Source organism: Anser brachyrhynchus (genome assembly GCF_964034855.1).
Source record: "Anser brachyrhynchus genome assembly, chromosome: 10".
Taxonomy (NCBI): domain Eukaryota; kingdom Metazoa; phylum Chordata; class Aves; order Anseriformes; family Anatidae; genus Anser; species Anser brachyrhynchus.
In genome coordinates this window covers 20,220,710-20,491,029 of record NC_137705.1, presented here as the reverse complement: position 1 = coordinate 20,491,029, position 270,320 = coordinate 20,220,710, and the positions used below count along the sequence as shown (strand labels likewise).

The following is a 270,320-nucleotide window of genomic DNA, read 5'->3' as shown; positions in this document are numbered from 1 at the left end:
GACCCCATAAAACAGACAGCAGCAACGCCCCCTTCACAGCTGTCTCCAGTTTTTCTCCTGAAATTTGGCTGGGTGCTTTCTTCAGGATTCAGAACACAGATGTAAACTATTTAGGGATATCCCTGTTTCTCCTTAACAATGCCAGAGAGAATGAAATGTGGCCCGTTAGTTTTACAGCCATTGGGAAAAAAAAAAAAACACAAAACTCTACAGTGATGTTCTGACCTGCAGCAGACGGGTCTGTCTCCTCAGCATACTATGGTTTCTGGGAAGTGCTGCTCTGAAGAAGTTTTCAGGCAGCAGCGGGCAGATCCCCAGCTGTCTGCAGAACCTGCTCCGGTGGTCTCCAGAGTAAGCCATGCACCTTCACAGGAATGGGAAAAGATAGGAACACAGAGGGAATATATGTATATATATACACTCATATGTGTGTATATGTACGTTTAAGATGAGATCTGTCAATTGGTGAGGAGAGAGAAAAACCTGGAGTCCCCCTCGGAGCCCAGCCTGTGTCAGCTTCTGCCACCAGAGCAAGGAGAAGGATCTGGTTCTCCCCCGATTTCAACACTGGATGAGGAGACGTGACCCTGGGTGGCTGTCAAAGGCAAAGACGGGAACCTGAGATTCGCTCAGGTTTCTGTGGGGTGATGGGAGCGAGGTGCCCACTGCGAAGTACCTCAGGTTGGAGTAGGAGAACACGGAACTAATTAATGAAAAGAAAATGAATGAAGGGAAGGCATCATAGGGCTGCCTGAGGAGAGGAGCATCTGCCAGAAGCTGCCAGCCTCCAGCTTGGGGGGGGAAGTTTCAGACTGGGAACACAACTGGGAAGATGTCTCCCAAGAGAAATGAGCTGCACTTACAGCTCCAGCTCTGTAAAATAACCGGAGCAGGGGGAGCACGGCCTGCTGCGAGGCAGCCATGACCCTCCAGCCACAGGCGCCTGCAGCTTGCCTCTCAGCACACTGCTGTTGAATTTCACCCCAAGGCGACGATCCCTTCTGCTTCTCACAGGGAGCTGTGATGTTTCACCAGGGCCTGGGAACCACTTGGAGACCCTTCAGCGCCAGGCCCTGTGGTGCAGGAGGTCACGCTTCTGTCCCTGCACCGAGGTGCTGCCTCGCAATTAGAAGTTTTCCAGCAGAACTTCAACTGTCTCCACACGCAGCTTGGCAGGGCTAAATTTAAGCTTGCAAGCTGTTATTTACTATTTTTTTTTTTTTAATGCAAGAGATCTGTGCGCAAAGCACTCTGTGCAAAGTGTGTGTGGGTTTGGGAAGTGGGAGAAAACTGTGAATAGATTCAAGTTCTTCACTGGTTACCGAAAGTCTGCCTGAGATGTAAATTCATGCTTAGACCTTAATACAGATATCTTAAAAATGCATGGAGACCTGAGTTTATGTTGTCTTTTTTTATTTAAGTAGACCTCTACCTTCAAGAAATAAACCAGTGCTTTGTCTTTGTGAGGCACTGCTGTAAAAAGAACGTCTTATCTCCTGCGTTTGTCGTTAAGTGGCATCAACAAAGCGTTACTGAAAAGCATCTTGCTATAATAGTAGTTTAAAGTTTGTTTTCTAAACAGAGCTGTTGTTTGCCCATAATAATGTAAATTTGCAATTCTCCTTTACACTTCACATATGATGAGAGAAAGAGATTTTTTAGATCTCCCCACAGGAAAGACTTAATTGTAAAGCAAAGCACTAAGTATGACATTTATCTGAGATCATAAAGGCTACAGTAATTAAAAAAGACTAAAGCATATGGTGCACCTCATGAGGATGGCTAGTGTGATCTCCCAAACTGAACCTTTTTGGTTACTGCAAAGAAACAGGAAGATACAGATATTCTCCTCGATGTTGAATCATAAAATAAGCCTTTGCTTTAGTCATGGTGAATCAGGAATGGCATTCACATTTTAACTCCATCAATCTGGAGGAAAATGACTTCCTTTCATCTGGTGAGCAGATATGGGCTACAGTTTGGATCTATTGATGCATTTACAGTCAGGTATGAGGGAAATTGTCATTAGTGGCTTGTAACAGTCTGGCAGCTGATGTCAGCACGTGACAGTGCCATGCTTCAGCTAGAGGAGGAGTGTCACGTAATCAGCCCTTACGTTATACTCAGGGCACTCTCCCCAGTCACAAATGTTAGGTTATGTTTCAGTGATATTATAGGTATAACATGGACCACAACCAAACCTTTGTCAGCAGGCTCTGACAGGCTTCCAGTTGAAGATGTTGCCATGCAGTCTTATCCTGTAACAAACGTTAACAAACAAACAAACAAAAATAACCCAAACCAGCTATATAACAACAACCACTTGTGTAAGCAGATAATACATAGAAGGTGAAAGCCAAATCCTTAGCTGGCATTAACTAGTCTAGCTCTAGTACATCACCACTCACTAGCTCTTTTCTGGGCTCAGTTCTCGTTATTTCATAATTCAAAGGTCTGCGTTCATACTTCAAGATACAGAAAAAAAGACTGAAAATTTTGAGCTACAAGTTTAAAACTGTGTTTTGTGAAAATCTATCCTTGGTTAGAACCCTCAAGTGTCATCTTTTGCTTCTGTGCATCAACTGGGGACACATTGCTTGGGCTGGTATAGTGTACGTTTCTGATGGGAAGGCACCTGCTGGTTATTTAAGCCTTCCACCTCAGGGGACAATATTAATTAAAGTAAAACTGATGAACGTACACAGCTTTTTGGCTTTCAGGAAGACAGTTTAAAAGGAAGTCAAGCTAATGAGAATTACTGTGACAGTGATAAGGAAAGTGAAGTTCTGGCAACGGCACATTTTCCAAGGCAATTCTTGGGCATTTTTAAGTGCCTTACATGAAACTGCATGGGCAGTCTCAACATACTGACTCAACGCTGCAGCTCAATGCTTTGCTGCAGCTGGGTAAAGAATATTTGCACTAACCCAGACATGCAAAGCAGAGCATTATCCTGATTAGTTATTGAAATCCATCCTATCCAAGGAGAGGAAAATCAGAGAAGGCAGGTAAACACAAAAAGTGTGTATTTTTTCTTTCTCTTCCCTAAAAGGGAGGTCAGAATAATAAGAGTATCAGAAAAAGGCAAGAAATATATATGAAAAGAAAAGCAGATAAGAAAGTACGTCTGACGGTCATTCAGCCAAGAATTATTTAGCGTCACATACTTGTGTGTATGACCCACGCATGCGATACATGCCTGGTGCATTACATGTCCATCATGGTATCTGCAGGGTATCACAAGAAAACTATCTGACACTAGATTAATGCTAATTCCCAGACCAATCAGCAGTATCACTAGGGAAGATGACATCCATTACACAAGTCTGTGACTATCTCATTCACCAAGAACCCTTTCCCTCAGCCCACGCAGCCACCACCACACAGAGCTTCTTCCCCTGTCTCCTTTTGGAATGGACCCAAATTCATCATTCGGTCACTTTGCTCCAAATAGTAACCACTGTCACCCAGGAGCACATGCTATAATAACCAAACTCGGCCTAACCACAAGCTCTGTCCTCACATCTCAGCCAGAACAGCCTGTTGTGGTCAGGTGAGGAGTCTGATATGGGGTAAGAGGCAGGAAGGTTGGTCCATCCCTCACAAATCAAGTTGGTATCTTCATTGATTCAAAGTGGCAACTTCAAAAGGGAGGACAGGAATTTGGGCACCATTTTTCCTGGAGAGAAGCCTGAAACTCATAGCCCTCAGCCAGCGGTATTTATAAGATGCAATGTGCCCAATTAAATGACATCACTGATGGAGAAAGATGTGCTAATCTGTCAGACTTGCAAAGCAATAACTGCTGGTGACAGCAGCAGCTAGACCAGCAACAGTGCAGCAATAAGCAGTCCAAACCTTTAGCAAAGGAACCACAATTTTTCCTGGAGATACAGCTTTTCAGTAGAAGTAACATCAAGCTCATAAAAACTGGGGTTTTGCTTCTCTTTTCTTTTCTTTTTTCTTCTTCTGTGTAAGTGCCTGGAAACAAAAGAAAAGGAAGAGGATAATTTCTCTGGTGTTAAAGTGCTTTCTGACTAAAACTATTTCTGGATTCCTCAAACCCTTCATTTGCAGTTTCATACCAGGAAAAAAAAAAAAAGTGTGTGGTTTGCATTTTTAAGGAAAAGATTCTCAGATGAATTTGTGTAGATTTGGATATAAATTACTTTCAGGCTCAGCTTCCAACAAGATGGCAAATCTCATTTGTGACTCCCAACTGTCTGCAGTCTTCAGTAACTGTAGCAGCCTGTAGGTATTCTCTCAAGTTGAGCTTGCTGCATTCATTCAAGTATGAGCTCAAAGGCAAAAATATGTTTTCTTCTATCAGATGCCTTATTTAGGTGTGATTTACATAAAGGAAAGAAGTGTGTGAGAAATATCAATATTTGCATTTTAAACATGATTTTAGGATGTCTGTTGTGGTTCATTCATCTGCTTCTTGGCTCTTCAGTACATTTAGCTCATTTTTATTTGACTATAAAAGCATATGGGTCTCATTAGCTTAATGGTGAGCTTATTTATTCTTCATCCACTTGCTGGCACTTTTTTAACTTTTAACTGCAGCAGGGGGCTAGGTGAACTATGTTTATATTCAAAATTTTCCATGTCATAGCTAACCTGATTACTAACTCCCTGATCCTAGCTAAATACCCAAGGAAAGTCTAGGTGACATTCACCTTGATTTTTCCCTTTTCAGGTAAGATGTGGTGGTATCTTTCTGCTAAGCAGAGGCTTTGGAGAGGGAAGGCCAACAGGGACAGCTGGAAATATTTCATGAGACTGACTGAGGAACTCGTAGTCTCCAGGCATCTGTGGTTCATGTGAGCTGTCTTGGGTTCATATAGACCCACACCGAGTTACAAGTATATGAAGTATTCTTTCTGCAACCGGACAGTGAGAGCATGTGCCTTGCTTGAGTGACCAGGCAAAATGCCAGAGAGGAGAAGCACCCACCATAGGTGCTGGGGGTCCTTAGCCTGACAGTTGGGGCAGTTGTTATGTAGGACCGATGGCCACCTCTAGCTTGCATTTCAGATCCCTCACAATTTTCCCCAGAAATCTGTGCAAGTCTCTTAATCCCCCAGCTGAGTTCATTGGGAGCTTCCCTCTAACCCTGTATAGTATCAAAATATGACAACTTTTACCTTTTCTCATCTCTGAAGGAAAAATATATACATATATGTGATTTATATATATATATATTTAAAATTATTAAAGAACTGAGGCCCAGCTCCTGGGACACTGAAAAGAAATATGTGCTCGGAGATGTTCAACAGCCTCTGAGCCCCTCAGAGAGAAGGTGGGAAATGAAGGAGTGCTGCGTGAAAAAGCTACCTAGAAAAAGGAAGTAGCTGCCTTTGCTAAGGAAATAGTACAGCAGCTAGTTAACGCTCCTAGCTGAGATCACACGTATAGGAAATTTACCACTTACCATGTATTAGTGCAATATCAAGCCTAGCAGTTCACAACCTCAGACCTGCTAGATTCTTGCAAAAACACCCTGAGCACATCTTATTTTTCACTCCCATCTAATTGATAAAAATAACGAAGCAGTTTTTTTACTTCCCTTGTAAAACACTTACATTAGTGCTTCCCGTGCTATTCGTGTTTCTCTTCCCTGCGTTCTCCCAGCAGGGGTGACGACTGACTGACTGGTGCGGGACCATGGGCTGGTGTGGGACCACGGGATCCCTGCCAGCCAGGGTCCTGCACCGCGTGGTGCTGCAGTCCCTCACACCTGCGGGCTGCTGGCAGTGCCCGGCGCCGTGCTGAGGTTTTTCTTCATCCCGGCTCCCAGCGGTGGTAGCAATGTGGAAGTATTAACACCCACCTGGCATGCCAGAGGTGAGAAAATTGTTGAAAAATACAGCAATTGAATTTCCAGCTTATCAAGCGTTATGGAACAGCGTTCCCCTCTTCAAATTTCATTTAAAAGTCCCTTGCTTTATCTTTCCATTGTTCCATCAACGTTGACAAGCCTTAAAGGCCGAGTAGGTTGTGGGGACAGAGGGCTTGTTCTGAAGCTCCCGTAAGGCCCCTGCCGTTAGGGCTTGCTGAACATCAGCCACCCTCTTCACCTGCCCTTATCGTGCTTCCCAACACATCCCCAGAGCACGCCTTACCAAATTCCATCTCATGGCCACTCAAAAAATATATTCTTATTTAAAATCTACCTTTTGCATTGTACACAAGAGCCTAATTTCTGTGTGGAACTACTTTGCATGCTGCAGAAAGAGAAATAATATGAGAAGGATTAAGTAGGAAAATGTTTTTGTTTCAAGAAGTCAGTTTCGTGACAAAGAATAATCAGCTTCCAAAAGCAAATATGTCTCATTTCTAATTTCTGTGTATGGCCAGCACGAATAGCTATAATAATTCCACTAAAAAAGAAAAAAAAAAGAAATCTAATAAAAGAACAAAAAACAACCTTTCCAAGATAAACCCCTCTGTATGCAAAAGAAAGTGAAGCTGATAAACTCTAAAAGGGAAATTCACTCTGCAGCAGAATGAATGTCCCCAGGGCCCAGGGGTTTATCCATCCTGCTCCGCGCTCCCTCCTGCTTCTGCATCTTCCAAAGCAGAGGCCCCATCAGAGCTCAGGGAGTTTGGGTTAGAAGTCTGTGTCCGACCCCTGCTGAGCAGTCCCATGGAAATTAGGGGGATGCTGAGAGAGCAATTTCTATTTAGCTCTGAAAGATAAAGCAGAAGTCTGAGTATTTCTTTAGAGGGCTTTGGGGTTTGCATAAATCAATGGCCACATCCTAAGGGGCAGAAGCAACCCACCCTTTGCAGCAGGACACGCACCGCAGGTCTCCTCCATCCTGGGCATTGAGTTGTTCGTCATCATCCGTATCCTCTAACTGGATATGGCCCTTGCCATCCTTGTAGCCTTCCGCATACATCTTGAGCTGTAGCTTCAAATGGGGTCTCTCTACCCACAAACCATCCATAAGGGTCATTCCTGGAGGAAGCCACGAACATTACACTGCTCATACACAGAAATGCCGGGGTAGCTACCTGCAGTAAGTCAGTTTATGTCGCAAGTGTCACCCCGACAGCCAAGTCACCCCGTGGAGCTCAGGAGTAGCAGGACAGAGGTTTGGAAAGCACTAGAAGGGCAGCTGCAGCCTCCAGTTGGCTATTCCCACAGCTTGGACTGAGCTGAAGCACCAAGTGATGGAGCTGCTGGGCACGGGGTGCCGCCACCTCTGCCACACATGCAGACCTCCAGGGACTGCTCAGGAGCCTCGCCGAGCTCAGAGCAGCCGCTGCCTGCGCCCATCATCCTTCCTGCCACTTCCATACTCCATCCGAGCAGGCGACCTTAAAGCATGAGGGATAGCATCAGGCAGTCGGTACAGCAATTGTATGCCAGCGGAGAGCAGAGGGGAAACAAGGCTCGCTCAAAATGTTGTTTGTGCTCCTGGCACGGCGGTAATGAATGCAGAGAAAATGCCAGGGCAGCTTTAAGCCTGGAAAAGAGGAGGATCTGCTGGAATGGCAGAAACTAAAAAATGGAGCTAATGAATGCAGCTGCAGTCCCAATACCGTGAGCACTGAGGCTGCATTCTCTTCAAACTCAGACTCGCAGGCAAAGTTAGCAGTGGTTTTAGTTATTCAAGGAATGCCGAACAGAGCTGAAATGGGTCTGCTGTGACAACAGAAAAGCCTACATAAAAGTTAAGCAATACGAGCATTAACAATGAGATCTTGCAGTCCTGGGCTAATAAAACATGTACACGCCACGGTGCATACCAGAAAACCCAAAGCTCTCCCTGAGTTCAAGTCCAACAAGTCTTTTCTACCCCAGCTTTGGTTTCCTACCTGCCCTCCCGTGGGCGCACATTGCATCGTGATTTAGCCCAAGCTGCTTGGTGTCTCTTTAACGGACTAGGGCCCAATACTAAGAAATGTTCCCTTAATATTTCGAGAATTAATGATGCATGAGTAATGCAGTAGGCCGATCCAAGAAATGTTCCAGTATACTTTCATATTATCGAGTTTTTCCAAGCACCTAATTTCCCTAACTACCCACAGAGTGCTGGAAGCGACTGGTAGCCCTCGGAGGCAGCTGCCCGCCTGGAAGCGGTGGCTGCCCCCGGCCCTCCCGGCCTCTCCAGAGGTGCAGGGGAGGCAACGTGGAGGACGCATCCATAGCAGGCACCTTGCTAGAGGCTGTGCGGTTTCTGAAACGCACTTGAACAAGCCCTTTGCATTAATTCTGAATTTGCAGGGGAGCTTTTCCCCACACAGCCCAACGGGAAGCTGCGTGCCAGCCTGCTCGCACCATTTCTGCAGCAGTGCCTCCAGGCTCTGTGCAGCGCAGCTCTCCCTGCGCTGCCTGACAGCTTGCAGCCCTGTTTTCTTGTCTTGTCAGCCACAGGATTTCTTTTAACTAAAAGCCTCCTCCTAATCCGCACTTTTTTTGGAGTTGGAGAGGTTTTGGAACTCAGACGATCGTATGGTGTTACTTAATGAATTGCATGTTTTGTCTTGCTTCTGCTGGTTGATTTTTTTAAGCAAATTTTCATTAGGCTGCCTCACTCAATACCATTTGTCAGCTGTGTAGTGCCTCTCACCAAAACATTAATGTGGTTGTGGTTACAACACATGCAAATTCTGTAAAACCTGAAGTCTCTTACCAGGACAACAGCAGAAGATGCTTCAGAAGCCTGACATGCTTCCTTTGTTGTAGAAACCAGAAAAAAAAGAGAATTATTACTTAACACAAGTTACTGCAGAGACAGCCAATAACTGCTCATCCTCCAGTTCAGCTGCAAGTCTCTTTCCCCTCACAGCCATCACTGACAGTTGCTAAATTTTGTGGTGAGGACAGCAGCAGTGTCTGCATGAACTTGCACGCATATTTTCAAGAACAGACAGATTTGGGCCTTTTGAAAGGTATTAGCAATTTTCTATGTTTTTTTTTTTCTTGCAGTTCTTTAGGCTGGTCTATCTGACACTGCTCTGTGGCAGAACTGGTGGTGATGGCCACACGATCTGGCTGAGGAGCCCCAGGCTCGGGCAGGACCAGCCACCAGCCCTTGGTGCTGCTCTGCTCTGCAGCACGGCGCTTGCCTGACCTCATTTTCCAGTGTAATTCCGCTCTGCAGCTTGATGTTGGGAGGCTGGCCTGGTGGGGTTTCATAATGATCTGGAAATCCATGGGAAATGATAATGTGTGCACAGTTCACAGGGTGATTTTTCTTTTTTTTTTTTCCTTTTTTTTTTTTTTTTTAATTTATTGCTAAGACTACAAAACCAAATCTGGGATCTGAAAGGCAAGCTGGACTCCTTCCTTGTCAAACCCTAGCAGTAAAGATTGCAGAAAAAACTCACTTAACCCTTCTTCCTAATGAAAACCATGCAGAGCTCTGCCTCCTGAAGCTCTTTGTGCTCAGCAGCTTGGAGGGAGGAGAGGAGAGGGCAGGGCAAGCAACACTGACTGAAGTTGGGCCTTCACTCAATTTCCACCTTCGAAAATTAGGCAGCATTTTAAGTAATCCTAAATATTTTTTTAATACGGGTTTTTCAGCAAGGAAGAAAGAACTGTTTCTAGGTACAATTCAGATGATTTCAGTAGATTTGCCGAGTCACTGTTAGATTCTCCACTGTTATTTGAACTGGGTAAAAGGCAAAAGTTTTAACAGAGCAAAACCAGAGGCTTCATTCAGTTCCCTCGTGTCCCTGCTTTGGGCCCAGCCTTACAGCCTTTGCACCACTCCCCTGGGATTTTATCTGTTGCATGCTGACCTGCATTTTGATTTTTCCTTTCTCTATCACTAACCAAGTTAACTGCAGCAAGTCTCTTGGCCATTTACTGCCCTGATCTTCAACCCTCTCTTCTCGACCCTCTGGTCTGCCTCCACCTGACTGCAAGACATTTCGTATGTACGATCCTGTGCCAAACCCTTACCCTTTACAAAGGTAAATGCTGCAGCTCTGCTAGCACCTACTCTGTTCCAACTGTCAGGCTGTCAGAGCAGTAAATAGGCAAATATTTTGCTTGGCAGTACTGGTTGAAGTTTTGTAAACTGAATTTAAAGTCCAGAGCAATAAGTTCCTTTCTGTAACACAATAGAAAATATACAGGAAAGTAAGTTCAGTTTTTTTGTACCTTGTACAGAATGAAAATTACTATAAAAACACAAAAATATTAATTCAGTATATCAGCTGATGATATTGCTCCCATAAGATGATGACCACTTGATATGATGGTGGTTTTGAGTATATATGTATGAAAATCACACCTCAGTGTATTCATAAATAGGGAGATAAGATTATTTGCATAGATTCCTGAGGTGGGGAACAAAATTACCCCTCCCTTGTGCTAAGACAAAAATGACAAATCAGTAAACAGTTGTATTTTAAGGTGGTGTGTCCAAAAAATGCTGAAACTGCTGTTGTAATCTTGACAGACAGACATAACCACATCAACATTTCACACAAAACCTTATGTGATGTGAAAAATATGTTGTTTATTCTGCTCCTAGAGAGCTAAATGAAAAATTGCTCCATCTCTATCCCAGTGCATCTCACCATACTGCTGTGCAATAGAAAGAAATTTCAGTCAACTATAAACCTAGAATTGGATTTCTTTTTTTTTTTTTCTTTAGCCTTCATGGTTAATGCCAACCTTATTAAAAAAAAAAAAAAGTCTTTGCTGGTACCCAAAACCCTGATGACTTGACAGTTTAAAGACCTTTGCATAGGAAAGATGTGGTACTTGTTGCATCATCCAAACACACAGTCCTCCCATGTACCTCTCGCTTGGACACCAGGAGATTTGTTAAGTAGGAACTTAGTATGGAGACACAGATGGCTGTGCTACAGAGCTGCTCTCCATAGGAAAAAATTGTAGCCATGGGTGCCCCACTTTGCCGGGGCAGTTAAGCCCATGCAGCCATTCACATCTGCTTCTGGTGTCAGCGTGGAAATCTCCTGCTCCTGCCAGGCTGTGCAGCTCCTGCTGGGGTGAGATTCAAAGGCACAACCCCCCTCTCACCCACACTACCGTAAGAATATTTTCTACATTACTGTAAATACCAATGTTATTTTCCCAAGAGGCAGCAGTGGCTCTCTTGTCTATCCTTTTGTCCAGCCAGTCACAAAGAGTCAAAAGACCAATTTATCATTGAAGTTGGTTTAGCAAATAACAACTCAGAAAAGAAATAGTGACATTTGCCATTCCTCCTTATTAAAGGTATTTATTAGCAGTTGCATTTGACCAGAATACTCACAACTTCATAGAAAACCAGGGCCAGCAGATCTAGTTCCCATTTCGAAGCAACCAGCTCTCTGCAGCACAGCCGGTCCCTTTGAACTCCTTTGCTTGCCTTCAGGCTTCCACCCCGCGTGGGGTGCTCGGACCTCATTAGACCTGCAGCCTCTCGAGCTGCGCTTTGCACTTCACTTTCCTCACCACTCTCTCGGGACCAGACCTTCCCCAGCACGCCATGGGGACAGTGCTCCAGCTGCCAGCAGTGCTCCTGGCTTCCTGGGCGGCCCCTGACAGCAATACTGCGAGCAAGCCCCTCTCAGACGTGCTTTGGGCACACGTGGTGCTTGGCCCTACACTTCCTGGCAAATCTCAGGCACCTTCTTGTGTTTTTCTTGTCGCAGGTTTATTGCTTGAGGGCCGTCCTTGCAAGCCAGCCTCCATCCTCGGCAGTGCTGGGAGGACACACTCACCACTGTCACTGCTGGTGGTGAGGCCACCAGCCCAGCCACATAAATTACAGGTGTCCCCTTGGGGTTCAGGCAGCCAGAGGAAATGTTTTGTGGCTGCAAAAGGTTTAGTACAACTTGACTGAGGTCTTTGGGCTTGTTTCTGCTTATTTTTTCATGTGGTATATTGGAAAGGAGATCTAGGAGGAGGGTGACGTCTGGGGGAACGAGGTGGCTACAGAAAAAGATTTACCATATAGCTGGTTCTGGAGCCACATCGGCTTCTGGAGGCAGGAGACAGCTGAGGCTTTGCATTCAGCATGCTCTGAAATTCTTCCTCACATTCCCATTCCCCACTAACAACAGAGGCATTTCTGACACAGCAGTGGCCAACTGGCAGGAGCATGCAGAGATCAAAGGCTTTCCTGCGGCTCCGTGGCTCTCAAGTGGATGGTGCTCTGCAGGTCAGGCCGATGCTGTGCGCTGTGAATTGCGTGACCCTTGTGAACCTGCTGAATCAGGACCAAAAAAATGTTTGTCCCATCCCCGCATCTGTGAAGTCCACACAGAGCAAAGCTATTTTTCATTAATTGCCAACTATTCCTCTTGGCAAGCCAGTTTTCCTCCCACTTTTATTCACTCTGAAAAAATTATCAAGAGTCCATTTAATCCAACACTACAATGGGGCTGAGGGTATATCTCTAGCTTCTCTTCCAAGTTCCCATACTAGCAGCTATCAAATGTTAGCACGTAACAACTAATCCAGCATGTCATCTACTTGAAATCTGAGATAGCTATATTTTTAAAGATACTGTTTCAACAAAGCTTAGCAGTCAGTCAATACCAGCACCAAGCCTCAAAGAGAGCCGCACACCCAGGTGTGACAAAGTCTGGTGAGGAAAAGCCAAACCCGTCTTCCTCCTGCAGGAAAACAGCACTTGATGCTCAGCCACGTGGGCAATTCAAATAGCCAAGTCAGCTTCCTGAAGTCCCCCTCAGAGCAGGGCTCAGTGAAAGGCGTACGCTTCTGCCTTTGGAGGTTTGCTGCAGTATCTTGGTGTGAGTCCACAGATGTCTCCTCAGTCAGCACACTCCCTGTGCTGCTGAACTGAACTCTCAGCCTCCCCTGTTGTCTTCAGCAGGACCACGGGCAAGGACCCGACAGAGATCTCCAACAAATTCTTTATCTTGTTTTCCTTTTTTAGTCCAGAAGTGACTTCTCTGTCAAAACTAATCCACTTTGTAAAAAACGTACCTGTCTGGATAAACTGCAGCCAAAACTCCATTCTGCCACCAGTTCACCTATGAAGCTGGGTGGGAGGGACCTCAGGCTTTTCTCGCTCCCCAAGACAGTTTTGGTACACAGACACATTTGCACCTGTGACTTCCCAGCTCCCTGGGCTCTGGGGCAGCCATGTGTTATGGACTGATCCTGAGCTGTGGCTGCTGCAGCCTCCTGCACCGCCAGCTTCAGTCCCCCATCACTTCTGAGCCCTAATTCCCCCAGACAGGTCAGGGCAAGCAGGAACCCTCGACTGAGAAACATCAGGACTGTATTTCAATGACAGCTCAATCCTGGTCCCAACAAGTACTGTCTTCCTTCACAGTTTTCAAAACGGAATGTTTTGGGTGTCTCTGGTATTTTCCTGCCTATGCAGAAATAGAAAAAAAACCAACTGTTAATTGCGCTAAAAAAGAATTTTGAGCTGTGCAGACTCCCCTGCAGTGGAAGTGCTGACTTTTGATCAGTTTTAGTCACAGCCCAATATGTCAGTCTGTGAATATGTTTCTGATACGAAATGTAAATTTCCTCTTTCTTTAATTTTATGCTAATTTGCCTTTTTACTTTACATAATTATTTTCTTCTCGGTGGTATTTACGAATTTAAAATATTTGTTCCGTTTTAGTCATCCATTAAATATCTGGTTTGTCTTCAGTGACTGGAAATCAGCACAACCATTTCCTTGTTGCCTGGGAAACTTGTCTAAGAGTTTTCATCAAATTAACATGTCAGCAAGGTCCTTTTTTAGGCATTACCCAAAAAAGAAGACTGCAGCAGACCGACAGCACTTGTCTGAAATTCAGCCTCCCAGCTTCTCAGGAGCACAGGTCATGCCGAGTCCACAAGACAAGGGATGTGTTCACTTGCTGCAGAGGAGGGAAGCAGGAGTGGTGGCGAAGGTCTGGTCACACTATTGTTATTAAAGCAGTTCTCAGGACAGCGTAACCCACAATATCTTGCAGAATTCTTCCCCCCCCCATCTTCTTCCAGAAGACACAAATCAAAGCATGCAAAACAGTTCGGATGCCGCAGAAGCGATGCCTCCTAAACCTCCCTGCCCCTCAAAAAGTGAGGGCAATGCAGTTTCACTGCATTCCATACAACTGAAGGGCTTTGTTTTTAATCGCTTTCTTTTTCAGCAGATATTTTTTTCTTAACATCTTCCAGTCCTCAAAGAAATTTCATGCCAGCCAACTAAATATTCATGGTTGGGTGGTTGCTTTCTCTCCCACATTCACAAGTTGTCCCTGGATTACAGCGCTCTTCTCACAGTGAACACCTTCAGAGATGACAGAATGGGGTTTCCTTCCTTTCTCCCAGCAATCAGAGCTGAAGTTTTGATTCTGATTTGTTAAACTTGGGAGAAACACTCCCCTTTTCACTTATAAAAAAACTGAGTGAAAAAAAAAAATCACATATCCTAAGCCCCTCATTAAGCACCTGATAAATGTGTCCTCTCTAAGGTAGGCAGGTAAAGAGAACTATCAGCTCTTTCGGCGTGGTTGATTGCTCTTCCCACTGACGCATCAATTCAAATAAAGGTCACAAAACAGCAGTGATAAACACAAGATAAACACATAAATAAAACTACTGTCTATTTATGAAATGTTATTTGATATTCCTGAGACACAGATGCAAAATAGACTTTTTTCTTTTTTTAATAAAAAATAGTCCCATTGATTTTGTTACGGATTGGTAACAGTGACATAACGATGGGATTCACGTCTCTCATATGTAATGTTATGTTAGGATCCACTAGAAAGCGGTCTCCCTAAATTCTTAAGACCATTATAAATAGAATTTCCTCAGTATGTTCATTGAATGATTACAGCAATCCAAACGGGAGACAACAAAATACTTCATAGAATGTACTTGTGTAGAAAGTACATTAAAAATTTAACGCGCAGCTAGTGATACTTCATGTTCCAATACCACAGCAGGACAGTTTGTAAGAGCCTATTGTATACATGTGTACCAGCCTAACCTCCAAATCTCTGGGGACAAAAAGGCACCCGCCAGAGCACAGGACCGTGGTCATCACTAACCACCACCTTTGGGCAATACTCCACGTTTCTGTCTAGTTTTATATTAAATATATTGTACTTAGGGGATGAGAAACATGTAAGCGAAAAACCTTGATGATTAAAAAAAGTTATATACTTCCTTTTGAGTTAGTAGCTCATGAAATGCCTTCAAGGCCTCTACTTCAATTTTGTGCTACAAAGCTGGAAGTCCATGCAGCCAACATCCCATATAGCTCTGAGTGGTGTTAGAGATCCCAAGACAGCTTTTCATAGACAAGAGTGGTTTGGGCCTTTCTTTACTTTTAATTTCTTTTACCTCCTCCAGCCACACAACCCTGCACCCTCCAGAGACCTGACTGCTGGGCGCTGCTCCTCAGCTGCAACAGCAAGAGCAGCAGCACTCCCTACTTTTGCAAGGGAGCACAAGGGAATGTGTTTAGAGCCTGAACAACCACCCATCTTAAAAAAATTAATCCACAACCAGATTGTTTCTAACTGTCAATTAGACTTATGAAGACAGACTGGAAGGCAAGGTTCATTCCCAGCAGCTCCCATTGAAACAGGGGGCATCAGCAGGAACTTACTTTGCCAGTGCCCAGGGAGCTGTAGCAGCGTTTTAACGAATATTAGAAGCGCAAGACAGGGTTCCCTGTTTTGGCTGCAGGGACACTCAGAGCTGCCAGGGAACTGCTGCAGCAACCAGTCAGTGCACACGGAAACACAACTCAGGGACGAAGCTCAACTCAGCCCCACCCCTGCTAACTAAGGGGCCATCCTAGGTATAATATACGAGGTTTTGTTCTTTAGTTAGGCTATTACTTCTTTTCAATCACCTCCAACTAAGTTACCTAACTGAACGGAATGTACATTGCAGTAAACCAAAAGCATTTGCCTTCACAAATGGTATCTGGCCCTTTTCTTACCTGACCTCACCATCACATCCTGCCTACACTGCTGGTGAGTCCTGGTGCTCTCCCGTGGTGTATTGCAGCAGCTCAGGGCAGTAAGTCCTGCTCACCCCTTGCATACCTTTGAAGTGGTCATGGCGCTGTCTGGAACGGAGACATTCCCATCTCTTGAAACATTGCACCAAGGAATTTTGTCTACCAGATGGACTGCAAAGTGAAGAATCAACAGATGTGACACAATTCATAGTTTCCATTAATTCCTCCCACCAACCACACTAACTGCCATTTATTAACAAGAAATGGATGAACAATTAGTCACAGGAATAAAAATGAAGGAGCAGATTCTTGAAATGAAAAGAGAATTATTACTGTTTAAAAAAATGATATCGACTTCTTTTTAAGAGGTTAGGTGCAAAATTTAGAGGAGACTGTGAAACATTCAAATGTGAACCTGCTTAACTGTGGGGGGAAAAGAATTACAATGCGTCTCAGTCCTTGGCAGATACTGTCAACCTACTGCTAGTACAAGTCATTCTTCCAAGATTTTAAGCAATGAGGCGGAATTGCTTTCAACCCTTATTGCTAAATAATCACTAATTTGTACAGTTACTATCAGGAATTTTAAATGTAAGAGGAAGATGAAATCTAGCCCCAGGATGGACAAGGACACAGCACCAGCCCTCCCATATTTCTGAATAGCCCAAGTTCCCACGATCTTCCCACAGAAAAGGATGCATTCAAGTTCTGCTGCACTTGAAGGCACTTTAAAATGTCCCCATAGAGCAAAGCATTTATTTTAGACCACTAAGCCAATGCAAAGCCCTGGCTGGTGTCAACATCCCTCACCTCCCTCCCACTGGGGACGAGACCCAGCGCGCTGCAGTGCTGGGCTCCAGACGCACACACTTGTTCATCCCCAGAGCCCTGTTGGTTTCCACAAACAGCACTCAGAGTGCAGGGCTTCCAGGTTGAAAGACCACATCTATTAAAAAAAAATAAAAAAACCTTTGATATAGAGAAGTATTCCCTGTGGATTAAAAAAATAAAAACAAAAAATAGAGTCTTTCCCTGAACTATGGTTCACATCTTTTTCTTAATAGAATGCAGCTGGCTTAATGAATAGCAATACTTAAGAACAATTAATTCCGTGACTGATGGAGGGAAGGATCCCAAATAATTTATTTTCTACAAAACTGATTTATTAATGAAAGCATTTATTCATAAGAAACATATTAAATGATGATGGTGAAAATTAATCAAACACCCTATTAGCAATTACTATTCTACCAATTCTAATTGAGAGATAAAATGTCCTTTGGTTATAGTTTCTATATAAATTGCAGTGAAACAATTTTTCAGGTACCTGCACCAGGAATTGTTCAGCAGATTTCAGGGGCAATGGATGCATCAAACAATATCAATTAAACCCATTCTGGCTTAAAATAATGCAACGTTCTCCTTAGGGTTTCTGCTACTTTCTAGTTATTTTGCATTATTAATTTGGAGTAATGCTTACACAGAATACCAAGAGGAATTTGACAGGAAATTAACATAGAGACTTCCCCCAGAGATCTGAAATGTTTATAAGCCCATTTTTCCTTACCCACAGTTAATGAATAATCATCTCCTTGGCAATGGTTCCCAGAGTAAAGGCTTGTACTTTGGTTCCTGTTAAATATAGAAAAATAAAAAGTGTCAGATAACGTAGGCATCAGGGGGATTTATCTAAAGAAACTTAGTGAGTAAATACTCTCCAATGCAGTGAGTCATTTACTTGCTTCAAACCGTTGGGGATATTAATATATCTAATTTCAGTATAAAGAAAGTTTTTCATAGAAGTAACATTTATTCCCGGATAAAGATACCTTGGTATCTCCTCCACTTCCATGCACATCCTCCACATCCATCCACGCATGTCTCCTCCCTCAGCCCTACAACCAGTTAATAAATTCAGGGATTTGTTTCAGCATTTCTTTCTCGACGTGCAGGACAACATCTTTTATAGGTGCTTTTCTTGGATTTCATCACTTAATTTATCATAACCATAGAAGGTGAACACTGGAAGTCATTTTCCTGTTGCCCTTGTGCTAACAGGAAGCTGACCTTGGGGTCAGCCTCAGAGGGAGAGAGATTTCCTTGAAAAAACCTGAAACCCTGAGCTAAAGTTTAATGTCCTTCAGAAAACTAATTAAATTACGCCCTCGCTGATGGCTGCAGAGGGGGGCTGCTGTGGCTTTGGGAGCATGCTCAGCTCTTCCCTCCTGGAGCTGCAACATTCCCTGTATTGCATTTCCCTGCTGCTACTCCAACAAGTCCCCCTGCCTTTGGCTAAGCCCTAGAGGAGACCTGGAAAAGGCAGAGGAGGATGCTCAGGACCTTGTGTGGCAGGAGACCAAGACAACTCTATCAACATGGAGCATAAGAAGTGCTACCTATGTAACATGAACAAAGCCAGTTCCCTGGGAACAGGGGTCTGTGCCTGCAGCAAAGGGGCTGCGCCAGCATGGCTTGGCTCCGCATGTCCCACGCAGATGTATTTACCACAAACAAACGATTTTCAATGTGGTTTCCAGGAGCAGTACAATACAAAAATGTCTGCTACCTAGATCAAATTTTATATAAGCCTTTTGCATAACAAACGTGTGGCCTAGGATCATTTCCAGTTTTCATACGTATTAAAGGATGTGATATGCTAAAACCCATGAAATCCTTGTATTTTTAATGCACACCACAGACAGCTTTTTTTTTTTTTAAATAAACTTTTAGAATGATTGCCCTGTCATACAGAAAATTCTATTTACAAGTCCCATCTCTATACCCATCATGTGTCCTACTCAAAATTATCAGTTTGAGCAAAGTCTGCAGCAGCAGGTCTCAGAAAACACCACAGAAAGCAAAATTCAAGCCAGGAATACAAAAGTAAAATATGTACACAGCTTAACACATAGGTGCTGAGCTGAAAAAGAGTCTTGCACATACAGAATTGTACCTAGGTCATTGTCACCACAAGGAGATAGTTTACATGCACTGATTCCTACCCACAAGCACATGCAGACAAGGGGCATGCGCGAGCCCCAGGCTCGTGCATGAAGGCACAAAGCCCTGTCCCAGCAGCTGCATGGCAGCGGGTGCATGGCTCTGCTAGAAGCCACATGCGGGAGTTCGGAGCTTTTCAGCTGCAAGACCAGATGGAAACATCAGAAGACATCTCCCAGCATTTCTCTTGCATGGATTGTAACCGAATGCTTCCACCCTGAGGGTTTGTTGGTGGGTTGTTGTTTTGTTTTTCTTATCAAACCCCCAACCCCCTTTCTTTTTTTTTTTTAGTTGCATTTGATTCATTTTTGTAACTAATAAAGGTACTAGTAAAGCCCTTTTTATCCGGTCTATGACTCCATTTCCATTTTAAGTAATCCTTTCAAGAACCAGTTATATTAGAACTGCTCCTTGAACCACTTAGAGGTAAAATTATTAAAAGGGGGGGGGTGTGCATAAAAAGTAGAAGTCTCCATTCCACAAAGCCTCCAGATGAGCTTTCTCTTCTTTCTGCCCTGTGCAGGTCTCTGTCACCTGAGACTGCGCGAGGAGCCTGGCAGGATTATCCCACAGGGGCGAGCAACGCAGTGCAGGTGGTGGGGGACATGGCGACGTGGGGACATGCTGCCTGTGGCAGCCCCAGCAGCAGGGTTCCTCCATGACCCCACGTGAGGAGGCTGAGAGCTCTGTCTTCTTCTTTAGTGTCCAGCCCTAGCCTGCCCTCACCTCCCCACCTCGGCCTACTCACGCGAGGCCCAGCTAGGGCCAGGCCAGGCCGGGTGTGAGGCAAAGAAATAACTAAGAGAAACAGGGCCCAGTGACTGCTCTTGCCCAAACACACACACCACCCTTTGTAGGACGCAAGCAACAAACATGTTTTTGAAGTTCAGCCATTCCTCAAAGACAAGCGTATCTATAAATTCAGTCCCTTAATCATGAATAACAACAGCAAAAGAAATCAATCCATGGGGGACAAATAATCAGCTGTGGGCATTACCCCGCATTTGATAAGCTCTTACTGACGTCATTAAGCCCAGGTTTCTGTTTGAATAGTTCAGTCTTCTCCTCGGATAAAAGCCAAAACCAAACAGAAAAGGTAAATGTACACAAGGATCTAGCTTATCCGGAGGCCTCAGGTGGGCACTGAAGAGCTGTGAATAATTCAGAGGGCAGCTCTCCTCTGCTGCCTGTGCTCGGCCTTCTTCTTCCTGGGCACAGGCTAGGGATTCATCATCTTCACAACAGCTAAGATAATACCCTGAATGTAGGCAATGTTTCTGTCATATCTCAGATTCTCTCAATTATTAGCAAGTTCAGAGCCAAAACAGCAATTTTTGCAAGGACTGCAAGAGGTTGGCAGAGATCGCTGAGATGAGGAAGATAAGATCCAAATTAAAATGAATCCTTTGAGGTAGCTCCAGCAGACTTGTACTTGGAGGTGATATTTAACCAAAGCCTATCCATCCTCCCTACAAGAGACATTTATCATCCAAAAAAGTAAGTTTGTTTCACAACCGAATTGGGAAGAGCGTGGCCATTGAACCACTCAGCCAGAGTCAGGCTCTCCAGGCGACACCCTGATCTAGTGGGTGGCATCCCTGCCCATGGCAGGGGGCTCGGAACTAGGTGATCTTTAAGATCCCTTCCAACTCAAGCTATTCTGTGATGACACCTCAGCAGCCCATGCCTCCCCGCACACGAAGCTGGCAAGCACCCACCCCAGCTCACCACCAGTGGAAGAGGTGTGAACCTGAACCCACGAAGCCAGTTCATTCTGCAGCAGCAGAACATCAGGATTTTGGCTGGAGGATGTCAGCAAGCTCTGTTGAGACGGTCTGGGATTTGACCACACCTGGACACTTGCTCTGCCCGTGCCTGGCCGGTGATGCTGGCTGCACAGGCTGGTGACAGAGCCATCCCCAGAGGCTCATGGCACAGGGCACGGACTGAAGAACCGGTGCCAGAACATCAGAGACAGCCTGGGCCATGGGTCTAGCACTGGGAGAGCAGAAAAGCCCCAGAGCATGCAGGGCCCTGCAGCAGTGAGGAGGTTGTGGGAGCTGTGCGAGCTAATCGCCGCGATTGCCATCAGCAATCGCTTCAGAATTCACTGAGACACCGCGATTGCTGGGAGCTTAATAAGAGAGAGGCTCACGTGCTGTAATACACCGATCGCTTCATTTGGGCCTTTCTTTCTGTTATCACCATCTCTTTGCAAAAGCAGTCTGGGGAATTAGAACACGCTGAAAGCACAGAAAGTGCTTTCAAGTAGGCGCGTGTCTGTCTGAATGTTGATCATTCCTCTCTGATTCAGGTGAAAACAAAGCTGTTTTAAATATTATTTGCATCCCGTAAAGGCTCCCTCCCTCCATACTTACGCACACCAGGGCAGCAAATGGGACTGAAAATAGCAGTAATTGCATAAAAGTGGTGTTAGGAATGGGGGAGGTAGAAAAGAACAGGAGAAAGCAGAGTGTATGTGATGTAAAATTATTGTATTTTTTAGTTGATATACTACAGGATATTGTTCAAATGGTATGGGGAAAAGAAATAATGATCAGTTAACTTATTATTAATGTTCATTTTCTTTTCCAGAATTGCCAGCAGGTCAAGTCAATTATTAAGCATGACAGTAGGGCTTTAATATATCAGCTATAGATTCCAGTCACAGCAGTCTAGTTCAATAATTGGGTTTCTTTCTGCTTCATTTTGACTAATGGCATACTTACAGCAATTATTAAAATTCATCTTAACACAAAAGCACGCCATTTGAAACCTCATGAAAAAAATGGCAGCACAGCAGACCTCTCATTATTTAGCACTGAATTCAAAACAGCTACTGAGAAAGCATCAAGCAGATTCTCCAAAAACTTTTCAACAGTCACAACCTGAACGTGGACATTCAGTCAATGCCAAGAGTGCCTCCAGTGAGCTGAGGCCCCATCAAACAAACAGGCTGCTGTTGCCAATAAAGCACATTCAGACTTTACAGGAAACTAAGCCTCAGTCTGAAAATATAAATTCATATGTGGTTTCTTTACCTACAGACAGCTCAGCTGAGCCATGGAAATCACCAGCCTTTGTGGAAAAGCTGACGTTTTAACACTCTGTCAGCAGCCTGTTCATCGAAACTTGATATTCACCCCTCAGATGGCTGTAGATGCCAAACAGATGCAGCTTCTGCCACGGGGAGCTTGAAATCCTTGCTGCTGATCTTGCTGACTCAAGAAAAAATTTACCTTCCAGCACAAGCATGGCTCTGCACAAGCCCCCCAAATTTAAGACCTACAGGTATCAAGCACCAGCAGAAATCCTCCACATTCCCACCATGCCAGAGACAGGGCTGGGGCTTACAGCAGGGCCGACAATCAGGCACGACCAGGAAATGTTTTTTGAGAGGTGAAGGAAGGTAACCTTTTCATCTTGGTGTAAGTAATTCTAAAAATACAGACTGAAAATATAAAACTGTAGAAAAGGCTGGTGTCTAAAGCCACTGGAGAAATGATCAAGGAGGGAAAGTTGTGTACTCCCCGTCCCCTTTCCACCCACCATGTAGGGAACCATCAGAAGCTCTTTCTGTGCATCACCAGGCCTCCACATGGGTGCCAGCCCTTGGAAGCCTTGGAAGCAGCCTTGCCACCGCTCCTGCTGCCCGGGCAGGCTGGCAGCAGGCACCACGTCCTCACCACACCAGCTGCCTCGTGGGAAGGGACTCACAGGTCCAGCCGTTACACCACAGACAAATAGGAAGAGCAGGGAGAAAAATTCTGTTTGCACCTTGAGGCCAAGAAGGGGTCATTTTTGAGTCCAAATAGCATTTTTCCCCCCTAAGCTTTCCAAGAGTAAAAGCACAAGACTTCGTAATTAAGTGACCCTCACATTAATAGTTAGGAAAAGCTAAAGAATCAAATGATAGTGAAGACTTGCTTCACAAGATTGTTCAGTGACATGCTACTTGAGAACTGAAGCCAGAGCAAACCACACAACAACCTTTTAACACCATCCTCTGGACACTATTTAAGAGCCAGTAGGAAAAGATTATGGAAGTGACAAGCACCAATTTGTTAGAAATTTTGGTCTGAATCAAAATGCTTCTGGCAAAGTTCCCTTTGGATAGAGTAGGCCAAGCGCTCGCTGATGGTGCTTTATCATTCCATGACACTGTTAAAAGTTTTGTTTTGTGTGTTCAGCTGTTGCACAAACCAGCATTTGGCTAAGCAGGCCAAGGTTTAGAACACTAGAGAATATTACTAAAGCACTGGAAACGATGCTATAATTGTTGGTTTGCATAGCTATCTGGTTAAATGATCATCTGGGAAAAGAAATACTACATATGTATAATTAATCTATTTCATTTTTTTATATATTAATCATATTGGATTATAAAATATTCCCTATTCACAAGTTAAAAAACAAAATTATTCCTCATTATTTTAATTCTAGTCTTACAAGACATTACATAGCTGGACTTTGGAATCTACCTCTCCTGTTATTACCTATCACACTGCCAAAGAAATACTAAGGAAAAGAATTGGAAATTCCCTTCTGCAAAGAGTTGATGTTTGAGGGCCTCTGACACGTGTGCACCAGCAATACAAAGAGAGCCACGTGGGTGCCTAAAACCCTGGTAAGTCACTCCCAGGTAAGAGGTGAGCAGCTGCACAGAGGAACCACAGCCATAGGTCTGCGTGCTATGAGATAAGTGTGGCCCGTCTAGAGCTAATTTGTTATTCAAAGATACTGCATTATACTGGAAATACATGAACTGCTAGCAGAACTGCAGAGATGGGAGCCATAAGAGAAATGGAGTTACATGAATAACTTTGTAATACCGCAGTACATGTGCACAGTATTTTGCTTTTCCCATATGATGAGACTTAAGTAAACAAGTCTTAAGATCTGCAGCAAAAGATGCAAAGATTACTTCAAATACAATTGTTCTTAAGTACAGCGTTTTGTGCCAACATACGTGGGAAAACATGGTCCAGACAATGTTGTGGCAAGAGTTTGAGTTCTTCTATAACCAGGAGCTTTCTAGAGGTTTACTAAAAAGCACAAGATTGTAGGTAAAGAAAGCATACACATCACTTGATTTCTTCCCAGTCCGGGGCAGTTGCTTTCACCTATGTGCTGTCCCTGGCTCACCGGCTCACTTTACTTGGGAAGTGCCCCACGGCACGGCAGTGCCAGCCCTCTGCACCACAGCCAGCCTCCGGTCGGCTTCTGCACTGTACCATCTACCAGCACAGCACACAGGAGCACGAATGCTAACAGAGGAAAGCAGTATGAGCGTACAAGATTAATCATCCTTGACTGAACTTCTTAAGACAGCATCAACATCCCTGCTCAAAGCTCAGTCCCACACTTAAGGAATGAAAACAGGTGTATGTTCTTCAAAACCCCATCAAAGCTCTTGCTGGCACTAGCACCTTTCTCTAATTAGCAGTTTGCATTCACTTTGCAAATTTCAGCTTAAAAAAAGTTGAATTTTAAAAAGTAATAAATTATTCATGAGTCTACTCAGGCAATTTTATACCCTGCCATTCTAATTAACAGTAGCAATTAGAAAATAATAAATTGGATTTGTACAGTACTCCAGTTTCAGCTAATGTGTGACTTCTAAACAAAGTTTACAGGTGTTCCTTGTCTTTAATATTAAAATATTAAAGAATTTAAATGGCTATACCCAAGAACAAAACACTGTGCATTGTTGCCATCCGTTCCCTACCCAGCCACATTACAAATTGCATGCCTGGTTTCAAGGGCCATGCACTGGCCTACAGGAATGCCAGAGAAGCCACAGAGGACGGTATTTAAGACCCACTTAGGCTTTTAAAAATAGTTTTCTTCATGTTTCAAAACTAGGCTCCATTTCCTCTTCTCACCCTATAGACTACACATCTACCCAGATTTGTGCAAAGCATTCGACACTGTCCTTGATGACATCCTTGTCTCTAAATGAAAGCTGGAGAGGGACTCTTTATCAGGGAGTGAAGAGATTGGACAAGGGGTAATGGCTTTAAACTAAAAGGGAGATTTAGATTAGATATAAGAAATTAGATATAAGAAATTCCTTACTTGGAGGGTGCTGAAACCCTGGCCCAGGCTGCCCAGAGGAGCTGCGGCTGCCCCATCCCTGGCAGTGCCCAAGGCCAGGCTGGATGGGGCTGGGGGCAGCCTGGGCTGGTGGGAGGGGGCCCTGCCCATGGCAGGGGGTGGGACTGGGTGGGCTTCAGGGTCCCTTCCAACCCAAACCATTCTATGATTTGAACTCATTACAGTGACCTTACTCTCTGCCTTGGGACATCCAATTTCTTGAGAGTATCCACACATATACCTTTAAATTTCTTTGGTCACTTTTTTTTTTTTAATAAATTAGGAGCTTGTTGCAGATGCATCACTCCACTGGATACACAATATGTTTGAGTGTGTACTTGTGGAGTGAATGATCTGTGCAGAGCAGAGATACACTGCAAAAGTAAGTGCAGACGTACTTGAAACTGCCCTTTTGCTCATATTGGTATTTGGTTCAGGATTTCCAAATCAATTATTTCAGAACTTCAAGTAAGTGAAAAAATATTGCAAAGCAGCCAGCCTTCCCACAAGATGGTGATAAGTGCAATAGGAACAACAAAATGTTTTTAAAGAGGCATTTTTATGCTTTTCTAGGACTATTTCAGAATTAAGTGCTGTAACTCAAAGACATTTTTTCCAGCTTTGAATAGCACCTCATCCTTACATCTTCTGCTATGCAAATTGGTTGCTGAATGCCATCTATCAATTAGTGACCAAGTAGCCCAAAAGCCCCTTTCTTGTCATCAACCCATCTTTAGCTATGACTGCACGTTCAGAAATAACACAATAATGAAAGATTTTCTCCTCTCAATAGCAATAATGCGAGATCACAGCAGACCAAGTTTTACATTTTAATTAAAATGTGGTCTCTGGAGAAGCTCCAGTGGTTGCCAGCTGCTGAGGTGAGTCCCAGGTTCCCTCAAACACACCTGAACCAGCACTGGAACATTTTGTGGCCTCTGGCAGCAGGAACACCACTATTGCTGGGCTCTGAAGACAGAGGTCCATGAGATAAACAGAGCAGACTCTCTCTTCTCTTCCTTTGATAAAGTCTATCTTTGATGGGAGGCTGAGGAGTAAGAACTAACTACTGACCTTATCTGAAGCTGATAAACAGCAGCACCCATGAAACTCTTGTCATCTCCACTTCAGCCCCTCCATCCCCGCAGCCACCTGGCCCCTTGCTGGCAGGGTCCCAGTTGGGCACCGCTGGCCCTGGGGATGTCACCTCGTGCAGACACACCTCGTAAAAGCACTGCAAACTGCTTGCACGATAGCGCTGTATTTGCGTTACTGCGAAGTTATGTCACTGCTTCCACAATAAAGTTATTTCAGGAGGTTGGAAGTCAGGTGTAAAAACTCTCTCTGGGCTGAAACTTGGCACACACACATGCAAACACACAGCCTGACTTCTGGGAAGGGAAGAAGCGGGCAGAAATTTTGCATTATTTCTGAATCACATGCAGGAGCACACGGTTTCCTGTGTGGTATTTCCGCAGGGAGAAGCTGCTGAATGCCCGTACGGCTGGGTTTGCTGAAGGGGGTGGAGACCAAAACCGAGGTGCATTGCTATAGTGCCATTGCCAGTGCCCTCCTTCCTACCTCCCAGCTCTGGAAATGGAAGGCAAAAGGCAGCTCAGCTGCTGGCTGCAGACAGTAAGGGCCCTCAGTTGAGGCATACATAACTTCCAAGCTCAGACTAAAAATATAGGGAAGGTATAAGGACACTCAAGAGTCCCTAGCATACACTTACTGTCACCCAAAGGAGGGTGTTTTGTAAGTCTAAAGAGGCTTGAGATGGATTGAACCAATTCTTCAAACAAGCTTGGTTTCAGCTGAGTTTGGCCACACCTGAATGTAACTGCAAAGCACCGTGGAGAAGTGCCATCACGGAGCCAGGACTGGATTCACACACAACTGACTGAACGGTGCAAAACCAACCCTCAGGAGAGCTGGTTCCTGCAGGCTCCTGCAATCCCAGTGCTGGGACTGAAAAGAGAGCTCGTGCATCGAGGCTGTGTCTGACAGTGCCCTCATGGGACATTTTCAGTCTCAGTGGGGAGAGGTAGGAGTTTTTCAGAAGCATAAAGAAAAAACGAGCCTCTTACGATCTCTTAAATCTTCCCTCAACTCTGCGTTTCAGAGCCAGAGCCCTTCCAGCGGAAGAGAGCAGGGCACAGAGATCAACTTTAAGTACAGCAACCTCTAGATCACTTGCAGTTTAAGGTGTTTAGTATACTTGACCTTTTGTAATGAGACAATAAGCACATTTTCTTCACACTTACTTCACAGCCTACAAGTCTGTTAAAAAATAGACCAAACCCAAAGCAGTCATTTGCTGTGACATTTTGTTCCTCGAGCAACACAACACTCCACCTTTATGTCAGTTTTCCTGTGGTTTGCTGGGTCGAAAATCCACGTCTAGCCCATGGGAGGTGAGTCATTTCCCTGTGCACTTCCACTCCTGCTGCAGCTGCAGCCATCGTAGACTCTAGACGATGAACGTATATAAAGAAGAAACATGCAGAGAGAACTATAATAATCTGGTAATAAAAAACGGAGTGTGGTTGATAATAAGGGTATTCTTATTTAATCCCTTGCAACCATATTTAGTGATGTTAGTGGTTTAAGCATTACTATCCATCATCCCAACTAGAAATTATCTGACTTTCTCGTTACACACGTTGTTGGAGCTCAGGAACACATCACAGCTACTTCTTCCCATGCCATGTGCAGCACGAGGACCTCAGTGACTATTCTGCGGAGCGGACGCCGAGCACAGCACTTTGCTCGGGCTCCAAACACAGCGGGATCCCAAATGAAAAACTTCTGAAGGATAAATTATTAGGAGTGTCATTACAGCAGGAACTCTGATGGTTATCATGAGATAATCATCACACATCTGTATTTATAAGACATAGGGCACAGTCTGGTGCTTCCTAGTCCCGAGTGACATGATCTCATAACCACACGCCCCTGGAGCTGTACCGTGGCTGCTGTTAACTGAGCCCTTTACGGTGGGGGAAGTATGCATCTCTGTGCTGGAAGAACATGCAGTTGGCAGCTCGTAGCTGTAGTTTATGCAAAGCTGTTTGTTTCTTGTAAACAGATTTATTTTCCTTCAGTGGTAGGGACCCAGGAGAACGCAGCATACAGCAGCAAAACAGAGAGCATCCTCTTGCAGAGCAGTAGCGGGGGAAGGATGGACCTTCCGCTGTGGGCAGAGTGCTCCCACGAAGGTTTTTACATGAAGAGTTGTAGTGAATATGTAAGGCTACATAAGGTCAGAACATCTTTTGCTGCCTCTGTGAACTCCCTGCTATTTGGGTTGCAGTGTTTCCAGACACCCTGCTCTGAGGCTGGGCTAACAATGCCTCACAAACACAGGCGATGCCGCGTTATTGATTCCCTGTGTCTTTTTATAACTAATCGGTCACTGCTCACAAGCTACAGCTCTCACCCCATCCTCTGACCAGTAGCAAGAAAGATTAAAGCAGTCCTTACCCTCCCCATTCAGGCAGATTTGTCAATACAGACCCACGCTTCACAGGTAGCTACAGAAAATATCCGTTCCCAAAACATACACCTGACATGACCTAAGTTAACACACTCCCCTTGCACCAGGCCAGCAGGAAGGAGAACTGGGGAGTGAGGTCTGACAGCTAACTCCCGCAGGACTTCTCGGATGGCCACAGGATGCACTTTCACCCAGCCTGGCCCTCTGTTTCTCATCAGGAAGGAAGGATGGTGCCCACTCAACGCCCACACCGTGGCCGAGGAGCAGCTCCAGCTCATGCAGGCAATACTTCAGCTCCCCCTGGCCTAACCAGGTCAGGGCCTGGGAAAAGCATAACCATGGCCACAAGCGTGGTGATCAGAAGGGGCTGCAAAACCTGCTGGAAACGTACAGCAATATTTAGGTAGCTTTCTACACTAACTTCCATTTTTCTCTGCTGATGCTGTCCCTGGTACCTGTGCTAGGTGAGCCCAAGTCGTGGCTGCCCTTTGGTAGAGCAGGGTCACACCCCTGGGGCCAGCTGCATAAGGGCAAGGGGTCACTCATTCCTGTTTTCCCTCCCCTTCTTTCTCCAGCAGCTGAGGAAGTGCTGTGCAACCCTTCTGCTTTCTCCCATGCCGAATTCCTCCATGCTCCCGAAAGAGCACAGCTCTCTGACCCAGGCTCCTGACCCAGGCTCCAGCAAGCCTGATCCTCCCAGCTTCGCATGAAAAGAGCCCACAGTAGGACTTCTCCTCAAAGCAATGCTGCAGCTCCACACAGCATCTCATGCCTTCATCCTGGCCCAGCCGAAAGGCTGCCACTCTCAGCATCTCTGGGAAAGGCAATGGCTTTGGGAGCCACCCCACACCGTGCCCACATCAGGAACTGCCACTCACCTGCTGCCTCTCGCTCACTGCCTGTTCTGCTTTTATTGCCACCCTGCACGTACACCACCACCGGGAGGTGGCAGCCAGCCTGGGTCAGCCAGTGCCTGTGGCCGCATCCAGAATTTCCCCTGCCAAGGCAGGGCTGGGGCTGGTTTGGGGCTGCAGGGAGGGAAACCTGTCTGAGCCGAGGGAAGGATTTTGTGGTGAGGGGCGAGCCTGGGAGCCCGCACAGCTTGTGGGCAGGGGGTGGGCACGGGTCCCTGCACCCACTGCACCCAGGCTCGCTGCCCCTCCGCAGCCAGCAGCGCCCCATCAAGATGCACTCATGAGTGATGCAAGCTTATTTAGCAGAACACAGCCCCAAGAAAGGAAAAACCAGTGCCAGAGATAGACAGGGAGACCCAGATCAAAAAAGCAGAAAACACACGTGTGTGCTGGAGCCAAATACGATGCGAAGTTGGTTAACGGCACTAATCTTTTCACAGCTTAAATCTTTAAATGCCACTTATGCACATTTACAAAAGCAGGGTTACGTTATCACTGGTTTGTTTGATTTGATTCAGGGGAGCTAGCAAGTCTGTCTAACACATTTTTAGAAGATCGCCTAGGCTGCCCAGCACACTGGGTGGCCGCACTTCCTGCAGTCAGTAAAAATCAGAAAACAAACAAAATATGCCCAGCAACTCGACACGATGCATCTTGCTAAAAGAATGCCAATTCCAGATTCAAGTGGCACAGACGCCAGTGCCGATTTTCATTGGGGAAAGCTGCTGTGAATTCATAATGCAACATTTCCAGCTGAAATAATACGCAGACCTGTGTGAACCAAATGTTCACAGTGGGCACATTTTTTCCTCCTACTGTTTCCAAACAAAAATCAAACATAAATAGTAAGAAATCAGCCCATCTCTAGTAATGAATGGCAGCATGAGAACATCAGTAATGTTTCCAGTGAAAACCTTTCTGGTGCACTGAATTAGGCTTTTCCTGGAGAGGGGCAAGAACCTTTGCGATTGAAAAATTCATTTTCTGGTAAATCCATGGGCTACGGAGAGAAGGAACTTTATTTTTTTAATCCTGACTCAGCTTTTCATTCAGCCTATCGTACCTTTTAAATACCAAATACTATCATACCATTTAAATACCAGCAAGAACCTGGCTCAGCACTGCCAGGAATCATTCTGCTAGCAGGGAGAGACGAGGTTTAGGTGCTGATTTACCTTATGGCTCCCCCATTAGGACCACAGCTGGCTCCTCCCCACCCTCCTCATCCTCACCCGTGCCCAGCCCTGCCCTCTGCCCACCAGCACCCCAGCGAGCAGCAGCAGCAGGACGGGGCTGCAGGATGCAGGTATCCAGGCTGGCAGCACCTGCCTGAGGAGGTCTCTCTCCCACTCCTGCTCTGGGCAACGAGGTGAAAAGGACACAGGGACAGGATGGGGATGTGCCCCTGGGTGATGGCTGGGAGCCGCGGGGGGGGGGGGGATGTCAAACCCTGGCACACCACCGCTGCTGAGCACCGGTAAAAGAAAGCAAACAGCACTGGAGCAGGGTGTTTTCTTTCCATTAAAAGGCCATCAGGACAGCAAGCTGTTGTTTGTGTACAGAAACGGCGGTACAGAGGCAGAGGGGTAAGCTAACGGTAACAAGAAGGCCTTTCTGAGTAAAGGCACCACAGCCAGCAAGAGCAGGGCAGCAGTGGAGGGCTGGAGGAGGAAGAGGAAGAGGAGAAGCTCCCACAGGGCTTCCTCAGCAGCCTCCTCACAACGCCCGGCATTGTCCGCAAGAGAAGAGGCGAGCGAGGCCGTGTGAGAAGTCGTCCACCCCTCAGCAACCTCTGGTAACTCCAACAGGGGAAAACATAACAGGAAAACACCCTTAGAAACCTTCAGTGTCCATCCAAGGGGCCGAGCAGCACAGACACTCACCCAGGGTGTGTGCGGCCTCCTGGCAGGCAGCGGCTGCAGCCTGGGAAGGCAAAACTCACGCCCCGGTCCGCAGCGAGGCCGAGAGCGGCCACTTCAGCGAGGAGCTGGCAAGCCTGGCCTGCAGAAACCTGGGCTCCACATCCCACAGACAATGCCCTCGGTCACACAGGCACTCGGGAGAAGCACTTACTGGAGCTGACGCCTTCGGTTTTACTGTGTTTTGTCATATTCCCCCTCTCTGCCACAGAGCTGCCAGGATCCGAGCCCTCCAGCAGCAGGGATCTGCACGCAGCCGCGTTTCTGCATCGCCGGGTGCCTGGACCTCGCTGCCTGCAGATTGTCTATCACATTATCCATCCTTTCCATGGCACGATGCCTGCCGAGAGCTACACGTGCACTGAAACAGCAGGAGGAGGCAAAATCCCAATTTTTACCTTCAAAATAAATCTTTGCTCAATACACCAGTTCTTAATGTTCCGGTAATGCTGCAGTGATGAAAGGTGTGAGCTACAGAACACTGAGTGAACAGTGAGAGGTGTTAAAAGGCTCTGATAAAATTCATTTCCAGACCCTTGGGAAAAAGGAAGAAGCCCATTTCCCCCCCCCCCCCCCCCGAGTTGAAATCCGCCTTGCAGAAACCGAGAGGCTGCCTCCCGCTCCCTGAGAAACCCCTGGACTAGAAATCGCCTTGACTACACAACAGTGGTGATAAATGAGGATAAATGTGTATTAAGAGATGGAAGAGCAGATAAAAACAGATATTGGCCACGCAATCAATCCATATAGTGAGAATAACCGCCCGTAAATAAGTTCCCCTACTTTACTATCTCTTTTTCCACAAGAATCAGTTGTGTTTTCTCTTTTTTCCCCCATCAGCAATAAATGATATTTAGGGCTCTCCCTTAAACACAGAGGTATGCATAAGAAAAAAGAACATATTCTGCAGCATTACCTGGGAACTTCAGCCAGAAATCAGGACCCCCTGGGGTACGATCTGCACGGAGCAAAGCCCAGGCACAGCACCAGCAGCAGTTTTAGTTTACAGGCTGCGGTCAGGTTCAGAAAAGCATGAGAGCAGCACAGCAAAGGCCACGGAGAACAGAAGGGGGACCCTGTGGTGCCTCTCCATGAGCTACAGCAGCGAGGGGACTCCTCTCCCAGCGAAGCTGTGGGCGGTCAGCAGCTGCTCCTATCCGCTGTGCCAGAAACAGAAGACTTCTCCTACCAAGGGAAAAAAGAAACTAGGTGAGAGGGACCTCGGCACGCATGGCGCAGGAGGGCAGAGCAGCCTCCTATTTCTCTCAGCACATCTGTGCTTGGCCGAGGTACCTGGCGTTGACAGGTTGCTTTCTCCCGTCAACACCACACAGAAAGGTTAACAGATGCTTCATGGTCAGGCGACGGAACCCTGTTGCTCAGGAGAACAGACAGAAGCCCATATCCTCTTCTCCACGCTGCTCTCCCACAGGAATTACAGGTATCTTTGCCCCTCGGCCCTGCGGCCTGCAGCAGGCCCGTCCCGAGGCACGCTGCCTGGCGCCTCGGGTGCCAGGAGCTGCACGAAGCGTCCTTCCCTCAAGCAGCACAGGCCCCCAGGCCCGGCTGCTCCCAGCTCTGAGCCAGGGAGCCTGCATTTCTCCACAGCACAGCCTGTGTGCTCCTGAGGACCCCCATGCTTTGCGTGAACAAAATAAAGTGAACAAATTAGAACAAAGCCAAAAGTCTGTCCTCGCCTGCAGCCCAGCTCCACGCACATTTGCAGTACCACAATCACATTCCCTTAGGAACAGCAGATAAATACATTTATTTCCTTGTTGTGCCACCCAACTCCTTTCCAGGAGTGCAGGAGGACATGCAGACAGACAGACAGGAGCCCGGCCTGTCCATATGTCAGAGAAGCAAATAGTGAGCTTCAGCTGTTAGCTGGAAAGGAAATATTCATGTCATTTTTCATTAGCATCTATATGTGCATGGAAGTCCATCTTTGATGCAACATTTTTTCTCTTCCAAAACAATAGAAGAAATCTTTTTTTTATATCTATAGTCTTATACCTGTTTTGTCAGAGGTAAATGAAAAACAACCAACGTAACGAGAACACGAGCAAGCACTGGCTTGTGTTTGTCCAGCCGCGGGCAGTTCCCAGCAATTTACATTCCTGGAGCCACACACGGACACTGGAATTCCCTCCCCGTCCCACATCTGCATGTCCTGGCTAGAACCAGAGCCCTCGCACCATCCACAGCTGGTGGCAGGACACCAGCCCTGTCACAGCTCAGCATCTTCTAATCAAATCTCTGTTTTGTTGTTTTTTTTTTGTGAAACCACTGACAGCAATGCTTTCAAAGATCATTTACATCTTAAGAAAGATGTTCCCAGGGTGTTGTCTGGTTGTTTTGTTTGCTTTTGTTTGTTTTGAAAAGCAGAAGCTAAAGATGAAAAGTCTTTAAAATGATGTGTTTATCTCCTGCCTTTGTTTTTCAAAGAAATGAAAAAAATATTTTTCAGGATTAAGACAAACAGTTGTCCCACTTTTCCTCACCAAGTCAATGTTTAGTTGTCAATTTATTTTCAATTCTGGAAGAACAAAATTATTCTGAGATTTTCTGTAGAAAAATAATTGCATCTAATTCTTAATCTTTACTCAAGGATGCACAAAGATATTGTAGTGAGAATTAACCCACTGGAGAGTTTCTCTTCTGGTGGAGATTTGTACCTGCTCATAAACCAAGCAAGTCACAATCTTGATGATTCTACTCCTTTTCAAGGTCATTTTTGAGGATTTTTCTTCATTTGTGTGTTTACAAAACCACTTCATGTATAGTGCGTTTCTGACAAGGTAACTTGCTAGTATCTAGAGATGGGCTTTAAGCACGGCAGGATCCAGCCAGGATCCCCAGCTCCTGCCAAGCAAGGGCCTCGATCATCGACCATCCCATGGTGACCCCCTGGCCCCGACGGCCACGAGCACAGCCCAGCTTCAGCACCTGCGGGGGCATCAGCCCCCGTGCCCCACTCTCTTCTGGTAACCGCCACCAGGAGAGGCTTGGGTCACAGACACAGGCTGGGTTTGCCTCTGTACAAACTCATTCTCTCTCTCTGAAAACACAGGGATTTCTTTCACGTCTCTGCCTCTCCGCTTTATTTGCGGGTTGTCGCTGCTGGGCGGCCTCAGCTCTGCCTCCTGCTTCCCTCCCAGAGGCTGGCTGAGGAGGCGGCGCAGCGCGCAAGCGCTTCCCAGCTTGCTTTCCCATGGAACTTGCTTTGGTGCTGCAAAAGGCATTACTTCTGCAAAAACAGCTCAGCGGGATTTGAGAAGTTTTATATCCTTGTTTACATTAGCTTGTTGGATTCTCCGAATAAGAGTTTAGCTTTTGCTGAATGATGTATTTCACCTGGCAGAAGAACTGATGCTCCATTTCTTACAGAGGCTGAACTCCCATCCACTTTAAAAGCTGTCTGGCCAGCATAAGACCTGGAAAACCATTTAATGGAGCCATTTAGTACTGAAAATGGCCCAATAGATGCATGAAAAGAAGCTTGTTTAAATGTTGGAGACAATTAGGGCATCCCTTAAATTAGACAGTGGCAAGTCTTTCTCCCTCACTCCCCTCCATGACTTGCAAGCAGCAGTTTTGACATAATTCTTTTCCCCAGAAACTAAACTACGCTCTTACCCTGGAAAAACAAGCAAATGTGTTGTATGTTCTCATCGTCATGAGAATGCGTTACTTAATAAAAATACCTTAACAACTCAGACTGTAGAACGATTTCTTTGGATTGCAACACTAAAGGATCGTATCTAAAGGCTTTCTGTAAACTGTTATAAAACACACACTGTCATCCCTTGAACGTGGAGAAGCACTATAATCCTTAAAAGCAGCTAGATACAACACCACAGCCTGCAGACATAACTCTGGAGTCCATCACAGCAGTATGAAAACTTTCATTTTTAAGATTTTTGATTAGGTCTAACCCAATGCCACCGTCTGTCCCACATTCAGAGTAAACTGCATCAAAACATTTTACAAGTAGGCGAGCAAAATAGCTAAGGAAAAGCACAGTCCGAAGGTGGGCTTTCTGCAGGTAACCCATCAATTTCAGGAACAGCTGTATCTTCTTGCATTAGAACTGTTCTTGGCCAGGGACCAGAAGGGATGTCTGGCAAACCAAGCGAGGTGGCAGAGCTCCCCGTAGTGCCCTCACAGGCTGGGCGAGGAGGTGCCTCAGCACCGAGAGCTGCGGGGTGCTGCAGCTGGCCGGGCTCGAGCCAGTTCAGAGCTACAGCTCTCTTCTGGGTCTGCAGCAGTCAAAACAATTAAATATGACAAAAAGTACTCCGCTATCAAGAACAGGTCAAACCCAGTTACCTTGCAGCCTTGCTGCTCTGGTCCCTGTCCTGCTGAATGCCAGCTGCCCCCTGCTGTGTCGCAAACATAGAATGAAGCGCTCTTATTTTCTCCATCCTACGTGTTAGGGTCACGACACCGAAACTCTAAGGAAGGGGATCAGAGCGAGCAGACGGCAGTGGCCCAGCTCCGAGGAGCAGAACACAAAGCCCCTTGCCTGAAAGATAACCTCGGGATATTTTGAGAGTACTGACTTGCAGCCCCCAGGGGGGCAAAGGCCAGGGACACACTGTCTCTCATCTTATCAGAGTACGTTGGATGGGGGGGAGGAAGCCACATTCTTTACAGCTAAAGCTCCTCTGTCCTGGGAGGACAGCAGCTCCCTCTATTTTTCAGACATGTATACTGGGAAAGGCAAGAGGAATTAAGTTTTCCAGACATGTTCAGTAACCGAGCTATGAGTGCTGTATGTGTAATTAAGAGCAGTTTTCAAAGGACTCACCTCAGCTGTTTCCCTGTCTCGCAGAGGAGCAGCAGCCCACAGCACATCCCTGGCTGCAGCCTCAGCCCAGCTTCCCGCTGTTATATCCAGAATGAGACAGAACAAACATCACGGATGCAAACGTGCCATTTCTGCTCCTGGGTCAAGAATGCAGAGTAAGGCACAGGCTCTCCATATGACTGAAAATGAAGATGTCTAGGGCAAATACAAGAGACATCTACAGTGCTATTCACATTTTTGCAGCATGTAGGGTGTCCTGTTGCTTACAGAGTACCCTCTGTAATTTTATAGAGAGCAAAAACACCAAGGGTCATCTTTCTTGTTCCTTTGATTTATTTTTCTCTTCCAAAAACATGGCAATAGGCATTGGAAGCCCCAGGATCGCATTTGCAGCACTTATCAGGGGTACAGAAAAATCTGTTATTAACTTCTCCGCTACACACGTGCTGATTCACATGCACAGTTCCAGGCTATCTTATCTGATCAAAAGAGGATGTGTGCTTTTGGACACCATGTTAGTGCCCATAAATACAGCCTAGGCTTTTTTTTCTTTTTGTTTAAATAAGCATTTAACGTTGCTAAAAGGGAAATTCATACTTTAAAAGTTCACATCTTCTCCCAGAGAAAAGAACAACTCCCCTACATATAGAAAAAAGAAAATAAAGAAAGAATTGTAAATCTCAGGAAACAAACAAAACACTCAGTAGTATTTTCTGTAGAAAATCTTTCCCCTTCTTTTAGTATACAAAGCTTATTGATTTTCCTAGAACAAACAAGGGCACCAACAGAAGCCCCAGCCTTCTCGTGCAGAAGTGGGGCCTGCCCAGCTCCCACACCCCTCCTTTACCCACAAGCAGCCCCACCGCCTGCCCCACAGCCCCAACCCATCCGACATCTGAGTCAAGGTATTTTTTTCCTCAAGGTGTGAGTTGAGGTATTTTTGCACCCTTACACGACCGCAGCCACCGTACCCTTCGCCTCTCCTTCACAGCACCCGTCCTGTTGGAAAGCAGCCCAAGCCCTACATCCAGCTCCAGTGTTTCAGAGAAAGTTCTCCTAAAGCGCTGTGGCACAAAAGGGCAAAGAGAGGTCAACTTCTTGGTGCTACGTACCTCTGCTTTAAAATTTTTGACGTATTACTTCTGTTAAAATCCCCTCAAAGCTTAGATTATTTTTTTTTCTTTACACCCAAGTGGAAAAAATAAGAAAAGAAAAAGCATATGATGTCTTTAATTGGAAAGGAAAAAATCCCCAACACATCCATGCTGTCCATACAAAGAACAAACAAAATGCTTGTGCTGATGAACTCGGTACACGCAGTACTGCAAAGTTCAGATTTCCTGCCAGAGTTTCATGTCGTCCACCCAGGCTAAGTCAGTATTTCTTTAATAAAAAACAAGCCCGGAAACTCTGATAAAAACCTGGTTTTAGTTGCAACCAAGGTAAAATGCAGACATGGAACAGAAAACAATGTTGTAGTTGGACTCGACTGCACGACCAAATCACCTGAAAGCAAATCCCTTGCAGTTATTGTGGGCATTTTAAAATGCGTTTGTTAACTTTGAAATGGATAATGAAAAATGTCTCTTTTCTTAAAAAGACAGCTATATTGTTGTGTAACGAAGAGCAGATGTCAAAAAGTATTTCAAAGCCTTGAAAAAAATGAGAAGAACTGCATAAAGGCTGCAGTCCGGAACACTGCCCGTGCTGCCGTGGCACCCACGCAGCGGTTACGCCACGCGGTCCCTGGGGGCTCGGCCACCCCATCGCAGTGCAGCAGGAGGTTTGCCTCAGTGCAACTGGCAGCACAGAGGGAAAATCACAGGACAGATGCAAAGGGAAGCTGCCCTCAAGGGTACAACACGAGGCACAGCCAAGCTATGGAGATATAAAACAGCGATGCGGACGCACCTGGGGAGCTGCTCTTCTGGCTCCATGATGGCCCCATGCACAGGGGAGGATTTGGGCAGCGCTCCTTCGCTCCCCTGCAAGCCCAGCGGGGCCAGGGCAGGAGCCAGGGTGCTCCCACCAGGAGCAGAAGGCTGGATCCTGCTCTGGTCCGTAGCAGCAGAGCTGCTTTGGCTGCAGGAGGCTTTGCCAGCTTACACTGCCGAGGAGCCAGCTCGTTTTTTAAGCACGTGTTGAAAGAGCAAAACTGAGTTCAAGTTTCATGTACAATTTTATTAGAGGCCAGAATCGAGGCCAACTGTTTATCTGGTGTCTGGCCTAAGTGCTGATAAAGACTTGGCTGAAATTTATATAATCTGCCATTAATAGATGCAATTTACGATGGTCTCAAGCAAAGACATGACCACTGCTGGCTCCACGAATGGTATGCTAGGCAGCAGCCAGGCTTTTAGTCAGTACAGAGACGAGACTTAATTAAATTTCTTGTCCCTAAATGCTAGTTCCTTAGGTCAGACCTGAGACAAAGGCGTGCGTTAATCTACAGGCTCCATGTCAGAACTGCTAGGCTTTACTAACATGAACTAAGTTGCTTTAATGCAACCAAATGCTCCAGTTCATCATTCCAGTGGCCCATCTAAAGCAAGCGCTGGCTCCAAGAACCACCCTCCCATTACACTGATAAGCCCTGAACCTGAAGTGATAGATGTATGAGCTTAATTTTACACACTAGAAGTAGTTACGGTGGAGAGCAGTGGGACAAATCTCAGCTCGTAAACACCTTTCCCGAATTGGAGGCATCGAGATCACAGACAGAGAAAACTTATTACTCGCTTCGCTCCACCCACTCCATTCAGCAACACACACACACCAGCGTTTTTTGTGTTTTTTTTTTTTTCCCCTGCACTGTGGTAGTTTGTAAACAGGCACAGAGGCGGGCTGTGTGCTTTACACTGCACAAGCCTTAGCCCCAACACCAGGATCCCAGCTCCAGACTGGGTCTGCTCAATGCTCCCTGCAGGTCAGCGGCTGAACGCCCCAGTGCAAAGCACTGCGAGGAAAAGCAGCAGAGGCAAGCTGACAAAAACCTGAATGTACAGCAATATCTTCGGTTTCTATTCATGATGTCTAACCAGAACAGAATTCAAGGAAATATATTTATTTGGCAAACGTCGCCCTATTCATATGCAGCGTAATATAAAGGTGCATATTCAATTGCCTATAATGCATTAAAATTTACACTTAAGAATAATGGAATGTATACAAATCTGAGCCTTACATAAGCTCTGCATATTTAAGGAATGTATATTCAAATGTACATACATATTTATAGTTTAAATTCGTCATTTGAAGAGTTCCATGTCCCTATCTGAAAGCCAAGACATTTCTTTTCAAGATCTGTGATGAACGAGATCCAGATACAGGGTTGTTTCACATAAAGCATCGTCAGTGCCAAAAGCTTCATCCAAAGAAAAATTCCAAGAACAATTATGTGGATCTAAATATCAAAGACCTACTTCTGCTGTATTCCGAGCAGAAAAAGACATCTATAAATGCACGGATAAATCACTTAAGAAGTACATGTCAAAGGATATTAAAGGCAGGCACCTAAAATAATTTCTAAAATATTGCTAAATGAGTAATTTTTGGATTGTCCTTACAGGGCTTACTGTAATGGTGCTGTGATTTAGTTCTAAAGGATTCTAACGTGTTTATTTATTTTAATGTGGAATTTAACCATCAGAGTTTAATTCCTCTAGATAATACAGCTCTACAGCAGGACGAAAGTCAAAGGAGATAAAGCAAACAACAGCAAACACTGCAAAAATTTCACTGAAAAGCATTTTTAAATTCACCTAGGTTCTTTCCTCCCTTAATCTCCACATACTTTGAATTACTTCAATACTCCAAAACCAATGCCAAAATTCTTGGCATCGAAAGCTTCACCACTGCTAAAGTTTGGCTCCAGGCACGAAGCTGTCAGGAGCGAAGCGTTAGCGTTTTCTCCGGCAGCTCTCACCAGCAGACCCAGGTCACGAGTCCTCCTCCTGCCCTGTCCACCCTGCTCCCCAGCTGCCGGCCCTGAGCACCTGAGGACGGCAGCAGCCCACCTCTGTGGGTCGCAGCTCAAGTCCAAACACTTCCTATCAGTGCCGAAAGCAGAAAAGCCTGACTCACGGATTTGGCCGCTTCGCATCTACCCACTCCTTCGAGTTCAAGGAGTCCTTCATGAAAGAGAGAGCTTTATTTTATCTCAAGAGCAAAACAAAAGGGGAGCCACCAGGGCGTCCAGCTGCAGAGGCGGCACAGTGCTGCTGAGGGCAGGCACCACTCGCAGGGTGAGGCTCGGCAGAGCGGGTTAGCAGCTTTAGCTGGGCAGTGCTTTCAAAGCCCTCACTGGCACCAAAACATCCACACAGAGCAGCACCTGATACTGTTTTGGATCAGGCCCTTGCCAGCAAACTTCTGTTGATTTAGCAAAGAAAGAGTGAAGCTTAAGGAGACCCCAATCATGAAGAGTAAACCCAAACCCGAGTCTCCAGTGTGCCTTTTGGCGAGTTTGTGCACCCACATTGCTGGCCTGGTGCCTGTGGAGAACTGAGGGCCACAGACACAGCACACGCAGGAGCTGGGCCACGGGGGCCTGTAGCTCATTTACGGACTGGAGCGAGTGCCAAGGTGAGAGGCAGTGAAGGGGTAGAGAGAAGAACCACAAGGAAGCTGCAGCGCTGATCGCCAGGAGGAAGGGACCTGGCAGCAGGCAGGGAGACAAGCGCCATCAGACAGCATCCGAAAACACACAGCAGAGGATGCGTCGAGTGCCTGCAGCACCAGCGGTGTTGGGGAGCTTGGGCTGCCTCCTGCAACTGCTTGTGTCTGCCAGCCACAGCACTCTGAATGAACCAGACTGAGCTGAGCCCAGCTTACAGCCACGAATGGAGAGAAGAATTTGGCCTTGGCTGAATCAAAGACAGACTGGCAATGCTAGGGGGGTGAAACCTCGCGGTGGGTATTTGTGCTTTCCAAGTAACGGCACTGCTGCCGTGGGGTTTTTTTGGCCGAACACCTCAACTCCAACCCTCGGCAGCCGGGACAGAGATGCAGATGACAGCTCCAGAGGAAGGACTGGTCACACCAGAGCTCTATGCGTGGCCTGGCTGTCGCTCCAGAGTCCCTCTGGAGGGTCTGGCTGTGACTGACATGGCTCCCTGGCATCCCGGCAGGGCAGCACAACGGGCATTCCCATGCCAGGGATAAAACCAAGCCAAACATGGCATAACTGTAACCATTTTTGTTAATAATCATGAGAATTGATCTCAATTAAAAGCAAGCAAGCATTACTGTACTTATGCCATTAACCAGTGATGGCGTCCATTTAAAGAACATCTTATATAAATAAGGCTTGGATGACTTATAAAGACATATATAAAATAATTAAAACAGCCTATAATAGTGCCACAGTTGACAGAAACATTCCATGACTTCAATAGTGAATATAAAAATGCTGCTTGTAAACAGCAAGGCTATTAAATTTGCTTTACAAGCTCTTTGTCATATGTGGCATACCTGGCATTTGGCCACACACTGCATGGACCTGGTTCGCTTGCCTGCAGCAGGCAGGCATCCTTGGGCAAGATGCACAAGGTAGTGGCACTCCTGGTTTTATCAGAGCATTACGGATGTCCTTGGCTCGAAGGGGACCAAGAGCACACCAGATTATACAGAAAACAGATTGCCATAAGCAACAGAACTGCTTTGACAGCATGGAGGAAGAGATCCCCCAACAGACCCAGCCCTGGCTTTCTTGGAGGTTTTGCGCTGCTGGAGCCCACAGTAACGGGGTGCTCCCCGGGGCTGGGGCCCACTTGTGGGGCTGGGGCCGGGGCTCACCCCCAGCAGCCCAGCCGACACACCGCGGGGCAGCCGACATCACCTCCTAGCTGCTTGCTCCACTCCAGGGGTGGCACGTTGGCGTTTTGCAGCTCATCCATTAAGTTGCGCTGAGCTGGGCTATGTGCCGACTTTTTTTTTTTTTTTTTTTTTTTTAATTTTGTGAACATACGCAGAACCTAACAAACATACCCATTTAAGGCTGCTTTCATCACAGACTTCACTGGAGTTTGCTGCACTCAAGTTCTCTCCTCTTACATTAACTCCACTTAAACGGGAGCAGACCCAGCCCTACTTCTTCAGACCGCACAGAGACGGCGCTAGCAGCTGGGGAGCTGTGCTAACCCACCCTGTGGGCAACACCCTCAGGGAAGAGCCAGCTCCAGCTCAAAAACCCAAGTAACTGTTTGCGTGTGGGGACGGGCCTGGGAGGTATAACTGGAGGTAAGACTGCAGTGAATACTGGCCTCAGCAAAAATCACAGATTTTTTGATGTGACAGAGGAGAATTTGATGCAGTCCTACGGTAAGTTTCAAAGACAAACCCAAGTGCTCTCCTAATAAAGTGAACACAAACAATTTACATTTTTCATTGCTTATGTAGCTGATCTGGGCCTCTGGCTGTATACAACTGACCAAGCTTTATGTATCTCCATACATGGACAATTGTTAGCTACCCCTTCTTGATATTATCTATCAAACTTGGTAATTTTCTTAAATGAATTTCAAAGCTTATCACGTGCAAGTGCTTCTGGACACCCTGACAATTCCTTTGTTCAGGTAAAAGAACAGTTGAAGAAAAAGAAGTTTTTGTTGCAGAAAAGCAGTACAGTTTCCTTCCCAAAACACCCAGAACAATTTTCACTTCGCTTTCAAAGCCAGCCACTACTTTAGCACTCTTCCCCCAGCACCGTTGTCTCTGTTGATCAGACAGTCTAATAAGCCAGTATTAAAAACATATATATTCCTTTCACACTGTTCTTTGGCAAGACCCCCGTGTTTTTTCTTACATTATTCACTTTTTCCAAGCAGCGTTGTCTTTTGAGCTCCCCCCACTTTTACCAGAAGGTTTAGAGCTATGAATCTCAGGCATCTGTCAGTCAGAAATACGTTTCCCATCTCAATGTCTTTCAGTCAAATTCAAGCCTCAAGAGACACCTTTGCACTAAAGTGATTCTCAAAACATAAAAGCTCTTTGGTGCACATGAAAAGAACCCACAATTATAACAGCGGAAATTAATAACGCTATCAGGCAGTTCTAACGGACCTAGTGCTTGCTGGCAGTGTTAAGCAAGGAAATCTACATAGCTGCTTTCTGACTAAAGCGCAGATATGCTTCCCAGGAAATGAAAAATGTGCCAGTTTACCTTCAAGATGCAGAACCTACCAGCGGCACTTGATGGGAATCATACATCTGGACTGTAACAGTCATCTACCATAAGACAATCCTATTATTTTTTCTTTCTCTTAGGCTCTATGAGGTTCTTTGCATCGCCATTATTAATACAGCAATCCTAGATTTTCCACATAAAGGGGTATTTCAGATAGCTCATATTTATGGGGAGCAGACTATTACGATTATTCATCACAGAGGGAGATGCTGAAAATCAATGAGATGCGTTGCAGATAAACGTAAGCAGCTTTTATACAATGCACATGGGTATGCCAGTATTGACACAGCAGCGGAATTGACTGATTAATACTTCCAGATGATCATATTTCCTCACGGTTATAACACCGCTTTATCAAGCTGAATTCATTCTTAGACACCTCAGTGATTCACGACGACTTAACAGAGGCAGCTCTGTAACTTAACCCAGCACATTACCTCTTTCCAATCCGCAGGGTAAGTGATGCACGGTATACAAGAAAATAAGCAGGTCTCGGAGGAGATGCATTTATCTGATTGATGAGGAAAGACTTTCAAATTCAGTAAGTTCATGATACAATGGAAATGAGTTGTGGGACTTAACACAAGAATATCTGCTCCTTTATGCAGGTATTCCTCGTGGTTGTTGCAGCTCTGTGAACGTAATCGTATTTAAAACCTAGATACAGCCCTGCTACCACCATGGGACCATTTTATAATTACTATGGTCAATGAAAGCAGCAAAAAATTCTAGCAGTTTTCCCTGAAATGTGTCTGCATTCTCCCATTTGGATCCAAATAAAGGGGGAAAATTGCTTGTTACCAGACTAGTTTTGAAGCTAAGTCTTCTGAGGTGAAGGCAGTGGCAGGAAAAAAAAAAATAATTGCACCTTCTTCCTTCCCAAAGGAAGCAAAGCTGTGCTCCGACACCCTTCTGTGCCAGAGGTGCACACAAGTCTGGAGCACCCTTTGCATGGTGGCCTCGTGCCCCTGCCAAAGCACAAGAGCGTCACGGGCTGGGAAAGCCTGAGGTCACAACACTGAATGCCCTCACCAGGCATCTCTCTGGGGAAAGTCCCCATCAGCAGAAGGGCACAGGTCTTGCACTTCCCCTCTCACTCTCCCAGCAGAGGATGCCGTGAAGCTGCCCACCAGGTGCCTGCACAAAGTCACTCACCTACAGCGACCTGCTAGACAGTCCTCCTGGGTGTCCTTCGGAGCAAAGGCCAAAGCTTAGGGAGCCTGAAAGAGATCATAACAATAAGCAGGAACCTGGCTGACTGCTCACAGATGAGCACGCATCCCTTAATATTGCAGCATCTTTTAGTAATTCTTTGCTTTCTTAGAGAGACACTAAACAGTAAGGTCGGGTATTTGCTTTCAGCTGAGGAAGAGCAGCATAGCTGTCTTTCTCTGGGCATCTATTCAGCTCTTAAAGTAGAGCCTGAGCATATGGCAGCAGTGTGTACAGTTACGGAACAAAATAAATAAAAAATCTTACCTGAGATTAAGTTAAGCCAACAGAAGGAAGATCCCTGTGACTTGGCCATTTTAAGCCTGCAATGATTAATCTCCCTAATAACAATGAGGCAGTGTCCTCTAGTGGTTAAACTACTGGACATGGAGTTACGAACCCAGCAGGCCAGTCTTCACCTTGCGGAGCACTTACTGTACAACCTTCAGCATCTCTCTTCGCATGAGTTCCACGCCACCATTAAGGTGCCTAACATGCATTTGATTTAACAGGAATTATGAAATAAATAGGCCCAGGGTGCCCAAATATTTTCAGAAACTTGGGGCCTCAACCAACTTTTACTGATGCCCTACTTGCAATGCTTAGAACCTTAAAAATTTTCCTTATAGGACTCGTGAAGACAGAGACATCTCCCAGTCTGCTTCTTTGAGAACAGAACAGGCAGGATATTGAAAAAGGCACTGACAACCCTTTGGTGCATGAGACCACATGGGGATGATGCTGGGAGGCCCACAGTGTGGAATATGCCAGCTCCACTTCCCAAGTTTCTCCCTAAAAAACAGGACAAACCACTCACTGTGAAGACTCATGAACATGGATCCTGGATTAAGGGGTCTGAGACCCAGCATATCATAGGGTCAAAAATACTAAATATGCTCAGATTCCACAGAACATTACTGTCCCGTTCTACCATAAACTTATTATCAACATCTTTAAAAAAAGCAAAAATTTTTTAACTGTTCTCTAACATAAAAAGAGTTTCCTGATTCTGTATGCAAATCACACCATTCCTTCAGTTGAAAACGATTCCTGAAATAACAACTTGCTAGACCGCTTTTAACAGCTTGCTTGAAAACACCATACCAAAGCCAGGAAATGTCTGTTGTGAGATTTCAGCTATGCTGCCAGCCAGTTTTAGAGCAGAGAACAGGTGCACCGCAAAGCTCAACTTTGATTAAATAAAGCATTCTGTATTTTTACCTGGAAAAAAAAAATCACATTCCATAAAAAGATCAGCTAGAAGTGTCTCTTGTAAAGATTTAAAGATTAGATACACCGAAGCAAGCTATTATCATTATAACAAGGTGTCTAGATTAGGGCTTTTTGAGATCTCCTGCATATAATGTTTTGAACTACACCAACTGCACTCCTCAAAATACAGCTAATGTCTGATTTAGCCCAGATTTAAATGGCCAGATCCTGAACACATAATACCAGCTTAAGTTGATTAAAATTATCGTACTTAATATAATTGCATCAGATAAATACTTGTAACTAAATTAGCCTCATCCAAAGCATGTAACATATAGTAAAACTACAGCATGTAACACAAATTCAGTCTGAAACCAGAAAGGATGGAAATAATTCTAATCAGATACCTCTGCTAAGAGAATGCCATCCAGCACTTAAAATAAATATTCTCAGCTCATTGCAAAGTTGGTGGATTTCCAAGCAATAATGATTGTGATACATTGAGACACGTTACTAGGGAACTCGATGAAATGCTATAGTTGAGAGAAAATTTTTTGACCTAGTGGGAGTCCTGGAATTTTTCAGAGCATTGCATATTTCTCTCTATTTCAGCCAAAACCAGCAGGCCAGCCTTCAACATTAAATGTTTCTCCAGAGCACTTACAGCTTCTACAATGGAGACAGAAAGCCTAATCACATTTTAATTGAGCCAAATCAGACTTCCAAATTCAACACACATTCAAGAGAGATTTCCTCCAGTTAAAATATAAAACCACCAGGCCCTTCTGCAACAAGCAAGTAACTTAGCAAAGACAGAATGGAGGGCTCAAATATGGCCGTGTGCACAGATGAAAACACATCTTTTAATAGCATTACCATCTAGAGGGTAATTGGTGTATGTTCTCTTCAAGGCACTGGATTTACCTCTCCAAGATTATGCAACCTACCAAAACAGCTGGGTTCCCTATTAGCTTATTGTAAACGCTGGTCACCTCTCTCATTACCATGCTACTTCAGACTCCTCCTGTGGAGAGATGATAAGAGAGGGTGGTAAGACTGCCACGGGGCCAGAGAGGCAACTTACTGGAAGCAAGCCGGGCCGCACAATTGTGGCACATAATGAGATATGGACCAAGAAGCAGCTCATGAAAAGATTTACACAGTAGCTCAAATCTTGTTAAGCTGCGTACTCTTTTTTGTTTTGCTTTATTGTAGAACACCTAGTTTCTTATAAATGCAATAAAGGCTTAAATAACAATTTCATTACTACACCTCCTATGTTTTTCTACCTGTTTAATATACCTGCAACATATCAGCTATGGAATACTAATTCCAGACACACCTCTGACAGGCTCCATCCTATAAACTCCTGACTACTGCCACAGCACATACAAGGATGGACATTGTTGACTCCAAATCAATGATCGAACCACTGGGCTGAACAATAATGAATGCTTTTGCAAAAGCAGGTTTTTACTGGGTCACTGGTAAAAGGACACTTGCTTCAACATCATGTAATTAAGTCACTCAAACTGGGCTGAACCTCCCCTTGTACAACACCATGAGGGAAACCTGCTACAGGCAGTCACGTTAATTCCTGGCAATCGCAATAACCACGGAGCTTGTTTGAGCTCTCAAATAACCAATTGTTTCAATCTCTGGGGATACCAGTGCTGTAGATGGCACTCTTAAGCACTGGGCTAATGCTCTGAAATATCCAACATCAAGCAGCTTAGCAGTCCACAATTTCAGTTCACTTCAACCCCCAATTTTTAACATCCCATGGAGCCTCAGAAGACTTTTTTTAGTACTTAAGCCTGAGAACGAAAATGACAAGAGAGAGATAAAGGCAGCAGTGATCATTATTGACGTTTAGTTGCACATATTCTAAGTCCTTCTTGCACCTCGTTATAATTCTGCACTATTCCCCAAGACATATCAAAAGCCCTTCCCAGTTATGTCCATTTTCAATCCTACACAAAACTCAAAGAAGCATTTTATGGCAGTAGAAGTACCAAGATGCAGCATAGACTTTTTCCTTCCACGTTAATATGCAATATGCAGTTGGAAAGGTGAATGCTGAAGAACACACATTTTAAAAAAATGTGTCAAAAAGCTCATACACAGAAACACTGATGGGACAGCACTGCCACCCAATTATCTTTATTACTTGAAGAAACAAACATGTTTTTGTCCAAGAGCAAGTAATGTTCACACTCCGACTGACAGTGCAATGACCACAGAATCCCAATCCAAATTCTGATAAACAGTTATTTATTTTCTAGGGCAGTTTCTTTTAAAAATATAAAAAATATGATCCTCTGTTTAATGGCTAATATTCCAAGTCCTTGTATACAGCAGGTTACTTTTAAGACACTTAAACTTTTCCCTCAACTGCTTTGAAAAAAACGAGAGGGTTTTTATTTCTCTCATCGTCATATGACTAAAGGAAATTTATCATTTGGTTCAAGCAAAGTATTGCTATTTCCTCTATGGAAATGGAAACACTAAATCATACATTTTTCTCACATACCATATTTTGAAAGGTCTGCATTCTTTCACGTTTCAGACTGAAATGTTCCCACAACTAAAGCTTATTATAAAAGCATTCAACTCTTAAAGCTCTCCCACCTCCAATAACCAATCAAACCAAAACACACACCAGTTTTACATGTAGCCTCGTTCATCCAAAATAAATAACTTAGTCTGTTCACTGGAGATTTATTATCTTAATGTGCTCGTTTCACTGTTGGCCTTGGCAGAGACATCCAGGTTTAGAAAGACAGTCAAAATTGACAAACCTTAAATCCCACTGTTACAAAATTCTGTTAGGTAACAGACGGAAAAGATAATTAGCCACAACTCAACCATCACATGCTTAATTTGGAGCCCTTCTCCTATCATACATCCTCTCAGAGATTTCATGTTCATGACAATAATGGCTATTGTTTTCAGCCACAGGTCCTGGAACTAGCAAGAAACAAGGAGAACTCTTAAAATATGGAGAATATTCTATATTCTTTTTTAAATTCAGTGGTTTGGTTACACATTAGTAATTTATGGCCATAAGCTGAAGGTGAAGCTAGCGTGAAGGAAGTTAACCTGCTGACAAAAAGGCAAGCTTAAAATTTTCCTACCCAGCCTCTTTTTGTGAGGAAGAAGGAATTGTGCAATCCTTGGTTGCAGCAGAAACTGGCTGAACAGCCATCGCGCACTGCCAAATAATTATATGTATGCATGCATATACCAACAACTATGATAGGTTTCTCTTTAATTCCCACGCAATCAAAACTGAATCAGTGTTTTGTTACCTCTGCTCAAGTTTGTGAAGGAGTACAGAAAATGTCTTGAGAGTCTTGGTAATCCACCACGCAGGTCTACACTTAATGATTTTTCAAAATAAGCAAAAATAGATGAAATATCATTTAACATCCAAATGGCTTGCTGAAATTTGTACAAATTTCATTAGGCACAAAAAGAGTTTTATTTAGATAGGCCAAAACAAAGTCCCTCGTAAGGATCTCTAGCAAAAGAATTACTTTCTAGGATTTGTGGCCTCACTCTGGCTTTCCAAGTTAGTTACTCGCAGGAGAAAGTCTTTCCAGTTGTCAGATTTGAACTCCTCAGCCACTGTGCATCCATATCTTTTCTACTGTTTTTGTTGCACTTGTTATAACTAGTTATAGTTTCATCAATTTCTAAACAGCAAAATAATTTCAAGATTAAACATTGCATGTTTTGAAAGAAATGTGTACTGATTTCTTCACGGGATATACAGACTAGGCGCAGGTAAAGCAGAGCAGAATGCCACATACTTGGTAACACGCAGGTACTTTCAAAGAGAAACTTTCACACACAGCATTCTTCCATTTCCACATTAACTGGCACTAAAAATGACCTGACTTCTGGTTGATGACACAGAGACAGCAACCTCCCCTCTTCCACTAAAGAGCAGCTTGAAAACCACCCATAATAGAGTGCAAAAGAGAAGCAAACTATTTTCACAGAATCAGGGGAAGTATCATTACGAAAGCAGTATATTTCTCAGATCTACAATTTTATTCTTAATGGAACTCTTCCAAATTGTCAAAGAACTGAGCCAGCCCTTTGATTTGCAAAGCCTTTTCCACTCGCGTTTAAGTAGATGAACTGCAAAGCAGCTACGGCAGAGGAAGAAAAAGATGAAATACAACCAGAGCTATAAGTACTAGATACACCACGAGTCCAGGTTGGTAAACCTGAGCTGCTACCAACAAGGGAAGGAAAAGATTAAAACCAAAAACAAACAAATAAAAGAACATTTCTAAGCATTAGAACAATCAAATTCAAGTCTAACCTTCACTTGCTGCCATTCTCTGATGGCCTTGGGGTCTTCCCCCTGCCTGTGCAGAGCAATGTTAGCTTTCTGACTTCAGACAGCGCTGATTAACAGTTGCCGGTCAAGGGCGACAGACAATATTATTCTTCTCCCCAGTCTGAACTACTATCAAAATATAGCTGCTTGGATATTAGTCCCCCATCAAACCTAGAACTGTTCTTGATGACTAAAATAAGCCCATGATTCCCTGTACACTCTCTAAAACAGTGCTGAGAATTATAAAAAAAAAAAAAGGTATACTTTCACATTTCCAAATGTCCGCAACCAACTATAGTGTGGGGCACCAAAAGGATGCCCTCACCTCCAAAACACCATAGGCCAGGCTTCTAAGATGTTGTGAGCACACAAGAACTAAAGGAGCACATGCATTTTGTAGGGACAGTAACATTGTCCAGTGTGGAAGCAAATATTTGTCAACCCACTGCACCTCAAAAATGATATTTTACTGAGACACACTGAAAGACTAAATTTTCCATGCTCTAAAATTTCAAGGTCTTTGAGCATGCCTCAAAAAAAAAAAAAAAAAGAAGAGTTGTACCTCTGTTGTGTGACCACTGTTGATTTCAACACATCCACTGTACGGTAATTTGTTTTTTCCTCCTAGCAGTCCTTCGGTGGTGAAAACTAAATCATATCCAACCCTCCAAACACTGTCCTTGTTGTAGAAATGCACAATAAATCAGGCCCAACTTTGTTAGCTCTGACCTTGCCAATGCTTTATAGGCTTATGTTGTCCACATCTAAGCCGAAACATTCCTTGTCCTTAACTGGAAAAATATTGTATGTGAATTAAAGCTTACAAAATTTTTTTTTTTAAAGCAATAACTACCATCCCTTGCCATTCCCTCCCCCCTTCTTTAATAAAATTGTCCTTAATAACAAATCACTCAAATAAAAGTACATCATATTTAGTTTAGACTGCATGAGGTGAGGCCTAAGTAACGATTGCTCATCTCTAAGGAAAAAATAAAAGGTTAGTCTTTGGTTTTGCCTGTACCCTGAAAATGTTTAATTTCAGCAAATATTTTGAGGAAGCTTAACAGCATGAAAGGGAGAGAACGTGTACAACTCCGTAGTTGCAAACAACTTGAAAACGACCACAACACAGGAATGCCCAATTTTTCTTGTACCATTTGGGAAAAATCAGCCTTCCAGTTTTAATAAGGAAGAATATAAAAAAACAGATGGCAACTGTTTTGAATGCAGTTTATTGCATTCTTCATTCGGTGACTCAGCTTTATTTCTCAGGCTGTATAGACCCATTACATCAAGAACCTCAGGTATTTAAAACTAAGATCAAATTACAGCAACTACACAGTGAAGAATGTATCTATTATAGCTTGTTAACTTTCAAACATACACATTTAGTTTTCTGAGGTCAAAATAAGGTAAACTTCCTGAGCCTTTTGTATTGTTCTCAAGCATATGAAGCCAGCTTTAAAAACATGTCTGCAGTTCATCAGCACTACTGCTGCCACACTTCATGAAACCCTTTAATTTAATCAGTACACTGGCATGGAAGGCTACACATTTCTACTGTGACTCTTGCCATTCACATTCCTGCTTTGTGTATGCTGTCTGTCTGTGCAAATAACATTTTCATGAACAGACAGAACGAACAGCAATTTGCACCTAGTAAACAACAAGCAGCGAAATGAAAAGGCTAACAATGATCGTTTGTACTACCTCTTCCTTTATTAACCAGGAATTTCCATAAAATGAGGCTACCTAGCTTTTCTTTTTGCAGATCCAATAAAGCACCTTAATTGCCAATTCGGACAGTTCACTATTTCTTATAGTACTGTTACTATCTGAGCAGTGATTAATAACCATAATTATTTTAATAATGCAATGTATTCAGATTTCAATTTAGAGTAACGTGACATTACAACCTTAAGTATGTTTACTACACATAGTATTATTCAATGAGCATTCAGAGTGATAGCTAAACTGCTGGCTATCCTGCAAGAAAACGTCTGTCTGGAAATAAAATATAAAAATCACACAAATGCACAAAAAACTATTGTCTATAGTGAGGTATTCTAACATAGCAGTACACTAGGAGACTCACCTTTACAGCTGCCGTTCCATTCCGACCATTATTTAAGATATCTCAGAACTGAAGTTTCACTTCAAATTTGCATACAAAATGAAGAGTGGATTTTACACTTCTTGCCATATAAAATATAGCAGAAGTTCTCTTTCCGTAACACTTTAGGAAACATACTGTAACTTCATTAAAATCAAGTCCTTCTTGCATAGCCTTGTACGTACCCTGAACACTTACATATAGCGTGCTGTAATTGCTACAGACACCTAACTGCTGTGAGAAAGCAAGAGTTCTGGAAAGTTTTTAAATAGCATTAAATCAAGCTTTGATCTTCATCCTTGTCTTATGGTTTAAGTAACTATGCATTCAGAAAAATGTCACTTTCTAACATTTCTCCCACAGCACATCTTTCATTGAACATGGAGTGTCATGTCCCTCCCACACCACTTAACCAGTAAGGAAATACAGCTCAGATTTTAATCAACCAAATGAAACTAGACTAGATTATAAAGCATGTAGCTACTCTTTGGACTTTTAAGACAATAAATGGAAAACTGTCTCCAGCAGCAGATACATCTCCATTAGGAGTTATATAAGTTATGTAGTCACAGTTCAGTAGAAGACTTAGCGGTTTTCAAATTAATTTATCAGCGTATCATCTTGTATCTAATCACAACGAACGGTGTGAAATCTTGATGAACCATGGAATCTCTACAGCTCCTCTGCAGCTCTACCACTCATCAGTTTTGTTGCAATATAGTACTCCCTAAAGAGCAATGCAGGCTAGAGAAAATACAAGAGACTTCTCCTGCTTTTTAACATAGTCACTGCACATTGTACTTGTTTTTACATCATGATACAGCTTTTGTTGTATTCTCTGTAAAACTTGTACCTTCTGCTAAGGCTTGGGTGAAGCATGCATGGCTCTTTCACAGATCTGTGGAATACAAGTCTGAAACTTTGGGTGTTTCCAACTTGCTAATAGCATTAAAAAAGCTCCTTACTGGGAACTCCTAGAGCTTTCTAACACTCTCAACAAGAAATGGAAGGAATCACATGGAAAGTTTGCTTGAGATGTACTGGTTTACCTTTGTTGTTTATTTGAGTTACCGTGCAGAGTTACTTTACTGTCTTACAACTGGATGGATTTATGAGTCAGTAATCATAAGGAGTGAGGAGAAGATGGAATTGGAAGCAAATTGGTTGGAATGTACGTTCTATCCCTTCAGAAATCAAAGCACAGCGGAGTTTTACCATGGCTTCCACTCCACAACTGCATCTTACTGACACAATGTTTACATCTAGAAACAGTAACAGATGAGGAAAAAAAAAAAAAGACAAAAGATTAGCATCATTTACAGAGCAGATGATACTGCATACCAGAAAGAAAAAAGGCCTGAAGTGGGCTTTCCTCCTTTTAAAAAATATTAATAATAAAAATCTGTTGAATGGTATGAGGTAAAACACTACTTTGGCTTTACAATCTCATCACACAATATCTTTTTGAAATGTGAGTACATCTAATTTGTGTCTGTAGAATTTTGTTCTCTGATCCTAACATGGTAGGAATAACATTAAGCACATCAATTGCAAACATAAGCACAAATCCTTAAAGCATTTTCTCCAAGTTCCACATTTAGAACTGCCAACAAGGTGTCCAGAAGTTTAGTTTTTTCTTTAATTAAAAAAGGTGACTTTGAGAAACAGTAGGCAAGAAAATTCACCTCAGAATTAATTTCAGAGCTAGCATACCATGAAGCTTAAGCAGTTCATCCAAGAAAAGTTAGTTCCATCAATATTTCTGTTTGCAACTTCCAATAGTTTAAGGACTTCCTCCAATAGTACTTCAGGAAATTGTTACAAACTCACATTAAAACATACTCAGTGTAATAGGCAGTGCATTGTGAGGTCTCATAGGGCTACCCAAAAACTGATGCATGATATTGCTGAGACCAGAGCAGGTTCAGAGCTGGTATCACCACGCCTGACTTACGGACAGGGGCCGGAGCTGCTGAGCTGTGCAGAGAACCTCCATGGGGGGCCCAAGGGGCCGCCTGTGCTCAAGCGCTCCGCTAGGCTACAACTGAGCTGCGGCCATCGCTCGTGGTGCCAGCTTGAGAACTCTTATGAGCGCTACAACAAAGTTTGTAAGAATTTACGTGTTTTTAAGAAATATCACGTGAATCTTGCAGTGTTCAAATAATTAAATTTTAAGTGTTCCAGAAAAAGAAAACAAACAGGAATTAGAATATTGAGACCAGCTTATTTGCTTCAGAACTTCACCATATTTTTATGCCTACAAAGCAACAAGCAGGGCTGCACCTTATTATACCATTACTTCCTCTGCTAAGCCAGAACAGTGTTACCATATGAAACTGGGAATGATCATAGCAGTTGCATCATGTCACCTGCAGCTATGCCTTTCCCTCTGCTTTCGATTAATCTGCACTTCTCTGATTATCACAGGATGTAGTCTTGGCAAAGACTAACTCATCTAATTTACAATAGCACTCCAAAACAAGCATAAGACCTCGAATTTGAGAACCATCAGACACACTAGTTTTTGGAAGTCCCGCAGAAAAAATACATCTCCATTTACTTCTGGTATTTGTCAACTTGTTTTGATTTTTAAAGGAACCAAATTAAAATCAAACACTGTTTCCCTTCCTGAACAAGCTATTATGAATTACTCCTATTCAGGCAGCAAACATCTTTCTAAACTGGGACCCCACTGAGCTGCTTATCCTAAAACACAATTATCAATAGAAGTTGCTGTGTACCCATGCCACTTACTCAGGCACTCAGGTGCACACACAGAGCCTGCCTTAATGCACCCATTTCGGAAGATCTCGTACGCTAAACAAGCGGTAGCAGCTGTAACTGAGGACCAATATGAACAAGCCCAAACTCCACTAAGCTCCTCTGTGGGGAATTTGTAAATAGCTGGATGCATCTGTGAAGTGTAAATCAGCCAACAAGAAGCAGTACCACAGACATCCGGCCACTGGAGAATGGCACCCACACAAAGTCCTGGGCACCATCATAAAAAAGCGGAAGGTTCTCAGTGACACTCTTGATGGGTGGTAGCCATAGGAAAGATTAATAAAGAATGAAAAGAAAAGCTGTGGAAGATGTAAATAACAATGCAGATACCAACAAGAAAGATACTACTTGGTTCATACAGAAAGCTAAGAGTCTCCGGTTGGCTGCAGCTGTCAAATGTCATGCCATATGTAAGGAAAGTAGAGAGCAGGCTACGGCTTTTTACTTTGGAAATTTTCAATTTCCTTGTTTCTTCTCTGCTTCCATCTTATGTCCATTTTGCTCTCCTCTGTACTTGCAGCAAATACAAGGGTAAAACCACAGGCCAAATGACAAGCTACCTTTTGGATTAACTTGTCTTTCTTAAGATGTCAAAACTGCAAGAAAGGTGACATCTTTTTGCTCTTACAAAGCATTGCATGTTATAACTCTACTAAAGACTAACTTGAAGACACCGTAAAGACATGAAATATCCTTTTAGGCTGGTCTTGAATGCATCCCCTTCCTCCCCCCCATTTTTATACCAAACATGAATTTCCAAAATAAAGATAATCAGTTCCAGTAAAGCTCCAAGGATGTTACGTTCAACTGCAAAATAAAACAAGAGTTTGGATCTGATTAACAGAAACATGTAACTAGCTTTATATCTGACAACATAGTTGAACTAATTAGGTGTAATGTTAGTTTTGAAGGGGAAAAAAAGAAAAGGAAATGAATGCCACAGACCATCACACTGGCCAAATAAAAATACTGCAGGAGTGATAACACAAGATGTGTGCCTCATCACTAGTGGTCTTTCCAAAGTTGTGCTTACTCCACCTCCAAACAGAAGTTTGATCTCAGATAAGATGTTGGGAGAGGTCAGAACTGCAGCAGGCTAGTAAGTGAGAGTCGCAGCCCCACCACAGTCATCTCCTATTCAACTTTTATATTAAAACAATCTTTTCAATTAAGTTTTGTCATACTGTCATATTCTGATTGCAGTTTCAGAAAGTTACTACTATATGCAGGATACAGCATTTTTGCACATTCAGGATGTGGTAGACAAGTAAGGCAGGGATTATTTACTTTTTTCTAAGCATCATCTAAAGGTGGGTACCATCTAAAGGTGAGTACCATGCTTGCAGTGATTTGGAAGCTGAGTAAAACCAACCTCCTATTCTCACTGCTGTGGTAAGCATAGATCCAAGCAGTAAGAACTAGTCCTTCATACAGCTTACCAAGATGTCACATCTCTTTTTAATTAACTCTATTAATCTTCAGGGAAAAAAAGTTACTTTGGCAAAATTGTACAGAAGGAAAGGAAAAGTAGATGAGCACTGGATGGGAAATCCAAGAGATTACCAAATATATCATGATCAATGGAAAACAAAAACATGGAAGTCACACCTATTTAAAGTTTAAGATAAAGCTGAGTACAGACCAAAAAACTTTGGGCCTGCCTCTAGCTGTGGAAGACACAAGCAGTGCTAAATTCAAGGCAAGATCGGCGCAGAACATCACTTGGGATTAGGCCCTTCATTACTGTTTCTGATATGCTTTGCTCTTCATAATCAACCAGGGAGCGTAAGAAAGATCATTTCCCATTGGGTAAAGATAGCATGTGAACTTTCTTCTTCTGCAAGGAAAAGCAGTTTTCCAGAAGGGAAAGTATTTCCAATTATTCAACAATTGGCACAGCACACAGTACCGAGACCCTAGACCCAGCAGCTTTGTGAACTCAGCATGCTCCTGCAGCTCCTGGCAAAACAGCATGTCCAAAATTACTAACTTACTACATCTGGATTTGTCAGTGTGCTCCCCACGCTATGTTGCGTGTAGGACAAAGTTATATAGCACAATATGTAAGGTACAAGACATTTGTGCCGCTTCACAGACCACAAGAAAGCATGCAGCCAGCACTGAAAAGAACTGCGTACCTCGTATGCACATGAGAGGACAGTAACACTGGTGAACAACTTCCTCGGACAGCAGGACAAGGTCAGGGGCAGTTTCAGAACCATTAGGCTTCTCAAGCTGTGAAGACCAGCAAGGAGTAGGGAACCAGGGTGCCCAGACAGGTATTATTTACCAAACATACATATTCCCCGCCCTGCGCACAATAAGCTGACTACCAACTCATGTTCTTAAACTCCATATTCTATCACAATTACAGCTGACAACAGCATTTATCAAAAATTTTCTTATAAGTCTGGGACTTCAGAATCCAGGATGTTCAAAAATCAAAGTAAAAAAAAATAAAAATCTACTGACCTTCAGGTTAAAAGAAGGTGATACTACCATGTAATAATGTAATGCTAAGGCTAAAATGTAATCGGTATGAGACTGCTAACACAATGCCTAGTGCCTCAAACGCCAACTTCTGCACTGTACCTGGGTTGTAAAAGAAGAGAGTCAAAAGCTTGGAAGTCAACATACCAACTGTCAAATCAGATGTATGACAGCATCAACTCTTCAGGTTTTATTAAATACATTTCAATGGTAGACAACTAAGCAGAAACTCATTTGTACATTAACTGTAAGCTATTAGACAAGCCTAATTTTTCTTCAATAATTTGAGTCAGAACCATTGTCTTATTACGAAAGAGGACCTACCAGCCTTACTTCAAGACATGTTTTTTGTTATAAGTTCGGGTATTAGTTCTGAAACACTCCTCCCTTTTATGGGAAGATTTTATAGTTACAACTGCAATTAAAAAAAATGACCCCAACACAAAAACAAAACCAAAAAAACCTCCCATTTTCTCAACAAAATCTGACTATACAGCATTATCCTAAGTGCCTCATAGCTCTTTGTGTTCCACAAAAATTTTTACTGAAGTTAAAAATTCTGATGGTTGTCAATACCTGCAAATATTTCCATGAAAAAATATTCAGCGCATCTTTGCCTAATGATAACACTACATTATTTATGAATCATACAATATCTGAAGTTTAAATTCAACTTAGAAACAGTTTCATCAATTCTTTTCGAGGAGCTGTTGACATTTGTCTTGGCATAGCTTTTTAACATGTGGGAATTCAACTTCTGCTTCTGACAAAAATCTAGTATTACGCTAAATTAAAAAATTAAAAAGTATGAATGAGTTGTGTTTGCCAAACACAAAATGCAGCCACGACAGTTATTTAATGATCATTAAGTTTTACATGAGTCTTTGAAAGCTAATAGGTTCTTCTGCAAATATTTAGTTTATAAACCAGTAATTTCAGAAAAAAGGCCTAAAAACTGTTTCAGTCTTAACAGAATCTTAGTTTACAGTTCAATACCTGTAATAAAATAATTAAAATAGGAGTTATAATATAGGCAATAGAATATAAAGTTGCCTTCTAATTCCAGATTAACACCTTTTGATGACTTGTTAAAATGTGTTTGGATACAAAACTCCCAAGTTCACTTTATGAGGTGAACACATTAACTCCGAAGTCCTCCACTGTTGAGGAACACTGAACTATCCAGCCCTAAGACTCGCTGCAGTTTTAGCTACATTTTAATTATGAAAAAATATATCTTCCTGTCTTTCTAATAGTGTTCCATTCAAAATTTTTGACAGCAAAAATACGTGCAGAGTGAAGAAAGTCAATTAGCAATATTCAACATGATTTTAAATCTCCACTGAGGAAAAATAAACATATAAACACAAACACAATGTATTTTGGAAAAGACCATATGGTACTATTACAGGGGTTTAGTTCATAGAAACATAGTTTATAATTTTATAAAAATTATATGAAAGAATAGCAACATCCTTCAGTAACACAGACAGTATAGAAAAAATAAATCTCAACATTAGTTGTACGCTGACCACCCATATAGTAAGAAATTTAAAAGTGCCTTTTAATAACAGTGTTGCAACTCAAGATTAGTGCAATATGCCAATTCTGTTTTAAAGCAGATATTTATAGCAAGTGTGCAAGTTGCTACAATTAACAAACCCCATAAATCTAAAAATAACAATTGAGGTAAGTATTCTGATTAGAATTAAACATTCCTTAAATAACTTACGTACCAATTCTACTACAAGGAAAATATTGGTGTCCCTTCACAGAAATACAACATTAAACTTGTACTACAAATCAGTGAATACTCGGAAGTTAAAAAAAGCTCTTGCAAAATATACACTTTAGTACATTTATGACCCAATGCTACAAACAGTACTTAATGCGAAGTATACCAACTTAAATACAACAATCTTTAGAGTTAATGTACCAAATTTGCTTCTGAATACATTATTTTGCTCTCAAATTACAGTACCTCCTAGAAGCTCTCATATATGGTTATTAAATTAGCTTAATGTAGAAATTTCACAGTATTTTTATTTCTAAATATGAACAACTTGGTTACTGCAACTGCAGCTATGCAGCTATGACTACCACTAATCTTCAAGCAACTAAAAAGCACTAATTGGGAAAAAAAATCAAAAATTTACTCTTAATTTTTTATACAGGACAAGCATGTGTGATCACATAAATGATGTGATAACAAAAGGTATTCTATTTCTACATGTTTTCTGCTAGAATTCTCAGAACTCTAATATTAGTTTAAATTTTATAGTAGGTTTTTTTTAATCTGATTTACGATGCATAGTAACTATTGCTTTTTATATGCAGGCCTCATTTTAAGAGAGGCAAAAACCAGACTTAATGTTGAGCCCTTACCACTCATTTGCATAAGAAGCCAAAGATATTTCATATTCTACTTCCAGATCTGTTTAAAAGACTATCAAGTCACTATCATCAATAAGAATAAAATACAAATTAATGAACTTCCATTCTAATAGGCTGTGGCTTAAAAGCCAAGCAACTGAACCATTTTCCATAGTATTGCACACTAGTGTTAAATCGACAGTTGAAGACTGTGCAGAACACACACACAAAAGCAATAAATGCAGTATTTAAGAAAAATGCCAATAGGTTTAGTCCAGATTACTCCCACCACTGTCAGAACCGTATCATGTGAAATAGGTCTGGGACAGTCTTTGGATAACAACTGCATAGTTCTTTCAATATAATAGACTACCTATAACAATAAGAAGCAATTAAAGCTTTCTACAGTAATATTATAAACTGAAATAAGGTCCCCTTGAGTACATCTAAATTAGCTCAAAAGGATTTGTTTGCCTTTGCTCAAGATAGTTTCAGAGGTTAAACACAGTTAATCTGCAACCATGTGTTATCTGCAATACATTACTTTAAAGGCAAGCCGAGTCCTTTCTGAATTTCTTATATTAACCTTGATAATGATGCGAAGACTTCCTGCTCCTAAAACGGTATTTTTCTTTCCTAAAATTTAGTGACTTACTATTACAATGACAAGTTGGTTAAGTCTGTAACGGAGTCCCTAATCATCTTTTCTACCTTGGAATTTTCAGCTTCACTGGCCACTAATTCCTTGTCAATAAGCCCCAGGTTGTGCAAATTGAGGATAGAATCAGCAATAATCCGTGCTGTCCTCTTCTGGTAGCCTCCAGATGTCACCATCAGGATCGGGATTCTGCGGCTTCTGGCAGCCTTGAATACGACTTCATCTCTCTTCACAATTCCCTGCATGTTTACAATAGTTACCAAAAAAAAAAAGTGATACAAATATGACGTTTTAGTTCTAATAGACAGTCTATTGTTTATGGATTTGCAGTATGGAATGCTTAATCAGCAATTAAGCCCTACATTTTATATTAGGAACAAAAAAATAATAATTTACAAGCCCTGTTAGAAACTTCATGTGCAAAATCCTTTGAAAAACAACAAATACAAAATCTTTGTCTTGGTTTTAGAGGATACAATAGATAGAAGTTGCCTAGTATAAATTCCTGTAAGAATTCCTGCCCAGGAAATAAAAGTTTCTAAAAAATTGACCACAAACAGATGGAAAAGAGTAATATTCAAACGCAGCTGAAAAATATTTTGTAAAACCATGCACCAGTAATAGTTTCTGTATAGTTTGACACAACTCTGCAAAAGAACAGAGTAGGAGTAAGGACTAATAACAGAAAATCAAGACAAAGGAAACTGAAGAATTATATTAGGAACAGATCCTTAAAGGAAATAACAGAATTATAGAACAAGCTGTACATCCCCTGGGAACCATCACTGGAATCAGCAAATGCTATCCCACACAAGAACTAGAAGCAGTCACTATTCATGGGAACCTAAGTGCCTCATTTCTCCTCCAAGATCTCTAGTGGCCGATCCTGGAAAAACTGAGGGAAAAAGACATAGGCTTACTCCCAGCATCTGCTTGTTACCAGAAAAGAAAATAAATCAACTGAAAATGACAGCCTGCCACGCTTGTAATTTACAAAGTTAAGAGGGACTTACCTGCTACATATCACATTTTCTGGCAATAGCTTGAAGGCATACTTTGCATATAATTAGCACTATAGCAAGACTTTAAAAACACAAACAATATCTACAACTGAGGACATGGACTCATGAGCCTTGAAGAGATGAACTTTCAAGGGTCAATGCCTTCATTTTTGGCATTTCTAATAGACTGGGATTTCAAATGTGGTGAAACAAGTCATCCACTCCCTAAGCCAACAAGATCAGAGAGAAAAGAAGGCACCTGAACCAGTGGTTGCAGAGAGAAATGGCACACGCTGCCTTTCATCTCTGCCTGTGACCAGAAGGATCATTTACCCTTCTTTTCCCTCCTCCCTACATCTTATATCTTTCTTCTTCTGTATGGCATACAACAGGTTACAGCAACTCATGGTTCTTGATGATTAACACTGTTCCACCCTGGAAGAAATCTGAAAGGGCACGTCTAAGTATTTGTTATGTATCACCAGCTTCCATTTCTCTTGATGGCCACTGCTTCCCAAAAAGCTCCGTTCCACCACACGAGATCCTACACCTCAGGCAGTATCCTCTCCAATCTGAAAAACAAGTCCAAGCCTCTCAGCTCTTCTTTTCTCATCCAGAGAGGCTTTTATACAGCCACAGAAACAATACCTGGCGATTCCAACCAGTTCCCAAGTTCCTCCACCCCAACCCATCAGGGACTTTGCAATGAGTCAGAAAGCAAGGACAGGCTGCTCAGTGACAGACAAGAAGAATGAGGAATTGTATCAGAAAGGCAACATAAACCAGTATGGAACTAGAGCTCTGTAGAAGAGCGTTTGAGAACTAAAGCACTGCAAAACAGAACAGATCAAATGATGGCTCGGTTAGAAAGGATTCTGAGAGTTCACAAATCAATAAAGCATTTTTTCCTGTATTGAACTAGTAGACAGTAAAAAAAAAAAATTCAAATATCAGAACAAGGACAGATTTGATAAGCTGTCTGAGGAGGATGAGCTGTCTTTTTTTTTTTTTCTTTGACAAAAGCGCCTATCTGTCACTATCTCAGGAAGGTGAAGACCTCTATGCAGCTACACAGAACGAATAAAAATTAAATCTGAAACTAGATTGGGGAGTACAGTTAAACTGAACTGAAAAACGGAGTGATAGCTGGAGAGAAATGAGTGGTGAAAGAGGAAAAAACGTTCATTTCTTAAGAGCACAGACAGGCTGCACAAACTGCTAGACCTGGAAGACACCAGAAGAACAGTTCAAAACAAACAGGAGTGCCACAGAGGAAGTTACATGTAAGATACATACTGGGGGCAGGTGACAAAAATGTCAAATGTGCTATATGAGGGGAAAAGAGACAAAGAAAGAACCAGATGCAAGAGCAGAACCATAAGAAAAAGAAGAGCTAGGTGCACTGTGAAAACACACACCTCTCTGAACACTATCTGCCTGTTTAAAATTTGTATACTTTAGAGAGAAAATTTTTGAGAGAAAAATATATCATATTTAAACAGGCACATGACAACAGAAATATTTAGAGCTAGAAAAAGACAACTAAAAACATATGGTAAAAGAGCAACGGAGATGCACCTGTAACAGAAAAACATTTTGGTTTTACTTTGAGTTATGGGTCTTGCTTTCACTTAACAAATTGCCACAAGTAATGCGCTCTCAGGAGCGCCTTCAGTATTTAGTGAAGAGTGAGAGTCTGAATGTATTTTAGTATTATACAAACCTGAGGTGAAATAGCAAGTCCCCCCAGTGGATCGCCATCCAGGATGTCAGTCCCAGCATTATAAACAATGATATCAGGTTTTAGTTCATTTAACGCTCCTTCCACGTGAGTATGTACCTTCTGAAGATATTCTGTGTCCTCTGTACCCCACTCTAATTCCACCTTGCGTTTTATGGCACCTAAAAAAGTTTCAGTGTTACTGAACAAACAAAGGATCGCTTTGGAAAAAAAAAAGCAAGACTTAGGTAAGTGATGAAAAAAGACATTTCCAGAAATTTTGTAAATACACTACATTTTCACAGAATCTTTTATTAAAGAACATTATTCAACTATTTGTTTTTGCAGCAAATGCAAGTTCGGTGACCTTGAAAAAATTCCATTGAAGACAGAATTCAATGCAGGAAAAAAAAATCTCTAAAACACAAGCAGAATATGTTACTGAGAAGTGACCAATATACAAATCCATTTACCAATCAGCAAAGAAAGCATTTAAAAAATCATTTAATTAATCTGAATAGAGCATAAGAGAACACTGAATTGTTTTTGCAGAGAAACAGCTGGAAAGAAAAACACAAGATAAATATCACTGAGACAAATTAAGATGTTTTATTTTTATCTCAACCCTGAAAACTTAACAGCAAGGGATCATGAATGTACGTGAACTGCTTTCTGCATAACAAGATTTAGCTTTGCCCTAAGCATTTCCAATTTAATGTTCTTACCTTATAATCCTAATAGATGGAGCAAATATCTATTCTTAATTTAAATCAATTATTTGCAATGCTTCTAGGAAAGCATTAGAAGTAGAAAAGAAGGGTTGAGAAGGCAGAAGAGGAAAGAAGTCCAAGGTTATAAAGCCTAGCTTTCCATGCCTTTAGGCAGTCGTGTGTAACGCTAAATGTGAATTAATCAAATTATGTCAAAGGTATTTCAAGATACAACCTCCACCTCAGCATATCCTATGCCTTGACTTAAATGATTTGGAGCTCTAAATCTTAAGTGTGGATTCAGAACCCACCAAGCGTGCATGGAGGAATTCAACACACAATGACACTTATTTGTCCCAGTGATTGCTGGGTAGTATCTCCCTGCTTTCTTTGTTCAACATTAGCAAAGCGTTATTTTTCTTTCCATTATTTTTACTGCAAACATTAGTTTCCATAATTTATTTCTCCTGAATTCTTCTCTTATTGTTATATAAGTATTTATAAAAGTCTGCAAAGTTGTGCTGTTCTGACCAGCACCTAGAGCCTCTTCAAGGCAAAGATTCTGCTAGCTGGAGAGAACTTTAAGAGGGAGGTAAATGCATTAGAATAGGGAACAAACAAGTGTCATTCCAGTAAAACCATAAGTTTGAGACAAACAGGAATAAAATTCCATACTGCTGCAGTTATCTTGACTTCATCTCCAACACAAAAAAAAAAACAAACAGAATTACACTGATTAGTTGTTACCCAGATCAGAGTGACTACTGATGTACAGTGATGGACCTAGAGGTTAGAACCAACACCTCTTTGCATTTCATACCCTTTCATCCATTTCTTGCTAATTTGTGAATAAAATTCTGCAGTTCTGAGCACAGGTAAAATGACACCCAAACCACCAGCAATGCTTTTTGAAGGCCTGAATTTTGAGTTTTAGCTGTCAATCCTCTATGCCCACTGTTCATAGAAATAGTCTTTTTTCACATTTATCTTCCTCCTAAGTTTCTGTGTAATTCTAAAACATTTCTTTTCAGGGAAACAGCATGATGATCCTTAGGGCTAAGCATTAGGCAGTGTCAGTCTTTTTTTTTTTTCCCTAATGAAGTGGAGAAAAATGTACAGAATAGTCTTCTCTAATAAAGGGGGGAGAACACAAGTAAGAGATCCAGAGAGACAGAGCAGTTAAGGATTTCCATTAAGGATTCAAACTCTCAGGTCATACCTCTATCTCCCTTCAAAAGGCTCCCTCTCTGATTTTGTTTTCAACCAGCCACCTAGCATGATAATTTTTAAAGAATTTAGTGAATTCTTATTTAGGCACCCTTATTCTAACTACAAGTGCCTTTGGCCACAGCTTTCGGCACCTCATGCTTCATCTGCAGTAAGGGAGTGGTAGTACTGCCAACTTCACAGGAGAGGGCTGAGAATTGAATCAAACTAGGATCCATTCTAACAGTACTGCTGCCAGGGTAGGCCTGCACCTGGAACAGCTGGCACCTGAGAAGTCCCAGGTCATCAGGAGAAACACAGAAGAAACCTCTGTGCAGCTCAAAAACAGGCACAACAGAAAGACTCTTCAAGCAGTAACTTCTATGACTGTCACAGATGTGGCTCATAACACTTTTTCCCCCCCAGGAAAAAAAAAAAAGCTCCAACAGAATCTGTAGCAATCCCATCATTTCAGCAGCTTTGAAAGCACAATCTGCCTCAATGATAAGAAGGCCTAACCCCAAAAGCCCTCTGAGTTTATGTAGAAAATGATTTCAAGCATATGTAAGTAAGAAACAGTAACTGAATTGCTATATAGGACCATACAATGTGTATCTACACTAGAGCGAATTTAATTTGCTACCAATTTTAACGGACACTATGTATAAAAGCAAAGAACTCAGAAAAACATATTGAAGGAATAACTGAGAAACAAAGGGCAAACACCAGATTCACCTCCCGGTCCCCTAAAATTTGGTATTTCAAATTTCCTAACAAAGGCTTTCTTTGATTTGGTCTTAACTCATCCATTAGAAATGTTACCATTTGATACGTGAATAAAGGGATGCTTATGCCTTTTTTTTTTGTCCACCCAATGCCCACACTTTGTGTTCCAGAAATTCATCCCAGAAATGAAGGAAGACACTTCATTCTAGAATAAGTGAAGGAAAGCTACAGAATTAACACTATTGTGATATATCAGAAAATCATTTAAAGTGGTATGTTCAACGTGAACTTAAAAAAAAAACTAGTTAACATACTTGCAAGGAGACTTATTAGTAAATGAGTTCACTATTACAGTAATTCTTTCACATTCTGGAATATGAATTTTAATTATACTTACGTTTAGCAAATCCATCCCCCGGATAAATATATCTATTGTACACATCCATAATATATACTTTCTGATCATCCATGAAATCCCTCTCATGGCCATTTCCCTGAAGGAAATTCAGAGTTAGTTCTTTCTACCACACTCACGCAGAACTACATAATCTGCAAATTCTAAGGTAATTAAGACTACAAAGGCCAAACATTTAAAACTCCTGTGGCATTTCCTTTTTTATTGTCTTCAAGGTTATTCTGAGGTATAGAGCCTTGTGGGCTTTGACAGTATCAGTCTGAAGACTGTAGGTATTATCAAAATCGGCATCCTAGTATCTCTGTGAAGGTAATTACAGATCTCATTGCACATACAAGAAAAATAAGTGAAAATTAAAAGCCAATTGTTTTCATCAGCATCTTAAAAGCAACTGTGGCCAGGACTGCAGAACAGATACCTTTCCAATTGTATAAAATGTCACTTTCAGCATTCAGGATGGATTCTGATGCAAGGATACTTACATCCTAGTACAAGGATAAAAGATCAGACTGCAGTTCTCTCAAAACTCTCATGTTGGTGAGATAAGTAGTCATTGGAAAAATTAGAAACACTAAATACCCAATTTAATTGTTTAACATTTTATTGTTCATCACCGTAAATTCCCTACAAAAATATTGTATTGGGTGGAAAGCTGGGTGCTCAAGAGCAAATTCAGATTTTGAGTACTTCCCTCCAACTCCATCTCTGAATTTAAATAGTATTCTTTTGGCTGTCATTTAGATTTTTTCAAAAATCTCTCTTCACAGCAATCCCCAAGATAATTTTGTCAAAATCTATGTATCATATAGGACCCAACCACTACATTATTAGAGTGATTTCATTTAAACTATAGAAACAGAATCCAGATACATCTTCAGTACTTCGGGCACATCACGTAATTTTTGTAAACCTTCCAGCAAACAGTTAAGCTATACTTCTGCTATGACTTCCTCCCCTGGAAACAACAACCACAAAATACAGAAACAAAGGGCTAAAGCTAGTCAATGCACATGAAAAGGGGAACTGGAAGCACTAGAATAATCCTTCGCATTTCTTTAGGCTAAAAAACTGCAACTCATACATATTTCTTCAGCACCTTTGGTACACACAGAAACATTTAGCAATACTAGAGCCTCCTGCTCAACCATTTTCTTAAGAAAGGTGAAACGCTCAAATGCACCAAGAACTGGGACACTCAAAATTTGAGGATGTCTGCATACTTCAAAAGGATCTGCTGAGCTACTACTTCACACACCTCTTAATCCCCAAAGAAAGAAAACAATTACAGTAAGGGGTGATTTAAGAGTGCCAATCGAGGTCACTAGCATGACGCCTGAAAGCCAGCAAGTATACTAGAAATCTTTTAAAGAACACAAGAAACAAAAACATCTACAACCTGACAGAGGTGCTCAGAGAATCAGAAATGCAAAACATCTTTTTGCTGCATGAGTTATGCCTTTGTTTCCTGGCAATTTTAGATGCTTTAACTTGCAGGTAAGAGAAATGGCAGAAGATGGAACACTTCTGCAGCCCGTAGGCTTCTTCACTGCAATGGAACCACTTCATAAGCTATTTATTTACACATACTAAAATATCTTCAGTGCTTTAGACTGGACAATTTTAGCACGTTAACTGCTTTTCTAAAAATGCTACTTCCTTCCTTTTAGGATTTTTTTTTTGAAAATCCTACTAAAGAGGAGGTTTTTCTCAATACCCACAGCAAATCACTTTATCGGTTGAAGAGATTTATTTTTTACTTCATTAGCCTGAAGTCAATCTTTCTATTAAAACACTGAAGGTAGAATTCATCTCCTACAAAGATTGCTGCAATGATCAAGCAGCTGAACTACCTGTAATTCCATTTCAAGAAATTTCAGTTTCTTCTGGGATACTGAACTACTCTTCAGACTATATGCTACTGATCAGCATGCAACTCAAAAATATATTTACATCTAGCCACACGATGGAGCTACAACTCAGTTTAATTTTATTGAACTGGCTCATCAGCCCGTTGGAACATAAGATAATTAAACAACTCAACTGTTAACAGCTTCCACTGTCCATGAATAACTTTGTGTTCTGTGAATTGACATTTTATGCTACTATAAGAAAAGTGGTCTTTATCGCACACTTCTAGCAAAACATACGCAGTACTGAATACAGGTACGTTACTCACCTGGTGAGCATCCAGATCGATAATCGTGGCTTTGGACACCCCTGGTACTCTCTCAAATAAGAACTGGATATGTGAGCAAAGAAAAGATGAAGAGATAAGTTACAAACGTAGGTGACAGATTAACAGAAGACTTGAAGTTTGCACAGTGTGTTATTGTTTTGGCTTCAATGGTATGCATTCCAAATGACTCCAAAAAAATTTATTACAAAATTTCTAATTATTTCACATAATTTTTTGTGATTATATATTAAAAACTATCCATTTCCATCGTATCAAATGCATGTACAGCCATCTGTGCAGGTATTTACCTACCTGGAGAAAATGTTGGTGGAGAAAGGGCAGAAAAAGCTTTCTATTTATATCCTCTTTCTCACAAAAGGTATCAGACTCAACGTAGGACCAAGGACATATCCTTCTACAGCATTACGCAGTATCTTACGAAGCAGGCTCTGCATTAGGCTTAAGCCCAATGGCACCGAAAAACATATCAAAGTCCAGGAAACTAAGTAAATGCTGCTACAGCAGTGCTGGCTCTATGCAAGCATAGGTGGTATGCCTCTTCACACCAGCCAAACAAAAAGGACAGGTCCAACTAGGGATTAAAAAAGCTATTTGTGGCATTGGTGCTGTCAGAGGCAGGAATGGAACCAGCAACAGCATGGAGAAAGGCACAGCAGTAACTCTGGGTTGGGACAGGGTGAAGCAATAGCTGCGTAGGCCCCCAAATGGTGAGGAGCCCTTTTCCTGAGACACAAATGATGGCACACATGAGGCTTATCAGCTGAAAGGGAGACGCTCCATTGTGATGGCATCTGACTGCGTAAAATCCACCATTTTTAAAAAGCCACAGCAGGGACTGTATACATTAAAGTCACTTTTTAAGCTAGTAAAACTCATTTGTTACTCCATGTCTGTGAAGAAAAAAATAATTCTTCACATCTTAACTTTGCCAAATTCCTATCTTTTAATACAGACATGGTAAAAAAATAAAATAAAATTTTGTACAAACTGTCATCCACTATAATTTCTCAATCTGTATTTTAAGGCTAGAGAAAACAGAACACTGGATTACTTTCTGCAAATTACAGTGTACAGAAATTAGGGTGTTATGTCATTTAGTGTGCTGCAGTCATTAGGGCTTTTTTATGTTTTGATTATTACTGATATTTTATAAATATTCTAGTATACAAATATACCATAGTACACTTGATAAAAATAAGCTCTAATTGCAGAAAGCTCTTGCTTCAGCCTTTCAACAGCTAAATAGCACATGAATTTGTTCACATTCAGTGATTATTTTGGAGACATCCACGTTTTTATTCATGAATTTGAACTACTCTGAGGGCTGTACAGTGCAGCTTGATTCAGAGAGGATTTGTCTCTGCAAAGTCTTCATTGTAGTCACTGAAACTCGTTGAGTTTGCAGGTTCAACTGCAAGGCTAGAATAATTAACACTGAGGATATTAAATCTGGTTTGAGTGCGTTTTTTTGTTGCTAGTGGTAGGTTTTGTTTTTTTCAAGATTATTAATGCAATTGTAGTGGTTCATATTTACATTCAAGATCTTGCAACCCCTGCAATTCTTCCTTCCGCTTAACAATAGCTGCATATGCACTGTGTTCTGAAACTTTAAGTATCACACCGTTTTCCTATTCCTATCCGTCTCTAGTTTACATTTTCTCTGATTATGATGTTAGAGAGTTCTCATTAATTTATGTGGAGATTTTTTTCCATTTGCATTAACAGTAGTAAATACAATTTTAAGAATATTTCTTACCTTAATAGCCAGTGTGATATCAGCATATGCACAAAACCCTCCACCTTTGTCACTTGAACAGTGATGAAAGCCACCTCCTAAACATAAAAATGTGGAAGAGGTGAAAAGCTGGATACTAGGGAACATGCATGGTCTTTACAAAGAGACAGACCACATCAGGTATTTTTTCTCCTTTCGGAAAAATCTCGCCTAGAGCTGTCAATCCCCAGCCTAGCACCGCAAGACACTGCATAGGGTTTCTGTACACATCTTGTGGCACCTTTCAGGCCACCACACAAAGGACCAGCAGATGCCCAGTTTGAAGGCCATTGTCCCTTTTACCTAGCAGGGACTGAGAAATGCACACACATAAGGTAGTGCCCACACAACAAGACTGCTATTGAAGTCAGTGAACTACTGCTTTGAAGTCAGTGAAGACATACTGCTAATGAAGCCAATTAACATTATGGGCAAATGCAAAGGACACATGGAAAGTTCTTTTCCCATGCTGAATGCTGGGTCAAAAAATACCTAAGAACTATGGCCTTATCAGCATTTGCACACGTCATCATCTTTCTGTTTATTTACACAAACAGTCAAACCTGAAGGAAACTTTAAGAACTGATCTTTAAAACAAAGATGTATGCTACGTATAACGAAAAGTACTTAGTCTTCCTCCTCCCAAAACACATACTTTTATATATTAACCCAGAACATTTTAAACCAAGAAACCCACTACAAATATCTAGGCAAAAAAAAAAATAAAAAAATTAACAACCCCCTCTTATATGTCAGGAAATGACAGAATTTTAGTTTTTTTTTAAATGTATTTAATTTTTAATATTGGATATTTACTTTGTAGAAGATTACATTTTAAAGTATTATTTGTTACTAAAAGACGAATAAAAAGGTAGTTTTATATTAGACATGTTACACAGCAAATCTCCAATTTCAAGGCAGAAATTTGCTTTAAAAAAACAACAGGAAAGCTGCACAGATGCAGGATTTATTGCCTTCAGAAATATCAAGTGTGTGTAAGGAATAATGGAAAATCCCGTAACTGATGAGCTGTGTGAAAATGACAAGCTAAGTCTTACATGACAAAATATTATTTCAATAGCTTACTACTGGTTTTACATTGCTATTTTAATATGAGCAAGAGAGCAGACATATTCACTCATTCTTCATAATTTCCTCATTTAAGTCTTTTTCAGGAAGAACTGCACAGCCTAAAATAGGGCTGTACCAGTTAGAGTCAACTCTCGTGCACATCAGCCAATCCCTTGATTCGGTGTTTATATATATAAATTGGCTGATAATGTCTAGGAGAACTGTTGTATAATTTAATGGAAGGTTTTGTTGAAATATTTACGTCTAATCTGAACACCTTTATCCTTTTCTTTTCCTCACCACTACAACCCAAACACTTTTCTCTACGTAGGTATGTACCATATCTTTACCCAGTCACCTTATTGCTTTCTAAAATAATTTTCATTTAGTTATAAAATTGCAACATGGATGATAGTGAATAAAAAAATCCACTAGGACTTTTACCATTTTTTCCTTTAAAGTTGATTTAAAATAAACACAATCCAGTCACTTTCTGTTATTATAAACAGAATACACATCACACTGAATCAAAATAATGATTTTAAATGCAGTTTTAGGTATCACTTAATGCATTACATTTGTACTTACCCACATTGATTGCCCAGCCTCTATCAACAGCAAGTTTTCCTGCCTTAAGAAAATTACAGCAAGAACTTGATGAACGAATGAAGCAAACGTTTAGCGCTGTCTGCTCCCACCCCAAACGCAGCTCTTGACATTCTAACACGCCCATTGAGTTTTCAGATGTTTTTACTACTGCTGGTCATTCTGAATCAGAGTTCTGAATACGAACCATACAAAACTGTTCTCAGCATAATTAGTTGAAAAAATATTTGATATCACATCTGTATTTCATTCTCTGGCAGTCAAACAGATTTAAAACTAACTGTGCTTTGAGGAGACGAACACTGACCCCTAGCAGACAAACTAAAAAGTGAAAGCACAAGTATTGGTAGGAATAAGAGAGAGCAAGAACCTCCTAATATCCTTCCTGCTCATGTAAGAAACAGGAGGAACCTTTGCTCCAAATCTTGAAAATACAGATCAACATAGCTTCAGCTGTGGGTGGGGACAGAAAAATGCCACAGTATGAAGTGTCCTGTGGCTATTTCTGTTTTTTAAATAATGTAACAAGCACAGTATAGAACATTACTGATCTTTTGACTTTCAATAAAAAAAAAAAAAAACCTGTGCCTGTTACACTCCTATAAAGTCAAAGGACATTGAAGGAAGGGAAAGTATTAACAGAGAAAAGATAATCAAGGCTTAAATTACATTTTACAAAAAAAAAAAAGACTTATTCTGGCTATGAAGACTCAAGCAAGCATTTATCTACAGGTTAAAAATAAGTTAAAAAGAATATATTACTAGCTACTAGCTATAATAAAAAAGGAACATCATAGTATTCTTTTCCATAATTATGGAACAAATGTATTGCATATCATACAAGCAAGGAAGTTTGGACAGTTGAGAATTATCCATCCCTAGTATTTGAACAATTCTAGTTTATTATTAAGGAAACTACCTGGATGGTAAACATTATCCTACTAAAAACATGCCATCTTAAATTAGATCTTGAGAAAAAGACTATAGTTTCTGAACCATAATACCAATTAAGTTACAGGAAAAGCACATTATCTGTTATTTAGCATACTTCCTAGGGATTGCTCGTGAACAACCAATCTTCCTATGTTGTTTAAAATCATTAAAAAAAACAAAAACAACAGAATTTTCATGATAAACAGGACCATTGAGCACAGCAGAAGATTATCTGTACTTCTGACTTGGACCGTACAAACTTTATTGTCTTGTGAATCAAAACTGCTTTTCAAGTACATGGGGGTGCTGGTCGACACCTGCCTGAACATGGCCCAGGTGGCCAAGAAGGCCAACGGCATCCTGGCTTGTATCAGAAATAGTGCAGCCAGCAGGACCAGGCAGGTGTGCTCTGCTCTGGTGAGGCCACACCTCGAGTGCTGTGTTCAGTTTTGGGCCACTCACTACAAGAAGGACATTGAGGCCCTGGAGCATGTCCACAGAAGGGCTACGAAGCTGGTGAAGGGCCTGGGACACAAGTCCTGTGAGAAGCGGCTGAGGGAACTGGGGTTGTTTAGTCTGGAGAAGAGGAGGCTGAGGGGAGACCTTATTGCTCCCTCCAACTACCTGAAAGGAAGGTGTGGGGAGCTGGGGGTCGGCCTCTTCCCACGGGTAACTAGTGACAGGACCAGAGGGAATGTCAAGACCCTTGAGAAATATCAAAGGTAGTGTATTAGCAAACTCTGCACTCTTCCGTATCACTTTTCACTACCACCATTTCTGTGATCCCTTGTAACCACTGTCCCCAAAAACAGACAGCATGACTGTAGTAAAGGAGGACACTGCACATTCCTCCTCAGACAGGGTTTTGCAAAGCAGACTCATCTCGATAACCATTATTGACTGTGGTCAGCAACACAATGCAGAAGAGAACTGTGCAGGGATCTGAAGTGATACTGAAGGACTAAATGGAGACGGAAGGAAGCTACTTTTTCCTCTGAGTGAGGACCAAAAACTTTTAAACACCTTGGACTGTATTAATCACATGAATCCAGAAAGCTATCTTTTCTTGCCCCTCTCTACTACTAGCCAATCCATAACACAAGGCTTAAAAGATAAATAAAACTGCCCCAGAACTTGCCACACACTCCATTGAAAGAAAGATGACTACACAGATATCAGCAAAAACGGTTTGGTGCTATCTACCAGCTCCTGGTAAATTACCAGGAAAACAATATTCCAGTGGCTTTATGCTGGCTTGCAGTAGGGGATGCGCTGTGTTCAACTTCTTACATCTCCCTTTCACCAGTTAACACCTGTTAAAGGAAGCTGTACTTTGCTACCTCACCTCCCATAGTGCAATAAATCCAAAAGTTTACCCACAACACTTTCAGTAGTTTTTCTGTTTTTCTCCTGCTTATGCAGGCTTTCAAGGCTCCAAAAAAACATATCTGATGCTGCTACGCTGTACAAACACTTTTATATTATTTCTTTACCTCATTTTGACATTAAGTAACATGTACATCTAAGAAGACTGAGCAACAGAAGACAAAGTAGAATTAGGAAAAGGATTTTAAGAGGCAAGAACAAAAACAGCTGGACAGTGGCCAAAAATGGGCAAGACATATACAACTTATTTTAAAAGAAATCTGCTTCCCACTCACAAATCTAAATTAAAACCAAACTCTGCAACCTTCTCCTCCTTCCAGAGGTACTTCTTACTTTTCAGAAAGTTATATACCCTCTTATGCATTCAGAACAACAGACCAAAATTTCCATTGGCTTTGTCTGAAGCCCACCAACTTTAAATAAATAATAAAAAAAGCATATGCTTTCAAGAACAATTAGATAAACCCTTAGTTACGTATGCCATCATGTTTCCAAAGCTCAGGTCAATAAAAAATGTTACAGAAAAATAAGTGGAGTCCTTATATTATGCACCTTGGCATCAGAAACATAGCTTGCTTGAGAATACATTCATAAATACCCCAAACCCCACTTGATACTGTCTACATCAGGTTCATTCCCTAATGACAATATTTCTACATAAATGCAAACACCCAGGATATTTTACTACAAGCAATTCAGGCTACTGCTGATACAGCACTTCTTGAGGACACTGTCATGGCTCCACTGACTTCTTCTGGGATTAAAAAACTTCTAAAGGTAGCAACAAGATACTGAAGAAATACAAATAGATGCTCAACATTTTTCTAGTTAGTATTTTCAGTCTTTAGCACTAAGCAAAACATAATATTCTTTCAATTTAAGTAACTCTTGCTCCTCCACAATAAATACACGTAATTGTATATTGTTGTCAACTGCGCTGGAAGTTTTTTACTTGCCTAATTCACAGCATGCCCATTAAGCTTTGAAATCTGAGAAGGTATGGAGAATAAAAGCCTCCAGTCACTTTTAGATATACACTTGCAAATCAAGCAGTTAGGCTGCAGATTTAACAGAATACTTAGATATCTATATAAACTGCTATTTTTTTCCTGATCATCATACCTTAAGTTGTTCTACCATTAAGACATACAAATACAACAGAAGAGCAATATATTTCATGTTACCTTAAAAATCTGATTATAGTTGGCTCTCTATCATTTCACCCAGGAGGACTCAAACTAAATATTGCCCAGATCCACTTACACGCAAATGAGAGCAGTGACTGTTAATCTCACAAGCCTCACCAAATACTTGGGAAAATTGCTTCATCAGACTTTTAAATTCCCTTGCATTGTTCTCTCACACTGAACTCTCAAATCCAGTATTTTAACTGTTTCTGAATACCATGCTGCATTGTCTTCTATGCAGTAATCACAGAAAAGCTTATCATATTATTGATGTCTTGAATGAATCCTTGATACATTCAAGAAGGTAAACATTTAAAAATATGAAGCCTCAATTCCAGTGCACAGTTGGATTACTAAATACCTATGTTACGGTTGACAGAAACAGGAAGCTACTCAATAGCCTATTTCTGAAAGTAATGCTGTTAACTTTATCATTCTATTATAGCTTCCCAGTCTTGCTCACCTTTAATATCTAGTGGTTGCAATAAATTGTATTCTCCTATCTGGCATAAACATATTCTGAAAGGTTTGCTAACCCACAGAATAATGTTCTTCAGTAACTGGCTTCAAAGAGATACAGGAAAAAGCAGTATCTGCTTCTATCCTTTCCACATGCACCCACTAACAGCTGCCTTCAGAAAGGGTAGCTAAAAGGCAGCAAAAATCCATTTGTATCATAATATTATGGATTTCAGATTGGATTATTTGTTCTCCATTTATGTAACTGTTACAGCTCAGTGCCTGTGAAGAGACACTGGGACTGTTAACATCTCCTGGCACCATGCTGTACCGTTTCTGAACTCTAGATCTACTCTGACAAGTAATGAATAAAGGGCAGAAAGGATTCCATTAGTTAGAGGTTTAAACTTATTAAGGGATCTTTTCCTCAATACTCGGTTTAAGTAACTCATTCCTGGTTCCAACTATTGTTTTCATTCTTCGTACTTCTTCAACATCTCTAATAGAAGTTCTCTGGCAAAATTAAGTGTCTGGTGACACACAGCTCTTCTCCCCAGAGCACTCATTTAACTAATCAGAAAACAGATCAGTTAAGGTGAAAACAGGCTACATCTCACCCCAGTTCAGCTGAGCTGCTTATACAGTATCTACAACAAAAGAAAGAGTAACTTGCTTCATTAAAAATAGACACTATTTAAAACCAAGCATAATGCGATTTTTCAACGTCAACGTTTACCTAGTACCTACAGTAACCAAACCACAGCCGTTAGGTAAGCATGTGCTTTAAAACACCTTCTACCTGATTATTTTTGAAGCCTCCCATTCCTAGAATTTGAACACAGTTCAAAGCTATTCAGTTTCTATATTTGCTCTAAGTCCTGCCATCTCTATCATGGCTTGCACAAGCTCCCCCTTACTACTGCCTCTGAACATTACAGACCATAAAATCAGGTTTTCCCTTCACCTTGGTATTTGCTAACAGGTGCCAAACTTTGCTCACTTTAGGACTGTACACTAACTTGCTTCCCTCTGCAGGACTTCAGGGTTCAAGGCTTTGCGTTATACAAAGTTTTATAACTCATTGGTTTACATAAATATGATAAAAAGTGAATCAAGAACACCTTACCATTATTGTTCCTCCTGTCTGGGTTCGCAGAGGTTTCAAAACTTTTCTCTGAACAAGGAAGTTGGGAAGGAAGAGAACTGGTGGAATTTCTGTGATTGTAGCCACAACAAATGACCACTACAAGGTGGAAAAAAAGTTCCAATTAACGTAGCCTGTCTTCATGATGACATTTAGATATCTCAGCAATTGCTATCTATTAAGTTCTCTATCTACAAATGATAGGATGCAGAATCGTTCAATTTTAACAGAAGACAATCATATGACTATCTCAGAGTTTTCTGGTATTCAGAAAAGCTCCTTTGACTTCACAATTATCAATGCTTTAACTACAGAACATTACTTTTTGGAGGTAAGTGGGTGGTATTTCTCAACAGTTCATTTGTAAATTTATTTATAATATTTATCATTTATATTATTCAGGTATCAATATCATCTCTTTGTCAATAACAAAATGCTTTAGTTGCTTTCTAATGACTTGGTAAAATACTTTTGCAAGATATTTCAGCTTTAAAACAAGCACAATGTAACAAACCAGATTCAATCCTGGCATTCTAAAATGGAATTGCAAGAGGCTACATTTGGATAAAATATACACATTTTTTATCACAAATCTGAAAGGTCATCATAAAAGTTCAGCATTTAAACACTTGAATTTAAAAAAAATAATAATCTCAGTGGGAAGAAGCAGAAGCAAGGAAGACTCAAATCAACAACTATCCTCCTGCAGGTTAAGTGATTGCAAGAAAACCATAAATGGTGTTGGTAAGGAATAAACAAAGCTTTCTATTCACAGTTGAGGATTTTTACAGAGCAGCTCCAAGTCCAAAAACATTCACTGCTTTGGACTTCACTGTGTTTATGCAATTCCTGACATATGGGGGAAAAAGAAACATCTGACTATAAAGAAAGTCTGATTCAAGAATACAGCTGTAGACTTCAATGAAAATGCTTCTCAAGGAACACCACTGTAGCATTTAAGAAATGTATTGCCTCAAACTGTGGGTAGTTTTGCTTTTTTCTTCCGTGTGCTAATTTTGTTTTCCAACATTTTCTGCAACACATTTGCAGAACAGCTACGTATATGCCTGAAAAAGAACTCAAAAGGAATTGGTCTGGTATAATTGCATACTTTTTTCAAGTTGTAAAAATAAGAAATTATTTTGAATAGATGAGGACTATATTAACTATGTTTTCCAGGCTGTCAGTTAGCTGCCATAGCATAAATCTTCACAGAAATGAAGATTAGCTTCCTTTGATACAGAATAACCCACCAAACATGAATTTTAAAAATCACTATTTTCTGCATTCAAATGGTATATATTATAGAGAAATATCAGCTACTATTTCTTTTGTTAGATACTTGCTCTCACTCAGTCATCGCCAATTTACTGATTCCCTAACAACATTCTAGTAGATACGTAAGTCTGTAACTTAACAGATTCCTACTGCTGATCAGACGATTTACAAGAATATATATTTACTTTCCCGTGTTTCAGATAAAACTATGTATACATGTAAGTCTCAATTAAAAATCACACCCTGTTTTCTTAAAAGGAGTAAAGAAGTTGGGTTAACCCTTAATTGGTATATTTTCCTTCATTATCCCCTCCTCCCAAATTAACTACTAGGCAGTATCATTAAGTTTAGCTAAGTGCAACATCCCCCACAAGTGTATTACATCCCCCAAAACCCTGAAACTAAAGAAAACCTCAAGAGTTCTCAATTGTCCTTGTTTAAGCCCAGACTCTGTAACATACGCATTTAATGAGCATAGTCTCGCAGGACTTTATAATAAAATCATAATAACTATCAACTGTTATTCCTTGACTATAAAAACCTCCATTCTTAATAAGGATAAACAATTTTTCAAAGTATTTGAATATGTGGTAGTAAGGATGCAAGGACTAAAAATTAAACTGCAAAACTAATATTAGGAAGATAAAGCTAAAGTAGTTGCTTTTATGCTGACCATCCTGCACTAATACAAAGAGCACACGAATGACCAAAACCAAACTCTGAAGTATTGCCTTTCATGTTATGCATTCATCGCATTCCAGCATTTTAAAATAGCCAACAACATGTCAAATTAAAAAAAAAAATCTGTAATATCTAAATTTAAACTGTGTTTAAATCTTTGATAAGTTTCTGGAGCAGGTCCCAGCTTTAAGGGAAAATTCACAGACTCAAAAATCCAACACCAAGCTTCTAACACAATTTTTTTATTTAGAAGGTCAGTTGGGACAAAGCTATGCTCATCTTCAATAGATAATGAAATTACATTTTTAACTTGAATTAACATAAAAACAATCAGGAGACTAAGAAGCTTGCAATTATCACAGAAGCTTCCAGGTCAAGGTATGAATGCAACATTATTAATAATGCATTCATAAATTACTGAACTGATAAAATCTAATGGTAGCCAGGCGCTACTCCCAAGAAAACCAACCAGCCAAGAACTGCAATTTTTGTGTATCAGCCTTCCAACTGAAGAGTTAGGAATGCTAACAAGAAACAAATCACTGTTCACCAAATCCTACCTCATCCTTTTGTTTAAGAGGCTTAAACAGACACTTTAGCTGCAAAGAATGCTCTGCTGCACTCGCACATTAGTGTAAACACTGAAGCCTGTCAGGTATTTCTCCCTGTAACCGAGTCCTCCCGTTCAGTGTTCTATTCAAATACCATAATCTTTAAAATAACATTTTTATATTCCTTCACCTGACACATTAACACTTGCACAAAAATTTAGGTGAAAATAAATACATTTATTTCATCTCATGATTTTCTAATGAATATTTTACAGAAAACAACTACTAGCCTTCACAAAACTTTCACCAATGAAGTTTGAAAAAAAATAACCAAGGAAAAAGCATGACATAGGAAGCAGAGAATGGGTGACAGCATGAAACTGCATGAACTGAGGACAGGAGCAGGGGAATGGTAAGGACCTGCAGTGGTGCTCGTTTTATCCAAACCGAAACCATATGTTTTCAGCAACCAAGTCATCTATGGTCAACTACAGCAATGCACACAGCCCAAATCCATTTTGTGCTGTTTTCTTGAACACCTCAAACAGCCAGAGATATCACAGGCTGAACTGATTGTACGAGGCTGCTTCTACTGCTTTTATGCCCAAGAGCCCTACTGTCTTTCCTCTGTGTCTCACAGCAGATGCACTCAGATGACAGGGCAAGAGCCAAAACACACTAGAAAACACTCTCTGTAATCACAAGAACAGAGCCCTCTAGGCCCATGTAAAATTCGTTCTGAAGAATCTATATGCTCCTTTTTGAAGGAGTATATAAATCGCTGATGTGATATACTGATCTCATACATAACAAGATGTCCACATAGCTTGATTTCTCTTGATTTCTTTTATGAAACACATGCACTTTTCACTAGACATAAAAATTTAAGTTTCCAAGTGATTACTTTTTCTTAACATCGACATCATTTGCAAATATATAAAAACACACTAAAATTTGTAAGCTCAACTGATTATCACCTGATTCAGGTCAGTTCCAGAAAAAGCACATCTCACATTTGACTGACACACAAGCATTACCCATGTTATTTACATTTCAGTATTCACTCACTTATGTTATCATAAGACTTCTGGGTCAGATTAAAACGTTTCAAGTGTAAGACTTACGAAGTGCGAAACTAGGTTAAACCTCATTGCCTAACGTCTTCCAGAATTTCAGAATGCCGATATACATGAAATTCATTATTTTCCATAACACTAGAACAAGATGGCGAGAAGAGACAGAGACAGCAAGCAAATTATCCAAAGTCTAGTCATTACTTTACAGACCTAAATTCTTCAAAGGAATATCTCAGAGAGGAGAGTCACCTCAATTTAAAACACCAAATTTTGTTCTAAGGACTGTTCATATCACCTTAAGCAGGCAAACAGGTACACCCCTTCTCCCAAAACAGAACTGATTTACAGTACACTGCTTGATCTACTTTGTGCACAGCATTTTTTTTTCCACTACAATCAACCCCAGCCCAAAATAGCTACTTTTGAATTATGAAATGCAGAATCATCCTGGGCAGTTTCTTCAGCTTCTGTTAAGGTATCAAACACCATTTCTTCTTGCACGTGCATGGAAATATACCACCAAATTCATGTTCAAATTTTATATGACATAATGCAAAACTATGCCATTTTTTGGTAGATCTGTATCTGTCTGAATTAAAAACTAGAATGCAGTAACACAGAAGACTTCACATAAGGAAGCAGAGAGGATGCCTTGTGCCTTACCATGTCTAGCTATGCTATTTTTCATTTGCAACTAACCACTTTTGTCTTTGCTGCTTGTCAGGAATTCACAATCATGACCTATATGACATCTTCCAATTCCTACAAGCGTAGGAAATACGCTCTCAAGTAAAAGGGCAACATAAGAGATACAATTAATGACATCTGGAAGCACAAGACAGTACTGGTTTTGAACACCAGGACACAGGTTATCAGACAATTCTCTGTGAAGCCACCCTACAGGTACTAAAAATATTATTGTATTTCAAACAGAGCTATGCACATTACATCCTGCTTCAAAGAAGTGACTCAGTAAAAAGAGGTGGGTGGTTCCATGGAATTAAAAGCTCGGTATCAAGAACAGCTGCAATAAGATCAAATCTAATGATGTATGAAATTGCAAGTAACTTCCTAGCAATGAATGAAGATGCCTAAAAGAACACAGAAAAGGATTAAAAGTGAGAAAGTCACACAAATAATAGATTTCTTACACAGAATAAAACATTCCAGAAATAGCAATACAAGGACTCTTTCATTGTGGAAGGACAAAGATGACTCAAAGTAACTTCTTTTGAATTATGAAATGCAAGATTATTTTTAATATAAATATCTCCCCTTCCCTCCTAGTAAAGAGTTACCAACAAAAAGCAGTGTCACATGCCACTATCCAATTCCTTCTACAGATGACAATACATTTTCAGAAACAAAGATCTCACATGTTTATGCTTTAAACAAGTTTAACAAATGGATGTTTCATTTATAAATACCCAATTCATGCTCTTTTTTCTTCATGAATATTTAACCTTGTATGGGCCACTATTGGAAACTTCCACACACAGATAACACACGAGATTATGCCCCATGTTGATCTTTCGGCTCTTGTATTCCACTGACACAGTCAGTCTCTAAGTATGAAACCACTGTTTCCCCCCTCAACAGACTAATGACAGAATTCCTACTCAGACGCTCTTCTGAGATTATATAAAACTCAAATCCATAAAGCAAACCTCACATTAAATAATATGAAATAACATATTCAGTTTCAGGGCTCTTCAATAAAATTTCAACCTCAAAACCAGATTTTACTAGAGTAAAACAAAACAACACTTTAAGACCAAATCCCTGGTAGTAAGGAGAATATTATTTGAATCTCAAACATCATGATTTTTCTTATGTTCATTTAACTTTGCTGAAATATGCCTATGTAAGATGGTAGACCCTCTTCCCATCCATGTTCTGTAATTTGGCTTGCCTAGTCTTTCTATGATTTTCTGTCACTATTCTCAAAGTGAATGTTGAATTCAAAATATGAAAAACTGATCTATAATCTGTAAAAAATGATCCTATAATGAATCAAGTAGGATATATGTTACCCTTCACATTATTTCTAGACACTTAGCTTGACAGACACATTAGTAAGTACAGCACCTTTAGTTTATTAAGGTAGCGCCTCGTGTGAACAACCAAGAGATCTTCATCCGTAGCTTCCCGTGCCTGTACAATCAAGTCATCTCCAATTAGTTTTTCTTCTGAAACAACAGGAGAGAAATTGTAGTTGTCATTGTATACAATCACTTAACTTCCCACACTCCACATTGCCTAAGAAGCTACTTTGACCTTGACTTAATTCCTACATCTGTAACATAAATCAGTGCAACCCTTTGTGTTTACTCAGTGTTTATATATTTCCAAATACATAAATCTCTATACATGTAAACTATTAATGTTTATTTATATTTTTTTTTTTTACAGAAACTTTTCACAGTGTAATCATGGTAATGTCTTGTTAAAACTGAAAGAAAAGACTGGTACTAACAGAGGATGGACAGAAACAATCACAAGACTCCTTACAGTCTAGGACTTGATACACGTGAGAAATCTTAGTGCTCATACATCAAATGTTCCTTTAATATGCTTTAAGAAATTCCACAGTTGATACTAGTATTCAGTTCCCTAAATCAAAGCAGCACCAAAATAATAATAATAATAATAATTACTTGAATATTCATGGCAGTGAACATTTACACGTAACTGTGATATCTGTCACACTCCTACCCTCATTTAATTTCATGAAATACCAATGAGCAGCTATTAATTCTTTCCCTTAGAGACCAAAAGATAGTTTATTTAAAACCTGGTTTTAAAAGAGCAAGTTACAAAACATCACTCCAAGATTTCCGTATGTGAACAAGGATGATACAATTGAATGCATACTTGCCAGAAAGTTCAAGTTTAGGTTGACTTAAAAAAAAAAAACCCAAGCCCTTCAGAAAAACATCGTTGCTTTGCATGATTGCTACAAACAACAAATATAAGGCATCATGCTGATCTTCCCAGACTAAATTTAGTATTTGTTACAGGGCTGCAGTTTAAAACTATGCTTTTCCTTCAATTCTAACACTTGGAGTAGAGGAAAATCAATTCAAAAATATGAAAGATTTTGTTCTTAGTGTTATGCAAGAGCAGCACCTGCAACAATATTTACTTTGGCAAGCTTATGTTTTTCTGGACTGTGGCTTAAGAAACATTTCATTCATTCATGTCAGACGTAAAGCCAAAATGCTAACAGTTTCATTCTTGAGGAAGGAGAAAGTGAGTGTAGAAAGATTTTCACTGGTGATTTTCTAGAAGATAATAGGAACTGTGCAGATCAGCTGTTAACAGAAGTTACTACAGAGCCAGAGAACACCAGGAGTGTTAGAGATGAAGAGGGAAGAGTGGATATTTCACGTAGAAAAGAGCTAGAGGAAAAGAATTCACACAGAGAAGGAGCAGAAAGGCAAAGATTTTGATTCAGAAGTTACTCATAGAATCCAAGACATGGATAGTTAACTGCTAGAAGGCAGATTCAGCTACTAAATGGAATGTTAGAATTCATTCAACCTCAGTTAAATGAATAAAAGGTAGCCTAAAGTAGGAAGGGCAATACTTCACTGCAAAAGATCATCAGCTGAAGGAGTCATTAGGCCCACATAAACTGAACAGGCCTGGCTCTTGGATAACCTTTGTCTTGGCAAGAAAAAGGTGTGGGTTTTTTTGTTTTTTTAAACTCGACAAACAAACTTAAATTTTAGATAAAAATGTCAAGTTTTTATAGGATCTCACTAACTCGTGTTCTTACATTTCTATTTCCTTCAAGTATTTCTGTATCTTCTAATTTTATTTAAGCAGCAATAACGAGCACCATCACAAAAAGTTCTGCCTGCCACTAGAGGTCTCAAAGCTCCTCCCAGACATTATCAGAATAATATCATGACGTTGATAAAAGAATGGATTTATACAAGTTGCACTGGTCTTTCACACCAAGAAGTGCTATTTGCCAGTAGACTGTCTGCAGTCTCATGAGTAACTACATTACAGCCCACAGCAAGCTGGTCATTAACGCTTGTAGTTTCACAAGCCAGATGGAATGTCTCCTTTCTTGTTACACCAGGTACAAAAGCAATGGAAGCACATTGGCTACAGAAAGCTGTACACAATACTCCCAAACTGCAACGTAGATCTTGCAAGCCGAACTGTAAGCTTGCAGCTACCATGGGAAGGATTTTCCATTCACTGCTACAAAATTGAAGTCTGCATTCAGTTTTGGATCCATGCTTAGTCTTCAAAAGAAAGAACTCAAACTACAAATAGCACCTATCTTCAAGGGGAAACTTAAAGGAAATACTGTTCTCATACACTAGTCTTGCACTGAAAGAAAATGTAAGAATCATTACAAATCTGTTGAGTATCAAAACACGGCACTGAGCCAGGCACATAAGGCACCTGACTCAGGCTATGCTTGAAGTCAGTATTCTGGCGCTCACTTCAGAGGCGGAAATAGTTCTCGTATATCCCACACGAATCTTTCTCATAATGGCCAAGAAATGAAATTCTGCACAGTTCATGTTTCCTTTTGAATCACAAAGACCTGGAATATTTCAAGATTGTCTAACACATTGCCATACTTATGTTTCTTCCTACTCCTTTTTACTCAGCCTTGTAAAGCTCTGGGCCAGAATGAATTCAACCAAGCTGGTTACTCTGACTAGTATTATTCACACCTCTGGGGAGAGCAAATCTTTTAATGAGCTTGTATTTTCAATCACATTTCACAAGTTTCACTATGTACAGACACCATGACGGAGCCAAAAACAAAACCACGGGCTTTATTTAGTAAAGCAGACAAGAACTTATATTTTCAAAGAACCATGAAATAAATCTTTGTATTCAAAAGCCCTGGTGTAGGATGTTTGCTCTAACAAGACACAATTTCATCTTTTCAGTATTTCATGTGGAAGACCTTCAAGAATGTGTAACACATGACATTCAACCTACCTCACAAATCCTACAACCAATTTAACTTGTTAGGATTTAAATCTGCAAATACATCAGAATATTAAAGCTCTGCAATAGCGACTAAAGTGCATGGCTTAAATCTATACAAGGAGAAGTGAAGATGTACAGTCACTAGTATATCGGCAATTACTAACAGAAGCCTGTGCTAATTACACCTCTTTTAATCAACTTGTACAAATGTTGGTCTAAGTGGTATATTCTCGTACTTTACCTTTCAAGAAGTTGATTACTTTTCCCCACTTCCCTGCATCAAAGGGATGCAGTTTCTCCAGTCCCATGAAAGTGATGTTGTAGTCTGGAGAATATACGATAGGCCAGCATACTGATGGAATGTCTTCATACAACTCACTTCTGTGAGGCCTTTAAAAGCAAACACCAAACTAGTCATTGCTTCTAGGAACTACATATGCAACTCAATATTTTTAATTGAATTCCCAAAATATAAATTCAAGTTCTTATTATTATCAGCTTTTCACCGGGAATGGTTCCTGCAGACGCTATTTCCCATAGTTACTGAAAGGAACACCTGCTTGTTGTTTCACTGTTCTTCAGCAGTGAGGTCAGGCTGAGTAACATAACTCACTTCCCACCAGCACAGTTAAAACTTTTTAAATAACCAGTAGGGAAGAGAAGTTAGTGAAGAACATACGTTAGTGAATTATGCATATGAGGTTAACTGCAGAAATGAAGTAATGGAAGCATTTGCTTCTCTCCCCTAGCCCCCTTAAGTTCACTGAGCAGTACCTGTCTTAGCAGGTGCACCCAGCTTTATGAGCTGACATAACCTCAAATAAACGCGTTACCAGGCTCCTTTAGAAACACACCTTCTGATTTTTGCCTGAAGCACGCGTGCGCACGCTGGCCAGGTCAGGCTGCACCTAAGAGGCTCCTGCTCATACGCAGCCCGCTCCACCTGCTCGTGTCCCTCCTAGGCCTCAAGCCCAACACCCCGACACCTCTCTCGCTCCACAGGCTTTACTTGAAGTTTACAAGAGGCTTCACAACTTACTAAGCAGACAGAAGGGTTCTTTGACAGATGAACAATACAAACAAAACCCCCTTATTTCCAGCCTAAACATGCTCAAAACCGCCCTTCTAAAGCACACCCCCACAGGCACCAAAGCACAACGGAGGCTTTGAGGCAGCGTCTGCGGCCCCGCTCCCCGCAGGGCGCCCACCAGCAGGGCCCCCTCGCCTCACCCTCCAGGACAGGCGGCTCGCCCAGAGCGGGACGCGCCGGCCCGAGCCGGGAACACGCCGCCTGCCCCTGCGAGAGGGCCCTCGGGGCTGCGGGAGCCGAGAGCGCAGATGACCGCTCCCTCCCGGCTCCCCCGGCCTTCCAGGCCGGCTGCTGTCAGCGGCTAGAACCGGCCCTACCGCCCAGGCCGCCCCCAAGAGCTGCCCGCCCCGGCAGGGCCCCGCATGGGCCGGCCCAGGCCCCGATACTCACATCCCCGCCGGGCAGGCTGCGGGCCGCCCGGCCGCCCGGCCCCGCCAGCCCCGCCGGCCCGCCCCGCCGCGGGGCGGAGGCACGCAGGGCACGGCCCCGGGGCCGGGCCGTGAGGGAAATGGCGGTACGCTGAGGTGTTACACGGGGGGTGTTACAGCAGGTCCGCATCGAGAGCCTCTGCGGGCAGGAAAATATGATTCTTGTGGTAAAATGAAATGCATGAGGCGTTAGGAAGTGAGGAGAGACAACAGTGGGAGCAGGATGAGAAAAGCTGAGGTGAAATCGTGATATTATCGCGATGAGCGGCCGAACTCCCCCAGGAATACCACTGCTAAATTTGGAGCCGCCATACACAAGTAAAAAGAGCCAAGAGCCAATTTCAATTCAAGAGCCAATTTCTAAGTGTACTTTACTAATCCTCTTTGAACATACAGAAAACGCATTTGAATCAATACTACCATCATGAGAAATGGCCCTCAATAGCAGCAATGCCTGTCAAGCAGCCCATAAAAATGCAGAAGTACTCTTTCCTCAGGAGGAATAGCGCCTCTGTACGAGAGCTCCAGACAAATATCTTTCCTTGTGCTTGGGCTTGGCATGCAGTTTTGATGGATGCCTGGACTTCACCTTGGTGTTTATTCAGCAGCAGGAGACCAGTATCCTGAGAAAACATTCTGTCCCTCTGACATTATCATTTAATTAACATTTCTTTTTGTTCTGGCCCTTCGTGCACATGCCTCAGCATTAGTTCAGCATATCTACCTTTTAGTCTGGTACTAACTGCTTAATGCTTGGTGTTTAATTAGAGCTTGAGTGTTGCTTGGTTAATTAGTTACAAATACAATGATATTTCATTTTCATTTAAATTAACTTCTAACCATAAATTAAAAACATTTGCAGACTAGTTTCCTTATTTGTTGGATATGGTAAATTGTTTTTCATATGCGCTCTGCCATTTATTATTCATATCTGAGCTGTGACACCCACACTCCTCAAAATGGAAAGCTGACTTCACCATTAATTTTTTCACCCCAACAAAATCAAATTAAAGCATCTTCTCTGTGCTGGCTAGATGTGACGTTGGTTGCTTTCGTTTTCCTCCTGTGCCACCGTAACTCAAACTCTCCTTACCCACAGACTGATCCCCAACAGGCCTCTCAGTAACACCTTTTTCTTTCTGCTTCAGTGGCAGAGATGCGCTTGCTGTCTCGGAGGCATCCTAAGAAAGTGCTCTGCACATTTAGACTAATAACTGTTCACTCTTGCTGAGTTTAAAATATTAGAAATTAGAAAATATTGTTTATAAATCCTCTGCATTACTGGATGCATTTGGGCATTCTGTGATTGCAAGTCACAGCGCTCGCCCCAGAGGACGAACAACCCAAGTGTGGAAACATTTACGCTTAGTTTCATTACTGCAATGAGTTTCATTGCTGTCAGTTACACTACTAACAGTTTTTAAACAAATCACATGAGGCATAATATTGTTGTTTGGTCTTATCTTTTTATATAGGAAGGTGAAAACTTCCTCATGAAGTAGGCCTAAAACATGCACAACAATGACCCGTACTGGCCATTCTCAGAGCTTTAGTGTTCTGCCAGCAGAATTTTTGAGGCAGGTGGATTAGGAAACCTTTCAGCATGGTTGAAAAAAACAGAGCAAAACAACTAACAACATTTTTGGTTCACTCTCAAAACGTTTAAGAAGATTTGGGTTTCAAGTGATACCACAATATTTAAAAGAAAATGGATTAAAAATAAAAGTCTAACCTGAAATTATTTTAAATATGTGTAAGTGAAATATTTTGATCTAAAAAAAAACAAAAAAAAGACAAACCAACAAACTTTGAAATTAATATATATTGACAAAATGTACTGGAATACCCAAATCCATTTTTTTTGCTGAAAGATATTTCCTTTAAAAGTTCTGCTGAGTTCTAATCTTTGCTTTACAATTAAAAAAGCAAGGCAACATACGTAAGTCAACAGAAACTATGAGAATATGACCAAAGTCACTCAGAATAAAGACACATACCTATAACAAGTAAAAAATAGTTACAGACAGTACAGAACACAGCCTTTTTTTTCTCTGAATCCTTCAAAAATTAGGCCTCAAATGCCTTGTAAAAGTGAGAAAATAGATTAATTACAGCCCAGCTTGTACAGTGTACTGATGTTATTTTCAGACTGATAGCTCTATTTTCCCGAGACAAAGGAAATGTTTTATCCTCATACAGTTCTCCTTGTGTTGAGACAAAGTGCGACTTGAATGGTTTTGACAACATTATGGATAACACTGGTGTCCTGTGGTAAGGGAGTTTATTAATTGCTGCATACTTGAAAGCACAGGCATATCGTTGTTATAATAAATAACCAGCAGCTTATTAACTCTCAAGGTTGGCCTGTTTAATTTGCTCTTTGTCATCCAGGAGATCATTCATTTCATGCTGAAAATCATAAAAAACACCTTTGGGAAGAGAGACTTCCTTTCAAAGGGAAATACTTTTTTATAATGTGGCTCCAGGTTGAAATTCACTCAGGTAACGACCCTCGCCTTCCACGGAACTCTTTGCAAGGTGTTCATATGATTGGCCTCTTTGAAGTTCAGGGATCCACTTGTGTGGATCCATTTCAAGATGGGTCCTGAGCCCAGCATACTAGCAAAAAACTTATTTCAGCAAACAGAAGAATGTGTCTGACTAGTGTCCCATATGAAAAAGACGGGATGGTTAGGTCTGCCAGTAATTGAATTTGTTTATTACATCTGTTCTTGCAATTTGTTGCACATTCATTCCTTAGTAGAACGACAGAATTTGACAAACTACCTTGTTTTTTGAAGGGACAGTAAAAGCCCATCATCAGCTTCTCAACCTACCATAGAATAGAAAATGTCTTTAGCTCTGATGTTTCATTGTGTTGGAATGACTAAAACTTGATGAATGTTGAAACATAAGTTTTGTGGTTTTTTTTTTCATATTAAGAAACTGGAATTAGAGAGAAAAGTCAGTGATAGCAAATCCATAATAATAAGAAAATTGGGTCTATGGATGCATGCAATGAATCTGCATGTAATGAATCCTTTGGGTCACTGAAGTATGTCTTCAAACTAAGAGTCATTACACCTTAAAGTGTTATTTTAACCTCCTACAAAGTGTCCAGGTCCTGCCTCTAACATTCAGAGTTGGAACAATGCAAGAGCTGGGATAATCTCAGTAGGTTTGATCAGGGCCCGACTCACACAGGTATGCTCCTCCTCTGTATGGAGGCAACTCGGCCACCTCCAAACTCTCGCCTCCATCTTGTCATGGCAGCACGTAGAAAAAAAGCAGCGTGCAAGTCACCTCCTTGTGTTGCGGTTGTGAGATGCAAAATGTCCTTACTTTAAAGGGGCAAGACACCCTCAGGACAGAAGTAAGAGCCATATCACAGATAATTTGCTGTCAAACTATTTTGAGTTTAGGCTTTTGAAACAGGTGGCATAAAGAAATATGCTACAGATAAAATCAGGATGAAACACTTGTAAAGGAATATAAGGAAATGGGACTGTTTTTACATTGGGATGTAATTACTTTTTCTGTATTTTTTATTTTTAAATAAGAACTCATTAATTAAAATTTCTTTATAAATTCATCTGTTTTCCAATTGGAAAACAGTATTCTGAGAACCTGTGCTTTAATCTCTTTGATCCCAAGGGCTTTGATCTGCCATGCGATGACATGACTGAGATCAGGCATTTACTTCCACGGTGTGTAGAAAATGTGAAATTATTGATTCCTATAATCCAGCAGAGCAGGAAAAGGTCTGTGCTTTTTATAGCTCAGAAACCGATAGTTTTCTTTCCTTACTGTTGCTCAGAACAGCTGGAAATGCAAGGCCTGAATGCTCCTTAAAGACATTGTTATTCTTCTCACATTCTTATCTTCACTGGTACTAGACTAAGTCTTTCTCCCTTGCTGAATGACATCTAACTGAAATCCTCAGCTTTTAAAACAATAGAGCATGATACCACTAGCCACCACTTCGTACCTTCAGGGTCATGTAATTTTCAAAATGAGAGATACAGGCTATCACAACAGAATTCAGATGATACAAATCCCAGCAAGGGCTTATTCCAAAAAGACTTTAGATTGCCTTCTCAAATTCACTGCAGTGACTCAACCTAAAGCTTTAAACCAACTGCTGAAGGAAGCCAGGGGGCTTCATTTACTCTCATGCACTGTAAACATCTGCAAGTCAATACAAAAACGGAGAAAACTGTGTTTAATACAATAAGGTGCTTTCCAGAGCAACAAAAGTTTTCAAAGTTGTAATACATTTGCAGGTCCCTTCAGAGGTGGAACTAGCTACTTAACAGGGTGAACACGAGCACCAGAGAGAAACACAATGAATTTGTGAAGAATCATTATACATATGCGTATTACTTACATATAAATAGAGATGATAGGAGTATTATGGGAACAAAGATAGACTAAATACATCCTGCTACAGTGCCAGTTTAAGAAACACTTGTTGGAAAGTATCTAAGTCAGGGATCTTTGATAATATCCACACAGAGGAAGAGAAATTCAGAAAAAGATAGGCCTCTTCTGTTTTCCTCACCACCTTCCATCTCACTGATGGTCAGAATTAAAGCAAACCCAAACCATGTTTTCTAACTGCCTCAGTAAACAACAAACAAACAAAACTACAACAGCAACAACAAAACCCTTTCTTAGCGTTTAAGGAGGAGCTCATTTCTGACTTTAATTCCACAGGAAGTTACTTTGACAAAGACATGCTGATCACACAACGTGATAGTAATAAACCTCGCTCGTTTCTAACACTAATAGGCTGCTCATCAGTTGAAGTATGTCAATGACCAACAATTAGCACCCTTCTCATTTAGCTACTGTGATTACACCCATCCTTGTATTAGCACTGCATTAATTGCAGTTTATACCATCTTGATTTGTGGCATGTGGTGATTAAGTGTAGCAGTAGGGCGTAGTGACTTCTTTGACTTCCTCACCACCAGAAAAGCTGGGAAAAACCAGAGCAAAGCAGTGGCCAGGGTGATTCAGCTCCCTGGCTGCTGACTTGCCTTGTGCTGTAGGCCTCCCATTCTGCTTCCCCACAGCCCTTCTCTGCCATCAGTGAAACTCTTGAAGAGTATTTGGTGCTCTCTCTCTCAAGTTTAACTATTAATTTGTTCTTACACAATAAGGAATTAATCACAAGGTGAGTTCTGTATGGTCATCTGCGTCTGTTCTAGTGCCTCAGCTGAAGGTCTTGATCTTTGTGAAATCCGTATGTCCTTGAGCTACCAAGAGGGAGAGAAATCCCCTGTCTGAATGTGGTGGAGCCCTCAGGGATTTACAGTTTCACATCTATGTAAAAAAAGCTGTTACAGCCAAGCACGGTAAATCAAGACATGCAGACAAGTTTGCTGTCTTCCTGGCTGTCCCCGTGTGAAAGTAGAATCAGCCTTGCCTCTGAAACAGAGTCCTTCAGAAGTTGAACCAAAGCCTTTCACAGATGCTCACTATTAATGTGCTGTTTGGGGGTGCCTGAGGTTGGCATTCAGTTATAGGATTGGTTATGCATTCAATTAATGAGAGAAAAATCTAAACATATTAATGTCAGAAATCCCTGAATGTGCCCCTATAACAAGCATTTCAAATGACTGAGACTTGTGAATTGTGCATCAGTGTCTCAATTGTCCATCAGTGTACACGCCTTATTAACACTGCTACTCCTGTAATTACTCCTACTGCAAGTTCTCTGGCTTGCAGGAATGTTGGGGAGATCAGTTCACTAGTGGTGGCTCCTGGGTGGTTGGATGTGATGGAAAAGGAAATTCATTATCTTTCTCCAGACCACATTTTGAATCATGGGCAGTAGATAAGGCTCCAGGGCACGTACTTCAATAATGAGGAGAAAACAAAAGAGCAAAGTATCATCTGTTCTGTGCTCCTGAGTAGGGCAGGGGTTCTTCAGAAGGGCTTATGTCCATATACCAGCACTGCTTGAACAGGTAAGTAAAGGCTAAAAAAAGTCATACATGGGAAAAAAATATGCATATTAATTCTGCCCAAATAGCCTGATTTGGGTAATTGGTACCTTTTCTGTATTTTTTTTCCTAAATTTTAAGCATATTTGTATTTGAACTTGTCTGTATGTTTTATAACAGCCTGTCCTCGGGCAAGCTGTTATTGGTTTATTTTAATGTTTGCATGACTAAACAGGGGTGTTTGGGAGGGCGGGAGCAGAACTAAGTTCTGTGTGTTTTTTTTTTTTTCCCCAAACCAATTAACCTCCTCACAAAACACAATATTTCCCTCTCCAGTGCAGAAATTACCCAGACTCGAAGCCGTCCTCCACGTAAGCCCAGCCTAGCTGCTGCAGTGTATCTGAGTCCTTTAAACTGTCAAGACGGCTAAGCCTTTGCAGAGGCCCCTTCTTTGTACTTTCAAATGCGTGTAACCCGATGGCCAAAGGCACAGTATCGGTCATCCCCAATGACTTTTATTCCACTGTGGGTGCTCCAGTCGCGTGGCGCAATGTCCGTGTCCTGCAAGGACCACAAAGCCTCGTGGCGCGTTTTGGACAGGAGGTGAGCTTGCAGACGTTTCAAGCTACAGCTAATTAGAAGCAGCATCCCTAGTGAATAGTGAAGTTCAGAAGGAGAGGATTGTGAGCTATTCTAGCAGGGTGAGAAATAAGCAATACGTAGTATTTCCTCAGACTGATGCCCTCTCCTGGCAGTGCAATGTGCTTTAGGTTGTCCCCGTTTAACCTCAGCACCTTGCACACTGATTTGACCTCTCTAGAAACTGTTCCTGCTCCCTGGTGTCTGCCTTGGAAGACCGAACAGTTTACCCATGTTCTTAGACAATTGCATTTGCCTGCTGTTTGTATTCACAAGGACAGAAGGGATAGCTGGGAGGAGGGAAAGGAGGAAAGGGGGTGAAGAACAGTTCAATGTGGAGACAAAACTTTGGACACCTGTTTTTCAATATCAGATATATAAGCTGTTGGTTCGTTAATCAAAAACCAAATACTCACACATTACAAAAAAGTTAGTTTCAGCAGTTTGCCAAGTAAATCTGCCTATTTAACTGCATTATTAAACTCAGTATCTAATATACATTTATAATGGTGTAACTAATATGCAATTAATGTAATTTATTATTGATGTAAGCTAGCACACTGGAGATTTGCTCTGTTATTAGGAAAAAGGGCAACACTAAGAGATGAAGAGTAAATGACAAATTGTAACAAAATACAAACACATAATGTATGTAAATGCATAATCAGCTATAATCAATAGCCAGGTATGTATTTGGGTCACCAGCCTGAACTAGAAGGCTTACCTGATCATTGCCTCCTCATGCCCCACATGTGGAAAGCTAAGCAAGGCCCCTGCCTGCCCTTAGATACTTACTGGGCCCACCTGGCCCTGCCCAATGGCCCACAGCTGGGCTAATTTAAAGGTGTAATTGCTAATTAAGTAGTGGTGGCTTGTGCAGCTGGGTTGCCCCCAGGCTGTCTGTGGGGTGTGCTGCCTGCACAATGACAGGCTTGATGGGTTTCAGGAGGGGGTGGCTGCATGCTGGCTCCTTTGGGATGGGCTTGAAGCATTTGGACAAGCGCTCACACATAGGGTCCGATTTTTGGGTGGCCCTGTGTGGAGCTAGGAGTTGGACTTGATGATCCTTGTGGGTCCTTTCCAGCTCGGGATGTTCTATGATTCTATGAGTAATAAGTAATGTTTGGGGAGTGATGTGCTGTCTCTGATATGTGTTAAAAGACAGACTTTCAATTTTATTTTTTCATTCAAATATGGAAAATGTTAAAAACATCTTGCTTGTCAACTCATTACAGTCCCCTCTGAAAGAAAAGTAGATTTATCTGGTTGAAAAGATAACTTTTGCTCCTTAGAAAGCTAAGCAAGTTTTTTCAAACCTTAGTCTGAACTGCACCAACCCAGTACCAGTGGAACAGAATGCAGTCTGTAGCAGGACTCAGGACAGTATTGCAAAATGCCAAAGTAGCAAAAACTACTGTGAATGCAGTCAAATGTGAATTCCAGGTCATACATCTACTTCTCAGATATGCTTATTTCACATATCTGGATCAATTTTTACCAACAGATGCAATTTAAATATAACAATTCACTGGACTTGCAGTGTACAAAGATAAGTACATGCATAAATCTGCTGGGGGGCAGAGTGCCTGTAGTCATAATGATGCAATTTCTTGAAGAATTTGGGAAGTCGATAAAATAGTTCCTTTACAGATGGTTATTGCACTGAAGGAGTATCTTGAGATCTGTTGAATTGCTTTTAATTAAATTACATCATTTACAAGAAGATCTAGGATTAAGGAAAGGGCACCGTTAAGAGACTGAGATATTGCTTAATATTTGAATTATGAAGCAAATGTTGTTATTTTTTGCAAATACAGTACTTGCACATGCACGTAGTCCTGCAATATAACTAATCTATTTAGTTCACTGTGAGACAAAACTCAGGCATAAATTGGAAGGAAAAAATGGTTATGGAGCCTTCAGTGTAATTTTTTTTCAGTAGATTAGCATTACAGTCATTAAAGCTAAGCAGATGCGGAATCAGATATGAAGAAAACTCCATGAAGGTCAAACAAGATGTGTTCTGAACTCAGTAAAACTAAGCCCAGCATTTTACAAAGCTACGTAAATGTATTTTTTTGATTTTTAAATTTAAAAAATGAGGGCTATTCATTATTTATACAGAAAATCTCATTTGTCTCCTGCTTTTCACCAAGTGTTTTTCAATTTGAAAGGATCATTTCATTGTAATTTAGTGAAATGTGAGTGAATAATTTACTACTTTTCTCTGCCCTCCTGTCCTTCTAATTAGTTAGAGCCCAAAAGTTCAAACTTTCAAATAATAACAAATCTTTATTCAAATAATTGGCAATAATCAAAGACTCAAAGCCGTTACAACAGTCAGTTATGAACAAAGAAGATTCCCTGTGAAATGAAAACTAATAAATGAAAAATATTTTTTTCTTCTATTTATGCATTTCTAAAAACCTTGGGCTTCCTATAACATACTGCTGGGAATCTATATGTGATTTCATTTGACAAACATGGAGCTAAAATTGGCATCCCTGTAACTAATTTACAATGCTATTACATAAAAACACGGAGAGAAAAATTTACAAAGAGAAACTGCAAGCTGCGGAGTTGCTTTAAAACTTTTTTCCTCTATGAATTACGTCAGATACCTAGTTTTATAAGACAGCATGGCGCTTCTGGGGCTCTTATCTGAGACACTTAAAGGATTTTACAAATTTTAGGTAGAATAGTAAAATAAGTAATATAATAGTAAAATAAGTTAATATTCATGTGTTTCATGTGTTTCATGTTTTAATATTTCATGTGTTTCACTTAAGGTGTTCCACGCCTTCTACATGAGGAATAAGAACAATGTTGTTCCACAGTTACTAAAATGAGCCACAATTTAAAAATTGCATGGAAACCTGTTGCTAAACACTTCTCTGGGGTCTGGGCTGCAATCACTGCTGCAAAGGACTGTCTGGCATTTCCGCCACAGAAAAATTTAAAAACTGCAGTATCACCCTGGAGCAGATTTCATCTTATAAAAACACCCAGTCTTGTAGGATTACTGTTGCTTATACTGTAGCTAACCTTGGCTCTAACCTTAGCATGTGTAATGCTAATAAATAAGTTAATCTTCCTGTCTCATTATCACCTGATTAGTATGCTTGTTATGCAGACAGCTGATCTGAGACAGCAAGAACTTGTTCAAAAGGAACCAAAACCAATAAGAAAAGCAAATGGGGGGAAAACGGAGAATACAAATGTGTCACTGGGACCCCAAGAGGAAACGTTTATAAAGAACATAAATGGTGTCACCAAGGTGCCAGCTATTTAGGAGAAATAAAATGGAAGAGTGCTGATGTGCTCAGGGTGTTCATAAAGGAATAAAAGCTGACTGGTGATATTTGGTAAAAAGCAGATCACTTCTTGAAAAGGCAATAGAAGTCTGTTCAAGAGAGTAACACCAAATGGCACCGATCTTGATAATTCAAAGCAAAGGAAGGCAAACTCTCTGCCAATGTTACCCAGCTTGTTATACCAATGGGCTTCCAGATTCTTGCATCAGAAACAAAATAGACTTGAAGATGGATTCAGGAATTATTGAGACATGGCCCTATCTTACCTAGTCTCAGGCGAGATTGAATGACCCTACCTTATTGTGAAGTTTAAAGTAAAACTGGAACTGATAATTTTCTACTGTGTTGTGGGGTTTTATGCTGTTTTTATTTGTTTATTTATTTTATTTTTTATTTATTTATTTATTTGTATTAAAACAACTTACTTAGATTTTGACTGCTGCTGAGCATTGAGAAGAATTTTTAAATTGTGCTGGCTGCTCTTTTTCCCTTTGGAGTTAGTGATAAGTTAGAAGAGGGCCATGCACACAAGCAGTTCAGATTTTTCATTCTAATGTGCACTAGCATACATTTGTCAATGTCTGATTGTCATCAACCATTATGCCACCAATTTGTCTAGTTCTGTTTCCATGAAGCTCATCACAGCTTCCTCTTATAAAGACTTATGCTAAATAATTATGTCATCTGCAAATCCTGCTGACCTCATTTTTTTGTACTACCCCTCATTTCTGCCTTTCCAGATAATTAATGAATATATTAAGTACTAACTACAGCACAGATCCTTGGGACATACTAATATTAACCTCCTGCTGAATTGAAAACTGACAGCCTAATGAATTAAATTCTCCACATAAGAGCAGTGTTGACAGTAGAAATCAGGATGACTTGTGCTTCGTTCCTAATCTGGAAAAAAAGTCATAAAAAAAAACCTAACTTCTACAAGTACGAGCACCTGCAATTTCTACTGCCTTTTATGGGACTTTTTGAAAAAACAGGCTACTGAGCACACAGAGTTTTAGGGAATTCAAACTAACTGCTATTGCCTAGGCTTAAAGAAGCTGAAAATATCTTAAGTAAAAACCAAAAACTTATACAGAGATCAGACTTTTTTTTTTTTTTTTAATATCCCAGCTTCACGTGCTGTTTAAAGAATCATGAAGCTATCAAACGCTACTTTAAGCTTTTGTCACCTGTGAAATAGTTAAAAGAGCATTGGCATGACTATCCTTGCGACTCCAAAGCGTGCTTGGGTATTTCATGGAATGATGCAATCATAGTTCCAGAGATGACGACCTATAGAATTTAGAGGTAGTTTGAACCAGATGGTGCAGTCAGACTTTGTACTCGGATCTGCATAGCAGATTTTAATGTGTACATAATGTATTATATTCTGTTGTATATTCCAACAGCTCGTGCTTTTTCTTCTATCATTCCATGGCAATAACTTAAATCTCCTTTGGAAGGGCTCACCATCCAATAACAGAAATTATTAGGTTTCTTCAAGGTCAGCAAGATGTCCTCATTTTTTTACTTACGTGATATTAGAATGGAAAATAAAATTCGTAATTTTACATTTGAAATGCATTTTATGTACTGCTTGTAGATATGGGGAAATACAGAAGTATCCTGCTGCATGGGTATAGGAGACCTGCCGGGGTGCGGCCTCACCCCAAACCTGTGTGCGGCTGCGGGCTCTACCATATGGAAAGGCCATGAAGGAACCTGAAAGTGACTGGAGCAAGAGCTGGAAGAAGGAAGGGCTGAGGTGTGTGCTGCGAGGGAAGGCTGGGGCAGAGGAGGCCAAGAGGCAGCCGGGCTGTGCTCTGCAGCTCCCTGAGGAGGGGAAGGGAGTGGGAGGCGCTAGGCAGGATCTGGCCAGGCGTGGAGAAATATTTCTTCACTGCCAGGGTGGGCAGGCACCAGGACAGGTCTCTGGGAGGGCGCGGGTGCCCAAGGGGCACAGGACAGAGCCCTCATTTGCAGCACGGAGTAAAGGCAAAACTGTTTCGCAGGAGGAGAACAGGGAAATTGGAAAGATGCTGCAGTACAGCAACCGGTCTCGTGCTGATGTTTAAAGCACAGAAAATAGCAAACCAATTCAGAGCAGTGTTAACATTTAAAAAGACTCAGAATTACTGTACCTGAATGCCTATTTAAAATTTCTGAGGTGTACATACTGGATTTGAAAGCAAGTAACCTTGAAAAGTTCATAATTCATTCTCCTTAGTACTATTACCTAAGTCATTAAACATATTCACTTGCCTATTTATATATTATATTAATTATTTTCAAGATTTAAGACCTCTGTGCTTTCCTAAATTTCCCTGATGTATTTAAGGGGAAACAAAGGTTGGCATTTTTGTTTGTTTGTCTCGTCTCTTTCTTGTGAATTCTCATCACTCACACATTCATTCAGCTGTTCAGTGAATACCTCATTAATATGATTTCTATCTCTGTATAAAGGCACACGGCAAAAACACTATTATGTAACACTTTGAAAAGAGCTATAAATAGCTTACTTTAATAACCATAAATTTACATTAGAAAGGTAGAGAAACTCTGAAGTGAAAAACATTTATTTTTATCTGATGTTACTGTTTCATAATCTCAGTGTTATCAGACACATCCTGAATAATTTAGTAAGGTCTTGGGGTTTTATACCATCCGGGAAAGTCTTGCATATCAAATGGATTTGTACAACAGGAAAAGAGGTTTTGAAAGAACTACATTTATCTTTTGGGACTCGATCACGCTTACCTGGTACACATTGAAAAACTATCAGTGACATCCATGGCAGATTAGAGAATGCAAAGAATGGCAGGTTTGGCTCTTAGTTTACGTTTTTGTCGTTGTTTTTCTAAACACAAGTGGTTCTTTCTGAATAATTTGAAATAAATCAACTTCACTGGAACTTAAAATTTTCTTTCCTTACTACCATTATCTGTCTGCCTTAATTATAGAAATTTACTGAATTTATGCCTTCCTTTGGCCAAACATCTTCTTGTGATGCATCTTGGAAGGAAAATACTGGCAGGCATAACCAAAGTGTTCGGTTTTATAGTTGCTATAAATCCATCATTGACTCTGTAGAGAATAGTTGTAAGGCTGAGAGGATGTTCTCATAAAATCTTCAATAGGCGTATGAAGACACAAAGTCTAATACAGTAAATTGAACATGATAACTCCACTAGCAAAGAAAGTGATAAAGAAATAATTAAAAAATGAATGTTGTTTTATATACTGTGTCTATGATACCTATTCTGAAGTAATGAAATGTAATGCCCCTTCTTGCAATTCAGTCTCTGCAGGCAGAGAGGAGCAGCTGAACAGAGACGTAATGTAGAGGCAGCTACCTCCTGTCAGCAGGACCGATGCCAAATCAATGCGAGTTTTGCCTGTCAAGCTTTGCAGCTGTGTGCATTTGTCCGTAGGTAAGATCATCCATATAATTTTTAAATAATGGATGGTTATAACCAAATGCTCAAATACAAGGAACAGCTAATTCCCACCACCCTTTCCATATTAATGAGGGATACCAGTTGTAATATCTTATTCCTCTGTTGACTGTTTAAGTACCTTCTTGCACGTAGGACTACTTTCCATACTTCCTCAACTGATGTTTTTTTGATGGAGATAGTTTACAGGGCTCTGCAGCTGTGAGGAGGGAAGCAGACAGCAAACTAAGCAGGAAGAAAGCACAGCAATGAAAGCCATGGAGCTCGGGAAGGAGCTCCATAGCCAGGAAATACATGTAAATACCACTGGCCAGGAAATACACATAAAGCACTGTACTTTGAGAACACAGATGAGTAAAACAGACACAGTGGGGGCAGCTCAAGTGTCATCAGATGAGGCCTGATAAGGAGGAAAGAAACTGACCATCTTTCCCAGCTATTTCGCAGGACAGAATTTTATTCTTCAACTTAAACACTGAGAGCATCAGGAAAAAAGTCCCATCTCCATCATTCTTGCCTGAATTTACTATTAGTTGTCTTTCTCCAAGTTTGTTATCATAGAATCATACAATATCCCGAGTTGGAAGGGACCCATACGGATCATCAAGTCCAACTCCTGGCACCGCACAGGTCTGCCCAAAAGTTTAGACCATGTGACTCAGTGCACAGTCCAAATGCTTCTTAAATTCAGACAGGCTTGGTGCAGTGACTGCTTCACTGGGGAGCCTGTTCCAGTGTGCGACCACCCTCTCGGTGAAGAGCCTCTTCCTGATGTCCAGCCTAAACTTCCCCTGCCTCAGCTTAACACCGTTCCCGTGGGTCCTATCGCTGGTGTTTACAGTGAATAGGTCACCTGCCTCTCCACTCCCCCTCGCGAGGAAGTTGTAGACTGCGATGAGGCCTCCCCTCAGCCTCCTCTTCTCCAGGCTGAACAGGCCCAGTACCCTCAGCTGCTCCTCATATGTCTTCCCCTCTAGGCCCTTCACCATCTTCGTCACCCTCCTCTGGACACTCTCTAACAGTTTAATGTCCTTTTTGTACTGTGGTGCCCAGAACTGCACACAGTACTCGAGGTGAGGCCGCACCAGCGCAGAGTAGAGCGGGACAGTCACTTCCCTCGACCGACTAGCGATGCTGTGCTTGATGCACCCCAGGATACGGTTGGCCCTCCTGGCTGCCAGGGCACACTGCTGGCTCATATTCAACTTGCTGTCAACCACAACCCCCAGATCCCTCTCTGCGGGGCTGCTCTCCAGCGTCTTGTCGCCCAGTCTGTACGTATAGCCAGGATTGCCCCATCCAAGGTGCAGGACCCAGCACTTGCTTTTGTTAAACTTCATGTGGTTGGTGATCGCCCAGCTCTCCAGTCTGTCCAGAGCTCTCTGCAAGGCCTTTCCACCCTCATCCAAGTCCACAACTCCTCCAAGTTTGGTGTCGTCGGCAAATTTGCTCAAAACACCTTCTAGTCCTACGTCCAAATCATTTATAAAAACATTGAAGAGGAATGGCCCTAAAATGGAGCCTTGAGGGACCCCACTGGTGACCATCCGCCAGCCAGATGTGGCCCCATTTACCACAACCCTTTGAGCCCTGCCTGTCAGCCAATTGCTCACCCATCGTATGATGGTTTTGTTTAGCTGTATGCTGGACATTTGTCCAGTAGGATCCTATGGGAAACCGTGTCAAAAGCTGTTGGGGACTGGCTCGCTGCGCGTAATCACATTGATATCATGCAGCTGCAAGATAAGGAAATGGCGGATTACCGCACCCAGCTGGTCTAGAGAAACAAGAGCAAAGACACATACGCAAGGCTTGTCTGGGAACTCTTGTGAGAAATCCCAGGCAATTAGAAACAATGATAGTAGAGGGCATACTGCCCTGGGAGTTATAGTTAGATTAGAAATGGGAACTAGCGGATAGAAGAATGCGGAACTAACAGATAGGGCAGTAGATGACGCTTACCAATAAGGAGCTTGGCTTTTGCAATATGTATGAGCTAATTATTCTGTACACGATAAAAGACAATTGAGCTATCCATTAAAGCTGAAGCATACTTAACACTCATATTGAGCGTTTGTGTCTTCCCTCCGTCGACAACAGATGGCGCCCGAACAGGCCTTGCTGGACGAGAACCCTGAACGAGTAAGCCGGTATTAGGCGACGGAGTACAAGGGGAAAGCCGGTTCTGACTACGTAACCTGGAATCCGCGGAACATAAGATTGGGGCGAGCAGAAGGCGACTCGGGAAGAGCGCCCGGGACGAACCCATAGCGGGTCCCGCCGGAACGCCGCGAATGGAAGCTTTCTACGGGGGCAACGGCACCGTGAGTAAGCATGGAGAAACAAGCGGCAATTAATTTACTTAAGTGCTTTTTAGAAAAGCGTAAGACACGCTTTGCACGGGGGCAACGGCACCGTGAGTAAGCATGGAGAAACAGGCGGCAACTGATTTACTTAAGTGCTTTTTAGAAAAGCGTAAGACGCCAGATATAGATTGTCATAAAGAATTACAGGGGTTAGTGGCCTATGGGGTGGCGAAGGGCTGCTTTGTTAACCCTGACACATTGTTTGAGGAGGATGAGTGGCGTAAGTTTGGTGATATATTGTTTGAGGAAATGATTAATGAGAATAAGACGGCTAAGAAGCTGGCAAAACCATGGCGGGCTGTTACGAACGCTTTAACGATATATCGGGTAGAGCAGAAAGTGGCAGCCGCTGCGACACAACGGCTGCGCAAAACGATGAGGGCAGATGAAGAGACCAATCCGTACCCCCTCCCTCCATCAGTCCGGCAATTCACTATGAAAGCCCCCGGGGGAGGGGAGGAGGGAGCACAACCCAGTGCGCCTCCTCTACCCCCGGCCCCCGGGGGAGGGGAGGAGGGAGCACAACCCAGTGCGCCTCCTCTACCCCCGGCCCCCGGGGGATGGGGAGGGGGGGCACGACCCAGTGCACCTCCTCTACCCCTGGAAACTCCCGAGGGAGAGGCGGCAGGCGAGGGGAGAAATAAGAATCCATTTTTGAAAGATATGCGACTCGAATCAGGGGGGTCGGAGAGAGCAGGACTCTGGGCGAAAATAGCAGGGGAGGCGTTACGTGAAGGTGATGTGGGGGCAGCGACAGAGCTTGTAGGCGCCTTCCCCGTAGTGTACTCTCCGCCCAACGCCCAGGGCCAGACAACTGTTACTATGACGAATCTGGACTGGAAAATACTGACCCAATTGCGTGCCACGGTAAATGAGTCAGGAATACGTGGGGAGCCAACGAAACAGATGTTAGACTATCTGTGGTCCACTAATATACTGCTCCCCGGTGACATTCGTAATATCATGAAGCTAATACTGACGCAGCATCAGATTCTGCTGTTTAATGCCCACTGGCATTCAGCTTGTCAGGAGGCAGTTGCGGTGCAGCGTCAGCCCGGAGATCCATTATACGGGGTCACGCTGGAGGAGCTTTTGGGGGTCGGTGCATACAATCGCTTGGAGGCCCAGGCCCTAATGGGGCCGGATAAGGCAAAAGCGACCATGACGCTAGCTAGGAGAGCACTGGACCAAATTAGGGAGCCTGGAGGAATGCCCTCCTATATGTCCATCAAGCAAGGGCGAGACGAAGCGTTTGGAACATTTATTGATAGGGTTGCCGCAGCTATACAGGTAGCTGGGTTACCCGAATATCTCAAAGGCCCTATTCTTAAACAATGCGCCCTTCAAAATTGTAATCAAACCTCTCGAAATGTTCTAAATACGCTGCCCAGTACCTGGACTATAGAAGAGGCTCTTGATCGACTGTCGCGGATACCGATAGGCTCGCAGGCGCTATTGATTGACGCTATTCGAAAGGTAGGGGAAAGTATTACTCAGGGACTGCAGGCTAGTCAGTCGCAGGTATTCGCCGCCCTTGCCCCCCTGCAAAGTGGAAAAAGACCTCACTCGTCGAGAAGACCTGCACTACGCTGCTATCGGTGTGGCATCGCGGGTCATATGAAGAGGCAATGTGGGACGGCTAATGTGTGGTGTCCCTCTTGCCGATCTGATACGCATAATGAAACCGCTTGCCGGCGGAAGACCCAGGGAAACGGGAAGACCAGCGGGAACCGCCGCCCCGTGATGACACAAAAAGCGGCTTTCCCCTCAACAGCGGCGGCAGCTGCGGAGACTCCAACCGAGACGAATCCTTTCACCTCCAACCAGCCACCAGAGGGAGCCTGGGGATTGGATTTGGCAACCGCAGTAAATGTGACTTTGATGGACAATAAGCCTGTTGGGGTGAAAACAGGCGTTATGGGACCTGTAAAAATTAATAATGAGCCTGTTGGAGCACTTCTGATCGGAAGGTCATCGGCGACATTAAATGGGGCTTTAGTGTTAACAGGACTTATTGATAAGGACTTTACTGGGGAGATACAAATTATGGTATCAGCCATGTTCCCTCCGCTACATATACCGAAGGGAACTCGATTGGCTCAATTCTGCCTGTCTCTTGCCAAAGCGACTGATCCCTTCCGCACCTGTTTGTTCGGGGTCCCAATAGGGAACAAGGAGGAGCTGAAACAACTGTTAGCACCATATTCCGCAAGTACTGATTTGTTCGATCTTTCGTCCAACCTCTCCGACGCCGTTGTGGCGGCGCTAATGGCTCTGAACACGAGCTTGCCATGGGATCCCCAGGAACTGGATTTGTTGGGATCAGTGGCGGTAGGGAACACCAGTAATAACTGGACACAGACGTGCTTTATGTGGAATAAAGGAAAACAAAATATGATTCAATGGACTAATGTGACCTCTCACACAAGGGGGTTCGAAGCTAATAGCAGCTATTGCGGGTACAACGACACCACCAACACCACCATGGGGGCATACGGGAACGAGTCAAGCACATGGCCAAGGCAAACTGCTAAGGCCTTACCACCTGGTATATTCCTGATCTGTGGAGATCGAGCCTGGCAGGGGATTCCAGCAAATGCACACGGTGGGCCGTGCTATTTGGGACGCCTGACCCTGTTTGCCCCTGATCTACATAGTCAAGAGCTGCGAAACATTACTCGACAATGGAAACGCCGGACGAGACGCAGTCTAAAAACCTTGGGGAGTGACTGCGATGACCAGGTCGAACTCTGGGGTCCTGCTGAAAGGTTCTTTTCGGCGGCACTTGTGCCTGGAGTGGCTGTGGCTCATGCTATGGCTAGTCTTGGGAAACTAGCTTGTTGGGCTGTAAAACAAGCAAATGTGACTACGCAGGTACTCACAGAAATGGCCCAGGACCTGGATAGCTTGCGACACGCTGTGTTACAGAACAGAGCGGCGATTGATTTTCTACTGCTGGCACAGGGCCACGGGTGTGAAGAGCTCGAAGGAATGTGCTGTTTTAATCTCTCGGACCATGGCGAATCAATCCACGAGCAGCTGAAATGGCTGAGAGACCACACCAAGAAGATAGTGGTCCAAGATAATTGGCTTGATAGACTGTTTGCAAATTGGTTTGGGAACATGGGGGGTTGGATATTGGGTCTGATAAAAGAAGGGCTACGCTTACTGCTAATAATTGTCCTAATTATAGTAGCGGCGCGAGTAGTATTTAGTTGCCTAATAAAAAGGCTCGAGCAGTTAACTAGTAGGGTTTTTCTAGCAACAGTAATAGCATGTGTAAGGTGTAATTGCCCGGATAGCTCAGTCGGTATAGCATGTGTAAGGTGTAATTGCCCGGATAGCTCAGTCGGTAGAGCATCAGAAAAAAAAAAAAAAAAAAAAAAAAAAAAAAAAAAAAAAAAGGGGGTCAATGCCACACGTTGCAATGCATCTCTTTGCTGTCATTATATAAACTATAATAGCATCCTTCCTTGCGCCAGGAGCCGCTCTGCTCGGCTGTGGGATCGACTGTGGAACGGACGCCCCTAGGTGCACCCCGAGCATTTTTTCCTCGGAGGGGTCTCCACTCTCAGCCGCTCACCACGGGAGCAGACAAGGACCTCCTGAAGCTGCACACAAATTATTTTAAGTGATATTGTCTTGTGGTATGAATGAGAAGTGCAAGAGGCCTCTCTGCATGATTGTGTGATTGTGTGATTGTGCTGTGCGAGTAAGAAGCAGTATCGCTGCGAAGCAACATTCCTAGCGCTTAGTGGCTTGTTGACTGATGTAGATTCTAGTAGGCACACTACTTTACAATCGTAGTTCTGCATGAGATTTTTTGACCCTGTTGCTTATTGTACCTTGCTTATTGCAGTGTGTGCGGTGATTGATAGAAAAATCTATAGAAAGCTTTTGGTTCAAAATAAAAACGGGGGAATTGTTGGGGACTGGCTCGCTGCGCGTAATCACATTGATATCATGCAGCTGCAAGATAAGGAAATGGCGGATTACCGCACCCAGCTGGTCTAGAGAAACAAGAGCAAAGACACGTACGCAAGGCTTGTCTGGGAACTCTTGTGAGAAATCCCAGGCAATTAGAAACAATGATAGTAGAGGGCATACTGCCCTGGGAGTTATAGTTAGATTAGAAATGGGAACTAGCGGATAGAAGAATGCGGAACTAACAGATAGGGCAGTAGATGACGCTTACCAATAAGGAGCTTGGCTTTTGCAATATGTATGAGCTAATTATTCTGTACACGATAAAAGACAATTGAGCTATCCATTAAAGCTGAAGCATACTTAACACTCATATTGAGCGTTTGTGTCTTCCCTCCGTCGACAACAAAAAGCTTTGCTGAAGTCCAAAAAGATCACATCAGCTGGTTTCCCTTGATCGACTAGATGGGTGATATTATCATAAAAGGAAATCAGATTTGCTAGGCAGGACCTACCCCTCATGAACCCATGCTGGCTGGGACCAATGACTGCATTGTCCCCCAGGTGCGCTTCAATAACTTCAAGGATCATCCTCTCCATAATTTTACCAGGCACTGACATGAGACTGACAGGCCTGTAATTGCTAGGGTCTTCTTTCTTACCCTTCTTGAAAATTGGCACAACATTGCCAGCTTCCAGTCTACTGGGACCGTTAGCTGCCCTTTTCGTTTCCTACTCAGTTTGCTGTAAGCTTCTTGGATTCTCTGCCAGAACTTCATCCTTAACGGAACAGTCCTTTCATTAGGCGTGCTACTATTACCTCTCTCTCTTCAGACTCTAAATCACGCAATTATTTATTTGGAAGGTCCATGAGGGCGGCAGCACAGAACATTTTGGTTGCTGCACTGAGTGAGCTCTGACTCCCCACGTGTAACCGGAGTGCCCGCACGGTTTGATGGCGTGTGGCGTATTCACCTGCGGCACAGGGAGCCCAAGGGGCGCTGCTGGACCAGGTCTAGTAGATATAGAAAGTATAACTTACATACTAACTTACGTAACTACTACCTATGTATCTACAATATGCAGTAGTTATAGTGCATATATGCGTGGTGCACTTTAGAATAACCTTCTCATTGCCCTGTTATTTTGCTGGAGTTTATCCTCTTGATGTGCACTTGTTTGGTGTTGGTTTTGTTTGTTTGTTTTGGTGAAGGAGCATTTCTGAAGACTTCACATTATCCAGACATTTAAAAACAGGGAAAGCCTGAAAATAAAGTCAGGTGCTCGTCGGCCAGTTTCGCTTTCCGAGGGCACCCTGGAAGCCGAGGCTTTCGGCGTGGCCAAAGTTTGACACAGCCTCGTGCACGGCGCCCTCACCGCGCGGCTCCCGCCGGGCAGGGCAGGCCCAGACCTTCCCCGCGGGGCCCGACCCGACCCCTTGGGGCCCGGCCCCTCCGCCCCCGGCCCTGCCCCGCCGCTGACGTCCCTCCGCCCGCGGCTCCCGGCCGCCCTTTCCCGCTCCCCGCCGGCGGCGGCGGCTCCCCGCGGCGGAGCATGGCCCCCCCCGCGCCCCGGGCGCTGCCGCTCCCGCTGCTCCTGCTGCTCCTGCTCGTCCTCCAGCGCCTCGCCGCCTCCCCCAAGCTCAACATCCCCAAGGTGCTGCTGCCCTTCACGCGCGGCACTCACGTCAACTTCACGCTGGAGGCCAGCGAGGGCTGCTACCGGTGGTGAGTGCGGGGAGCCGCCGCGGCCCGGCCGCACCTGCGGGGAGCGAGGGAGGGACGGAGGGAGGCGGGGAGGGAGGCCCCGGGCCTCCCGCGGAGCCCCCCAGGGAGAGGCCGGGCGGCCGCCTGGCGGACTGCTGCCCCTTTCGGTGCGCCCTTTGCAGCCGCTGCAGGGGGGCTGCGTGCAAAGGATGGGGCCGAAGGGACCCTCAAGCACCACTAGTCCCAAACGTGCCCCCCCCCGCCGGTCCTGCTGCCCCTCAGTGCTCTGGCACCCTGGTGGCAGTGCCCCGCTGCACCCAGAAAGGGGGTCCGGGGTTAGGGTGCAGCAGGCACCCAGCTGCAGCGCAAAGCTGAGGTGGGGTGGAGAGCCTCCTGCTGAGGCGGTAAGGGGAGGCCGTGTGTCACCTGGGGAAAGCCAGGCCAGGTTTTCCGGGATGAACGTTCCCCTGGTTCCTGGGGGCCTCCAGCACGGCCCTCGTGCTCAGCACCCAGAGTCCTGGCGGGGAGGCCCACGTGGGAGCCGAATCTGGGTTGGGTCAAGCACCAGGGGCTGAAGGCAAACACCTCTGTGTGCACAGGTTTAGAAACTGTCGCGGCCTTCATGTTAAGTAAACGTTATCAGCTCCTCATCCTTCCTTTAATATGCTAGAATTGTAATTTGGATCAGTAATACGCAGGAGGTACCCGCATGAAAAAGCTCTAGCAGTCAGGAGATGTTTGGGATGATCCTTTTGTATGTGCCAGATGCTAGTAGCACTTTTTAGTTGTTATTTGTGGCTGACAGTTACTAAAATACGTTTTCTAGGGCTGTTTTTTTTCTCTGTGGGAGTTTTTCTGGTGGGCCTATGCTTCTCATCCCTGAGCTAGTTACAGGCCTTTGATCTGTGCAACTTACGCACATGAGGACGTTCACATATACGAGAGCGGTAAGAAGAGCTGTGCCAAAGTTGACTGGGAGCAAGTTACTCGATAGAGCTGCATATTGTCACATAATTTAATTTTATGCACCATTTTAACAACAAACTCACAAGTACAAGGCTTTTCTGTTTTCTTACTGTAATCTGTAAAAACTGAGTCCTTTAAAGAATTTTCTGTATGTAGTAAGGTACAGTCTAGAAGGGTAGAAAACTCGTCAAAGCACTAGTAAAATCTGCAAGGTATAGATTTTTTTCCCTGTTTTGTTAGTGCCCTGCTGGGGGATGGCTACAGCCATTCATGCATGTGCCAGATGCTGTCTGTCAGAAGCCTGTAGGTGTTTGTAAGTCTCCGGGACCTACAGATGAAAAGAGGTAGGCATGTACTCCAGGGAAATAGCCGATTTGGTCCGCACGCATCTCAGCTGAGCGTGTTTGTAGGCACTTCAGAGCATGGTACGCTGGTGCTGTTACCAGCTACGGGGTCATAGCCCTTGTGCAGATGCTCTTCAGTCCGCTTTTCTATTCTCTATTCTGTTTGCCTTCAGAGATTCATTTCAGTTGAGAACTAAGGAAACTACACTGACTTCATACAGTGTGCCATCGTTTTCTCTACTGAGGTTGTAAATGTGTATTTCTTCACTTCTGCTTTGCAGGGGCTGGCAGGATGTGGGTGGTAAAACTCAACATGTGCTTACAAAATGATCAGAGGAAGCAGTAGCTAGGAGGGGTTGAGCAGAAGCAGAAATACTCGCTGCGGTGCTCTGAGCATGTTTGTTAGACTGCATCTGTGGCTCTTTCCCGCTATATCCTTGCCCTTGAAGTCCTCAAACTGTGGGGTATTGGGAAGAACTGTACTTTGGAGGGGCAGGTTGCTCTGTATTGACTGGCTGACAAGTTTCCTGTACTTTTCTGAAAAAGTCGTTGGCAGTAGCTATTACTGGAAGAAGGCCGTTAAACTGAACAAGTTCAGAAGTACCAAGCGTAATGACTTCAGAAGTAGTGACTGCATCTGTAAGATGGGGGGGGGCTTGCATGTGTGAAATCAGGAATTCAGAGCGGAAATGATCAGATTGGAGCTGTGTCTGAAGAAGGGACTGAGGTGCTGCTGTAGTGTAACAGCTTTCATATGCTGCCTCCTACCCCTCAGCCACCCATGTTACACAGCCTATCTGCAAATGATGTCCTTTGAGTTTGTGAAGAACTGCATCAGTCATCCTGTTGTGGTTTAACCCGGCTGGCAGCTAAACACCACACAGCCGTTCGCTCACCCTCCCCCCTCCCTCTCTGGGATGGGGGAGAGAAACGGGAAAGTGAAGCCGGTGAGTTGAGATAAAGACAGTTTATTAAGACAGGAATATAATAATAACAATAATAATAATAATAGTGATAATGATAATAGTATTAATAATAATAATGTGTAAGAAAACAAGTGATGCACAATGCAATTGCTCACCACCCGCTGACCGATGCCCAGCCTATCCCCGAGCAGCCGGCCCCCCACCCCGGCCAGCCACCCCTATATATTGTTTAGCATGACGCCAGATGGTATGGAATACCCCTTTGGCCAGTTTGGGTCAGCTGTCCTGGGTCTGTCCCCTCCCAGCTCCTGCTGCACCCCCAGCCTGCTCGCTGGCAGGACAGAGCGAGAAGCCGAAAAGTCCTTGGCCTGGTGTAAACACTGCTCTGCAACAATTAAAACATCAGCATGTTATCAGCGCTCTTCTCATCCTAATCCAAAACATAGCACCCTACCAGCTACTACGAGGAAAAATTAACTCTGTCCTAACTGGAACCAGGACACATCCCAAACATTCCAAATTCATACCTAATTTCTTGAAAAATCAGCCTATAACATGTTGTGACTTAATTGCTTTCCAGTTTTCCAGTTTCTGTGGTACTTTGAGAGAAACCAAAACCTACATGCAATGGTGCTGTTGCAGTAGTTGGCTGGCAAAGGGCATTTTCTAGCTCCTTATCTCGTGTTTCTGATACTGGTTTGTAGATAGGTCTTATCAGTCCATGGGATATATGTGATGGCTTACAGTACTCTAAAAAAATACATTAGAGTTGCTGACCAAGGTCTGTAACTTTGTTTTAAGTCTGGCAATCTAATCTCTGATACTCAGCTTTTTTGTTGTTGTTTTTGATGCCTGTTTTACCAGAGGCCTAAAAAAAAGTCTTTGATTCTGACTGAAGAATGTGTGAGGTACTGATTGTCATTTACCATGTTACAAAGTGACTTGTTTTCCAGTGATTGTCATCTCCTGCTATCCTTGCTCCGTTCTTTGGTTCCCAGCTGTGCTGCATTTCCTCCTTTCAGGGCCGTGGCAGCAGGTAGCAAAACGCTCTCTTGTCTTGAGGAGGTGCCTGCTTTCCCAGTGTGTCTTCAGGCTCCTGCAGACACCAGCAGGAGCTCAGAATCAGGCTGAGATATCTGTGTTGGCTAAGTGACACGGGTCCTGCTGCCGTCCGCATCACCTGCGGCTGGCTCCTGAGGATGTTGGCTTGAAACCGGAACGGGTGGCGTGAGTGTCTGGCATAGATCTTCTGCCAGAGCTGAAGAGGCACAAGAAATAGCTGTGGTTTTTCTCTTAACAAATGTGTCACCCTGCAGTGTAGGTTTACTGTTGGGGAAACAACTTCTGAATCTGATCATATCCTGCCTGGGAAGGAGGGCAGGCAGAGCAGGGACTCTTGTTTCTTAGTTTGGCAGCTTTTGCTGCTGAACACTTAATGAAATGCTCTTTAGACTTTTGCTCTCTTCAGTCATGGGTCTCATCTTAGTAATCTAAGTTTTAAGGGTGTCTGCATACGCTAAGGTTTAAACAGACCGGATTATTTGAAATAATGCAAAAATGTGACATCTGTGTTTTGGCATTAAACTGCCATTTTTCAGTTTATTTTCTATTTGCTAATTTAAAATCAGGCTAAGCTAATGTCAGAACAACTTGTGCAGACCAACCTTTGTTTATCGCGTTCTCTTAGTTGTGTGTGTGCGTGTTTTTAAAACACGACGCTGAGTAGCAGCGGGGCAGTGCAGCCTGCTGCTCTCCTTCACGCAGCTAGACAAGGGACAGAGATAAGCACTTACAGCGAAATGCTTTTGGCCACCTGTTGGCTTGACAAAGCATGCAAGTTGCAGCTGGGCGGCTGGGCTGGACTGCAAAAACTATCACCGCTGGTTTAGTCTGCTTCCCCTGAAGTTAGCAGGCATGTCAGTTGATCACCATTACAAAATCTCATGAGTGCTTCATCCTTGGTTTGTTTTGTGGTGTGTGATGTTTCCATTTGCCTTTAAAGAAGAACTAGATTGAGGATTTTTTGCCGCTTTTTGTTTTCCTATTACAACGTGAAACATCCTAGGAGAGGACTGAGTGAACAACAGAGATAATCTCCCGCTGGGTAGTTGAAAATCCTTAAGATTTGAGGGAACTCTGCCAGGCTCCCTCTGTGCTGCTTTTGGAATGGATTCAGTTCCCATCCTTGGTTCTCTGGGAATCTACTTTTTATCATACAACTACAGTTGCCTGTATGCTGCTCTGCCTCTTGTTTGTTCATTTTTGTATGCCAACAGTGTTAGCCCTGAGAGTGAGTAGCAGTAAGGCACATGCTGTATTCGTCAACCCAGTCCTACCAAACTCTTGAAAACCTTTACTATGCAGTTCCTCTCTGGTTACACAGCTGCCTATGTAATCCTAAAATACTTGATCAGCTGACCGTTATGGTGCATCTCTCTCTGCAGAGGTGGATTTTTGCTCATACAGTCAGTTGCTTTTAGTCTGAAGATCTGAAGAAGCAATGCAGTATGCTGAAGCAATAAAAATTAGCAGAGTATTGCTAAATTTAAGGAAAAATATTTGCCGAATCTTTAACCAGCTGATAAACAGATTAAATATGATCCTCGAAGTATTCATAGGTGATATCGCAGAACAGTCCATGAAAAGTACAGGAATAGGGCCGGGTATATCTGTAAATCATGACCTTGGCATGCAGTTCTGTGTCCAAGGGGGAAAAACTCATGAATGAAATTGAAATCAGCAAGAGGGCTGGCTGTCTTTATTGCAAGTTTCGTCAATTCCTCTGCAAGTAGGATTTTATCCAGAAGGAAACAGATATTGGGGTTTCTCTTAGCTCCCCCCTCCACCACCTCGCTCTTCTTTCTCGCGCCTCTTCCCCTGCCCTGCTCTTTCTTCTAGACACTGGTATGGGATTGAGAGCTAGTGCCAGAAATGCTTCCCGTTGCTTGCTTCTCAGGATCTAATTTTGACCTCTGACAAGCTTAGCTTTCACTATCACACACTGACGTGTTGCTGAAGACCTGCTGTAAGTGGGAGATGATACAAACTGCAGTCTTTGGTGCCATTTTAAAGCAAAAGTTTCTTGTCCATCTAGAACATGGTAGCGATCCCTTCGTGTATTACAGCAGAGTAATGCCACTGCAATACGCAGCCTTTTTGGTTAGTGCTTTAACCTTTGCGTACTTGGCCCTGAATTAGACATTGGTTGAAAACAGAATGTGTGTTTTTTAATGTTGCTGAATGGTATCGAGGGGTTATCAAATATTTCAGAGGTTAGTGTTTAAAAAAAAAAAAAAAAAGAAGAAGGAAAAGAAAGAAAGAAAGACCATCACACAGACCATTTCATGAAATAAATCACAACAGGCCCCGCTTCACCTAACAAGTTCAGGCAGTTTCCTAAGATAGAGACATCCTATTGGGAATAAAATTAAAAACGTATTTGTATTAGGGAAAAAAAAGCTATAAAATCAGCTGATGTTCTACCTTTACCAGGTAGTCCAAATAGTATCTAATCACTCCAGTGTCAACTAAGAGTTAACCCATAGCTGGCTGTAAAAGCTTAGAATTGTCTTTGTAATTGGAGTATGTGTAAGTTTACAGCTAAAATTTAGTACAAACTTCTAGTTTTCCTTTGTTCCTGCCTTTTTCTAATCTGAAAAATATCCTATAATTAGGTTTAGTTTCACAATAGTGCTGTTGGTGCTTACTGTAGTGGCTGTGTGCTGTGGTCCTGGATGGTATATTAAAAGAACAAACACAAAACACGGTGAAACCCCTGTTGCGTAGTAAACACAATCAGTTTCAGAGTACAGAAAAGCAAAATATCAAATTAATCAAGAAATCTCATAGCAGAGATTATTCAACAACGTGAAGGACTAAATAAAAGCCAATTCCATACATATATGCTTGTTTAAAAAAATGCCTGCCTGCTTATTAAGGGAGATCTGCACCCTCAGCTTAAAAAGTCTACAAGCCAAGTACAAAAAAAAGCTTGCATGCTTGCGAATACCAATGTTGTTTAAAGAAACTTGCTGAATGTTGGGAAGCTGCTTCATGCTTGCCTAGGTAGCTATAGAATAACAGGAAAATAACTAATTGGTCATTCTTTAATTAATCACTGTGTAGGAAATTCAAATTCTAATAATACAGAAAGTCATTATTTTAGGAACAGTGTAACCCTGGTATAAAAATGCTCATATTTGTGTGCATTGCTTTTAGGTATCTAGAATATAACAAACAATTTTGAGGTTTAAGCTTTTAATTGGGGTTTAAATTGTCCATTGCTTCCTGCTGCGGGTTGTCATTTCCTTGATCAGATGAAATATTTTGAAATTTCTGGGTGAGCAATTGCTGCTGTTGTTTCAAAACCCTTTAAAACTCATCTTTCTGTGAGCAAAACGTTGGAAGCACACCAATGGGATGAATTAATAATTCATTGGATTAATGGATCTTGCCCAAGATAAAAATATGATAATGCTCCGCAGTGCCTAATGAACCCGTATGCCTCCATTAGCATGCACAATTAAAAATGTTCTGACTACTCAGTGCCCTTGGATCACCAGCTTGGGGGCCTTGCTGTATGGACGGGTGCAGTGCGATACGATCCAGACCCATGCGCAGGGAACCAGAGAGGTGGCCCAAGCTTATTTGCTTCCTGAAGCCCCTCTAAGAAATGCTCGCTTCCTGTCTTAGTGACTGCCTGGAACAAAGTGGGTGGTGGCGTTTTGCTTGACTGGACTCGTGGACCAAGTCGTGCTTTTTGTTACTTAAATCTGCAGACCCTGGTTTTACCTTTCTGCAGTGATTGCAAGCCAAGTTCCTAGACTGCGATTGTTATCTCCAAGAAAACCGAGCATGTTGTGATACCTTATTTTTTTTGAAATGGGTACATTTTCAGTCAACAAGACACTTGTCTTCCCTGTTTTGTTCCGGTTGGCTATGCCAGTAACAGCAGTGGGTACAGCTGGTGCCTGCAGAGAAGGGTCTGCACGCTGCTGCTGCTGGCTCGAAGCCCCCCGCCAGCCCCCTGCCAACTTAAAAGCTGTTTCCCGTAGCTCCCAGGTAGGTGGTTTTGAACCTCCTCCAAAGAAAAGCCTGAATCAGCGCAGCTCTACCACCTTTACCGGGTGGGATCCTGGTAAATGGTTTAGATTGCATTCGTCAGATAACTAGATGGCTTCATCAGAACTGCTGCCATCAGCTGGGAGAACAGCTCCTGACTGGCTTTGTCCTCAGGGCGTGCTTCCATTGTTTTAGTCCTTCAAAGGACCCTCGTGAAAGAGCTTGGAGTTATGAACCCTGACCAGCAGCGATGGCTGCCAGGCACCAAGATGCTCCTGGTGGGTGGCATTTCTGTGTCCTGTGTCCCTGTGGCAGCTCCCGCAGGGGCAGCACCAACAGATGGGATCTGCCCTGCTCCTGGGGCACAGGGGTGACCTCCTGGTGACAGCTGCTTTGAACACTGGCCTCAGCTGTACATTGGTACACTCAAATTTAATTTCAAGAAGCTTAGTTTTCTAATATTTATTTGAATTCCTCCCCCCACCCCGAAGTAAGAGCTGGGCTTCGTGTGAGCTTTCCTTGAGTTAATTTCTGGAGCAGTTATCTTCAGAAAAGCCATACAAGTCAGAGCAGGAAGCAATAGGTGCATCAATTTTAAGTCAAAATTCCTTCCATATATGCTTAAATTTCACCAAAGATACGACTTTGCATGTTTTACAGCATCACATACTTTGACTAAACAGAGTAAATCAATACTTCTTAATTTCTTAATTAAAAGAGTGTTCTCACTTGTTCAGTCACAGCAAACGTGTGTAATTGTGGTGTTCTGCCATCAGGAGCCCCCCGCCCCCCTTTTTTTCCAGAAGGCTGTCTCAAACACCTGGATGCCAGTGACAAGTAGCGAATGGAACTTTTCTTACAGCTGTTAGCTGGAACTGTTTTACCTTCTACTTCAGTCTTGTGTGTGTGTGGTTTTGCTCGTTGTTCCACACCTCTAAGCTAATAAATAGCCAGGCCAGAGGTTTTGTAGCTCTGGAAATAGCTGGAGATAGCTCTTAGGCTGAATTGCATTTAGCGGTGAAGTTGCCACAGTAGAGGGAAATGCGCTTTTGTCTGTCTGGGCTCTGGTGGGCCTCTGGTTTGTGCTTCCTCCCTTTTCCAACCCAGGCTCACTTTTGCTGAAGTCCCTGATAAGCTGTTGTACTCCATCTCCTGTGAAAGTCAAATTCTTACTATGTAGCACATCTAATGTAAATTATTTAGATGGTTTTTAAACCAGCCCTTTGACTTCTCTCTAGCAGCAGTTTAACTCCTGCTAATGTAACTACATAATCTTGTAGGTCCTCCACCAGGCCAGAGGTTGCAAGCATAGAGCCGGCAGACCAGGGTGAGCGCCAGTGTTCGCGGAAGGCTGTTGTCCAGGCACGGTCCTCGCAGCCCATGCGTCTGACAAGTATCATCTTTGCTGAAGATATAAGTAAGTTCTAACTTCTGTAAGCACATCATGCTTGTTTTGGACATCCTGGCATCATCTAGAAACAAAGTAGAGATTTAAAAGTGCGTGAAACAACAAGTGTCCATTCAGATGCATAATCATTTTGCACTTTCCATAGGCTGTTTTTTAAAGTTCTGTTTCTTAAAGGCCTGGAATTACTATTGATGAAGCATCCAGAGGAGCAGGTAATTTAAAAAAAAAAAATAAAGGCAGTGATTGTGGAGGCTGAAAATACTTTGGCCTTTAGAAAGCTGGAAATTGCCTTTGTGTCTATCATACAATGTCGCTGGTTAGTTCTTACAGTGACAGGTATGCAAAAGCAGATGGCTGAGTAAATAATCTTGCAGTCACTAAATCAAGCAGGATATAGGGTTTTATGGTCTCTGGGTAGCAGTCATTAAGTTCTCTAGGACACAAGCTGTGTCTGACAGTTGTGCTGTACAAACTCTTAATATGCACTTAAAGTGTCTGTCACTGTTAGCGTAGTTGGAAATCACAATTTTTTTTAAAAGATTTATTCTGAAGCTCAATGAGGAAGGGAACTGTGAGGAAGGGAACTACTTTTCTTGCTTGTTTAGCCACAGTTACCACTTGACCGAGAGTTTCTTAGTCAAGGTCATGACCTAATTTCACTTCCTTCAATGTCAGTGTCTTGTGTCATCGGCTTAAATTTGGGGTGAATTTTGTCTTGCTAGTGCTATTGTTTGGATGATGAGCACTTCCAGTGCTGCTGATTCATGTGCTCTTTTTAACGTCTCTTCAAGCGACTGGACAAGTTCTTCGTTGTGATGCTATAGTTGATATAATTCATGGCATCCAAATTGTGTCCACAACAAGAGAACTTTATCTCGAAGATTCACCACTAAAGCTAAAAATTCAAGCTTTGGATTCTGAAGGTAAGCAATTTACTCGTACTGAAACTCTTCATTGTTTGGTATGTGCACTGGTTTTATTTGCGACACAATTTGAATGTTAAGCCAAGCAGAGCAATTTAAAGGGAGTTCTCTGGATAATGCATTCAGTGACCCATTGTTTTCCTTTAGGTATAAAACCTACATACCCAACTACCTGAATAGGAAAATCAAATGCTGCTTGATTTCTAATGTCTTTTTCTTGCCTTTTTTCCTTACTTGCCCAGGACAACTTAACTCTGGTGCTAAGAGTATTTTAAAAATCAGGTTTTAAAATTATTACAATGAAGATATCAGCTATTAGCAATCCTACCTTCAGGTCAGGAGTAAGAATGTAGTGGAAGAAGACACAACACTTGTTCTGTTGAAATGTCATGTCAGGATTTAACTAGACTGAGGAATATGAAGTAGTCTTTTTTTTTTTTTCCTTTTGAACTGAGATGTTTTAATGAATTTTGTGAAGGGACGTTTTGCGTCCAGTCAAGCATACAACAGGACATTCAAAGATGATATTAAGGACCAACCACCTCTTGGTTGGATCAGTATTTTTGATTATTATAGAAGCACTTCTTCTTGGGAGGTATAGTTTAGATTTAATCCATATCCAGCGCATATGGATCAAATCCATAATTATTTAGTAGGAGCATAAAGCTTCTGCTTTTGATACTGTTTCTTGCTTCAGAAGGAGCTATGATTCTGGTAAGAATTTCATGCTTTGTTTCAACAATCAATTTTTATGCACACATGAACACTCACATGGACTAAACGATTTTTAGGACAGCTAATGGAAAGGAAATGATATGTAAAACAGCTATAAAAGCTTGAATCGTTCATTTTGAATAGTTAATGAGCCCATCGTATGTTTGTTTAATTGTAAAACCACAAGTGTCAGGTTATGTATGACAATAATGTTAATAATGAAAAGTAATTTTGTTTTCTTATGCTACATGTAAGACCAGATTCTTGGTTTGGTGTTTTGACAACCTCTCAAGCATACTCAATGGACGAATTTGCCTTGGAAGCCATCCAACTTTGAAGTTTGAACATGAGCAGTGGTTTAAAACCCAGGGTGAACTTTTAATCTAAATGATTGAAACAAAATGTTTGTTAAAAGCCTTAGGACTAAACATCCCAACATAAACTTAGGGGATTGGAATACATTTGAAAGCTTTGAAAATCAGTTCCTTTTGATCCAATTAACTTGGGTGTCTGTGCTTCTGAATTCAAGTGGTTTTTCTCTTAATATTAAGAAAGAGGAAAAAGTCAAAATAAAATGTTTATTCAGTTCTATGAAAATCTGGAAAAATCTACTTAGTTTTGCTGAAAACTTGCACACCACACAGAGACTGAGTACATTGTATTAGTCTGTGTACTATGCAACCTAGGTTAAAAAGTTATGTACCAACTGTGATCTGTTTGGGACAAATGGTGATTATTGCATCTTATATTGCCAGATTATTGCATCTGGTATGCGTTAGATCATTCATTAATATTGATGCTTCCACTCCTGTGAGTACTGATATACCTTCAGGAATAGTTTTGTTCCTTACTCTACCATACATATTTTCCAGTTTTTCTTTTTTTCTTTTTTTGTAAATATTTTCTACTTATAAAAAGGCATACAAAAAAGTCATTTTTTTTTTACCTGTTGAGCTTTGCTGAAGTTATTTTATTATGAATTAACTAGAGAAGAGTTAAATAAGAGAGAGACTGGTGATTTCATTTTAAGATTTAAATAAGTTTGAAGAATTGTCAGAATAAATTTGAGCTCTTCTGTTCAGTTTCTTCAGTGGTACTGTCACATCTCCACATCTAGAAAGACTTGCATAAGCAGGAGTAGTTTAATTCATGTGAATAAACCATTTTAATTATGGGAACCTAAAAAAACCCAAACCTTCCAGTAATCCTTTTAGGTATTTAGAAAGGGTAGAAATCCCTTAACTTGAACAGAGTTTGTCATGCCATAATAACGCTCATATGACAGACCTTCAGCTTGTTGAAACAGAGGCCTAACAAAATGATGATTGTCCTGAAATTTACAGCCGTGTTTGAAGAACTGCAGCTGTGTATTGCCTGGTCATTGTAGCAGTGCGTGGAGCTAATACTTTAGGGAGATTTGAATGTTTCCTACTTTTCTGACTTTCTGCAGATTACATTTTGATCGTGTCATAGTAAACTTGTAAAAATGATATTTTTTTTGGTTTTACATTTAAAAACTTTGAATTTCTGTGTGGTACTTGCCCCAATTCTGTATGGTGAACTAGCTGTAAAAAATCAGGTCAAAAGGATTTTCTGGAATAGGAAAAAAAAATGTTGCTTTTAGTTGACTATAACACTGTTTTAATGTGAAAAAACATTTTCTCTATCAATTTAGCATTTTTTTTGAAGTATTTCAAGACATCTTCCAAAAGCATAAGATGGTCTGCTAAAATTACTGTGGATATTTTTTCAGTCTGGGAATGACAAGCAAATTTTTCATAGGACAGTGGTATACAGGGAACTGAAATTGAATTAAAATGTGAAGTTACTGCTACATAACTAGAATGCTTTGCAAACTTAATCTTTGTAAAACTGATTAAAGTAGTCTGGCATAGTCTTTGTGAAAGAATTGCTGGGGGCAATTGGGGATCTGAAGTATATTCAGTCTTCTGGAGAGATGATACAAAATAATTGTAGTTGTTTGATATTCAACTTGTTCTAAGAGCCCTGTGATACCACCACTAAAGGTCAGTAGGGCTTTTGTCTATGGATATCTGAAAGTCTCCATGGTTTATCCTTTTTACTCTTACAGGGGTTTGAGGATGTTGGGAGTACAAATTAGTTCACTAAAAATGCGTGTTTTCCACATCTAATCCCATCTATGAGGCATCTGGTAATCTACAGTGTTGTGATTTTTTTTTTTCCCCTCATCCCAACTCTTTCTTAGCTGCTTCCAGAGTACCTTACCTAACTGCAGCTTTGACAGTAGTGACCGCCTTTTTCTTTTTTTCCTTTTTTTCTCTGTTCCTCTTCTTTTTCCCCTGTACTAATAGTTGAACATCAGGTAGCAATTCCCTCCGTAACTCTTTAGGAAAAATAAAAACCCTCCACATGTACAGTCCCCAGTTAGAGAGATCTACCCATAACGCTTGAGAGCAAATGGATTTTGGGTGGGTCATCAGTGATTCTCCCCTCATCCAAGGTGTACTTGGTCTTCTGTGACTCTAACCCAAGGAAACACAGCAGGTCCTGCCTCTCCGACAAGTCTTGAATCTGCACTTGCTGTCTCTGTAACCTGATGATATAGGAAAGCTTTTTTACATCAGTAGTTGTATAAAGGCTGAATTATTTTCAGAGCACAGGTCTCAGCCAGCAGCGACCTTTGAAGAGCCTGTGAGGGTGATGCTCTGGCTAGCCAAGGCGGCCTGTTTGACACCCTTGTGATCCTGCAGAGGGGCAGGGACGCGTTCGGCGCTCATGGCAAGTGCTGTGTTACCTGTCTCCCTCCCTGGTGCTGCCTCTGGTAGGGTTGACCTGTGGCTTGTTGCTGCCATCCATGCTGTGGAGATCACTGGTCCTGCCTTGAAGGAGTAAGACCCTGCATCACCTGGGGAATGCCCACCACCTCAGGTTGTCTTTGACAACCTAAGTTTGTCTTTGTAGTGGGGGACCCCAACAGGAGCCACGGCATCCAGGCCAGATGAATGGCAGTTCCAAGTCTGTAAGGAAGCATTTGTGCTTGTGATACCAGTTTGCTGCAGCATTGGCTGTGTCCAGGCATCACTTCTCCATAGTGCCATAACTTGCTTTTTTCTCCGCTGGCCCACTTTATTTTCAATTGGAGCAAGAAAAAAAAGCGTCGTACAGCTTTGCAAAGCTAATGCATGTATCATTAAAGAAAGCTAGACTTGATTGTGTGTTAAATAACACAGTACCAATCAATTTTAGTTATATTGCTATGTTCATTTTGAGTTTTTTGTTTGTAGTCCTATTTATTTGGGACTCAGAGATGTCCGCAATAAGTTGTATACAAATTGGAAAGAGAACATAGGCTGTAAGTTGCATTGTCCTGTCTTAAAATCTTCTTGCACCTTAAAGGTGTAATAAACATTAAAGCATAAGAATTTGAGAATATATTTGCTTTGATTCTTAGTTTAATGTAAATCTGAATGTCAAGGGAAGGAACACGATTGAAAATGTAGTTTAAAACGTAGTAAATACTGGGATTTATTTGTCCCAGCTGACGCTGCAAGACCCATCTTGAAGATGAGATGTGCGTATTTTATTTTATTTTTGGAAGATGAAGTGGTATATGGCATTGCAAGCTAGACAGACAAGTGGTTGACAGAATTATATTGAATTTGCACAGGTCAATAAAGCAAAATAGATTGTGATTTTTGTAATTAAATACTGGTAGTTCTCTTAGGGATAAGATAAAATTCCTAGGGAAAAAAGCTTGTGTTCCAGGAAGACTTTATGGGTTGTTACTTGTTTTTGTTTTAATTTACTTGCTTGTTTCACAGGAAACACTTTCAGCACATTGGCAGGATTAGTCTTTGACTGGACAATAGTAAAAGACACGGAGGCTGATGGCTTCTCAGATTCCCACAATGCATTGCGGTAAGTTCATTTACATTGTTCTCCAAAAAAAAGCAAATCTCCTGTCCTTTGGGTTTGCAAATATTTCCCCACATCTAGGCAGTTAACTAAGCTGACACCTAAAATAATACTTGTGTTGATTGTTTTGTGCCTATGTGTACGTCTTTTTATTTCCTTTTTTTTTTTTTTGTACCTACTCAACTTCCTGGACACTCTCATCCCTGTTTAATTTAAAAACTGATAGCGTTAATGAGCAGCCCAGGTAGCTCTAATCCAATAATCCAATGAGTAGAGAACATTTTGTGCGAAGATTTAAAAACAAAACAAAAAACACAACAGAAGGCAACAGAAAGGGGCTTCCATTCCAGAAAGGAGCTCTACTGGCTCATAGAGCTTCAGGTTTCAGTCAACACCCAGTTCTGGCACTGAAATAGCTTTCAGAGTAGCTAACATTTAAATCCGAATTGGCCAAGTGACTGCTTGCAAGCTAGATACAGCTCACAAGGCTAGATGGAATAATTCAATGAAAGATATTCAATATAGTTCCTTTCAGACAAGCAATGAACGGAAAGCAGTTGCTTGATAAATAAGCCATGATGGTTGGTTCATTACCAGGTCTGACTCAAAGAATAAATTTACTGCAGTTTAGAAGAGCTGTGTTTTATGGAAACTGCTATCTGAAGACCTTAAAAGTGCTTTTCAACTCATTAATGAGGTCAGTGTTTTCCAGTGCCCTTGTATAACAGGGGAAATACAGTTTCCCTCTGTTTAATGGAGGTGGAGTTCTTGCTCAGAAGTCAAGGAGCTCAACTGTGGTAGGGGTAGAAAAAGAATCCAAACTGTACGATTTTCTTTGCTCCTACAGGTATGTCACCAGACCATCTCTTGCCTTTGTTTTCTTTGTCTTTTTATTCACTATCTGCTCTATATCCTTTTATGGTGTTGATTTTGTTGTTCTGGTCTTCAGCTTAAAGTAATTGAACTTCAGTGGCTTCAAACAGAAATTTCAGTTTGCATCCTTATTAAACTACTGAAGGCTACTTACCATTATCTTGATGGAATGTTTTTCAAGTCGTACTCTGAGAGCTCTATCTTTACACTGACACCAACATACTAAAAGTAAAATGGTCAACAACACTGGGATCCTTTTCTCTAGCAGTGTTGTGCTAGTATTCATTGTATTAAATGCGATGGTGAATTTTGACATTGCTCAATGGGAATGTTAGCAAAAATACATCCCTGACACCCTTGAATCTGACCAGACTGCAAACACGTGAAACGTGGATTTTTCTCACAAAAAAGGTTACAGATGCTTCTCAAGTACAACATTAATCAAAACTTCCTTAACATACAGTGATCTTGTGAGATTAAATATTCAAACTCATATAGCAGAGGCTTCAGTTACTTCAAAAACAGGTTCCAACAAAACGTAGATAGATTGTAGGGACATAGTAACATAGGAAACTGTCTTCTTTCAAAGAACCTGGCTTTATTCATATGATGCTTGACTATAATGTGGGGAAATCAGCTCTCTAAGAGAATAAATGACTATGGAAAAAAACAACACAATACCTACTAAATGCATCCAAGCTTCTTCATATCGGTCAAAGTTGTGTTATGGTTCATTAAGCTGTTACTTTTATAAACATAAGCTGTTGGTCTTTCACATCTGCTGTTCCACAATAATCTAGAGAGCTTTTGCAGTCTACATGTAGTGTAAAAACTGGAGGGACCATTGTAGACAACATGTGCAGTTTTCTGATATCTTTTTAAGGCTGACAAACAAGCTTCAAACAAACTTTTATCAGTCACGCAAATTAACTGCAGATATGTACAGGAATAAGTAAAATTTGGATATCTGGTCCCAGGCAGACATCTTAAATTTGCTTAAGACATGGAAATGGCTATGAATAGATGGTAGTGGTGTTTCTGTGTGGTTTTACAAAGATTGGTTTAAATTTTTCTGCTCACTTCTCTTTTCACCTTTCAGTATACTCAAGTTTTCAGAATCCACTTATATTCCACCCTCTTATATACTGGAGATGGAAAAAGTTGCCAAGCAAGGAGATACCATTTTGGTGTCTGGAATGAAAACAGGGAGCTCTAAATTAAAAGCAACGATACAGGAAAACGTCTATAAGGTAAGAAACTTGAATGTGACGTTCTATTTTTTTAATTTAGTTTTATAATCCAGTGTTATAGGAGTACTGTAAATTTGCCCTGCTGTATTGTTCCTTATGATGTCAGTTGCTACTGGGGATATCAGCGCTGCCTTAGTCTTACTGGATTGACTCTAGAGTCCATATCACAGAAGGTGACAGTACTAATTTTGATCTCCATGAGAGGGTTGGAGTTTGCACTTGCCCTGATTTAGCTGCCTTACCCAGGACAGTGCATGTCCCAGACATTCTTTCTAAACCTGACTCTCTGACAAAGACCCTGAAGCAGAAGAGTATGCTTCAAGTGCTTCTGTAAGATTTTATTACTCCTGATTGTCATTCATATTACATATATAATTAGAATCATGCTGGGTAGTGCATTGGCCCTTTAGGTTTGTTTGTTTTTAACTAGAACTCTTTAGTTCTTAGAATGAACAAGTAGCCAAAACAAGGATTGTTATCTTGGATATTCCTTTGTTTCCTGTTGTGCTTGAAATGAGTGTCATACAAATACTTGGTTAGTTTCTAATTCTACCTTATTAGGTCCTGGTTTCCCAGGAAGGTCTTTGGAATAAAAATGTCAATGCTATAGGAGTGTTAAACTGCAGTATTGGCAGTCTTCCCGGTTGTTATATAGAACTGTTCTTACTTTGTAACTTGAAGTGACTGAGTTTTTCAGTTATCTCTGGTAACAGTATGTCTTTTTCTGTAATAGCAATAACACACACAACCATCTAAGTTGTTTGTAAATTCTGACTCCAATACTTGGCATTTTGCTAGTATCAGTTCAGTTTCATACCTAAAAATCTCTTGTAAAAAACGTGGTTTTTTTCTGAGGTTCGTCTCATATCTGCAGTCTGGTTTTGCAGTTTTGTTTTATTACATGTGGTACTTAATGTTTTTATTTAAACCAGACTTATCTTGGACTACTGAACCTGCACCTGTAAAAAGTGTTCTATGGAAATATTCTAAATCAATGTAATACTAGTAATGTGGCAGAAATGGTAGGATATGTTGAGAAATGTGTTTTTGTTACAGGTTTAGCCTTGATAAATAATTCTGATGAATATAGTTACTCTAAAATTACACAGTATTAGTCTGACTCAATACTTTTTCTTGAGTGCTTGTAGCTTGGTTGGTTTTCTGTTTTAACGTTTTTCTGAATTAGTTTTGAATGAATACTGTCAGTGCAATTGAAAAGATATTACTGCGTTTGCAATTTCTTTTTTGCTTGTGGTTAATAGTTCATTTAAATCTTTCATTCTGCCAGACGACACGTTTTCAGTGAACATCCCTTGAGCAACCACGATATACAGTTTGAATTATAAAACCGTATGTTTTCTATTGTATTCCTAATGTAATAGACCAGTGAGTTTGATACAGATTCCTTAATGAAGTTATAAAGGATCTCTTTTATGGAGCTGTCTTGTTTTACAGTAGGCAAAAAGAATTTCTGGATGTCTAAACAGTCGCCGTGCATCAGTGTCAAGTATTCCTGTGTTCTTCAGAAGACTAAACTAAAACGATGCCCAATACAGACTAGTTTTTCTTCAGCCTTGCACGATATTACTGAACCATGTGTAGATTGGAATTGCTTCTCCATTTTGGTTGCTGGGGAGACTGGCAGTAAAGAGAGAATAAAATCAAAGAAAGTTGTTTCTGGAATGTGTCCAGAAAACTTTCATTTCACTTTTCCTTTTGAACCATGTCCAGATTATTCCTCCTTTGTCTCCATTTCTCACTTTGGAAATGGTGAGGATAGCGAGTATTTGAAGTACAAGGCATGCTTCATTAATGTTTATGCTTCTGAGATCCATAGCTTCTAAATGGTATAGTGATCTAAATTATCATCAGGCTCCCTGATGCTAAAACAGGAGTTAGGAAAAAGAGTGACTAAAGGAAGTTGTGCTTGAAATTGTGACAGTGGATGAACACAGCTAAGCTACTGCTGCTAAAGCAGCTGCGTACTGCCATGCAGGATAGGCTTGCACAGCGGTATTAATGCAGGTGCTGGGAAGATACAGGAGCAGGTTCAATAGCAGCACTGCTGGCTTCCGCCAGGCATGTGGTGGGTATCGCTCTGCGTGTACCCTTCTGGGGGGAAGGAAGATCCCCGGTCCCTTTGAGTGATGGGAAAGCTCTGACACCCTCCTGGCACACAGAGCTTAATTTGAACAAGTTTTGTTGTCTCTTTTGGATTAACTTTTTTTGGGGGTTGATGCACAGAGCAGATCTACATACAATTCATTGTCTTCTGCATTTCCCTGTCTTTGCAAAACTTGATAATAAAGAGCTACTTACAGAAAGTATTATCTTTCATTATAGATTCTAAGCTATTGCTGCTTGTTATGTTTCAAACAAACAAGTGAATTGCTTTTTCTTTTTTTCTCAATCAATAGCATGTACATCCTGCAGAAGTCAGATTGCTTATTTTGGAAAACATCCTTTTAAATCCGGCATATGATGTTTATCTTCTGGTAGGAACATCAATTCAGTACAGAGTTCAGAAAATAAGACAAGGGAAGATTACAGGTTTGTCCTGTTATGTTTGTTTTTAACAAGTGTGTGAATTTTTCACTGCAGGGAAGTATTTAATTGGGTTTAGATAGGTTTGTTACTATATAACAAACAACAGAACAATGAAGGTTGTTTTTCAAAATCACAATGATACAGCCATTTAGGATTTCTCTCATAAAAATTATGACTATAAAGGATATAATCTCACAAATTTGTTGAGGACGTGAAGGTAAAGGTAACTTAGAATAGGAACTAGTGCTATCATTTTAGATGCAGTAATATATTTCACATTGACTAAGAAACAGTGTCTGACTTACTAATCTAAATTTAGTTTAAGAATTTTTTATAACAGGGAATGTTCTGTTGACAAATGGATTTGTTCCATTTCTACAAGTGTTGGTTAGCTGATTCTACCTCCACTTAAAGGTGTGGAAGTTTGTAATTACATCCCTTGTTTACAAGGAGCCTGTGCTGTTGATAACTTTCTTTAAACAGAACGCAAACGGCTAGATACGAAATATTTGACTAGGTCCATCAGCAGCTTATAGAGAAGAATAAAGCAGCAGAAGTCATCAGTAACTTGCAGAAAGTAACTTCACCACTTTGGAAGCTGGGAATGAATTGGATGTTAGGTCTGAACAGTGGGATGATACCAGTTGAAAACTGAAGCTTCAAAGAAATGAAAGTTAGGCAAAGTAGCTCATTTTGTGTGCATGTGTGCTGAACACACAAATGCTGTTTCTGCAAGACATTAAAAATACTGATTTAATGCATGCACTAGGCATCAATAAAAATTAATCAGCAATAATTAGCAGCATCCAAACACTGACACACTTGCTTTTATTGTTTCATATGTTGTCTTGTTTTATGTGCAGAATTAATGATGCCGTCTGATCAGTATGAGCTGCAGCTCCAGAACAACGTGCTTGGCCCTGAGGGAGATCTGTCTTGGCCGGTTGCCCAGTTGGACCAGGCAACATCAGTTGTAACTGCAGTGCAGCAGGGACAAACTAATCTCGTACTTGAGCACAAGAGTATCCTTCCTAGGTGATGCTTTTCCATCCAGATCCTTGTGGCAGGAGACAAACCTCCAACCCTTGGCAGCGCAAAACGATAAAATTACCCACATTTGTACTGATACCCTTGAAAATCAGGAGCACCTGATGGAGTATAGAGAGCAGCACTGCTGTGAATTCAGTCTTAAAAGAGTTGCCTGATGCCTTGAAATATTCTAAGAAACTAGGTTGGAAAAGATCAGTTAAATCATGTGTGCTTTCCGCAGTCAATGTGGGAATGTGAAGGGGCTTTATTTAATTTTTGTATTCAGAGCAGTATTCTCTGTTGGGATGTCTCCAAAATGCTCTGTGTCTTTCGGGATAATGGGGATAACATTTATCATTAATGTACGATTAGCTCTAAATATCTCAAGGGGCACAAGGACCCCTAGGAACATGCTGATCTTGACTTCTGTCAAAACTTATCTGTTCCTTTACTGAAACTTCAGGTATTCGCATGCAAGGGGTTTCCAGGTTACCAAACAGCACTATATATGTTGTAAATCCTGGTTATTTAGGTTGGTACTGGCTTAATTTTCCTGATTGCTTTATAACGTTTCTTGTAGTTGTTCTTTTGTTGGTGTATTTCTGTGTGTATATATATCCTTTTATTTCTTGTATGACTTATCTTAGAAAAATCATTCATAAAGTTAACTCAATGTGAAATGGGTTTAGTAGTGAACAGTTATTTTCTTTCATCTCTTTAATCAGCAACTTAAAGCAATTAAGGGACATCTTAAGAGCGTGGCCAACAGAATTCTAATGTTTTTATTCATTACAAAAAGAGGATGTTGGTCTGTGCCGTTCAATATTTTCTGTTTTGTAGGTTTTACGGTTCATCCAGGTGACAGATGGGTCCTAGAAACAGGCAGACTTTATGAAATTACAATAGAAGTATACGATAAATCAAGCAATAAGGTGTATTTATCTGAGGTAAGTGAAATGTTGATATGCTTCTGAGTGTCTGTGTCCTAAATCCTGTCTGTCTTTTAAAGTAGTTGAACAGTTTGTTTACATAGAGCTATGACTTTCAAAGCTGCTTGTTTTCCTTCCCCTGTGCTTTTTTTTTTTTTGTGTAGTAGTTTGTGTGAAAGTGCCCATTAGAGTGTAAATGCTGTAGAAAAACTGGAAGAAGTGCGCTTCAAATATGTAGCATAGGCCCTGCACTGGAAATTGCAGTTGTGGAGAGGCAGTACTAGCGTTGTACTTCATCCACCCCTCCACCTACCTCCCCCAGTATAATTTTGTTACCTGTAGAGGCAATCTTTCCTATTGTTAAAGAACAAAGCATAAGATAGGCTTATAATACTCCTGAGAAGCTAGCTGTTTCCTTTCAGTTGATTATGGGAAAAGCCTAGATGATTAGCTAGCATTAAAACACTTAATTGTTTGGGTAGTCAAATAAGATGAATTTTAGGTATTAGGTACCAAATATATTGTACTCCTTAAAAAAAAAAAAAAAAAAAAAGAGAGCTTTAAATAGTTCATTTGCAAGCAGAATAATTTTATTAAATGATTGCTATTCAGAATATTGAGTTTCTGCGACTATTAATTTATTTGTACCTGCTTCTTGAGATACAGATTTGAGTTTCAGCCAAATCTCAGAAGAAATGTGTTATTGTGGCAGTATAATCACGTTCTTTCCCTTTTGTGTTTAAGAATTAAAAAAAAAAAGAAATTATTGTAAAATCCAAATTTTTAGTGCTATATATATTGCTACTTCTGTGCTAAGTTACATATTGTGGTTATCATAAAAAGTATATATTTTCTGTGGAGTTAATGATGTGTCTGAAAAGTACAGTCTTGTTGAAGGATGGAAACTTTCATAGGGTAACAGTTCTTATTCAGTTTCAGATGAGCTTCTTTGAACTTTGTTACTGTAGGATTTTCTCATTGATTTGTTGCTAATGTTTATGGCTGTCTATACAGCATTAATGCTAATTATCTGTGGTGATGTTTATGTAATGTTTTGATTTTAGAATATCAGAATTAATACAAAGCTCTCTGAAGAGTATTTTGAGATCCTGAAGTCGTCTCTGAATGGATCATATCATTATGTGAGAGCAATAAAGAAGGGTCAGACCATTATTGATGCTGCACTGACATCAGTAGTAGATCAGGTATGTCTTTACAGAAAACTGTTCTGCTTTTACCATTAGGCTTAAAAATCACTTACTTGCACAGTAGTGACTCTAGTAGATGGCAGACCTTGTAAAAGGAAAGCTAAGAATTGCATGGATCTAAGCCATCGTTGTTTAAACAGATTAAGTTCCAAATTCGAAAGGCCTTACTTCAGGAAAACTGTCAATTAAGTCAACGGAGGATTTGCTTAAATAAAGTCTGTGGGATTTTGCTACTGAGCGTGTGGCAAATACCTATTAAACTAGTGGTGCACAGCACTTATGTTTTTTTTCATGGCAGATACCTTATGTGGGCACATACCATATCCTTGTGCAGGTGCAAAGGTCTTCTCACATTCTGAGTGAATTTTACAATTTATTGTGGTAGGATCATCAGTGTCATACCCTGGCCTTGTTCCGCATTCAGTTACATTTGGAAAGTTTTCTGTCATTTGGTAAGTGTTGTTAAATGCTGGAATGAAAATCTGCCAAACGTATCAGCCTAAATATTTCCTCAAATTAATATTCATTAACTTTCTGCTAGTTGCGCAGGCTGCTGAACGTATGGCTAACTAGGACATGTGGTGTGAAAGTGATTTGCTTTTGCTTGAAACTTGGAAAGATTCAACACTTGAACCCATTTGCTCCGAAATCTTTTTAGTTATTCCTTGAATAGGATTTGATAGGTCCTTGTGTATGATAAGCCATGCTCATTCTTTGTGTCAGAGAGGTACTCTTGAATGAAGTGAGGTTTGGTGAGAGCTGTTGAAGTTTTCTGTAGTAACACCAGCAAGAAACAGTATATTGTGCAGGAGGGTTATGGCGTTAAAATTACAGCAAAGTAAAAAAGGCCAGTGTTTCAGGATGGACTGAGAAATGGGTCTTTTAGGCAGAGACTCAGTTATACCTCCTGCAGAGGAGAATGAGCAAGGAGTAAATGCATTTGTGGAGTTATCAGATTAGTTCTCCAGATGAGAGTGTATTTTCTATTGCAGTTTGCCTTTAAATAAGCATGGACACTTGTATCTCCATAGTAATATTACTCACGTAATTGAATAGCACACATCACTGCCATGAGCTTACTATTTGCTCACAAATAATGCTGTTCATAAGGGACGCTTAATTGCTTTCTTTTCTATATGAGATATTTTCAACAGCTTGTCTATATATGACTAAGCATTATTCCCAGGAAGTACTATGATGTCGTTTATAACACTGTACTGTTACTTTTTGTAGGATGGAGGTGTACACACATTCCCAGTTCCAGTGCGAAACCAGCAAGAAGTTGAAATTTATGTTCCAATAGTTCTTTCACCCAGCATTTTGACATTTCCTTGGCAGCCAAAAGCAGGAGTCTACCAGTACACCATACAGGTATGCCAAAGATGTATCTAAATGCGGAAAGGATTGCTCAAGCAGATGCAGTGAGGCCTGTAACTACTTCAGCTACTTACATAGAATTGACATTGAATAATTCAGGCACAGTGATATCCAAAATTTTATTTGGAGGTATTTTGTTGGATTATATTTGCAGGAATTAATGTGTAGATAAATAAATAAGCAGCCTTTTACCTCTTACCTTTCACCTGCTTCCAATTTCCCTCATGAAGCACCTGCATGTGCACACAAAGAGTAGTTTGAAATTAGAGAAAACATCATACGTATGAAATTCCATACTAATAATTAGAGACTGCTACTTTCTGTAAAGGGACGGAAGTATGAATTGGAGTATCAAGAAACTGCAAAAAGGGCGTGTCAGGGTGAATGAGCATCACCCTGCCAACCTTTTTAGTCAGTATCCTTCACTCTTGGCATATCTCATGCTTCTAATAAAAAGTTACAGGAAAGGAAAGATAGTTTCACTGACAGCATTCCCTTTTAAAGGTACTTTGTTACATTTCTTATGCTCTGTCATTGCTCCAGTGTTGTCAATCCTTCCCATAGGCTTTGTAAAGCAAATGACTTGTCTTCTAGTATCTTGTGTATGTTCTACTGGAGAGAAGAACTTCGTGCTTTTTGAACTGAGACTCTCACCTCAATGCAGTATCCCCAAGATCCTGTGCTCCATGCACAGTTCCTGCCTCTCCTTTTTAACATGAAGAAGTGCCGAGTTTCGAGTTTGTCATCTACTAGAGAGTATACAAAAACAGACAGCAGGACACATGGTGTTTAAAGTAAATATATCAATCTTGTAAATATAAATTTGCATTCTCTAGTGTAAACGTGAAGTTATTTCCATTGAATTTGAAATTGTCATCTGCATTTTTACCTTTTGTGGGATTAGTTAGAATTCATTCATGCCATACCCAACCACACCAGCAGAGTGTGGTAAAAATTCTTAGTACAAATACGCATTTTTAGTACTTCATCATAATTTCTGCTAGAACTCAGTGAGGGAAAGTAAATGTCTTTTTATTCTGTTTTCCACCTCCTTTGCAATTCTATTCTTGTCTCACCTTATCTTCTATATATAATCAAATTTCTCATTAGAGAACACTTGTTCATGTTACTCAAATAATCTGTATCAATTAACTTCCTTTACTGCGATTTTTTTAAAATAAAAAAGATCTTTTTTTGACTCCCAATATTTAAATTAGCTTGTATTTACTGAAACTGGGATCATTCTCTCAATGCCCAGTCAAGAATACTCATGGTTGTTTACAGTGACACACAGCTTGATTATTGTTCCTTCTTGTACATTAGTTTTTGCCTTCTACTTGGTAGATTTTGAGTCAGGCTATACTAAATCAGTGAAGAGACCTGAAAATAAGATGAAAGAGTTTTTTGGATCTAGCCAAATTCTGCTTATAGTTAAAGTAACTCCCTCCAGATGGTATCAGAATGACTTCTAGGTTTTACTTTCTCAGCTGTCTTTGTTGGTTCCTGTATTCATGTTTGTGCTAATAAGATGGCTTCTGTTGCAAACATTTAGTTAAAAATAAATAAATAGGATGAAGATATTTCCTTACATGCACTAGAGAAGTGAAATGGCATCTTATGAAGTTAACTACGTGGATTTCAAGCTAGAGGTTATTTTTTCTAGTGAGGGCATCACCCTCAGTGGTAACAGTTTGTGAAGTTCAGCTTTGGGTAACAACTAGTCTGAAACAGAAGTTGGCTTATTCTCTCTTAGAGAAAACTGACTGCTTGAAAACAAAACTATGGTAATGCATTTTGTCTGTATCGCAAGGAGATGTGACTCTATAGTATTATCAAGAATTGGGTATTATTATGTGTTCTGCTCATTTCCCTGTTTTAATTGAAAATACAATTACAGAATGTTCTGAACATTTACATTCCTTAGCAAAACATTTCTTGCTATATCTTATGCATCATCTTCTTAACTATTCATCCACTCATCTTTGTTTGGTGCTCTTTGTGTAATCAGATTGTGAATGTGTTCGTAGAAAGGAAAAAGGGAAATTACTATCCTTTTGATTTTTCTGGTAGAAGCTATTAGGTAAGCTGCTGCATAATTTAGATTTATTTTCTACACTGTACTTCTAGTCAAGATTTATCTTGTCCATTTTTACATCAGTTTAATTATGAAATGGGCTAGAGCAAATGCTGAGGAAACTAAAGAAATTTTTTTAAAAATCATGTAAACATTGTTACAGTGTTTGCCTTAGTTTTCACTCTGAGGCAGTTTTGATATTTATTTTGGAGTGTGACAGTCACTTTTTTAAAATTTGCTTTAAAAATGCATTCTCAGTATACATCGCTGCAGTTTTATTCTCAACAGGCATTTCATCTAGCTCACAATGTTATCTAAAAGCTATATATTTTATAGCATTGTAATGATTTTCTATAGTTACTAGTGTTTAACATCAAGGAAGACAATTCTCTGCTTATGCTGGCTAAATGTTTTTTGGCCCTTGACTTTATAGAGTATGAACCTGCAGCAGATATTACCCTGTGCTGTCTGCCAAGAGCTGTTTTTCAGTGTGTGTAATCATTTGTCTCTGTTGGCATTGATCATAACCCCAAGTAACTAGTTCTTATCCTTCTGTGGAATAATTCCATTTACTTAAGTTGTTCCAAGCTTGAAACAAGCATTCAAGAGCTGGGAGCTTAAGGAAAAAGGGTGTGTTTTTTTTGTGGTTTTTTTTTTTTCCATGTGTGTGTTTTTGTGTGTGTGGTGGCATTGTTTATTTTTTTTATGGGAATCTGCATGATAAACCTGAGCTTATAAGTTTGTCAGTAACTGACTCTTCCCTTGACGCTTTTGTGGGAGTGTAGCCTGTACATCTCGCAGACCCTCACAGTGCTCACTGCAAGCATGGGCAGTTTCGATACATCTTAGCTGATTGATTGCTGGATCAGCATGTTTGTTGAATGGCTGCAGGTAGATGTGCTTATTTTCAGCATAAAATCAAAGAAGTAATACCAAGAATATTTGTTTGTTTGTTTTTTCCCCCTGTTGTCCCATTCCCTCCCTGCTTGCCCTGCTCCTTTTCTCTTCCCTTCACGTAACTTAACAATTCTCATTGGCAGAAGCTAGTCAGTACAGAGTATCAGGTTAGCAGCTATGAGATCCAACATCATTGGATCTACACTTTGGCTATCAGTAACTGAAAAATAGCGGGAGTTTTCAGATGTATAATAATCCTGTGTGCCAACTTGTGAAATCATGTGCTGAGTCCAAACACTATCAATTTCTGGGAGTGTCAGATTTCTGCAGCTGGGAGATATATTTGGGTTAGTAGCACCGGTAAGTATGTAGGATGTGGGCTTGAAGAAATCAGAAATTAAAATGAATGAAGAACGGTAATCTTCTCATTTTGTACTTGACCTTGCTTATTTGATAGTTCTGAGGTGTTATTTTACTTATATCCTCAATAATAGCATTGTTCATCAGTGTGTTCCTGGCTTCTCATGCAAAATCTTCAAAGGCTAAATTTTTTCTCTGTATTCTAGGCACATGGTGGAAGTGGAAATTTCAGCTGGTCCTATTCTAACCAGGCAGTTGCTACGGTGACAGTCAAAGGAGTAATGACAACTGGAAGTGATATTGGCATCAGTATTATTCAGGCAATTGATGTTCAGAATCCATTGCATTATGGAGAAATGAAGGTAAAACTTGATTTTCCCTGGCTGCTCTTAAATACAGCTTTTGGAAAATAGCAGAAGTTGAGAATCCCATAGGCCTTCCCCTTTCCAAGATTTTCCGAAGAGGTTTTCCTGCCTGCCCTGGGGCAGGTTAAGTGATTGGTTTCAGAGTTTATGCTTCTTCAAAATCAATCTGTCTCTTCTGTATTAATTGTAGTACTTTTATGCCTCCCTCCTGATTTCCTTGGTAAGTCTCTTTTTTGTTGAAAGTCCTGAGTGCAATAAGTGAACAGTTGTTCTCCTCTGGTCTAGCTATCTAAGCACACAAGCCAAATTAAATATATTTTGCAGGGTAAGAGGTGAACATTTTCCCTTGATATAAAATGACAGGTATCATCAAGATGTGCAAGGAAATTCCTGCCTGAAGAAGTGACTGGGATGTTATACAGTGCCACTTAACAATCTAGATACTAAAACTGGACAAGGAAAAAATAATCTTTTAGAAGGCTAAGAATGGAAAAACATACCTCCTGAGAGGGTGTGTGCCATCTCTGTGTATATCATACCCTATTCCTAGCATTTTGTCAGGGTGGTAAGTGCGTGATGAAGAATAAAGAAAATACAGGAACAGTATATGTAATTACGCACAGAACGGTGTGTGCAAGGATAAGTGAAGAAGCTGCTCTGTTTACTACTTCCTGTAAAACTGCAATCTTAAATACTTTAGCATGTTATTGATTGGGAAATATTTTGTTGCATGCTTTGGATGCAAATCATTTTCATTAATGAAACTGTGTCAATGCGTGTTGCCTGTCAAGCTGTTGCCAGACACTTAATGTAGAATAAAAACAAAGTATTACTGTGTTTTGTAATTACTGCTGTGAAGCAGTACTAAGCTACTTTCACAAATTCAGATGTTTTAATCTATGCTTTAAATCTATGCCTCTTGCAAAGACCTAAGCATTGGACTGGAAATGTGACTGAAAAGAGGAATTTTGCTGCTGACCTCTTTAAAATTGAGAGTATACTGAGCATGTGTGACTGACCTGAGATCCAGAAACAATTTGTCTAACTGCATGGTCATAAATGAAATAGGTTTGTTTGTGCCATGCAGATACTGTTGAGGCTGGCAAACAACCTCCATCTGCCCAAGGCTTTAAAAAGGTGATAGTCCTTGTTTCTGAGGGAGCACAACAATTGATTTAGGAATCATGTCTTGCAAGCCCTGGGGCAGCGCACCTTCCTTCCAGTATACATGCATGTAATTTAGCAACTGGTGGGGAACAAGCTGATTGCCTTCAAAATACGTAAATTAGCTATGCAAAATACCTCGTCATTTTAAAGTATTGCCATGTGCAGCACTGCTGTAATTGTTAAATTGCACTTCTGTTTTACCAGAGTCCCACCTGACAAAAGTGTTAAAAAAATATATATATATATGTACAGTTCTTGATTAAGACTCCCAAGTCTGTCCCAGAATGAAGAGAGAGCTATGTAGGCACACATCTCTTTATTTGGATGTGTGTATTGGGAAAGATATTTCTAACAAAGCTTTACGTGGAACTACTGCATCTACCAATGCTGCTGCTGTTGTGTGTATCTTCTTGTTTTTTTGTTTCTTTCTTTTAGGGGAAATTAGCTTGTGGGTTTTTTTTTTGCGTGTGTGTGTGCTCGAATTGACTATATCAATTCTACAAGACGGATATGAGATAGGTACTACACTTCATGCTTGGTCTTTAAATGTCTTTAGTCTTCATGACTGGTCATTAAAACTGTAGAATTTAGTTTATAAACTTGCTCTGAAGTAGCTCCCTGCATAACCAGGTTTCAGCAGTGAGAAACAGTGACAGTTACCAGCAAGAGATGGAAGAACGAGGGCTTTCAGTTAAAACTTCTTATCCCCAAGCATAAGTCAAAGCCTGAAGACAGAAAAAAGTACTTCTCTCTATGTGAGCTTTCAGAGCAGTGTATTGCATAATCCAAATTGGTTATTTTTGAATGCCTTTGTTCTTGTGCTAGGAGTTGCATAGAGTATCTTTGAAGGATTCTAGTTACTGACCTCAGCGAGCAATAGGAATAGTCAGCTGTGTTCCACAAGGGTTACAATATTAACTCTACCATATGCTTCAATATTCTGTCTTTCAAGCTGTTTGCAGCTGGTTAAGAAACTAAGGTATTGCAAATGAAAAGCTTTGATCATAGTGATTGTTAGGAAATATGCAGTAAATCTGTGGCAGTTTCTTTAACAGTAATGGGAAGAAGTAGCAAATTACAATAATAAATAATATAGCTAAGGCTTGTTCATCAACATATTATATACAAGAGCATGCAAGTTCAGTTTCTGCCAGTCTTATTTTAGGAAGTAACCCTTTTAATTTCAAGGTATCTCTCAGATAAGCATTACTTGTGGAAGCAGAAGGTTTTAAGATTAGGCATTAGAAATCTGGTTACTTATTTTAGATTTCTGACATTACTGGGGATACCTTGGATGCCTTTGGAAATGTTTTGCCAACAGAAACGCACAAAAAAAAAAAAGGCGATCAAATAAGCTCATGTGAGAAAGGGCCATTAGTTCCCTCAGCTTCTGCAGACCTGCTGTGAGAGATCCAGGCTGGAGGCTGGGGACACTTGCTGACTATGTCAGGTCTAGCTCAAATATTTACCTTGTAGAAGTCAAGCTTGGATACTCAAGCTGGCCTGGTTGGTGATGGTATCTCCTGGAGATAACACGCACCTTAATCCTCACTTTATGATTCATGCAGCAGAAGGGAGAGTTGTGCAAGTTGCAGTAGAAGGATCCCCGAGCTAATGAGAACTTGAACTCTTAAAGGACAGGAACACTAACATAGTAGCAAGCTTTCCATGGCCTTTTTTGATACATTTCTGCGGTAGGTAAACGCAAAAGCAAGTTTGAATATGAGAGAGAATACTTTCAGCCATCAAAGGGAATCAGCAACTGGGACATGACTACAAGAGGGCTAATTAAAATAAGGAGAGCACAGTGAAGTCTTCCATTTCACCTGGTACCTTTTTGCAGATTTGATTCACCTCTGTCTTATGTTTCTTTCCTCCTTCAGGTGTATGTAACTGAACCTAGCGGGATGGAGTTCACACCATGTCAAGTTGAAGCACGTGTTGGCCAAGTATTGGAGCTGCCTCTGAGAATTAATGGCCTAACCAATGTTGAAACAGGCGAGACAGTCCCACTGAGTGACTGCTCACACTTCGATCTAGTTGTGGAAGTAGAAAACCGTGGCGTGTTTGTGCCATTGCAAGGTGATTTAACCTCATCCCTCCCTGTTTTGGAAGTTAAATGAAAATGTTACTAAATCACATACCTCCTTTAAATCAGTGTGTCATCTGCTATCTAGAGTATTGCTAGAGATATGCTTTTAACTTAGAAGATGGGGATCAGGGAGTAGGTATGCAGTTTTATTTTGAGAATGTATTTACTTTTTCATGCAGAACTTCTTTGATATTTTTGATGTTTTGTGGGACTCTGAAAGCATTTTGGCGACTAATTTGTTGGAAAAAGTGCAGTCTGTCATGTCTCTACTGATGCAGTATTTTTAATATGCTTCTGTAACAAAGCTGAATGTTTTCGAGGTAGCACTGGAGGATTTGCAACAACACTAAGACTAAGAACTGCTTTGCCGTTTTTGTCCAGCAGTGCTTTCTGTTCTATAAGACAGTGTTTGCTTGCAAGAAACTAAGATGATCAGCTGATAAAATTTTGCCAAAGCTCTGTCGTTCTAAAATTGTTGCTTTAAGAAATGTAGCAAGAACATGGAATCTACATGTTATTTTCAAAGATTGCCATTAGTATTGCTTGGCTAAATGGATATTGAGCAACGTGTTTGTTCCTGAGTCTGCTGAATTTAGTATGTTATTCAGATGTACTATTAATTTTTTCCCAGTTCCTCTTGTATGGAAGCTCTTTCCTGTGCTACCAAGCCAGTAAAACCAGTCTGCATTGTGCCATCTGTTTCCCTGAGAGGCAGCTATTTTAAATGTCAGTGCATAATTTGCTCTTGTACTGTTTTACTTCCTTGTTGTTTGTTTTATTCTGCAAAAAGAGGGGTGAGGGTACACCCCCAAACTCCAAAATGTTCTGAGTAAGCAGAAAAGTTGCACAAAAATACCTTAACTTCAGCTAGAGATAACTGAAACTGTAGGCAATACAGCATGTTTGTGCAGGAAGGCTCATCTGAACCATGCGACTTATTTGTGCTTAAATACGATACAGTTTCATCTTAAAACAGCGAGATCAAATTATTCTCATAAGAGAAAGAAAATCATATTAGTTTGTACCAGAGAAAAGACTCATGACCTGCTTTGGACAGGCTGAAAATAAAGTTTGAGAGACACGAATTGTTCAGTAATTGTTGGGTTTGAGATGAAAGACAGTAGTGAGTGTTTTACTTAGGTGAAGAGCGTTTCTCTAGTTACTTCTGGTAGAAATGCTTCTGCTGAGAAAAGGTATGTAGAGCAAGCATTAAAGTGTCTAGGCATTTCTCTCCAAATATATATTTATATGTTTTTAATTTATTTGATAGGAAGGCTTAAGCCAACTGCTGATTTTTGTAGTGGAGTCAAAGTGAAAGCTGAAACTCAAGGATACACAACACTTGTTGTTAGTTATACCCACAGTCATGTCCACCTCAGCGCTAGCATCACCATTGCTGCCTATCTACCATTAAAAGTAAGTGTTTTATTTGTTTGTAAAGCAATCCATACCTTAAAATGCCTTTAAGTGACAAATTACAGCTTGATATTATGTAAGTAGTAGGGTTTAAAAAAAAAAGTTGGATGGTTGATTCGCAAGAGAAGTCTTATGCTTTGGTTTGGGTCATTGTGTTTTAATCGTCTGTCTATGGAGCATATATGTGTATATATAAATGTTATATTTTTTATTATATATATATATATATAAATATGTAGTGGAGTTTGTCTACATAGATACTGTGTCTGCAACCCAGAAGGCTACTGAGTGGTGAACTAACAGATTGTTTCAACTTCTGAAGTGGAAAGTGAATTTAAAATCCTTGCCCATTTTTCAGATTTTTGGCAGAAGTCACAATTGCTGTCATCTGAAGAAATATGCAGGACAGTTAATAGGAATAACCCTCATCTGAGTGAACTGCGGAGGAGTGGATATTTTGAGGGTGGAGGATAGCAAGCTTTATAGCAGAGTTCCTCTTTCTGGTTAGTTTGCAGTTACCTGACTTCTACAAGTTATTTTTTCTTTTCTTTTCAATTTTTTTTCTCAATTTATTTTCCTTTCATGTTCATCTTCTCATTGGAAGAGTAATAAGAAATTCAGGGGTAGGGAGCAAAACTGCCAGGTAAATTAAAAGCAGAAATTAAGTTGTTAAATAACCAAATTTGAGTATGTAAAATGCTGAAAAACAACTTTGTAGTACAACATCCAGACAATTCATTCATGAAACTGAATCCTTCAGAAATTGTGTATCTCTTTTTTTAACAGCCTACTTCAATTAGTAAAATAACTGTTCAGCATACTCTAAATGGATTGAAAATGATGTGAGACAAATCTTTTTTTTGACTGTTCATTTTAAATAATTAACAATTGGATTAAGAAGGTAATAAGGGTGCAGTTATGATTCTGTGTACATAATAGTAAATAAAAGTAAATCTAGTTTATGATTTCTGCTGTCATAGTATATAAACTTTTTTTTTTGCAAGAATGGAAAGCTGACATTCATATATGACAGTGAAAAGGAATGTTTTTTCCCTACAAATAAGAGAAACGTTGGATGGTTTATTAAAGAAAACAGGAAAAAAACCTGAGGACAGGGTCAGTATTTGGAAATATAACACAGTATACTTGCGTCTTCAGATGTCAAGCACTGAATCTGCAAAACTGAAGTTTAATAGATTTGACCATGGCTTTTTTCCAAAATCTGGAACAAAAGTTTGTGCAAATCATTCAGACTTGACTGTAATGATGATTTTACTTTTTAAAGATTCTTTTCTGACAAAAATCTTAAATTGCAGAGTATAATTCATTGAAGATGCTGAAACATCCTGAGCAGTGTGTGTAAGCTTTTCTGTTGTTGGCAGTACATGTGAGAGAGACACAGTCTCTTTAATGAGGATTTTTTCATATGTATGCCATCATTCCCGTTTACTAGCAAGCCCCTTAGGGCATTATAACACCATTTTTCATCTATAAAGTAAAATGATTCCAGTGTACATAACAGAGCCAAAATATACTGACAGGGAGAGTAGATTAAGTACACTTTTAAAAAATCTTTGCTTAGGTATTCTGTGCTTAAAGAATAGAGATAATTTTTAAATCTGTGCTAAGATAAGCTTCACAGAGTGAAGAATTTTTCTTTGAAGTGTACGATGGTGATTTCCATATTCGTTTCCCTCCTTTCTGTAGATTGAAATATTTATGATGCCCCAAAATGGAGGATGCGTGCATTTTTCTGTCAGATGTCTATCATAAAACAATTTATAGTATAAAAAGTGAGGAAAAATAAACAGGAGTCAAAGGGCAGGCAGCCACTCAAAACTAAATCTCTTGTTTTTCCCGTTGGGCTTTTACCTTTTATATTACAAATATAACCAAGGAGTAACTGGGAGGAAAGAGGAACATTTATGCCAACTCTTCCCATGCTTCTCTCTTCCTACCTAAAGGCACCTGTGGGAAGAATTGAACCATCTCTTGTTAGCTGTTATTTCTTTCTTACTAAACTCAAATGGGGTTGTGGAACACACACTACAAATGGTTATTGTGTTTTAATATGTCAGGTTAATTTCTGTGATGATAAACAGCACAGTCTATCCCAGTGATGCACATCAATCTGAAATTTCTTGTAGAGGTTTGAAGTAAAACTTGGGTAGAAAAACAATTATGAGCACAGAACTGTGCTGGAGAGAGAAAGTGAAAGGATTTTTGAAGAGTAAAACTGGATTTTATTTCATTCATTAAAGTGATGTAAATTTGAAAAAATGTGTTAGATTTCTGTGCTCAGGAGAGTATATTCAGAGTCATTCTCTTGTGGTAGCTCTTCATGAAAGAGATGCGAGTAGAACATAGTTAACTTTTCTCTGCATCCTTGGGCTCTACTGAATAGAATCTGACTGGGTCGAATTGCTGTAGGTGATGCTAATCATTTTGGTACAACTCGGTTCTGAAATAATCAGATTTACAAACCACTGTAAGTAAAAAACATAGACTAATCAAAACAACGAATCGGACTTCTAGGAAGTTTCTTTTGCAAAGTACAGTCAAAGTATTTGTGAATAGAATCATTAATCCCTAGCTGTCATTCATTCCAGACTGTTGATCCTCCATCTGTTGCTTTAGTGACTCTGGGTTCCTCTAAAGATATGTTATTTGAGGGAGGACCTAGACCATGGGTACAAGAGCCTTCCAAGTTCTTCAGGAACATCACTGCTGAGGATGAAGAAAGTATTGGCCTGTCTTTATTTGGACTTCCTACATCTCGGAATAACATCCAGCATTGGGTTAGAGTATCTTGCAAAAGTCTGGGAGAGCAAGTAAGTGCCAGAAGGTGTTTGTGTTGTCCTCCATCAAATGCTGAGCTAAGGCAATTGAGAACAGGCTTCAGACAGATTTATGATACCATATACCTTTTAAATAATGAGTAGTTTTTATAATAAGCCAGTAAAGAACTCACATTAAGTACATTGTTTATGCATTTTCTTCATTGTGATGCTGGTACAGGTTTTAGAGAGTTATTTCATAATGTTACGTTATAAAGTGGTTTATGATGGGTTTATTGCAGTATAAAGCCAAGTCACAGTAACCTTATGTTGTAGAATGCATTAGAACAGATAGATCCGAATAACTGCAGCTTGCTTCAGTTTACATAAATAGGAGTGTAGCAGAAGGTTACTGCGCTAGACGGACTCTTCAGTCTGACCTGCTCCTCTGAACCAAGTTATCTGACAGTGTAATTGTGTTTATTCAAACAAATAACAGTCATGTGAATGGCTGTAGTCATGTTCCACCTGGTCTTGTTTTCTCCAACGTGCAGAAGTGATTTGTCCTGCTTTATGAAGCATTTAGCTTTGATTTCATTTTTTTCTTTCTCCTGTAATTTTGTGACGCTTAAGCGTTTCAGTGTGGCTGCCAAATTGGTTAACTGGTTTCCTCAGCAGACACTGTACAAAGTATAGCTATTTTATGCCCAAAGAAGGGCAACAAAGCCAGTGAAGGGTCCAGAAAAGAATTTTTAAGAAGAGTTGCTGAGGGAACTGGGGTTGTTTAGCCTGGAGAAAAGGAGGCTCAGGGGAGACCTTACCTCACTCTGCAATTACCGTAAAGGAGGCTGTAGTGAAATGGGGGTCAGGCTCTTCTCCCATGCACAAAGTGATAAGGGGAAATGGCCTCAAGTTGCACCAGGGGAATTTTAGATTGGGTATCAAGAGAAATTTTTTACTGAAGGAGTTGTGCAGCATAGGAATAGGCTGCCCTGGGAAGTGGTTCAGTCAGTATCCCTGGAGGTTTTCAAGAAAAGTATAGGTTTAGAACTTAGTAGTGTGGTTTAGTGGTGGACTTTAGTCCTAGGTTACAGGTTGGACTGGATGATCTTTAGTGGTCTTTTCCAACCTGAATGTTCCTATAATTCTGTTTCTGTAACTGGAGATTGAGAAAGGACCAAATATATTTTTGTTGCCTGTGACTGTGGATGCATTGGCTGACTCTCCTCGGTGTTGTCCAGAAGAGATAGCATCTGTGTGTCTTTGGCTACATAAGGCAGATAACCAGATCTGCCTCAGCCTGCTGGGATAACCTTCTCTGTGTTTATGTCCAACTTGTTTTGTTGAGGGTTAAAGAGGGCACGTAAAATAAAGCTCAAGATGTTTTGAACATCTTCAGCTGGTTATAAATACTGTCTTTGAGCTGTTCTATTCTCACTCTGACAAGAAAAAAAACCAGCCTGTTAGCTTTTTAAGTTACGAAAGGTTTGTTTGTGTCAAGCTAGATAGTAGTAAACATGAATACCTAGAAGAAGTTTCCAGGAATAGTACTTTGATAATGGCATAGAACTTCTCTTGAAATGTGTGTCCTTTTTAAATCATGTGTCTTCAATGGTGCTATAAATCCACAAGAAACATATTTTGCTTGTTTCTTTTGACAGCAGAGTATAACTGAGATATGTGAAATAGAATGTGCCTGAACTGAATAGTCTTTTTCTCTCTCCTTACTTTCCTGTTTTCATAATTTTTTAGGTTATTGCCTTAACAGTTGGAAACAATCCCACGGTGACCAACCCTTTTCCAGCAGTTGAGCCTGCTGTGGTGAAGCTTATCTGTGCTGTCCCTTCACGACTCACTTTGACTCCTGTTTATGGAAGTCCTCAGCTTGATCTCTCCTGCCCTTTGCTGCAACAAAACAAGCAAGTGGTAAGGCTGAGAAAAGAAACAAAAAAGTGTTATTGTAACATATAAATCAGTATTTGGACCTCTACATAAGAAACAAAACAGTTGATTTGAAGATTGCGAGGGTTGCAGTAGCTACAGGATTGTGGGCAGCACTTGTATCATTAACTGCTTTTGCAGAGAATAGTCTAAATGTGAGTTTCCTGCAGTGGTCATCTGAATACATTTATAAAGAGATGTTATCAGAAAACAGGAGTATATGCAAAAACACACATATTGTGTCTTCTCACAAAAGAATCACTGTAAGGGTTCAGTGAACCTGACCTGTCTCAAAACTGGGGCTAAGCAGAAGGGGAGAAGCGAATGAAAGCAAGTTGAACTTTTACAACAACAACAAAAAAAAGGGGGGGGGATATATGTTTCCAGTGGCTGTTTTTAAGGATAATCTTTTTCCCTGTACCATTTCACTCTAATCGAAATACTCCATTGAGTATATATAGAGATATTTTACCATGCATTATTATTAGATTATTATTACAAGTGTCCATTTGCATGTGCAGTGTGTATTGTTCAGTGACATCAGGTTTATTCAGTTTTGCAAATATGGGTGGTAGTGCATGGACAAATATGTATGTGTAGATTACCAAGCATTAAAACTTTCTTCTGTATCCAAATGAGTGCTGTCATACCTTGTCTGCCGAGTAAACTCTTTTGTTGTGTTCATATTGCTTAAGGGTATTTGCAAGTCATCCTAGTTTCATAAAACTGCAATACATATGGAGTTGAGGAATCTTTTAATGTTATTTCTTTTACATAACAACAAGATAAGTTTTTGCATATTATAAGTCATTTTAGACTTCACCTATTTTTCTAGCTCTATATGTGTCAAGAGTTAGACTATATCAGTGCACTGTTTTTGCTAGCACATTACACGAGATGAACATTAAAATCTTGTGCTAGATCTTCTGACTAATAGCAACATTTTTTCTTTCTTTCAATTCAAAATACGATATACCTGAGCAGCGTAGTTTGGTGTTGGTTTAGAGTAATTTACTGGTTTAAAACTAAGCAAAACCAACAGCAAAAACCCCTTGCAGTTGAAGTACAACTTAATGACTTTGCATTGATGGCTTATTTTAATGAATATGACTCACGTAATGAATGATACAGTAAGTGTTACAGAACTCAAAATAACTTTTTTTTTTCTTTTCGTGATTAAAAATCCCCTTGAATCTTTTCAGTTCAAAATATTCATTCTTTTTCAGGTTCCTGTTTCAAATTATCGCAATCCGGTATTGGATTTGTCTGCTTATGACCAACAGGGAAGTAAATTTGATAACTTCAGTTCCCTGAGTGTTATCTGGGAATCAACAAAAATGTCTTTAGCTAATATTGAGCCTAATATGCCAATGGAACTGATTCTGAAAGAAGATGGAAGCAGTCAAAAGAAAATGCATGGTAAAAATTAGTTTAAATGAGCATTTCATTATTTGAAGAGTCCAGGATTAAATCTATATGGTAGTGTCTGATCTTGATTAAGAAATTAATGTAATCTGCAGTCGTATTTCAGCTTGTCCTAAACTTGCATTTTAAGCCTGCGTTATTAAACAAAAATAAACAAAAAGCATATTTTTAGTGAGGAAAGTCATTGTTGTCTTAGAATGACAATGGAAGAGGTGAACAGTTTATACTTTGTCTTTTCCTGCCTCGTAATCAGATTTATTTTGCTTTTTGTTTGGTTCCAGGCTTACAAACTGTTCTAGTTCATCACAAGTCTGGAACAACTGCTATTTCTGCAACTGCAACAGGATACCAACAGTCTCATCTCAAGGCAGCTAAAGTAAAAATACCGGTACTAAGGACTCATTTTTTGTTGTTTTTTATTTTGGGGGGAGAGGCAAGGGGTTGGGTGGGCAGGGCAGGACGTGGAATTATTTCCCTGTGATGCCTAATGTGTAGTATTTGTATACATTTATTCCCCCAGTGCATAATAATCTAAAAATAAGGCAACTCCATAACAAATTCTGAAGACAGATTCATACCACTAGATTTTTTTAATGTTTATGGCTTTCTTTTTTTTTTTCATCATTATTTTCTGCTATCCATATCAAATATGTCCTATTCTTTTCCCTTTACATCTTTCATTTAGTTTTCTTTCAATCCAGACTTGTTTAATGAACTGGTGAAGCTCTCCTACTTATCCTTCACCAAAGAAACCATGTGCTTAATGCAGTTTTTACACAGGAAGGCAAATGTATTATTTCCACTTGCAAAACAGGGTAAGGATGTTATAGGTGAGCAAAGCAAAAGCTGGCTGATACTGTCATATGAACTATATGTAAAATCTGTACTCTGACTAATGCCCGTTCTTTGATCTCCATTGGTCATAAAGAAGGGAGAGGATACTCACTTGTATGGTGCCAGCCATATAAATGAGTTGTAATGACAGAAGTCAATAGCCATTCCTTACAATACTTAAATCTGTAGACATTTAACACATGGAAGAACAGCAGCGAAAAGTAGAGATGATGAGCAAAGAAGGCAGATGTAAATAGTAGTTGCTTTTCTGTTGTTGTTGGTGGTGATGTTTTATTTTAACTAAATAAAAGGGCAAATTTCATCCTGTGGAACACCCTGACATGCATAGTAAGTAACTTAAAATATTGTGCTTCTCTAAATGGAAATTCTGTTTCAATTTTGTTAAGCAAGATTTAAATAGGTCCTTGACTATGTACAGTTCTGAATCATGTACCATGAACATAGAGTTGAGACAGAGTAAAATATGGGGCTAGTGGTTGCAGTATTTTTAATCCAAAGTGGGTCACAAATAGACATTCATAATGTGAAGTATACTATGTCCCAGTTGTCTGTAAGTCAAATTCTGCCAAATCTTGGACTGACTATTACTTCAAGTTACTAGATTAGAGAGATGGTACTGTGCCACCTGAGATACTTGGTTCTGTATCTTTTTCTCTTGAGAAAATTGAGTTGTAATCAGGGTACCTGGTGTTCTTCAGTCATTCTGTAATTTTATGTGCTCTGCTTTATTGCATCGATATTCAATATTCTTTCTCACATCTAGACATAAAAAGAAGAGTGAATTCTCTAAACTTTCTCTCACGTTGATAGAAGTTTGTATTATTTCAGTGTGGGATATATACATGCAGAATGGTACTGAAGTTCTCATGTTGTAGTCTTTGTGTTTGGGAGAAAGCTTTTCTGGTCAAAGTGTAGTTGTAGGCATCACTTCTGCTACTGTTACATGGATTTATGTGTTGCTTGTGTAAATTAGATGACTTGCTTTTTTTTTCAAATGCATTAGAAGAAGCCTGCTATATTCTCCTTTCAAAACTGTCCATACTGATTTTTTTTCTAACAGTCAAATAAAAATCTAATAGATGGTATATTAAGATGTCTTGATCACTGTTCCCTGTTTAAGTGGAGCAGTCATTATGTTGTTAGGGAAAGATGACATCCTTTCTACATCAAGGAAATCACTCTACTAATTAGGTGAAATGGGTACATAATACTAACTTCCTCTAAAAACCATTTTCCCTTTTTAAGCTAATGTTGTTATGAATGAATGATTAGACTTGCATCTGGTCCAGTGTTTATGTACTTAAATTTCAGGAAGAATTTCTTTTGGTGGCCTGCTAGGAAGAATCCTAAAAAGATCTTGAAATAGAAGAAAATATTCTCTCTCCACTTGCTTGTTCTGTATGAACTTAAAGCAGGTCTCTGAGTTAATATCCTATCAGTGGATGTCAGACGTGGTTAATTGATCCTGTGAAGTCTTGAGTGCATAGGCCTTTGTTCTTTAGCTTGGACAAAGATGCAGAATATGATAGCATGTCCTGTATCTGACCTTACATGAAGAAGAACACTAGCAGCTGAGAAGAACGCTAGCAGCTGAAACAATTGCTTGACCTTGTGGATGTTCTATTAATGGAAACTTCTCCAGATCTGGCTCTTTGTTCATCTGCTTTAAGAATCCTTTCCTGCACATAAAAGAGACTTGTACCGTTTTCTAACACTTAGTGTTTGCTGTTACACCTGGTAAATCGAATTGTTTCTTTCAGTATGAACCTCTTCTACCTGTGTCTGCTGCTATTGAGCTGATTCTAGTGGAAGATGTAAAAGTCAGCCCTACCGATGTCTCCATTTACAATCACCCTGACATACAGGTAATGCATTATTCTGCTGATTATTCTAGAATATCAAGAATTATGATGTGGGTAAGGATGCCAGTTTTAGCAAAGTACGAGCGAGATGCAATTTAATTTGTGGTGCTTTTTTGTTTTTGCAGGCAGAACTGTTCATCAAAGAAGGTTCTGGATACTTTTTCATTAATACCAGTGTTGCAAACATTGTCACTGTGAGTCATGAGGAAACTCAAGGTGTTGCTTTGGTGAGTGAAGTAACATAATTTTACGTCTGTCTGGCAATCTGAATGTGTGATTTTTTTTTTTTTGTGTGTGTGTTCCAAGTATCGGAAGGGGATTGGTATTGGATGGGATGACTTTGTTCTAAATTCAGTCTCGTACTTTGAGTGTGCAACCTCTAACCCATAACAAAAAGGTTACAGGCATTGTGAACAGGATTACACATCTTCTAGAAAGCTAACAAAGCCTATCTGACACTTGCAGTAATATATTGGTTTCGTTCTTTCATATTTACACTATTTTATTTTTATTATTCTTTTAGTGGAGATGTAAGAAATCCCTTTCACACTTAAGGAGAGAAGGCATTATGTGTTTGTTTTTTTATGTCTCCAATTTTTCTTAAGGGGAAAATATAATTAACTCCAGTAAAATACTGCAGTGGTGCAGTTGTGTACTCTAGAGCAGAAGGAAGGCTTGGGTAAGAAATGAACTAAAATATGCCCTCACACAATTAGCTTTTATCACGGCAATAAAGCTAGCTATATGATAGCCTTGCTGTGTTTCAGTGCGCTGGCAACCTACATAATCTTTCAAAGCTATCGGTCCAGATCAGCTGTCCTTGCTGCTCTATAAGCATATAAAATAAAGTTTGTGTGTCACACCTGCTTCTCCACTTTGCTTGGATGCATGTTAATATATGCCCCCAGCGTATGCATCAGCAACCTGCCTTGGGAATGGCTGCCGTTCCGACAGCTGATATTTATTAAGACTTTATATTTCTTTTAATTTTGAGGCAAAAATAAGAGGGGTGCCCTCAAAGAACAAAATGACAGCTGTTCCAACTCCTCTTACTGGTTACTCCTGTAGTGCTGCCAAGTAATGCTATGAATTTTATTAAATTCCTTTGAATTGGGAGGCCTGGTTGTCGGTCACTCTTTGTTTCAGAGAATTCTTTTCCATAAGTATGGAAGAGTAGGACACCAGACATCTGTGCTGTCTCTGGCCAAAGTGAAGGTTCCTGTGGTGGAGAGAATAGTCAGGATTGTCCCTGGGGTGTGTGTAGCAAGGTCAGGCAAAACTGCAAGAGAACTGCAGAGGTAATGCGGGCAAAGGATGGAAGTGCGACCTTGAGGACGTGAATGGGGAGAGGACTTTAGGATGGGTGCCTAGCTGTGAGAGCTTTTGCTTGTGAGCAAAGCTCTGTTTCTTTATCGCTTGATTCTTGCTGTATGCTGGTGAGTGTAACGTAAAAATAAAGAAAAAATGTATTCAAGAAATACCTGACTAGTCAGTTGTTCTCCTACTTGGAAAGATCTTCCACCAGCAGTAATTGTAAAGAATCTCCTAGGAAGCAGTACTAATGCTTTACAGGCATAATCTCTATCCTCATTTTTTTCTAAAAATTTTGTTTTTCTGTCCTCTAAGAAAAGTTACATTGATTCGTTTCTGTTGTCTGTTGTTATTCTGATGGCAAAAGGAGAATAACAAAATGACACACTTGCTTCTAGATTAAGATTTTTTAATTCAGTTGCTGCCCAGGGCCGTTTGCACTAGTTCAATAGTATGATACTGTTTAAATGCATTTTACGGCTTTAATTTTGCCTCAGTGGAAGAATTATCTGTGTCTAAGGCTTGGAGACTTCGGCATCCAACTACTTCTGCCCTAAAAGGGAAACAAATTTTATCCTGTGAATGACAGACAAATGAAAATAAGAAATGCTATAGTAGAATTTTCTTTTGGCGTTGTAGGTGCATCCTCTGCTTCCAGGATCAGTGACTGTAATGATTCATGACTTGTGTTTGGCTTTCCCTGCACCAGCTAAAGCTGAAATTCATGTATCTGATATACAGGAACTGTACGTCCGAGTTGTTGACAAGGTTAGTAGCTTTGAACCAGTGTTAATAGCTGATCCAGATTGTCCTGATACCTTGTGCTGATCATAAGCATAAACCTAAAACATGTACAGGCTGGTACTACGTAGTGGTTAGGGCCCTCTGCTACAGCTGTATCACCTTAGAGAAATAGTTTTATCTCCCTGTACCTGTTTCTCCCTCCCAAATTTATGTTAGGTTCTTAATCGTTCAGAGTATCAAGTGTCTCCTACTTGATATTCAATGCAGCAGCAATCTCAACTTTTGTATTTACACATCAATGTTAATTGATAATTTATATGAACACACTAATTTACATTTCCTGTTGTTTGAAGAGCTTGAGAGCAATTCTTTTAGGAGTATATTTTGCCTCAGGGTCATTTTCTGTATGTTATGCTTTAAAAATGAACACAAAAAATGTCCACCTCCCTTTACTTGCCAGCTTCAGTAAGTCTTACACAAAATAAGTGTTGATATTCCTGGATGTTTTAATTATGCCCTTGCCAGCTGAAAGACTTGAATTCATTTATTTAATTTGATACTAACTATAGCTGGCAGGGATTATTCTTTAAAAGCAGTGCTAATCTATGCTTTGGGCCATATCTCTCATACTCTACAAAAAGTGTAATATAAAATAAAACATGTATGTCAATAAATAAGAATTATTTTTAAAATAGTTGAAAATGAAAAATGACTGGATTTGACTGTATTTCAGGTGGAGATTGGAAAAACAGTTAAGGCTTATGTCAGAGTTCTGGACGACTCTAAGAAACCTTTTCTGGCTAAATACTTTACTGTCATGGATCTAAAACTAAAGGCAGCATCTCAAATTGTTTCACTTGTGTAAGTTCATGGATTCATTTTTTTTATTAATCTGCAAATGTTTATAGACAGAATAAGCAAAAATGAATAAAGATACTCTCTTGGAGGCACAGTGGTATACAATGAATGGTCTTTTGATAATGCATTTACTTCAAAAGTTGTGTTTCTAAAGTAGAGCTTCAAAGTCTTGATTACCTGTTAAATGTCCTCAAAAAATTGTTTAACTTAACCCTCTAAGTCTCGTTGGCTGATTAATGGAACTTTTCATATGCTATAACATTTCACGTGGCCATCAGCATCTTGGAAGCCATGACTTTGAAAATAATATGAGGTGAACAAATGTATTTGTGGAGACATGTTATCAAGCTCATTCTGTCTGCTTTTTATAAGCAGGTAGGTTAAATCATCGTATTGTCTAAAATCTTCTTATTTTCCAAGATCTAAACACAATGATTAAAATCAGAGGTAAAAAACTGTTTTTGGACTGATTTTTAGTGTTGAAACAATGAATAATAAAAACATTCAGCTTTGTATGGAGAAGTATTTGTTCGTTTGTGCATACATCATGCAGTACTGTCTGGCTGTATCTATCCCACTCCATTAATTTGTGTTAAGGTGTGTACTTGAGGCCTGTCCCACTGTTGCCTATACCTGTGAAATTTTTACTGGATTCCATGGCAGAGTTGTGGCCTGCACCAGCTAGCATTCTTGTTTCTATTTCATTTTAAAATGAAATACAGGCTGCGAAGAGCCGTTTCATTGTGTTTCATGTTGAGTTGTGATATTTACATAGTCACTTAATAGTTCTTATGATGAAACCGATATGTACTAAATAAGTCCGTTGCAGTTGTTATTCATGTACTTTATTCAATGAACTTATGTATTTTAATGTATTTCCTCACTACAGCCCACTTGCTGAAGCTCTTGATGACCATACTGCTGCATTTTTAGTGCATGGGGTGGCCTTAGGTCAGACTAGTCTTATGGCAACTGTTACGGACAGAAGAGGACAAAGAATCAATTCTGCTCCACAACAGATTGAAGTAAATAATTTCAGATTAAATATGTGTGTAAACAAAATCCGTTATGATAGCACAGGAATAGTATATTTTTGTTAATTTATAATATAATAATCTGCCAGAATAATCTGTTTACTTTTTCTGTTCAGAATTTACGCAAATGCTAGTCTGTTTCAGATTTGTGTTTTTCAACTGCAAATGATAAGTTTAGTTTCTGCATGCTCAATTCACTGTAATTAAGCAAATAAAGACCCAGTTTTACACTTGTGTGTAATATATCTTGACATAATTTGTCTGATTAAAATAGCATGAACACAAGTATTCGTATTTCCATTTTTAGGTCTTTCCCCCATTTAGACTACTGCCAAGGAAAGTGACTCTGATTATAGGGGCCATGATCCAGGTAAGGCATTTTCTAACATATTTTCTTTCTTTTGTAATTTCTCTTTTAAAATAAATGTGTACAACTTATTTTTTAGGAGTAAATTTTCCACGTTAGCTGTGTTCTCGCTGAATGTTCTTCCCATCAAGAGAGCAGTTTCATTCTTGAGCCACCTTGCATTTGACTGTATTGCTGGATCAAAGGTTTTGTGTTTGTTGGCGTTAAAGGGAGCATAAGCTTTTCCAGTGTCAAATACCAGGGTAGCATTAATAAATCTGCCATCTGCATGAAGTTAAGTATAGTGAACTAGTTATACAAACAAGAACACAGAGCTATACCATGTGTGGTAAAGAGAAAGTGAGGTAATTATTTTTTTCTTAAACTATCTGGCCTAGACATAGCATCAAGTGTCATACTGTACAAAGCACACAGTACGTTTCTGTGCTAGTTTAACGTACTTCTCAGTCCAACATCATGGATGGACCGGCATGCAGGCAAAATAAGTTCTGAGACGGTCTGGAAAGGCTCAGACAGCTTTTTCTTACTGATTACATTGAGGTGCTGAGCAGGGAAAGGTGTACACTGTGACATTAACCAGAACAAATATCTGATGAATAAATTTAGTTGTTCTGTGTGTTATTAATTGTAGATCACTTCAGAAGGAGGCCCTCAACCTCAATCCAACATCATTTTCTCCATCAGCGAGGAAAAGATTGCGTCAGTCAACAGCGCTGGACTCATCAGAGGAGTGGCAGTTGGGAATGGGACAGTAACAGGAGTGGTGCAAGCTGTTGATGCAGAGACAGGGAAGATTGTTGTGGTGTCCCAGGTGATGTATTATGCTGCTGTTTGGGGCTGACAGTCTCTAACAACTCATGGATTTAGATCAAAGAGTCTTTTTGCGTTAATATTGCCATCTTGTGTACTTTACTGATTTTTTTTATCTCCTTAAAGAAAGCAGGGGTTTTTACTCCCTGGCATGTGAGCTCATGCGTTTGCTGACAAAGAAGATACCTTCAGCAGATAGTTAAGTGCTGAATCTTGCTGTATCTTAACACTAAGCTATACTGATAACCCAAGGAGACTTTATGAACAGTCTGTTTGATATCTTTCAACTTGATTTTTAAATCTAGAAAAGCCTGTTTAAAGAAGCCTTTCTAAAACAGCAGAAGGTTAAGGCAACACAAGGAAGAACAATATAGTTTAGCAGCATCTTATGTCAGTAGATGTCAGAAGGTAACTTGCCTAAGCAATCTGTTGTCTCTTAAGCTATAGGCGGGCCATGGAGAACAACATCGTCTTGTGTTGTGGTTTAAACCAGTCTAAGGAGTTAAAGCAATGAATCCCTGAATTCCACTGAAGTCTGTGTCCCTGTAACTTGCTACTAGCAGAGTGTGTGGGAGCTGTTGAGCAGGCCTATAGGGAGATCAAGTTCCTGGGACTTGCATGATGCTCAGAGCAACATGCGCTGGGCCAGAGCTTATGGCTCTTCATTTGAGGTCAAGGGAGGAAGGCTGCTGCATACCACAGAGTTCTGCTGCTTGAAAGATGTCACTACAGTTCAAGAAGAAACTAAGTAACTTAAAGAAAAAAAAAAAGTGTCTCTGTATATACCTATATACGGGTGTACACTGTAATGAGGGAGCAGCAGCATGCCCTGATGTTTGTCAGGAAGCAGAATGAACTTAAAGGTAAATCTACTGCCCAGTGAGGGCCAGATCTGACATTTCCTCCATGATATACAATAGAAATAAAAATCTGTCAGGAATATAAGGATATTGTGAAGAGAAGACATCAGAGTATCACATATATCATCCTTTTATTCTTGATTATCACCTTTGGTGTTTACTGTTTTCATTTCCTTCTAAATTCTTTCAACATGTTTGTTGTTGTTTGTTAACTTTTGGGATTATTCATCTGTCTCCCAGCGACTCCTATGATCTAGTTCCTTGCTGTCTGTCACCTCTCAGCTCCATCATTCATCATGTCAGTAACCTTGAGCAGAGTGTATGTGTGTGTGTTTTAATTTAGATGGCATCTTTAAATGCCTGTCAATTTACCAAAAAGGTAGTTCTTCTGTAATCTTTTAGTCGAATACTGACTTATATCCATCTGTATTTTTCTGTAGTAAGTCACGTGCAAATCACGTCATTATCTAATCTCTATTGTCAAAACAGTGAATGGATCCCAAAAGTGAAATACAGTTCACACTTAACAAATGTTTACAATGCCGGACCTTCTTTGTTTTTAGGACAAAGTGGAAGTTGAAGTTGTACAGCTGACAGCTGTTAGAATTCATGCACCAATTACACGAATGAAAACCGGTACACAGGTCAGTTGATTTATGATTAACTTTTATTGCCTTAAATTTTTGACCTGCAAGTTGTGATCATTCTTACCAGAAAATCTGATAATACCACCCCAGCCCTGAGTGGCCTCCTGTTCTGAGGGTTACCACTGCTGATGCAGGAATTCATGTGCTTTCAATGGCAAAGCTCCAGAGCTGAATGTGCTAAAGAAAACAAAATGGGACAAGTTTACCTTGTACACATGACTGATTTTCAGAAATCCAGGCCCTGCTGAAGAAGCATTATTTAATCAGTTAATCTGAAGAAGTGTTCTTTCATCTTCATTCTAGTTGTAGTGGAGGCTTTCTTCCTTTGTATATTAAAAATCTGCAGTATATCCGCTGATATATTGTACAGATACTGTTCAAATTGTTTTTAATAAGTTGTACTCAGACTCTGTATTTCTCCTAGAAGTTACTTAATCAAAATAGCCAGAGATTTTAGGTTGTTTTGGTGATTTAAAAAAAAATATTAAATCCCTGTTTTGCGTTTATATGCTATGTTGTCTTAATTTGGGGATATGGAAGAAGGTTGTTGTCCTGAGCAAACAGTTAATCAGAGAGAGCATCTAGGCAAAGATGTAGAAAGCATGAGCATATGACTTAACTAAGATGAAGTGATTTGATGCTACAAATGGAACAAATTAATTAATTAATTAATCTTTTCTGTTGGAAAACTGGTACTTCTTATTTTTTGTAGAGCATGTAGCATATGAGAGAGGATCAAAATGTACTTTCTTACAAGATGGTGTGGTTTGTTGGTTGTAATTTTTTTTTTTTGGAGTCTACTGCATGGTGCACCCTTGCAACGTATACAGCAGCCAAACTGTTTCCTTCGTAAGAATTAGCATCTTTTGATCAATGAATTTTAAGTTTGTTTGCTGTGTGCAGGTTTAGTTATCATCCTTGAATTACCTAAGACAGTGGTTTCTCTATTTCTAGATGCCAGTTTATGTAGTGGGCATCACCAGTAGTCAGACACCTTTTTCGTTTGGCAATGCAGTGCCGGGGTTAACATTCCACTGGTCTGTCACAAAGAGGGATACTCTGGACATAAAGACAAGACACAACGAGGTAATACGTGTGTGTGTGTGCATGCTTGTATGTATGTGTATCTTGGGAAAAGGAAACTGCCATGTAATAGGCATTAAGAAAATATTGTTGCTTCCACTTGCTCAAAATCAAAGAGCCATTGTCAGTGTTGGGTGTGGCCCTTCCTCTATATCAATATCAACTCTTTCCATGAGTAAAACTTTGATTGCTTTCTTCTGTCCAAGGCTTCTTTTCAGCTTCCTGCGAAATACAACTTTGCAATGGATGTTTACGGCAGAGTAAAGGGAAGAACAGGCCTGAAAGTTGTTGTGAAGGTCCTTGATCCTGCAGCTAACCAGTTTTACAACATGGCAAGAGAACTGTCTGATGAAATCCAAATTCAGGTATGATGATGTCGTGTAATTTTCTAATATTTCAGAGCTGAATTTAAGCCCGTATTTGAAGTCGGGAATTTTAAATGCAAAAATGTTGTTCTGACCTTGGCTCATCTTTGAGCCCTTACTGTTGGTGTATAATGTTCCTGTATTTGGAAACCTGCAAGTTCCAGCTGTTGGCAAGTTTTTGCACTGAATAGCTACACACTGGTGTAATGCCTGAGTGAAATTCAGGAGTTTAGATTCTGGTGTAGACCACCTGAAATTGAGGTGACTTTTACTTTTTGCAGGTAAGCAATGTTGTATGAAAACCTTGGTTCTGTAGTACCTCCTTGCATGCTAATACTTCTTGCATGTAGTGGTTATCTTGTATGTCTATGCAAGTGTGTCAGCTTGGATCAGGAATTAACTTTTGAAATGAATCTCCCATTGTTTCCACTTACCATGCTTTGAAGAGCAGTTTCAAAGTATGTGAACTGGATTCCTTTATGTGGAACAAAAACTGGAAGATGTGTTTGAGGAATGCACCTCTGTGGACGTTCCCTCCATGGGATCACACTAGGGGTTATCTAAAATAATCTGGGACAACGTGGGGTCTCCAACACTGCTTCACTTGACAGATCTGCTTCTTTGTTCAAACTGCTTGGTAGTGTCAATATAGCCATAGAAATGAATGCTCTTCAGAATAATTTTTAAAAGATGGTCTGTATCGCCTTCTCAAATATCCATGTTTAATTTTCTGATTTTCTGGCTTTTAACTTATATATAACATTTTATCTTACATAAGATTATGTTTTTTGGTTTTTTTTTTTTTTTTTTTTTTTGTTATTTTGAAGATGAAATAAATGGCTTGCTGTGCACAGCAGTAGGCTAAAGTGCCTTTTATTTATTTTCCAGGTATATGAAAAACTTCATCTAGTCACTCCAGAAGTGGAAACAGAACAGATCTTAATGTCACCAAATTCCTTTATTAAACTTCAGACAAACAGGTTAGAGACCATTTTTAAATACTATGATTTGTGTCAACAGTTTATCAAAACTGTAAAGCAATTTTGTGTAAGGTAATTTTTGCTGTTTCAATCTTTTAAAAAGGGTATTACAGTACATCCATATAATACACAACTTATCTGGTGATGACTAGTATCTTATCTCTACTCTTGGTTTCTTTCAAATCTTGTGTTGGTTAGATAGTAGCTTGATAATTTATTTGATATTTGGAACTTATAGATGCAGAGCCAGTTAAAGCAGTTGCATGCTTCCACCAGAGTTTTCATAGGTAATGAAAGCTTTATAGAAAACAGTTCTCTGCATTTCTCACACAGAGGCTATGGCTAGATTTTGAGATTAAAATGTCCTTCCCAAATGAGGTAACATTTTTAGTCTGCAGGCTTGTTTCGGGCTTGATATTTGGTTGCTCTTCTAAGCAATTTATTCTGATTAATTAGTGATTAATTTGCTATATAGCCGTTTGTAAACTTTTTTCCCAGCATCTTCACTATCTACTATTGCAGCCTGAACTCTACCGCCAAAAAAATTGCACTGTTGCCAGGAAAAGGGCAGCTAAAATACAGCTTGAATACTAGGCTTCTTAGGATAAAGTAGATGGAAAAGCTTAGGAGGAAAAGAAAAACAATTATTATAGTATTTCGGAAGTTGTGATAAGTGATACTTAAAAGCAGCTAATGTCTCAGAATGCCAACTAATGAGTTTATGTATTTGCTCACTTTATTAATATGCAAATACAATGGTGAGAGTTACTCCAAAAATTAACCTTGTCTACAAAACCATTTCCTGGAAACTGATGAGATCCACTTAATCATGTCCCTGACTTTGTCTTTAATACCAGCATTGACCCTGGCAGAGTATCTGCCTCTAAATATCATTTACAGAAAATGACTACAGAAGCTGCATGTAGTAGTAGCCTTTGCCATTATTGTTTGGAACCAAGTTTGCATCAAGAAATGATAACACTGATCGGCAATGGGCAACAACTAGGTTTCAGTAAATGCATAAACCCAGATGAGACTTTGTCTAAGTAAGCTTGAAACAGAACTGGATCTTTTCCTTTTTAGATTAGAGCATATTCTTCTCGGTTTATATTGCAAAGATATAGAAAAATGTATACCAGATTAGGACTCTTCTATGATTCTGTGTCTTAGATTTGCATAATATATTGGTATAAATACGGTTTTACTTATTTACATGAGTTCCCTGTTTTTTCTTTGTGTTTGTTTTTTCGTGTGTATGTGTGTCTTTTTTTGTTTGTTTGTTTTTTCCTTAAGGGACCGAGTGGCTTCCCTGAGTTACCGTGTCCTGGATGGACCAGATAAAGTTCCTGTTGTAAAAATTGATGAAAGAGGTGTCCTTAATTCTGGGTCTTTGATAGGGTTATCAACAATTGAAGTAATTTCACAAGAATCATTTGGGATTAACCAGACAATTGTAGCTGCTGTTAAGGTAATATTTTTCTCTTTCTCTTTACCGGGAGTTGTAACTTGATGTAGTTTTCTGTTAGTAGGATATTTTTATTACTGCATCAGAGTCGGTTAAATGCACATTATAAATTTCCTTTCTGAAAAATGTATAGGAATTAATAGCTTTGGGCTTTGAAAAAAAAGTTTAGTATACAAGCTAGATAGAGATTAAATCCCACCAAATTCTTATATATGGTACATCTTACAAAAAGTCTTTGGGTGAATGTACCTTTAAAAAAAAATCCTAAAAATTCTACAGAAGTTCAAATAAATAATAAAAAAGATATTACTGTTATAACCATGCATTTGACAATAACTGAAAAAAGTAAACATCATCTGCAGTAATGAACATAAATACCTTACTAGAGATGCTGTGTGTGATACCTAGATTTTCTAGATACCAGTAGTAACTGTAGAGCCCCCAGATTTAATTTTCTACACTGTTTCCCAGCTGTTTAGCTTTTACATAATGAGAGCCTCTGCATGAGAAGACACAGCAGAAGCAATAAGTTCCCTGTGTTTGGTGAGCTGGCAAGGAGCACGTCCAAGGCTGCTGTGTGCCTAAACTACACTGAAATATGGATTCTTTAAGGAAATACAAATCTGTAGCAAAACTTGACAGTTTGGTTTCAGGCCAACAAAACGTCTTTCTTTCCCCAACCACCATCTGTTAAACTAAATGCTGTTACATGAAGTATAATACATCTTACTTACTGGATGCTTAAGGCACTTCATTTCTGTTCAGAAGTCCTTGTCCCAAGAACTTTCTTCATCTGGCAACATGAGCTTTGAGATACCCGCTGCTCCACCTCCTCTAATCCCTTTTTACTCTGTCAGCATGTTTCCGGTATGTCCCAGCTAAAAGAGAAATATATTTAATTCAAGTGCTGACTTTAAATTATTTGTAGGTTTAATTATTGTAATCACTGTGAAATGGCTTGATTGTTTTTGATTTTTTTTTTTTTTAACCATAACATTCATTTTTGTCTCCTGGGATGAGAATGAAAAAAGAGATTGTGGCTTAGTTTCACTAATGTCACTCCTGCTGCGAGGTGGTAGCAAGTAAATTCGTACAGCTCTGTTATAGATGACCTTGTTTCCTCCCTTCACTGCTGGATCTAGCTAGTGAAAGACGTCTAATGACTTTGGAGTTGGCTCAAATGACATTTAGTCAGCATATAGTGGTAGTGAAGTTAAATTCTCCCTTGGTGCATTCTTTCCTTACACAGTTTACAGTATTGCAGAATTGTGGAGTCAGTGCACTGGTTTTAAGTCTGTGAAAGCTTTGTAGGAGGAACTGTCTCTGTTCAGAATCTCATACAACAGATTTATTTTCCTGTACTTAATAAAACTATACTACTTTTATGGAAATAACATTTTTAACTTCACAATAACCCCATGAGTTCAGAGCATAATTTTGGCTTCTGTTTATGGATGAAGAACAGAGAGGACTTGAGTGGTTTTGCTGAAGGTCACATGCAAAAACTTGCAATGGAACAGCAGATGAGCTTTAATCTTGTTGTGTCATTGTAAGGCAGAATATTCTCCTTCACGCCATCCTTCCTTTCATAAGTTCTTGTTTTGTCTATTTACAACCGTGCACAATTAAGAACCAAGCTGCAGCAGCATCCCTTAATGCTTAGACCTTCAACTTTGCTCAGAAAAAGACTATCTTATGTAAGTCAAGGAGGACAGTGGAAATAAGGAGTGATAGCAGTATGCCAAAGCTTAGCATGGAAGCAAAGTAGGCATAGCCTTACTGGATGTACTTAAATATATATATTTTTAAAATAACAAATACTTTAAAAACTGAGATGCTTTAACAGTAAGTACTATTTTTCTCAATATTAAATTTAGCAGCTGCCCATGTGGGCCAGTTTTAGATGAAATTTTGAAGTAAAGCAAGACTGAAGATCTTTAAAGGAAATGTCATTTTTGCTAATTTGTTGCCTCAGCTAGTTGGGCAAAATGACTGTGCAGTCTATCAGCTTGTGGAGTAGCCAGTTACAAGTACTGTTTTTTAACCACTCTTTTTTTTTCCAGATGCGCCAAAGATGCGATTTGCTTGAGGCCAAATTTATTCTTTCCTTTTTATGTTTTGACATGTACATTTTCAGATTGCAGAGTTTTACATTTCAGCTGGGCCTCTTAGGTCAGAAAAAAGGGAATTTCCTACAAGATAAGCTTGAGGGCCTCTTTTAAAATAGTTTGCTATATATGTTTGAAGGTTTTTTGCTTTCTCTACCCTTCCATTATTTATTTTTCAAAAGCTGTAACAGAAAGAGCAGATTTCTCTTTTATTGGGTAATTTTGCTAGTTAACTTAGGTAAGTTAAGCAAGAACAGTAATTTTTATTTTATTTTATTTTTTAAAGTTGTGAAATCTTTACCTTGAGTCAAACTTCCTTCAGAGAAGTGATAATAGAAAACTTTGGGGGTGTGGACATGTGGACAGTCTGGCAGATTTCTCTAAAGAATTTGGAGCAGAATTCCATAACTTCCATCTTAGTTGAGGAGGAGCATTAAGGCAGCGAAATGTAGCCTGCTGACTGCTAAGAGTTGTCAGGTGCCAGACCTGAGTGCTTTTGTCTCTTGCACTTACCTTCTATCAGCCCAAGCCTCGGAGGATGGCCTAGCTGTAGCATCATACAACCAGCAGGGTCTAGGCAAATGTGCCCAGGTCAGAAAAACCATAGCAGCACAGAACTCCAGGAGGGAAGATGGTGAGTGGGTGGTGTTCTTTGCCACCTTGGAAGCCCTGTTGTTAGACCAATGCAGGCCTGTTTGAGGGGCAGCAGTTTGTAGTCTCTACAACGTTATTTTGCTGGGATTACCAGGGAACACCTTTGCAGCTACTGTTCACGTTTCCTCTATTGAGCAAATCTTCTCCCAGAGCCGAGGCTGTTAGAACCTGCCTGTATCATCTAACCTTTCTCACTTAGTGAGAACTGGGGAAACAGCAATCATTTCATCCCCTTGCGCTCACAGTCACTGCAAGTTACTCCTGTTCTGGTAAAGTGAGGAACAAATTGCGTATTTCACTTCAGGAATTACTGGGAAGGAAGTCTAGGAAAAACTTGTTCTCTTGCATATCCAGGAAGGCTTACCAGTTTTACCTTATATGACAAGAATGTAGTTTCTGAGGTGTGTGATGTGGGTTTCTACATTGCTTCAATTCCCAGTCCTTTTAGAGAAAAATATGAAGAAATAACCTGGTGGGAGGGTGGAAAGAAGACAGAGCTAGATTCTTCTCGGTGGTGGGCAATGTCAGGGCAAGAGGGAATGCACACCAATTGAAACATGAAATTGTGTGAATGTAGCGAAGCACTGTGAGGGTTGCTGAGCAATGGCACAGGCTGCCCAGAGAGATTGTTGAGTCTGTCTTGGAGATGCTCAAAACCTGGCTGCACGTGGTTCTGGGCGTCTGGTTGTAGGTAGCCCAGCCTGAGCAGGGTGGCTGACCTGGGCAACATCCAGAGGCCCCTTTCAGCCACAGCTGTTCTGTGATTCTGTAAAATACGGATTATTTTACGGATAATAAAAGCTCCATGTCTCTGTACTGTTATATGGCTAAACATACAGTAAGTGATTTGTCAAGGAAACTTTGTATATTTGCATATTAAGACCCGTTTTAGATGACTGTTATAGAGGCAACAAAAAAAGGCTATTCTGAATTTTTCACTCCTGATGTTTTACAGGTGTATCCCATCTCCTACCTCAGGATCTCCATGAGTCCTATTCTGCACATGCAAAACAAAGAGGCATTACTGGCTCTACCTCTGGGTGTGACACTGACGTTTACAGTACATTTTCATGATAACTCTGGAGATGCTTTCCATTCACATAATTCTGTGCTTAGCTTTGCAACAAATAGGTAGGTATCTATCACAGGTGTTAATTGTGGAGACCAAAAAGGCCAAGTACACATAGGCCAGTTACAGCAAGGAACAAATACTGCCCCAAAGATATCAGTTGAAGATATGGCTTGGACTGGGATTAAAAAAGAGAGGATTTTATCTCTGAGACTTTCAGAGGCGCTGTGGCAGAAAGAAGAGTTCAAGCTAGTAATCAATATTCTCTAGCAAATGGAAAGTTGCTCAGATAAGCATGATCCCTAGTGGGGCCTGCTGGGGTACGTTTCTGCTTTACGTGACTCTGAATCATCTGATTGCGTACATCAGTGGTCTATATAAACAATTGATCTTATTAGCATTTGCCTCGTCTTGCCTCTCCTTTTCTCCTAGTGCTTTCTTACACTGACTCACTTACGTCTTATGTAAGATGGTGAACTTTCAGGATCAGAGGCTGTCTCTTCAGATATGCATGTATAGCCTTTGTACAGCAGAGCCAAACCTCAAAAGGACTTTTGCTCTCTGCTTCAAAGAATATTACAAAACAACCCTCTTTGGTCGTTAGTAAACAATCATTAATTCCATTACTATAACATAGTGTGTTTTCTGCAGAGCACTTTACAGTTACAACTTATTCGTAATGATTACAATGGGGTGGGGGGGCGGAAGGTTGAATGCAAGATTTTCTATCTTTCTCCTACCTAAACGATCTACAGAAATTACTGTAGCATACAGAGGTCCCTGAGATAACACTACCCTAGCTTCCAAGCTAGACATGGCATAGCTGAATCAGCATAGGGGTGATAATTAGCCCCAGACACAGAAGCACTGCTCATTAACCTCAGGTGCAGCACTCTACTGGCAGCTCTATCTACCCAGCTCTACTACTGTCAAGACTTTGCTGTCTTTGTGGGGTTGTGGCAGGATGGCAGTCTCTGTGCTGGGTACACTTAAGTGCTCTGTGCATTACTGCACTTGGGAATACTAAATTTTGGTAAATACCAGAACTTGTAATCAAATGTGATTTAGCTTTGTAAAGTTAGGGCTGGAACGCTGCATGTTGTTTTAATTTCTTCTTAGCTCCCAGAGAAGAAGAAAAAGAAACAAATTAGATAATTTTTAAAATTCTACATTTCTTAAAATTAGGAAATAATTCTCATACATAATTATGACCTCAGTATTTTTTCAGCATAACCGTGTAAAAACTAAAATTTGGCTCAGTAACACCTAAATCATTTTCGTTTTCCTGTTTTGTCATTCTTCATTAGAAAATAGCTATCACAGAAGACAAGAAGCCAAACATCTAAAGCCAGAGTTTGTACCTACTATTTGTTGTAGAGAGGGAGACGTTAGCAAACTTGGCATACTACAAAAGCCTGTCTTTTTATCTGTAGAGATGACTTTGTACAAATTGGGAAAGGACCCACCAACAACACATTTGTTATCCGGACTGTGAATGTAGGCTTGACCTTGCTTAAAGTTTGGGATGCTGAACACGGTGGAATTGCAGACTACGTCCCCCTTCCTGTGCAACATGCCATTTTTCCTGAACTTATAGATGTGGTGGTAGGTGATGTCCTCTGCCTGAGTACTTCACTGATAAACCAAGAAGGTAAGCGGCACTTCAGTGACTGTTTATGCAGCCATATAATTTGACATCAGCCTGCCTTTCTCATTCTCAGGAAAACTAAATGCATAATTTATGATGTTTGTTCAGAATCAAATGTCACTGTTCTTGTTAATGATAAAAATAGGTTTGATCAACTCCTCTAATTTTAATTGTACCATGCAATATGTTGCTTGTATGGTATTCACAAGTGTCAGACCTCAGACATTCCCATTCTCTTCGCTTGAAAGGGCTGGTTTTTGTTTTGTTGTTGTTGTTGTTTTTGTGGGAATGGTGCAAAGAAATGGTCAGGATGGTCTGACTTCACTCTCTATTTTTAACTCTTAGTATTAATGTGTTTTTGTCAGAGTAACTGCAAGTCAGTTGGTGTGTGTGCATGACAGAAGTAAAATCCTGCTGCAAATAAAAAAAAGACATCAGTGTGCAGCACAAACTGCCTCAGCTACAGAAATTTGCCGTACAATGTACAAATGATGTATCTTTACAGGCCTGCCAGGCATATGGAGCTCCTCGTTAAGTAGTGTCCTTCAAGTTGACTCCAAGACTGGTGTAGCTGTGGCAAGGGATTCTGGTGTTGCCACTGTCTATTACGAAATTCCTGGATTACTTAAAACATACAGAGAGGTGAGGCACTGCTAAATCCTACCAGAACTGCTGAAGTTTGTTTGCCTCAGCAAAAGTATATTCTATTCTATACTCTATTTAGACCCAAGTGTACATATATTTAAATAGTTTACTTATTTACGTTAAGTATAAATAAATATACAAATGTAAGTATAAGCACAGAAAGATAAATATAGGCACTCCTTTTTAAAGGAGAAGGTATTTAAATGTATAAATAAGCATGTTCTTGCCTGATGGTTGGAAAGTGTACGATATGCGTCCAAACATGTCATGTTTGGTTTTTTTAATTATTTGTGTTGAAGAGTATAATTGAGACTAATGGTTTGTGCCTTTAGCCCATATGATTCCTACATTGTACATTTGGTTGCTTGGCTAAGGTGTTTCCAGGTGCTAAATAATTTTTGAGTAAGGCTGCTTTTATGAATGAAGTTTCACTGCAGGATGAAATGCCGAGAAGTTTAAGTGTAGTACCATATTACTGTGCATCAGTGATCAGAACTACTCTTTTTTTTTCTACATTGCAATTGTACTGTTGATGTAATTCACTGTTCAGCCTGACGTAAGAACCAGACTTTTTTTTTTTTAAAATTAAATTTAGTCTTAGAGCTCTATGCGGAGTGGGTAGAAAGAAAATGTCTTACTAGCTTAAATTGCCTAGGAAGGCAGATAATAAAAATAAAGAAACAGGATTTCTTACGAAGAGTAACACAAACTCTTGGGGTCTTATCTGTTATACATATAAAGATATATACATGGCAGTCAATCCAATTTGGTTTGGCCTCAGTTTTTGTAATTTTTATACAGATTTTGGTAACTGTGTACTTCATCCTTTATTCAGATAATCATTAATATACCTCAGAGGACTACAGCAATGCATGTAAGTGGAGTGAAAACCAGCTTAGAAGGAGTTGCAGCCTCAAAAGTAATAGTTTTGATTGGAGAAGGAAATAAAAATTTGAAAGGTATGATGAAAAATTTGTTTATGCTATATATTTATTGCTTAATATGTTTGTATATTCACAATAGGTGCTTCTTTGAATGGTCTTTGTAGCCAGTGTAGCAAGGTCTCCATGATCCCCTAGTGCCTATTCAGAGTCTTAGAAGCTCTACGGAGATTCTTAGGGCCATTTTCAAAGACTATTACAGTTTCACAACTAATAAAATAACTAGATAATTGAAGTGTTGGTTTTGGTCATATCAAAAAACAGCTAATAGGCAATCAGCTGAAAGCTTGTTTCTATACTTAATTGCACTTGCCTTCTCAGTAAGTTAAGCATGCTCAGTAAGAAAAAATATTCAAGTGGTTGCCATCCTTAATTTTTTTACAGAAACTTTCATCAATTAGAAAGATGTAATACAGAGATAAAACATCATCTTGTGTCTGTTAATTAATAAGCTGTATTTTGCTTGATCATGGTCCCTTTTTGTTATTACCTCAATACTTAACATTTATTGAAATAATATTTTATTGTGCCTTATATAAATTATTAGCCGACTAAAAAATTTCCTGCCAGAAACTAAAATATAGATCTAGACTCCCAGGATTATATAAGGTATTCAGCAGACATATCTGAGCTGACAATTCTTTCTAGTTCATTCTTTTCTGTAAATAAATTATTCCTGTCAAAAAAAAAATATTTATTGTCTCTGGCATTAGATTTGAGATAGGCCTGCTATCTGTTATTCCCAGCTATTTCAAGATTATCATAACCTTGTGAAACTATTTTGGAAGATAGTAGAATAACTTGATATCTCAAGCCATGGTTTTGTTTCACAGGGGAGCCCTGTAATTCTTTTTTTTTTTTTTTTCTCCTTCCCCTCAGGAGAGTGCTTGCCTGCTCAGATTGAAGCCATTGCTGAATTACAACCACAGTCCATTATCAGTTGCCATCTAAATTTTAATGGTGATACATTTGACTTCCCAGCACATGATATTTTCATCGCAGAACCTGGATTTGATGCAGTTTCAGGTAAGATGAGAGAAGATGCTGTGATGCAGGCAGACACTTTGAATTCTGCTGTGGTTTAGTCCGAACACCCAAACAGATTTTCCGCTGAAGCCTCTGAGCTTTGCTGTGTAGGTTCTCAGGCTTCAGTGAGTTGCTAATGTGTACTCCACTTGTTTAAGTCAATGGTTTTCTGCAGTGATGTTTACTTGTTTACGGAGAAATCCAGAAATCGGTGGCAGCCCATTCCATATCTTTCTTCCTGACTTACTACTGTAACTCTGAAAAACTCTGCCCTATACAACACTGAAGTAGCTTTTTTTTTTTTTCCACTGGGGCGGAGCAAATTTCAATATGCTTTTTAATTATAGTGACCACAAATTAGGTCGTAATTTTGCAAACTACTCCACATGTATTTGTAGTTACATAGGCATTCCAATGATATCTTGAGACAGAAGTGAAGGTATTGCAGAACATAGATATAATATACGGGGTTGACACAATTTACAAAGTTAGCAGCTGTCCAGTTTTTACTCCAACTCAGAGGTTAAAACAAAACAAAAATTAAAAAACTACCTTGTGTATGATACGACATACAAATACAGGGCCTGACATTCGTTTCTTAAACTATGGAACCAAAACATTTCCTTCTTCACCTGCTACAAATGAGCACTTGGGTGACAAATATTCCAGAACTGGAAACATTTGCAAGAATAAACAGCCAGTAGCTAAACATATTTAGATTTTTTTTGCTAGATATCAGTGCCTTTGTCATACACTTAAATGCAGTAGAAGTTAAGACTAGGGATAAAAGGAAATAATTATGAATTTTAACATCTGGATACTAAGCATCATTAAATTTCACTTAATTATCTGCTGCAGAGTCAAATATTCTTTGTGCTGGATGTTGGCTTTTTAAAAGCCCTGGCACCATAGTTATTGCAGTAAAACTAACCTTTATGATTAAAATGAGGGAAGTAGCTTAAATGTGAAAATCCGTAATATATTTTGAATTCTTTGGGTTCTACAATTTAAACATTTCTGGAATTTATCAAACTTTCAAATTTCTCTTTGCAACCTGAGTGCTGTATTTTTATTTTTATTTTTTAGTGAAAGCTAGAATTCCTACATACTCCCAAAACAACACAAGCTGAGACTTGAAAGGAGGGAAAATTATCAGATACTGTGGAAATTGAAATAAAATTGTGACAGTTGTCTGCAATGTGTATTAGTGTTTCATAACCATAATATGACTTTAAAAAGAATTAAAATACCATGGATTATATGGAAATAACATGAATCATCTGCTGGGTTAGTCCCTGTACCTACTGTGTAAAACTGTTACACCTTGTGTAATAGTGGCTGCCTCTGGTACTTTGTTAGGAAAAGAAAGTAAGGGGAAAACATGTATGTAGTCAAATTCTGCTTATTACTTATGCTTTGTATCATCCATACTGTAGGAGGGGTTTTTTCCCGTTATATTTATTGCTAATTATAGACTAAGAGGTTCCATACAAGATTAGAAACATAGTGAATATCTAACTTTTAATGAAGCTCTTATAAATAATTAACCATGCTTTCACAGAACTGATGATGGTGATGGTGATGATGATGATTGACCATTGGTCATTTTAACATTAGATGAAAGCATGATATATCATACTAAGTAACAGTAAAAAGTAAAGGCTTTTTATCAATGTTAGCATAAATGAACATTCAAAGTGGAATTGAATCTCACTGCAGTTAGAATGAAATCTCACAGGGACTGAAAATTGTCTCCTTAGACTTTGTGTTGGATGGGTTTCTTTTTTTTGGTTGGTTGGTTTTGGTTTTTGTTGTTAAATCATGACGCTTAGTTTGGGGCAAGAATTCTTTTGCTTTAGTAATGGGATTGTGATGCTTGAACGACCTGATGCACTGTGTCCAATTTGTCATTTGCCCACCCACCCCTGAACTTGCTTTTCTGGATTTTAGCTTTTTTTAAGATCTTCTCTAAAGATGTCACAGATCTCATTCTGCATGGAGGGAAAAACAACAACAATTAACAGTCAAAATCCTTTTGTTTTTGTAGGACATTACACCTGTTCCATCACAATGCACAGGCTCACTGACAAGCAGCTGAAGCATCTCAGCATGAGTAAAACTGTGCTCAGGGTTACAGCTTCAATCCAAGGCAGCCACATCTCTGCGGAGCAAATTGGCACTGAGGTGCCATTCAATCCCGGGTTTTATGCTGACCAAACAGAAATGCTTTTAAGTAACCATTACACGAGCTCTGATGTGAAAATTTTTGGCGCCACTGAAATACTTGATACACTGGAGGTAAGTGTATTGCTGGAAAAGCATTAAAGCACAGTCAAAAACCATTTTGAGCTGTTACATGCAACTTCCTAACGGAATGGACTCTGTGCTGCCTTTCCCATCACAAGATTGAGATGGTTTGGAAATGTTCATCTTCAATGTATTACTCCCCAGTTTTTACTCTTGCTTCAAGGTAGAAGAACTGTGTCAGGCTCACCTGTGTGCTAGCTGGGACGTGTAAACCAGCACACGTGTGGGAGCAGAAAAATCTGCTTGATCCCTAGTGGTAGGAGTAGGTGTTTGCCCACAGTTCACGTAGCCCAGTAGGGAAAGCTTTCATTTTATTCCCCTGTATGGGCTTGGCCCAGACCCACAGAAGTAGTGGTTAATAGGGCAACCTCAATAAACAGGGGTGAAGTGCTGAAGGTGTCAGGGTAAAGCTACAACCAAGTTCAGCTCTTGCTGAGGGATGAGTTGGTCTAGGTTTGTGTGGAATACTATTTCTGAAGCATGGCCTGGGAGATGGATGTGTGTCTTGCTTTTCAAACAATCTATTTCAGGATGTTGTTTTTCTTTTTTTTTTTCTTTGGCAGGTGAAATGTGGGTCACCAATGGTGAAGGCATTAGAGAAGGAGAAATCCTATGGGCTGCCTAGTTATGTAGTCTACACCGTCAGTCTGTCTGATCCAAGGGTTTCGAGCCAGGGAACCTTATCAACTACTCTAACTGTCTCTAGTCCTATGACTGACCAGTCTATCACTATCCCAGTAACAGTGATTTACTTGACTGACAGAACCAGTGCACCACTGAGGCGTAAGTCGATCTCTAGACTCTATATATGCCAGAATAAACCCATTATTTACATTAATTTTTAAAGTTATAAAATTTGATGCATTAAAATCTGAGCTGGAAGTTCACATTATCACTGACATTTAAGCTACTCACTATGACCAGAAGACTTAAATACTCATAATTGGTCATAATTGCTCATTATGACTGAAGCTGAACACACTTTCCTTTTGGGCAGCCCAAAATACTCTGCTGAAGTATCTAAATATCTCTGTGCTAAAGTGTCCAACAGTCTTTTTTTATCTTTGCTTTTATTTACTCTCAAGTCTTGTTTTTTATGAAAATTGGTAAGCAGATTGGGGCTGAGGAAAATAAAGAACACTGCATATTAATGTCTTAAGATGCTCTTAAGATGCTCTTGGCAAATTTTGAAGATTGCATTGGAAATAGTCATTAGAATTGAAATCACACTAAGTTGATTAAATTTATTTAGTATAAATACTCAAATAGAAATAGCCAAAAGAAGGTAAAGAAAAACTCCTACAACAAATTGGAGGGATAAGGTGCTCTTTTAACTTAATGTTGTCTCCTTTTAATCGGTTCTACAGATGGAGCAAGTCTATTCCAACACTTCCTTGATTCCTATCAAGTAATGTTCTTCACGCTTTTTGCACTATTAGCAGGGACAGCTGTTATGATCATAGGTAAGAGAATGAAAGACTGCAGTAATATTTTTTCAATAACTTTATACATACTATATATTAGTTGTGAGATATAAAGGAATGATTTCCAGGCTAAATGTTTTTTTTGTTTTGTTTTTACAATGTCTTGCAGCCTATCATGCAGTGTTCTCACCAAAAGAACAGCACACTCATCCAGCATTTACCCCAAGGACAACGCCTCAGTGCAGCCCTAACAGTAAGCAGCTGTTGCCCAGTTATGAATGAATGAATTGATTAGTCTAGATACTGCATTTGAATTCAATTTAGGGATGCACCTCCATTAGCCTATATACTGACTTAAATGATGACGAGCACTGTGCCAGTTTCTAGAAAATTTGTTGTGTGTCTCTCCTCCCTATCCCCCAACTTTATATTTCTACATCACTAGTTCTTTGGAAACTCTTGGCCATCTTCAGCAACGCTGGAAATAGGGAGCATGTTAAAAGTGTGAGAATTCACGTAAATCAGGAGGTACATAGAGGGGAGGGAGAGATTCACAACTTTGCTCCTACCAAGGGCAACTAAAGCAGAACTGTTGCTGATACAATGTGCTTTGCAGCAGCTGGCTGGTTGTTCAATTCACATGACATAAGATTAGCTGCAGCATGTGCTGCATTTCTTGTGCAGTTGGCATGCTGTGAGGTACTGGGATCTGGGTCTGTCGTAAGACAGGGAAGGGCAAATGTTAGGGGGGCAAAGGGCACAAATCTGTTGCTTTACTGCTTTGATCCTGCAGTCATGGTTTGCCTGTATTGTTTGGTATGATATTTACTTCCTATTTTACTTTATTTGCAGTGTTGCAGAATCAAACTCTTTTTAAAAGTATGCAAAAACACCTATTAATTTAAGGGTCTGTAATAAACTGTGGCAATTAATATTCGCATTACTACAGATGTAGTTAAGATACTGGTGGGCTTCTCTTCTGTTTGTAAATACATGCCTGATACTTCAGATAAAATAAACTCAACCTGAAAGTTACTTGCTAAAGTGAAATGTATTGTGCTCCCCTCAGAGGATTTAATTCTTTAATTCAAGTCCTTAATGAGAAGACCTATAAAATTTTTATACTTATAGGATGTCTCTTCAACAGGCAATAAGCTAAAGGAAGGTAATTTCACTCTGAATGGATTATTAGACTTGCTTACCAGGTGTTCCAACAAACGATCAGTGGCGGTTATTTTTTTCCTTTTATCTCCACTATTCCTGAGTATGATTGTTTTTCTGATTTTTCCCTGTGCTTTAGGTTTCCCTACATCACCTGTGCTTTCCTTCAGTCCTCAGTCCTCAGGCAGGAGAACAAGCCCATCATTCCCACTCTGGAGCACCAGTTATGGTTCACGTTAGAGAAAACAGGACTCATCATCATGCACTAGGACTAAGGAAAAAAAAAGCAGTGCCTTTAACGATAAATTTCAGAACTGTTGCAGTTTTGATGCAATTCAAGTCATCTCTTGAATATAATTTCGTATTTTTTCATAATGATTTTAATACTTAGAGCTCTTTGCATTTTTTTATGTCATTGCTTCAGTTATCTAGAACTTATTTTATCTGCTGTTTTATGCTCAGTTGACAAGGTTGAATGGACAAAAAGCAGTGTTCATGCTAAGCTAGCTTTCTTGCACTTCAAGCAGGTAGAAGTCTGAGTGATAGTGATCAAAGTTTTTATTTACTTTTTGTAAAAATTAACTTTCTTTTTAATGAACTTTTTTTAAAAGGGAAATAGAGGAACAGGTCAAATATGAGCCAAAAATATGAAGGATTGTATATTTCAAATTAGTTTTTTATTTTGAGTTAGACTCAGGAATGTACTGCACTGATAAGTATTCTTATGTTTAGCCTTACAATGTGATCAATGTGATTCATCAACATAATTTGCTGTTTAGACATTGGGAATGCTGGAACAACTGTGAATAGATTTAAAGGGGTTTTTGTTTGTTTTTGTTTTTTTTAACTGAAAAAATAAAACTATCTTTAAAGTGTGGCTTCCTTTGGGTACAACTGCAGTATTCCCTTCTTGTTATTGTGTAAGCACTTTTTTTGGACTGTGAATGTGAAAGCATGTACCTTCTAAGAGGATCTTTCTTCTGATGGTAAATGTTTTTAACTGAAGGCAGTTATCTTACCTGTGTTCTGATCATAAATATAATACGTTTTACGTATAGAAATACCTCAGTAGGAACTGAGCCTCCTTTTATTACCACTGGTCACCTGATACACTGGAAAGTAAGTGGCTTATTTCATAGTTACTGTGAGTGACTTTTTCAATTGGTTCAGTGTTGCTAATCTCTGTTATGTGTGTACATACTATGTGTACATACTAATACAGCCACACCCAGAATTTTGATCTAACCTATACAGTAAGATATTACTGGTATGACCAGACTTTGGAATACTTGTACTGCTAACAAAGTGCTTGTTTGTTGATCTGTTAAATACAATGTAGCATTTCACTGCATATGTATTACTGATTTTTTTTTGCTTGATTTGTGACAGTTTTTTTTCCCCTGAATAGCTATGATACAGACATAAAATGTACAATTCAGAGTATGTTAGAAAGTATTCTGCTAAATCAGGCAGTTGATCACTATGTATGCTCAGATGTATTTTGCTTTCTAAAAAAGATGGTGGTGAGGTACGCTGACTCGAACTTCTTTCTAAATAAATTTAATTTTAAACAGTTGGGGGTGAGGACACTGGTTACAATAGTTGGTAATACTTCCCTGAGGATGGAAAATGCCAATGGCATATGGTTTTGATTTCATGCAGTAGTGCAAAAAAGCAACATTGATGCATATTATTTCAAGTTTTGTATAATTTATTTGCCTGTGTTGGAAAAATGTGTGCCTTATATGCTACTACTAAAAGTTGACAATTCAGGTGTAAATAAATAATTTCTACCTGTATTATTTAATAAAGCTTTGTAAGATTCCTTTAGTATACTGTTAATGCACTTTCTTGGGTTTTGGCTATTCAGAATTTGGCTTTAGATTGTATTATTTGCACTTCACCTCCTACATTTCATGTCCAACTTTTGTGAGTATACCTCACTTTCCACACCACCCCTGCCACAATAAGCTATTTTGTTGTGAAAGCATTCTTGATTCTGATTCTAGCTGGCTGAGTCTTAAAATACATTCTTCCTCTCACTCCAGTAGTGGAAAAGCCTTTTAGCTGTGAACTCCAACTGCAAACAATTGAAAGGGAAATGATGGGGGCAAAATCAGGTGAGATAGCATAAGGTCTTCTTTATGCATTAGCTTGGAATCACTAAAAGTGTGTTTTTTACGTTGTGTTAATACACTAATTGTGCTAATTAACACAGTGGTATTGTTAATATGCATTATTGTGACTGTCATACAAACAGTAAAGGTAAAATGGTTTGTATAGAACATAGCTGGAGAATGAATGAAGCAAAGCTTTTGAACACACTTCCTTATGGAAAAGAAAGGTGAGTGGAAGCTAGTTGTCTTTTTTTTTTTTATATGGTATGATGTTATATATAGTGTACTAGACATTTAATATATGTGTGTGTGTATATATCTAAAATACTCTTAGGAAGTGGCTGAGAACATTGTCTGAAGTAGGTATCCATGGTATATCAGATACATTATATCCTTACACATGCCCTCAGTATTTGCAATCATGATTTTACATTTATTAATAACACAATGATTTTAAAATATTTTGACAATTTTTCATCTACTGTTTATTGTCAGGAGCTTTTCCCAGTCTTCACTAAGTGTCACCAGCTCCTACTGAAGTCAGTGGTGGCTGAAGAGGCAGATCTTTAGTTTCCAGGTTTGTCCAAACTTCCAACTTTATTTATTTATTTATTTATTAGGGGAAAAACATCATCATTCTCCACTTCCTTTCAGAGAGAGATGAAAGGGCTATGAACATCTCAATGCTACTGTGATAAATGTTACAGAAACGCTTATCTTCCACAGGAAAGTTTTACTTCTCTCTTCTATTAAGCCTACCAATCTGTCACTGAATGTCCTGTAATAAGAACTGCTCCAAGTGGTGGGAATACTTTGGCAAATGTTCACTGTTTATTTCACCTCTTTAGGCAGGTAGTTGTAGTCTCCTGGCATGCGTCTTGATGAATTCTGATTTGCCACAAACTCTAGTGTTAGAGGGGAGTTCTGAAAAGTAGGAAAAAAAAAGTGTGAAATGGAGAGCTGGAATAGTTCAGGGGCCAACCTGCTGCAAGAAGTATTTTTTTTTTTTTGCCTTGAGACCATTCAAGTCAGTCTGTTGGGCAAATCCTGTGGATGGGATTTGGGGATATAAAATTGTCTGACTAAAATGAGATTTAGGTGTGTGGGGTCTTTTTGTGTATTTGTTTGGAGGGGGGGTATTTTTCATCTAATACTGAGTTTCTCCTCTATTCACTTACTGCCTATTTCCAAGTGTTTACTTGCCTGACTGGGAGAAGGGCTGCTGGAAATGTGTATACTGTAAGCTAAATGTCTTAGATGAGTTGACTTGTTGTCTTGAGCTCATCAGTTAACAAAAAATCATGCTGCACTCAAATAAAAATCACGGTCCCTTCCCATCGAGCAGGAGTTCTGTCTACACTTTTGGTAGGAATGGGATTTAGTGCATGCCAGCAATTCCATGCACATGTTCATCCCATGATGTTGGTTCTCAGGCCAAGTATTTCTTAAAATGGGTTGAATAGAGTTTAATTAATGATGAAAAAAGCAGGTCCAACCTGTGAACAGTGAAATTGCAAAGCAAATGACTCAGACTGCCCTTGAAGCCTTCCTGTCTTTGCATACCCAGCCCAGAGGGCTCTGTGGCAGACATGTCTACTGAAGCTGCGTTAGATTGATACCACAGGGAACAGGTTTTGACTTCACAATTGCAAATATGTATGTAGAAAGTCCCATTTCAAGACACTTACCTCAGAAAATGGAAGCAAACAGTGGTAATGATGGTGTAGTCTGCAGTGTTCACGTGGCGCAGCGGCTCCTGCTGCAGAGGGCAGGGGCTCAGAGGCCTCAGGCCTGCTGTGAAAGTGGTACGTTTACTCCACGTGGGGCTGGATTGCTTTACTTTAGTTTATTATTTGCTAATAATTTATAACAAAATTTAGACTTGATCTATGCAAAGGTATTTCTGATAATGCTATAGCTTATACTTGGCTTGCACCGGGCCTCTTCTTCAGGGGACTGGGGCACAGTGACTCAGGGCCCTCTGTAGCAGGGCCCGAGCCCCTGAGGCCTGCATGCTGAGGCCTTGTCCTGCCCTGCCCGTGCAGATCGACTTCCAGAGCTGCTGGGAGCCATTTTGCAGACAGGTGTGTGCCTGTGGTAGGCAAAGTAGCATTCATTGTATAGAAATTGCCTCTCACCCCCATTTCAACTCCTTTTTTTAAAAAAGCTCTAATGAGGGGAGGAGAGGAGGGCTTTCCACATACTTTATTTTTTAAATCCAAACTTGGCATGTGGCAAACTTGAATGAGAAAAGTCATCTAAAAGGTGACACGGTTGTGTCTGGTGATTAACATCCATAAGGATTAGGAAAGGGAGGAGCAATTTTTGAATGAAAGCAATTATCATGAAATCCCAGTCAAGTTGTGGTATCTGCATTGAGGGAATTCATTCCTGAAGGGGAAGAAAATGTCATGCTAACAAAACAGGCGCTGTTCACTGAAATACGTTTGGCAGATGTTCAAGTACTCAGGAGGGAAGTGTTAGGAAAACATTCTAAATAATATGAGGATCATACTGAAATACAACAAAAAAATAAGAGTACTCAGAATTAGAGTACAATTACTGTTTCTGAAATACCTTTCTCTACTAATCAAAGTTAGCCCCAGGTCTCCTGTGCCTCTCTGAGGCAGAAATGCAGAGTGGGGGCCTACCACTCTAATGCTTTTTTGTAAAGTGGCTTAGATTACTCTCCTAGATACTGTAACCAGATCACAATTATTGGAAGATGTTTGCTTGTGACAGCAGATATAAAGTCCTTACAAAAAAGTGATTGGTAATAAAGGATGGAATTCCCTCATATGGTTCCACCCCATATGTGGGAGGGGGGCCGCATGACACAGTGCAATGGTATTGTCTATAAGTGTTTTGTTGAATCAGTCTCCGGAATCAGCAGGCATATGTCTGCATGCATTCCTGTACAGCAGCTGAGTACTGCCACAAAACAAGTCAGTGAGGTACCTCAAATGGGTGAGGTATAAAGAGCCTATTTTCAGTTCAAAGTTCATCCAGAAAATTCCTGCCCATCGAACAGCCATGCTGCAAAGAATTGTTCAACTATCACTTTAATCATTATCTTCCCATTTCCCCCCCTTAACTAGCACAGCCAGATAATAAAATGTTGAACCAACCTTTTCTGCTGAAATTCTTCCTGGTAAGGAGTCAGGATTATTCTGTGGAACTTTAGGAGAAGATTTTTCTAGCAGCATGTTTGCTGACTTTTGTTCTTTATATGAAGTTTACAAGAAGCGAGATGCCTCTTCCTTCCAGTTCCCCCAGTTAGAGATACAGCTGGAGTAGGGCAGGGACCAGCTGGGGCATGTTGTTCTAGCTGTCATCTCTGACAGAGGGTCTCCTAAGGAGCAAGCAGTCAGGTAATATCCCTTGAAACCCCCTTTAGTGCTCTAGACAGAATCAGTGTGTACCAATCACTTTTGGCATTTTCCTTAGCCAGCTTTTTTAATGTATATGCGTGTTTGTCAGGAAACTGGCCTAACATTGTCTTGTAGCAAGCTGAGCGTAGATGGGGTTCTTGAATGAATGCAAGGGGAAGTCTTTAGGGGGAAAAAACAAACAAACAAACAAAATCTTGAAGGCGAAATGTTGTTTTTTGTGTGGTTCTGAGGAAGCAGTAAGGAGCACAGGGGCCCTTCTACTCCACAAATGCAACAGCCAGGTATTTGTAGCTACTCATAGGTACTTACAACATCTATGAACTTAATTGTTAGTTGTAACAGTAAGTGCACATGTTGAACAAATGTATGTTGGTATTAGGTCTTTTAGTGAAGAAGATACTGCTCGTGTACTTACTTAAAAGCCACTGGCCCGTGGGTCTAGGCTTAGATCTGCATGAATGTGGTACATAAATAGTGCCTGTAGCTTGCACTGCTAGGGGGTACCAGGCAGTTAAGTTCCATGTAAGTAGAAAGAGACGTGTACCAGAACACGTTCCCCTAGTTTTACTAAACACCCTGGCCTTTCCTTACAGGACATGTCCAGTGATCCTCTGCCAGCAATACACTTTCTGTATAGCTACCTACTCAAGAGACTTTGAAACTCTGACGTTCACCGTCATCTTTCCTGGCCTTTTCTGTGACATGCCGCTTGCACCCCCGTTATGCTGCATCTCATCATTTCACTGTAATTGTACTGAAACAACATGATGTAGCAACTGCAGGTGAAGAAAAAGTTCTAGAGATAGCATTTGGTTGACAGACAAGGTATGTGAATTCAAATTAATTCCATTTTTTTTTTTTAAGTGTTTTTCCTGGTAAGGCAACTAGATGTTCTATTCATGTTTTTATATAGTTATGTTAGTCTTTATAGCTATGTTAGTCGGTTTATTACCCCCACTTCAAAAACTTCTGCCTCATTTTTAGTTTGAGCTAATCTGGGTTCACTTTTCAGCTGTTAACTGCAATGGGAAAACTGCTTGGTGTAACTGGGCACAAGAATTGGAGATACAGTTTCTAAGGTTCTCCTCATGAAGCTTGAAAAATTAAAACAAGAATGGGAAACTAATTTTTCTCCTTGATTCATATTTATCATCACTGTATTTGAGCTGTGAATTTACCAACAGTAAGCTTAGTACCATTTTCTGTATTTTTCCTCATACCGCTTGTCCTTTCTATCTTCAGATCTATTTTTATCACAGGTACTGTGTTTACCACTGCAGGTGGCCAGCTCCAGAGCTTTTTATATTAATAAACCATTTCCTGCAATGTATAATGTCTTCACAATTCAGCACAGCATCTTGTTTCTTTGTTTAGTGTGCTAAACTCTCTCTATTTCAAAGCTTCAGGGTCTGTTTTACCATAATTACTAAATGGATTGCAAGATGCAGTTGTTATTTTCCATTTACAGCCATTGTGTACATGTTTATAATTCACCCAATCATCTGCTTTTGAGTTCCCTTCTTAGTTACTATGTCATATTTAAAGTGCTCTTTCCATTTTGCCTAGTCCGAAGGACTATCTTGTGCCTCTCACTTTTGCATTTATCCTCCATAAGTTTATTTTCAAGCTGTTGTGTTTATAGATGTCACTGTTGTGACATTTTATTTTTCTTCATTTGTCATAAGGGAGTGGTTTCTTACTGAGTAAATACGAGGTAAGGCGAATGAAAACTAAGATTTGAAGTTGTAGCCACAAACATGCATCCTTTGTGTTAGAACTCTTGTTACTTCTAGGAGTTATTCTCATTGCTGTTCAGGTAAGAGAACAATTTTCCATTTAAGCAATGAAAAAATGTTAAGCATCTTAATGTTACACAGCTTTATTTCTAAATATAGACTGCACCGATCCAGATGGTGTAGTAGATAGGGTAGTTGCACAGTACTCATATGTATCTGCATTTAGAGCTATTTAATGGCAGACTTGCACACAGAGTTAAAAAGATACTGATTTGCTTTTGGTTGTCTTCTCCTGGCAAAGCTTCCTGGTAAGTGGCTGCTTCACATGTACCAGATAACTTGATATCATCCTAAACAAAGGTCTAGGATTTGTACTGGGATTACTGTACTATTTCTCACAAAGGAAAAGAGACCTCAACAGAGATAATGTAGGATTTTTTGGTTTGTGATACTGAGTTCACATAACCCATGTGGTTCAGCAGGTGTTCAGCTTCTGCTACAGTGTCATCAGACTGAGTCAGTTTTGAAACCTGACCTGTAATATCCAAATGTGAAGTGGGGTTGGGGACAGCACTATGAATGTTAATGTCACTGTTAACGAGCAGTGCTTTGGATTTTTTAGAGAAAATGGCAGAAGGAATGAAGGAAAAATCAAATAGTTCTAAAGTAGCATAAACAGAATATAGAAAACAAATCTCTAAATAAAAATTAGTACACCTGCTTGAATTCTGACAGTTATTTCTGTTTCCATTGAGGCGGAATTTTGACCTAGGAAGGGGGAAAAAAAATTAAAAAAAATTATAGCATGTTAAAGGAAAATGTAATGAAAAATCAAATGATGGAATTGACTCTATTCTCTATCAGAGGCTGTAAGTTTGATGAATTTAAAGAGAAAAGGCTTTAAACCAAGGGTTATGATGGAAGAAGCAGAAAGAACAGCTCTATGAATGTTGCTTTTGGCACAGAATCCATGTGAGAAAAGACAGCATGTGGCCTAGACACAGAATTCAGTTATGAAGTCTAAACTGCAGCAATTTCAAAAAGAACATTCCAGTGTGGGATATTTTTGAGCCAAAGAGCGGGTTTATTTCCTTCCTAAAGCCCCCCGATAGATGTCTAGACGGCAATATTGGGTCAACTGATAATGCCTAAAAAAAATGTGGCAATGTGTCCTACTCTGGGGTTTATTTTATCCAAGAAAGGTCAGGATAACTGCATCTGCATTTATGAAGACCACAGAATAAAAATGATGCTGACTTGCAGCTTTTCTTCTCTCAGAAGATGTGTCTGTTCATTTGTGAGACATGCACAGAGTCAGAATCTTATAAGAACAGAAAATATTAACCTGAGTTGCAAACAGTGTTCTTTAGTATTAGGGAATCCATATGTAGCCATCTTCTGGATCTTGTCATCATGGATGTTGTTACATGTAAGGACAAGGATGCATAAGAAAGAGCTTCCAGAGAGTTTTCTTGTGCAACTGTTATCACTCTTAACAGCAAATAACTAGTGAGGATGTCATCCAGTGGGATCCACTAAGGGAACAAGGGGTGGCACGGGCAGGGCTAAAGGGGGGATGGAGGAAGGAGGAATATCATTTAATAAAAGAATGGTTTGGTGGTGATCTGAATACCAAACTTAAATGGGCACTAGGCAGACAATACTGGGCCTCATTTGGGATAGTAATTGGAGAAATCATCAGAGTGCAACAGCTTCCTCACATGAAAGTCAGTTTGACTTTCAGGACTTATAGCATCAGTAAGCATATCTGCAATAACAGAATAGTGTGACGTTACTGCAGTTTGCATGGTAGTACAGGAATTATTTAGATCCTTAGTTCTTTAGATAGTTCTTTAGATCAATGTTGTTGATTTTATCGTGGAAAAAAATGAAGTCCAGAGGTGGAAGGAAAAAAAAACGATCTGAAGGACTGTCTAAGCTATCAGGAAACAAAAAGCTTCACGGTGTTTTCTGACCCAGGAAATATTCCATTCCCTATTGTGCAAGCTAATTCCCACACGAGAACATCCTTTTTACATTTGGTATTGAAAGCATGATGTAACATAACCACAAAGGCAGACCAGTAATCACTGCAAACGGGATTTGAGAGTTTGGCTGTAACGATGGTATCCATAGTAAGTAATTTTAAGCCAATGCGTGTTAATAGCTTGCTGTGACCACCTTTAAAGAAAGAAGCAGAATTGTCTAGATAAAATCCAATGACTGAAAAACAGCTTGCTGATAAACAACCTCTGAAGTTCTGGAAATAGTTTTAAATAATTTCTTTTTTTTTTTTTTTTTTTCTCAAAGATGAATACGTCTTTGAAAGAGACAAGAGGTGGGAGATACTTCTGTCTTTTGTGGCATATGTTTTACTTAGAAAATAGTTCTGAGAACCTGTTAAGTAAGAAACTGCCCTTAGTAACAAAATAGTGAAAATTGTCATATTTTACCCAAAAGGAAGGGAAAAAAACTCATTTTCTAAAGTAATAGCTTGTAATTTGACAGCATGAGTCATTTGTGTTATTATGAGTGAGTCATAAATAGAAGAGGCACTAAAAGAGTTATTTTTCAAAATGTATCAAGGTAACAAAGAAACTACCTAAAAAATGTTGCAAGTAAGATAACGATCAATTGGGTAGCCTAAGTCAAAGCTTATTTGAAATGTTTAAGGAAATTTACTCATTACAAATGCTATTCTTATGAACTTCTTTTATTATTTTCAAAATGAGTGGTAAAAGCTGATTTAACTTATTTGTTTTCCTGTAAGAGCCAATTAAATGGCCTTTAATGGAAGTTGGATCATATTTATAATAAAAATAGTAAGAAGCCTTGACTTTCAGTATTATGATCGATCTTCTACCAATGGAGATCAAGACTTGAACTCTTCTGCCGCATAGTCTTTTAATTCAAGTCACCATGAGCATTACCAGATGTATTAACAATAATTCGGCTTCATTTTCATGATAGTTTCTATGTACATTTGAGCTTTACGCAGATGTAGGGATAAATTGGATCGGGGGAGGACGGAACCGGGAACTTCAGAATAATAGTAGGGATATTTTTAGCCTGGATCCCTAAAGAAAGGAGGCGTTTTCAGCCACACTGTCCCTGTGTCTATTTGCTGTAATTAAAACTTACTGTTTTAATTTTTAACCTGATTCCAACCAAATTAGATAATAGAATGGGCATCTAAATGATAATTAAGTCCTCATGAATTTTGCAGAACTTAATCGCTATGTAAAGGAAATTTTATAACTCTATTTTTAGTGCTGTGAGCCCATTCTTTGCTAGCTTCTAGACAACCCACAAAGACGCAGACCTTTACAATTTTAGTGAGAGTTCACAATCCTCCATGAGGATCAAATCTGTAAGAAACCAGGCATCAACAGAATTTCTTTTCATCCCGAACAGAGAATATAGGATTTGATTATACGGAAGAAGTGCTATATAATAGAATTTTCTTAATGTTTGTGAACAGAAAATACACAGTGGAATTTATTCCACTGCAGCAATATCCAGTGCAACAGCTAATTATGCAACATATAAATAGAATCAGTTGTGGAAAGCTGAAGATTTAATGTGAAAAAGAAAGCTTCATGAATGGTACAAGTTAAACCAACAAAGAATCAAGTCAGTAATTTACATCTTACAATTGCTCTGCATCACTGAATGGAATTCATTGTTACTTTGAGTGTTTACTCATTGTTAATAATAAAATCTGCAACAATGGCAGGCACAAAACCAATATCAGGTGGGAAAGAATGAACTTGAATAAAAAAGGAGAAGAAAAGGAAAAAGTAAGCTGAAAGCAAGTTTGAGCTAGAGGGGAAAAAAAAGCAATTCTTTCTGGAAGTAAACATGTTATTACACAGAAAAAATCATTTGAATTAGTCTTGCTGCTTAGTAGTGAATAATGCAAGATAGCACCTATCGTGCATTTCTGAACTTGGGAGTTCTTAGCTGTGTAGATTTTTCTGTGTCTTTTCTCAAGCATGCACATTTTTTTCAATGGAATTCCCTTGGTTTTTGGACAACTAAAACCAGTAAATCAGCACACTCCCCTTGACTGCACTCAGAGAAGTCATTTGCAAACTTCTCTTTCCTAAGGATCTGGCACAGTAGAAGCAGCACGGCTGTAATTGATGAACTCGTTAAGGTACCCAAAGATTTGAGTACTATTTCAACCATTATTACAGATTTCCAGGCTGAATTATGCATCATTGTGCAATTGTTTGCCCTCCTTTATTTAGCCTACGATTTGCCTGATGTGATTCCCATTTCTGCATTTGTACACTACCTAGCAATGTGGAAGGCAGGAGGAGGATTGGGCTGGCATTTCCCACGGTACCAGTAGCCTTAGCGTTTCCTTGGTTGCTTCTGAGTGTTCAAAACTCATGTGCGGACTAATCTAAAGTCCATGTAATTGTGGAGTTGTTGTTGTTGTTTTCTCTTCCAAAAGTTTTTTGAAATAATTAAATTGGGATACATTTTAGTTTTTTATCCATTCTGTCTTTGTATCGCGTGTATGTAGAAAATTAATCAAAGATAGCAGAGGAGTTATACAATTCTCTGAGTTTTTGTTTGGTATTATACACTGTGCAGAGACATCAGATTGGCCTTAATGTATGAAATAATTACCTACCAGCTACATGACTACAGATATGTTCTGATGACCTTTATATCCAGCTATCTTGGCAGAATCTGGGGAACTATCACAAGTAGACCATGTGTGGTTTTTCTATTCTTTGCATTCTGGATGATAGAAGAAAAATTGGAAACTGCTGTCAGCTCCCTTAAACAAAGGAATTAAAATGTTAATCTGATCACAGTGAGTTAAAACTCAACAGCTTAAGCTGTGACTATCTAGATAAACTCCATAACAATTACTAGCTATTGTAATTGTAGTTATATATTTATATAAATATATAAAACATAAAAATCCTTACCTTTCAGCCTGCAAAAAAGACTGCAGTCTACCTGTAGTACTAGAATTCACAACGTAATTTGAGTGACTGAATGCACTTTATTCTCTATATAATTTTCTCTTTGTTCTCTACATAAATTCTCTCATACATTTCTCTCATACATTTTCTCTTTATACCTCTCTGCCTTTCATCATCGCTCAATAGTCATCTTCAGATTTGAAGTTCATGACCAGGTCCTGGTATAATTTGGGGTTTCATTCATTTGCTAGATTAATTTTTCATTTTATGCTAGTTTAATATATACCAGTGGAAATAAATGGCCTTGATTCTAGCATAGTAAGTATCTTTTAGGGAGAAAAAAAAAAATAATTGTTGTCCTGAGCATCTGACCTCAGCTGGTTCTTTCTCACTGCCAACTGTTTCTTTGATGAGAAGAAAACGAATAAAGCTACCAAACAAAAAAAACATTTTCAGCAAGTATCCAAACATTTAAGGCTACACATCCTGCTTGGAATGCCATGATTTAATTCCTAATCAGAAATTGAACTGAAGGATTATTTTGGAAAGATTGTAGAAGTACTGATTTAATAGGAGTGTTTAAAGGTTAACTGGAGTGTTTTTTATGGTTGTTGAATAATTTTTTTGCCACTGACTATTTAGTTCTGCATGATGCTCTCTAACATGCTGGAGCTCATATTGTGTATGTTACATAAATTATTAGCATTGTTATAGTTTCTATATTATACTTCTCCTTTACTGCAAAATTTGGATGCGGGCGGTTTTCTTGGCCTCACTGATATGAGATTCTTCTGCAGGAAGAGATAGATAAATGAGATATAGAATCCTAGAATGGCTTGGGTTGGAAGGGACCTTAAAGATCATGTAACTCCAACCCCCCTACTATGGGCAGGGATGCCATCCACTAGATCAGGCTGGCCACGGCCCCATCCAGCCTGGTCTTGAACACCTCCAGGGGTGGGGCATCCACAACTTTCTCTTGGCAACCTGTTCCAGTGCCTCTCTCTATCCTTGAAGTGAAGAATTTCCTCCCAATGTCTAGTCTAAATCTATTCTATTTTAGTTTAAAACCATTCCCCCTTGTCCTATCACTATTTACCTGAGTAAAGAGTCCCTCTCCAGCCTTTTTATAAGACCCCATTAAGTATCGAAAGGTTGCATTGAGGTTTCCCCCAGAGCCTTCTCTTCTCCAGGCTGAATATTTTGTCTTTCCTCCTCACAGTTAGCATCTCTGAAAGAGCTATTCTCTCTCATTTTAACAGTGATGGGCAGTGAGCTTTGCTGCTGGGTGTTTATTTTTGCTGTCAAATAATTGATATTGCATGTCATTAATAATACAGGTATGATCCTTTCCTGCAGACACTTCCTTCAGTTTGTTTGAAAGCTGTGTATGGTAAAACAAAAATCTCAGGCTCTTCAAAGATGGAAATTTTGTGGGGGGTTTGTATATAGAATCATAGAATGGTTTGGGTTGGAAGTAGAATCTCAGTTCCATCAGTGAGTCACAGTAGTAGTATGTATAGAAAGCACTGGACAGAGAAATTTTTCCCCTAAATATGAGGGTTATGAAGGAAGACAGTGTGTTTTGTTATTTAGAAAATTGCACTAAGCCATGAGCTTAACTGTGACTTTAGAACATCAGAGACTTGGAATCTGTGGACTTCAGATACATAACTGTAGATAAAAATTGTGCTATTTTGGGAAGAGAAGTATTTTCCTTCAAAACTCAAATGCTGTTTTTCTGTATCTGTTATACCTATGTCTGGCCTCCTCCCTGAAGACAACATCTTTGTATATGCAAATGTGCATCCTTTGTTTACTGCTCTTAATATGTCTGTTAGTAGCACTTTTCCCTCTGACTTAACTTGTGAATTGATCTAATGATATACAAGTACCAGATTCCCAACCCTGTAAATTCAGGGTTTCCTGGCAAATAACATTTAATTTGGGTAATAATACTCTTACAGACCAAGAGTGATGGCTTCACATTCTTTAGACCTATTCAAATACTCAGCAACCTTGTTCAACAACCACATCTTGTCATTTAGACACCAATGAATGAACATAACATTTTGTCAAAAGATGTTTTCTGTATGATTTGGCTGTTGTCTTTCTGCTGATTCACCCAGTATGTTTAAGTGTCGTTATTTTGATATAGTTGGACTGTGTACTGTGAGTACACGTATTTTCAGAAAATCTGTCAAATGTCATTTTCAAGTCATTAAATTTGCTCTGCAACAAAGGAGGCAGAATTACAGAGTGGTATTGCTTTCCAGAAGACTATTGTAAATGTGTCAGAATTCATTCTGGCTTTTGCATGTAGGCTTATCTTTGAACAGCATCCTGCTGTTAGATTAGTGATTGCTATCGTGAATAAAATCTCTTTGCTTTCAGCAATAAAATAAACCAGTTTATATATAGAAGCTACTGTTGAATAGGACCTTAAATATTTATTTCCTGCTCTTCTTGTGAAATGATCTTCAAGGTGAAGCCTTTCATCTAATGAAACAATTCCAGCAGTAAAGCCCAAGTCTTCAGACAGTTGTGGTTTTACAAATGAAAGTTGGTAGCAGAAAGCAAGCTATTAATGTTGTTTGTCTAATTAAAAACATTGCTGCAATTCTATGAGCTTAAAATTGTAAAACTGTGTCTTCCTATGATGAGCTTTGTGGTGATCCCAAAGACAACCAGCATCAACTGCATTTCAGGCTACTTGGAGAAACCTTGTGGTAAATAGCTTGACCTCATGTGTTACAAATGTACCACCTCCTGTGCTTGTGCTTGTCTTGGGATTTTAAAAAGAGTTGTCTTGAGTTTGAAGTTTTGGTATTGGTGGACCAATAGTTTCTTCATAGGATTTGAGAAACCATTATATAAAACATGAAGGTCTCTAGTTGTACAGTTTAGTTTTACAAGTGGAAGTCAGCATCGTTGTACCTCTGAAAGTAAAATACATGAACAGCTTCTCAGAAGTAGCCTCAAAAGAGGCACAAAAAAGCACCAAAAAAAAGGCAAAAAAAAAAAAACAAACCACAAAAGAAGAGGTGTTGAACAAGGTATTGAAAGCAAAGACAGAGAGGTAGGAGATGATGGCTTTTACTTTCTAGGCAGGTTTATACAACAGCATGAGACTAGTGAAGGAAATAAGATTACCAGTCTTCATCTCATTTTTATGAGAGCCTGGGTATGTGGAATAAAACTCAGGAGAAGAGAGCAAGGAGGGAGGGAAGACTTCCTCTAAGTAGTTAAACTTAGAAATAGTGAGTTTTCTTAAATTCTGGGTCATTGTCCTTTCAGGTTAACGTGGTATAACTTTGTGTGAGCAAAGCACATGTGCTTTGCTGCTGGATTTTGGACATAAAGTTTTTTTTGACACCAAGTCTCATGTATTGCACTATTCAATTGTGATTTAGGACTTGCGTTAAGTTATTATTATAAATTTCTCTTACGCTATATGCATGAGTAGATGAGACTATAGTAAGTCTGCTATTATTGTTTAGGTTGTTTCATTCCAGGTAGCTAAAATATTTGAAATGAGTATTTTTCCACTACCTGCAGCTACTCAGAAACACACACAGTGTATTTAGCTGAATTCAAGCAATAAGAACTGCTAACATAAAATAAAATATTTCAGGGCCACTGAGCTTTAGAAATTTTGTTCTCTGAGGTCAGATAATTTCTAAGTCGCTGTTTGTTGCATACTAAATTTTCTGTAATTTTGTACCCAGAGGTTCAGGCAATACTTTTAATGTAAAACACAGACGGTTTATTTTAAGAAACAAAAGAAACAAAAAATTACTGTATTTTCAGATAACTTTGGAATTTCTCAACAATGACTCCTCAGATCTGCTCTTAGAATGAAACTAGAAGAGTCCTAGATTGCTGGAGCATTCAGAATATATTCAGAATTCAGAATATATTCAGAATATTCTGAATATATTCAGAATATATATTCTGTATAGTTTACTCTGTGATTATATTAAATCTGAAAATAAATGATAGAATCATAAAATATCTCAAGTTGAGACCCACAAAAATTGAAGTCCTGGCTCTGCACAGGACTACCCCAAAATCAGACCCTATGTCTGAGAGCACTGTCCAAATGTTTCTTGAACTTCAGCAGTTTGGTGCAGTGACCACTGCACTGGGGAGCCTGTCCCAGTGCCCGACCACCCTCTTGGTAAAGAACCTTTCCCTAACACCCATCCTGACCCCTGTCCCAGCTCCATGCCGTTCCCTCGGGTCCTGTCGCTGTCCGCAGAGAGCAGAGCTCAGCGCCTGCCCCTCCGCTCCCCTCGTGAGGGAGCTGCAGGCCGCCATGAGACCTCCCCTCGGCCTGCTCTGCTCTGGGATGGACAAACCCCGGGACCTCAGCCACTCCTCACACGTCTTCCCCTCCAGAACCTTTCACCATCGTTGTGTAGCCCTCCTTTGAAAGCTCTATAAAAGTTTTATATCCATCTTGTATTGTGGTGCCCAAAAGAGCAAATAGTACTTGAGGTGAAGCCACACCAGTGCAGAGTAGATTGGGGCAATTGTTTCCCTCAACCAGCTAGCAATGCTGTGCTGTGTGCACCCCAGAAAGATATTCTAGCTGTCTACCAAGATAGTTGATTACTTTGCTTAAATCTCTTACGCTTTGTATTAATACCAACTTCTGTCCTAGAGTAATGAAAGAAGTTCACAGTTTTCTCATGCAAGGAAACATTCAAGATGGATTAATGCATTTCTTTAAAAAGTGCGGGGGGAGGAGGGTTGTTTGTTACAGGCAGATAATGGTGTGAATTATACAGTCTACTCACCTAACCTTTTCTGAGATAAACTCCTTCCAATGTAGTTATGCTGCTCTGCAATTTCACTTTACATTGTTAGAAGAGAGCAAGAGCTCAAAACTTGTGTCTTTCCGGTTTTGTTTTGTTGGTGAAGAATAATCTGATTTAGGCAGGAACCAATAAGTACAGGCATTCCTCGAACAGCAGAAGTAGTTTCATCTTGACTGTTTTCCTGTATGTGAATCTGACTCACTGAGTTTCTTTTTCCTCAGCATCTCTGTTTAGTTTCTTAGCAGTAGCATTTGAATTTATCCTCACTGAGAGGATCCACAACAGCTGGAAGTTACACAATTTTACCTGACTGTTCTGGAGCTGATGGAAAATGACAAGTTATCAGCCACCTTAGTGGGCTTAGAAAGTCCATAAAATGAATTTCAAAGGGGAAGAAATGAAGAGGAGAGCTCCCTTCCATAATGTGTAATTTTGGGTATGCCTGGAACATTTCTGGGACACTGGGAACTGTTCGTGAGAACAGTTCTTTTCTGGGAACTGTTCTTGAGAATATTTAATTACGAAAAATTCACAGTGTTTCAAGGTAACCTGTTCCTAAGCTCATTTCTAGTTTTCCTGCCTTCCAACATGGTATCTAACCCCAAATCTATCATGCAGCAAATGAAGATTTTTATTTTTATTTTTTTACTGTCCAACCCTTGGAGCAGAATCTCTATGCTTTATCGCTCTTTGACATGCTGAAAGCTCACTTCTCTCACTCTTATTTTCCCCTCCTTGTCTCTTTCCAAGATCAAACAGCCCATGATTTCTTTTTTTCATGACTTTGCTTTTTCTAATATATACTGTTTTGAATAATTATTAATTGAATCTTATCTTCTGGATACGATTTTCTTAGGTCTGTTTGTCTGCCACAGAATATCACTGTAAGGAAGATTATTGTTCCTCTAGTAAAAGATTGGGAATTAAGTCATGTGCATGAGCTCCTGCAAATTCAAAGAGCAAATTGGTAGTAGATCAAGAAAGAGAGCTGAAATCTCCTGAGTCTCAGTACAACGCTATAACTGGATTACATATGTTACTGCATTCTAAACAGTTTCCTCAGAATAATATGAAATTCTCAAGTAGATTTCTTTGAGCTTTCTATTCAAAAATCCAATTCATTTCCTGAGATGCTGAGCCCAAGACAAATTGAAGTGTACGATTCCAAAACTCTCCTACTTCAAACAAAACTCCAGTCTCTTTTGAGAACTCTCCTAAATTAGAACCAAATGTCACTGCAGGTTAGTTGACTGTTTTTCTCTCACCCACTCTTTCCTAAAGTGGCAGTATGAATTGTGAAGTACTTTTTGCATGTGACTCAACAAACACCTATTTACGTGAATTAATTTGTCTGTCTGCTTGATTCATCCACTGCTCAGGTTTCTAATTCAGAATATCTTTCAGTTGCCTTAATATCTGTAAATTTGGATAAGCTTTTAGCATGGTAATGTTGCACCTATATTGCTCAGTCACTACTTGCTGTTCAAAACTTTTAGCAGCAATTTCCCAGTGGTTTTTGCGCTGAGTTGGAGCTCCACTGTTACAGTCCAAAACTATTGCTCAAAGCACACCTAGATATCTGTACTTTCTTTGTGTGTGATGGAATTATGGGAACTTCCATATCGAAAGTAGCTAGTAAACTTGTGGCTCCAACACAAGTGGAGAGGCCCATCCCACAGACACTACATCCTGTAATTTTCTGTCTCTACAAACGCTCATATACAAATACTTGTGAATAACCATTTTAGTCATTTTTATCAGCATGTCTTAATTAGTATGACTATGCAAATCTGTGGATACCCTTTTGGTGAATACGTTTCATTATATGGATTTGCATGTGCAAAAAGACAATCTTGTTCCTGGCATAGTGGTGCCTTGATTGCCTGCAGCTGCTGAATTTGCATGCGCCTTGGCTTGTGGTCATTTGTAAAAATGCAGAAGTGTTTTTTCGAAGTTCATAAATAGCTTTCAGTTATCCATTTAATGGAAAATGATTAGAACATGAAACTATGAGAATTCATGTAACAAGAGTCTCTAAAGTGAGCTAAGATCTACGTCTTAGGCATTAAAGTACGTTTCCTTTTTCTACGTTACAACATGGCTCTTGATATCCCTTCACTTGGCTCACCAAGCTTATAAGGCCGTATATAATGCAGTATTCCCTTTGATTAAGTTTGCAGTAAGGTGTCCCCAAGGAGGAGATGAACTAGGTTTACCTCATGATCCATCAGGGAACTGTTTTTTTCTCCTTCCCTTACCACTATGTTGCATGTTACACTTTACAGGCCACCATTTCATTAATATTTTCTACTATTATTCGCCCCCTGCTTAATGTAAATTTTAACATTTTTATATCCTTTATGAAACACACCTATAAGACTCTTCAACTGAGGACTGTATTTTTGGGTTTTTGTGTGGAGAAGGATAATAGAAAGAAGGGAAAGAACTGTTGTTTCCAGAGCCCAAGGCACCATTTTAGTGCTTGATATAGAACTGTAAGGTATTCGATTGCTGAGAATCCAAGTGTGATGTAAATCAGAATTGTTAACCTCATCTCATCATCGGGAAAGCTGAAGTAAACAGAGCTGACTTGCCCAAGGACCCTCTGAGGCCAGTGGCAAAGCCTGTGTTTGTGCTGAGTTCTTTGCTCAGTCTATGACCCTGTCACTCTGAAGAGAAAGTGTGAATGGAAAATGCTAACATACAAACAGCAATGTAGTCCGAGTGACACACAGCTCGTCAGTTCCCAGGTATACATTGCTAGAAATAAGATGCGTTAGCTTTCTGTAGAAAATGGCTTGCCTAAATGCTGAAAGACTAAAGTTTGCTACAAGTCAGTGGTCAATAAACCAGTGCTTGTTCTAAATATTAAAATAATGACAACTACTTTTTAGCACATCTGAACTTTTGAGTACATTTCAAAGAATCAGCCAATAGTCACTTAACTAATGATTATGTGAGAAGTGCAATGTAAGGCTCAGAAAAGAGGAGAAACATGCTGTTTTTTTGACAATCTGCTTTGAAAAGCAAGTGAACATATCTCTGCTAAGGATCTTGCAGATCAAGAATTGTTTAATGCAGCTAAGCCAGGCATACTTAGTAGGGCAATACCATAAGTCCAATGCTGAAGTTACCGAAGGCGACTTTTTGGAGTTAGCAGTGGGAAACTGATGTTTTGAAAGAGATATTTTTATTTGCATATAATTTAGAAGTATTTTCCCGTTAATACAATTAAGTTCATTACTCACATAAAGGGGGATCTTATTCCATTGCACACATCACATCAGCATTACATACTTAGATGAAAATGTTTCTTTCATAAACTGGTATGTGACAATCTTGCCCAATGATGTTTAAGTACTGAGCTATTTAAGTACCATAATTTGTTATCTGGGGTGAGTCTGGGATAAATTTCTGGTACATGCATTTTCTTTCTGCTTTTTTCTTCCCCATTTCTTTAGATTTTTCTAGTGAAAAAAAATAAAGTTGTGCCTGATTCATCAAAGTGCTTAAATATGTAGCTAAAATCATGCCTAGTTAATTAGTTCCATTTAAGACTGTTCTACTCAAATTCATAAACTTTCTAGCATACTAGTGTTATATACTAGATCAGGGCTTTGAGCAGAGAAAGAGATACATATGGAATTTATTTTAATTGCATAAAATTTCAGGTTGTAATTCAAAAGTCTCTTGCTGTATTCAAAGACAAACAACCAAACTCTTTAAAATAATTAGATGGTATTTACATACTCCTGAAGAACTTTAAGATGTTTAATCCAGCAGGAAAATTGCTGTTTAGTGGACAATGGTGAAAAAGCATGACAAATTTGTACTGTTATTATTTTTAAGAATGTTGGCAATTAGAACTAGACAAGAATAAAGCAACATAGTTAACTAATGGCAGAAACAGATCTGTTTTCTGACTTTCACTAGTGTGTAGCTGGTACAGATGTCATTACCTAAAACACAGTATTTTTCCTGTTAGATTTAGGCAGTAAAAGAATTATTTAAATAGTAATCTTATCACCTAATTTTTAATGTATTCTTACTGTAAATCGTCGGTGAGGTGGAATCACTTGATTATGAGGCAGTGAGCAAGTTTGTCAGGTCGGCAGGGATCTGTAAAGTGGGGCTGTAGCAGTTTCCTGGACTTGATCAGTACGTGCAGGAGTTCGCTGCTAGTGCTGTTTCTCTGCCTGGGAAGATGCCATCTAGAAGGTTCTAGCACAGACTCTGGGAGGGAATACTCCTAACTAACAAGTACATATTCTTGTTTGTACCATAATGCTTTCAGGCTGTGTCTGTGTGTATACGTGTGCATCAGGAGAGTGAGGAAGCCTTCCAGATGGAGATTACTTCAGGCCACTGTATGGCCCAGAAAATCAAAACAAGCGCTGCAGTTATGTAACAGTTCTTTGACCTAACGTTATTTTATTGTTGCAGTGATCTAGAAAGGATGAGGTGCATGGACTTTTGTTTTGTTTGTGGATTTTTGCCCCTGTTTGGATGAAAGGACAACAAAAGAGTATTAATAATTAATGCGTGTGTGTGTGTGTGTATATATGTATATACACACACATATATATATAAATCTAGGATCATTGCATCTAGGAATGCAACATAAAGATTTCAGGAGCACAGTCAGCAGAATGAAGTATCTGCCTAGAGTAGAGAAAAAGATTTAAAATGAATCCAAAGTGTCATGTGGGCTAGGTTTAATTCCACTATTACATTTAATAAGGATGTAATTGGAGAGTTCCCCCAATTTGATTGCTTAAAAGAGGAGATGCAGGTAAAGTATTTACAGCTATTTAAAATGCAATAGTCAGGATAACTACAGGTTGTCTCACGTGTGAAGTGCAACCTGATGCTGGAAGTGCCCAGCTTTCCCTTCACAATGAAGGTGACAGTGGGAAAGAGTAAGAGAAAGGGTTATAGAAATTTCCCTCTGAATATACTCTGAGAAAGACTTTGTTTACTACTGTATAGCGATTCCATGTTAGCTGTCTTTCAGTAAAATTCTTGTGGAGGTTAATCTGGTTATAGAGCTTAAATGGAAATGCAATATTCTTCCCAGAATAGGGCAAACACCTGTAGCCCTGTTCCCAATTTTTCAAGATTGGTTATTCACATTCTACCTGAACTACTTGCCAAAAGATAAATAAGAGCTGCTTGGTTTGATGTCCCTCCATGAGTGGGACATCTACCTATGTGTCTGTGGGACACTTGGTTCTGATCCATAAAATTGTATCTTTGAAGCTCCTGTTGTTCTCACTGACAAATCCTGAACAGAAATCTGTCTGTCTGATTGCTCAGCACACATGTATCAAGTGTGATGCAAGGTGACACACTGGACTTCTCATTATCCTCCCCTCACTTATAAATGTGTCTCATAAAAAGCAATCTGCAGGCAGCAGAAGACATTGTGGAAACATGTGAGCAAAAACATGAGTTCTAAAGAGGGATTTTCCCCTACAGATACTGTGAACAGTTCTTACCTGGAATTGTTATATTTCTGTTAACCTTGAAAATAATTCCAGCAGTGGGAGAACTGTTCAAAAAGACCCTGACAGAAGTGATTTGCTTCCAACATGGAAGTTGTAGATACACACGCACAGATAATGTAACCTTAAATGAAGGGTAAAATTCTAGCTTATGGTAAATCAGTAATAAAAATTACAAGTTGAAATCTCACAAAATAAGCCTTTGAGCATTGTGTAAAAATGATGCTATGAAGACAAAATAAAATACAATTTCTGGGGTTGTTAATGGGAAGTATTGCAAAATAAATTTCACAACCTCGAGATAAGAAATGTTAAATATCTGATGTCCAAAAATTGTTTTTAGAATTAAATCTTACAGTGTAGGAATATAGGCCACGTCCTATGTTCTAGGAGGTGTAACATTATTGTATGTTGGATTTGGCAAATGGGTGAGGTGTAAGACTGCGTGACAGCAATTAAAGAATTTAATCGATGTACACATCAATGTAAATACTGCAGGCTTAGGCCGTAATGCGAAGGTATCTTATGAATCTATCCTGTTTCCCCGTACTGTGATAGGGTAGCTGAGGTCCTCATTGCAAATTATGGCTAGAGATATCTTTTCTTCAGGCAGCATGACCTTTTTGCAATCCACAGGAAGATTTTTTTCCCCTATTCAATTCTGTTAGCAGGACAACAAATTAATAGTTTGTAAATAAATAATATTACCTGTGGAGTTGCTGAACTGCAATTAAACTTTGCCTTTTTTTTTATTTTTTCCCTTTGCTTGCAAATTTATGAGCCCTCTGGGTATAACTTGCCTTAGCTTTTTGGTAAGTTTTTTGTGACAAGGACATTTCCTGCAATGCCATTCAAAGACACAATGCGTAAGGAAGCATTCATTATTGCTATGGTATGGCCCATGGCAATAAAATCCGGCGCTTGGGTTAATCAGCTTTGCATATTACGCAGAAAGTATCCCCTGCCTCTTCCTGATTAGAGTTCAGATCAGCCATATAAACATGCAAGGAACAAATCATCCTAATTACAAGGTATTTAGAAAGCTAGGGAGATGGATTGGTATTTGTTTTTCTTTGACTTTAAAATTACTCTGATAATCAGTATATTGTGCCTTTTTTTAGTTTTATTTTTTAAGGTTAGAGAAAGTTCAGACTCCACAAATGCGTCTGGAGAGCAAATATCTAGCCCACAGAGTGCCAACAACCTTAGCGAGACTTGAGGTGACTCTACTAAATTCTTTGAAACCTGGTGAAGAGCACTATAAAAGAGCCAGGAGTTGTTTATTGCATGAGGATTCTATTTATATATCTTTTCATTACATTTGAGGAAGGGCTTGTGTCCTCTTCAGAATGTTAAAGCCAAAGTATGTCAGCACATAGTGTGAGGACACGCTTTGTCCCCACAGTGCTGCTACATCACGGTCTCATTTTGAATGGCCTTTCCTCTACTTGTCTAGAATTAGTATAACATAACCTTCATTATTTTTCCTGCTTGTGTTTATCTTCCTTTTCATGTATGATGAATTTCTGCAAGGGGTTCCAAAATCATAATTACAGATAAACTAGATGAAGTTATGTATAAAACTAGGACTAGTTTGAAGGGTGGCTCCCTGCTTGCTCCCATATGTAGCACACTGTGTAATGCATGCTCTGTGCCCATACAGGCAGCTGCACATACAATGCTGCAGGTTTCCCTAAATCCTTGATGTGTCCCTAGCTCTGCATACGTCATGGTTAGACAGGTGGGGGAAGAGTGGTGTTCTCTGGTTTTGGAGGTTTTGTTGCCGTTTAACTTGCATTTTCTCTTCTACAATTTCAAGCTGACTTACTGTATTCTCCCCAGCTACAATGTAGGACAATCAATATTGTCTTTTCTATAATGCTTGGAAAACTTTCTTTCTTGTTCTTCTCTTTTTCACAAGCAATTATATTTCCTTTAGTTAAGGTTCTATGTGGTGATTTTTTTTTTCTACCACATTTATCTCTAATCTTACAAAGCATTCAGTCCAGAACTAGATGTAGTACTCCAAATGACATCTGTCCTCTACAAAGTAAACATGGAACAATTCCTTCCTATTTCTTGTTGAATGATGCCATTCTTCAATGCCAGATATTATATATTCTGTGAAAGAGTTTGGCCATTGGGCGCCAAGCACTCCTGCTGCATGGTTTTCTGTTTCATGCAGGATAAAAGATGGTGAGCCAGGCTGCTTTCATCTTCTGTAAAATTCTGAAGTAGGTTGTGCATCCTCAGTGTCATCCTCTCACACGGTCTTCCTCATCAGCCTGTCATTTCCTTTAACTTGTAAGAGTCTACATGTTCTTAATATTACCATTTTTTATTCTACCAATCTCATTTCACTTAAATGTTCAGAAGCTTGTTCATTTGCACTAAATTTGCACTAAATTATTGTTCACCTTTTGATTTTCAAATGTTTTTTCTTTCTCCTGAATTAGGAGAATCCATGGCACCAACTCACCTGGCTGGAATAAAGTCAGTGTTTTAGCAACTTCTGGGTGATAATTTGGGTTTTTAGGCCCAGATGGATATGTTCTGTTTGTCTTCTTTGCCTTGGTGTCTGTCAGGCTGCATGAGTGGAAACATAACCCTACCATTCCCTTTAACACTGGAAGACGTGGTTTCTTCTGCTTTTTTCATTTTTTTTTTTTTTTAACTGAAGCAGTCATCAGAGAAAGTTAATGTGATCGTTTCATATTTTTCAGTTATGATTCTAAGCCAGCCTCTCACAGATTAATGCAAAATAACTTAATGAGATTAACACACAATATCTTCAGAAGTGTTGTTTCTGGCTGGAGCAAACTCAAGCTAGTTTGCTGGTTTATATCCTTTTAGGAGGTTAACTTTGTAGCCATAAAATATGGAGGATCTTTTTGTGTTTGTTTTAAATATAAGCTTAGATTTCAGGCTACTTTTAATCAGCAGCTTTAAAGGGAAGGCCGCTTATGCAGCTATATAATCACATTACACTAGACACTGATCTTAAGATAATGTATATTTAAAACAAAATTGGCAATTATTACTTTAACACTATAATTCATCTTAAATACTGCTGCTACAGAAGCTGATTTTCATGTTCTAAAGGCTTGTCCTTGCAAAACTGTTCTGAATTAAATCATCCCCCCCCAAGTGTCTTGGCTACCATTTTTATCTATATTTTTTAATTTTATATATTATGTTAAAAAGCACGGTGTTATCATTTGGGAAGTCCACATAAGCTAAATAAGTTAACATAATGTGAGACTTTGGGCTGCTAAGAGTTAGGTTCACAGTTGAGTTCCAAGGAACTGACAATGTGAGGTTTCTGTTTCAGACTTGCTCTCAAAACAGAAGTGGGCCAGTTCAGAAACGTGCCTTGTCTTTCCAGCATTATATTGCACTGGACTATTTACAAGCCAACCTGGGGTCACTTCATGCAGCTTCTGAAGATGATGTTGGCCAACACTGACTCTCATTACTGTAATGCTACCTTTTTAGTATGATTTATATTATTTTGTCTAACTTATCAGAATTTTCCTATATTTGGTTCATGCCTGGGCTGCTTCTCTTTGCCCAAATCACAGCTTATGCCTAAGGGTATGCCTGTAGTTACGTTGTTATTAAAAACAATCCTACAAATACTTATCCTTTAAAAATGCAGTTTCTCTAATAATATAAGTCAAGAAGTCATAGCAAGTCTAGAAACAAAAGTGTCATTTCTATGGGATCTTTCTGAAATAGAAAAACTCTAGAAGATTATACAGGTCTACAGATGCTGTCTGTTTCTTTTTATTTCACAAATAATAAGCTAAGTGACTTTGCTTGTGTGCTAAAGTTATCAGCAGTCTGTTGGATGATTTTTTGTTTCTACAGGTTTCAAGAACAGCCTATATTACAGTACATAATCCCTAGGGCACTATGCCAGCTGACTTTTCTTCTCTCTTAAAGGAGAAAAATGAAATTTATGGAGAATCTAGAAGATGTGTTTATATAATAAATGTGGAGTGAACTGAGAGTTAAATCCCAGTTCTGCTTCTTTTTTCCATGAACTTCCACACTGATATGTGGAAAGCTACAAAATGGTTAAGATGTTTGCCGGTATTTAGAATAGGAATTAAGATTTCCACTTGCACTTTTTCTCTTTTCTTTGTTTTTGAAATTTGTTAAGAGTAAATGGTGTCTTCGTAACAGTGAGAAAACCAACAAGAACTGAGTCCTGAATTGCTTTACTTAATACTCAGTTATTGATGTTATTGCCTTTTCTGAATTTCTATTGGTTTGATTTCTTTTTTTTTTTCTCCTCACTGTCTTACTGTGCATCCCAACTGTTTTCAGTTGCTAATGAATCTTTTTGTTCATGGTTCCAGACTGCATCCTTCAGAAACCCTCTTCACATTATAATTCTGTTATAATTTTGTAATTAATAACAGCACATTGCTGACATTTCCTTAACAGCAATGTCTTGACTTGTCACATAAAAAATACAATACTGTGTGAAAATCCTGGATGCCATGTTCTTTCAGGTACAATAAACATAAACACTGGTCATGCACTGAGACATTAAATTTAAATTATTAAAATGTCATCTCTCTTACCTTTCTGTTTTGAGACCATAATGTTTGTGAGCTTTGGAACCAAGAGCCTAGAATTACTATTTTTTTTTTTACAGTTTAGACTCTGAAAATGAGAGCCCCACTTTTTTGCTCAGCGTTCCCCCTTGGAGCGTGTTGCTGGCTGCAGACTGAATCAAGCCACGGCTTTTCCAAAAGTGGAAAAAGAGACCATCACAGCCAAGAGTACTGAGAGGGAGTGACCTGGTTCACAAACTGCAAACTTCTGCTCTCTGAATTGTCCTCAACATCTCTTATATCCCTACCTCTGGCCACATGCCCACTTCTGTTTACTGACTCAAATTGCAATTCCGTGCAATGACTTGAATTTTCTGCTCCCACAAGTTTGATGGCTGCTGTTCTAGATTAGTAGACCAATTCTAAGAAATCTACTGTCAAGGTCCTCACTGAGCCTTTACTGAGGACTTGGAATACACCACATTTCTAGAGATGTATCCTGGCAATAAAATCAGTCCCATCAACCAGGTAATTAAGCCCCTTCTTAATTTAAAACCTATGAAGTAATTCCAGTGAAATGAGACCTCATTCAATTCTTTCAAGTCTTTTCTAGTACTTGGAACATAGTAGAAGAAAAGTTTTTCTGAGCTGGAAGTGGGTTTCATGTTCTCATATGCACTCTGATATTGAATATATAAACCTCTATATTAATAATATACATGCAGTACGTAATTCTGTATGCTTCAGCACTGGGCATTAACCAATTGGCCTGACTTACCTGTACTCCTGCTCAAGGTTGCTGGAGTTCTCATGCAATTCTCACTGAAATAAATGAAAAAGTATTCACTGATTCAGATGTAGTTATTCTGAATGCAAGTATAATTCTTTCCATTTGCAGATATTTATGCAGACGTTTCCTTGATACATTTTTCTGGAGAGTCTTATAATACCTGTTTTGTTTTGGGGTGTAGATGTTATGTTTTGATAATTTTTTGTGTGTCAGAAGTGGAAATTTCTTACTAATCTCATCTTCCTAATGATAAACACAGGAAGGAGACCAAAACAACACCATATCTTTTGAATTGTATTACTTGTCTTGATAGCTGCGTATCAGAGAATGTAAAGAATATAAAAAATTGCCACAACACTGTTCTTTTGCAAGTCGAACTAGTTACTGGGAAATAAATAACCAAAAGGAATTTAAATAAAATTCTTCAATGTGGCAGTTAAGACAGAAAATATTGAGAGGAAGGGAAATCCATTCTGACTGGTAGAATCCTCCTTAATGAAAATTGCTGATTCACTTTCAGTGAGCAGACATCTGTGAAGATTTAAGACATTAAATCTCACCAGCTGTTAATCACTCTTCAGCTGGCACTCATTGCCTGTGGAGTAGAGTTGGCACAATGCAGTATATGCCTAGGCTTCAGAGACTCACAGGCCAACTTTTTAAATCAAATCCACTGTTGTCAGTGGTTTGAATGAATATTCAGTACTCAAATAAGTATAACTTTCAATCTTTTGGGAGCGATCAGCACTAGGAAAAGAGCAAGGCAGATATGCAGGGCTCAGTAGTCTCTTAAAGTGTGTGGCAGGATTAGTTAAACCTTGTTTCTCCAGTGGCTTTTTTTTTTTTATTATTATTATATTTTTTTTTTAAGAAAGTGACTACTTCTGAACTGGGGAACCTGAAGCTGCATCCCAAGACTGGCAGTGTTCCTCTGCCAGATCCCCACTGTAGTGTTGGCAATACTACCTGAGTACACATTATTTTTCACTTCTATTCTTGCACTCCTGCTGTAAATAGGGAAGAACACAATTCTGGATGCCAAAATGGAACTTTTTTGTTCTCTAGCTGTTTGATTTGTTTTGGGCTTAAAATTCAACACAAACACTGCATAGAGACTTTTACTTATTGCCTTTTTATTTGTTCCCCTGATTCTTAGTTTTCTTTAGAAGCAAAAGTAGGGGTAAAAGGGTCACTTTGAATTTTGAATCTCCAGCGAGAATCAGTTATACACTTAGAAGAAACAACAGTAAAATGATCAAGTAGTGTTTCAAAAGCAAGGACCAAAATATGCAGCTGTCGCAAACTTTTGTACTTCATTCAGTCTTTTTCAATGAAGCTATGCCTCTTGCTAGCTGATAATCTGTTTCCTTTCACAGCATAGTGACTTCACTTATAGGGTGAGCTTAATGTTCATGCTAATTAGCAAACTGTACTAGGAAATGGCCATAATATTTGTTTTGCATCCTTCCGAAATTCAGTGAGATGTGATATAGCCCTATAGTGTAGAAAAGAAGACAGGCTTTTCAAAAGCACCAAACAGGACTGTGAGCCAAAGGTCAGTTCTTTAAATACGACTTATATTAGCAATAACCAAATCTAAAGAGCAAGCATCAGTGAGTGTAGGGTCATGAGACTGAAAACGTGGTGGCAAGCAGCATTCCTTCAGACTACTGTGAGCAGAAATAGAATAACTAAGAAAGGTGCTAAGTCGTTCTGTCTTCAAATGAGAGTTTGGTGGAAGTTTTAATAGAACAAGTTTACCATGAGACATTCAAGTTCTTCTTTAGGAACTGAATCTTCAAGAACAAATTTAAGAAAAGATTCCCGTTACAAAAGAGAATATACAGAGGAAGCTGTATTAGAGAGAAGTTGAGGATATAGCCTTTCTGACCTGCTCTGTTGTCCTGCTAACATCAGAAGGTCTGAGGATACTTGAAAATGATGGTATATGCTATAAATACACTACCTGATTCACTGAGTGTCCTTCTAAAATTGTAGTTCCTGTCTTGGGCTGCTCATTTGCTAGTTGCTGCAGAAAATTGGAGGCAGTAGCAACCACCAATCATTTGCCAAAAAGCATCTTGAATGGAGTAGGGACAACTTGTAAAAATGAGGACAAAATAGGGACCTATGTTTTGATAAACATTGTCTCTGTTTGTTTGTGTGTGTGTTTATGACTATGAAACCTGGTTTGTAGTTTGGGAACTTTGCTGTGATGGAAAAAGTCTGCCCATAATGAGGAAGAGAGGAAGAGTTCAAAGTTTTTCATTTTTTTTTTCTGAGAGGACTGGCATCTGGCCACACTGCTTTCTTACTGTAAAGAACCAAGACAGAAAGCTGAAACTGTGCCAGTTCTGTTTTTCCTTTGTATGTGGTGTTTTTTTTTTTCCCTTTGCAAGTTCTGTGCTAAGCTTACTGTGAGCTATCTTAGGTACTGCATTAAAAATATGCTGGAGTTACGGAGATTATCCTGAACAACTGCTTCTGAACACCAGCTTTGAATATAGTTATGTTTAATGTAAAAAGATCCAAAACATTTTACAAAGTGGGAACCTTTCCCCAACCCCTCAATCACAGGAGCACTGGCTGTGGAACTTGTCCTCTCTGTTCTCTGAGGCTTGCTTTGTGTTGCAGCTGGGGCAAGTCTTACTTGAAAGGAATCACTTCAGATAAGCCCAACAAAAACTATCTACAGTGCAGCAAAAAGCCTGGCTGTACTGCAGGCTAGCTCATGATGCTGTGAATATGACAGAGGAAGGAGATTAAGGTGGGCTGCAGTTTATGTTTGTATTCAGTGAGAACAAACATATGTTCAAGTCAGATGCACTTGCACCCTAGAAGAAAAAGAAAAAAAATATTTAAAATGTGCCATCTTCATGCTCCTTGGCTTGCTTCAAAGTGAGACTTTCAGCTAGGGAGTGATTCAGTAATTTGTTATTATTGTAGGCCAAGTAGAAAACCCTGTTACAGAGGATTTGGCCCTGTCTTGTTTGTGCTCCTACTATGAAAATAGCACTAGTCTGTTTTCAAACAGCTGCACATGCAGGTACTAGCTCAGATTTGAGGTAAATATTGAAGTACTGTAGATTTAAATACATTTTGTGTACATAAGTTATGTATTGGTCCTTTAAGGAAGTTGTGGCAAGGTAAACAGAGACTTAATATTCTGGGGATCAAACTGCAGGAGTTTTTCTGAGCTTCATTGAGAATTGCTTCTACAACCATTACTGTCTTAAATTATTTTTAGAAATGTTCATACTTTTGAGGTAGTACTCTATCAAAGGGTTACAGAAGTGGAAGATATGGAATAGGGACTTTGAATGATGTTATTTCATCTTTCAAATCTAGATTCTTGCAGAGGTTACAATGCCTATAACCAGTCTCCATTGCTCTGATGTGATTGTGAGGTTTGATAGAGTGGTGTTAGGGGAAAATTATTTTTAAAAAGACTGTAAATGACAACAGGAGCTACAAATGGATCCCGGCATTGTGGTACTCAATGTAGCACTGTCAAATTCGTAGTTATTTGGCTCCACAAACCAAAATGTTGGCTTTCTGTTTCAGGTATGGGGAGAGCTGTGTCTCACAGTAGATAGAATGGTGAGAGGGAAATGTCTTAGCTAAACATCAGGATGTGGCAATGATGTTAAATCCTGCCTGTCACTAGGATTTAGTGTCAGATTTTTCTGTGTCCATCCAGGTTTCACAGACTTTCCCCTCTCAAAAAGAAAGAGGCCTGCTTATAACACAATAGGCTGTAGGAAGATAAGAATTAGACAGATAGGAAAACTAGGATGGAAAGAGCCTCAGCAGGTCTCCTAGTCCAAGACAGAGAAAACAAACTTTCTGGATAATTTCATCCCAATCCTTGAATGTCTTAATTTCTTTTTCCTTTGAGAGTCTTTCTGAGACTCTCATTTTAGCTTATGCCCAGTGCTTGTCTTCCCATGGTGTACAGCTGCAAAGGGCCTCGCTCCATTCTCTCAGTAACCTCCTTGTACGTATCAGAAAGCTGCTCCTAAGCTCCCCCAAGCCATCTCTTCTTCAGGCTGGCCAAGTCCAGTTCCATCAGCCTCTCCTCACAAGGGGAAATGCTTCAGCTCTCTCACTCACATTTTGAATATCTTTCCTGAATTGTGGAACCTCAAATGCATTCTTCTAAGTGTGGTCTAACAAGTGGTGAGTAGAGGGAAATAATCACCTCCTTCAATCTACTGGCTTTGATCCTGCCAGTACAGCCCACAGTGCTGCCAGCCTCTTTTGCTGCCTGGGCACGCTGCTGGCACCAGCTCAGCTTGCTGTCTGCACAGAGCCCCAGGGCCTCTTCGGTACAGCTGCTCCCCAGCCTGTATATTTCAGTGGCTTTTTCTTTTCCCGATGCAGAACTTCACATCTTTGCTTATTGAATTTCACAAGTTTCCTGAAGCCCATTCATTCAGCCTGCCTAAGTCCTTCTGACTGGTAATTCTGCTCTTGAGCATATCAGCAGGTTTCCCCAATTTGGTGTCACCTGAAAACCTGATGAGAGCACAACTCATCACCTCTCCCATGTCTTGAAAAAGATCTTAAACAAGACAGGTCCTAACACAGAACAATAAGAAACACCAAGAAACACCACTTGTAATATGCCTCCAGGTAAAATCTGACCTGGTGACCACTATCCTATTAGTAAACTATTTAAGTATCTATATTAGTAAACTATTTAAATATCCTATTTAAGTAATAGGATATATATTATATAGTATATATTTAGTATCCTATTTAAGTAAACAAGCTTCTAAGGATTTTGCAGAATTGCAACTTTACTGTTTATAATTACAAAGATTTTAATGAAACTCTGACAGCTCCTGACAGGCAGTTTTTGGCTACGCTTGTCAGTGGGCACTGAATAAGGAAAGGAATAAAATGATCAAAAAAGAATAAAATAAAATAGAGACAGTCATTTCATAGACGATCATTTAGTATATTATGAATGACAGCACAAATAATACTGGCACAAAGCTCACACTTAATCTGAGAGATGCTAAGAGGCAGGAAGGTCCAAACCTGTGCATGGCTCCTATGTTAGAGGCTATTTTGAGATAAACTTTTAGCTTTATCATCTCTTCATAGAAATGCCACTCTTCCGTAAAGGAGTTCAAGTTCAATGAGATGAAAAAGAGGGCAATATTGAATCACTGGTGAAGGGCTCAGGCCAGTAGCTTGTTTTCTGGTCCTTTGTTTAGGGACCGACTAAACAGCCATTGAATAGAATGGGATGCTCAGTTTTTGTTTGCTGTGCCACAGATGTTTGAGTTGTACAGTACTGTCATATTGGGATATTTCTGGGTCTGCAGTGGAAGCAGAATTTTAGCCAATGAAGGAATGTTACTGTCAAAAAGCAAAAGAATAGTTGCCTGGGTGAGACAAAATATGAGGGTCATATTCCTGGAATTATGCATTTAAATTGAACTTAAGTTCTTTTTTCAGCCTAGAGCGAAGGCTTTGAGCCAAAGTTAATTCCAGAAACCATCATCCCCTTGGATTTTACCCAGAAATGGGAACAAGCAGAACTTTGACAAGAAATTACGGTGAGGAACCTGGATCTACAAAAGCAGTATAATTGTGTATTGTTTTGTGGACCCTACGGAAAGTTAAGCCATATAAAGAGAATATAGAGAGAAACTGTTGTCATGTGTTTTGACTCAGTATGGGGAAGGAAAGACAGAAAGATGGAAATGAGAGACCAAAGAGCTTTGCCTGACACTCACATTGGATTTGCACACAGCTGTCAGAACGTTGACCTTAAGCGCACCTTTGGGTACTGTTATCTATTTTGTTTTTCCACACTGAGTTTTGATGGCATAGCAACTCTGCTTGCTTTGTCTACCAAAATATAATACAAATGGAAAGCAAGCTACCTTGTCATGTAGCCTTATGGTTACTTTTTAATGTTAACAATTATTGAATTTCTTTTCCCTCCTAATTTTAACAGAATCTTCACGCTAATGTGTAAAGCCCTCTGCCTATCCTTTTGTCTGGTAGCTACTCCACAGTTCTTAAATAATTAACTATGCAACAGAGAACACAAGTAAACTCTCAGAAACTTGTCAATTCATCCACAACGGCAAGCTATAGTAATTCTATAGCAAAACATGTTCAGGATCTTTATTTTAAGAGTATAGGAGTCAGTCAGCATTCAGGATGTATAAGTACAAATAAATTCATTCAGTATCAGTGATTATATGGGAAGTGGAAGATAGCTTAACTATTTTAAAATTCAGGATGTTGTTAAATAGAGGAAATGGAAAGTTCCCTCCTCTCTTTGGAATTTTTATTTTCTAAGGTGGGAGGACAACAGGTTTGATTTACACAGTATTTCTACTCAAGTGCTTTATGTTAAACTGAGTTGCATTTAGTAGCTTCAGGTATGTACAGAAATTTAAAATTTAAATGATACATTAATTTAATAGGCTTTTACTGTCTAGGGCCATAAAAAGTGCAGAGGTTAATGGTATGAGAAACAAAGGTCTTCATATCCTGATTAAACCAAATCCTCTGTCTGTTTCCTGTTCTCCATGGAGCATCATCACTTTTACTGTGATCTGCCAAGGTTACATACTTTGTTTCTTATTGTGCATTGGGATAAAAATAATCTATTCTTGTATATGCAAACCTTCTGTTAAATGTTTTGCAATTGGTACACAAGGAGTGGAGAATTAAGGTTGCAGTCCTAGAAGTCACAGATAGTGACACCTTGCTAGCATTTTTACCAGAGGAAATTGGCTGATATGTTACTATTAACTTTACGATGGATCATGCATGCTATTGTCATAATTCATTATAAAAACCTTTAGAAATATTGGTGTGCTGACTCATTTTGCCAAAATGAATCTCAAAATATGACGAATCTGTGTGCCTTTCCTGATTCCAGTTAGTGGGAGATTTTTTTTTTTTTTGCTGTGTCCAGTTGGACTTCAAATTGTAAACTTTGAATAACAGAGGCAGTTTCTACTGCCCTCCTCACACCAGTACAATCTGAATAGAACTGATAATACGATGTACTTGTATATCTTCCACTATGGCTTATGTTCAAGTCCTAATTTAGTTGTTCACTGCATCCTTTTAAAATCCAAAATATCTGAGGCAGAATGTGTAGTGGTCTCATACCACAAACATAATACATTGCTAACAGCAGGCTAGGCACACAGGAAATTTCAATTTATTTTTTTTTAATTTATATGATGAACTAATTTTACTGTCTTTGAGGAGACTCTTCTTGACCACAGAAGCAGGGAAATTAGCCTACATGGTAAGAGAAAGACTTTCTTAAGGATACACATTAATTTCTTTATTGGCATTCTTATGTGAATGAAGAGTGGATAACATAAGTAAGTGGTGGTAAAAATATATTCTGAGCCAGCTTCTTCTTTTCTGCTACAATTCATTAAATAAATGTAAAAATCCAAAGGCATCTCTTTTGTATTTTAAGAATGAATATCTACCAAACTCAATTCAGAAAGTGGTGGAAACTAAGGGTACTTTTATGAAGTAATAGATAGCATTTGTAGAGCACTTTCCATCAAAGAATTTGCAATTCCACGAGGAATTGAGTCAGAATTCTCAAGCATTAAATGAGAAATTCAAAGCATCTATTAGCACATAATAGATAAGCGTACAACTAAAGATGATTGTTAATACACTGATAAGTCATTAAAATGATCTTTTAACTATTACAGTTGATTATTCAAACATATTTTATTAATCCTTTATAAACCCGGTATGAAATGCATCCTTCTTTAGTATTTCTTCAAGGAAAGAATCCCAGTTCTTTAAAGTATCCTTGGATTTCTGAAGTGCTTATCACTGTTATTGGTAATTCTTCCACCTACCTCAGAGAAGGTCTGAATGCTGGTAAGGGTTCATGCGCTGGAGAGCCACGGGCATTGGGAGATAGTTCAGAATAGAGGGGTGCATGTTTGTCCTTTTGAAAGCCATTCTAAATTAGTTTCCAATGCAGTGATGAATGAACTGAGGCAAGAACGCACTCTTAGTGCTTTTCTACATAGAAAATCAGTTGTCAGTTTTTCATGATTTTATGTATGAAGTGTAGAGACAGATACAAAACACAGCATATTGTTTCCACAAGATTACAGGCAGACAAAGAGAGTTACTTATTGGATCAAAGCATCCTCAGTGTCTGAAGTTACTTGACCCAAAAGAAAGGATTTGAGGAAACTTTGCTACCCCTCCTCCCCCTTAGGTTTGCATATCTCTTTAACTGTGTCATTTTGGATGTTGCAATTCTATTCTCTACCAGATTTCTTTCTAGAAGTCATCACTCTGTCTCTGTAGTTTTATTTAAGCTCACTACAGTTCTGCATGGCAGACAGTTTTCATTTTGTACTATTTGTACAGCACAATGCACAATGGCATCTGGTCTGCAAGCTGGATTCATAGGCACTTGGTAATAGAAATAAGGAAAAATAACTGATAGTAATGCTGTCTGTATTGAATAAAGATAGCTGACACTGCCCAGCTACTGGTGTCTTTGCCAGTAGCCTGGGATACGACCTAAGGAATGCTACATTATTATTATTGTTGTTGTTGTTATTGTTATTTTACCACCTAACAGTAGTGAAAACAATGGCTTTTGACCGATTCTACATGTCAAAACTCTTGGAAGGAGGAATAGTTCCCTACCGAGGGATTCATTGAATGGATAGCCCGTTTAGCACAAGGTATATGTTTCTTATAGAATATGCTCCTCTCAACTGTGTAAGAGAGCTTACAAAATGGAAAAATAAACAAAAAGTACATGCCAGGTGTGGTGATACAAAAGGCACTCAAACCTTCCATAAACTCCTGAATGAATTTATCATGTTAGTTGCAGGGTAAGGCTGTGTAAGAAGAGGGCAAATTTGCTTCTGCACTTCAGGGTCCTGGAAAAGTTACGCAACGGGTGGTGTAGTCATGACTAGTCATCCCTGTCCTGCTCAGGGATCAACAGGTGATACGAGGCAGCAGGTCACAAAGCATGAAGTCAGCAGCACATACAACTAGGCAGATGTCTATGAAGCGCTGCTCATAACTGCAAAAGACCTTTGTAAGGTTACCTCAAGGCTTTTCAGAATGGGAAGAAAATATACTGGGATGACAGGTGTCACAGATGCTTGTTGCGAGTATAAGCTGGGGCAGCACTGAACAAGTGTAAAGAAAGCTGCGTGAGGATAAATCACTTCTTCATGGAATGTATTACTGTTTCTAAGTTGGAACAAATCAGGAGAGAGGGTACTTATGCTCAAGAAACGAAAAGACAGATTTGTTCCACAGGCTTTTTCACCTGGAAAAAGTTTGCATTTTTCTTTGATAACAAATAATACACAGTGTAACAGTGTATGTCTCTGCCAACTGGGGCAGAGACTAGGAGTTATTACTAACATGGGCAGTTTGTTGGTGGCAAATTATGATGAGAATTAAAGAGAAGTACCATGGTCTACTGCATAAGAACTCAAAGGTTGATAGACATCTAAAAACTACCTAATTCATAAAGATTGAAAGCTATGGATTAAAAAGAGCAACACAACTGATTAATTCCAGTCCTTATTCGAATGCACGGCACAAGCAAATGAACCAGAATGGAGCAGGTGTTAATGAACCAGGTGTATCACTTTTGTATTTTGTATAAATATTTCACGGTGTTTGTCAATATGTCATTAGAGCTATGCCTTATTTGCATATAATGAAGAATAGAAGTGGACACCAAGTAAAGTGTTTGTGGGAAGGAAGCTAATGAAGTGAGAAGAGCAAGAATTAGCACAAAGAAGTCCATTGCTAAGGAGCATATTTAGCTCAGGGGATGGGAAAGGCTAAATGTGGGGAAATAGCTCAGTTGACAGAGCTTAGACCAAAACCTTTATTTCACAAAACACTTGCTCGTGAAAGTGAAGCACAGCTTCTGGTGTCTGTAAGAGTGCTAGGGAACCAGAGGAATCCTTACATATTAGACAGCCAGCACATGAGTCACCAGGATTAAGGTCTGGTGAATTGGCCAGGTATTGCCCCATAGCAGCAATGATAAAAATGTAAATGTATACAGATTTTGAATAAGAGCTATGTTTCATGGAGAAAATGCATAGAATGCTATTTGTTGTTGTCATGTGCAAATTATTTTTTAGTTGTAGCTGTTTCATAAGAGTTACAACTGGAACAGATCGGAAAATATAGGTCATGACCATAAGAGACATCTCATCAAACATAAAAGTGAGGACCCAAGGTTAGGAGGAGGGGGAGTAAAATAGTAAAGGTGCCACAATAAAGGAGTTTTACAAGAACGTGTTAGGAATGTTGATTCCTATTTCTGTTTGTCCTTGTTGCTCCTAGGGAGCTACAGGTGGTAGGAGCCTAATTTGCCTTTGTCTATTGCCATCTATACAAGCAGCTTGAAGACTGTAATTGTTGTTTCGGCATACACATATTTGCACAGATTGTGCACAGTAATTGTTGCTGGTACTGAATATGATTATATTGCATTTTAATAAAATTTCAGTAAGGCGGTGCCTCTAATGACTTGCTGTGGGAGAAGGAACCTCTGATGGAGAGGAAGAGAAATAACGTGTATACTGGGATGAAAAGCTTCAGCAGCATTGTTTTTTGTAAGTTAGTAAGATAGTAAGTCTAGATAGTAAGGCTATCTAAGGTTCTAGGAAGAAGTTTCTTAAACCTAAAGTCCAGCACTGACAAAGGTACCACTGTGAATTTCTTGAAGCTGCCTTGCAGTCAGTAGAAGAGGTTTATTTAATTATTGGTTTTAAAACCTAGCAGTGATATCAGAATGTGAATGCTGCACCAGACTCATTTATAGTGAGTCACTAGGCAGTTCTTTATGTTGGAAACAATTCAAAATTAATACTTACCTTGGCATTATCTGGAAGCGTAATGTGCTTTGCTCTTTTCCATTACCTGGCCAGGTGGTCAGTAATTACACTAATAATGTTATCTCGGTTATTAAAGAGTGTTTCATCTAACTAATATTATTAATTTAGGTGCATCTGGTCTAATTTGTGCTTTCAAGATTTTTCATGATTATATGTATGATTTTGTCTTTCCTTTCATTTTTCTTGACTCCATAGGCATAAAGTCTTCTTGGTGGGCAAAATGTGATTTTTATCTCCAAGTTTAAATTGTTTCAGTGGTTTTTATCAACAATGGCCTGTTATGATTCTGACCAACAATGCAAGTCTGTCCAGTCTTGAATCTCCCACTGCTCTCTGCTAGCAAGAGTGAGGCTGTTCTAGTTGTAAAGCATCATTACACAGTGCTCCCAATAGTTCACTTCAGGCATGTAAGCCAGAAGCGGATTTCATACAAGCTTTTCTGACCTTTGTTAGAATCTTCATATTTTTGATTTTTTAATAAAAGAACAATTATGGTAGCTTGTTATTAAACTGTTATTAAGGATCAAATCATCAGTCTTGTGGCATATACCCATGTTACTCTGAGGATAGTGTGCTATACGTGTTACACTATTTTCTTATTAATTTTCCATGCTAGGAGCATGATTTTGAAGATCTTTCTATTATTTGGGTGTTCTACATGATAAAGGAGCAAATCTAATTTTTATTGAAAATAAATGATAGCAAGGAAGTGAAGATCTCACTGGTAGGAAGTTAGGGATTTGTTTGTTCCAAAGCTAAACATGTCAAATGAAATTTGCTGGATTGTGCAGAACCAATTACAGCTTTAAATTCAATATCTCACAAACTCCTGGTAGTAGGAAAGAATACTACCTATGATGCTGATATTAAACTGACAAGAGCAATGTTACATGGTGTGTATTTACACTCACAGCTAAAGAGAAATCTGATTTTAAAATAGCGTTATGGTGATTATTCCTTTTTCCATCCCATCCTTTAAATCTGAAATCTCTCCCTGCCTACTCTCTCTTGGAGCTACAGCTGGAACCCGGTGCTACAGCTGGAACCATGGCAGGGGGGTTGGAACTAGATGATCTTTAAGGTCCCTTCCAACCCAAACCGTTCTATGGTTCTAAATACCACGACATTACTTGAGAATGCCCCCATTCCCTCCCACTGCATTCACCACAAAAATATTAGAAGTCCCAGTTTCTCCTGCTGTGAAAAAGAAAAGGATTTAAGATAGCAGACCTGTAGTGGATTTGAATCCCAGGTAGGAGGGACATTTGTTATCAGCTCTATACAGAATTCAGATAGCAGTCACCTCAGTAAAAACTTTAATTGACCTTTGGGGAAAGCTGAGGCCAGTAATCAGTGAATAGGGCAGCAGGAATTACTGTAAGGCTGTGTCCCATAGTACACCAGCCAGAGATCTGGTATGTCTTCAGGATTTCTTCTCGTGTCTTTGCATAATTGCTCTTTCTGTGTGGTGCTCCCCAGAGACAGCTATCAGGCACATCATTCTTGTGCACTAGGGAGCATGACCGAGTCTGGCGTTATTGCAGCCGTGGAGACAACATGAGGACTTGGCCCTACCAGATGATCACTATTTAGCTATAGCTTCCACGTTTCCGAGTGCCCCACTGCAGAAAGGAAAAAACAATTTTATTCATTTACTCATCATTCAGGAAGCAGTGGAGACTTGAAACCAGGCACCCTGAGTCTCAAAACATCCTTCCTCTCCACATAATGGAGTTCAAATGTGGTGCCAAAGACAGCAAAGAAAGCAAAATTCCACCTTCTTGAGAAAACAGCAACAGTAAGCTTCCCTACGTCATACTTTATGCTGCGTGTTTCTTGTCTAACTGGAGAGTGAATTAGCTTTTCTCTGTTGGTTTTACTTTGTCTCTTCATATTAAGGCTGGAAATCCTGGAAAGGCAGACCTAAATCTTATAGGGAAAGAACAGATAAGCAGTTGGGTTTACTTTTAACACATATGAGTAGTTTCATTATTTCATGGGAAACTGATAGCCTATCAGCGGAAAATGTATGCTTTGGCAGCCTGGATCTGATTTATCTTAATATGGAGCCTGGCGTGAATTTCCAAAACACTTCCAGTATATGATAACACCTTTTTTTATTATTATTATTTTACTTCATTCCATTGTTATATAGAAAGGACACCTGATGAGTGGCTACAAAACACTTCATTAAAAGTTCTCAGAAATAACTTTTAGTTATGCATAGGTGAAAGAAAAATTATGAGTTGCCTCCTTTTGCAGATGTTCATATTCATCAAATAAATTGCAGCGTATCCACAAACTATGCAGAGTTCACTACAGGAATGAAGTGTACGTGTTTTAGTGGTGCTTAGGAAGCAAAAATCATTAAGTGTTCTTTTACTTCCTTGTTTAGACAGTTGAAGAGTTTTAAACAAGAGAATAATAAAAGGTGAGGAATTAACTAATTAATTCAGTTTTACCTAATTCAAAGAACATTACTACATTAAAAAGCAACAACAACCACAACACAACAAAACAAGTATGTGAATTCTCAGCATTTCAGTTGCCATAGGGAGGTTTACGATGACATAGAAGCTTTAAACCTCTGAGGACAGAGCAGTAGGGTATTCTTAAGAAATGCTTCCCATTTGCTATGTTGTTTCAGAAGTGCAGAGAAAAGTGCTCAGAAACCAACAAAAATAAGCATACATTGATAGGTACAAACAGCTTTCTTGTGAAAAAAAATATGTAATGCCTCATGCTGAGTTCCTGGGTGTAAAGTAAAACTTCCCACATTTGCCACACTCAAAACTTCTTTTATTTATCTCACATTTTTTCAACCAACCATGAAAATTGGGATGACACAAGAAAATACAGTGTATGAGCAACCTGGAATCTGCACGTTCTCTAAGCTAACAGTTGGGATGTTTTGACTGAAATGGACTGCAGATATCAGGACATGTCACTATCTCAGCAAAGGAAGTTGGTTTTGGCAGCAGCCCTTTAACTGTGTGGAGGCTGATGATGATATTCTGCTCTTGAATAGGATAAGAAACAAACAGAATCAGTAGGTCAAATGGCCATATTTCTGTTAACATGAAGGTTATAGAAATATCCCTGTTGTAGCATTTCCACAGGACGCATTTGTAATAAGGGAAAACAAAAGAAAACAAACAAAAAAACCCTTTATAGTTAATACATAAAAAGAGCTCAGAAAACAGCAACAGCTCTAGCATCTGATTCTGATAAACTATAAGAAATATGAAATCAAATCATTGAGTCCTATCTCAAGTGAAGTTCTTTTTGAATCCATGGACATTGGTATATGGTAATAATGGATAATTGTAGTGCCAGGTTAAATAGCACTTGTTATATTATCTACTGCATTAAATCCATGACAAATATTTAATGGGTTTAAATCTGTCTTCTCTAGATTTATATAGCAGCGTGAGGGTATAAACTTTACTAAAGCTCCATGTAATAGATATTTGAATCCTGATTTAAAAAAAAAAAAATCAAAACACCACATCAGTTTTACATTCTGTATTTTTTTCCTGTCTGATCATCACTTTCCAAAATATGATCCCATTTGTTTAATATTTTTACTCTGTTCCCTTAGCTTCAGCAACTTCCAGGATACTCCTTTCAACAACTCTACACTCACACTCAAATTCTATGCTTTCCACAGATTTTACAGAAATTGTTCCATGTATAGCAAGGAGCTGTGCATCCTCAGCAAGTCGACAGTGCAAAAGGGAGAATTCTCTTTCTTACAGGCTTACATTCATACGCACAGCCTTCTGTCTGTATATAGGTTAATGTATGGGTAAGTGTACACACAGATTTTCCCATAGCAATCAAAAATGGGAAGGAAAACCTATCTCCACCCATTTTCTTCTTTAGTCAGCAAAACACAGTGTTCATTTATGAAAAGACAGAGGTTTTCCTTCTCTTAATTTTGTTCTACAAAAAGCAGTGTGCAGCCATTACATGCGTCTACTATGATTCTTGTCTAATTGCAGCCAGGCAAGGAATCTGCTCTCCCTTAGGCCGCTTTGTAGCTAAATGTACTTTGCAGGGTACAATATGATTGCATGGCCATTTGCAAACAGATGTTAACCTCTCTGCCCATGCTTCAAGCCAAAAAGAAATGAATTAGCTCAGTTTCAGAAGATGGATGTACATATTCAACCAATGCCTTAGAATTTGGGGGCCAAATTCACAGTCGAACACTTTGAACAAACACACATGGTAAAATCAGTGTAGAATTAATTGATTTTTTGACTCAAAACCTAAGTGCTGACCTGGATAAGCCACAGTTTTGCATTTTTATTTTTATATTTTTTTGCTACCAGCTGTGGCACTAAATGGAAATGGTTTGGCATACAATAATATACGTTATTTATAATCAGGTCAGATGCTGTATTGTGCACTCCTCCTCTGTAAACTGCTAACATTTGTACTGTTTTCACTTCTGAAATAAAAGACAGGTTATGCTTCTTTCTTCAGCACAGCCCTCTCTCAGCTCCTTTTAAGTATCTTATTGTCATACTTACCTATAGATAAATTCTTGCTGGTACTTTTTTGGTGGATGGAATGTACACCTTCCCTGTAGATAGCATAAGCATAGTGGAGACTTCAGAGATAAAACAGAAATACCGGTCATATAGGAAAGTGCTATATAACTACTATATAATCATTGTAACTACACATATCAGCAGATAAAAAGATATAATATTGCTAACTTTGTCCCTGTTTCACAGCATCTTTTTTTCTTAATTTAAATTCAGAGCATAAGCTTCAAACACAGTGGGCTTCACAACATTTATAATGCTGTCAAACAACCCTCTAAACTATGTTATGAACCATGAGAACATTTTAATCTCTTGGCATTTTCTTAACAAAGACAATACTACTGCTGCCTGAAACAGAGGTGTTACATTAGCCACTTAACTGTGCGTTATATAAATTGGCATCTGTATTTGTGGTTTGCATTATGCATTGATGAATGAACTGGTGATGATTTAGTTTAAATAGATTATCAGAATTTTTGAAAATGAATACCTTTCTAGAAAATTTCCTTTATGTTAAAATATATTTCAAAAAGCATATTACATGAGAAATAGTATATATCGACTCATAACATTAGCATTTCCCGTCACAATAAAGCCATTGAAAAAAATCAAATGAAAAAACATAAACTGCTTAAGATTTTCTGCTTTGTTGAATTTTTTAAAAAGGCTGTTTAGATGAGAATATTTTTACCTTACGTATGAAACTGCTTAATGCAACATATTCTTTTGCTGTGACTGCACATGCCAGTGCAGCAGGTGGAGGAATTGTTCTGCAGAAAGTCAAAGTTTCATGCTTTTGAAAAGCTGCAAGATCTCTTATATAAATGTTTAAAAATAAGAATTAAGAGCTAATTTAAAATACATTGCAAATGCTATGGACATAGCAATTCATCCACACAGCATATATTGGGGGAAGAGGGAGGATGGGGTCAGCTTTTAAGGTATTTATAGCAGTACTGAGAAGTTATATGTTGACCTGTTACTCAAAAGGTACTTTATAAAGGCAGCTGCAGCTTACAGAGCAACAATGGCAGCCTGAAGTGAAAAGACTGATGGCAAATTATTTTAATACTGTTACAAATATATATACATATATATCTTGAAGGAACTACTGTATGACAAGATCACTGACTCCCTGGGACTCAACAGCTTCAGGGCTGAAGTTACGAGAACACAAAGTCATATTAAAAATAAGCTCAGTTTCATTCCAGCAAGGATCAGGGCTTGAAGATATTCAGATACTGAAGATTAACAGAGGCAGCAGAAGGGAAAGTAGCTTGGATCCTTAAACTCTAATCAGTCTTAAATGTGCTCAGGAGGTGTCTAAACAGATGTGGTTGTTAAACTCTCTGTATCAACAGTTCCGCTCAGTAGTTAAAATACTCCCAGGGAACTACTTCAGAATTAATTGATGTGGTGTCCCTCCTAATGGCAGGCAAGAGCTGGAAAACAATAGCAAATGTGAATACTCATTCAGGTGCTGGAAGGAGACGCATCCTTAGTTCCCTGCTCGCAGGATCAGGACCAGGTTTAGGCTGCCCGTGTCCTGGTGCCCGGGCTCCATGGCACATGTAACCTTAGGCTCTCGGCATGCTTACCAAAGCCCTTTCCTCGTGTTTCAGTGATTACTACTAAAGAAACAAAGGGGCAATGATTTACCTATAAGAAGCTCCAGAGCATGGTGTGTAGACACAAGAATCCCACTTGCGTGCTTGTGTCTGAATGGGAGATGAGCACGGACGGAGGAGCCAGTGAACTCTTTCCAGACAGGTTTGAGTCTCGGTGGTCTGCTAGGATGTCAGATCTGAAGCTCCTTATTCTTCCCTGAGGAACCGTCAAGTTTCTGCAGAAAATCTTGAAGGGACTATGCTGAAATTTCCTTCTGATGTCCTAGGACTTGTATTTTATTCTTCTCTGTGGTGTGGGGATTTCACCCCCTACTGCTCTCTGTCCCTCAGTACTATTGCTCTTTATTGTTCGTCAGCATCCTCATTAGCACAGTGCAAATACCGTATTTCCTGTTCGTACTGCAGCTTTTTGACTTTCTTAGCTGTAATGCTTAGAAAATCAGTACAACAGTGTAAATGAACTATTGCTTTACCTCATTGCTGCTAAACTGGGAAAACAATTTGTTGGAGAAAGGGAGAGCTAGATTAATGAATTGTTCTCTCCAGTTGTTGTTGGTTTTTCTCTCTCTTTTTTTCTCTTATCTTCTCCTTTATTTAATTTTGGAATCTATATTTGGGTTCATTTTGTTAAGTATTTTGCAAAATGATACTGGCTGTGGTTTTATTTTATTGGTATCCTGCTTGGAGAACACGCTTGTTACTTTGGCTGCCAGGGAGATATTTTGCAGCTACACAATTAGGAGCTGGCTGTCAGCTTTCTGTTCCATGCCACTGTTTGCCTCTCACAGCCCAACCAACTTTTCTAGTCAGACCCATACCATTGAAATAGACTGTAATGAGAGGCTTTGTGGATGTTCCTTCATCCTACCAATGTGTAACACTGCTTTTCCACTTTTTAAATGCTTCCCTTTCAAACCCTTGCCACTCCTCTCTGTCATTCAGTGGCTGTGCAGAGCCTGCTGCCCTGTGCCGCCGATGGCTCCTGGGTCACTGTGCCAGAACCACGGTGACGCAGCCAATTTTTGCCATGCCCAAACCTGCTTCCCTGCCATTCTCCTCAGCCCCAGCCCCATGAGTGACCACACATGGCACAGCTACATAGCTATAGAAATGGTGGCACTAAGATCTGAGTTGTTGAACCTGTAGCCAGGCACCAGGACAGTTAAAGCGTTGTAGGTGCAGCAGTTGGGGCGTGATGGACTACACAGTTCTGCCTGCCACTTTTCCCCTCCCTGCCTGACTCAGACAACATTTTCTGCAGTTACATGGTGGCCTTTGAGTGGATGGTTTTCCCCATTTGACTACGTCAGTGGTACCAAGTGGCAATGAGTTGGGCTGCGCAGACCACTGGATGTTTTGTGTTCTTGTATTCCACAAGAAGACCCTCAAAACCAGCACTGCCATGTGGCTGACTCATGTCCTTTTTGCTTGACAGTACCTGTTGACACTTACGTATATGAATGATTCAACCGAATGTGTTCTCCTCCCTCTCATTTATCACTACATTCAAATTGGACATTCTGCATATGAAAATTACAGGTTACTGTGAGCTGCATTTGAAAGGGTGATTCACAGAAGAATGTAACAGGCAATTGTTGCTGGCATCTAGCGATGACTTCATCCCTTGCTGTTGTTTCAGCAACAGAAAGAAGCTTTATCTAGGATGGGTTTCTGACCCTTCACATGGATTTTTTATCCTTTATTTTATACTTGTCCACGAGCAATCCTTTTCTAGTTGTTGTGGATCCTTAAAGTATGAGAGTAAGAAACAGATTTGTACCCTACCTTTGCACTGAATGCTACAGGTCACTTTTCTGGTACTCTGATATCCGCCGGCTAGCGATCAGCGTTCTGAGCCACTTCTGCAGGCACCTTTGTATCACTGTGTGTAAAGTCAGGAGATAATACCACCTAGGAATGAGGACAACCACACCGCTGAAAGAAAGGTACACAAGCTATACATTGTCTTAAGTAGTCAGCAACCAGAGAGAGGCAAACAATGTTGTCAAATCCCATCCCTGAGGGATGATTCTCTATTCTGGCACATTAGCAGAAGTTGTTACGCTTGTTTACTCAGCACTAGAAATACACGTGGTTTAAGAGCAGTAACCACTTGGCTTTTGCCCATATTCCATGCAAAGACCGAAATGTTTCCAGCTGGAATGGGGCTTTTTCAGTTCAAAATCAGATTAACTTCCTGGTGGGGGATAATTAGTGACCTGAAGTTAGATACTTTGCAGAGATTATTTGTACAGGTATTTATGTATCAGCTGATATTTTCATAGGCATTCAGGAAGCTCCTTTTGAGAACTTTAACCCAACACCAAACTCTGATTCTTAGTCAGCAACTGTGCCTCAAGAACTGACATCTAGAGGCAAGGATAGAAAGCAAATCCACCTTATTATTCAGTTCTCTCTTCTCAGAAGGATTTTGTAACAGATGCAACACTGCCACACAGCATATGTCTTCTCGAGACTGAACATTTCCTTGCATACTAAGAAAAGAACATGGAGCTTGTGTTTAAGATCCATATGGGTGATACTGGCCAAAATATTCATCACTGTAGAGAACTGTATTTCCAGATATTCATATACTTATCACAGGACAAAATATCCCAAGAAAACCTTCCCTAAAAAGAACTCCCTAAATTTACCTGGAAAGTATGAATCTCATATAGTTCTCCCAAAGGATTTTTACCTTTTCATAAATGTCATAGTAAGAATAGTTGAGGCATGAATTCTGTTAGAGACTTGGCTACCAAAGCTAAAGGTTTGGGGTAACTGTATTAAATCTTGTTTTCCAAAATAGATTGTTAACAGAGGTGAACATCACTTGGCAATGTGGAACTGTATGTTTTCCTTTTAGTGAGGTGTTTCGCCCTAAACGAAGGTATTGGGAGTCTATTGGTGAAAGACTGAATGGGGGCAGATAGTAACTCAGGTACATAACAGGAAGTGAAACAAGCTTTGGTTTGGTTTGCATTTTATTTTATTTTTTTGGTGAAATCAGGAATTATTGCATTCTAATATATGTACAAAAATGACTCTTATCTTACTATGGCGATCAGTCATGGACCACATTACATTTTAACTACAAATTGTGGGAATTTTTAAAACCTAGAGCGAAGCATATCCATGTTTTATAATGCAGGCTCAGTAGCACATATCTTCTAATGCAAATTACATAGTTAAATCCGTCTGTATTCTGCTGGAATTTTACCCCTTAATAATTCCAATGTTTTGTGCAGATTTAATTTAGTTCTGCCACCAGATGGCACTGGCAGTGGGTTTACATTGAGAAAATAAATGCATTATCAACAGCGTTCTAAGGCAGAGCATTAAAATCAATTTAAGGCAGAACACTGCTTGCAAACAAGGATTTTGCATAACAAGGGACTGGTTTCTTTGCCGGTTGGATTTTGTAAGAACTGATATGCAGAGTTTCATCCAGTAGCATGTTTACTTCCTTCTTTTTGGAAGGAATGATATGTTTGTCCAGACCTTGTCAAGAATTCTTCATTATTTTGTAAAAAAATAAGTGTAAGATGAAAAGCAGAGTGTCTGAATTATAGTTCTGTTGACCTTGAGTTCACAATGTGGTGTTATAAATACTCTGAAATGGAATCTGGTTGATAAATACTGTCATCAGCACCTTTCTGAAGAAAACAAGGGAGAAAGGAGGAAAGAAGGGGGAAACGGAGGATAAAGAGGGAAAAAATGGGAGAGAATGGAAGGAGAAAAAAAAAAGAAAAAAAAAGAAAAAAAAAGAAGAAAATGAAAAAAAAGGAAGAAAAAAAATCCCTTGTCAGATTACAGCTGTGGCTGCAGCAAGCAGAACAAGGGCTTTGTCTACTGCAGTTTTTGAGGTGGAATATTATAGAGATAAATCCATTTTTGTCAGGCATTCCCTGAAATGATAACAAATAACAAAGCAAAGGCCTGTGTGATTTCACAAGCTAGGCTTTTGCTTTGGGTGGGACCTAGCTTCAAGGAGAATGTTTACATTAGGTAAATGCTCCGTGCTTGCCCTACTAGCACGTATGGCAGATGTAGTGGCAGAATTTCTGGGAGCTTAAGGGAGGAAAAAAAAACCCTGACAGACAACAACAGAAAAATGTTCTGTTACAATGATACTGCTGTAAAGTAGTAGCACTATCAAACCCACCTGGCATGGCATTCAGCTCTGAGGAAATGCCATGCACTTTTTTCTTGATGAAGAACAATATACATCTGTTTCTATTAATATCAATTTAATCATTTTATGGGAAATAGCGTATTGAGAACAAAGCCTTACAAGATAAAAGATAGCAAAGAGATGGTAAAAATAAAAATATAAAGTCAGAGGGCCAACACATCCTTATCAGTACATTCACTTCTTTTACCTTTAAAGTGGGATGAAGAACATGACTTTTGATTGTTCCTTAAAAGTTGAAGACACACAGAAGAAAAACACATTTTAGCGGGAAAGGAAAGGAAAGGAAAGGAAAGGAAAGGAAAGGAAAGGAAAGGAAAGGAAAGGAAAGGAAAGGAAAGGAAAGGAAAGGAAAGGAAAGGAAAGGAAAGGAAAGGAAAGGAAAGGAAAGGAAAGGAAAGGAAAGGAAAGGAAAGGGAAGGGAAGGGAAGGGAAGGGAAGGGAAGGGAAGGGAAGGGAAGGGAAGGGAAGGGAAGGGAAGGGAAGGGAAGGGAAGGGAAGGGAAGGGAAGGGAAGGGAAGGGAAGGGAAGGGAAGGGAAGGGAAGGGAAGGGAAGGGAAGGGAAGGGAAGGGAAGGGAAGGGAAGGGAAGGGACTCAGAGAAACTAAAAGGAATAGGTTGAAACCTGCTCACAGTTATAGCTGCACCATTGTGACAATATTAGATAGGTTTTCCCAAAGGCTGATCATTCTACATTAGAAATTACTGAAGACACATTTTAAACATCATTTTATAGTAAGCATCAAACAAAGAAATGATCAACGATGACTTTTTGACAATCATTTTTTGAAAAACCTTATCTGGAAAACAAATTGTTTGCAAAGTAAAAGAGAAAGGCAGAGCCTTCCCAGGCCATATCATTAACATAGGTACACAGACTATGTTTGTCAACAGATCTGAGGGATATGAATACAACTATGTGACTTTTTTCTTTATATTGCTTTTTGGAAAATATCCTTTTAAGGTGAAAAGCAGACTCAAACATTAATAATGCATCTTTTCCTGTAGTAACTCAACAATGAAATGCAGTAAGAGACTTTTAAACGCCAGGATCACTGATAGGCGAAACAAAAGCTCAGAGCTTACAGTCCTCTCATGGTATTCCTCAAAGACAAGGTTTAGATCACTCACCCCAGAGTATTTGATTACTGCCACTTCTGTGCTCCAGTGAAGAGCTACTCACATGAATTAATCCAAGATACAGAGGACAGTTCTTGGTTACATGGGGCTATGAAATATAGTGCTCAGTACATGTAAAAGCCTTACACAGAGATCTTTGCTTTTCCGTGTGGGGAAATGGGCCAGACTTATCACATACTTTGGGCTGTATCTTCTCTACAAAAAAGGTAGCAACATTTCCAAAGGTAGGAATTCACTTGTGACTGCAGAGAAAGTAGATTCTCCCAAACACACTGAGGATCAAAACACTTGAAGAAAATTGAATTCATTGCCATGCCCATTCCAGAAGAGCAGGGGAGAGGTTTAAAAAGCTTGCACACTTCTCCAGCCCAAGTTCTTCCTTTGTGATTGAAATATTAAGAGTGCACAAACACCAAGGCCCCTGCAGATGAAGGGAAGAATCTACCACCTCTCAGATCATACAGATTTTGCTGGGGTTTGAACCCAATTTCATACACAGACAAGATATCATTTTCTTCTTTCCAGTTATTTGGGTCTCTATAAGCCTTTGTAACCACATTAGCTGTTTTAGATTTTGTAAATAAACATTTTCATATGTTCATAGCTTTTGCCTGACATGAAATACGGACAATTTCAAAGTGACTCACTGACGCCAAGGCAGAGCAAGTCTAAGCATTCTTCTCATTGTGTATGGCATATTAGTAAATCTCTCCAAGCCTGCTGAAGAGCAAAAAGAAGGCACCTGCACTGTCCACATGCCTTGGAACCAGGTGGCTGAGGAGCCTGAGCACAGCAAGTTAACTTTGGCTGGTTGCTATTCTTTAGGAAATCTTGCAAAACGAGTTACTTCAGAGGGTGTCTGAGTTCAGAAGAAACCAAAGGAGTTTGTCACAAGCTCCTGATTAGTCCATTCCATATTTTGAAGCTTAAGATCTCAATCCCTGTTGAGGGACTGGAAATACACTAAATTTGTCATTTGTGCTAAAAACTTCTTTCTATATGGTGTTTCTCCTTGCGTTCTAAGAGCCTGGCCAATGGGAAACCTCTAAACATCTGGTTAACGCTTTGCTGGAGATCTCAGAGATGATTCAGATGATAACTCTCCTCCTGATAAATTACCCAGTATAATTTTGACAAAGTAATATGCAAAAAGCAGACATGAAGAAAACAGCTTTTTTTTTTTTGTATTGCATTTCTTGAATTTACATCTCCATAACAAATTCTTTGTAGAAACAGCACATTCCTCTTCTTGCTTTTCCTTTTGAGTAGAATTTCAGTTCATCTTCAGAGTGAATCAAGTTACTTTTGCCTTCAAACTGTCATTGGCAGGGTCAGCTCTGGAAGTTCCTTTGCCTTAGAAAGCCATTCTCTCTGCCAGTCTGTAATCCCCCACATAAGCGCTCACTGAACATTTTGCTGCCACAATATTTTGTCATTCCAAATGACAGATTTTCAGTCTTTGACAGTCTCCTCTTGAGAGATGGTTCAGATAGGAAAAAGACTCCCTTCCAAAAGAAAGTACATTTCTCTCTCTTGCTCGCTTTAAATTTAAGCTGGAAGGAACCTAGCTGGAAAAGCTTCCAGAAAATACTGCAGTTTTCTCAGATCTCTAAAAAGAGAGCGGGATCAATGCTTTTCAGGTGTACTGATCCAAATGAAGCCTTTACTCTGATAGTTCACACCCACTAGCATATAAAGAGCCCTGCTTGTGTGACCAGTGACTAAGAGACACGGATGTACCAAGTTTATGTGAAGCATTTTAATTGGGAGTTGTTAATAGTAACAGGAAATGTACAGTAAAACCCATGTCCTCTGTAAAGGACAACATACCCTTGAGACTAGAGTCCCAAGAATTCAAGATGATTTGTAGCCCTTGCTTATGCAAGACTAGGTTCCAATTGCAAGAACAGAATAAAAGGAAATAATAGGAAAAGCTTCTTTGCCACTATTAGGCAATTATGAAACAGCAAATATATTTTTTCATGTTAGCTCTGACAGAAATAATTCCCTTATCTTTAAACCTCCATAGAGTTCAATAGAGCTTAACTACATTGCTCTAGGGCTTCTCAATGCAGTTGCAGTACAAATGCTCATAAAACGGAGAGAGGCCGACGAGTTACAAACACTGGTTTGAAGATCAAGTGATAAAATACTTTCCGAGGCTTCTAGGCTGAAATTGTAAATAATAGACTGTTACTAATGATACAGGCCAGCATCAACACATTTCACCCCACTCCTATATACTCTGCAACAGTATGAAAGAGAAGGGATAAGAAAAGATTGATCCTGTCTGACCTTAGCATTTTGTTGTTCAGCTTTTCATTTCCTGATTTTGAATCTTTACCTAAGACATCTTGAGGTTTAGCACTGTATATTTGGGTAAAAAGCAATTGAAAATTACTTGTCCATGTTGTGATGTATTTTTATTTATTTTTGGGGGAAAGAAGAATTCCCAGTCTGAATTTGCAAATTATTTTTAAGTACTGCTGCAAATAAAATGAAAGAACTTCAATTTCTCAGCTGTTGTCAGCTGGGATGTGATTTTTACTCCTTGTTTATAAAATGAAAAGTTATTTCTCCTTCTCTTCACATACATATACTGTCTTTTTACATGTTTCTTCACCAATCTCTAGGTCGCCTTTCCATTTGGGGTAGGGAGGAAGGTAAGGTACACTGTAAATAAACACTGTAGTCATAGTAAGTAAAATACCTCCACACTTCTGTAAAATTGACACTTCTCTTGCCTCCATTAATATTTAATGATAAAAAGCTACCCTATATTTGCTATACTTTAGATTTTAAATAGACCCTTTTTTCCCTAGTGTTTACACAGCTAATTTTTGTCATTGAAGCCCATGTTATGTCTCACTGTACAGGACCATGCAGAGATCTGTGAAGCAGCTGGGACTTAGATTGATCCCAAGTTGTAAGCTGTCAGCACGGTGCTGTACCTGAGCTAGTCAGCAGCACAGACTGCAGGGCTCTACCTTGAGCAGAGGGCTCCACTGGTGCTGATACCTCATTTCTAGGACTGGAGCCAGTTCTCCACAGAGCATTTTGCTGTGAAAACATAAAGGCATTCTTTGCGATCTTTGCCTTGCACCACTCAGTTAGGGGAAAAACACCTGTAGCCCCAAGATACTCCTCAGAGCATCTTGCACACATCATGCAACCTCAATTTTGCAGAAAGAAAGATGGAAACTTCTTGCTGTTATATGAGAATTTTGAGATTGACTTGAGATTAGTGGTATTAACATTGCCCATTTCTGTCTGCTAATATACACTAAATAGTAAAACATTATACTTTTTATGTATGTTAGTCTTGACAGCAAATAGCGTAGCCACCCTAAGAATGCAGTACAATTAGAAAAAACAGCTGAAGTGGTAAACAGCACTATTAAAACTGGTCAGAAGTACATAACATGAAAAGGTGGTCTGGACTGTATGAAAAGATCATAAACCTAGGCCTTCGTGATTTATATGTTGTTACAATTCACATGAAACAGGTTGTTTAGTTTTTTTCTTCCAAGCCTCTGTCATAAACTTCCTTTTCAATCACATACCTGCTTCCTGACTGATCTGTAGATCTTTCTTCAAATACTAGTTGTTTTAAACTATTTATAGCAATAAAAAATTTCAAATGAGTGCGAACATGTAGAGGATAGGAGAACTGGAGATATATGCTACCTAAAAGAACAGACAAGGGTGAATTTTCTAGCATTCAGAATTTATTAAATGCCAAAATAAGAATTATCCGTTAGTTTTGTTCTTATATACACACATTATGGTATACAGTGTGTTCAAATTACTTGCAACTTTATCCACTGGATTCACAGAGAATGGACAGAATACATATTGAAAATACCATTTGATACTGATTTGTCAGGACATTGACCCATTATTATTATTTTTTAATTTATTTTACTGTTTCAACTTCTCCTTGAAGGCAGAATTATCTTCCTAATGTAAAAAAAGTTACTGTTATCTAAGTGAGTTTCTGTCCGTAGCACCCTAGTGAGCAGCCTACTGTTGTGCCAAACACAGACATGAAATGAAAAAATGAATTAATACAACTCATTAGGGTTTTCATCAATTTGAGGTGTCTAATTTGAAATGCCTGTGACAAAGAAATACAAATTTCTGAGTACTTCATATTTTTTCACAGTTGTTTCTTTAAACTTTTCCTTAATTGCTTCCATGGATGGCTAAAAACTGAATATTAGCTAAATTCCATGTTTTCTCATAATCTTCTTCTGAAAAGTAGTATTTGCAGAAATTCTTCAAGATAATTAAGTCTGAGAAATAGTAAGCACAGAAAAATTTAATCCAATAAATTAAAGAACAGAAAAATATTACAATGGAAATCAAAATGGAATCCAGCATCTCAAAATGGAAAGTTTTGTGCCAATTTAACTCTGGCAGTGTATGTAATTATTTCTTTATGTAGAGTTTTTTGTTTTTAAAAGGACTTCTGTATGAGAAAGTGGTGTTTATTAAGTTTTTTATCCAGAGCAGACTTCAAGAAAAAGACTACTACTGTATTGAAATGTTTATATTCAATATCATATATAGTATTTTATGGTTTTATATTCTTGGAAGAGAATCATGTTGCAATGAAGTCGTATAATCACAATTTAATATTTGTTATTTCTTCCAGCTTTCAATGAATCCAGGATGTTGTAATTTTTGGAGAGTTTTATTTACTTTCCTCTTTTAGCATTCAGCTTCCTAATCTGATGTTTAAAGTTTCTTGTCCCTGCCAAAAAGCCTGTGCTTTTCATCTTTAATGTGAAGTATTTTCTTCTGGCACTTATCTGCTCTTGGCACTAGATATTTGATATTGTAGTATATATTTCTCTCCTTCCATCACAGTTTATCCTTCAACTTAAAATATTATGTTTTAATGAGAGGTGTCCTGATTCCAACCGTAACTTGGCTCAAATCTCAGCTTAAATACCTAGAAAATAATTTTCTGCACCATTTATAAAATAACTTGTTTAATTATTAGAGGAACTATTACATCTGCACTCTAAATTTCATTATATTTACTGCTAAATTTGAGTTATGTGTTCCATTTCATCCCCTTTTTAAAATTACTTTCTACTTTCAGAGCAAAATCCTTTCAGGATTGAAATTGTCTTGTTTTCACTCTGAAAGATTAATTCACACAGAAAGACTCACAAAACTACTCCAAAGCTGTTTTTAAGTAACAATCTCAATTTGAACCATCATAAATTCAATTTTAAACAATCTTCTTTTGATCTTGTTTATCCTTGTAACAGGTCATGAACATCACTGTGATCTCCATAACCAGGAAGCTTAAGAAGCTCAAAGTAAATTTATAGCCCATATACCATCAGGAAATCTAGCACAATTAGAAATCATGTTTGTCTGACCACATATCTGAACTAAATCTTTATTTGTAACTTCCTATCTCTCCCTGGCTTAACTGATAAGCATTCATCTATTGTCATAGTGGACACTGCAGTATTAGCTAATGACATTTCCATAGACATCTGGCAGAAGTATACACACTTTTTTCTTGCAGTGATTCTCTGCTATACTATTTTCCAAGGTCCTTAGGCTGCTGCTCCCCAAGACTTTATGAAGTAGCTTGCAGCTCCTCTACGGATAGCTTGCAGCTCCTCTACGGATAACGCCAGGTGCTGCAATTGCAAGCACTCCTCATGATTTTATTTCCCTTACCCATACCTTGCTAGAATACAGTATCTGTCCCACAACCTAGAGTATTAGCGCACTTGTTCCCCAGCACACCATAAGCCTTGCATTTGGTGTCACTGCCACATCATACTCTACAAGAAAAATCCAGTCATCTCTTTAAATAGCATACTCTTTCCTTTATAAGACCCCCTGCTTTTTTCTCTTTCCCCAAAGCAGCAAAATTTTCCTTGCCAATTCATTCTGCATGTTTATAATAGAGTTGTTTGATAGCTTGCATTAACAGTTCTTTTATTTGACAGGACAGAAAGAAAGACAGGCTACAAAAAACGTTGATTCTTCTCACATCACTTCTCACATCCCCACCATCAGCACACAGAACGTGAAAAAGTACTTCCGGGTGTATGGTGAGTACACAGTTATGTAATAAGGAACATCCATGTCATGTGTCATTAGATGACATGAAAGAGGGCACATGGTGGGAAAGAGGTGTGTACCAACATATAAACTAAGAGCGCCATAAATTCTGGTAGCGGGATAACCTTAATCTCTAAACACGATGCAGCAAAACCAAGGAGACACGGAGGGAAGCAAAGGGACAGAGTAAAAGTGTGAACAAGAAATAAGTGGTTTCCAATACAATTTTTTTTTTGAGATAAAACGTAGAATTAAGATTGAGTGTATATAACTGCATGATTTCTGGGTCTACGTTTTTTATATTACACTGACCTAATTAATTTTACATGGAAAATAGATGCTTTTCCCTGGAAATATCTTTGAAAAAATTACTTCAGCTGTTTGTGTGTTTACTGATTACATTTTAGCCACACCAAACCACTTTCGAAAGAGTAACAATATAGCTCAGTTTTAACAGAGTACAATAAACTTGAAGCTGACAAAACATCCAAGTCAGGCATGTAGCAAGTACCAACAAGAGCCAGGTTTTTGAGAAGTGGACAGGCAAACATTCCTGTTCCCTGTGGACACCTAACAACATATGTAGGCCAGGTTCCCTTTGAACCATGATTTGGATCAGACCTTGGAACTCCTGCATTCACAAATGGTACTCTGCAAGGTATTGATTCACCAGAAAATAACTAGATCTGAGACAGTCTAAAATTAAGGCTATCTTAAGGATTCTCAAAAGTGAGTGGGATATTTTTTTTATTGCTAGTAATAAATTAGCCAGAGGACTGTACTTACTGGATGAATAACATTTCCTTTCATATTTAAATCTTCCTTGGCACCTTCTTTGGCAAGAATTAACCATGTACTGCTTAACTTACAAAAATGGATGGTCTAAGGTAAGATGTTAGCAAGTAATAAGAATGCTATTTTGGTAATTTTTGTATTAAAAAAGGTTAGGCTTGATGTCACTTAATTTTCTAACTGAGCAAATCCGAACAACCTGGATCTGCTTTTACAATCTGTCTCACACAGATAGAGATTGAATATATTATTAGTTTCACGAATATGCTTATTTTCTAAGTTTACCTCTTCTTGTTAATTTATGGAGGGTGATGAAGCATACAGGTGTCTTGAAGCTCACAGAAACAATCCCCTCAGACACAAAGCGCTCCTTTCTGTTTCTCCAACAACATACAAAACCACACCAGTAACACAACTGAGGAAAAACCAGGTCCCAACCCAAGGACACCTGCAGTGGGACTGTATTTTTCAATCTAACCTATGATTTCCTGGTAAGAACATTTCCAGTAGGTTTGATTTTTTTTCCATGTTACCTATGAGAAAGCACAAGTAGCTCAGGTACTTGCAACTGGCTGGTGAAATTCATTAACTTGTTAATGAACTCCTGAGAAGAGAAAAACCTAATGCTATCCTCTCAAAAGAGCTCTCCAAAATCAACCAAGATATTCCAAAATGAACCAGAAAAAAAGACCCAAAAGGAAAAGCCAGCCCTTCACAAGCTATTATTCCTCAGTTAGCTTGTCTAACAAGACTAACAAGCCATTGAACAAGCCATAACTTTGCCATTTGGGAACTGAGGCATTCACTTTTGTTCTGTAAAAGAAAGGAGGATAGTCATAATTTAAAACGCCTCATGCCTCTTCGGCAATGTTGCATGGGTCCTATGAACTAGGTCTTAACTACCTAAGAAGAGGTCTTTCAAAGAGGTACCAGTTGTAGTAACTACTGCTGCTGCTCCACTTCAACTGTCCGTTCTGTGAAATGATTAATAAGGTTTTTACTGTACATTAATGAATTTTGAGTGTCTTCACATTTTATTTTGTATATAATAAGCAAGTTCTCTTGGTCTCTTTATTGATTTAACACCTGACGAGCATTCTGGCTTTCTCAAATAATGTTGTGCGGGTTGCCTCAGTACCATATTGCGATAACCATTTCATGCCATAAAGAGCAAAGTGTTCTTTAGCAGTTATATTTTGAACTCAGAGTATTTATAATACATATATATTCAACAATTCTAATGAAAAATTCTGATCAGGTTGATGGAAAAGAAGCTTGTCTTCTCGAAAGAGCAGATAAAGACTTCTCTGTGAATTTGTGATCCCCAGGAGGACTGGGAATTAGTCCTTCATGCTTCAGTTACTTTGATAGTGACAACAGCCCTTTGTTGCACATATGTCCAAAGCAAAAGCAACAGTTTGAGGATAACTAATTTCTACCTTAAAATCAGAATGAACATGAAACTTGCCAGGTGAATCTCTTCCCCTCTAGGCTTATCCTCCCCTCATGCCTCTTTTCTCCATATTCATAAGTAAGCCATAGGTGGGAACCTGTGATGTACATCCTCTGTTTTGGAAATCCATTCCAAAAATTTCAGCCCCTCACTCCAAGGACAGCTAGGGGGAGCTCAGAGTCTCCAACCTCCCTGGTAGGGCTGCTGTTAGTCCCCCACTTCTTCAGCCTGCTGCATCAGCCATACTCCAAAGCAATACATCCTGGCAAATGGTAACAAGAGCTGACTCCACAAGAAAGGACTAGTACATTTGTGACAGCAGCAGCAACTGCTGTAAGAAAATGTTACTAATTGAAACTTGCAAAGTTTAAAGGTGGAGAGAAAAAAGAAAAATATTAAGGAGATAAGGAGAGGAGGAAGGGAGAAGAAAAATATTTCTCCACCTTCCTATCTTCTTCCTGCAGTATCTCCATTTCCCCTTCCTATTCCCTGTTTCCATGAGCATTCCCAACATGTATTCACACTGGGATCATAGAGGAGCCAAATCTCGGCAACTTTTCTTGGCCCGATGCAGCCTTAGCGGGAAGCAGAGTCTCACCAGCGGAGGTTTTAAATGTCAGGGCTGCTGATGGAAAGGCAGAGGTCTCTGCTACACAGCAGTTAGCACGAGTCTGACTCCGGGCATGCTGCTGGAGAGCTCCCATCTCCGGGCAGCCAACACCCTGATGCTATTTCAACAATAAACAATCGCTCCCCAGACGTGCCAGGGAAAAATCCTTGCTCTTACATCAGGTCTCGCAGCCCGGCTTCCCCACCCTCCCCGCACCCCGCGCGTCTCCGGGCCCTCTCCAGCGAGCCCGGGGGGGCCCGGGGCCGCCCCCGCAGAGCCGGGCAGAAGGACGGGGGGTGCCGAGGCCTGCCCCGGCCCGGGGGCTGCCCCCCGCATCTCTCCGGGGGCGCTCCCCGGCGAGCGCCGCGCCCCGGCAGCGGGGTGCCGGGGGGATGCGCCGCTCCGCGGAGCCCCCTCCTCACCGGCCCCCCGGAGGAGGCAGCAGCCCCGGCTACTTAAAGCGCGGCCCCGGCTGCCGAGGCAGGAGAGCGGCGTGCTGCGGGCTCCCATGCCCGGCTGCGAGCTCGGCGGGGGCGCGGGCGCTGCCTGGCGAGGGGCTGAGCCGGCTGCGGCTCCGGCAGGGCGGGACAGCGCCCGTGCGCCAGCACCGGCGGGGCTCCGAGCGGCACCGGCGGCTCCCCCCGGCTCGGCACCCGCAGTCCCCGCCGGCCCTGCCCTCGCTCGGCTGCGGGAAGCCGAGCATCAGCAATGGCGGCTGGGGCCGGCAGCCGCCGCGCACCGCTCCTCCGCTCGCCCGGGCAGAGGCTGCTCTAGGAGGGGAAGAGGAGAGCCAGCAGGGGGGCCGGTTTCCGGCGGGTTATTTATTTCTTCCCCTCTCGCTTAAGTTCCCAGCGGAGCGGGCTGGCTGGCACCTGCGCCCCCCACCTGCTTCCCGGAGGGTGAGAGGTGCGGGGAGGCCATGGAGAGCCCGGCGGAGAACCCCAGCAAGGCGGCGGAGTACCTGAAGGAGCTGAACAAGATTATTGAAACGCAGCAGGAGCTGCTGGAGAAGCAGAAGCGGAGGATAGACGAGCTGGAGCAGCAAGTGGCCAAGTTGTACCACGAAAACGCCTGTCTCCAGGATGAGCATCACCGGCACCTGGCCACATGCAGGCTCCAGCAGGGCGTCCCCCCCGCGTACCCGGGGGTGCTGAGCGCCATCCAGGAAAACGCAAAGCACGAAAAGTAAGCGCTGCCCGCGTTTCTTTGCCCTTTTCGAGGAGGGTCTCTCAGTAGCGGGGCTTTCCTCCTCTTTCGCCTCCTGCCTTCGGGTTCCTAAAGCCGCCCCGCGTACAAGCAAGCAGCGCAACTCCCCGCAGCGGGCGGCTCGCCGGGAAGGAGGGGGTCTTCGCCGAGCGGCGGAGGGGGCGGCCTCAGCCTCTAACGCCCCCAGCCCCTCGGGATGCCGGTGCTTCACTGGGGCTCTAGCGGGGATGCCCGGGGGCTGAGCGCTGGCAGCGCAGGGGGCACCCCGGGCAGGCTTCTCCCCGCCGCCGGGTCCCCGCAGCCCCGGGGCACGCCGCCCCCCGGGCAGAGCAGCAGCGGGACGAGCCCTGTCCTTCTAGGGCTCGTTTCCCCCCGGTCGTGCACCTCGGGAGGCCGTCCTGCCCGGGGGGAGCCCCCAGAGGTGCGACCCGGCGGGGTCAGCTCGGCACGGCGCAGCCCGCCCGGAGCTCGCCCCTTTCGGGGCACGGCTGCTGCCGGCCTCTGGCAGCCGGAATTAAGCGGGCGCCGCTTTGCAGCGCGCAGAAAGCCGCTTAAGCAATTGCGCGCCGCGCTTAAGTACCAGCCACGGGAGAACAGCGATGGAAGCGAACCCGCGGCGCTTCCCCGGCCTCCGGCTACTCGCGGCGAAGTATTTGGGACTTAGTTTTACTTGGGCGGAGTGGGAAAAGCATGCATCTTATTACGAGCCCACTCCGCCGCCCTGGTACGACACAAGGGGCTGCTTGTCAGCCGCTCCCCCCGTTGAGAGCCGCGCGCCCGGCACGGATCGGGCTCTCCTCCTGCCGCCGGCCCCCCCGGGCCGCCCCCGCTCCCCGGCACCGGCTGCGCCCCCTGCCGGGGCCAGGCGGGGCGCTGGGGGCGACCTGCGGGGCCCCTCACCCGGCCTCGGGGCGCTGGGGGGCAGAGCCGCCCGGCTCTGGGTCTGCTGCGCCCCGGGGACCGCTGTGCCGGGGCTCGGCCACGGGTGGCTTCGTGGGGCCCCGCGGGGACGCTGCAGCCGAGGGAGGCCGGGGAACGGCCTCCCGGCCTCGGCCGTGTTGCTGCCTCCGTGCCCACGCTCCGGGTGGCGGGGGAGGAAGCGTCGCTGCCTGCGGAGCCCCGAGATAACGGGTTTGCCTAGGGTACGGATGTGCGAGGTGAAGGAGGGGGGGTATGGTCGTGGGTCATTCCCTGCCCCTTTGGCGTGCTCCTGTTCCCAAACGCATTCCTGCTGCCCGGTGTGGCGGAGTGAGAGGGGAAGTAGCTCTGCCTCCCCTCCGGCTGTCAGCGTTAACATTTAGGGGGTTTTAGCGATGCTGGAGTTAGCCATTTAGTTTTTTTTTTTTTTTTTTTTTTTAATAGATGTCTCCAGGACAGCTAGGCAAATAGCTCCCTAAACACACTGGAGAGCATATGCTGTCGTTTAACAACTACTCCTCTTGTAATAATCAGAAAGTGCTATTTCCAGAAAGCATGGAACAGAAATTTACAGGAATACAGAAAGTATTTACACAAATCCTACCCCATGCACTCATGTCCAGTACCCGAGGATTTCTTGTGCCTGTTCTCCTAGTACAAGATGCCAACTCAGCTATCTTGTCCCATTTGTCTCTTGCAAACAACATTACTAAAAATTGTACAAATGGCTTGCCTTGTTTGATAACATTTCTCTTCTCCACCAGCCCAAGACTCATTTGCAGAGCCCTTTTTGGGCAGACAGCTCTGAGGACTTGGAGGCTTTTAAGTCACTTAAGTGGATTTGATGCTAGGATCAGAATTAATCTGGGATATTTATGGCAGAGTTGTATCGCTTTGAGGCATAGCCTGCAGGGCTTAGTGTGGAAGCTGGGAGACAGCCCTCTGTGAGTCTGGTCCTGGCTGGGCTTTCAGCCTCTATGACTGTCTGTAGAGAGCCAGATTTCCGGGGCCACCTCCATGGGATGAATACTGCCCTCCACCCGAATTGTCATTTCCCCTCTTTATTTTGTGTGGAGCATGCCTGGTCCCGTCTCCAGGACAGCCTGCATCACCATGTAGGTGAAGCACACTTGGGGTTCCCCAGCTGCATGGGGTGGGGGCTGTGGCAGCAGCTGCTGGGGCTCCAGCTGCCGGGAGCAGGTGCAGCAAGCCAGCCACAGGACTGGTTTAATCTCTGCCTGGATGCAGGAGATGGAGGAAGTCTTCAACTTGGAAAATAGAAAACACCCTTGTTTTAAAGCCTTCTCCCAGTCCTGCTGTTATCTTTGCTTTCTTAGAATGTAACCTGCAGGTTCTGGCTGGCTGTAGCTTCCTAATTAGTGAGGAAAAATCTCAGTTCCTCCAGAATTAAATGTCACATGCAGCTGTCATATATTTGGTGCTTTGCTAAACTTCCATAACAGTGCAATAACAAACGTGAATAATATGTGCTCTGAATATCCGTGATGTTAGGAGAGAGGTGGCATTCAAGGTGGCATGTCTTTGCTTCCTTCTGCCCATCGTGCGCAGACCCCTCTGCCTTCCTCCTTCCCGAGGCAGCAGCACCGCTTTGTGCCCAGGTACCAGCAGTGTTCAGTGCTCGCTCTTATCCTTTGGTATTTCAAAACTAGAATGATGGGGATCCTTTTTAAAGGAAACGGGGATTGTCTTAGCCAAATACTTCACAAAATCAGTACTTCTAGGAAGTCATCTATGGAATTTGTGCCTTGAGATTTGAGCAGATTTTCTGAACAGCTTAGATTCAAGTTGCCAGAGGAGTTCAACCTGTGTAAAGCAGGTGTGGATCACTGACACCGTAGTGTCAAGAGAGCTGTTTGATATTACCAAGTGGTGGCTAAAAAAGGAAGCATAGAAATGTTAGACAAGTTCTGAAACTTTTCAGTTCTCTCAATGGGAAGAATATAAAGCTGAAGACTGTTTAACTTGGAAAAGCTGCATATTTTTTGAAACTCTTTAGCTTGATCTGATGGAGTGAGGAGTGAGGGAACTGTTGATGAGCACCACATTAGAGTTCTATAAGAAAATATACAAAAAAAAGGTAAAAATACTTTTGTGTTCCTACAGAAAAGGACCGGAGTAGAAAGGATGTTTCTTTCGTGTAGGTTGCTATTTGAGGGAGGCGAGTGCACAGGGATGGGTGAACAGGTGCAGATGTGCTCCTTCTCTTGCAAGGAGGACAGAATAACAAAACGAAACAAAAAAAAGTCTGAGGGCTCTTTCACTTAATTTTGTACCAATTTGCTGTGTGTGAATCAACCTTAAAATCCACAAATGTAATTGAGGATAATTAGTTGATTGCAAGGCTTTCTTAAATGTAGTGAATCAGCATGTTAAGAAGTTAAGGATAACAATAGGTATTTAGCTAATTAAGTTGCATAAGCCTAACTTTTGGTTAACCCATTTCATTTAACATTTGATAAAACACCAAAAACTTCCAAAACTCAGATCCTCAGTGTAAGGAAGACATGTTCAATACATACACTTTGGTAGTGCACCTTTTAGTGTAAATGTGTGGAAACAAACTTATTGCATCTTTTCAAATATACAGAAGTTGGTTTTTTTCCAGCTCTGAAAACTCAACACTGGCATGTTTCCAGCTTACGGAGTGGTATTTGTAACCAACTTAAATTCTTTACTTTTATTTATTTATTTATTTATTTGATTGATTCACACAGCTCCTGGTGAGAGTTTGGGTGGGAGGTACAGAAAGAATTGCCTGTTAAGGTGGAACAATCTTGTAGAGCTCTTATTTGCAACTCGGTCTAAGTTCTGTGCCTGGCCTGACTGTTTTATTTTTAAATGGATCTAGGGCTGGCTTTGTTCTCTGGGGACAAATAGTCACAATTCAGAGCTATAAGAAATCCTCATTGTTTAGAAGATGCTCTGTCTGAGCTGAGGTGTACTTAGTGCAATCTAGTAAGTCGGAATTTTCTTTGTGGTGCTAATGTGAAGGCTGCTTTATGGCTTACACAAAATGAGCTTGGGACTCTGCATGCTGCTGCTGGCACTGAGTGATGCCCCTGCACACAGGCTCAGCGGGAAGCCAGAGACTGCAGCAGGGCAGAGACCAGCCTGACTTATTTGCCTACAGAGATGTTCTCTACTGAGACAGACTGTTCATGTGATGTAAATCACTTTTCGTTGCTTGTGCTGCTCTTGGACAGAAGCTTATTTTGGCTTGCTTTGATTAAAGTAGAGGTATCTAACATCTATTAAAGCATGCTCATGCTTGGGCAAGATTTCACTTCCTCTGCCTTTTTGTCAGAAAGGATGTAGATGAGGTGCTTTCATTAGGCCCTCTTTCTCAATCAGCTGAGAAGGAAAGTGTGATTTGTGACTGATAGTCTTGCTGGAAGAAGCCTACAGTAGAAGCACAATTACTAAAAATTGCACCTCTACTTATCTAGCTTATTTTGCTCACGAAGAATATCTTTAAGTGGAAATCACAGTTTGTATCCAAAGCAAACACTTTACTGTGACTACATACTACATATTCTTTCAGTCCTATCACAGATGAGGATGATGTAAATCTGGGATTGGGCAGAATGTAAATTTACATCTCCAAATAACTAAAACCAATTCTGTTCATTTTATTTTCAGTAAGTAACTGGAACGGTGTGACTACTGAGCTATGAGAATAAGGGTTTGACACTGAGGGGAGTGAGGGAGTGCTTTTGCTCTCGAAGCATGTGTTTCAACATTAGTGTGATTTGTACATCAGCAGATGAGTGAGCATCTCTTAAAACAGGCATTTGTTGTTCTGGCAGACAGTAGGAAATCAATACTGTGAAGACGTGTAATAAGACATGAACTTGCTAACTAAACTCAACTAAATTATTTTGGGTGTCTGTTGAAATATTGGCATATCCTCTTACTTAGCATCTGCTAAATGTTAAGCAAAATGATAATGCAGAAAGACAAATTAATTTCGCGACTTATGTGTACCATATGACTAATGAAACAAGCTTCAAATAAAAGGGGGAGGAGGAGAGGAGGACAAAGCACAGTGATAACAAAATGGTATGCCAGTATCAAGAAAATTCCTGGAAATCAGAGGAGGGAGAGGAAATATGGTCTGTGAAGAAAACAGCAAAAATGCATACTGATTTGACAAAGGGAAACAAATGGAGCAGAAGGTAACCTGCTCTATAGGAAAATGAGTTAAAATTTGGTTTGAAAACTTGGAATCAAGTATACTGTCCCACTTAAAGCGGACCAGACCTAAAGAGTTAGAAGTACTCAGTGAATGTGAAATCTTTCTCTAATGTAACTGTCTTTTCTGCTGACTCAGAACACAACTTTTAACCTTCCTAACTTCAGCATTCTTGTGTTCGGATCTTTAAGAACAAAGCACTGTTCCATGCCAGTTAGTGCTTTGACGATCTTCCTTAGGAATTCAATATCAAGGAAACTGAAATGCATTTTCAAAGATCTGCTTGTGGAAACCAATTGGCAATGTTCATGGATCCTATGTCTTCAGTGAGCAAATGAGAGCTGCTGTCACTACTGTGAGATAAACGCATGGAAGAAGATCCACTTCTACCTCCTCAAACGAAAACAATGCCAAGCCTATATGTGATGCTCTTTGTGCACGTAGTTCACCAGCAGCATACTGATTACTCTCCGTTTCTCATGTGAGGTATGAGATAGAAGACCCCAGTCATAGTCTTCTTGTTATTACTAAAAATACCTGTGAGTTCAATGTGATGACCTATGTGAAATAGAAGCACTTCAACTCAAGCAACTAGGTCCTTAAATTCTCCTCAAAAGTTAGTAAGTTTGGAACAGCGTGCAATTGTCCTAAAAAGGCAGGCAATTGCTTTTGTGTCAATCCTAAAAATCAGCGTGATCTCCAGTGAAGTAATTCCCACTTGGCAGCAAAGTGCATTTTACCATTATTAAACTGTATTAGGGATGGCACTGAACAACTACATGGGAACATGAGAGATGGGCGAGCAGGTTCAGAACTGCTCTTCACAAATGTGCGAAGCACAGTGTTTTTGAAGAACTTAGCTTCCTGCTGAGTGAGGGATGCTAAACTTTGTCCTTTTCCACTCAAAATAATATACTTTTGGGAGAATATGAAGCATAGATGTACACTTTTCTGGATCTGATTTGCAGCCTTGTTGGCCTGGTTATTTGCACAGGAAGACAATTCTCCATAAATCCTTAGGGAAGCTGTATTCTGGAGGGAAAAAAAAAATAAAAGTAAATTGCAGCTTTTTTGAAAACCTGAAGCAAAATACATCACACACAAAGCAGAATCTCTAGGAAGAGCTTTTTTAAATGGCAGACTGTGGAAACTGTGAGGAAAGAACAAGGTATTTCAAGGTGTTTTCTCACAGTGTACTGATAGGGGAAGTAAATTATTAAAGTTAAACTAGTAAATTATTAAATGCTTCTTGCAAATAGCATCTCAAAAACTTAGTTTTACTGGGTCTAAAAATGAAATTGGGTGGCTTTTATGTGCTGGCCAATGACACTAAGCTGGAACTGCTGTGCAGGATTCAATGCTGTGTGTCAAGCTACGGCCTCTAAACACCCAGTCTGTGCACAGAGTGGTTACAAAAGTACTTGCATTCCCCCAGGGCATTGTTAAAGGATGTCAGACCAGTTGCTTCATCTTCACTTCCAATTCTGACACTATTTAATTTTGTGGGCACCTGAGCAGTACAACCGTGCAGAGCTTCAAAACATTGCGATGCACTGAACTTCTCTTGAGTTTGTGGCTCATTTGGGATTCCAATCCCTAGCAGGGGAAGAGTTGCTTATGCACTAGGCAGCCTGTACTCAGATAAGTGTTTTTTAGAGACCGCTTCTGTCTCAGGGCTCCTGCCTTCCCCATGCATGTGATAAGGAGGTCATCTGCTGCTGTGCACTAAGGGGGTGCGTGGGAAGCTTCTTAGGTAAGTGGATTTTGCAGGCCAGAAGTACTTCCTGATGTGCAGCCCACACTTGCATTATTCTAATTTGATCCTGTCATTCCTCCCCATACCTTCCCTACTATGTTAATTCTAACATTTTGTATGTCTGTGTGTTGTGCAGTCTGCAGATACTTTTAGGCTATTTTTGCCAATGTTCCTGTCTTTCATCTTAGCTCGGTGAGACTGTGAATGAGGTTGTCATAATTTGATTCTGCCTGTATCCTTGCCTGATTGTCCGAATATCTAATTCAATAATTCTGCAAAGAAAAATAGTATAGTCTGAGCAGGCTTTGATAAAATAGAGCAGCATGATTTGAAGGAATAATATATGATGTGCATTCTGGCTGGATTTTAGGTGATGTGGGCTGCTCACTACCCTCCCACACCCTTACTCCCCAGCTTCCAGTATTTCTTTGAAATGCTGAACTTCTCAGCTGTTGTGGCTTACTGTATTACAGATAGTGGAAGCAATGTTAGTTTGCACTAGCTAGAAATCTGGATAAGAATTTGTTACCTTTTTATGGTCATTACCAAGGTATTGTGATTAACAACAGAATTAAGAATAAGAGCTGTTTCTTTGTTCCCATCTGGGAAACTGTTGTTTGCCCTTAGCAAAGCTAAGCATGGATAATGATTGCTATTTTACAAATGTACATGTCAATGTTAGTTTACAATTATCTCTTAATTGGTTACTCAGATTCAGGTTTAAAAAAAAAAATTGCATAAAATATCAGAATAAAAGCACTTCTTTAATCTTGAGTTCCTTAATGGCTACGTAGAAACTTGTTTGTCTTTAATTGTTATTTGTATGGCTACTATAAGGAAAAAATATTGCTGCAAAGTGGCCATAGTATTTCAGCAAGTTTAATGCTATAAAATAGAACAACTCTCACAACAGAATCTTAAAACCCGATTCTTAGGTTCTTCAAACAGCAAGTTCTATAAATGTATTTCTTTGTTTACCAAACTACATAATTCTGGATGGGCTAGCACCCCTCCTGATCCTAAAATACGCAGCATTTCAGTGTCTTAGTGACTTGTGCTCCCTCTGCTGGGTTCTTCATAATAGTTCAGTGCTTACTGGTTTTACAGTGTGTGTGTGTACATACATATATGTGTGTGTGTCTGTAGATATAATGTAGAATTTGCTTTTGAATGTCAGTGTCTGTATTCCTTTTTCATCACTTCATAGCATTAGAAAGACTATTACAAATGTGACTGAAGATTTCTCATAAGTTGTTTTTCTTCTGCCGTCTTAAAGCGCAGAGGCAAACTTTTCAAAAATTGTATTATTATTATATATACAGAAAATAGTCATCTCCATGTATATTAAGTTTCACTGCTGTGCTAGATAAGAAAAACACTACTACTCAGTAGTTCTCTATAGCAATTAATTGAAGCCTAATATACATTATTTGTATGCCAATAAGATTTCTAGCCAGGCTTCCCTGACAAACATAAATAGAGACAAAGGCATACGTAGAGCCATGCAATACATCTTTAACTGCACTACAGTAATTCAGATTTCCTAAGTGTAAAGAGCACTTTATTCTGATAGTTGGACTAAAGCACCAGAGAAAGGAAGGTAGGGAAACCATACTCCTGTCCTTTTCCAAAAATTTAAGATATACCTTGGAGTTAAGGTTTGTCTGGGTTTCTCCATCTTTGCTGGATTTCTGTTAGCTGAAAAGAACTGCAAGTTGTGTGGACCAGTCATAGAATCCTAGAATATCCTGAGTTGGAAGGGACCCATAAGGATCATCAAGTCCAACTCCTGGCACCGCACAGGTCTGCCCAAAAGTTTAGACCATGTGACTCAGTGCACAGTCCAATCGCTTCTTACATTCAGACAGGCTCGGTGCAGTGACTGCTTCACTGGGGAGCCTGTTCCAGTGTGCGACCACCCTCTCGGTGAAGAGCCTCTTCCTGATGTCCAGCCTAAACTTCCCCTGCCTCAGCTTAACACCGTTCCTGTGGGTCCTATCGCTGGTGTTTACAGTGAATAGGTCACCTGCCTCTCCACTCCCCCTCGCGAGGAAGTTGTAGACTGCGATGAGGCCTCCCCTCAGCCTCCTCTTCTCCAGGCTGAACAGGCCCAGTACCCTCAGCTGCTCCTCATATGTCTTCCCCTCTAGGCCCTTCACCATCTTCGTCACCCTCCTCTGGACACTCTCTAACAGTTTAATGTCCTTTTTGTACTGTGGTGCCCAGAACTGCACACAGTACTCGAGGTGAGGCCGCACCAGTGCAGAGTAGAGTGGGACAATCACTTCCCTCGACCGACTAGCGATGCTGTGCTTGATGCACCCCAGGATACGGTCGGCCCTCCTGGCTGCCAGGGCACCCTGCTGGCTCCTATTCAACTTGCTGTCAACCACAACCCCCAGATCCCTCTCTGCGGGGCTGCTCTCCAGCGTCTCATCGCCCAGTCTGTACGTATAGCCAGGATTGCCCCGTCCGAGGTGCAGGACCCGGCACTTGCCTTTGTCATGGTTAGGAGCTTTTCATTTCTCTTTTTGGGCATTGAAACATGCAGCGATGTGGTGAACAGACTGCAAATTTTATTAACAAGCCGAACTTACAAAGAGTAAGCACTTCTCCCAGGCTGTGGGAACTCATCGTGCCCATCTCTGCAAACTGATTTCTGCCACAAGATTTTAACTGACAAGTAAGTTGTACTGCCAAATGTACTTGATAATCACGTTAGAAGGGACAGGCTCCGAGTTGTGGAGGGTACTGGCCTGGAAGACCTATTTACGAACTTCAAGCTAGTGAAGATCCTCCCCTTTCTTGCAGGATGTGAACTACCACCTTGTGTACATAGTTGCATTAGCATGTTCTCAAGGAAGAGAAGAACTTGCTCACTTAACGTTTTTTCTCTAGCCACTTTTACCAGTTTTATGTTCACTTGAATAACACTTTACTGATCATTTGGATCTGCGACGATTTATATGACTTTGTCTCTTCTTGCATTCTTTTTATTGGTCATATGTAAAATGTAGGTGTAAACTTGAGTAGCTTAAGGTCTATGCATGTTGAAATGAGTACTGATAAAGGTGAGATTGACCTACTTCCTGAACTCTGTATTTATGTACATGCAATAGCATTTGAAACAATTTCATGATCCTGTTTGGAGTCTCTGAAATTTCATGTTTTGATCTTGTCAGCCCTGTTTAGAGGCTGTGTGCTAACTGATGTTAGCAAAGCCTCTGCTGTACTATTTTTGTTGGGTGGATGGAGCTTTACAGCACTTCTACCAAGCATTAACTACTTCTAAAGTAATGCTGCCATCGTAAATGAATCCCAATCCCACTTCCCTGGCTGCTAGTGTTGAACCACTATGCACCAAGCTGTGTATTCAAAGAAGTTTGAATCTTGGCAAACTAAGCTGTTTTTAATATCTTTTCTGTTTACTGAGAGTGATGCTAAACCACTATTTGCATCACCCTCTTAATTTATCCCACCTCTAATTTTCAAGCTGTTTGACTCCTGTAAAACAGACCTTTAGTTTTATTGTGTTTAGACCTCTGTTATCTTATGATCAAATCTCATCTCCTGGGAGGAATTTAGTTTTCTTCTGTGTTTTTCCATTGTTGAGTTGTCAACAGATAGATCTAAAGAGTGATGGAGCACTTTTTCCTGTACAAGTCCAGTGTTCCTCCAAAGGAGGAGCCTAGTGGGTACAATCACAAGTGCTCTGTGTACAGTTGTGTGTGTTATGGAGTGCCATAGGGGACGTTGTAGGTTCCAGTATGTGTGAAAGTTGTTTCATGAAGTTAATTATAGATGACACTTAATTTTGCAGTGGTCAATTAGCTAAAAGTTGAATTTGAGAGCTGAGCAGTGTGTACTGTTCAATCAGCTGATGATCTGATGGGCTCAGCATGCTGCCTTTCCTCAGGGGCTTCAATGGCTGGGAAAGCAGGAGGAGTAATCCAGGTTGGGTCTCTTGCATAGTACACAAGATTTCTTCATCTTCTTGACTCAGTCAACTTACTATTGAAATAGTTATGAAAACTCTGAGCAAGGAGAATTTCACCAAATTTCAGTGAATACTGTAAGTATCCCTTTATAAAACACTAAGTTCAAGAACTTGGTTTCTGCTACAGTGAAGATGCTGAGGTTACTCAGCGATTATGATTGGTCATGTCTAGGAAGTGTTAATGAAATTGAAGAAGAAACTTTCTGAAGTTCTGACCCTGTTTAAATTAGGAGAGTGGTGACTCAATTATTATTGAAATGATATGTCAAGGCATACTAGAACAGTAACTTCTTTATGAAGGTGTAAAAGGAAAGTATCCACCTGAATATCTACAATTTTTTTTGTCAAAATGGTCTCCAGCAGTCACAAAAGCTGAAGGGGAATCCTTGCCTGCTGCCAGCTGTGACCTGCTTAAGAGCAATACAGGTGTGTGGAAGGTTGCAGCTGTAGATTACATGGTCTTCGATTGCTAGACTTCAATATATAGTTGGGGTTGTATACAGATAAGAAATAGAATACCGTAGTGAGATGAGGTGCATATGACTTCTGTTTGCTTTATTAATCTGTTCCCTCTCTTTTAAAGGGCCACTGCAGCACTGTTTTGTTTTCATTATATTCCTGTAGGCGCAATGATTCTCTGCTCATGTTCTGGGAATATAAAATGTTCTGGTTTTGTCCTCTGTGTGCTATGAATGATACTGGAAATACAGCACAATGTTAGGGATGCGTGTGAGATCCTAGATGATTGTCTTCCAGTTTAGGTTCAAGCAAGTCATATCACTGCCATTTTGATCTCTTAGCTTGTCTCTCTCTGATTTTAGATACTTGACAAGAATGAGGGTTTTCTGACCAAAACCAAGTAAAATCATCTCTTATGAATTGTAATGTATGGCAGTATTCTTTTAATAGTTTGGTAGAATAGACGTGCATAGCTTCGGAATCTTAAGGGCTCCTGGAAATTTCATATGCACTCAAGCCTGTTGCAGAGGTGACTATTACATCTCTTCTGGGAATGCAGTCTGACAGGAGTGGTGAGAGCTGAACTGGGTACGTTCCATTTGTGCCGTATGCATGTACTTGGAAGTACAAGACCTACATCCTAGGTGTTAAAGTGCTCCAGATCATGTACGTTTTCCATGCAAAGTGTGTCCAGGGAAGGCTGCAAACAGGCATTAATATCCCACCCTGCAATGCAGCTGGGATGTTGTAATTGTGCTGAATTCAGAGGCACTTCTTAGCGATTCTGGTCATGATGGCTGCGGTGGAGGGACTGCAGAGAGCTGAGCTATCATTCTTCATTGCTCTTGCTGCTTACCTTGCTACATTCAGTTCATCTTTCTTTTACCAATGGTTTTGAAATAGAAACTGGTTCAGATGGCATCTTGCTTGATAGTCTTTTGTTCCTTCAACAATTTCCTTAGCGAAGCAGCTATGTGTTTCCTTGGAAAATAAATGTAAGCATTGTTGATTACATCCAAAATAACTCAATGTATCAGCATTTAAAATTTGTGGCATGAGTGCCAGGATCCACAAACACAATGGACCCCCAGGTGTGTGGTATGCACTGCATTTAAGATGGGCTTTCTTTGTCTTTAAGTTATGTGGTGGTACTTTGTGAGTTGATAGGGCTGGTTATGTTAAAAGTCCTCATGGTGTCAGTTAAGTGAAAATTCACAGAAGTAGGAATATCTCCTTGAGTATTTACTCCCTACTAAGAGCTATGATTAATGACGACTTCTTGTGGACAGTAGATGTAGTGTGGCTTTTTCAAGTATTCAGTCTTTTACATATATACCCACAGCAGAAACATTTGATTAATTTTATTTTCAAGCTGGGGGAAGTGTATACTCTTCAAAGAACATCTACTCTAATCTGTTCTTTCTGCTTTGCTTTTTGCTAGACTTAGGCAAGATTCTGGGTTATGATTCCTAAAGAGTAATTGCAACTTGATTGTAGTTAGTAAAATTTACTGCTGAAATCAAACATTTTTATTACCATTGATGTTTAAAAAGATGAAAATAGCCAATCTCATCTTAAATGGTGCACATAACTTCTATGGCACTATGAAGTTATCCAAGTTACCAGGTTCTCTTTACATAAAAGTCAAATGACCCTTATCTTTGGAGTGTTTACCTTCGTGAAATAAATAGCTGAGAAGAGTTTCTCTCTTCTATAGTGTAGTCTTTTCTTGTGTTTATTTCCCCTATAAATAGCGATATATATATGCAGAGGGTAGAACTGTGATCTAATGCAAAAGAACGAGATATGTTTGAATAAGGAAAATCTATATTCAGCTTTCAGGCTTGATTCTATTTCAAGCTTTTAATTAAGTCCACCAGTTCCCGACTACTTGTGGTTGTCATGTGTTAAGAGCATGACTTTATCTTGCAGAAACTATTTTTTTTTTCTAGTTTGACTAAGGTTGTAACAGTAGTGCCAGTACCAAGTTAACACTGACACATCATAACACTGCCTTGTGGGCATGTATTTGGGATTAGTGGCTGTGCTAATCAAGTATTTGGAGATGTAAGCACCAATGGGAGAAATGAGGGGAGTTAGTACTACGGAACGACAATCAGAGCAGAAGAACTTATCTGTGAATGTCTTCGCAAAGAGCTTGGGAAGAAGAAAACTTCCAAGGCAATGATCTGAGCCTCTTCTGAGACTGCAGCAGTAATTCAATAGCTACTTCTGGTTTGTATTTCAAAGAAAACTCTAAAAGGATAGTAAAAGCTATTCATATTGGGTATGCAAGATTTTTAAATATAGGTCATAATTTATGACCTTTGGTTTAATCCTAGTGACACAAAACTTGGTGGACAGTGCTAGGCTCCTGTGAAAATCCTCTCCATTGTACCATTAGATGGAGCACACCTCAGTGTGCTTCTTCACTGTTTAAACAGGATTATATGCAGGCAACTGTAGAGACTCAGATACCTGAAGAATGGTAAGCGGGGGAGAATAAGTTTTGCTCCTGTGTTCCCCTGATTGCTGATGTAGTACCCTCTAGGTTTTGTGGTCTTTGCTTAATAAAATGAACAGTTGGAGTTAAATCTGGATTCTCTATTAAGCACTACAGGCAGCTTTTGACATCTAAAACGTGACTTTGCTGAAATTTCTTCATAAAAATATACTTAAAGGCGGGGAAGAGGGGTTTGGTTGTGCACAAGTGTTCAAGCAGTTCAGTCATCTGTCTAGTATTATCATGAAATATACGTGAATGCTCATGATAGCATGGAACAATTCATAATTATAAGTTGTACTCTGCAATGAGGTTCCACAATACTCTGCATTTTTCTCCTTCAACCTATACATGCATCTATGGCGGAAATATTGTTTTGTGAGAGTTGAGGCATAGATTGTATACATGAAGTCAGAGAGAAATCCAAAATATATATATATATTTCTTAAGCTGACTGTTGTGTTGAAGTCTGATCTGGGCAGTAGACTCTGTAAGAGGCTAAATGACAGGTAAGTACCTTCAGTGCTTGAGTTAGACCTCAAAACTTAAAGGAAACCAATAATCCTTAAAACTTGAAAGGAGAATAAATTTCATGTCTTTTCCACTTTTTTTTTTTTAAGAATTTTTCTCAATGTAGTGGCAATTTCTTTAAGACCATATAAACTTGCCTGCCTCAGTACTTATTGCTGATCAAATGCTACTGATATTGGTGTTTAAAAATAGATAGGTTTTTATCTCAGAATGTTTGGTGTGCTGGTTAGTGCCGTTCCCACCTGCGTTTCCTCAACCATGCTAAGGCTTACCACAGCAATTTTACATTTATCCAAATGTATCTGGCAAGAGTAGCTCTGAACCAGGAGTCTGAGAGACGTCTGTTTTCTTGTGTGTGTGTATATATATATATATATATATACATATATATATATGTATCTTAACATGTTGGGGAGTTAGGTTACTTTTTTTTTTTTTTTTAAGGAAACTGCTTTCTAGCATAGAGCTTTACTTGTTATGTAATGTGATATCACCAGAATTTGCTGACAAAAACCTTGATATTCACATCTAGTTGCTCATGAAAAACACACTGATGGCTGTGTGTATGCAGGCATGTGCAGTGTTAGGAACTTGTTTGAGTATTTTACTTAGAGTAAGGAAAATTGTGCTTGTAAATCAGGTACCAATCTGTTTTGTTTGCTGACTGACAAGTACATAATCTGGGAGTCATATTTTTTACTTCTGAAACTGTCATTGTTTTAAGCATCTTTTGTGCTATGCAAACATCTTTTAAAAGCAGGCTGTCGCTAGATTTTTTGAGGAATCCTCAGAAATGCTGCTTTTTTTTTTTTTTTAAATGTGGCATGGCATGACTCTTAGCTGTTTGGTGAGTCATCTTGCTGTGAGTGAAGGAAATTAAACCTCTTAGACTAGATGAAGATTCTCTCTTAGATAATGTGATTTAACTGAGAATATACGTTCCTTGTGATAAGCTATGCAATGAACCTTGACATTTAAATGTCCTTACCAACACATTTAATTAACTTTATGAAGGTAACTGATATTCACAAAGGTCACTGGACTTCTGTTTAATTTCATAGCTTATCCAGATTTGTAATTTTGTCCATCTTCATGATTTGTGTTAGCATATGCTTTTTGTATTCTGGCTAAATAAGTACATTGTGTAGAATAGGCTGTTTAACAGCTTCCTGTTTTAATAGTGAATCTCAGGTAAAACTGGTCTGATATGCATTGTAATTTGGGGGGGTGAATCTAGGATCCACAGAAGACTGGACAATAACTACATCTAATGGGGTGGTTCTTTCCCCCTCTGTTTCCTCTGAGGGAGGGTTATAAACTTTAACTAGCTTAATACTAAATAATTTTTGAATGAAGCAAGCCCCAGAAGTATACTTCCAGGCTGTTGGATTTACCATTTAATTTAGAATCCAGGAAGCTTTATGAAATAATTCACTCCTGTTTTGATAGATTTGGTTGCCAGGCTGAGTGTAAAATGTGAAAGCTAGTGGCTTTCCTTTTAAAACTCTTTTATGAAAGGAACTGAAAAGACCATTTAGAGACAAATAGCCAATTTGTAAGTCATCATGCTCTTTGGTAGCTGAAATGCCAGTGCAATGTCTCAAATCTATGTCACCTGCTCAACTGAGCACAGGATTTTTACTTTACTCCTTGTGCTAAGCCGAATAGATGCTTCTATTGGTGGAGGGTTAACTGGGTAAAATTCTCACTCAGGTAGAAATGATCGCTAGGAGCGATCTCTTTACTATAATAGATCTGCTCCCATTCTGAATTAATGGGATTCTTTCAAGAAGTCTATCTTAATTATTGGTGTCCTTATATTTTATTATCTTCAGTTTAAATGCTTTCTTTTTATTTTAAGAACAGGAAGGTAACAGAAGGGATTCAAATATGCTGCCTCTGACTTCCTACCAACTTATCAGATTTTAGTTGAATTTGAATTGGTTGTCAGCAATGAATTTTGTTGAATTGAGCATGCTGCTTCTGTTTCCCAAGAGTAATGACAGTGAGTGTGGGATGGCTTGATCTCCACATACTAGGTAGCTCTGACAGGTAGGTTCCTGGGAGATGGAAAAACTTTGATCTCTGGCTAGAAGTCTGACTTCTCTGAAATAGTTTTAATATGTAGTAATGCCTGGGACGTGGTGATAATAGCCAAAATAAACTGTAATGCCTTGAACATTGTGAAGCTTGTGATGCTGTCAAAACAGATAACTTGTTCTCTTCTCTCTTGGCTAATTTCATATTTGCTTGCTTGCTTTGCTTTGCATCATGTACAGATGTACTATTGCTCTCTCCCCAGTACACTTGAGAAGATGTAGTGAAAGAAGAATTGGCTGAGCACATTAGCTGCAGCTTTGTGGTTTGAGACCTCTTATGTGATGATTGTTCTTTGAGTTGAAAATCTTTCAAAGTTGGTGAACTTTGTTGTTAATATCCAAGCACAGATGAGTGAATTGACCTTAAGTGTTTTTGCAAGGACATGTTTAATATCAGAGGTACTACCTCCTAGAACAGACCAAGCGTATCTGAAAAATAGTTTACTTTTCTCAAACTGGGGAACACGGTAGCAGGATGACCTTTTATCAGTGTGGGCTAACAGAGTTCCTGGTTAGCTGGTTTTCTGTACAGCAGGTGGGTAGGGATACTTCATGAGGCAGACCTGAGACTGGCAAAACAGAAGGGGATACAGGAGTACTGAAATTAAAAGAATCACTCAGATGTGCTTTTGCTACGAATTCTGACCCCACTACAAGAGTATCAAAGTAGATGCAGCATTGAAGAGTTTCACCGAGTTTACTAAAATTAATAGCTTTTGTTGACTTACTTAAGCATGCAAACTAAGGAGGAATAACTCCAGCATCACTTCAAATGCATGTGTTTTGTTCTTGTGCTACTTTGTGCTTCCAAAGGGAAGCTAAATAGTCAGAGCTTCTACTAGAGAGGTTTTATCACCTTATCTAGCTCTGTCTCTGCCTGGCATTCCAGGTATCCGTGAGAAGCATGCAAATACCCTTGCACACAAAGTAAGATACCTTATGCTTGAGGAATTGGTCCTAATTTATTGTCTAGGTGACTGTAAGAAATAAGAAAAATCTTCCCATTCCAGGTTAGCATGTGCCCAGTTTTGGTGTTAGCTGCTTGGTCTTTCCTAGGCTTCCTACTGAGGCTATTCTTCAGTATGTTAGTGAGGAGAGTATTGTGTGTTTGATCCAGTTCTCATAAATGTTTGAGTGCTAATCAAGTCCTACAATTATCCTTGTTAGGAGTAGAACGGAGTAGGCAAGCAAGCTGGCTTTTGTGATGCTGATCCAATGCCACGTGTGTATGTGTAGTTTGACAAGAGGAAGGGTTAGGCATTTGCTTGTACAAAAATTGAACATTCTTGGTGTGTGTATATACAGTGAAAGTATCTTCTGATATTCCTCAGCATCTTAAAAAAACAACCAAAAAAAAACCAACAACGACAAAAAAAACCACTTCAAAATACTAGTTCCACAGCGTGCAGGTGGGAGACTCAATTATTTATCAGCTTACTTTATGATCCATCCTAAGACTGTTATATTTAGACAGGGGTTGATTTCATTCTCATTTTGCATTTTATCATTCTATTAGCCAAACCTAATCTAATTTGGAAGTTGATGGCTATTTCTTTTAAACCCTAGTGCTTTTCTGAAGCATATTTCCTCATTCAAGAGAAAAGCTTATTTTTTCATGCTGTGTTGTCGTTGGAAAGCAGTGCTTCTAGGAAGCTTGCTATTGTGCGTAATCTGTTTAGCTCTTCTAAAAGCTCTACAGCTGTCCCCTCTCAAATTTAACTTTCTGCATTTCGTTAGCTTTCCTAAACTCCTAGGAGTTTATATTTGGGGTCCATCTGTTGTCTTGGCCTCACATGATACTTTTAGATGGACTTGTTTCTTACTTCCTTCACATGGATACCAGTTGTTTGGATTTATTTTTAAACTTAACACAAGTATCTAGTTCTTTGATGTTGTATTACCCAGAGAGTTGCAGATATTTTTATTTGGATGTGACCAGTAATCCACTGTTAGGCATCAAAGTCAGTGTTGAAGACTTCCTGGTGGTAAAACAGGATTAAGAACATCAAAAGGTAACTATGCAGCACAGAATTATTAACAATTAATTATGTTATTTCTATGTACAGTGGTTGCTTTTGGATTTGATCCTTTAGTAGCTCTGGGAAAAGAGCTTTCACTAAAGCAGTTGAGTTATCTTCCGCAATTCTGACAATGTGATTCTTCATAATGGAGACTTTGAACTGAATTAATACATCATTGAAGTAAGAAAAACATAGCCCTGTTCCCTAACTTGCTTTGATGGCAAGAAAAATTGTGTTTCCCCTCTATTAAATTACTATGGACAGTTCCCTCCATAAAAATACTGTGGACAATAAACTGTACTTTAGAAAATTAACATTCTATTTACTTGCTTGTTTTTCTTTTCTTTTTTTTTTTTTTTTAATTCTCCCTGGTTCTAGTGGACTTTACAGTATGTGCTTAATTTTGCTTTGCCAAAAAAGACCATGGCAAAACAGCCAACGATTTCCTTTTGTCCTTCCCCACCCAACAAAATATTCTGTGGCTGTTGCACAGCTAACATACTAAATATAGCGCAGACAGTACTGAAGAAAAATATAAGACGTCACTCTCATAGCACCCCTGCCTCCTCCCTGTTTTCGGAGAGCATTTTTTTTTCCCATCGTATCACTCTGTGCATGTATCATTAATATAATCTATCTGCTTGCTTGGGAAGAAGCTCATTCAGTGAAACTGTTGGGTAGCTAAGGATATGTGGAGAAATGAGTCTTAGTCTTTTTTATTGCATCATTATTCTAATTCTTGATGTTTTCCACTATACAAAAAAAAAAGAGATGTCATTTCCATCCTGCCTTCATGTACTATGAAATGCAGCCTGACTTGATCAGCAGTGATCACGTAGCTGTTGCTAAGTATAGCAGCTATAGGGCGTGGAGAGAGACTGACTTCCCTGACTGCTACTTGAAATAGCAGTAATTTTCTCCCCTTCAAAAAATATTTTTAGAGCTTTACAAATAAGAGTGACATGGCACAGCTTAAAACTGGAGGCAGTGAAGATTAGGCATTGTGAGATTTTATGCTGAGATTTTTTTAGTAAAAAGAAAAATCCTTTAATATAATGTCTGCAGTATGTTAGAGTAAGCAGTCTCATTGTACTCTGTTTTTTCTGTGGTTATGTCACTAATTTAGAGATGAAAGATCCAAATGCATTTCACCTTAGAAAGCCCTTGAAATATCCCATTCTATATTGGCCAGATGCTCTTCATAAATTGGGTTTTCTGGTTTTGGACTGGTTTTTTGCTGGTTTGGGACTGTTTTTTTTTTTCTGATTTCAGATACACTAGTATTCTACTGTGTGTTCTTGTAATCAGGTTTTCTTGATTCTAATCTGGTAGAAACATAAGTGGGCTGACTTTGAGTTGCAGCTCCATGCTGTTGTGGATAACCAGGAAACTATGTCCTAGTTCAGAAATGTTCTGCTACTACAGAACGCTTTAAGCGCATGATAAACTTAATTAAAGTTCACAACTGCATTGTGCTAAAGAAGAAATTGTAGAACTAGTAGAAAAGGGCAGAAAAAAAATATGGCATTGCAGTAGAAAAGGGCGTAGTAAGAAGTTAGCTCTTACTTGGACTTAATTATTAAAACAACAGCTTCAAAAGACACTACAAAACCGAAGTCCTACTCCCAAAGCAAAATGAATTCATGTCTGATAGTTGTAATTAAGTAAATGGATCAAACAGGTCCAGAAGACCAGAAGTGCTATTATGTGTAGCAGTTTTACTTTAATTTTCTCAGTAGCCCGTATTACTGGCAAAATAAAAGTATATTTATGAAAATTAAGTCTAGATTGTGTTTTCATTCATCTGCCAATAGAGGGGGATTACTGAGTGGCTAGCAATGGCATCCAACAAGACGTTCATTTTATTTCCTGCTTGCTATGCTGTATACTCTTTACAACCATTTTCAAGTGTGTGTGTGTGTGTTGAAGATCCAAGCCTCAACTGATAATGGCTTTAACTATGAATGCATGTAAATATAGCTAGTAGACTCTTGACACAGCTTTAGAAGGAGTTGTGCCATTCATGTGCTCACAAAATTCAAGTTTCGTAGAAGCAGGCACAGAAAGCCTAGTTATAACGCTAGTGCTTTTTCCTGAAACCATCTGGTGTTGGATCTTTGACATTAATGAAGCACTTTTTCTTTATGTAAGAAAGGAAGGAAAATCCTTCCAGAAGAGTCAGCCTAGAAAATGCAAGGCTTCCCCCTCTTTCTTCTCCTCCCTCATCCTGGAAAAGGAGTTAGAGACCTTACCACAAATATTATATGAAATGCAATTAACAGGTGTCTGTGACTGGTTTAAAAATATCAGTGAATGTTTTCTAAGCAAGTTGAGACTGAGTCAGAAACTGCTACTGTGTTTCTGTTTACAGTAATGAAAAGTAGGTTTCAAGAAGAGGATCTAAAGATCAGATGGTCTGCCTACATTTATTTAAGGAGTAGGCTTCTGACCTATAGATTATGAGGGCTGCGGATCTTTTCTTTTTGCATCCACCTCAGTAAAAGCTGAAGGTGTTGTAAAAACTTGATGAATTTCAGGGGGGATGGAGTTGGCTTGTCTGAAAATTCTTTTTCTTTCCTGGCAAGCTGGTACAGCAAGCATTCCAGTGAATGCTACTCTTCTACCCTTAGTAGGAATCTTAGGCCAATCTAATGTTTAACTGAAGAGTCTAGAGATGAATACTTAGAATTAAAAAGCAGTTTAGTAGTAACTATGAATTGAAAGTGTAGGCTTAATAAGAAAGTGAATTTAAGACTTCATTCCCAAGTGAATCAAAAGATTGCATAGTTGAGTGAGTACTAAGCAGGGGAGAGAAGGGGATGGAGTTCAGGCCAGAGATTGTGATAGAATAACAGGAGACAGTAAGCCTTAAAGAGCAAGGAGAAGTCTGCAGAGATTTTGTATCTTCATTGTTATGGACTCATTCAGCAATGGAAAACAGGCACAGCAGAACTGAGCATAAACACAGTGACTCAAAATTTCCAAGTATGTGCAGTTCTTCTCACTTAACTGCTGTTCCTTTGCCTGGGCTGTTATTTCAGAGTCAATATGGCCGCTCTCCTGTACAGTACCTGGAACTCCGGTTTTCCAAACAAGTTAGTGATACAATTTAAGCCTGCCCTACATGGTGTAGCTTCTCATCATAGGTATTCTTTACAGTAGCCAGAATACATGTGTTCATGTAGTATGGCCTTTGTCTTGGTGGAAGTATAAAGTGAAATTCCAGCTGAAAGATAAAATAAATGAATAATTTGCAATTCAGTCAGCTTTAATGGCTTTTCAAATGTGATTGTGTTATTCTGATAATTAAATACTGAGTCTGAAGTTAGTAGTTATCAGAAGGTTTTCAAAATTCTGAACTGTTTTTTTCCTTTTTTTTTCCTCTGTTTTATCTGCTCATGTAACGAGGGTTAGTATACTGATAATAGTTGAAAACAAGTAATATGAATACTAGAACAGTTGTCTGGTATGTTATTCCATACTTTACAACTTCCAGAGCTCTATTTATTTCCTGAGGATAAGTTATGTATAACTCTCTGCCTCCCAAGCACATGGCTTGGTGTTTATATCACAGGTTTATTGCAATTTTTCTTCTATGGGGGAAGTACTTCTCCCAGCTTCCAGTTTCACAGAATCACAGAATCATCAAGGTTGAAAGAGACCTCCAAGATCACCGAGCCCAACCTCTGGCCTAACACTAACAAGTCCTCCACTAAACCATATCACTAAGCTGTAAATCTAAACGTCTTTTAAATACCTGCAGGGATGGTGACTGAACTACTCTAAACAGTATCTCTGCTTGTTTGTTACTTTTACTGAATGCAGTCAAATTAATATTACATTTGCTTGCACACAAACAAAGGAAAATCGGTACATACACTGTAGAGAAGAGTTAAGTATTTATTAGCAGTGGCAAGCTCACAAGACTGAATTTTAAACTTTGCCTGTGTGAACCAGGGTATTGCCCTTGTTAATGGTCTGGTTGTTGTTTTTTTTTTACTCACCCTTTTAATTATCCATTATGTGGGTGAATTTTGTAGATGTATTGATGCATATATTAGCATAACTTTGGACTTGTAAAATTACCAATAAAAATGGTACATCTGAAACACCCTTACCAGTAACTGTAGAACAAATGCTTATAGCCGTTTGTTTGTAGAGATGTTGACTTAGTTTTATTTGGAATGGGTTCTTGTTCGTTTACCTAATAAACATGAAATACAGTTTTGATATTGTACTGATGATTCTTTCGCCATCTTCTGGGTGTTCCAGTAGGTTATCAACTCATGCTTTTACGTGTCTCTTTAAAGATAAGCTTCCTGTTCCCAGATCATGTGTTTCAGGGCCATGCAGTGTAACCTGTCTTGGTAAATCAGCTTAACTGTAGTCTAGCTTGTACAACATGGAATGATAATAGATTTCAAATTTAATAATGCTAAATGACATAAAGTCCTGGCAAGCTTCTTACCATCACCCCTTGCAAATGGCTTTATTAGATTTCTAATTGATGTTAGAGATAATTAGTGCATAGTATGGGGTAGTGCATTATTTGAATTTTCTGCATACATCAACAGACTATTATTAGCACAAAAATAGTTATTTGAGGATTCAAAAGCACAATAAGGATATCTTGGAGCTCTACAGTAACGTGTTCATAATATAAATCAGCAGTGCATGTTTTTTCTTGGAGGGGAATTTCAGGAGCAGTGTCATGATTTACATGTTTGTCACTTAGAGAAAGAAATGCAGATGGGGAAGTTGGAGAGTTGTTTGTTAATAACATAGCAGGCATTTATTTTTTATATGGAAGTGTATGTGGTAGAATCTTAGAATAGATGTTTAAGAATAATCCAGTATTAACACTTGCACATGAAACATGTTTAGGAATCTACTTAATTTTTGAAATTGGGATGGTGTTAGAATAATTAAAATACAATCTGAAATTGATATGTGAGGGTTGTTCTACTACGCCGGGGTTGGTTTCATGTGGAGCAAAATGCTCCAAATGTGGGTATGACCTTACAGCTCATCTGCATTTATTCAAAAACAGAATAAAATCTGGATAAAACTGCTTTTGGCTTCAAAGGAGCTGAGACTTATGAAAACAGGCCATAAGTTCAAGTGCAGGTTGTTAAGAATTAATTCCTTGGTGCGGTTACTTTAACAGTTTGATTCTTAATAGTGCTCAGTATCTCCATTACAAAATTCAGTTGAAGAAGCTTAGCATCAAGCAGGACTAAGCTTTGCTAATCCTTCAAAAATGTGTTACCTTCCAACACAGTAGTAGTTAACGAAGTCAGTGGGACTACTGGTTGCAATACAAGTATGGATGCTGCTGATTTGGGCCTTAGGGATGACCAAGCAGTGCTCGTGTTGACACTGGCCCTGTGTGTGCCTGAAGGTTTGTATGAAGACTGTCTGCAGCATTATTTTCCTTCCTAAGAAGAGCACTCAGCACCACTCTAAAGCATGCCAGCACCACTCAAAAGCCTGCACTCCAGGATTAGGAGAATTTAATAAATAAACAAAATTGTAAAGAGCTTCAAATATCTCTGTTCTGTTCCAAATGAATTTCTTTCCAGCCTCCGGCTGAAACTTTGTAACAGTGGAGAGAAGCCAGTCTTTGGCCAGGAGGGAAGCCAAAGCCAGCTGTCAGGAGGAGAAGCTGGCAGCTGGGTGAAGTGTTTTAAAATAATTGTTTAGGGAGCATTCCCTAAAAGCTCTCTGAGATTTTCCTAGACATACTTGTCATGTCAGTACATCATTGATTTAAAGAAAAGAAACAAACAAAACTGGAAGCCAGGGAATTCAGTCACCTTTCAAAATGGAAGTTAAGGACTGAGGTGAGTAAAAGAGTACTGAGGTGTAAAAGAGTGTCAGGAACTACTTTTATTTAAGGGAGACAATCTCTGCCAAATCTCCCAACATTTAGTATCTGAACTCCTACCTGCTATGGTTCTATTTTCGAATTCTAATTTTTATCTAAAGGTGATATTTTTAAACTCTCTTTTGGAGAGATTTTTGCTATGGCACATACACACTTCTAACGGTCAATGGAGGAAATGTTTGGCTTCCAGTGAAGTGCCAGAAGTGACAGAATGGCCTGCATTTTTCCTTACAAAGGAGAATGTTTTACTGAAGTCTTTGCCAAAAATCTGACATCATAAGGGCAGGAGTGTAAGGAAAAGGGTTCAGTATAATCAATCTGTAGAGAACCTGCTGATTTCCTCACTGCAAACTTCAGGTTTAGGTAGATAATGCTTTCTTAATTTAGGCATAATATATTCTGCAGAAGCTTTGTGGTTAGTGCAGTTTTTAAGATCAGTAAATCTTTAACAGCAGCACAAGCAACAATGGTATTTACAACTGAAGTATAAACAAAGCCTTAATGTGACAGAAGTGAATTTTCAGTTTTTGTTTGCTGTGGTAGAATTGTGTTAAATCAGCTACTGTTCCTCATTGGTTTGGTTTGGTTTGTAGCCTCTCTTCCTCAAACCACCCCAACGCCACTCCAGATAAAAAGCAAACATTAAAACTTGGTAGGCTTTGGACACACCTGGAGTGCCCCGGAGTGTTCAAGGATCTCCAAGCAGTCCCGGAGGCCATAACTGGGTTACATCAACCAGTGCTCCTCAGAGCTTCAGCTGCAGTGGTGATGGGCTGCTTCTGTCACGTCACCGCTGTGACCCATTTGTAATGCTCCCCGGTTAGCTTACCTGCAAGACTTAGGGCACCGATATAAAGCTGGTTAAAATGATTTTATTTAAACTTGTGCAAATGTGAGTAAATGCTTCTCACCAGATGAGAATAATTAAATTAATGTAAATTTAAAGTAAAATGAGGGAAATTTAAATTTATACTACTGTGGTTAATAGTGAACTTAATGTGATCCTTTGGGCATTAGTATTCTAGTTACACTTGGTACCTCTTTGTGCACATGTATACATTATTACTTTGTCATGGAGCTGTGTCCAAATTAAGTGTGACTGATCTTGTTGCTGACTGCCTTTCGTTCACCAAACAGCTTACCTGTATTAGCACACTTGTATGTGCACAAACTGTGGGTTAAACCAGTAAAACACATTATACATGCTTAAGTTTTTGGTAGATGAAACATTGAGCCTTGAAAGCATGGGACAATTAGGAGGGCTCTCAGTAGCTGATCTACTGGATATAGTAATTACCATCCTAAAATTGACACTCACACCACTCTACTCAAGGGAATTCACTTGGTCTCATCATGACCTCAATGGCAAGTTGAAGACAACCAAAATGAATAAATTTTTTGTTCTGAGAACTTAACAACAGGGTTTTCGTTTGTTTGTTTTTCTTGGAGTGGGAAAATAGAGAAACTGAGGAGAGGGAAGACAAAAAGCAGTAGCATAAAACTTTCAGAAACAATTGGCTACCTGCTTTAAAATTGCTTTCCATTTAGAATAGAATCACAGAATGGTTGTATTGGAAGGGACCTTAGAGTCCATCCATTCCCAACCCCTTCCATGGGCAGGGACACCTCCCACCAGCCCAGGCTGCCCCCAGCCCCATCCAGCCTGGCCTTGGGCACTGCCAGGGATGGGGCAGCCACAGCTTCGAAGCTTGCAGACGAGCTGTGCTTCGGCTTTTTAGCTGTTCTCATGGAAATGGTGTGTTAATAATCTTAGACTGTCTGAAGTCTAGGAGATAGTAGGAATGAATTATCTAAGTTAACGATGACATGTCCTAATACTAATAGGATGAACTCTGGCCCTGAGGCTTTTTCTGTACTGTGGGCATCCTTGGCCTGGCCTCTGAAGTAGAACCATCTTTTTCAGTTGTGTACCCATACATAATTTCTTTGTAAACAATCTTTGCTGATACCAATTTAACAGTGCTTAGGTTGATGGGGGAAGGCAAATTTTGTGTTTTAAATGTTTTTATGTTTTTACATGTTTTTATATTACATGTATAATTTTAGCCTAATGTTGTATGACCTGGAACTTGATTTTAAACTTAAAATTGGATGCATTTGGAAGCAATACAAATTTTCTTAATATACTCCAGTTTAATTGATACAAGTATAGTTTAAAAGGCTATTGAGGAGACACAAACGTCACTTGAAATAACAGTAGGTGCTGTAACTCCTGTACACCTTTATGGTGAGAAAAAAAAACAAAACACCTTCACAAAGACATTATATATATATGAACAAATGGAAAATCTCTGGGTCCAGAATATGCTTATATCACTTTCAGTTTAGATCCTGTGTTATTCTCTTAGGCAGTGGTTTTCCTTGTCAAGGTAGGACCCCATCACCATAGGAACAGAGTGCTTTTGAAATATTTTTCTGAAAGGAAGAGACATTTTACAGCAATTTCTTTTCTGCCTTTAGCATGTGGGAGAAATAGCTTGACTTGTTTTTTCATTGTACATGAATAAATGTCTGTGTGGCGGGAGGTGTGGAAAACTAATTCAGAAAACAGCTAAAGATGAGAGTTTAGTGTTAATTTCTGAAAGCCACTGGTTCTGTGAGTCATTTTTATTCTTCCCGGGTGAATTTTGTGTCTCAGTTCAGTAGGTTTGAAAACCATCTGTGTTCACTGGGCGCAGTTCTTTGGATGACAGCTAAATTGCTGTGATGCAGCTATTGTGTGTGAGCACCTTTTCTGCAGAATAGGGTGGAGTTTAAAGTGGCTATCATGATCTAGGTCCAATTTTGCTTTACTGCAGAGAACTAAGATTAAACAACGCAGGACTCTAGAACCTGTCAGAGGAATGAACACACCAATATCAGTCAACATCTGGTTTGGGTGAAATTAAGTTTTGTTCACTTCTATCAATAAAAGCATCTGTGCCTTCCTCTCCCATTTGCTGGTACTGGAAACCCAAGTCTGCAATGTGTATTTAGTGCTTGCAGAGTGCTCTTAAGAATACAAGCTGTTTGCAACGCTCCTGAGTACTTCTTCATTCAGCTGCTGCTTTGAACTGAGCTGTGGGAAGAGGTGGGCAGCACTGCTGAATCTTCAGTGTATGGATCAAAAATGGCAGCTTCATATCAATTTTTGACTGATTTGTTTGATTTATAAGCAAGGGGTTTGATTATGGATGACCTTTACACGCCTGAGAAAATTTTTAGTTTGTTGTTCTTTGTAGGTAATAACAACTGCCTCTAATGATAGTCTGTGTCTTGAATTATCTGCAAAATTAGATTAATTCTCCTTCAGCAGTACTTCCAAAAGTTCTGTTTCATTCTGAAGTAGGAAGTGAAACGCATGCAGTATTATGATTATGGAATTTACTGTAAATTGTAGGTGTATACTTGTTAGGTGCAACAGGAATATATTAGCATCCTGTTTTAAGTTTAGACATTTATTCACTGTTCACCTTTCCTCTCCCTCGTGCTTTTCCTCTTGCCCTCATGGGATTAACAGAGTCTAATATGCCAATGAAGTAGCTGCCTCAGAATAGGTGTTTACCTAAAAATCCCATTCCTGTGTTTTTGCACAGTACTTGGGGCCACTTGGTGAAACAAGTACTTATCTTCATTCTCTTTAAAATCAAGAATATTGTTTCATCCATGCTTTGAGGAATCTTCGTTTGTCAGCTGCTGCCAGCTCCCTGCTATACCAAGTCATTTTGCAGATTCTCTGTAGATGAGCTGTGAAACAATCCATTGCCTATACCATGTTCTTTTTTGAAAGGCTTACCTATATCTTTAGCAGTACTGCTATATTTATGCCATTGCTAGCAGTGACCATTAGCTATCTCCTTATATCATTTGTCCAAATAGTTTTCTTTGTGTAAATATTGGTGTCAAGCAGATGCATATGTGGCTCTAAAACACTGCACTTTATTGAAAGTGAAACTTAATACAAGTTTTTGTCATTTTTCTTGTTTACATAAGTTGGCCATCTTGAATCGAAATCTGTTCCCTGGAGAGAGTAGTACAGTCCTCGTGAGCAGGTACTTGTCGATGTTAATACCCGCATTGGAACGTAAGCAATAAAGCAGTCCCATGCATTAAAAATGGTAGTTTGATTTTCTTAATAGCTAGATAGAATTCTTGCTAGGATGGACTGGCTGGAACGCTGGTGCAGAGGCTGGGGATGGATCACTGTTAGCAGCTCAGAGCTGGATTAACTTCAAACCTCTAAAAATAGCTTGCAAGCCATCAAAACTAAATATGCTTTTACCTCTAGTAAATCACATATTCTGAAGGGAGGGCATGTGAAAACCTGTACTGTCTTCTTTGTGGAGTCTTGCAGAGAACTGGCTAAACAAGAGTGCAATGCTACTATACACTTTGAATAACTGAAAATTTTGCAGCAGTGTTACACCATAATGCATGACAAACGAGGTTTTAAATCTGGTTGTATTAAAATGAAATTTTACAATAAGTTCTTCTGTTTCTAAATGTTCTTTTCCAGGCTCCTGAGGTTGCAATTGAGAGACAGCTATGTTCTAATATTTGATCATTTGGATGATTGTGAATAGCTTGAATTGATCTTTTTTTCCGCAATCCTTCTATTACACTTCAGCACTTGTAATAACACCTTTTGTATAGCTGGTCATTAGTGATCTCTGGTATTGATTTGGTAATGGTCAGTAGCTGCTGGAGCTGTATAGGATGTTCCAGGTCCGGTCTCACTGACATGTAGCAGAAAGGGCTATTAATTTTCTCAAATGAAGATTGTTTACTCTTTCTCCTCTTACTTCCAAATGGATAGAGCAAGACTAACATGGCAGTTCCAATATTATCATAAACTTTCAGCAGTGCTTCTATTGATGATTATCTGTGGATATGCAAACTTGACTTCCTTTTAAGCAGTGTTACACTTGTTGCTTTTGCCAGAAGAGTAGTAATGGAATATAAGTAGTCACTTTCTCCTATCCAAATGGTGTTTACAGTTTCTTATTAGGCTATGCTATAACATGTGAATGGGATTAACTAGCAATTAATATTTTAGAGTTTTGGCTTTTACTTAAGAGGGGAAAAAAAAGGGGGAAAAAAAACTATGTAGAAAAAAAAATCAAGGGAAACAAATTGAGAGTTAACTGTGCATCAGAAGTACAAATGTGCAATTACAGTCTGAATACCACTGTTTTGCCAGCTTGAGGACTGATTCTTACTTGTGAGACCAAATGAAGTGGAATTGTTATCTAAGAAAGCTTTTGGTAACATGATTTACAGCAGAATTGTTCAAGAGCATGTAAAGAACATATAATACTTACGGAAAGTATAGTTGATCTTATGGGAAGAATTAAACCAGATAGTCCCATCTATATGCAATTTATAATGTCACAATCCATAGAAATTAAGTTTTAAATGTTCAGCCCCTATACTTCTCAGCAACAATGTGGAAGTGGACTCTGCATTTAAAAAAGAAAAATGTTACTATTAGCAGGTTAGAAAGTCCTTGTTCTGTCTGTGCTGGTTAAAAACCTAATTACTCTGCTAGCAGCTGTAAAAGGAACTGCTGTAGTGAGCAACATGAATACTATAATGAAGAGGTAACTACTCCTAAACATATATTTTTCAGCTAATGGGGCTTGGAACTGCTACTGACCTGTTGAGACAAGTGCTATGAAAACACCCTGCTGTCTGCTGGAAGAAATAGTTGCCATAAGTCACTGCAAACTTCAGCTGTTCTTTCAATTATATGGTGGATGGAGTGACTATGGAAAAAAAATGAGAGGCTTCTATTATAGAAAGTGTCTGTTCTGAAAAATCTGTTTTAGACGTGGACAGACAGTGTTTTGCCATGCTTTTTCTTTGATACTTTATATCTGAGGAAACAAAAATGCTAACACTAAAATACAAGTTTTAAAGATTGTTACTGCAAAACTTCTTCCAGCATTTGTCGGGACTGCTACGTCTGATATGATCAAAGAGTGTGCCAACAAGCAGCAGCTAGTTTCTGTGGAGGGAACTTATTTTCTTATAACTATCCTCATCCCGTGTACCCACTGATTCTTCTGGTTCCCTTACCCTTTAGCTGACTTAGTCCATCTTCAAGAAATGTGTCAACTGAAGTAACACTGGTAACTTACACCAGTGATGCTGTCATGTGAGAAGTAAGATAATATTGATACATTGTTAATATTGAATTAACCGTTAGCTCCGTGCCTATTTATTGACTACCCAGTGTCATTGCTGTATAGAAGTTATAAGGAGAGTTTGTAATCTTTGAAGTGGTTTAATCAATTACACATTTCTTACAGTTATGCTACTATATCTTAATTAGAGAGCAGAGTGTTTTTTTTGTTGTTTTGTTTTGTTTTGTTTTTTTCAGTGGAGACTGAGCTGTCAGTTTTGCAAATATGAGCTTGGGCCAGTTAGAACATATTGAACTAGCGAAAAGTAAGCAAGTTCTACAGCTCACATAAGTCTACCAGAAGAGTAGTTCCTGGTTCTTAGTCGACACTTTTCTTTGTAAACTATGGGAGTTCCTTATAGGAGACATCTTTAAGGTACCTGTGTGGTTCATCAATCAGTTAAAATAGAGCAATTGCAGACACTTCAAGGTTTGGCACTACATTTGTAGCTATTCTGTCTGGAGTCTGTTTCTGATGGTGTGTGTTCTTAATGTGTACGTATTCAGTTACTGATACAGCATCATCTGATCTTCAATTTTTATTGATAAAGCAACAGTAACTTTGGAGGGAGTGGAATAAAAACAAGTGTAACTGCAGAGCTATTAATGGCACTGTTAAAGAGCACATAAAAACTTCCAGAGGTAGGAGAAAAATAGATTTGTGTTTTAGCTATAATCACTAACTTGTGAGACTTAAATTAACCATTGGTGAAACTGAAATAGCAAGTCTTAGTTACTTTCTGAATCACCCATCTGTAGGCAGCAACCTGATGTCACTAATATATGGAGATAAATACTGCTTTAGATAACTGGTACTAATTTATACTATAGTGGTAAATGATATTATATGATTTATATAATAATTTGTATAATTAGCAACAATTTGTGTAATTAATATAAATGTTAACATGAAATTCAGAGGGTAAAAATTAGATGCTTAATAACAGTGATGATAAACACTGTAAATATTCCAGAGAATTATCCTTCAGGAGTTGGTAGAAAATGTCTGAAGTCTGACTATGCAAATATGCTGCAGACTTGTGAGACCTTGGGTGTTCTGGCTCTTTTTGAATAGTCCGGTTCTTTTAGCATCACATGCTTATCTACGTGGACCTCAAAAGTTTGAGGTATTTACATTTGAAGTCTCTTGCATTATTATTATTAGTAGTATTTAATTGTGAGGAATAAAGATATGGCAAATTAAAAACAAAACCATACACTTCAAAGGGCTATTAAATTAATGCATGCAGGTTGACTGTACTTTCCTTGCTCCACTACTAAGCAATTAAAAGTACTTTATAGATACGTGCTAAATTACTAAGATATCTTAAACTCAGCGTGTTTTAAACATTTATGACTTCAGCACCAAACTGTTAATATGGTATGTGTCATTTAATCTGCTGTGTAAGTTTGACTCTTAAATAATAGTCTGACTACAGAATTCTTGAAAAGTGACACCAAGAATCACTACTGAAAAAGGTTTGTAAAAGTTGAGCATTGAATAAAATACTGTCTTCATGTCGTAACTCCAGTTCAGATACACAGGCAGGCAGAGAGTAAAAAATACTAAATCCATCATTTAATGGAAATTTGAGTTACTGTTGGACAGATTGTGAAAGAAAAAAATGAAAAACAGTTTTCCCAAGGTATTTGAAGAAGAAGGTTAAAAATAAAACTTACTTGAATGCTACGTATGACTGTTTAGTTGGAACAATAAAGATTAAGTTAATAGAAGAATCTAAGATATCCTATTTGTACTTTTTCAAGATACTTCAATAAAAGTGGCTGAAGTAAGGAAGGCCATGATATTTTATGAATCCTGAATAAACTGAGAGGGGAAGGGCCAAGCCACATCTAGAATACGCTTTAGAGACCCAAACTCTAGGTTTTTCAAATACCAAAATTTGACTGTTGATGTTTTCTGTAGCTAGCTTGTGGTCCTTAAAGCAATTTACTTAATGCTGTTTGTTGCTAAGATGTAAAGGATGTGGTTTGGGGGTTGTAGAGCTCTGTAGTGCTCTGACTATCTGGGATATGTGTTGGCCTTCATTGATGCCCTATGGCCAGCCAAATCTGCTTTTAACTGATCTGCAAGGAGTTTTCCCATAGGAGAATGACTGTTGACTGATTATTCGGCTGTGGTCAGAACTAGTTGTTGAAAATGCTAGATAAAAAGATGCACTGAATATTACAGAACTTCTAATACTTTCATTTATGAATATATTTTAAGTGTTGCAGTAGAGATGAAAAGAATGGCAGATAAAATAGTGGTGTGAGGACACTGAAAAGATTTTAAGAACTTTTTTGTCTTATTTGGTATCCGTGGCTTTGGCCCATCTGTTACGCCTAGGTAAATAGTCATCTGTGTCTTCCAGTTCAGTGTTTATGCTGTGTATGGATGGTCTGAGGAATCTGTGTTGATAGCCTTCTATATCCTTTTCAACTTAGCTCAGTCAACCTGTTAATAAAAACTAGTGTCACTTGAAAACATGAAGATATTCCTATTTGGGAGAAATAGGGTTGTTGGCCCTGCAGCTGAAATCTGTCATGTTCAATACTGGATGAAGGAGTTGTCTTAAATTATTCTATAACTCTTTAAGAATAGAGGCTTTTAATCTGTGCCATATTCTCTGAAAATAATTTCATAACTGGAACAGATGTCTTTGTTAAATCACTCCTGAAATGAATTTCTCTTCCTCCTTTGCTAGGAGGAGATGGCATATTTGTAACAGACAGATGTTAATTCAATATTCCTGTTCTTATATCTTAAATACGAGTATGTTGTATGACTGTCTTGGATGGAACAACTTGTAAGAGTACACACTTTTGGGTGGTTAACTAAATCATGAAAAGACCATTCAGTGGTACTTCTGATTTGATGGGAACACTTTCAGTTCTTGTTCTTGATGCGAAGTTAGGTTATCACTTCCACAAATTACCATTGTTCACACGGCCGTACCCTTGGTAAAGGACCAGGGAATAAGGTGATCATTCTTCACCACAAGGTCAGAGACTACATTGTCTAGAGATACTGGCCTAGCTCTCGTGCCTGATCTATTTTCTTACAGGGCATGCTTTCCCATATTTCAAAAAGCAGTTGTTGTTGTTTTGTTTTGTTTTGTTTTTGTAATTTAATACATAGTATTCATCTATTAGAAAAGTCAATTCACCTTTTATTTAAAAAACAAAACAAAACAAAAAACTTAGGTTAACTCGTCGTGTTGATGGAGAAATAAGGGAATGTATTTTTCTGCCTTTCTTGAGCAGAGAGGCAATTTTGTTGTACAATTTTCCAAGCAAAGCAGCTTCCTGATGAAATAACAGAACTCTTTGCAACTCTGCTTTGGACTATAGAGGATTATTTTTCTTGCTTTTTCTATTCTGTTTTAAAGTAGACAATGGAGACTTGGAGTAAATAAAATATATTTTAAGAAGTTTGGAAAGAAAATATCTGGGAATTCAACATGATCCATAAACAAATGTTGATTATATGAAACTTTTTTCATAAGCAGCTGCTTATGATTATTTTAAGAAGCAGAATACTTTAAGTATGATTTGTAAATATTAAACTAAAGAATACACTGATGAAACATGACAAAACTTGAAGAGAAAGCTGAAGTTTTCTGCTGGATGAAGCGCATCTGAAATTATCCCAAGAAAGTTCCACCAAAACATAGCTGTGAGAACAAAATTGAAATATTGGCAATGCTTTATAAACTAGGTACCAGAAAGAGCTACTGTGTGCAGTACTAATTCTGAAAAATGAGTGTTAGGAGCATGTTTAACAAGTGTAGCAGCAATGTACTAGAACGTTTTCTGCTTCAGGGATCAAATAATCTAAGTGATTTGTTTATAAAATAGGATAACTAAGCTCCTTAACCAACTTACATGTTGCTTTAACCATGGTTCTCTTGATCTTTTCCTGTCTTGTTGCTTCTGCTTCTGAATCGTACCCCAAGAAATGTGGTAATACAGATTTGTCCCTTGACTTGTCAATAACAAGAACCGCAGTGTTCCTTGTCTTTTTTTATGTAGTAATTAAAACCTTTATGGGTTTCATTAAAATGTTACTAATCTTGCTTAAACTTCTGAGACTGCTAAACTGAAGGACCGGGAGCTGGACTGGGCCCTGCTCTGCACATTTCTAAAAGCTTCAGTTCAGCCTCCATCTTTGCCATATCGGTTGTTGTTGCCTTCCCACTGATAAATCATTGCTGTGGTGACTAAGGTGTGGGAAGATGCTTACTATTTATAGCTACTTTTGTTAAATCCAGTGTTTTCACAGCACACAGGGTAGTGATTCCAGGTTTTCTGCTTATGTTGTGATCAATATTCCTCCTCATTAACTCTGCCATCTCATTCTCTGCTTTTTGAGAGTACCTGCCAGCTGTGGATATCCATCTGGATTAGGCACCTGTTCATATTTTTCCTTGTAGTGCTTCTACATAAAGGCTTAGCAACTTAGAGGCTCTGCAATACTTAACAGAAATACTTAACTTCAAGTACAGGGGAGGGGGGTAAGGAAAAAAAAAACTTATTCATATTGACAATTTTAAGAAGAAAATTGGCACCTTTTTGCTTACGCTTTTGGGATTGTTTTTTTCTGTTTCTGAAGGATACTGGATCAGAACTCCTGGAGTTGTAACTCAATACAGTGTAATAAACCATATGGACTCTTTTAAAATTTATGAATGGAATCTCTTCAGTGAGGGACTGAAATAAGCTCTTGTGGAGTGCTGTTTTTGCATATCATTGTATACCAGTATACCAGACAGTGACCTGGCTGACGAGTAAAAATCTGATTCCCAGTTGCTTCCTTGGATGAAATGAATTTACGCCCTGGTAGACAGAAGAGCTGTGACAGAAGCCTCAGTTCTGAGCCAGACAAAGCAAGGTGACCCCTTTTGAATAGGCAGTGCTCCCACAGAGCCAGAATCATTGGCCTTCTGGGGTTGGTTAGGCTTTGATGCTCTTGTATAGATGCAGTTCAGGCCTGTGTTTAGCTACCAAGTAAGTAGAAGGCTGGAGGGGGAGACTACATAATTATTCATCCTGGAAGCTTATTATTCAGTGAGCTTGCTATTCTAAATGCTGAGTGGTTATCTACTTGCTCTTTGTGTAAGCTACTGCTAATTTGAAGGTATGCTGCAGCCGATGCATCTCTTTTAGAAAGGTGAAGTATCTTTCCTTTTTCCCCTAGGGGTATATCAGATCTTCTGCCCTGGAAGTATAGTAGAGAGACACTAACAAAGTAGAGTATGAGAATTCAGGCCTTTTACTGTTGCAGTACAAAGATGATATAACTTTTAGTTTTTAATAGAAAGCATTCTGTAGAAGCAATGTTCAGTGATAACCTAGTCAGACTGCATAACTGGGATGCAAATACTGATCATATAGATGAGCAATATGAGCCCTCTTTATTGCCCATATTGTGTTAAATCTGCATGATATGAAATTAATCTCTTTAATGGATCAGAACAATTAATACTTGATCATAGGACATCTGCTGCTTTTGTAATCTCAAGTGTTTCAAAAACAGAATAAGAAGTCCTGTCCTAACCCTCTTCCTTATAGTTAGAGATCACTTTCTGCTATAGCAAATAATGAACTTTGTAGGTTAGAGAGAATATCTTCCATATTGACATTATGTATGAGCTGAATTTTTAATTGAGTTAGATGTGTTGATTATGGTAATACTGTTGGGCAAATGAGACTTTAATTTTATGCATTCAGCTTCTACTTACAACTATATAGGTATTTTGGGTGGATTGAGATATACCTGAACACTTTAAAATGCCCATCTGAATAATCAAAAAGGATGTGTTTGTGTACATGGATTTTACCTACCAGCTCCCCCTTTCACTACAGGCACACAAATACTGTCTTTTCATCTGTTTGCAAGAATGTGGGGAGGGGAAAACTCCAGAAAAGTAGACAGAGACTGGGAATACTACACAGAAGTATCTTGGCAAAAGGTATTGAAATGAGCTCAGTCTGATTTAATATTTTGGTCCTCTGCAGATCTCTGTCAGGTGGGTGCAGTGCATGGCATGTTTTGGCTATAATTTTTCTCCTCTTTTGCTCACCATCTAAAGATTCCCCTTTCTCTGGTACGTTCTACTGAGAACTTTTTATATTTCTCTGCTGGAGAAACATGAAGGAATAATAAAACAATTTCGCCTCTCTCTCTCTCAAAACAACTTTAGTATTTTAAACAGATTGTTTTAAACTTTGAGCATAAATCTAAATTGTTTTGTTTGAAATGTTTTATGTTGTGATAATTTCTGAACTGCTTCTTTATTGCTGGGCTTAGTTATGATACAGATGTTGCAGAACAGTAGAAAATTGGTCTCCTAGAGAAGATGAGATAACTGCTCAGTTGTGGCAAATATCTCCTCAGTACTTACCTGAAATAGCTGCTAAGCTCAGATTTTTCTAAATCTAGATCACTGGAAATGCTGAGTGAATTATATAGACAGGACACACAGACTACAGGTGAAAAATGATATGCGAAGATGCTAATGTGTTGGAAATAGTTGACTTAGTATGCAGTCTAATTTGATAGGAAATGTATCATCCTGAATGTGCTGTGTTTTAT

The 270,320-nt window shown here is 39.9% G+C and overlaps 4 protein-coding genes across 24 annotated transcripts in view; 3 read left to right on the top strand and 1 right to left on the bottom strand.

Moving 5' to 3' along the window:
* Positions 1 to 58,819: 58,819 nt before the first annotated feature.
* Positions 58,820 to 109,711, bottom strand: HDAC11 (histone deacetylase 11). Of its 10 annotated transcripts, none has more exons than XM_080607061.1 (10): positions 108,483 to 109,711; positions 85,871 to 86,019; positions 82,750 to 82,850; positions 77,058 to 77,174; positions 71,949 to 71,991; positions 70,272 to 70,348; positions 68,495 to 68,557; positions 66,301 to 66,397; positions 63,265 to 63,482; positions 58,820 to 60,779 (listed from the first exon to the last, which is right to left on the bottom strand). In XM_080607061.1, exons 2-10 carry the CDS (start codon positions 85,935 to 85,937, stop codon positions 60,540 to 60,542), a joined length of 1,023 nt encoding a protein of 340 aa, XP_080463187.1. In that variant the 5' UTR covers positions 85,938 to 86,019; positions 108,483 to 109,711; the 3' UTR covers positions 58,820 to 60,539. The 10 variants fall into 10 exon arrangements, with proteins under 10 accessions (XP_080463187.1, XP_080463191.1, XP_080463184.1 ...); XM_080607065.1 differs by having other exon boundaries at positions 63,265 to 63,443; positions 108,483 to 109,369; XM_080607058.1 differs by lacking the exon at positions 108,483 to 109,711 and adding an exon at positions 87,110 to 87,857 and having other exon boundaries at positions 58,820 to 62,113.
* Positions 93,019 to 174,503, top strand: NUP210 (nucleoporin 210). Of its 2 annotated transcripts, XM_080606999.1 has the most exons (42): positions 93,019 to 93,122; positions 98,655 to 98,816; positions 100,351 to 100,482; positions 117,080 to 117,216; positions 117,999 to 118,130; positions 122,648 to 122,744; positions 124,714 to 124,864; positions 127,282 to 127,414; positions 128,275 to 128,433; positions 128,904 to 128,972; positions 129,281 to 129,387; positions 130,434 to 130,574; positions 131,811 to 131,948; positions 135,492 to 135,647; positions 138,701 to 138,899; positions 140,180 to 140,325; positions 142,935 to 143,156; positions 144,855 to 145,028; positions 146,270 to 146,462; positions 146,750 to 146,856; positions 149,084 to 149,188; positions 149,311 to 149,412; positions 151,136 to 151,264; positions 151,974 to 152,101; positions 152,988 to 153,123; positions 153,440 to 153,502; positions 154,131 to 154,310; positions 155,733 to 155,813; positions 156,771 to 156,902; positions 157,106 to 157,264; positions 158,153 to 158,244; positions 159,538 to 159,712; positions 163,427 to 163,602; positions 164,974 to 165,191; positions 165,694 to 165,830; positions 166,669 to 166,792; positions 167,654 to 167,800; positions 169,848 to 170,098; positions 170,671 to 170,890; positions 171,475 to 171,570; positions 171,701 to 171,784; positions 172,832 to 174,503. In XM_080606999.1, the coding sequence occupies exons 2-42, from the start codon at positions 98,764 to 98,766 to the stop codon at positions 172,930 to 172,932; spliced, it is 5,682 nt and encodes a 1,893-aa protein (XP_080463125.1). In that variant the 5' UTR covers positions 93,019 to 93,122; positions 98,655 to 98,763; the 3' UTR covers positions 172,933 to 174,503. The 2 variants fall into 2 exon arrangements, with proteins under 2 accessions (XP_080463125.1, XP_080463126.1); XM_080607000.1 differs by lacking the exons at positions 93,019 to 93,122; positions 98,655 to 98,816; positions 100,351 to 100,482 and adding an exon at positions 108,249 to 108,523.
* LOC308200483 (uncharacterized protein) lies at positions 104,790 to 107,581 on the top strand (the record flags this gene model as incomplete). The annotated part of the gene is made up of 3 exons (XM_080606347.1): positions 104,790 to 106,178; positions 106,278 to 106,293; positions 107,568 to 107,581. 3 exons carry the CDS (start codon positions 104,790 to 104,792, stop codon positions 107,579 to 107,581), a joined length of 1,419 nt encoding a protein of 472 aa, XP_080462473.1.
* Positions 174,504 to 232,222: 57,719 nt separating the features above from the next.
* The window catches only part of IQSEC1 (IQ motif and Sec7 domain ArfGEF 1), a 344,442-nt gene continuing 306,344 nt past the window's right edge, over positions 232,223 to 270,320 (top strand). For 3 of the 11 annotated variants that reach the window (XM_080607016.1, XM_080607010.1, XM_080607001.1), the window contains exon 1: positions 232,225 to 233,133. In XM_080607016.1, coding sequence (XP_080463142.1) covers positions 232,868 to 233,133 — 266 coding nt within the window. In that variant the 5' untranslated portion in view covers positions 232,225 to 232,867. Of the gene's footprint in view, positions 233,134 to 270,320 lie in introns of all 11 variants that reach the window. The other 8 variants (XM_080607020.1, XM_080607019.1, XM_080607009.1 and 5 more) reach the window with 6 other exon arrangements.

Bases quoted from the DNA above. Each gene is read 5' to 3' on its own strand.
- NUP210 (XM_080606999.1), top strand. From the start codon at position 98,764: ATGAAGGAACCTGAAAGTGACTGGAGCAAGAGCTGGAAGAAGGAAGGG. The intron at 153,124-153,439 runs GTAAATAATTTC...TTCCATTTTTAG, and splicing joins CTGCTCCACAACAGATTGAA to GTCTTTCCCCCATTTAGACT. The intron at 156,903-157,105 runs GTAATACGTGTG...CTTCTGTCCAAG, and splicing joins TAAAGACAAGACACAACGAG to GCTTCTTTTCAGCTTCCTGC.
- HDAC11 (XM_080607057.1), bottom strand. The intron at 82,851-85,870 runs GTAAAGTACGAG...CTGTTGTTTCAG, and splicing joins AGTAATCAACTTCTTGAAAG to AAGAAAAACTAATTGGAGAT. The intron at 71,992-77,057 runs GTAAGGTGTTCT...AATTTTCTTAAG, and splicing joins AGACAGGAGGAACAATAATG to GCAGGAAAACTTGCTGTTGA.